A 288,358-nucleotide genomic window follows, 5' to 3' on the forward strand; every position below is an offset into this window, starting at 1 on the left:
TGTACAACAAAGTGAATCAGCCATATGCATACATATATCCCCATATCCCCTCCCTCTTGCATCTCCCTCCCACTCTCCCTGTCCCAACCCTCTAGGTGGACACAAAGCACGGAGCTGATCTCCCTGTGCTATGCACCTGCTTCCCACTAGCTATCTATTTTTCATTTGGTAGTGTATATATGTCAATGGTGCTCTCTCACTTCGTCCCAGCTTACCCATTTGAGATGAAGTTCCAGAAACCGAGCTGTTTCTCAGGGGTTTGAAGGAAAACTTAAATCATGTTTTAATATCGGTAAATTATTTTTTTTCTCTACTTAACGAAAAAAAAAAAAGCCCGTCATCAGCTATAATAAATCCAACTCAATCACCCTTATTATAGTGATTACTGTTCATGCAACTCTAATTGGCTTCTCTCCGTTTTCATTAAGAACCCGCATTTTCAAAGGTTTATAACTCAGGCTCATTTTTACTTGGAGCTGAAATTTGGCTTTGACGGCCAGATTGGGAACCCAGGCACCGGAGGTGCTGCCCCAGAAGGAAGGAAGCCCAGCCTCCGAGCCGGCCCTCTGTGCCTGGGAGGGTGCTAGCAGGTCTGCCCGGACAGTCAGTCACTCTGCACACTTGTCTCCACACGGATCTGAGTCTCGTTGGGACAGGCCCCTGGGCTTGTCGGATGGCAGCGTGGCCACGGCCTGGCCAGGCTCCCGCTGGGGTTCTGACAGCCCATCTCACTATGAAACAGTCCCTCTCCAGGGACCCACCCGGTGTGGTGGAAGCAGGCGGGACGGGGAATCAGAAAACCTGGGTTGCGCTCCTCACTCTGTCCTGCTCTTGGGTACCTAGTGCTTGGCCTTTTGGATACCTCCGTTTCCCCATCTTCAAAGTGGAAAATAGTTGTCGTGAGGCTCAAATGAGATCAAACACGCAAAGCACTTAGGAAAAGTGCTGTATCAATGTGAGTCTCTATGATGGACCCTAGGGCACCAGTTTTTCTCTCTGTCAAGTGGGAAGCTAGGACAGGCCAGCTTTCTGGGCCCACAGAGACACAAACTCAAGTCAGTTCTGCCGGGGCAGGTGTCAGGCCATTGAGAGAGGTAGTCTGCCCCTCAGGTGTACAGGTTCCCGGGCGGCCGAGGGGCTCCTGCAGGGCAGAGAGGCGGGCTGCTCCTCTTGGAGTGCCCTGAGTTCGACTCCTGCCGCTCCATTTATTCTGGGCAAGTCACTCGTCTTCTCCGAGCCCCCGTTTTCACTTGTAGAAAAGGCACATAATAATTTTCACTTGTTTAGAATGCAGGCTGGCAGAGGCTGGTGCTCCCTACAGCAGACCTATATTATTAGCAGTGGGTAACCTTGCAGGATTCAGAAAAGCTGGTGGGCGGAGAAGGAATCAGCCCTCTGACGCCTTGATCTTAGCCCCATAGCTTGCCTTGGACCTCTGGCCTCCAGAACTGTGAGAACAACCTGGGCTGTTATAAGCCACTAAGTCTGTTGTCATTTGTTATGGCAGCAACAGCAAACTAATCCAGAGGTGAAGTGGACACACCTAGGACCACAAAGCCAGTCTGCTGGGATGGGGACCTGACCCCGTGTCACTGTGACCCCTGTTCTGGGGTCCCGCCCTCTGCCACCATGACCAAGGAGCTACCACAGGGCCCACGAGTTGCGGCACCCCCCGGCGGGCTGGACCCAGCACGCAAGGTTACCTGCGCCTGGCAGGATGGGCCACTGTGAGGTGTGCCTAACAATGCCCATGAGGGTCTGTCCCTTCCAGTTTGGTGCCTTTGACCTCAGCAATGACCCCAGCATCTGCGGCTGCCTCACCCGGCGCCTGGATTCTCCGCCCAGGAATCAGCGCCGCCTGGCCTCCTTGCCTCTGACTGGCCTCGAGGCCAGTCAGATCCTCTGTGGAGTCATCCTGGGCCCCCAACTCTCCTCTCCCCACCTCTCCTTGCATGGCTGCCTCCCCCCCCCCCGCCAACTCCCCCCGCTCTCCCCCTGCCCGCCTGTGTGGCTGGAAGCCCCTTCCCGGCTTATCTGGCTTCCCCAGGGGCCGTGCTTCATTCTGGGGGAGATGCCTACCTCCCACATCCCTACCTCTCATCTCTTCTGGACCCTCAACCCCTCCAGAGCACTGACTGCCAACCGCTCATTCATTTGTTCACTGGTTCTTCACTCAACAAATATCACCTGAGCGCCCACAGGTGCCAGACAGCGTCTGGGTGCTGGGGATACATCCGTGAACAAAACAGAGAAAGATCCCTCCCTGGGGGGTCCCACTCCAGCGGGGCCGGACCCACAAAAGTACTAAGTAAGTGCTGTGGAGGAGAGAGGGGCCAGAGCAGGCGGGAGGGCTAGAGGCTGCCGGGGGGAGGGGGCAGCACCAATAAACAGGGGTCCGGGCTGAGATGGGCTGGGGGCTGGAGGAGCGAGCCAAGTGGGTATCTGGGGATGGTGGTGTCAGAGGAACACCAAGCAAATGTCCGAAGTCTGCCCATGTGTGTGAAGGACAGAAGCGGGCAGGTGAGGCCAGATCTGCAGAGCCGTCTGGGCGCTCAGGGGACCTGCAAGTTACAGGCCCGCTGTGTGGTCCCAGCTGCCGCTGAAGTGACGCTGACCCACGTGGAAAACAGACGGGAGGTCCCTTCTCCCCTCCTCCCATCTTCCAGCCTCCCAGGGGCAGAGACAGCCACAAGGGGTGTGGGCACGGCGGTTGGCCGGGTCCCCACTCCAGCATCATTAGAGCCGGGGGCGGAAGGGTGGGCTTGGAGCTGGGAGACAACGGATAAAGCCCTGACTCAGCCGCTGGCCTCTTTCCACGCCAGCAATAGGAACGGCTAACGCTGGAGGAGCACTGCTTAGAGGGGCCCGCGCCATCCTGCAGCCCTCACGCATCGCCTGGAGAGGGGCCATGCTCTCTGTCAGTGAGGAAAAAAGTAAGTTGCCCAGGATCACAGAGCAGGTAGGTAGAAGAACTGGGACCCAAACCCAAGGACACCGGATGGCGCTCTTGTGCTCTGGGCTGTGCTGTTGTTTTTTTTTTTTCCGGATCTCTGTGTCATGTTTGACTGTGTGGACCACACTCTCTTCTGAAAGCAGAGCTTGCCTGTCCTCCTCCTGCCCCTTGGGTTGTTCCAGCTTTTTCTTCCTTAGCTCCTCGTCGTCTTCAATGTCTGGCTCCGGGGCTCTGTCTTTAGCCCACAGCGCCCCCCGAACTCTGCTCAGGCTCTGGAGCCCCCGCCTGCCTGCCCGTGACCCCTGAACCCCCATGTCCAGATGCTCCTCGGCGCCCCACCATGGTGTCCGTCCCCGGGCAGCAGGACGTCTCCACGTGGACGTCCCATCCGCACCACAGGCTCGCCGCAGCCAGGACTGGCTCCTGACTTTCCTCCTGCCCCGGGCCCCCCTCTCCCGCCCAGTGGCACCGCCTGAGCCCGCGACCTGGGGGGTCTCCTTGCCCCCACCTCTCACGTGCAGCACCCAGCCATCACTTGCCCCTCCCAATTTTGCCTCCTAAATTTGGGGGATCTCCGCCTCCTTCTCACCATCCGCTCCTCCTAGGTAGGTAATTACAGCAGCCTCTACTGTGGTCCCTGCCCCCATCCTGCCTCCACGCCGCTGGCCAGCTGGCCCATCCACAGCGCCCATGCATCAGCGTGGACCCTGCTGGAATGGCCCCCTCACGCCCAGCGCCCAGCACCACCCAGACAAGCCCCCTGCTTCCTCCAGGGTGAGCGCGGCTGCCTGACGGGGCCGCTCCCCTTCCCCAGCCTCCGCCCTGGCCTCGGCTGGCCTCCCTCCAACAAAAAAAAACTGCTCCTGGCCGCCTGCCCTGTCACTTTGTTCTCACACCTGCTCCTTTGTTCAAGCAGCCCCTCAGCGACATGTCCTTCACCTCCTCCTTCCGCTTGGCTGACACGTGCTCAGCCTTTAGGGCTTGGACCAGGAGTGCCTCTGCATCAGGGCCTCACCGACCCTCCTGCCTTCCCAGGTGCTTCCAGGTGCGTCCTTTCAACAGCACGGACTGCGGGGGCCTCGACCAGGCCGGTGTTCGTGGCTCTGCACGGCAGGGGCTGCCAGGTCTTGCTCTCCCCCAGTTCCACGGGCACCCTTCAGGGCCGAGCATCGTGTGGTGTCGGGTTCCAAGGCTCACAGGGGGACAGACGTGCCCCAAAGGCTGCGATAACCCCGGGAATCCTGGGACCCCTAGCAGGTCTCCTTGCCTCCGGCCTCCTCCCTCTCCAGTCCTTCCTTCGCTGGGCAAGTTCTTTCCAAAGTCCTTTGGATGGTGTGACTTCCCTGCTCCAATGAATGGACCAGCTCAGATGAATCGTCCACTGCGCTCCAGACACAAAGCGCGAGGCTTAGCTTTCAGGGCACCTTATCATCTGGCCCCGGTCCTGCGCCCCAGCCTTGCCTCCTCACTCCCTGCCGTTGCTCTGTGGGCTGTTTCTCATGCCAGGAGTGCCCTGCCTCGCTCCTCTGTCCACGGGGCATTCCTACTGGGCACCCCGGCCCTGGGGTAGGCGGTGAGGATAAAATGGTGACCAAAGCATGGCCCTGCCCTGGGGACTCAGAATCCAGGACCGCATGCTCCCCATTGTATTGTCTGTCTTTATTCAATGAATAAAAGAGTGAATCAATTAATAAGGTAAACAGATGACTGAATTCAAAGGAAGTGTCCTGGGAGAACAGGTAGGAAGACATTGAGGGGTATATAAGTAATGTGCTTTGAGGCATTCCCATAGGGAGGGGGGCAACAATGTAGCTTCTGCTAGAAGGAAGGTGTGAAGGCAGGTTGCTATGGGCTCAGTGTTGTCACCTCCCCACCCAGATTCCTATGTTGAAGCTCTACCCTCCACCACCTCCGCCCCCCACCATGTGACGGTATTTGGAGGTGGGGCCTTTGGGAGTAATTAGGTTTAGATGAGGTCATGAGGGTGGAGCCCCCATGATGGGAAGAGGGACCATCGTTCTGCCTCTACCCTGTGAAGACAGAAGGAAGTTGGCCGTCTACAAGCCAGGAAGTGGGCCCCTCACCAGGGCTTGAATCTGCCAACACCTTGATCTTAAGACTTCCAGCCTCCAGAACTGTGGGAAATAAGTGTGTTGCTCAAGCCACCCGTCTGGTGTATTTTGTTATAACAGCCCATGCAGACTAATACACAGGTGAAATACCACAATCACGCCTGCAGTGAATTCTCCTGCTAACAGACAATGGCCCTACATGAAGCACACCTGCATTGTGTGGACAGCGTGCCCTCAGATATGCCTGGGAATGTGCCCATGATGGATGCTCAGGGCCCTGGGGCTTACCATATAGAAAAATATCTGTGCCCTGGGACCATAGAATGACCTTTCAAGGCTCCACGCCCTTTGATGAAGCCGTCACACGGGCTTGCAGCTCCCTCCTCCATCCTCGTTGACCTAATGCAGCTTTGACCATGAGCAAACACATCCCAAGTTTAACTCAAGTCTCCATGTATTCTGTCTATTGAAGGACTTTCATCTTTTGTATTTTGAGAACAAAAATGTACATTACAGAGGATTTGGAAATTACAGAAAGATACAAAAATATTAGAATCACTTGTAGCCACACAATTCAGAATTAAGGTGAATATTTTGCTGTATTTCTTTCCATTTTGCTCCCAATATTTTCCTATGGGCATTTCCCCCCAAATTGTTTCACATTATAGATATAATTTCATGCCCCTTCATTCACTGGTATGATTATTTTTTTTATTATTTTTTAATAAAGTTATTTATTTATTTATTTTTAGCTGCATTGGGTCTTCATTGCAGTGTACGGGTTTCTCATTGCAGTGGCTTCTCCTTGCTGTGGAGCATGGGCTCTAGGCGCGCGGGTTTCAGTAGTTGCAGCACATGGGCTCTGTAGCTGTGGCTCGCAGGCTCTAGAGCTCAGGCTCAGTAGTTGTGGCGCATGGGCTTAGCTGCTCCGCGACATGTGGGATCTTCCCGGACCAGGGCTGGAAGCTGTGTCCCCTGCATTGGCAGGCAGATTCTTATCCACTGCGCCACCAGGGAAGTCCTGGTGTGATTGTTTAGCTTAACATTGTATCATGAGTATATTCAACGTGTCAGTACCTATTTTTCCATTTGTGGATTTTGATTTTTCATTCTTTCATTCATTCAGCAAATGCAGATTCCGGACCAGCTGTGTGTGTGCCAGACACTGATAACACAGAAGCCATAAAACAGATGTGGTTCCTGCCCCTGAGCAGGTTCCCATCCAGTGGGAAAGACGGGTGGTAAATAGTCATTTGAAGGGTGACAAGCATTATGAAGGAGATGTGTGATTGCTCTGGGTGCCAACGAGAGGAGCGCCCACATGGTGAGGAGGTTCTGTCAGGAACTGGTGTTGAAACTAAGATCTGAAGGCTGTGGGGAAGTATTTAAATCAGGGTGTGGCTGGGAGGTAACATTTTAGGCAGGTAGCCCAAGGTCTGGGAAGTGCGTGGCATATAGGAGGAATGAGAAGAAAAGCATGTGGGCAGCATGAAGAAAGCCAGCCCCCTCCTCTCTAAAACATCCTCACAGGGATGGGTTTCTGCTCATCCACACTCCCTGCCAACCCCCACCCCAACTCACCAACTTTGGGAAGTCCTGACTGTCACTCACCAGGCCCCCAGGACTGAAGACCAGAGACATTTTGTCCATGTTGGGATGTGGAAATGGGGTTGAGGGGTGGATTGCTGCACAATCACCAGTGGGTTCCCAGATTGAGGTCTCCAAGGACAGGCCCAGCTATAAATCCTGTAAAAGACAGGTACTGTATCTACCCAGCAGGGGAAGACAACCACTGATGCCCATCAGACTTCATCTTCAAAGGGCTACACACCCAGGATGAGTGTGACCAGAAGCAAATCTTCCCTTCTTCTCCCACTTTAGAGACTACAAGGACCAGTTTCTTGACACTGAGGAGGTCAGGGGAAAAGTTCATCTCTGGGAAGTTGTAACCACATGCTAACCCTTGTGCAGACTGGTAGCCTACATTCACATCATCTGAAGGGGCCAAAAAACTTCAAGAAGCAAGTTTAGAATAAAGTGATCCTGGAGGAGACATGATCCAAGGTACATGGCAGAAGCAAGTGCAAATCCTTTCTGGAAGAAGTCACATTCATCCTGGTCCTCAAAAAAATTCCCACTAAGTAATTTTTCAGGAATAGTAAGCAGCACTCAGTGAAATATAATGAAACACACAAGGAAATGAGGCAATAAGAGCAAGAATAAGCAGAAAAAAACATATAAGCTGACCCTCAAATACTTCATATAACAGAATGATAGAAAAAAATTATAAAACTGCTTATTATGTTAAATAGAATATAAGATTAAAAATCGGCAGGAAATAGAGAACTATAAAAAACTGATCTGGCAGATTTTTTTTAAAGAATCAAATAGATCTTTTAAAAATATAAATGAAAAATGCAATGACTCAAATTTAAAACTCAATAGATGGATTTACTAGGAAATTAGATATAGACAAAGAGAGAATCAGTGAACTGGAGGGTAGGTCAGAAGAAATTATGCAAATGACAGCACAGAGAGACAAAAAGATAAAAGTCATGAAAAAGAGACACAGGGACCAGACAGATAGCGTGAGGATGCCCAAATACATCTAACTGAACTTCTTCAAGGAGAAGTAAGAGAGAAGGGGCAAGGGTATTGTTTGAACAGGTCATGCCTGAGAATTTTTTGGAACTGTTGAAAGATGCCAATCCATAGATTTAAGAAGCCCAGCAAATGCTAAAGATGAGAAAAAAAGTAAAAAGGAAATTTAGATTTTGAGGGCCCAGGACAACCCTGTCTCTTACTGGCAGGGTATCCCAATGATGTGTCCAAGGGGCTTATATTACTTGGCCAGTCCTAAGACATGGAGCTCCTGCCAGGGAATGAGCAAAGCAAGTACAATAACTGCCTCTGCAAAGCCCTTCCCTTCATACTTGGCCTAGGTCTGCTGAGGGCCATGATCAGCATGGCAGCTGAGGTGTCAGTACATGCAGATCCTCTCCTGTTTATTATTTATAACACAGGAGAGATGGGAAAAATTGTGGGGACCCCATTCCTCCAAGGTTAGATTAATTTATTATTAAGACATCTAGCATGAATCCATTGTTTCCCCCACGCTGCCCTTTAACTTAATTTCCATGTCCACCTCTGTAGTGACATGCACTTAGGACTTGATAGCAAACACTCTGGGAACTCTTGCCTAGCAAAAAGACTCATTGAGAAAAGTTTAATATTGTAAATTCTTTGAATGTCAAAGCTTAGGTTTGATGTAGTCCAACATCTCACTTTAAGGTGGAGACACTGAGGCCAGAGAAGGTAAGCCACATGGGGGAATCTGTGTCAAGGCCAGCCTGGGCCGGGGTCTCCTGACTCCCAGTCCAGGGTGCGATCCACCATTCAGCTGCTCCCTTCTCAGAGAACAAGGAGGCAAGTGATTTCATTCTCAGGGATGGCATTTCAACAATGGTTTGTTATAGCATGTACCAGGGTGTGTGAAAAAGAATATTCCCCAAAGCTTCCCGGGGTGATATCAAAATACAGATATAGACACCCCAGATCAAAACAGCCCCAGTTACATAACTGCAACAGCAAATGTTGAATCATTGCCGTGTAATGGAAAAATCAGATTGGTCACTAGGAAAAGTAAAAGGATCACTATGGTGAGTCACTGGGCTCACCCTCCTGTGGAGTCTCTGAAACACTACACCTACTGGTTGATTCAGACTCTGGGCTTTGTCTTCCTTTCTTCCACATCGATGTTTCGATATTTCACAATGGAACTTCACAAGTGAAGTAAATTTCCAAAGAAGGTTGGGCCAAAGCTCTACAATGTGTCTCTGGACTATTCTGATGGGTGGGCTCTGCACCTACACCCAAGGGAGATGGTAGTTTAGAATGTAATAATAATAGCTAATGTTATTGGGTGCCTACTGTGTTCCAAAAAGATACATGGACTCTTGAGATTCATCATCCTGATTAGTCCTCATAACAACTCTATGAGATAGGCATTGTCCCCATTTCACAGATGGGACAACTGAGGCTAAGAAGGATTAAGAACCTGCCCAGAATCTCACAGTTAGTAGGAAGTGATGGAGGTGGGATTCATCCCAGGCAAATCTATCCGAAGGCCTACGCTTTTTCTACCAGAACAGAAGGACTCCTCCAGTCTTATGACTGCCTTTATGATGTAGAGAAAGGCAGACCCCCAGGGTGTCATACGAAAGAAGAGAGAGCAAGTGGAGAGGGCCCTGCCTCCCCGCCACACCGTACTCCCAAAGGCTATGCAGGAGGGGTGGGCTTCCCCTTTGGCAGCTTGGAAGAGTTGAGGTGGGGGAAGAAAACCAGGCACGTCTCTTGGAAGAGGACTTTTTGTTCAGTGGAGAGCAAGGCTTAAACTGATCTGTCACTCCTTTGGTAGACCATGTTTTAACTTAGCCATCCGAGACCACGTGGAAAGTTCTGGAAGGCAACCTTCAATTCAACACTGATGAGGAACACTGAGAGGGAGGTATCCTGGCAATCCCCTGCTCTGGCCTATGCCACGTAGTGGAAACTCACCCAGAATAATATTTTTCAAAGCAGCTGTTCCATTGGTGGGCCTGGTGTGGAGAATTACCTCTTCCTCAGGAAGTGCCAGCTGGGCCACATCAAAAACCACCTATTTTGATGGCTTGAAGGGTGATTCACTTCTTTATATACATTACTGTTGTGACCCACTTCCTCAGGCATATCTCTTTTTAATATTCGAATTAGTCAACTGAGCATGCATCTAACCAATTTCCCAAGAGTCTCAGAGACTCAGTCTGAAAGGGTTGGACACTCTGCTTCCAGTTGTAGAGAAGTGAGAAGCTGACCCAGTTTCCCTCTGCAGCGGTTTCATCATGGCCTTTTTTTTTTTTTTTTTTAAGCCATTTTCTCCTTTTATCCTTAATCAAACTCAATAACAACACAAAAGTTACAACTCAGATGAAAAGAAAACTCACTCAGGATCATTGCCAAGCACAGGTCTCACGCAGTCCCATGGTTTTCCCTCAGCTGGCCTGGAGGCGGTTCCATAGGGTACAGGAGAGGAGGAGGGGTCTTTGCCTGCATCCATTCAACTGTGACCACCCCTCGCCTCTCTGCTGACATGGGCACCCCGGCCTCCCTCAGCAGTGTGCCAGACCAAGGCCACCTGTGCCAATGCTTACCTGAGTATCTGGCTCCCAGCCCCTCCCACCTCTTCATAGCCTCTGTCACATTGGGTAGTGGCCAGGTCAACAGCGTAGTCTAGTCGGAGACCCACGCAGAGCTGAAAGAGCCCACCCTGCCTGGCCACGCCAGGCCAAGTCCCCTCCCTCCTGGTGGGGCCTTGTCTCTCCCACCCTCAGAGGCTCCAGTGACGTTGAATTTCACCTGCCTCACTCCATACATTCACAGAGATCAATTCCAAATGCACAGCAGATCTAGATGTGAAAGGTGAAACAGTAAAGTCGTCAGAAGAAAAAAATAGGAAAACATCCTCACGGTCTTGGGATTAGCAAGGATTTCTTAAACAAAACACAAAAAGCACTCACCATAAGGGAAGAAACCAATAAATTGGACTTTACTAAAAGGAAAAACTGCTCTTCATCAAACGGCACCATTAAGAGAATGAAAAGGTCAGCCACAGAGTAGAAGTTACCTGCCATACATATTTCTGACAAAGGACATGTCCTCAGAGTATATACATTTTAATTCCCACAAACCAATAACAATCAGATGAGCCAATAGAAAAATAAGCAAAGGACTTGAACAGGCTCTCCACCAAAGAATAAAGCCAATGGTGAGTAAGCAAAAGAAAATGTGCTAAAAAAACAACAACAAAAGAAAATGTGCTTTATCAGCCATCGGGGACATGCAAGTAAAACCACAATGTGGTTCTACTATACCCACCAAAGGGGCTAAAATGAAGACAGACAAAACCGTGAGTTGACAAGGACTCTTGTCAATATATATATATATACATATATATACATATATATATATATCTGAATCACTTTGCTATACGCCTGAAACTAACACATCTTAAATCAACCATACTTCAATTAAAAAAATAAATAAATCGAGGTATATTCATACAATGGAACAGGACACAGCAACGGGAATGAACAGCATGTACAAGACACCAACATAAGGCTGAATAAAAGAAGCAGATGCAGAAGAGAATGTGCTGCATGCTTTTATACACATAATGTTCAAAAACAGTAAAACAGTCTTCGGTATAAGAAGGGTGGTTTCCCCTGGGAGAGTTAGTGACTGGGAGGGGGCATGAGGTGGCTGCAGGAACATTCTGTGTCTTGCTCTGAGTGGTAGTTGTACCTTTGGAAAGTTCATGGACTTGTTCGCTCAGAATTTATGCACTTCCTGATGTAGTTTATAGTCAACAAAATTTTTCTTAACAAATATGAAGGGGAAGGAGTCAAGGTCTCCAACTCCTTTCTTCCAGGAGGGTTCTCACTGTTTATGAATTTGCCCACCTTCTCACCCTGCTGTGACCTTGAACTCTGTGTTTCAAGGATTAGTTGCCGGAATGGCCTTTGTCCAGACGATGAACACCTGTGACTCTCCCGTGTGCATTGCTATGGAAGCCGCCCCTGCGGCCTCTGCCCAGAATAGAGGCACGTCTTTGCTTTTCCTGCTCAAGAAGCATCTGGCAGCTTTAAGACAACAGCTTCTTCCACCAAAGCAAATAACAAACAAGTTTTGCCTCATATCCTGCGCGCGCACACACACAAACACACACACACACACGCACACACACACACACACTGTTTTTTGAATATCTAAGAACTGCAGACCCTTTGAGAACATTTAGAAAATGTAGAAAAGAATACAGGAGAAAATAACAGCATCCATAATCCTATTACCCAAAGATAAAAGAACTTACTGTTTTGGCATGTTTTCTTCCAGTCTTTTTTACTCGTATATTTTATGAATATATTTTTAACTGCTTTATTGAGGTATAATTTTACGTACATTGAAAGTGACCTGTTTTAAGTGTAAAATTCAATGACTTTCAGTAAATTTACATTTGTAAATTGATGGGCAGCCATCAATCACCACAGTTGACTTTTATTTTTTATTTTATTTAATTAATTTATTTTTTTAACATCTTTGTTGGAGTATAATTGCTTTACAATGATGTGTTAATTTCTGCTTTATAACAAAGTGAATCAGCTATACATATACATATATCCCCATATCTCCTTCCTCTTGCGTCTCCCTCCCACCCTCCCTATCCCACCCCTCTAGGTGGTCACAAAGCACCGACCAAGCTGATCTCCCTGTGCTATGCGGCTGCTTCCCACTAGCTATCTATTTTACATTTGGTAGTGTATATATGTCCATGCCACTCTCTCACTTCGTCCCAGCTTACCCTTCCCCCTCCCCATGTCCTCAAGTCCATTCTCTACGTCTGCGTCTTTATTCCTGCCCCTAGGTTCTTCAGAACAATTTTTTTTTTTTTTTAGATTCCATATATATGTGTTAGCATACGGTATTTGTTTTTCTCTTTCTGACTTACTTCACTCTGTAGGACAGACTCTAGGTCCATCCGCCTCACTACAAATAACTCAATTTCGTTTCTTTTTATGGCTGAGGAATATTCCATTGTATATATGTGCCACATCTTCTTTATCCATTCATCTGTCAATGGATACTTAGGTTGCTTCCATGTCCTGGCTATTGTAAATAGAGCTGCAATGAACATTGTGGTACATGACTCTTTTGAATTATGGTTTTCTCAGGGTATATGCCCAGTAGTGGGATTACTGGGTCATACGGTTGTTCTATTTTTAGTTTTTTAAGGAACCTCCATACTGTTCTCCATAGTGGCTCACAGTTGACTTTTAAAGCATCCATCACCCTCAAAGGATCCCTCGAGAATGTATGACATCTGTCCCCATTCCCACCCCCAGCCCCAGGCAACCACCGATCTGCTCACTGTCTCTATAAATTTGTCCTTTCTGGTATTTCATATAAATGGAATTATATAGTATGAAGTCTTCTGTATCTATCTTATCTTACCATAATATTTTGAGGTTCATCTATGTTGTATCAGTAGTTTGTTCTTTTTTTTGTTGAATATTATTCCAGTGCACGAACAGACCACATTTTGTCTATCCATTTATCAGTTGATGATCATTTGGATTTCCTCCATTTTTGGTTGTTATGAATAATGCTTCTATCAAAATTTATGTACAACTTTTTGTATGGCCATATTTTTTCATTACTCTTGGGTAGAGAAAATTCCTGGGTTATATGGTAAAATTATGTTTAACTTTTTAGGAAACTGAAAAACTTTTTTTTTTGAAGTTTTAACATATATTCCCACCAGCCATGTTGACACTTAGTATTTCAAGTTTTAAAAATTATAGCCAGTGTAAAGTGGTATCTCAATGTGAAATGGTTTTAATTAGCATTTCTCTAATGACTAATGAGCGATTCGTGTATCTTTTTTTGATGAAATGTTTATTCAGATATTTTGCCTATTTTTTAATTGGCTGTTTGTCTTCTTATTGAGTTATATATTGTGGGTACAAGTACTTTATCAGATATATTAATTGACAAAGAGTTTTCTTCCAGTCTGTGGCTTGTCATTTCATTTTCCTAATGGTGTCTTTTAAAGTACAAAAGATTTTAATTTTTGGATGAAGTCCAATTTATCAGTATTTTTTCTTTTACAGCTGTATCTAAGAACTGTTTGCTTAGCCCAAGTTCACAAAGATTTTATCCTATGTTTTTTCCTAAAAATATTAAGCTCTTATACATATGTCTAGGATCTATTTTGAGTTAATTTTTGTGTAAGGTGTGAGTTAAGGGTCTAAATTCATCTTTTGGCACATGGATATATAATTATTTTAGCACATTTGTTGAAACACCATTCTTTACTACCAAACACATATACATATCCTTATGCCAGTACTATACTGTCTTAATTATTGTAACTTTATAATGAGTTTTGAAATCAGGGAGCATGAGTTCTCCAACTTTGTTCTTCTTCTTCAGAATTGTTTTGACTAGTTTGGGTTCTTTGCATTTCCATATAAATTTTAGGCTTAGCTTGTTAATATCTGCAAAAAATGCCTGCTGGGATTTTGATAGGGATTGCACTGTATCTGTAATTCGCTTTGAAGAGATTTGACATCTATCCAATATTGAGTCTCCCAATCCATGAATGTGAAATGTGTTTCCATTTATTTAAATCTTCAGTTTCTCTCAGGGAAGTTTTATAGTTTTTGGTGTATAAGACTTGTACTTCTTTTGTTAACTTATTCCTAAGCATTTTTATGCCATTGTAAATGGAATTGCTTTCTTAATTTCATTGTTGGATTGTTAATTGATTTTTGTATATTGATCTTTAAACTGTGACCTTGCTGAATTTGTTCATTGCTTCTAGGTGTTTGTGTGTGGGGGGAGGGGTGTATTTCCTAGGATTTTCTATACAGGCATACCTTGCTTTATTGTACTTCACAGATAATGCATTTCTTGCAAATTGAATGTTTGTGGCAACCCTGCATCCAGCAAGTCTATTGGCGCCATTTGCTCACTTGTCACATTTTGGTAATTCTCACAATATTTCAGGTTTTTCATTATTATTGTATTATCTTTGATCAGTGATCTTTGATGTTACTATTGCAAAAAGATTATAACTTGCTGAAGGCTTAGATGACGGCTATTTAGCAATACTTTATGTTTTTCTAAATTAAGGTATGCATTTTTTTTAGACATAATGCTATTGCACAATTAATAGACTACAGTGTGGTGTAAACACAACTTTTATATGCACTGGGAAACCAAGAAAATTGTGTGACTCAGTTTATTGCAATATTTGTTTTATTGTGGTGGTCTGGAACCGAACCCACAATATCTCCTAGGTATGCCTACATACAGGATCATGTCATCTGCTAATAAAGACAGCTTTGCTTCTCTCTTTTGAATATGGACACCTTTTATTTCTTTTTCTTTCCTGATTGCACTGGCTAGAACCTCCTTAAAATGCTGAATAGAAGTGGTGATAGTGAATATCATCACCTTGTTACCAATCTCAAGGAGGAAGCAGTCATTCTTTTACCACAAAATATGATGTTAGCTGTAAGCTTTTAGTAAAGATGTTTTATTAGGTTGAGGAAGTTTCTATTACTAATTTGTTGAGAGTTTTCATCACGAATGGGTGTTAGATTTTGTCAAATGTGTGTTTTTCTGTATCTATTGATCACGTGGTTTGGGGGTTTTATTCTGTTGATATGGTGTATTACATTAATTCATTTTCTTGCATTCCTTGGATAATTCCCTGTTGGTCATGGTGTATAATTATTTTTATATGTTGTTGGATTCGTTTTACCAGAATTTTTTGGAGAATTTTATATCTATTCTCATAAAAGATACTGATCTGTACTTTTAATTTCTTGTGATGTCCTTGTTTAGTTTTGCTATCACAGTAATTCTGGTCTCATAGAATGAGCTGGAAAGCATTCCCTCCTTCTCTATTTTCTGGAAGAATTTGTGAAGTACTGTTGTTATTTCTTCTTTTTTAAAAAAAATTTATTTATTTATGTATTTATTTTGGCTGCACTGGGTCTTAGTTTTGGCACACGGGATCTTTAGCTGCAGCATGCAGGATCTTTTAGTTGCGGCATGCATGCGGGATCTAGTTTCCTGACCAGGGATGGAACCCAGGCCGCCTGCATTGGGAGTGCAGAGTCTTACCCACTGGACCACCAGGAAAGTCCCCATTTCTTCTTTAAATGTTTGGTAGATTTCACCAGTGAAGCCATCCAGGCCTGGGCTTTTCTTTGGACAAAGTTTTAAAATTACTAATTCAGTTTCTTTACAATATTTAGATTATCTCTTTCTTCTTGAATCATTTTTGGTCACTTCCATTTCTAGAAATTTGTCCTTTTCATCTTAGTTGTCTATTTGTTGGCATAGAGTTTTCCATGGTACTCCCCTATAATCCTTTAACTTTAGTAGACTCAGCCGTGATGTCCCCTCTTTCACTCCTGATTTTGGTAATCTGTGATGTCTCTCTTTTCTTCTTTAGTCAATCGTGTTGCTCAAGTGTTGGTTTCATTGATTTCCTCTTTTGTTTCTCTTTTCCTCATTCATTGATTCCACTTTAATCTTTATTTGATGTATCTATTTTTAAATGTAATTTGATTCATGCAGCTTTATACCTTGTTTTTTTCCTTAAAATTGTCATAAATGTTTTCCCATCATTAAACATTCCTAAAACCCAGTTTTTGTAGGTGCTTAGTATTCCATTGCATTACCTAGCCATCTCCCTATTGTTAAATATGTGTATGGGTCCCTAGCTTCTCATTATCATGAATGATGCCTAGATGAACTTCTTTCTACTTAAATCTAATGATTGCTTTAGGGTAGTTTCTCAAAAGCAGGTTTCCTGTGTCAAAGCATGTGAATACACATTCCTTTCTGGAAGGGCTTTACCAATTTTTGATCTCACTGGCGGGTATGAGAGCATTTATCTGGCTGCACTTCCATTATGGATGTTTAAGTAGAAACCCTGGCCTGGGTTTTCCGGGGCTCAGTGACAGTGGGGTTCAGGGGAGTTGTGGTGAGGCTGAATCCGAGCACAGGTCCCTCAAGATGCTTTTGGTTGGGGAACAGTGGGTAGAAGGTGAAGGATGTCCTCTTCCAGGTCTGGCCTCTGGGGCCCGGTGACCAGTGCTTGCTGGCCTTGGTGATTCACCACTTTGAAGCTGATGATTATCTGCCTCAGCCTCTGCCAGTGGGAACCTTGAGACTGGCTCATGGGCCCCTGAGAGCATATGATTCCCTCAGGGTCAAGGGGCCTGTGTCAGCCATTCAGTTCAGCACACACTTGTTACACACCACACACCGGCCACCAGAGTGACCTTCCCAAAGCACGATGAGATGGATTCACCCCACGCTCAAAGGCTCTCTCTTGTCTGCAAAAATGATGTGCAGGCACTTTGGCTTGGTGTTCCACAACTTTCCATAACCTTGTCCCAACTTACCTTTCCAGCTTTGTTCATCCTTTCATTCATTTATGCGACACATAGGAGCACCTACTATGTGCCAGGCCCTGTTCTAAATGCTGGGATACGGCAGTGACGCAAACAGAAATCCTCGCCTTCAGGGAGATTCCGGTGCCCCCAGCCCTCCCAACCACCCGCCCCCACCCCCCAACTCTCCCAATACACCTGCGCTGTAACCATGCCAGCCTCCGGCGAATACAGAACATGGAGGAGCATTTTTCTCTCCGCAATTCCGCCCCACCTTCCAAGAACATCCGCCGCCGCCGTCTGGTTGTAAAATTCTGTCAGCCGACAAGACCCTTCAGAGGTTACCTCTTTAAAGAAGCCTTTCCTGGTTCTGTCTGACCAGGGCCCAGTCCCCTGCTTACACGAGGTCATCAGGGATGTTTACTGAATTTAAGTGTGCGGGCCATGGGCCAGCTCGCAGCAATGCTATGGATCTCCTGAACTCAGGGCGGCTTTGATCCCCAGCCCCTCCTTACCGTCTGAAGACACCCAGCAGGAGGGGTGCAGGGGGAGGGTCACCGTGGGCCTGTGTGAGATGGCGGAAGCCTGGCTGGACACCGGCAGTGTGCCCCTGGCAGGCTATGCACCCTCTTGGGTCTGCGGGGGCTGATCTGTAAGACACGGGCTTGGACCAGATTGGGAGTCCCCAGAGAATAGTGACCCAAACTGTCCCCCCTGGGAATTTTGTCACAAGTCAGACTCCTGGTCCTAGCCCCAGAGGTTCTGATCCGGGGGCCTGTAGCAGGGCCCAAAAGTCTGTATTTTCAGTGACTGACCACTAAGATGTGAAGTTTAATATGTCCCCAGTGTCCTGCTGTGCCCCGAGTCCCAGCATGGGGGTCCCTTCAGAAATGGCTCCTCTGCTCTCCCAGGAGGCCCACTAGCCACAGGCATCCCACAGGGGTGGGTGATGAGGAGCCGCCAGACCCAGTGGGGGAGGGAGCAGGTGCTCTAAGTGGGGAGGGTCTGCTGCCTCACTGAGCCTCAGTTTCCTCCTCTGTTCCATGGGGGACCCCTGCGGGCCTGCCTCACAGGTGGTGCTAATGTGAGGGGCTGAGCCACACCCCGGGGGATCAAGGCCCAGGCCCTACATCAGCCCTGGTGCTGAGCCTCCGGGGGGAAAGCCAGAGAAGCAGGGATACGACTCAGGTGGGGGCCAAGCAGAGGATGGCCTCCCAGGCGGCCATGAGGCAGAGGCCAGAGCTGGGAGCAGTGCCTTGGTGTCCCTCACTGACACACGGCCCTGGGGATAGTGACGCCCTCCATGACTGCTGGGGGCCCAGGGCCCACCCAGAGCAAGTGCTCCCCGAGGGCCGGTTTCTCCCCCTTTCCACAGTGATGGAGACCCCAGGGACCAACCCGGGAGCGCCACACCTCAGAAAACCTACACTGGCCAGAGAAGGAGGTCAAAAGAGGCAAGGCCAACCCAGGACTCCTGCCACCTTTGTCTGAGCTTGAGATTTATGCAAACGACAAGTGAGGTCAGAGCGCCGGTGATCCTGAGCATTGCCTAGTCCAAAGAGCCCATTTTACAGATAAGCAAACTGAGACCAATCAGCTGAATGTGGAACCCCATGGTCCCGAATCAGGGGATCATTTCTGCTCAGCTGTTGTCTGAGGCCAAAGAGTTTTGACTTTGTGCTGGTTTTTCAGTCCTTTTCTTAGGCTGGCCCGTGACTGGATCCTCCTGGGTGTTTATTTCAAGGCACGCGTGAATAAGGAGTTTCTGACAGAGGTTCTGGGGAGAGGGGCTGTGAACGAGGTTTCTCTTGTCTCTCGTAGCCTGGATGAAACTGTGCATGTCACGCCGCTGACCTCTGCCAGCCTGGAGGGAAGGAAAACAAACATTTATTTACCTGCATTTATCTACCGTGAGGCTGACCTTGGACTGAGGGCTTCTACTCGGGGACAGCAAGGCTCAGAGGTGGGAATCTTTATCTCCTTTCCACAAGGATGGGAAGAGCCCAAAGTCACACAGCCCCTCAGTGAAGGCCTGGGATTTGAACCTTGGCCCTTGGATGTCAGGACAGAGCGCCAGAAAAGGAAGAGAGAAATCCACAGTGTTTCAATATGTCAAGTTGAAGGATGAGCCAGCAAGCAAACCCTAGGTCGCATGCTGTGGTCAACAGTTTTCCATGCATCTGTATCTTAGTTTCATTTCTTCACCACGACAGTTCTGTGAAGGGGATGTTGCCGTCCCCGAGTGCTGACAAGGAAGCGCATGTGCCGCGTGGGGCCACCTGGCAATAAGGATGGAGGCGGTAAGTGTTGGAGCCTGATGCTGTCAGCCACCCCTTCCTGCCTCTGCTCAGAGCCCTCTGGCCAGGGAGTGGGGTCAAGGGCCGTGCCAGGGCTGGTGCTGCAGGTGCCTCCCTGTTCTACGCTCAGGGAAACGGGGGCTCGGAGGGGAGGCCTGACTTGCCGAAGTTCACACCACTGGCACAGGGGCTCCCGCCAGCCGGTCGGTCCAGGCTCAGCGTCTTTTCCTAGGCCTCGCCCCCTCCCAACCCCACTCTCAACCTCCACGCAGCCCTTCCAGATGGATGCAAGGTTGGCTCAGGGGGCCGGCTATGCAGAGAGGGCAGAGGGAGGGGGGCCACGATCACCCCGCAGATGCAGCCATTCGGTACTTTCAGCTTTTTGCAAATCCTGAAATATCACCTTTTAATTGCTTAATTTTCTGCATTCGTTCATTTTATTTGGACTAGCCTGGGGCTCTCCAGTCTGACATATTAGAGAACTTCTTCCTTTTTCATAATAATACTTAGCATTTATATAGTGTGTTTCATGTTCAAAGTACTTTACAGAGTTCACTAATTAATTGGAACACTAACAGCCGCCTTGGGCAGGTCTGACCAAGTTCTCAGGTTCCTAGTTGTGGGGATGTGATTCTTCCTGTGGTCCGACCCGCATTCCCTCTCTGGACCCCCATTTCCATCCGCAGCAGAGACCCTGGGCCATCGGTCACGGCTTGGCCCCTGTGTGCTGGGCCGTGCCCACGGCTGGGGACAGGGAGCTGGGTCAGACAGGCTGCCCGCTCTGGGCAGGGTGGGCCCTTGAGCCGGAGGCTGGATCCAGAGCAGCTCTGTCCTGGCCACGGGCACCGGCAGCACCGGCCCCTCTGCCTTGTGACCAGGGCACCAGGGGACCAGGGGACGTCCAGGATGTGGAAAGACAAGGAATACAGATGAGGAGGGAGCAGTGGGGAAGGAGAGGAAAGGTGCCCGGAGGAGAAGGGGCAAAGGCAGGACAGCTGTCCCGCATCCCCGTCTGATTGTCCGGGACGGGATGGCAACAAAGGAGGGCAGGAGACGAGGTGCTGACTCCCGCGGGCCGCGGCTCTGCCAGGTCTGCGGCCACTGGGAGACGTTGCTGACCCGAAGGGAAAGAGGAGCGCGAGGCTCCCCGTCCCCACTCAGGGCTCTGACTAAGGGGGTGCTCAGGGCCCAGGCCCAGCAGCCTCCTGGGCTCACGTGTCCCCAGGGCTGGGAAGGAGAGGAAAGTGAACTGAACAGCTAATAGGTAACAGGCCCCGGACCAAATAATAATAATTAACTTTGAGCACTGTGCCGGGCGCTCCTCTTAGCCCTTCACGTGAATTATCTCATTTAAGGTTCCCTGCGGCCCTATGAGAGAGGTGCCACCGGGGTTGCCCCCAGTTTACAGGTGGGGAAACTGAGGCAGGGGTCTGAGGCCACAGCACCAGGACTATAACGAGTGCTATACTTTGGATGCTGCGGTCCACCTGTGCAGGCAGGACGCCAAGGCTCAGGACACCCAGAGGATGTGGGTGTGTGTGTGTGAGGGGGTGTGTCCAGAGCGACTTACCCCTCACCCAGTCATGGGCTTCCTCACAGGCGAAATGAGCACTTTGGATTAGAAGTGAGTGTGCCAATCTTTTAAGCACAAACTCTTGCTCAATGGAAATCTTACATAGGATCCCCAAGTTATAAGACAGATCAGCAAGGAGTGTTTCCAGGTGTGGGCCAGAGCTGACTGGCCTTCTTCTTTGGCCCCCCTGGACAAGCCCAGACATCTGGGAAGGGACGTAGAGGCACGAAGCGCCCCTCACGCTGTCAGCCTTTGCCTTGAAGACCCCTGCTATCGCTGAGAAATTTCTAAACTCCACGACTAAGAGTTACCATCTTTGAACATAACGCACGCTTACAAATCAGAAAGTCGAAGAGCCGCAGTATAGAGCTGTATATGAGCGATTCACAGCCACACAAACTAGATAGGAATAGCCCCAGCACAAAAAGTTAACTTTATTTTCAATATAAAGACATGCAAATTAATCATGAGATAGTGATTTTTTTTAACATCATTTTGCAGCCTCTCCCTGAAATGTAATTTGAAACCAAAGCCACTTTATAGAAAAAACCAGCACCAGCATATTTGACAAATATTAACCCAACGATTCTCTCCATGAAGGCCCCAGGGCCCAGCTCCCACCCTCACTGCTACAGGAGACTTCAAGGGTGGCCTGGCAGTTTTGAGTGGCTTCAGGTTGGAGGAGCCCCAAGGAACCCAAGGGCATAGTTGGGCTGTGCGTATTTTTCATTCATCCATGATATTTATGCATATAAATTCAACCTACGTACACTGGGCACAGCCTGTGTTGGGCAATCACAATTTGGGGGCCAAGGTGGGAGCAGGTCTGCCAGGTGGTGCAGAAGTGTGTCCCTACTGTAACAGTATAGACAAGCTGGGGTGCTTGGGGTGCACACACACCGCCCCCCCCCCCGTCGCTCTTCCTCTTCTGCTCCAGGCTCTGCTCCCCACGTTCCCCAGGGTCCAAGGTGGTCGGGGAAACAGCTGGGAGAAGGGCCGGCCAGGCCAAGGACCTGCCCAGGTTCCCAGAGCAACACGCAATCAGCTTGGGATGACAGCTGGCAGGGACTTTCCTGGAACCCTGGCTTCCCCAGATGCGCCTGGGGACACACCTCCCTCCAGCCATCCTTCACTTCCTTCTTCAGGGGCCTGGCCCTGTTCAGTGAGGTGATTCTCATTTGCATGGAAAGGAATTTTGAGGCAGTGGCTCAGTGCAATAACCTAAATGGGTTTGTTAAATCGTAATCCTTGAGTTTCACCACTGGAAAGTCCCCTAACCTTATGCAATCCACACTAACGTGACTTCAACCGGTGGCCGGCCTGCAACAGGGACATCACTACATTTAAGGCAGCCCCTTCCACTTCTCAATGGATCTTATTAGAAACTTTTTCTTATGTTCCCCTTAGTATTTTACACCCATACATCCTTAGGGTAGCTCCGACCAACATTTATCCTTTTCCTTGGAACCTTTCAAGTGCTAGAAAAACAGGACTCACATGGGCCAACCAAAACTGACATCACTTCCACATGCTTCTCACATGCCCCACTCCCCACGGGTGCAAGACCAGCGTCCACCTCTGTCCCTTCCGTCAAGCGTGATCAGGCCCTTTGCTCCAGCCCCCCAGCCCTGCTGGGCTCTTGGCTTGCTCGCTGTTCCATAAGAACTCTTCCAGTCTCCCTTTTATGACTAGAAACACTGATTTTGGTTGGTAGAATTTGCCAACAGGTCCATTAAGGTGACCTCCCGCTGTGAGACCTTTGCTGGTAGAGAAAGTTGGTGTCGTGTGGGAAGGAGCACACGGCTGGCTCCCCCAGGGCCCGGCCGTACCGCCCACAGGCCGTGAGATCTCAGGGGCAGAACAGGGGCGTCTCCTGGTGGGAGGCTGCATCTTCCCAGAGGTGCAGCCTCTTCTAATTCACACGAAGGCGGCTGTGAGCCCCAGCTCCGGCCTCGCCTGGGGAAGTCAGATCACCTCTGAGCCTCGGTTTTCTTCTCTGTAAAACGAGGCTATGAGTGATGGCACCTGGCAGGTGATCAGAAATATTTAAGTGAATGAATGGATGGATGAATAAATGGATGGATGAATGAACGATACCCATCTCACTGAGCGGTTGTGAAGACTCAGTGAGATCATGCAGGTGCTTACACCGCACCTGGCTCCCAGTAGGAAATCAAAACGTGGTTCCTCCTCCCTTCACCTCCTTCTCTAGGTCGAAAGAAGAAAACCCTTCTTCACGCACTGACAGCCTGCTTTTTGGGTCTTGCCTGCATTGCTTTCTCTTCCCACACGTGCTCTGCGCCAGGACCGACCTAGCAGTCCATCTGGTCCAAGGCTACGGTGGCGGCAGCTGTGAGTGTTGGCTGATCCGTGACGTGCTTGATGTTCGGTGCCTGGCTGGTGGCCCTGGCTGTGGGCACTGCCACACCCACCCTCTCCAGCCGTGGAGGCCATTAGAGGCTGTTGACAGAGGAGGAAAGTTAGTCAGTCACCCCGCCATCCAGCAGCTGTAGCAGCTCTGTTACGTCACAGCCCACACACCCGGCTGCCTGTCACCCACTCAAATGCACTGGATGACGCCCCGGCCCGGCCCCGGCCAGGGATCCGTCATGACTGTAGCTCCCTACCGCCTCCCCGCACAGCTGCGGGCCCCCGTCTTGCCTTGCTACCATCGGCTCCTCTTCTTACGGAGATCACTACGGGGAGAGTGGCGTGAGCAGCCTCTCTGCCTCCTGAGACGAGGCGGCTCAGCGCGCTTGCGCAGGGCTCCGTGGGATCCGGGGCTCCCTCCCAACTGGCCCCTGCGACCAGCCACCAGAGACCCAGGGGACAGCTTCAGATGAACGTTGGTTTAAATTATGCAAATGGGTCGGGTGGGGCTGGGGTGTCAGTGGGAGTCAGCTCTGCCACTGAGCTGCCGTGACTTGGGGTGCATTTCTAGAATCTCAAGCCTCAGTTTCATCAGCTGTAAAGTGGAGATAATAGCAGCACCGACTCCGCACCCTGCTTTAAGTTAAAGGAGATGATGCTTATGAAGCCCTAAGCTTGATGCAGAACCAGGACGTAATCGTAAATGGCTTCCATCAATTGCCGTAATGACGCTTGACTCTTCCTTCCCTTTACTGTGGGTCAGATGGCCAAACGCAAACGCTCAGGCAAGGTCACGCACGTGGAAGACCTCGGCATACGTGAAACACACATGTGCACAAGGGGAGGGGGAGTCTTACTGGTCAACGCTGGCCCCAGTGCGTGGGGTGGTCTGTGGTGCTTCCTCCCTCAGGTAAACCTTAGTGTGTCAAGGATCAGTCTCCACGATTCCACCGGCACAGCCTGACATCTGTGAAAGCTGCCATGGTCTGTTTTCCCTTGTCTCTGTCTCCAACTCTGGGGGCCTCATCTGCCGTGTGGGTGTTTCCAGAGCTCACCCGAGTCCAAGGCACCATCTCACATTCTGCAAAAGTAAACACCACTCAGCCTTGCTGATTCCTTGACTGGGTTCTGGGTGAATCAGTGGGACAGCTTACACATCCTGTTAAGTAATCATCCTCTCTCCCGGGGGTTCCCCTCTTTCCAGGAAGCGGTGTGTAGAAAGTCTGCTGCCTTCGGATGTGCCATCCCAGCCCAGCCACTGCCCGGATTGCGCAAATGGTCAAGCCGGTGAGGAGTGCAAGCAAAGGCGGGCTGCCAAGGTGGATGCTTCCAGTAGAAGGAATGCAGGGCCCGGTGCAGGTAAAATCCAGGCTCTGAAACGGCCCCTGGCAGTTTTCACCCCGGGCCCATGTTCTCCAAGGGCCAATTCTCTTTATCTGATTTCTATTTGACTATCAAACTGTTAGCTCTGGGGAAAGACAGACATTGTCTCCAAACCTATGAGGTGGATTCATTTCCAGAATGAAACACTGGCTTCCTTGTGGTTAAGGGATTCTGTACCTTGAAGGCAGCACAAGACTTAGGGTCTAGGAGGGTAATTCATGGCTAAGTCTATCGAGGTACAATTGACAAATAAAATTGTAATATATTTAAAGTATACAACATAACAATTTTTTAAAAATTAAATTTTGATGAAGTTTATTTTTTTACGTTTGTCTCTCATGTTTTTGGTGTTACATTTAAGAAACCGTTGCCTAACCCAAGGTCACGAAGATTCATATCTAAGAGTTTCATAGTGTTAGCTCTTTTTTTTTAAAATTTTAGTTATTTATTTATTTATTTTTGGCTGTGTTGGGTCTTCGTTTCTGTGCGAGGGCTTTCTCTAGCTGCGGCAAGCGGGGGCCACTCTTCATCGCGGTGCGCGGGCCCCTCACCGTCGCGGCCTCTCTTGTTGCGGAGCACAGGCTCCAGACGTGCAGGCTCAGCAATTGTGGCTCACGGGCCCAGTCGCTCCGCGGCATGTGGGATCCTCCCAGACCAGGGCTCGAACCCGTGTCCCCTGCATTAGCAGGCAGACTCCCAACCACTGGGCCACCAGGGAAGCCCATGTTAGCTCTTACATTTAAAAAAATCTTTGATCCATTTTGAGATTTTTTTTTTTTGATATGGTATGTTTGTGGGGCGGGTCCAACTTCATTATTTCACATGTAGCTATCCATCAGTCCCAGCACGATTGAAAAGACTGTTCTTTCCCCCACTGAATTGTCTTGGCGCCGTTGTTGGAAATCAATTGCTCATACGTGATTTATTTCTAGATTCTCAATTCTGTTCCACTGATCTATATGTCTGTCCCTATATTAGTACCATTTTGTCTTGATTGCAGTAGCTTTGTAGTCAGTTTTGATATTGAGAAGTGGGAGTCCTCCAGCTTTGTTCTTCTTCATCAGTGTTGTTTTGGCTATTCTGGGTCCCTCGAACTTCCGTATAAATTTGTGGATCAGCTTGTCAGTTTCTGCAAAGTAGCCACCTGGGTTTTTGATAGGAATTGCATAGACTCTGTAGGTCAATTTGGGAGTATGACCATCTCAACAATATTACATCTTCCGATCCATATACTGGAGATGTCTTTCTATTTATTTAGGTCTTTAATTTCTTTCAACAGTGTTCTCCCTCTCCCTCTTACCCCCAACCCCAGCCTTTTCCTTCCAGCCAAAATAACAGCAATCCCTTGAGGTAACACATCAGACGCGGTTATAAGCCCCTCAGCCTCCTGGATGGTCCTCTGAGATGTGTTCCTGTTTGTCCGGGTCCCTTTGATGCTGTGGACCCAAGAACCCCTGAGCACAGAGGTCTCACTCTGACCTGCATGGCAGGGGGGAAGAACTGTGCCTCTGGGGGCTCCACAGCGCCCTAGGACACCACACTGACCTCCGGTAACCCACATGCTCTTAGGCCCCAGCGAGCTGGTCCTGCATTGCTGTCTGCCTGCCCCAGGACACTATGAACCCATTCGAAGCAGTGACCCAGGCTTGGCCAGCTCTGTGTCTCTAGGGTCTGACTCCACTGCTTCTGTTAATGTTTGTGCAGTAAGACAGCTCCCTGGATCTAAACAACTATTAATTCCACTGAAGAGTACATTTGGGGCCACTCCAGGACAGGGTTGATGTTATGGCACGTCCTGTGAATGAAAGTCCCTCTCTCTTTGGAAACCAAGCATTCTAAGCATGGCTGGAGATTGCCATTCATCCTCTCATTCCACAACCTGCTTCCAACTGACAAGACTCAGGGCATTTAGCTCTAACTCAGGTGCTTAAATGGGAGCATTGTTTGCTTTAGGAGTACCCAGAGGCTCAGAGATGGAACACTTTAAATGTGATAAATAATAATAATATTAATATTAATAATAACAATACTCTCTTCTCCTGGGCGCTAAGTCTTTAAATTAAATGTTTCATGTGGCCGGTGCCTTCCAATGCCCACAGGCAACTTGCAGCACTTTCAGATAGGAATTGCAAACAGTGAGAACCATGACTCAGTTGCAGGAGAGCCGCGGGAGACTGTCAGGAGTGCTGTTTCTGAGATACAGCATCTCAGGGAACAGAAGTTTCCTGGTAGGGCAGAAACAGGATCAGTCAGAACAGAAGACACTGGGCATATTGTAAGCTAGATCCACAGGCTGAATGACCTGGGAGGTTCTCTCCAAGTTAGTCTTATCTAGGGAAACCCTGTTGGCCAAGACGCTGACATCCCACTGGTGTCCGAACACCAGGTGAGTACAGCACTTCTTTTGAGAGAAGTGAGGCTGGATCCTCACCCAACGTTGCTGGGGAGATTTTATTTGTCCACCAGAAATTCCAAAGTAGATGCAATGAACACTACCTGGTCTGGTCCCACACTCTGGGGCATCTTTCTTTCTTGGAGAGGGCACTACAGAAATCTGATTTTTACAAACTAATCATGTTCTGTGTGAATCTGTTATCAAATGTTTATTCGTAGTATTTGGGTTGGCAGCCCGGCTCTAAAATGGAAGAAGTTAGTGAAAAAAACCCTAATGTGTCTTTTTACCAGGCCTAAAGATACAGACATGTTTAGGGACCCCCCCCCCAAAAATAGGGGGGAGTCTAAGAAAATGACCCTATAGCCCTTCTGATGTGCCCAGGATTTCTAATCGATGTCTTAGCACCTCATTCTGCAATAGGGACAGACAACCAGGGATCCTGGACCTTGAAATACAGAGACTCAAACAAACAAATAAGCCTGAAGAAACAGTCTATAAAGGAGGAAGGAAAAAATCATTCTTATGGAACTCCTGAAAGGAATGTTAATTCCATCCATGAAACAAGAAGCAGATGGTAGACCAAAAGAAGGCTCAGAAGACAACTAACAGTTCTGGAGAATTAAAAATTTGATAGAAGTAATGAAATAATCAAAGGACAGGAAAAAGAAGTTGAAGACCTCTCCTAGGAAGTAAAGCCAAAAGGCAAAGTGAAGGTCTAGGGCTTCTCAGGTGATCCAGTGGGTAAGACTCCGTGCTCCCAATGCAGGAAGCCCGGGTTCAATCCCTGGTCAGGGAACTAGATCCTGCATGCATGCCGCAACTAAGAAGTCCGCATGCTGCAACTAAAAGATCCTGCATGCCACAGCTAAGACCCAGCACAGCCTAAATAAATAAATAAATAAAAATCTTTAAAAAAAAAACAAACACAAAGTGAAGGTCTAGGAGAAGAAAGACATGCAAACTAATGGCCTAAGGCAGGGACCCCAGTTAGAAACAAACCCCCAAAAAAGCAATCTAGAAAGAGGAACTGAGAAAACAGGAGAGGAAATAATGGATGAAATAATTCAAGAAAATTTTCCCAGACTAAAGGGTCTGAGTGTCCAGAATGACAGGGCCCCTGAGTTCCAGCACAATGGAGGAAATTTGACCAGTGACCAAGGCTTTCCTGGGAAAGTGGCTTGCTTTTTTTCCTCTGAAAACTTGTAAGCAGTCACTTTCCCCCTGAAATGTGGGAGGAAAGAGGCCTCTGGGAGTTGTTGATAGTTCTGGTAGGTGAGAAGGCTTTGTAGCAGGAACTAAAGGGAGGTTTAGCATGCCCTACCCCGTACCTCACCTCAGTATCAGGGCATGCACTCTGGGCCCCCAACACTCCCTCCTTACCACCTTGGGGTCTCCTGAGATTTTTCTTTGAAGGAGATTTCATAGGATGAAACATTGAATTGAAGGGGGTGTCTAATCAGTGGAGAGGGTTACTAAAGGGGAATGAGGCTCAGCCTGGGTGCAGGAACTTGACCGTGGGGGGAGGGTCCAGGCCCCTTGCTGACTGTCCCTGGGGAGCTGGGGAAAAGAAACTGTTTTAGGAACAGAGGCGTCAGGAGCTGCGGCAGGAAGGGACCTTTGACAGCTGCCACAGGGTGCATCTGTGCTGGGTGGGGGAGGAGTGCTTTACACGCATTTTGGCTGAAGGAACAGGTGATGCCATAGCATCATCCCTGCTTGGCCTTTTTAAAATCCCTCATCGGACGGCACACCTGTCCACGGAGCAGCGTTTCAAGGCTGGATGAGCAATCCATTCATGTTTACTCTGTGGTTGGGTATGAAGAGACCAAAGCAAGGATGACAACCCTGGCCGCTCATTTGCATTATGGTAGAAGGAGCTGAGGGCCTTTCTCCAAGCACAGGATTGATCTGTGATCCCTGAGTCACGAGCAGGTGAATGGGAGAGGCTTTCAAACTGGGGCGTTGGAGGGAAGCTCAGGTTAGTAATAGAAGCATAGTGAGCTGTTCTTGATATGACTACCACTCTCAGTAATTATTATTATTATTTGACCTACTCAGATGGATCCAATTAAATAAGAATCGTTTTGCAATCAGGATATTCAGATTATGACAAAGAGCTCTCTCTTTAGAGGCAAGAACAATCCCTTGGGTTTATACTACTCTGGGTGGTTTATAAAGCAGCTCTACCTGTAGGGTCTCCTTTAGATTTTGATCCACACAACCAAGAAGACCAGACATTATTGCCCCATTTTATGAGCAAGGAGTTATTTTATGCTTCAGAGAGGCCAAGTGACTTGCCAAGGTCACACAGCAGGAAAAGGAGAGAGCCAGGGCTGGTCTGTTCTTCTGGCCCCCATTTCAGATTTGCTCCACTACTGTCCTGGGGTGGAGGGACAGCAAGTGCTGGAAGGAGCAGGGATTTTGGGTTAAATAAACAACTGTAATATAGGTCCTGATAATGGGACCCACTGGGTGGCAGTGGGACCCCTGAGCCTTCCAGAATCTGTAAGCCTCAATCCTCCACTAAGCCCCAACCAGGCTGTGCTGTGAAAACTCTGGGTGTTGTTTGCATCTGAAGGAGACATAAGATTCTTGTTATTGACATTTGAAAATTAAAATGTGGTTTTCCTCCTGATTATAACAGCATGACGAGTTTATTACAGAAAATCTTGAAAATACAGAAGACTATGAGGAACAATTAAAAATCACCCATATCTCTCTTAACACTATATTTCCTTTCTGAGATCTTTCATGTATAGATAGGTATTTATTTTTTAAAGAATTAGGATCGTGCTGTCTATGGTTTTGCATTCTATTTTTTTCTCCACTTTAACTTATTTCACCATTCTCTTCTTATGACAATAGTCTTTGGGAATAAGTTATTTGAAATGATATTGTATTCCATCATATGCAAATAACTTTTTGCTTGATTTTTGTCTTTGGAAAACCATAGAGATGAATTAAAATAAGAAAGAGAGACAGACTATATGCCTGTGTAAATTTCCAAGCACAAAAGTCTCTTCTTTAAAAACAAAGTTAGAGCAATTAAAAAAAAAAATCACGCACACACACACACACACACAATTGAGTTTAAAAGGCATTTGAAAAAAACTTAGCATCCTTTCCTTAAAAGTTCTAAACACTATATTATGGAAACTTTAAAAATAAAGATCACTTACCAAGAACCAACAGAGAATATTTTTCTAAATGGTGAACCTCTAGAACAATGGTCATTTAAGTCAAGAACTAAATAAAGATGATATAATCACCATCACTATTATTGAACATGATCTTGGTGGTTCCAGCAAATGCAATAAAATTTTTTTAAAAACTATAAAGCTGGTTTGAACCTTGGAAAATAAGAGAGAACTCTGTCTTTGTACTTCGTACTTTGTTGATATACTTAGAAACCCAAGAAATTAGTAAAAGTGATCAGAATTAATGAGTATTTGGTGACATAGCTAGATACAAGATAAATGTACAAATATTGACAGCTTCTCTCTATTCTAGCCTTAAGTAACTAGAAATGGGAAAAAAAGTATTCACAGTAGCAACCAAAACTATTGAATATTTAGGAACACAATATAACAAGAAAAAAGTCTTACATAAAAACAATAAAATCTTATCAAATGACATAAACAAAATCCTGAATAAAGGGAAAGCCATACCTTATTCTTGGATGGGAAGGCATAGGATTTATTTAAAGTCATCCCTCCTAGAATTAATATGTATATTTAATGCAATTCCAAATTGAATCCTAACAGAGTTTTTTAAGGGACAGATAATTGGATTAAAATAAATTATAAAGTTTATTTGGAAAAATAAGTTCCTAAGAATACCAACTTTTTGAAAAAGAATAGTTAGAGGAATTTGCATTATCAGATCAGGACATACCAGAAAGCTACTCTATTCAAATAAATATGGTATGGGCATAGGAAGAGAAACTAGCTCTAGAACCAAATTGAGAAAGCAGAAATAGATCCAGTATGTTTAAGAACCTAATACATGAAAAAGATGCTCTAATACATGAAAAGATGGATTAATTTGTTCTCAGTCTTACAACTTACACAGGGGTCAATTCCAAATAAAAACTTAAATATAAAAAGCAAGACAATAGGGACTTCCCTGGTGGTCCAGGGGTTAAGAATCCACCTTCCGATGCAGGGGACGTGGTATCAACCCCTGGTCGGGGAACTGAGATCCCATATGCTGCAGGGCAACTAAGCCCTCGCGCCGTAACTACTGAGCTTGCCCGCCTCAACAAGAAAGAGAAAACCCGCATGCCACAACTAGAGAGAAACCTGTGAGCCGAAACAAAGAGCTCACGATGCAACGAAAGATCCTGCGAGCCACAACTAAGACCTGATGCAGCCAAAAAAATAAAGAAAAACAACCCACAAAAACAGAACTAAACAGCCATAAAAAAACCAGACAGACATGTTTGTCAATATTAAACCATTTAAAATTGTTTATGGCAAAAGGTATCTTAAATAAGGTGCCAATTATTTGCAATTCAGAGGACAGACAGTAGCTTAGTATCTATTATTTACAAAGAGTTCTTAGAAACTGATGAGAGACAATTACCTAATAAAAAATGGACAAGGATATAGAGAAGCAATTTACAGAAGAGAAAATCCAAGTGACTAACAAAATTTTTTGTAAGATTCTCAAAACTCTCGAGTATAGGAAAGGCAGTTTATACTAACAGTGAGATAATTCTTCACAGCTATCAAACTAACAAAATTTAAAAACAGCAATAACACCTTTTGCTCTTGGGGATATGGTGAAATGGGTACTCAATTACTGGTTACAGCTTAATTGAGAGGCAATTTGGCAACATCCATTAAAATAATACATATATATCTTTCAGCCTAGCAATAACCCAATGTCTGGGTATCTAATGCATAGAAATAAAAGCATCAGTACATAAGACTTTATATTCAAGAATTGCAGCTCTGGAAAAATGTGGGAACAAAGTGAACACCTATCAATAGGATAGGGTTGAATAAAGCATAGTAATTCTCACCTTAGAATATTATATAACCATTAATAAGAATAAATTAGGGCTACAACTAATTTAACTTCTTTAAAGTTAAATTCAGGTGGTTAACTTCTTTGAGAAAAGTAGGATGCAAAAACCTGTATAAAGTATGACCTTGTTTTTGTAAATAATATTATTAGAACTTTGTATATGCTTGTATATTATTATATACAAGGAGAATATATTTTAGGTTGTTAGCATAGATGTCCAGGGGAGTTGTGGTAAGTGGAGCTAGAAGGGGCATGAAGGGCTGGCAGAAAAAGGCAAAGGAAAAAATTACTACTCCCCAAAAGAAAAATAAACCAAAGGGGATGGTGGAAATTGTGCATTCTGGGCCTTCTTCCTTGGCCTGGGCCCAGGGGGAGTCCAGTGAGATCTGCCATATCTGCCAACAAAGACACAGCATGGAGGTTTTTTTCTAATATTTAGCAAGTAGGAATGGGAGACACAAGCTTATCAGCTTAGTCTACTATGACCCAGTACTATTCAGTAAAATCATTCTTATTGCATCTTCTTCAGCAACAAGATGGTAGTGAAAAGTCTCACCTTGCCCTGTCCCCATATGGGTGATGAAATGCAGTCTTTTATTGCCTGTCCCACCACGAGCACTTTCTCGGACAGCTTCCCTCCCCAAAATGCCAGCTGCCCACAGGGGCCACTGGACTCAGGTGTCAATTGCACTCAGGGTACACATGAGTGGAGAAGAGGCCAGGGCCAGTCATTTGGTGATGGTGAGCTCTTGCACTGAAAGGTTATGTTGAGTTGGGGCTAAGGTGACCATTTGGGGCTGAAGAAGCAGGATTGAGAGAGTGATGGGGGAGAAAGCACAGACTGCAGTAAGAACCACCACACATCCCCAGAGAGAAATCGAGAGAATAGTCACCAAGCCTTCAATGGTTTCCCAGCCCCCAGCTTCCATTCCCATGAACTGGACTTTGTTTCCATGAGCTTGCCCTGTGCACCAGTTATCTACTGCTGTGTAACAAACATCCCCAGGGCGTAGTGGCTTAAAACAATGATTTTATTTAGCTCATGATTCTGTGTGTCAGTGATTTGAGCTGGAGTCTGTGAGGTTGTCCCTCTGGGCTGAGCTGAGCTTGGCTGTGCTAGGCTTGGGGTCACTCACTTGTCTGGGCATCCATCCACGTGTCTCTCATCCTCCAGCAGGCTAGCTTGGACTTGGTGGCAGCGGATTCCCAGCCCAAGAGCAGAAACTGCAAAACCTCTTCAGGTCTAGGCACAGAGCTCTAATGTTGCTTCTGCCAAAGCCAGATTCAAGGGGTGAGGAAGAGGCTCTACCTCTTCATGGAAGGAGCTTCGAAGAGCTGTGGCCGTGTTTGCACACCCTGTATCATTTTGGTAACTACATTCATTCCATTATGTGAAAAAATTTCTGACCCCTGAAGCCAGAGAGCTTTGGCTACAACGTGGATATAGACACAGAGCCCTTAATAGAGATCAAATCCTACCTCTCTCTGTACGCTGAACCCTAAAAAATAATAGTAGTTCCTGTTTGTTGGTCATAGGAGGGAGCAGGCAGTTACAGCGAGTGGACCCTGAGGAGACTTTGCAGCAATTGGCCCGGGCCTGGAAGGAAAGGCAGTCGCCCTCCCAGCTGAGGTGAGGGGCCAGCAGGGGCCAATGAGAGGACAAGGGAGGCACTGGGGAGGATGGTGTGTGAGGAGCGCTGTGTGTCCCAAGACCTCCTGGTCCCCGTCCTGTTCAGGCTAATGAGGGAGGACCTGACTCCAGCCCCTTGTGGGTTCTGGAAGCGCAAGGGCCACGTGCCTCTGGCATCTCCTTCCTCAGAGAGCATCTTGTGCAGGGACAGATTCTTCTTGGTGCTGAACAGCAGGGATGGCATAGATGCCTCCACGGAGCTCGCCGTGTGCCAGGCACCTGCTCCACCTGCTTTCCCTGGAGTGCAACACGCACGGACTCGCGCCGCTAGGTCCCCCCCTTACTGGCTCTGGACACCAGGCAATGCTTCATTTCACTTCCTCACTTGTTAGCTGATGATGGCACCATACCCCTCACGGTTCTCTGCCGAGGGAGGTATCTCAGTACTTAGCCCAGGGTCTGGCACTTGGGAAGCACCTGGTAAACATTGTAGTTACTGACGACCAAGCCATTGCTCGTTCATTGACCAAACAAGACGATGAACTGGTTTCAGTGACATTGCGTATTTGTGTTTACCTCTCTTTCCTGGCTCCCCAGCTAACTTGCATGGAAGTTGGCAGACTTCAGATCACTTTATGCTACTAGAGGGTATCATGATATGCCGCTGGGTGAGTGTGTGGGGTCTGGCCATCTTGAAACAAAATGGCAGCTGGTAAATGTTCTTAAATTAGCATATCTATTGAGGCTAAATTGAGTGAGGTTAGAGGCCCCCAAACTGCTAAGTTATGATTGTTCTTATTCAAAAATTCAGATATCGCCTTTAAATTAAGAAGTGGCTTATACTCTATATGAAGACATTTAAGTTACAATTGCTATTAGCTCTAAATCCATCTTGCCTATAACCAGAGAAATTTATTTCTACTATCTTGAGAACAAGAGTCTCCATTTTTCTGTTCATGAAAAGTTTTAGTGATTTTTTTTAAAATTGAAACTTCCAGGAGAATATTCCACAGGCACAAAGTTTATGACCTTTAAATAGTGGCAACTATGTTGTTTTTTCTTACAAGAGGGGTGCCTGGATTCACGTTTGATAAACATTTTCCCTCTCGGCTCCCCTCTCTGTGCTCCCACCCCTTCTCCAATTTTCTACCACCGCAAAGGTCAGATGAGCGTCAGTGGCTCCCATGAGAAAGGAAAGCTGAACACTTCTCATCTCTTGCAGCAGGAAGACATAGGCAAACACATGGTGGTTTCTGGTGGGGTTGATGTATGGGGCACACACCCACACACGGCTGTGTGGACTTGTTGTTCCCACAAAGTGAGTCTTTCATGGTGGGAAGGGAATATTAATTTATTTGATTGGATGCTTGTCAGCATTGTTCTGTGGGAAAAATGCCAAAATGGCACCAGAAAACAGGCTTGACAAAGCATCAGCTGAAAATCACTCCTTTATCCACGTCTTCACTCTTACTTCCTGTTGCCCTTGGGCCTACATCCACCCATTTCATTCATTTATTCATTCATTCACCACTCATCCAGTATCTTCCCTGTGCTGGGGATACACAGACAAAGAACCCAGGGTTCCACCTTAAGGAGCTCACACTTAGGGGCTGGCAGTAGGGGGAGAAAAACAAACAAAGGGCCAGCGCCCCACGTCCTGGTAGAGGGAAGCTCAGGGAGCCCGGGCAGCTCAGCGGACAGACGGGCCACCCGCTCAGCTTCGGACAGGGGAGGCTGCCAGGGTGAGTTGACACTGCCGTTGGGTCTGGAAGGATGAGTAGCCCTCACCAGGAAAAGAACCAGCAGAGGCAAATGTTCAGAAGAGGGGAGAGGGTGGCAGTTCCGACCCCTCCAGCCGTGGGGCGGGTGTGTAGCACACAGGCACACAAAAACACCATAATTATTTGTTCAGTTGTGTCTCTTGCCCACTGGACTGTAAACTTTAGGGCACAGATGGCATTCCCTTCCTCTGTGGCAGCCCCAGCACCTCACAATGGGCTTGATGCTGGTGGGGCCACTCAGTGAATGGAGAGTGAGTCAAACAAAGGCCATCACACGGCTGACCCCGCAGTGGGCTTCATCTTGTCCTGGCCCAGAGGGGACTTGGAGTCCTTTCTCCTTTCGTGGAGCCTGGGACTTGGGATTCTGATCTCTGAGTGCTTGCTGCGTGCCTCAGAACCCCAAGATTCTTCTCTCTGTACCAAGTTATAGAAACAACAGTGAAAAATGCAATATTTTAAACCTGACTCTGAAATGCCAATGACATCTCCGAAAGTGGGAGGTGCTTCTCCTTTCTGGTCTATAAATTAATGTCAAAGGAAGACATATGGGTAGAACGTCACATCCTTTGAAAAAAAATAAATTATTTGATCAAAGAAGATTGTTTGGTAAACTTGCCCAGAGTTCAATTAATTGGTTTGGGAGCAGATAGAATGTCCCTGAGATGTTCTGCTGCTAGATTAGTATTGGTCAAGATGTTTTGTTTTGTTTTGTTTTTAAATTAATTAATTAATTTATTTTTGGCTGTGTTGGGTCTTTGTTGCTGCGTGTGGGCTTTCTCTAGTTGCGGCGAGCGGGGGCTACTCTTCGCTGTGGTGCGCGGGCTTCTCATTGTGGTGGCTTCTCTTGTTGTGGAGCACAGGCTCTAGGCACTCGGGCTTCAGTAGTTGTGGCACGCGGGCTCAGTAGTTGTGACTCGCGGGCTCTAGAACTCAGGCTCAGTAGTTGTGGCGCACGGGCTTAGCTGCTCCACGGCATGTGGGATCTTCCCGGACCAGGGCTCGAACCCGTGTCCCCTGCATTGATAGGTGGATTCTTAACCACTGCGCCACCAGGGAAGTCCCTGTTCAACAAGCTTGAAGTTCAGAGGAGAGCGGATTCTCAGAGGAGAAGCCCATTTGAATAATTGGCATCACATGGGTTCCCAAACACTGTTTCCCAACATGAAACCCTCCTGGAAAGATGAAAGAGACACTTCCCTATAACTGAGCTGGCTTTGCTGCCAATGGAAACTTTTAAGAACAGGTGGCTTAGACTTCCCTGGTGGCGCAGTGGTTAAGAATCCGCCTGCCAATGCAGGGGACACGGGTTCGAGCCCTGGTCCAGGAAGATCCCACACGCCGTGGAGCAACTAAGCCTGTGCACCACAACTACTCAGCCCACGTGCTGCAACTACTAAAGCCCGTGTGCTCTAAGGCCTGTGCTCCGCAACAAGAGAAGCCACCGCTCGCCGCAACTAGAGAAAGCCCATGTGCAGCATTGAAGACCCAATGCAGCCAAAAATAATAAATAAATATAAATAAATAAATAAACCTTCTAAAAAAAAAAAAGAACAGGTGGCTTATGACTTTCCCTTGAAAACTGAGTGTTTGAAGAGCACTGGCAAGTGGGAAGAGAAACAGGTTCGGAGGGGGAGGCCTTCTCCAAAGTCTAGACCACAGCAGCGTTTCTTGGCACTGCTGACTTTTGGGGCCAGACCATTCTTTCTCATCCGGGCTGCTCTGTGCATTGTGAGACATGTGACAGCATCCCTGGCCTCTACCCACAAGGTGCCAGGAGTACATACCCCTTCCTTGTCGTGACAACCAAAAATGTCTCTGGACACGGCTGAATGTCCCCTAGGAGGCCAGAATCACCCCCAGCTGAGAACCACTGGGCTAGACCAATAAAATCTATCCTTTGGCTCTGAACAGAATTAGGTACCTGGAGCTTCAATCCATAAACTTCCTTTGTCAGGGAATGTTTCCCCCTCTAGCTGGAAGCTTTCCTCTTCCTAGCCTGTAGAGTGAAGATGGAGATTTAAATTACAATTCTCAATGACTGATTTGTAGTATTGCAGGCTAGTCCGGAGTTGTGTCTCCTCATTCCTGTGACATTAGCAAGCCATTTCATCTCTCAGAGCCTCAGTTTCCCCACCTGTGAAGTACAGAGGATGCCTATTTCATTGGTATGGTGGAGATTCCATTAGCTGACGTAGGCGGTGCCCAGCCCACAGCAGGGATTAATACTTGGTAGCTAATCTTGCTGTGTGTACACTTCTCTCTTTAGCCAGGAGAGGATGGGACCATTCCCAGGCCAGAGGATCCAACCTGCTACTAAGCGCTTTGCTGTTGGCTTAACTCGTTCACAGCCTGTCTCACACCTTTAGAAAGAGCCAGGAGACCATTCTCCCCGTGACAGGTGCACAGGGCTCAGGGAAAGAGCAGGGCTTTGAGATCAGTCAGGCCACACTCAACCTCTGGCCCCACCATTGCCCAGCTGGGTCCAGGGCTGGGTCACTCAGCATCCTCACACTTGCCTCTCCTCCCCTGAGAAAATGGGGTTAAGAGTCCCCTCTTCACAAGTCTTGGAAGGGACGAAGTGGGCGACACATGTAACAGTTCCCAACACACAGCAGGTTCCGGGACATTGTAAATGATCACGTCTGGGTCAGTCAGAGTGACAAGCCCAAGCCCCAGAAGGCAAGGACCAGAGCAAGCACAGCCCTCGACTCAGGGGGAGTCGAGCAGGCGGCGCTTTGCTGGGATGTGCGGGAACAGCTTCCCCTCAGATGCGGCTTCTGCGCAGCGTTAAACTAGGCACGAGCTCGGTGTAAGTCGGCTAGCTGAGCACCTCGGTTTCTAGAACCATGAAATGTCAGCTCTGAAGGGACAGTTAATGATCATCTCCGTCAGCAGTTCCAGACTCTTGGTTTTCTTTCAGCAAGAAAACGTTCTTCCAAACCAAGCCATTTGTTCCCCAGAGACTACAAAACTAGCAAAGACTGTGGCAAAGAGCTAGGGGCAGGTGGGGAGCAGTGTCGGATGCAATCCTCTGGGGTCTCCCCAGGGGGCCTTCGGGCTCAGAGACACACAAGTCCAGAAGCATTTACTTCACAGTCTAGCTCTGGCATCCAGTTTGCTTCTCCGTTCTCTTACTCCGAGAACCTTGGTTCTTAACAGCATAGACATTTATCCTGCTATATACATTCACATATGTAATCATTTCAGAGTCACAATATCCACATTAGCACCACGAGGACAGCCACTGAACGCAGTTTTGGTGGGTTCTTAGGAGGCTTGGTGTCGCTAAGCTGTAACATCTAAGCACTGTCAATGGAAATAGTCTTCTCTGGGCATTTCTGTCTTCACATTGATATGCAAACATTTATTTAAGCAGTGTTTTTTTTTTTGTTTATGGATTGCTTTGCAGTTCTTTTTCACTTTTGTTTTTTTTTAAGTTACATGAAATAGATGCACACTTCCAAAATTAGCACCGTGAAGCAAGGCACATTCAGGGAGGTCCAGCTTCCACGCCTGTGTCCCCCCACTAGCCCTGCTCTCCCTCCTCCCATGGGCAACCGTTTAAAAATGAATGTTTGGCTATTATGTGTAGAATGGATAAACACCAAGGTCCTATTGTATAGCACAGGGAACTATATTCAATCTCTTGTGATAAACCATAACGGAAAAGAATATGAAAAAGAATACATATGTATAACGGAGTCAATCTGCTGTACAGCAGAAATTAATACAACATTGTAAATCGACTATACTTCAATAAAATAAAAAAAAAGAAAGAAAAATAATGAATGGTTTACTCTAGCATTGTTTCTTTGTGAAAAATGAGCAAATATATCTTTTGAGTCCATATATATGCTGAATATGTATATATATATATAGTCATGTATATATAAGCATATTATTGAATATATACATATATAATACAATATATACATGTAATACATATAGAATTTTTAAGTTAGCATACTGCCTATGCACCATGCTTCTTTCTCTCAATATACCTTGGAGATGTCTTCCGTAGCAGAATACGGAGATTTTTTTCTTATTCCTAAAATCAGCACCTACACCCTTTTCATTCTGACAGGTAAGGACACTGGCCCAGAGAATCTCGTCTCTCCTCCGTGCCCAGGATGTGTGGGGTCTGAGAGGCCACAGGACGAGCCCAGGCCTCTTTCTACTAATCACACACTAGTCCAGGGCCCCCTGAGACAAGACGTCTTTCCAAGGCTGCGGGCCGGGGTCATGTCTGCTCAGCTCTGTCCCCTGCCCCCAGGCAGAGGGTCAGAGCACCCCGGGGACCTTATCCAGACCACAGTCCAGGGCACCCAGCCCCAGGCCCCAGAATGGGGGCTAGAAAAGGCTTAGGCAACCCCAAAGTCCAACAGTTCCCTGCACAGACGAGCAGCCCGAGGCTGGAAGAGGCCCCAGGCTCCCCACACAGGCACCGATCACGTCTCAGGCTCTGCAGGATGCAAGGGCTCTTCCCAGAGGGACCGCAGACCATGGGAGTGGAGTCCAGGAGACCTGGCTAGAATCGCGGCTCTGCTCTCCCATGCTGTGTGGCCTTGGGCGAGCCGCCTAACAGCACTGAGCCCCCGTGCCCTCATCTGTCAAACGGGGATCCCACGCTGCAGATTTCATTGCTGGTTGAGCCAGGTGTGTAAGAATTGGAGATGAGAGTTTCCCGCACACGATGGGCGTGCTGTAAACTGCAGCCACGGTGTCTTCCGCCGTGGCCCATTTAGGATGTAGCCACACAAAGGAGGAACACCAGCCAACCGAAAGCCAGAGTAGTGGGTAGGGTGGGTGCGGGGGCGGGTCTGGGAGCAGCGGTCACATCCCCGCCCTGCTTCCCCCTCCCTGACCGGGGCCGCCTCTGCTCAGGGCTGGGACCTCACCCTGATCAGCCCCGGGAGTGAACTGAGAGCCTGCGGTAGATGAGGCGACAGAAAGGTGACAGAAGCTCCGGGGAGCTGCCTGGGTCTGAGAGACCACGACAAGGCCCTGCCAAGGCCCCGGCTGCCCTTCTGTGGCCATTTCTCCCGGAGCAGTCCCAGAAGTGCCGGAGCCCCGAGGCCCTGTCCTCTTGGTGGGTAATTCCCGGTGGCCCTCCAGGCTCCCAAGGGGCTTCCTGCCAGACTTTCTATTCTTATGGTCACTTTGGCCTCTCAGTAATCCTGGGGAACAGGCATGGGGCTTTGCAGACGGGAAAACCAAGGCTCAGAGGCCACCGAGATCAGAGAGTTGGTGGGAAATGCAGGAAGGGAAGCTTGACCTTCCCTCTCCAGGGACAGTGTGTTCCCCTCTTTGGTAACACATTCGGGTAGCCCCCAGGCCTCCCTGAGTCTCAGCTTCTCTTATCTATAAAATTAGATGATCTCAAAAGTCCCTTCCAACAATCAACTCCTCAAATTCCAAGAATCAAGGAACATGGATTTCCTTCCTCTCCCCCATCTGTGTCAACCCCTCCTTGGGGGTCTGTCCCTGCAGAGAACCATAGGACGACTCTGAGGGCCCATATTTGGTGAGAGGGCGGCCCCCGCGGCAGGGTCTGAGGGTGTTCGTCCCTCCCCAGCTCTCAGTCACCTGCCCAGGAAGGCCGGCACGCGGGAGAGATGACGGAGCACCTCAGCCCCTCCTGATTGCCGGGTGCTTCCCGCCTCCTGCTTCCCACTCAGACCCTTGCCAGGGGGCTGCTCCCTGCGCTTTGGATGTGGAGTGAGGGATTTCACCTCTGTGTTCCATTATGTCACAGACTTTATCTTTCTCTCTTTCTTCATAGAACAGGGAATTTTGTGGGAAATGATTTTTTAAAATTTACTTTATTGAAGTAAAGTTGATTTACCATATTGTGTTAATTTCTACAATACAGCAAAGTGATTCAGTTATACATATATATATATATATATATACATTCTTTTTCATATTCTTTTCCATTATGGTTTATCCCAGGATATTGAATGTCGTTCCCTGTGCTATACAATAGGGCCTTGTTGTTGTGAGAAATGATATCTCGAAGGTAAAATTAAGATCCTAACATTTGGCCTCGTAGATTCCTTGTGGGGAACCAATGAAGTAAAATGGAGACAACACATTCACCAAGGAGCTGGCCCAGACCAGGGCATGGCCGGTCCTCGCAGGACCACGGACCTCTCCGTGGGCACTTAGCCGAGCGCTGACCCGTGAGGTGTTCACCACACTCTGGGGGAGGGGGTCCCAGTTTTCCGGATAAGGAAACACCCAGAGAGATTCAAATCCTCTTGAAGTCACAGAGAGTGAGTGGCAAAGCTGAGATCTGAAAAAAGGGACTAGAAATCGTTGGCCCTTCACCGTCTGTCACCCAAAGGCAGCAGCTTGGGTAGGCTGGACCCCAGTGCCCGCTTCAGTGGTCTGCGCTCCTGGGACCCCATCTTCAGGCTTGCCTTCCTCTCCATCAGCCAGCACCGCCTCCCCAGAGGAGACCCCTCCCCAGACCACAGAACCCTGGAGTGAGCAAGGCAGATACACCTCTTCTTTCTTCTGGGTGCCCATTCATTTCATGTTATAATTTTCAAGTCTAAATGTATTTTTTAAACATGCCAGATAGTTGTGAAATTATATGACTCTTCAGCCTATCCTGCATCCTCCCATTTTTCTGTGTATCTAGTACACAAAAAAGAATAATAAAAATCACTTTTTGTCAGTATCAGGTGCTTTACATGAATTGACGAAGGGGCCCAGGTGTTATAGCGTTGACCCCAAATCTCACCCCTAATGGGGGCAACACTAGACTCAATCCAGGTCTCCTGGGACCCCAAGCTCGTGGTTACCCGACTCTGACTCTGCTTCCCCCAGTAGAAGACCCTCCTAAAGGCCTGGGTTTGTCTCCCTGCCCCCTCACCCCAGGCTCCCCAGCCTGGGACTTAATTACACGCGTGGAAAGGCTTCAAGCAGAGATGAAAGGGATCAGCACTATGGAATTTTCCACACGTGGGCCTCTCGTCTGAAAGCTCTATCTATCTATTTATCATCTATTAATTTTTTTTTAAAGAAGGTAATTGACTCTCCCAACACAGCTCAGAGGCAGGTGGAGACGGTCTTTCCTTTTTTTCTTACGAAGAAAGGAGCCTAGAGATGTGGGCTGGGTGGCTTTCTTGGGGGATGGGTGTTTGAACATGAGCTATGATGCAGGGTGGCAAGAGCTCATTTTTCCTTCAAACAACCTGGTCCCGGCCTATGCCTCAGTTTCCCCTGTGATTACCTCTCAAATCTGCCAAGGGGAGTTATCGATAGAATGTCACCCAGGCCCTCCTCAGAGCTCAAGCGTGAAGAGCAGTGGCTAAGGTCAGGAGGGGGTTCTAGAGTTCGTCCTGGAGTCCTTGCCTCGTGTGTCAAACTGGGGTGATAACATTCACCTCATGGGGTGGTCATGGGATTCCAGGAGATAACTCATGGACAGTCCCTAACCCAGGGCCTGGCACACTTATTAGAGACACATTATTATTTGCTGAAATCTGTAATTATCATGCTGCATTGATTATTGGTAGGGAGAAAACGTTATAATTTTTTTAAATTATATAAATTATCTTCTAGACCTTTTTCCCCCCACTTTCTATGACTATATCTGCCTTTGTTCCTGCTTGTATAGAAGCTAAGTTTTTGCCTTTTCCTGCAAAATTATCTTTTATAGCCTACTGGATTATGATAATAATACTTTGTACTTTCACAGAGCCTTTTATCTGGGACTCTCAAAGCACTTCATAAACTTTAATTAATTCTTGCAACAAGCTCCGTGAGGTAGGTAAGTATTATTATCCCCATTTTATAGATAAGGAGAGCGAGACATGGAGAAGTTAAGTAATTTGCCAAAGGCCCCAAAGCAGGTAGTAGCTAAGTCTGAACAAGACCGCAAAACGCCTATCTCAGGCCTCGCTTGGCCCACTGGGGCTGCCCTGCTGGTCTCCCTGGGCCCCAGGGCATGATTGATGGGGAGGCCTCGATCAATTGCAGTAACCATGTTAAATACATGTTGGATGGTTTACAGGTGTTATGGGGAAATATGTAGGCTGACTCATATGCTTTGCCCCTGGGTACTGGCCTATCTTCAGGTGAGCTGAGCAAAACCTGCAAACCCACTTCTCAGATCAGGATGCTCTTCCTACAAAACTCCCATTTCCCCCAGATCTGGACTTAAGCAAGCATCTGCTCTGTGCCAGGCACTGTGCTAGCGGCTTTTTTTTTGCCTGTGCCCTCTCCTCTAAATTTATTCTTATGGCAAAACTATGAGTGACTACTGTTATCCCCATTGTACAGATGAGGACAGTTGAGGCTCAGAAAATGAAGTGGCATATCCAAGGTGACACAGTAGAACTGGAATTACAAACAAGTTCTGGCTCAAAGATGGGTGATCTTGTCACGCACCAGCTGACACCTGGTGTCCGGTTGTGTGGCAGGAAGGGTTATTGACCCTACAATGAATTTCCAAGGGGCAATGGTAGGTGATCAAGCTAATAAATAGCTTCTGTTCTTGGATGCACGAATTAATAAGGAACTCTCCTGGCAAGGTCTGATTGTATGCAAGATTTCAGAAAGGAGCCTGGTTCCTCCAGAGACCCTTTTCAAAGGGTGTGGGGCAGAAAGCTCCCATTGTCTGCCCACCCCACCCTATCTCTCCTTACTCAATGGCCTCTCACCACGGGCAGCAAAACTCCTTCCCGCAGGCTTGAGACCTGGGAGAGACTCAGGAAGCTTCACTTTCTTTCCTCCATAGTGACTATTGAAGTCAGACAAGCCTGGATTTGAATTCCGGTTCTGTACTCACTCATGGTTAATCTCAGGCAAGTCTCAACCTCTCTGAGCCTCAGTTTCCTCATCTGTAGAGGCATTGTTGCAAGGATTCAATGAGGTAACAAATACCATGGCTCGCAGCACAGGGTCTGGCATACGGTAAGTGCTTAGTAAATGTCAATGTTCTACATTCTTCTTGCCTGATCATTGCCCACATCCTATCTGGCTGACTCAGACCAGTTCTGACCAATTCTTTTCTTTGTTGCCTTTGCCAACATCCTGGCTTGGACCCTCAAGGCCCTGTCGTACCTCACCCAGGTCATTGCAACACCAAGAGCGGTCACAAGAGCTGCTCTCCGCAGTCCTACGTGACAGCCCACTGGGGCCACCCAGCTCTGCCTCTCACCAGTCCTCGATGTCACTCTTGTCTCTTTTGAACCCCTCCTTGCTAAAGTGACGTGTTGGACTTAAGGGGCTTCAGGCCCTCAGCCTTCCAGCCCTGGTGCCCCAGGATTCCACTCTGCCCTGACCACTTTAGAACTGCAACCTCAGCCTCAGGAAATGAGGCGGCCCCTCCCCGGGGCCACTAGGTGAGGGGTGGTCATAGAGACTGAAGGATCAGGCTTCTCTCAAGTAGGGCAAATCTGAGAGAAAAGAACGAGGTTTCTATTGGATTATAGCTTTAAAAAATAAGAATTGTGGGACTTCCCTGGTGGCGCAGTGGTTGAGAATCCGCCTGCCAATGCAGGGGACACGGGTTCAAGCCCTGGTCCGGGAAGATCCCACATGCCACGGAGCAACTAAGCCCGTGTGCCACAACTACTGAGCCTGCGTGCCACAACTAGTGAGCCCACATGCCACAACTACTGAGCCCGTGTGCCACAACTACTGAAGCCGGTGCACCTAGAGCCCGTGCTCTGCAACAAGAGGAGCCACCGCAGTGAGAAGCCTGCACACCACAACAAAGAGTAGCCCCCGCTTGCCGCAACTAGAGAAAGCCCGCGCGCAGCAACGAAGCCCCAGGGTGGCCAAAAATAAATAAATAAATACATTTATTAAAAAAAAAAAAAAAAAGAATGGTTACACAATAGCATTTAAGCTTTAAACAAGTTCTAAAGTATCAGCCCCTACCTTTCTCTCTCTTTTCCCTGTGGGCTTCCCTTTGCTCTTTTCTGCTCCTCAGGCCATACCTCCTTTCTGGCTCAACTGGTGAATCTTAGTTTATCATGAGAATCCCTTCCCCAGACGCACTCAAGGTCTTGGTCAGCTTGGTATTAAAGGTTCCTCTTGGACCTGCCTTTTCTCTGCTCCAGCCACAAGCAGGCTGGGTGGCCTGGCCTGCCTTCCCCCACAGGGAGCACAGCCCACCTAACCCCACAGAAGCCAGAAAGGCCAGGGGACCGTGAGCCTGTGAGGTGCCTCAAGGAAGTGGAGGGCCGGTGGGTGGGAGATGAGGGTCTGGCAGCAGAAGCAGGGAGCCCTTGAGGAGAGGGGGGTCCTGGGACCCAGCCGGCCCCCGTTCTGGGCCAGCATTGCCAGAGGCGCCCTAAGAATGGTCCTCAAGAGGGCCACTGAGGCAGGGACGTCGGAGCCTCAGGCAGCCAGGCCACCAGGCCTCTTAGACCAGGCGTCCCGGGCCACGGCCTGCAGGACAGACCCTGAGGCCCCTTTCCTCCCCCTGACTAGACGGTGAGCACGACAAGGTCAGGGACTAGGAGGGCATGTCCTGTGCACCCAACCTTGCCCAGGGATGGCCTGTCCAGCGACAGAAGCATGGAGGTTCCAGATGACCAGCCCTCAGAGGGAAAGGACAACACAGCTACCGTGCTGGCCCCAGGCAGCCTCTGACACGCGATGCCCGCAGCCTAGGAGATCTGGGGCTGGCCGCCTACCTGGCCCCCCAGCATGCCCACAGCCACCTGGGGTCTTTGGCTCCCTGATGGGTCTGCTGTCTCCTCGGCCTCCCTACCTGGGTTGGCCTGAGACAGTCCCTCAAGCCTTGACCAGTGGGGGATATCTGGGCCTGCAAAGGCAATGACCTGGCCATGGCCAACCCCACCCAAGTCCGGCCCCCTGGGCGCCCTGTCCTCTCCTGTTCTCTGAGCTGTCTGCCTTTCTTACTTAAAGAGTAGCAGAATTAAACAAATGTTTGCTAAGTTCATGTGCCTAGACAGCCTCAAGAACTCCCACACTCGGGTCATGTAATCCTCCCACTAAAGGAAAGTAGATTTCTTCACTGCAATGGGTCCTTCTAGAAGTTTCTGGGCTATCACAAAGAATGCAACTATAAAAGAACAAGGATGGTGTGTGTGCATGCACGTACATGTGTGTGTGTGTGTGTACATGTGCACCTGTGGGCAGCCCCTGGGTCCAATGGGAAGTACTGAATTCAAACCAGAGTACAAAAATGACCCGAGACACCAAAGCTCAGCCAGCTGCGGGGCCCCTGCTCTCCAACAAAGGGAGTGAGCAGAGACATGGGCTCATCCTTGATCTGGCTTAGAAGTGCAGACCCCCCCCCCCAAGCAATGCTGTTTTCTCTCATTTTTAAAAATCACATTTATTATTTATGGTCATAAAAGCCAAAACTTGCTTATTATAGAAAATTTGGAAAATACAGAGAAAAACTAAGGTCATCTGAAATCCCACTATCTCTGGGAGAAGTCATACCTCCTGAGCTCTCAGGGGGTGGCAGACACACGGTCCCGTGAGCGGGCACCCAGCTGGGCTGTGGGGCCGGCACGCGCGGAGGTTCAGTGAAGGGCTTCGGTCAGACCGTCAGGGGTGGCCGTCCAGCCTGGACTCCAACCCCACCAAAACGATCTACATTTTAGGCTTTTTCTTCCGACGTAAACTACTTCCCTCCTCCGCTTTCAACAAAACTGGGCCCAAATTGCATTCATCTGGAGTCTGGTTTCTGTGTTTAAACCCTGTATTGTAAACATCTTCCCTGGTTGTGAAGCATTCTTTTGAGAACGCCATTTCGGTCCCTGTGTAAGTTCCCAGCCTATGAAAACCTACCCACGATTTATTTAATTGTCCCGTTTATTAGCCTTCAGGGGCAGCCACGTAAGTGACAGAGGACGCTGCCCCTCTTGAAAAACTGACCCCGCAGGCCACTCCTTCACGGGGCCCCCAAGCCGGGGCTGCGATGGGCAGGGAGGGGTGACTGGCCAGGGGTCCAGGGCTCCCCTACTCCTTTTTTGTCAAAGAGGGTTCTCCTCACTGAGACTGCCAGCTTGCTTGGTGGCTCTGAGGTTTCCTTTGGGGACATGAAAAAGCTCTGGGAGTAGATGGGGGTGCTGGTCACACTGCCCTGTGAATGGACTGAATGCTGCTGAATTGTCCACTTCAAAACGGGAAATGTTATGTGGATTTTACCACAATTTTTTACAAAAACTGTCTAACTGGACCCATCACTTTGTGGCAGGACCAGGTTTGTTTCCCTGGTGGCCTCATTCTAACCAGGGGCAGAACAGGAGGAAGGCTTAGACCGTCACAGAAAGTTGCATGCCGCAACTAAAAGATCTCACATGCCGCAATGAAGATCCCATGTACCGCAAGTAAGACCTGACGCAGCCAAAATAAATAAATAAATATTTTTTAAAAAATAGTAATAATAGGGAAATGGGGTGGGTGGAGGAGTGAGAATAGGAAAACTGTATGTTTTCTGCTCAATTTTTCTATAATGCAAGAACTGCTCTGAAAAAATAAAGTCTATTAATTAAAAAAAAAAATGATACCACACAGACCCTGGCCAACCAGATGTAAAAAGAGTCCCACAGGCCCCCTGAGGGACGGGCAGCAGCTCTTTCTTTGCTGAATCATGCAGGGAGGCTGGGAGGGAGGAAGGGTCCCAAGGTGGGAGTGGGGGGCAGCAGTCACAGGGCTCAGGGCTGAGGAATTATTTCAATATGTAAATAACGGGCGTGGCCCTAGCATCTGAATATCAACTCTGACTAGTACTAAGATTATCCTTGTTATTTTATATAAGTTAAAGGCAAAAATGAAGCAAGCAAAGATGTGACAGCCCTGTAAGCTAGATATTGTTACCCCGTTTTACACATGAAAAAACCGAGGCCCAGAGAAGTTGTGATTGTTCAACAGAGAACGGTCCAGATCTTGGGATCTGAACCCAAGATTTTCTACCTCAAAACCCAGCTCTTCTCAGAGGAGAGAGGGCTCTTCAGGCTGACGCTGCTGGCGATTAGCTAACCAGTCACTTGTTTACTTCTTGGTGAAGGTGGGTCACAAAGCTGGCATTTGCAAAGAGCCCAAAGGACGGCTCTGCTTGTGCACAAGAGGAGAGCTTCTGCCCGACTTGGCTGCTTGCTCACCGGGCAAATCTTTTCCTTCCCTTCGCTTCACTTTAAATCTGGAGAAAGTCAGCATTGTGAAGAAGCTGAGAGCTCACTGGGTCAGTCATCCCACCCTCCCATTTTATAGATGGGAAAAGTGAGGTTCAGAACAGGGAAACGACTTGGCTAAAGAAACAACCAGAACGTGGCAGGGCCAGGGCTAGAAACCAGGCCTTCGTATACCCAGCACGCTGTCTGCTCTCTTGGCAGGGTGCAGCTCAGGGCATAGTCATTCTCACTCCCCAGGTCCCAGTGCACACGTGCAATTAAGCCACAAGGAGCCGTTTCCCCCTGCAGTCAGCGGGCACGGCCACAAGGCCGCTCTGTGAGCTGCACTCAGTGATGTCACTGGGAGTTGTCCACGTGTGACTTCACGGAGGTGCGACGGTGCAGCACCCGCCTCCCCTGTGTCCCACATCTGCAGCTCAGCGTCTTCCGGATCCTTCATTCACTTTTGTGAAGTGTGTGCTTCACAAAAGTAATGCTTAGCTGTGAGTCCACTTTGTGTAATAAGGGGTTTGGTTTTATGACAGGAAGAATTTCCTTTGTCCAACAGCAGGAAAAAGTGGTTTTAAAGTTAAAATTATGTCATGGGGCGGCTCTCAGACTCTGGCAATGTATGACACCTCGCAGGGGTGCTTTCTTCCAAGGGGAGGTCAGAGCCGAGGGGGCACAGCCTGTGGCTTAAGGAGCCATTCCCACTTGCTTCTGAAGCGCTGAGTTAACAGACTTTCTGTTGCAGGTCAGAGTCCTGCCTCAAGGGCACAGCTCTTGAAGGGCCAGGTTGAAAGGGGAAAATGGTTCCAGCGAATTCAGATGGTCTTCAAGATGCAAATGCTGGGACTTCCCTGGTGGTCCAGTGGTTAAGACTCCGCACTTCCAGTGCAGTGGGCATGGGTTCGATCCCTGGTTGGGGAACTATGATCCCCCATGCTGCGCTGCGCGAACAAAAAAAATGCAAATGCTGTTGGGTGTGTCACTATTTGTATGTCTCATATCAACGTTTATAGCTTTGGCCTAGAACTGCAGCATCTAACATGGCAACCACCAGCCAGGCATGGCTAATTTAAACGAATTAAAATTAAGTACAATTACAAGTTCGGTTTCTCGGTCACTCTAGCCACATTTCAAGTGTCCAGAAGCCATATTAGTAGCTGCCATTCTGGACAGCAAAAGTAGAGAACACTCCAGGGGTGCAGAATTGGATGGCATTGGCCTAGAAAGTGAGGACCACTGGCAGGAGTGGGTGAAAAGAGTATTTAGTACAGATCCAGGGACCTCCCAGAAAGGCCTGAGCCGCAGAGCACGTGAGCGAGTCTGCAAGTCTAGATGTAGTGAGAAAATCTAGACCTGGGGACAGTGCACATCATTCTACAGGGAGGAATATGCTGGCTGCACCATGGTGTCAAATCGGTTCTGCCCAGAACAAGTTCCAGAATGAACCCCACTTAGTGGGGGACTCGCTGGAGACACAAAGGAACCATAGGCAGTCTCTTGTTTTTCACTTTGCATGTATTTTTAGTCCTGGATATCCAATCGTGAATATCCAATTATTATAAATCGAATCATATTCTTCCAGAAAAATGTTCCTACTTATTCCAAGGGCATGTTTGTTTTCAAGGAACCAAAGTGACCTAGATTAAGGAAAAGGAGATTTCTTCTAAGGAGTTGGGAAATCTCATGACACCTGAGGAAGGCAGCTCTCCCCTGGCAGGGCTGGAAGTGGCCCCTCGCAGGTCCTGGGTGGCCACCCCACCTGCCCCTCTGCATTCCCTTTTCCTGCTCCCTCGGCCACAGGCCACGGGGTCATTCTCCTCTGTGCACGTGCCTTATGTGATTCCCTCAGCTGCCTGCTCTCAGCTGATCCTGGCTGACCGACCCCCAAGCATTTTGGCTCCAGGGTGGCAGCACTCACATCAGCAGTCCAGGCCAAGCATATCTGGCCCGCTGGAATTAGGCCCTGCAGGTCCGGGTCAGGTATCTCTCCGATGTCCGACCGCTTGAGCCTGAGGGTACATTTATTCCAAGACTGTGGAAGGCACATGTGCCCTAGGACAGGTGGAGACAGAGGAAAGAATGGCTGCCTCTCTGGTACAAATTGGTGTGAGATCAATCGGAACAGCCTCAATAGTGTGGTCAGAAAAGAGAAAACGAAACCATGAAAATCTCTATGGTCATTTACAATGATCAGATTCGACTGGAAATTCAAGAATGTGAACCTAAATTTTCAGTGTCCAAGTGTCTAGAACACAGCCTGCTCAATGAATATTTGTACAAAGAATGAATGAACGGCCTCATTGAACTATAAGAGATCCACAGAGTACAGGAATTTTATTTCATATATTTGATTTTTTAAAAATTAATATATTTATGGCTGCATTGGGTCTTCGTTGCTGTGCGCAGGCTTTCTCTAGTTGCAGCGAGCGGGGGCTACTCTTCATTGCGGTGCACGGGCTTCTCATTGCAGTGCCTTCTCTTGTTATGGAGCACGGGCTCTAGGTGCACAGGCTTCAGTAGTTGTAGCTCAGGGGCTCAGTAGTTGTGGCACATGGGCTCAGTAGTTGTGGCTCGTGGGCTCTAGAGCGCAGGCTCAGTAGTTGTGGCGCACGGGCTTAGTTGTTCCACAGCATGTGGGATCTTCCTGGACCGGGGCTCGAACCCGTGTCCCCTGCATTGGCAGGCGGATTCTTAACCACTGCACCACCAGGGAAATCCCCAAATATTTGATTTTTTTTTTAAAAGGAAAAAAAAATCCTTTTGTGCCTAAATAGACACAAAGTTTTTAACATCTTTCTTTCAGCAGACATTTACTGAAAATTTACCCTGCACAGCACACTGGGAACCCTTGGCAATGAAACAGACACAGAACCGGCTCTCAGAGCTCCATCTCTGAGCTCTGTCTCATGGCGAAGACACAAGTTAAGTAAGTTTGTATGTACACGTATTCTAAAGATGATGAAGGAAAACTGAACTTACACTTCCTGACTCTCTTGATAAATTTCACTGTAGCAAAAACAAGTATCCAAAATCATTCCAAAGTATTGGAGGTGGCAATTAAAAATGTTATTTTGAAGACAAAGCTGGTGTTTCTCCCATGAGACAGCATTTTAAATATGCCTTAAATCAACAAAGAAATTTGCTTGTCAATTAAAAGTTAGATAATACAGGACAGCATAAAAAAAGAGAGTAAAAATTTTGTCCATTCATATACATTTACAGTATATAAAGTCCCACTGTTTTGTTTAGGGTGATGAACAAGTTCTGGAAATGGATAATAGTGATGGCTGTATAACCTCATGAATGCACTTAATGCCACTGTATTGTATACTTAAGAAATGGTTAGGGACTTCCCTGGTGGCAGCAGTGGTTAAGAATCCACCTGCCAATGCATGAGTCACAGGTTCGAGCCCTGGTCCGGGAAGATCCCACATGCCGCGGAGCAAAGCCTGTGTGCCACAACTACTGAGCCTGCGCTCTAGAGCCCACGAGCCACAACTACTGAGCCCATGCGCTGCAACTATTGAAGCCCGCGCGCCCTAGAGCCCGTGCTCTGCAACAAGAGAAGCCACCGCAATGAGAAGCCCGCGCACCGCAATGAAGAGTAGCCCCTGCTCCCCGTAGCTAGAGAAAGCCCGCACGCAGCAACAAAGACCCAACACAGCCATAAATAAATAAATAAATAAATCTATTAAAAAAAAAAAAAGAAATGGTTACAATGCTAGATTTTAGGATCTGTATATTTTACCACAATAAAAATGAAAGAAAAAACTCTCACCAAAAAAACAAAAACAAAAACAAAAACAAAAAACTCTCACCAGACACACAATTTTATAAATGTTTTCTTTTTACAATATAGCACAACATTTCTCCATATCATTAGAAAACATTCATAAATATGATTTTACAGATTGAATACTATTTCATCCTATGGCCGCAGCATAGTTTTATTACCATTCCATTCATGCTGGATATTTGGAGTGTTTTCCAATTTGGGTTATTATAAATGAAGTTTTTGTGAATACCCTTGGGCATAAAATTTCATATGCTTTTTAGAGTCTATCCTTAGGATACAGTCCTAACAGTGGGATTCCCAGATTAAAGGAAATGGCATTCTTAAGGCTTTTGATACTTATTGCCAGATTGCATTCAGTAAATGCTGTACTGATTTACACTTCTCTTACTTATGAGAAAGTCACTGTCCCAAGTCCACAGCCTAAACAAATACATTTTTGAAAATTCTTGGTGACCCGTGGTTTCTCCCCTTCCTCCTGCTGGGTGTCTTGCTTCACAGCTCTCAAAGTGCTGCTTTGGGCTGAAAGCTCAGTAACTGCTCTCAAGCCACCAGCTCGGACCCTCGGAAAGAACGTTGGCAGCAGGGCGCCCAGGACTGCAGAGGAGGGCGTGCGGCACGGCCCGAGTTTCAGGCAGGTGGCGCGTTCTGGAGAGAAACTGCGAGAGAGGAGGTGAGTGCAGAGGAGGCCGTGCGAAGGTTGGAAGACAAGAGGCGATGGTCACCTAGCGGGAAGGGACGATGACGCCTCAGCCATACCAGGACACTAGAACAACAGCACAGACCAGGGCTAACCGCACCAGGCAAGCCAGGATTGACACCCAACTTCAGTACCATCTGGAACCACAGGTCTCCCCTACAGTCAGCACCGAGAGGCTGTATGGAATGGGACCCCAAACATCTGACACGAGGGCCTCACTGGAGACGGTGGGGTTCGGTCTCCACATGGGTGCAGTGAAGGGAAAACATGGTCCCACCATCCAAGGACCGTGCAGCCTACTGGGGTCACAAGACAGCCCACGGCAGAAGGCTAGTTCTCCGCCTTGTCTAGAAAGCAGAGACCAGACAAATCAGATGTGGCCAAGAGATTCCGGAGAGGCCAAAAGCAAAGCGATCCGTAGGAATCCAGGGACTGGGGCTTCCCTGATTTGGGATGAGACAAATTCAATCAGCAAGCATCAAAGGGTCAGCTATTCCAGGAGAGGAAACTGGCCCAGGTAGATGCAGAGGCAGATGTGAAAACTGACAGTGGTTGTGTCCCTTCCAAACGTCCGGGCCTGAGCTGGGCACGTAGCAGTTCACCCAATACACCTGCAACCGACAACAGGCCCGCAAAACTCTACGTCCAACGACCCGACAGAATAATCGCTAGACGCCCAGAGGCACAGAGATGGAAGGACTTCCCCGTGAGCCCAAGGCTCACTCTGACCAGAGCAGCATTTGTGCTGACCAGGTGCTGTGGTTTGAGGGCGGGAGAGTGGAGCCCAGGTGCAGGCAGTGAGGACCTGCATGGCCTGTAGATAATTTTTAAAACTGACTAAAAGCTGCTCTGCATATTATTATCACCATGCCCATGAATTTTAAACAATGTCACTGATAAAATACTCCTCCCTGAAAAAAATTCCTTTGTTCAAAACAATTGCTGTGGTTATGACTGAGTTTTAATAACATAGATGTGAACTTCACGTTTTCATTACCTGCCCTTTCATGAGCTTTGTATTCTGCACCTAAATTAATTCTGATAACTCCCAGTTCCACGGCTGGGCCTGATTCCCACACACTGGACCACCTGTGTTCATTCTGAGTCTTGCTCATGGGGGACGATGCTTTGGTGGCCTGACCAACTGGCCCCGGTCAGCTGGGATTTTCTGACTTCAGCCCTGGTCATCCCAAACACTTGGATATCACAGAGGCTGTGAAGGCAAAAAACAGAGCTTGAATTATTGCAATTCTGTCATTCCACTTGCAGTTTTGGTGTTGAAAAAAATTTGTTTTGGCCACGCCTTGCGGCTTTCAGGATCTTACTTCCCCGACCAGGGAATGAACCTGGGCCCTCGCAGTGTAAGCACAGAGTCCTAACCACTGGACCGCCAGGGAACTCTCATGGTGCTGAAATTTTAAACAGCAAAAGTGCTAACTGCAAGACATCATCTATTCGTTCAGTAGGTACAAATTTTAGTTTGTACGTGAAATGTTTAACTTAATTTGAATAATGTCTTTAGAACTGAAGTCTCTTCTTTTAAACCCAAAGAACAAATCAAGAAAATAATGATTCCTGCTGGTTTTTTACATAAGTTACCGCAGAAGACAATCTTGTACCAAGGAGGGGGTATGAAAGCTTTTCTGTTTCGGGGTCAAGTCCAGTAGGTACAACATTGGTGCTGTGTATAAATTATCTCATTTAATCCCCATGGCAACCTTATGAGGTGGCTTCTTTATTTTCCCCTTTTAGAGATGAGGAAACTGAGACTCAGGGAAATGAACTAACTTGCCAGGGAGGGCTGGGGTTCAGACCCAGGCCCTCTGTCCCCAGAGCCTGCTCTCTTGACTACTCTACTGGGACATATTTAACCCGAACGCTGGGCTCTTCCAGAGACCAATTCTTGCTGGGGTGTGGAGGCCTGGCTACGAATTTTTTGGTGAGAATATTACAGCTGCTTCTTTCAGTTTCACGTGGCTGCATAACAAACACTCCAAACTTTAGTGGGTAAAACATTCATCTATTAGGTGCACAGATTGCGTGTGTCAGGGACGGTGATGCCGGGTTTATCTCTGCTCTGTGACATCTGGGGCCTCAGCTGGGAGGATTTGGTGGCCGAGAGACTGCCCAGCTTGGGGCTGGGCGTTATCTGTTGGTGTCCTAGCTCACACGCCTCAGTTGCTGCTGGCTATCAGCTGCAGCTCAGCTCGCCGGGGGCAGAGCACCTGCACAGGGGCTCTCCACGTGGCCTGCAGTTTCTCCCCGCCTGGTGGCCTCAGGGTAGCCTCACTCTTACAAGGTGACGGTTCTGAAGCTGAGTATCCCGGTTAGCAAGGCAGAAGCTGCATCGCCTTTGTCACATTCTCTAGGTTTAAACAAGTCACAGGCCTGCCCCGATTCCACTTCGCTTCTCGATGGGGTTGGCAGCTGTCTTTGCAAGCTCCAATTCGCCTCTCTTCTCATTTCTTGCCCAGCTGCTCCTGAATCTTCTAGCTCCGTCAGTGCTCAGCTGGGCCCTTCCTGGGACTTGCAGCCTTCTCCAGTTCCTGGTCTATCACAGATCTGTCAGGCGGTCCCAACCCGGAAAGCATTTTGGTGTGGGGCTCTAGGAGAAGCAGCAGATAAGAGGACACCTTCGACGTATATGGTATCTGCTGAGTTTTGAAGGCATTTACCAATCACCAGGCAGTAGCTACCTCCCTGGACTGTTGGTGAAAACGTTTATTCAGACTCTGAAATTCCAGACCCTTACATTTTTTAAAGTAGCCCCTCTCTAACTGATCCACTGAATACTTTTTGAACAATTTTGTCTCATCCCAATACCCACCGTTTCCCTCCCTCTGGGGAGGCCGTGTCTTCTTTGCTCCTCTGCCCTCCCGAGCTCTGGCACGAGAAAAGAGGGCAGAATGGAGACCAGGGACTGTGTCAGGAGGGCAGGAGGGCTGTGGGAGGCACGGCTGTCAGGGGAGTGTCCCAGCAGGGCAAGGCCATCATAGGAACACAGGTGGGGCAGTCTGCCAAGGAAGGGAGAGAAGGTTCTTCCAGGGAGGGGAGTAAGCAGGTCCCAGGGGTTTCCCTTGCCGGAGACAGAGTGATGGAGACAGTTTCCTGAGGCACTGGACCCTCCCTCAATGTTCGAGAAGAAGCAAGGGAAGACAGGAATTTCTGTTTGGACTGTCTTGAAACACAACACCCCACGGGGGCCGAGCTCTGGGGATCACAGCCTTGTAAGCTTTATGTTAACTGGTCTTGAGCTTTGACGATGAGCCCCTGCACACACACATGACCTCTATTCTTCACAGCAAGCTTGGGAGTCCTGGAGAAATCTGAGGTTCTCCCCAAGTGGCTTATCCTACACTCTTGTCCGCTGCTTTCTCCTGGCAGTGGAACCTTCATTTTGACAGATAGTGGATTTGTTTGTTAGGGCTGATGTAACAAAGTGCCACAGACTCGGGGGCTTAGACAACAGAAATGTGTTCTCGCACAGCTCTGGAGGCTGGAAGTCCAAGATCTCTGGAGGCTGGAAGTCCAAGATCAAGGTGTCAGCAGAGTTCATTCCTTCTGAGGGCTGTGAGGGAGAATCTCTTCCAGGCCTCTCCCCCAGCTTCCAGGGGTTTTCTGGCAATCTTTGGTGCTTCCTGGCATGTAAAAGCATCACCTTGATCTCTGTCTTTATCTTCCCCTGGCCTTCTCCCTGTGTCTTCATACCATCTTCCCCCTGTGCTCGTCTGTCTCTGTGTCTAAATTTCCCCTTTTTACAAGGACACCAGACATGTTGGATTAGGGCCCATCCTAATGATCTCCTTTAACTTGATTACATCTGCAAAAACCCTGTCTCCGAATAAGATCCCATTCTGAGGTACTGGGGCTTAGGATTTTAATGTATGAATTTGTGGGGCGGCCGGGGGCACAATTTAAGCCCTAACAGACGGCATCTTCCAAGGAGCCATGCTCTTCACGGGAGGCCCAAGCCCACATCCAGCGCTGGGGAGTGAATCCTAATCAGCTTATGTCAACCACAGAGGCCCTACTCTCCATTCCAGGGACGAAGAAGGCAAGAGGACATGGTATGTTCCACCCAATGAGACAGGAAGGGAAGTCTGCTGAGGGAAATCATCTCTTAGATAAAGAGAGACATAGAGGAAGAGATGCCCTTTCCTTTGTCCTATCTGTACCTGATGCCTAGAACTGGGGCCATCTTGGAACCACAAGGGGAGTTGGGCTCACATTCTGGGCCTGGAAATGACAAAAATGGAAAGGCCTGGGTCTCTGGTGTTGTTCTTGAGGTTCTGAGTGGATGATACTGGAGCCTCCCTTCCTTGAGACTTCTTGTCATAGGAGATGATTAATTTTCCCTGTTGCTTAAGCCAGCGTGTAACGTAACAGTGTGCTTACCAGACTCTTCTTGGGAAGTGTCCTCCGAGTGGGCAGGAAGACGCTGACAAGCCTTTGGAAAGGGAGCTGTGCCCGTCGCTGGCTTGTTGGATCTCAGACCCGTTCCCCACGCCACCGGGGCCTGCTCTGTCTCTTGGGAGGAGTGGAGACGGGGGCTGACCCCTGGAAATCACGCTTGCCGGCTCTCTGGCCAATAGGTTCCAAGTGGGAGGCCCTGGCAGGAGCCTGAGGAAGGCAGAAGTGGACCTTTTCCCTCCCACCTCTCTGCTTCGGGCAGCGTCCACAGCACTGGCTGCTTCCCCTCGGTTCCAGCCCATCTGGTCAGCACCTCTCCCTGTGGTTCCGGTCCTCACTGGACAGCCCCCAGGTCCTCTGCAGGTGGGCCTCGCTCCCGTTTACGCCCAGCCCTATGGGTGGTGGTGCTTCCTGCAGCGGTTAGATATTCTGTTATCTCTGTAGCTGGTTCCCATCCTAGTTAAATTCCCTTTGCTGAACTGCCTTGCCTGCTCTGGCCTGAGCGATACAGGGCACGACCTGCCAAAGGGGAAGGCTCTGTACCTGTGTATGGCGGCCTCCCCGCCTTCTAAGATCACCAGGTCCTGTTGTCAGCGAGGATTTGGTGGGACTGATGGGAAATGCGGGTTGAGGCCAGAGCTGAGTTGTCTGCTCAATGAAGGAAAAGACCCTGGGGGTCGGATGCTGTCCCCAGAACGACCCCACCCACAGACCCCGGTCCTCTCCCCAAAGGAGGCTGGGCCTGTGGAGGGCTGCCTGTCTGTGTGCCCCGGTCTTGTTCTTGCCCTGCGTGCCGCGGGCCCCTCGCCGACTCACCCCAGCCCTGGACAAGCCTTTCCAAGCCCAGAGCCCTCCTCCAGCTCCTCCCAATACTCAGAGCAGAGCTCACACCTTTGCCCTTGGGCCCCACTGTGGTACCGTGTGACCACTGTACCAGGGACCAGGACACCGGAGCACAAGCCCGGGGACCAGCGTCCCCTCTGGACTGTGAGCCCTTGAGAGCGGGGGCCTCCTTCGCTCACCTTCTCCCTGGTGGCTGGAGCGGCCCTGGCCTAGGACGAGGGCTCACAGGCTGTGTGAAGGGAAGCACCGAGCATCCCCTCAGATGTTCCTGCAGCCTGTCCTTGGGAGCCCAGACCCACGGCTGCCCCGTGTCCAGGGGCCCCCGGGGCTCAGTCCCCCACGGCTGCCCCGTGTCCAGGGGCCCCCGGGGCTCAGTCCCCCACGGCTGCCCCGTGTTCAGGGGCCCCCGGGGCTCAGGCCGGCACGATGCTGCAGGCCATTTGGATGGTCTCAGTTCTGACTTGGCAGGAAAGTGATGCTCACACCACACCTGGGAAGAGCACACACCTTCCAGAAGGTCTGGGTTGTGCAAGGGCCCTCCACGGGCTGTTCCCTGCCACCAGAGAAGTCTTGCAGGCTCTGGGGATTCCCAGAGGTGGGGCCCCACTAGGGTGGGCCCCTGGCAAAAATGGGGCAGTGGCAAAACCTAGCAGAGGTGCTGCAGCATGTTGGGTCAGATGTAGTCACCAGGAGTTTAAGAGATAGTTTTCTTTTAGCGCTGGGGAGAAGGTCAGGTTTCACTGGGCCCCCATCGGTTCCTCACTGGTCCCCAAGAACCCAGCCCCCAGCTGCACCCAGAGGGGGTCCTTCCTTGCCCACCTGCATGTAGCAGACACTCAATGTAAACATGTATTGATGGGCTTCCCTGGTGGCGCAGTGGTCGAGAATCTGCCTGCTAAGGCAGGGGACACGGGTTCGAGCCCTCGTCTGGGAGGATCCCACATGCCGTGGAGCAACTAGGCCCGTGAGCCACAACTACTGAGCCTGCGCGTCTGGAGCCTGTGCTCCGCAACAAGAGAGGCCACGATAATGAGAGGCCCGCGCACCGCGATGAAGAGTGGCCCCCGCTTGCCGCAGCTAGAGGAAGCCCTCGCACAGAAACGAAGACCCAACACAGCCAAAAATAAATAAATAAATAAATAAATAAATAAATAATAATTAAAGGTGCTAAAAAATAAAAATTAAAATAAAAAACAGACATGTATTGTACGAATGAATGAATAAACGACCAAAGGAAAATATTCCGAATCTTTTGTCCCACAAATTTTAGATAGCACGTGGGGAGAAATTCCCACGAGTTAATCAGTCGTGTAGCAAATACAAATCACAGATGTCTCAGGACAGCCCTAGTTTCAATTTAACAAGATTGAGCGACTTCTGTGTAGCAGGTACTGGGCTAGACACCTATGAAGACCAGTAAATCATGGTCCTAACTTCAAAGGGAGTGGGAGTGGGGGCGGGGGAGTAAATCATGGTCCTAACTTCAAAGGGAGCGGGGGCGGGGGCGGGGGAGGCCCAAGGTGTCCGTACGGTGTGATCCATGCTGTGGCGTCAGGCGCGCAGGGCCTGCAGAGCAGAGTGGTTTCAGGTGGCTAGAGTGGCAGGAGACGGATGAGGCTGGGAAGGTGAGCAGGGCAGACCTCGGAGGCTCCTGGGTGCTAGGCTAAGGCATTTGGACTTTACCCTGTGGACCAAGGGCCACCAGCGAAGGGCTTTAAATAAACAAGTGGTCAGATCTGAAACCTTCTGCCCTAAGGTCAGCCCACGTGTTAGGAAGGTGGCATGTCTGAAGCTGGCCTGGGCACACACTTCCTGGGACTCTGTCTTCAGTCCACTGAAAAGGCAGGCTGTGGGAAGCAAAGCATCGCTAAAATCAATGCGCCAGGCAAGTGAGCTCCTGCTTCTCAACCTCTGAACAGAGGCCACCTTTTCTCTGCAATGTACTATGTGGCCGCTGACGTGCCGCAGGGCCTTGCTGGGCTCCCAGAGGCCTGGCCCACTTCCTGCCAGGTGGCCTTTGTCCCAGCAACTCCCAGGGAGCCACACCAGGGCGGAGGCCGGGTGGGGCGGTGATGCAACAGCACTTCATATACAAACGTCCCGGGACTTCCACTGACACTGGTGTCTTTGGCTTCCAACAGGTACTTTTGGAGATGCTCTACTTCTCCGATGACACCTGTGTTGCTCAGAGCAAGGAGGGCCTCCACGGAAGTTCCCTGTGCCCAGGGCACATCACTTGGGTATTGGCAAAGATGGTACACTTTCCGCCTCAGAGGGTGGATTGGATTTTTGGAAACACCTAAAACAATTTAAGGGCAAGCCTGGAGCGTTAGTGAGTAACTGAGCTTCCAAACATTATTTTTGGTCCAGCATCCACATGTGACTAGCAGTGTCCCGTGACTAATTCCTATTTCCCTGAGTTGTGGCATCCTTGCAGGACAGGTCCTAACCTCCCAAAGTCCTCCTGTGGCTGGATGTCATGAGCCTCCCTCCAGAGTCAACTCTTACTACACTGCTGGGAAGAAATTTGGTGCAGAATATATACGACCACGGACGTGTGGACAGAACACAAACCCATTTCCCAGAAAGTTCTCAATTTTTACTGGAATGTTGACTCTTCCATTACTGAGGACATGGACACATAAATTCTTGCTGACCATTGTCTTTTATGTTACTTCTTCTCAGTAAAGGTGACTCCTTAAATTTGTAATCATCACATACCTTTATAAGCCCTTTCGGGTAAGTAAGTTAAGAAAAAATACCTTCTGCGCCAGACATGTCCTCACTTTGGGTTCAGAAAATGTGATTTGCAGATTCATACAGAGCTCTTTGTAAAAGAAGTCAGAGATTCTTAGAACATCAGAGTGCAACAGCCTGAGTTTTCATTCAGTCCAGTCCAGCCAGAGTGCATTTTACAGGAAGAGCTTGAGATCCAGACAGCAGAAGTGATACCCAGGGATGAGCTAGGTGCTGAGGGTAGCTAAAAAAATTGGAGGTGGTCCCAGAACTTAGGTGGGATGACTAAGGGTACAGATCTTATTGGCGTGTCCAACGTGGTTTCAGATGTTTCTGTTCACTTCCCTAAGGTACTGCTTCTGCACCAAACACAAAAGCTTCATCTTCATGTAAGGGTAACTTCTAGGTGTTGGACTTCACATAGTTTTCAAGGATCTGCTGCTTTTCTCTAAGGAAAAAAATAAAAGTAAGGGAGAAGATAAACTCTACTGAAAATATACAGAAAAACATGAATGCCATGCATCTGAACAAAGCCAGGTTTAGTCACTGTAGGTTTATCTTTTCAGATCCAGATTGGTAACTGGGTTTAATGACTCAGGCAGGCTGACTCCCAGACCCAGGGCCAAACTCTAAGAGTCTGTCTGCGGCCAGGAGGGCCAGCTCTCGGGGAAGCCGTACTTCCTCCTTCTCTTGCTTCTGTTTCCCCATCTGGGTCAAGATGGGGCATCTGGGCAAGGCCAGGCCTCCCCAGGGGAAAGTGCAGCACATGGGCAGCTTGGGGTGGGCTAGCAGGAGAGGCAGTGTGTGGACGTGACCACATGTGAGTAGCACATATGAGCAGCAGAGGGACAGATCACCTGGCTTCCTGAATCAAGAACTCGCCTCTGGGTTCCAGCTAATACTTCTAATTCTAAAATACGATCACAGAACTGAGCTGAAAGGGACTCTAGATCAGGCCCGAACTCTTCCCTTGATGGCTGGAGAGAGGCTCACAGGGGGTCAAGGAGATGGTCAAGGTCACACAAGGCAAGCTGCCGGCGGGACGGGGGTGCTGGCCATCCTTCCCTCCGCACCGGGCTCCTACTAGGATCCCACACGCTGAGACATCCGGTTCCCTCTGCTGGGAGGAAGCCGAATAGTGGGGACAGTGTTTGCCACGCAAGGACTGGTTGATTGATGTGCCTCGGAGAGCTGGGCAGTGCAGACAATGCTCCCCTCTCGGCCCCAGCTCTGGACATGGGAGACTTCCGGAGTTTGAGGAAAGATCTGCATGTCACTGGAACAAAATGTTTCTTCTCAGAGTGGGGACAAATACCAGGGCATTCACCATGGAATCAAAGCTGTCCCACTTAGTGCCTGGGATTGTAATGGTGTCTGATGGGACTGTTAATTTCATTATTAATCTCATGCCCTCCTAGGAATTAAACTTGCTGGGATGGGGATAACTCCCCTCTCCCTCTCTCTCACTGGTACCCAGTGGTTGCTCAAGGACTATGTAAAAATAAGGTTGATCAGGGCGGCCAAGAGAAAAGGGAGCTCAGCCTGTCATATCCCTTCCCATATGAAGACTCGTTACTGTTTACTGCTGTTTTCCCTGTTCTTGATTCTGTCGAAGCCGTGCGTGGTCCAGGGAGAGTTAGATACTCATTCATTCCTGCATTCATCAAACAAGTACTCCCTCCTCACAAAGGAGGTTTCTGTAGCTATGAAGATCCTTGGGTCTTCTAGTCCAGCCTTCTTCTGAGGCCCAGAGAAGGGAGGTACCTTACCCAAGATCACACAGCAAGTTGGGGCCAAGGTGGGCTACAGTCTTGAGCTCTTCCAGGGTCCCGTGCACTGACTGTGTGCCTGGGGCTAGTTTCACACCGTTTTACTCCCACCCGCAGCCCTCAGGTCGGTCACACCCTAGGTTGGGACATAATCCCCTGTTGGATTTTGTCTACAAGGGAAGGAACGGTAAAAATGCAAGGGGAAAAAAGTGCCCCAAATCCCTCCCTGGGGCCGGCAGTGGCGGGGTGGCCTGCACCCTGGAGAGGCCAGTTCTCCACCAGAGCCTTGGCTGCACTCTTGGGGACTCCCAATTGATGACACAGTTTTTGCCATATGTATTTCTTGAGTAGACACTGGTGGTGTGTTGGGACTCAACTCTCCCAAAGCGTGCCAATCGCAGCTGCCCTTAAAGAAGTCATTGATGAGTGCCACCCAATACAACTAAGGGCAGTGGATCGCTCGGTGGCTTGCAGACCTGTTACTTCCTACCCCTTCCCCTAATGCCCTTAGACAAGTCTTTGGCTTAGTAAGCATAACGTGTATCTTCGCTTGTCCACTGCTGTCTGCCACCTAGTTGGAAGACACCTGGATATGTCAGACACGGTTTACAGGCGCAGTGACTCGGGAGCTGCCCCCAGCTGTGCCGCTAACTTGCCGGATGACATTTCTCCCTTCTGCGTCTCTGCCCCCTTCTTCGTGGGGTTGAACTGCGCCAGAATCGCTTCCAGGTCCCTCCCATAGGAATGGAGACGCCGGGCAGAAGGAGCCAGAGTGTGCCAGGTGGGGTCCACGTGGCCCGCTCGCGCCCGCGATTTCCTTTCTCCGCCCGCGGGCACGAGGCATTTAATGCCAGGTGGAAGAACAGTGCTGCTTGGCGCAGGAGCTGAAATTTGGCGGCGGTCAGAGGCAGGTTTCGCAATTCTTCGGCTGCGGCTCTTGGCCCCAGGCGCAGCGCCAGGCGCAGGCGCCTGAGGGTGCGTTATTGGAGCCCAGGGCCCGCGGCGTGTGCGCCTGCGCGGGCCTGCAGCTAGCCCGGGAGGGGCGGGGGGCGCTCGGATACGCTGACGTCTAACCGCCCGCGCCCCCCGGCCCTCCGCCTGGCTCCGGGTTGGCCGCCGCCGCGCCCCGCCCCCTCCCTGGGAGGACGCCCGGACGGAACCGATCGCGGCTGGTTTGAGCTGGTGCGTTTCCATGACGACACGCGCGGCGCTATAAGTAGCGGAGCGGCGGCGACTCGGGCTTTGTCAGTCCCCTCAGCCTCCGCCGCCGCCGCCGTCCCTCTGCCAGCGCTCCGGCGCCACCTCGGGCCGGCGGTTCTCCGCGGGAGGGAGTGAGGCGGCGGGCGGCCGGGCGGGCGGCTGACGGAGGCGGCGGGGACAGCGGCGGGGCGGCCGGCGGCCCTGCGCGCTCGGCGGCGGCGTCTGGTCTCCATGGGGTCTGCCCGCGACGCCCGTGCGCTCTAAGGTGAGAGGGGCGCGTCCGGGCGGTTGGAAGGCCAGGGGAGCGGGGGTGACGGCCACGTGTCCCTGCGCCCAGGCCCGGCCTGAGGCCGGAGCAGCTCCCGCGCCCTGGAGCTGCGAGGACACGTGGTCGCAGAGCCGGCCGCTGGCCCCTGACTTCGGTGAGCCGCTGCGCCCCCGGCCCTGGCGTCCCCGGTGAAGCCGGCCCCCGGCGCGCACGGCGGCCGCCCTCCCGGCTCAGGGCAGCCTGGGCTGGAACGGCCCGGGGTTCATCTCCTCCGAACCACGTCAGTGAGGGTTTCTGAGCCGGAAGCTGTTGAAAAGGGTCGGTCGTTCCTTCAACCGCTGTTTTTTTTTAAAACCCATGTGGCAGTCCGGTAGCAGGTGCAGGAGAGGTAGGAGGCGAGCCGGCGCAGGTCTCCGGGCGCCCATCGCTCGCACTCACTTCTAGAAGGAAGAGACGTGCCATTCCGCCGTGTTGCCCTGGAATTTCCTTTTTTTTTTTTTTTTTCATTTTAGCTGCTTTTTGTGCTATGTGTACAGAGCGAATGACCCAATATAGAAACCCACTCGGGTCGCTAGAGCTGAGATGAGATAACCTTGTAATAACAACTGGTAATACTCAGCCGGCCATGGCTTAGAGTTGTTTACGGGTCTTTGAATGACTTGGTGAGTCAAGAAAAACCTATATTATTAAGATCCCAGTTCAGGCTTAGGCATAGGAGCCAGTCCCAAGATCTTCCCAAAAAGACCAACTGTGTTTGAAAATCCGAAATAATGGGGGAAAGTGTGGGGAGTAGAACCTCTTAGAAATGTCTAGAGAGGACGAAGAATGTGTTGACTTCATTCAAACCTAAAATAGGGCGTAATTTAGTTGACTTGTAAATTTTTCAGTTGCTGTTTGAATTAGTACCTGCCTTTTCTAACGTTACCCAGTTGGCAGTAAAGCATTTCATAGCAGAGAGGTGCTATCTTGTGCTAATCCGAGTCATTTTAAGTAACTTAGCTATACAGAAAGAACACCAAAAGGTGTTCTTGGGTGAAATGTCTCTATATCAAAAGTTATTGAGATGAAGCTTTGAAAGATACAAGAAAGCAAAATACTTAGTAGGGGTGTATTTCAGAGAAACAAAAACGTCCTAAGCTTAAGCCTGAATATTGCCTTAAAAATGTTCAACAAGACTCTAAATAGCCCAGTCTGTCACCGGTGAGTGTATTTAAATGTTATTATATAGACAAAATGGGTTTGCTGGCAGTTAGTCTCTTCCCTTCCCCTATGCGCGATTTAGGCAACGTAGGAGGTTGACAGTGCCAGCAAGTCACATTAGATCAAGTCTTGCAAGTTCTGCCGTGCATGGGTTTGGATTTATGGCAGGCCCGTCCCCCTGGGCCTCTCATAGTGTCCCATGCCAGAGCAAACTGGCCCTGAACCATTGCCTGGCCTCTGCCCGTAGGCTGCAGGCACTGAAGCGGGTTGCACAGTGGAAAAGAAGCCCTCCCTGGCAGAAATTAAATAGGTTAAAATCAGTAATCTTAAGATAACTGTCATTGACCAATGTCGCATTTCATGGAGGCCAAGGACAGTGGCTCTGATTGTTAAATGAGCTTTATTTTTGCTTATTCATAAATTATTGTTGGCTTATTTTTGGTATTCATAAAGTTAGTCAAAAATTATTACCAGGTGATGATCATTCATAGCTAAGCAAGTATTAGAGTGCCTGTAAGGACAGTTGAGGTTCCCAGAATTGCTCATCTAGTAGGCAGTGCTGGTTTAAGAATACTGATTTCTGATCAGCTACAGCAACTGTAGCACATTATGTTGATTTGAAGATTGCAGTTTTAAAAAACACATGCCTAGCATGAAAATTAGCTCATAAAATTCTCAGGAAACTTAAGAGCACTCAGTAAACTGAGAGCAGTGATGCCTGTTAGTCACTAAACGTTTTTCTGTGTAAGACTTAGGAGACAGCAAGGTGTGTAGATAGCAACTGTGAAAAACTGCTGTCATGCTATTTTAAGCTCCTAAAGAGAAACAGATCCTAAATAAAGTAAGCTAACTGTCATGAAACTTTTTCCCTATCAGTGAACTAAGTGCAGGAAAGCTTCTGAAACCTGCATTCAGCATTTTTTACCGGGGGTATTTGAAATGCTTTTTTTGAGGTGGTCAGTACTATATATGGAAGTTCAGTGTGAAAAAAATCTAGTGTTGAATCTGTGGTGTCCTCATTCCATTGAGGTTTATGGGATCACGTGACCTAAACCTAGGAATAATGGGATTCCCAAACCCAGCGAGTGAGGTGTCTGTGGAGGGTGCTTGAGTAGTCCTGCTGCTTGTGTGTGCTGTCAGTAACTGATCTTCCAATTTAATGTGTTCCGAAGGTGGACAGCAGATTGTGCGTTTGTCAGGACATTTTCACTGCTGCAGCAAGGGCACGCCCATCCTTCAGTGGGACTTGGAATTCCTGGAGAATTGCCTTTGTGAAAAGCTGGCATAATTTCTTTAAATTTCATCTCTTAGTTTCCCTTGTAAGTATTCATGGTTGTTGCAGGTTTATCTTATTAGGAGTTACTAAGTATTGCTAAGACTTCTGAGTAAATTGTCTGTCCTGTTTGCAGTTTGTTGTTTCAGAAAGGTATCAAGGAACCATGAATAACTTTAGTAATGAAGAGTTTGACTGCCATTTCTTGGATGAAGGCTTTACTGCCAAGGACATTCTGGACCAAAAAATTAATGAAGTTTCTTCTTCTGTAAGTGGATGTTAAGTCCTTGCTGGGAGTGCAGCTTTGAGAATGTTGGGTTGGATGGGAAGCTTCAGTGGGGTCTTGCGGAAATGGAAGTGTCTTATTAGGGAATTTAGAATTTAATTGGCTATGGATCGTCCAATAATAATGATATTCATGCCAGGGATTGACTAAATAGAGTAGGATTCATGAGAATGACGGGCGAGAGCAGGGAAGGCTGCGTGTTGGACGTACTGTTAGGCTGCTGATGTGTTTCCTGTTACCGCAGGACGATAAGGATGCCTTCTATGTTGCGGACCTGGGAGACATCCTGAAGAAACATCTGAGATGGTTTAAAGCTCTTCCTCGGGTCACCCCCTTTTATGCAGTCAAATGCAATGATAGCAGAACCATAGTGAAGACCCTAGCTGCTATAGGGACAGGATTTGACTGTGCCAGCAAGGTGAGCAAAAGCCCCAGAACTCACGTGACTGTAATGGCCTCGGTGTTCCCAGCAGGGCAGATCGAAATTGCGTTGCTGGGGCAGGAGGTGCTAGTGAATTGAGTGGGGATGGTGACAGCGTCCCATGTTTTTCTGTTGCTTCCGTGTATTAGCTACATGTCTTGTAACACCTTTTCTTTTTCAGACTGAAATCCAGTTGGTGCAGAGTCTCGGGGTGCCTCCAGAGAGGATTATCTATGCAAACCCTTGTAAACAAGTGTCTCAGATTAAATATGCTGCCAATAATGGAGTTCAGATGATGACTTTTGATAGTGAAGTTGAGTTGATGAAAGTTGCCAGGGCACATCCAAAGGCCAAGTGAGTTACTCCTCCATTTGAGGGCAGGGTCAGATGTGGCATCTGTATAATAATGGCAGACAAACTCAAATTTCCAGTTGTTAGATTTCCATACTTTAGTAAATTATCTGTGTACTGGGTCAGAGACAAAGTAGAAAAAAGCTTAAACCCTCTTGATTAATAAAACCAAATTAGACTCAAACCACAGGGTATCAGAGCCAAGGAGTCTCTGTCTTAATCATGGCTGTAGGTGATCTTCTGTTATGGGAAACTTGATACACTTTTCTTGCTTCTAGGTTGGTTTTGCGGATTGCCACTGATGATTCCAAAGCAGTCTGTCGCCTCAGTGTCAAATTTGGTGCCACACTCAAAACTAGCAGGCTTCTTTTGGAACGGGCGAAAGAGCTAGATATTGATGTCATTGGTGTCAGGTGAGATCTTGGTGATGGCAGAGGTAGAGAGTAAGATTAGACAATGCAAGTTTTATAGGTTTTCTCCCACTATGAATAGTTATTTCCAGAAATAGTAAGAAATAGCATATTCTACTTTTTTTGCCCCAGCTTCCATGTGGGAAGTGGTTGTACTGATCCGGAGACCTTTGTGCAGGCCATCTCTGATGCCCGCTGTGTCTTTGACATGGGAGTGAGTATATGTGAACCCCAAGTGGGAGGAGGGGGGCAAGGATGACAGTAATAACTAGTCCCAATTCCAGAATTGACCTTTTGTAGACGTCATCTCATATTACAGACATTGAACCCTATCTGCTGCATGCATTTTTCATGACTTGTTATGAATCTGGCTACTTGATTGACTTAATTTGATTGAATTAACTTTCTTGACTCTAGGCTGAGGTTGGTTTCAACATGTATCTGCTTGATATTGGTGGTGGCTTTCCTGGATCTGAGGATGTAAAGCTTAAATTTGAAGAGGTAATTTTATAACAAAACTATAATCTGTAGCTCTTAGCAAGTTCCTTTCTGGAATATTTCAAAACTTACTAGTTTTAACAGATAGTAAAGGGACTCTACAAACATGAAAATAAATGTCTTGGTGTGGTATTTTGAATGACTTCTGTGCTATTTAAAACTGTACTTAAGGGACTTCCCTGGTGGCACAGTGGATAAGACTCCGAGCTCCCAATGCAGGGGGCCCAGGTTCGATCCCTGGTCAAGGAACTAGAAGAAGTTAGGCCATTATATGCTACTCATCTATAAAATAAATCCGTATTCTTTTTTGTTAAAATTATGTGAATAGGCAGAATAGAAAGTTTTGTTCTGTTGGCATGTATTTGCTAGATAAAAACATTTAGGCACTTTGTAAGTGGTAATAAACTTGTATCATTGTTTAATAAAATCATACCCGTAACATCTTAAAGAGGGTAGAAAGGGTGTCTGGAGGGGAATCAAAATGAAACCACAGGGATGTACAGGCTGGTTTTCAGGGAGATGTTTATCTTTTGCTGTTGTTTGAGGGTAAACCTCTTTACTGATGACTGCTCTCAGTGTTTTTGATGTGTCATGTCACAAAGTGCTGGTCTGTGTGAGTTCCCCTTGATGACCAACTGCTGTTTTCTGTCTCACTCTGGTAGATCACCAGTGTAATCAACCCGGCATTGGACAAGTATTTTCCATCAGACTCTGGAGTTAGAATCATAGCTGAGCCAGGCAGATACTATGTTGCGTCAGCTTTCACGCTAGCAGTTAATATCATTGCCAAAAAACGCGTATTAAAGGAACAGACAGGCTCTGATGGTACGTACAAAGGATGAATCATCGCGTGTATAACAAAGTTGGTACATAAAGTGGTAATTGAGACTAATTCTGCTTTTCTAGATGAAGATGAGTCAAGTGAACAGACATTTATGTATTACGTGAATGATGGAGTATATGGCTCCTTCAACTGCATCCTCTACGATCATGCACACGTGAAGCCTCTTCTGCAGAAGGTACCTTCTGAACATGCTGTATACAGCAGTTAAGATGATTGGTCAGAACAAGTGTAATCAGGTGTGTTTTTCTCTCTCAAATGTAGAGACCCAAACCAGATGAGAAGTATTATTCATCCAGCATCTGGGGACCGACCTGTGATGGCCTGGATCGCATTGTTGAGCGCTGTAACTTGCCCGAGATGCATGTGGGCGATTGGATGCTCTTTGAAAACATGGGTGCTTACACTGTCGCTGCTGCTTCCACTTTCAATGGATTCCAGAGACCGACCATCTACTATGTGATGTCAGGGCCAACATGGTTAGTGACAGCAGTGTGTGTGTTTATGTTTCCGATAAGAAAATAAAACCTTCCTGGATTTATTATGCTTGCTCTTGTCGAATAAGAAATTGCTTTACCTAGGATTAAATAGTAACAATTTTTTTTAATTGTTTTTCTCTCCGTATTAATGTATGCTTTAGAAATTTTGGAAAATACAATGGAAGGAAAATCCCTTCAATAATAGTGATCTGTATTTTCAGATTTTTAAGGCATAATCATTTTAGAAAAGATCAGGATATTTCTATGCAACTAGAATTTTTTTTTTTTAATTTTATTTATTTAATTATTTATGGCTGTGTTGGGTCTTCGTCTCTGTGCGAGGGCTTTCTCTAGTTGCGGCAAGCGGGGGCCACTCTTCATCGTGGTGCGCGGGCGTCTCACTGTCGCGGCCTCTCCTGTTACGGAGCACAGGCTCCAGACGTGCAGGCTCAGCAATTGTGGCTCACGGGCCTAGTTGCTCCGCGGCATGTGGGATCTTCCCAGACCAGGGCTCGAACCCGTGTCCCCTGCATTGGCAGGCAGATTCTCAACCACTGCGCCACCAGGGAAGCCCCAACTAGAATATTTTAATTAGTGTCTGTGACTTGTGCTTTCCTTGTTACCATGAAGATGGTTCTGAAGAAATGCTTGCTGTAGAGCTACGTTGAATTGCTTCCTGATGACATAGTAACCAAGGACATAAATAGGCTCATGAATAAGTTATTCTCAGTTTCTCGGTGTGAAATTGCTCAGTGAGGGGTGACTCAGGGTTTCTGAACATGCCACTTCTGTCTCTTTCAGGCAACTGATGCAGCAAATCCAGAACCACGACTTCCCACCCGGAGTAGAGGAGCAGGATGTTGGCACTCTGCCTGTGTCCTGTGCTTGGGAGAGTGGAATGAAACGGCACCCAGCAGCCTGTGCTTCAGCTCGTATTAATGTGTAGATACCATTCTTGTAGCTGTTAACTGCGAGTTTAGCTTGATTTAAGGGTTTGGGGGGGACCACTTAACTTAATTACTGCTAGTTTTGGATGTCTATGTGAATAGGGTTGGCACAGATGCAGCAATGTGGAAGACTAGGCGATGGGGTCACACTTATCTGTGTTCCTATGGAAACTATTTGAATATTTGTTTTATATGGATTTTTATTCACTTTTCAAACATGCTACTAAAGCGTGCCCCTCAACTGCTGAGCAAGCATTTGTAGCTTGTGCATTGGCAGAATGGGCCAGAAGCTTAGTGTTGTGACCTGTTTTAAAGTAAATAAAGTATCTTGAAATAATTAGGCATTGGGAAATTTTTACAGTGTGTCCATTCCAAATGGCTCACCTTGAGTGTGTTTTACAGGTGGGGAATTGATGTTTTTTCCCATAGGCTGAGAAAATTGCCCCAGAGGACTAAGGAGTTGACAGGTTTTTAATATTTTGAAGATCCATGGAATGGCTTTTTCCTGTTTGACGTTTTTATTTCAAGTCCACGAGTCCTGTAGGAAGTTTGCTGTGGATTCTCAGAAAGAATAGTGAGTGGGTCTAGCCCCATGTGCGGTGGAAGGAAAAGGAGGGGCGAGACAGTGGGCAGTCTCTGCCGTTAACGGCTCAGTCCACCCTGGATGCGACTGTGAGCTTGGAGCGCCCAGAGCCCCTTGTTAACTAGCCGGCTTGTGGTGAGCAGGGCTGGTGCCCAGGCCCTCTGAACCCTGCCTCCAGAGGCTAGACACAGGCCCTCCCCATCTTGCCTTCACTAGTTGCATAGTTACAACTAGTTAGGAATGTAGCACAACTTTTGGCAGTTGTTACACGTGTCGTAGATCTTTACCTTTCCGACTTTGGCCTTTTATATTCTCTTACTCAACTTGTACCCCCATTCCTCAGAAAAGGTTGGCAGGCTCTCATACTAAATTTCCAAAATGGGAATTTTGAATTCCTGCTGTAGCACAGGGAGGAGGGAGGAAAGGAAGGCCATGTAAAAGCCAGGTGTCACCTTAGTAACTGCCACTTGTCTGCACCAGACACTGCAGACGGCATTGAGTGTCTCACCAGCTTCTTTAGAGGGACACGGGGAGACAGCATGTGGTACAGATGGGAATGCTGCAGCTTCTTGCATCTCAGGGACTAAATTAAGTGCTTCTGCTGATGCTGTTAGTACGTTTACCAAGGGGTTGAGGGGAGTGACTTGTGTTTCTAAAAAGCCACCTTCCCCCAAGACCTGAGTTCCACCTGGACACAGCACACTGCTGTGATCGCTGACGTCACATCTTAGCTGCTTAGCCAGACCAGGGCTTGGCTCGTCACCAGCCCTGGTGTCCCTTCCTGGACCTGAGGACATTGCTTTATTGCCAGACTCCTGAATAAGACTTCTCAGGAGCCACAGAGACAATAGGTCTGACTGGAGTCTGGGCAGAATAGAGGAAAGAACACTTAAATGGACTGTCTGTCCCACTTCCTGTGAGCACATCCTTTTCTGGGTCCTCAGTCTGCCCACTGCTAATGTTCAAAATAAAGGAATTGGTGTTCTGTATGGATTAAGTGCCAAGAAATGCAAGCTAGATGCCATGCCTAGGATTTTGGGAAATCAGATCTACCTTCAGAAGTAAGGAATAACAAGATGCCCTAGTGACAGCACTGAGCTTGGATTGAAAAGAGGAGAGGTTTTCCACTCAAAAAGTATGCAGTACTGAGGGCTTGGGAACTGCTCTTCTCTCAGCCTGTTTAGGTAAAAGTGCAGTCCAACCAACTGGCCAGTGCTGGTGGGGGCAGAAGTAGCTCCAGGTAGTCCCATGGTGCCCACACAACAGCCTCTGAACCTGGCTCTTGACAGCTTGGTGAAGCCACTTGTGAGCCCTGCAGCCTGTATGGTGACACGGCCCGGGCTGGGCCAAATGACTTGCGGCGAGTTTGGCAAAAGGATGGAGATCTCAGACGGCTGGGCGTGTGTCGGTCATCACTGTCCTCCAGGACCCTCTTAAGTTCTAGTTTGCAGTGTTCACTTACCTATGTCCATTATAGATGGTACTGTCTGGTCATTCATAGAAATGACATTTCTAGACCTTGATTTGAAGTGAATATAGCTCTGGCCTCCACCAAGGCAGTGGGTGACTCTTCCTCCTGAGGGTGTTGGAGTCTCCACGCAGGCTGCCGTGGGAGGGGCTACTGGTCCAAGGTAAAGGAAGTGGGTTTCCAAGCCTGGCAGGCCCTGCATTTGAATCACTTGGGGAGCGTCTCAAAATGCAGATTGCCGGGCCCACCCCAGGACTGGGGACAGGGAGTGTGGGGCAACGGGTAACCACCTGGGCAAAGTAAAATGTCACTGATGCTCCTTACACCACAGTCAATCCCAGATGAAAGTTTTCACTGTGACAGATTAGGCCACAAATCTATAAGAAGAAAACATTTGAAGTCAGAAATGCAAGGGGCAAATGGGAAAACTAACACACATGGAAGGGGCCAATTTTCTTTGTGTTAAAAGAGCTCCAATAAATCCGTAAAAAAGAAACAATTCAATAGAAAGTGGGCAAGCCATGAACTTAGGTTCACAGAAAAGAAAAAACTTTGAACTTGAACAAACTTTAAAACTTAAGTGCATATTAAAACCATGAGAATCTATCACCTGTCAGTTTGGCGAAGGTAGAAGGGTGCCCTGGCTTGCTGGGTAAGCAGGCTGGCTCGCCCAAGGCAGATGGGAAAGTGAGAATAAGAATAATCTCTCTGGAGGGAATTTGGCAATATCAAAAATAATCCACATTTTCTTTGCCCCAACAAGTCTACTTGTAAGAATTTTCTGACAAGTCAGCTTACAAGGCTTTTCATTGTCACAGTGTCTGTACAGCACAGATTAGAAACAACCGTATGCTCGTCAAGAGGGTACTTGCTGAGATCACTGAACACACGGCTGCTTCAAGACGCAGAGCCCTGCAGGAGCTGGTGGGGGACGATCTCCACGCTGGAGAAAGCGGGGTGAGGAGCACCGTGCAGTGAGCTATTCCCTGTGCAAAAAGCAAGCCAAACTTGGTGTGCATGCGCGTACCTGCACACGCACGGAAACTTCTGAAAGAACTGACAAGAAACGTAGCAGGAGGATGGAGGCCTGAGGAGGGGAGTGGAGACCGACTTCGTACGCACTTTTACACGTGTCTATTGCTGATCTTAAAGGAATCAAATGAAATATGCCTCCTGGGTGAGGAAAGAGAGTCCCAGAGAAAAAGTCCTCAGTCGTGTAACTCCCACGCGCACGAGCAGCTGAACCAGGGCCAGCGGGCTGGGCCGGGGCCAGGGCCTCTCTGCAGCTCTGCGGGGCTGGCGGGGCTGGCGCTCGCCCACCCAGCTCCCGAGGCTGCCGGAAGCGGCCGCGTCATCGGGGCAGAGTACTCACCCCCAACCTCTGCCCCTCAGCCCCGTCACCGCCCGGGCGGGGCCGTCTGCCCTGTCAGGGCGCAGTCACCCGGGGACAGGGTCAGAGCCTGAACCTGCACCTGGACCCGTCCGCACCCAGGGCCAGGCCACTGTCCACGCCTTCCGCAGCCGTCTCTAGCCTCCTGGCTGAGCAGCCTTCGTGCTGCCTCGCAGGTGGCCCGCTGGCCCACGCAGGCCTCGCTCAGCCTGTCTTCTGTAGCCCTGTGCTCCCCACGGCCCACGGTGACCCCTGCGATGGTCACCTTGCATCTCTGTGCAGACTCCATCCTTGTTAGGTTTTCCCAGGTTACTCTACCTGCCGGCTGGTCAGGCTGTATTTTATGTGACAACCCTATCAACCAGGCTTCCGAGTCCCGGGTACCAGGAGCCCGGCCTCAGCTTCTGTGTGCTGTGTGGCCCACGGAAAATCAGGTGCTCCGCCGGGCCTCAGGCTCCTCATCTGTCAAATGGGACAGAGACAGAAAGCTCCTATATGAAGCTGGCCCGAGAGGCTCCGAACCCAGGCTGGGGGATCCGCGCTCCCAGGCCCGGACAGCCCTCCCGGCTACGCCCACCAGGGGGCAGCAGCACCTCGCGCTTGAGACTCCTCGGCCCGTCTGACGCTGCGACCAAGTGGGCAGGTCCTTCAGTCCCTCAGCAAACGATGGCGAAGGCCTGACTGTGACAGGAGGGCTGTGGGGACTGAAGCGTGGCCTGGCTCAGGGGGAGATCCAAGGGCAGCCACACCTGGGCAGCTAGGCTTTGAGGCTCCAGACAGCTCGTCCGGGACCAGGCTGCTCCCCCGGAAAATCTTCCCGAGCCCCACAGGCGAAGACTCCCCCAGCCCAGCCCTCACCCCCTGCCTCACACGCAGGGAACAGCTGGGGGTCCCCACGGCCTGCGTTCTGTGCCCCCTGCCTGTCCGGAGTGGGTGATGCCCCCAGCCTGGGCTCCTGAAGTACCCACACCACACTTGGTGACCTGGCCGGCCACCCCTCAGGCGCCCCCTGGGCACACCGCTCATGCCCGTGCCCCGCCCGGGCCGTGTGGCCAGGCTCACCCTCTTCCCCCCCCCCACCCCGCTGAAGCGTGTGGGTGGCGTGGGAAGCAGGGGGCACTGCCCTCACACCCCACCCACTGACCAGCCCTTGAGACCTAAGTCCAGGTCCTGCTTATCCCCACACATCGGTGCCCGGGCACCTAAGGCTGCTGGTGTTGCCCCTCCCCATCTTCGCCTGGCCCGGGGCCATACTCTTCCCACAGCAGGGGCCGCCCCACCCTGGACGCCTGGTCCCAGCCCTGGCTCTGGCGCCCCCTTCTGGAGGAGCCAGGAACCATCTGCAGCCCTCGCTCCGAGCTGGAGGGGCAGAGAGAGGGGCAGATCCTGGCCCACGGGCATCCTTGACCTCCCCCAAGGCTCTGCAGCCTGTCGCTCTGCCAGCTGACCTGCGAGCTCAAGGTCAGCACCCTTGGCTCTCTGGGCCCCTGCTTTATGTGCCCAGGGTCACGTGGCTTGTCAGTTGCCAGGCTGAGACTTGTACCTCTGCCTCCGTGTCTGAGGCCCACTGGGTGCGGTTCCAGCTTGTGGGGTGGACCCCACGCTGACTCTTCGTTTGTTCACTCACTCATTCTGAGCCTCTAATTTTTTTTTTCCCCCTTGTTTTTGGCCCTGCCACACGGCTTGAGGGCCAAACCCTCAAGGGATCGAACCCGGGCCGTGGCAGTGGAAGCCTGGAATCCTAACCACTAGGCCCCCAGGGAACTCCCTAATTCTAAGCCTGGCCTGTACCGGCTCTGGGGAGGGGAAAGGGGAAGGCGACCAGAAGGAAGTGAATTATGAGGTCAATACAAAGAAAGCAGCGCTGTGGGTGAGGGGAGCATGGGGGCTGTAGGGAGTATTGGGGGAGGGGTGGGGACGGCTTTCTGGAGGAAGGGACGTTTGCATGGCGTCTTGGGAAAGGCAGGTGTGTGGGCGCGCATGAAGTTCACGGAGGCCGTTTCAGCCCGAGCTGGGGACAGGAGTAGGGTGGGTGCCCTACTGTGAAAGCCGACTGGGCCAGCTGAGAGCCAGGGCCAGGGGGCTCGGGTCCCGCTCCCACCCACCTGGAAGGAGCTGCAGGGCTGCCACCCAACGCAGCCTCGCACACGTCCCCAGAAGCCACTCACCTGCTGATACGGGCCCAGGCCAGACGCGCCGGGAGTCTGGTGCCAAGTCTCTGCACGGGTCGGGCCTGGGTGTGTGTCTATGACGCTGCCTTGTAGGGCAGACACACCCCCCAAACTAGATGCCTGAGTCCCACCAAGCCCTGCCTGCAGAGACCACACCACCTGCCCCTCCACACACACACACACACACACACACACACACACACACACACACACACACACACGGTGAAAGGGGCACTGTCTGGGGGGTAAGACAATCGGACTAGTTCTGATTCTGCCACTGAGTTCCTGGGACCTGAGGGGCATGGCCGGTTGGGACCTGAGGGGCATGGCCGGTTGCTAGCGGAGTCCCCGGAGTGAGTGACGGGCCTGTGGGTCGTCCCTGCCCTTCCCTGGGCCGGTTTCCTCATCGCCTAAGGCACCACCCTGACCCCCAGATCCACATCTTCCACATTCGGGTGGAAGTGCTTGGGATGGTTATTTTAGGTCAACTTGCCTGGGTCGTGGGTGTCCTGACAGTTGGTTAAACATTATTCTGGGTGTGTCTGTGAGGGCGTTTCTGGGGGAGATGAACATCTATCTGACTTAGCGGACTGAGTAAAGCAGAATGCCCCCCCTCCCGCCCCCGGCAATGTGAGCTGCCTCATCCAGAGGGCTGACTAGACAGAAGGCTGAAGTGAGCAGGGAGATTTCATCCTCTGCCTGCCTGTCTTGGGCTGGGATGTCGGTCTCCTGCCTTCAGATCCAGACTGGAACTAATGCCATCGGCTCTCCTGGGTCTCCAGCTGGTAGATCTTGGGTTCGTTCAGCCCCCATAATCTTATGAGCCAATTCCTTGCAATGAATCTTTCTCTCTTTCTCCCCCCGCCCCACTCCAGTATACATGTGTGCATACAGAGGGAGACACCCCCTTTGCTCTGTTTCTGGGGCGAACCCTGTTACAGTGGTCATTCCCATCTGTGCCTCATTCCTGGGCAGTGTCCCCTGTTAGTAGCACTGCAGCGCTCCCCGCCTCCCCTCAACAGGCAACAAGCACTACTGATTTAGCCTTGGCCAGTTCTTACATTTTGTAAAATACAAGCCCCTCTCTGGGAGGGGAGATTCCTCCAGGCCGGGCGGAGTTGGCAAGGCACCATCCTGCTTCTCTGTAGCAAGCTGGGTCCACCCCCGGGTCACCTGGCCTCCCCCTCCCACCCCCCTCCCCCTGGCGCCGCCCACGACGGTCCAGCCTCGGGCAGTGCCACTGGCTGGAAAGTCACTTGCAGAAGGGCTCACTGTTTCTATTCAGAGGCATGGAGTGGTGAAAGGTATTAAGATTTCTAAAATCCTGACCGCCTGCTGTGGGTCAGGCTCTGAGCTACGCGCTCGGCCCACTTACCTTGATCCCGTCTCCCCGCTGCACGGCTTCCACAGGTGAGACTCAGCGAGGTCGCGTGGCCCATGGGTGGATGTGCCAGACACTGGAACCAGAACCCCAATCCTGTTCACCCTTCCCGGCACCATGCCCTCTGGGGGTAGGGGGCCCTCATCAGCTGGGTGCATCCTGACTGGCCAGTCACGGTCACCTCACACTCCTGGCCAAGGCACTGAGAAGTGGTGGGCAGGGAGGACAGGAGAATTTTGGAAAGTTCTCCTCCCCTTTAAGGAAGAACAGAAGACAGGCTGCTTCTCGTCCTGCCTGTGGAAGGCTCCCGTGTCAGCTGCACTGCCCTGCACGGTGACAGCCCTGCGGGGACCCCAAGGATTCAAGTGCGAGGACAGAAGCTGCCTGTGAGGCCGGGGGCAGGGAGGTGGGGAGGTGGAAGGAACCTGGACATCCTTAGCGACGCCCCCCAGCTGCTGCATTAGTCTCGGCACATGGTGTAAACATCCTTATGGTTGAAGGCCCCTCTGCTGGGTTTTCTGCTTCTGAGACCAGAAGCATCCTGACGGCCACAGGTTGAGAAACCAGGCCCGCCCTCATGGCCCCGTGCTGATACCCCTGATCCCCGCTCTGTCCTCGCTGGGGGTGTGCGGTCCTGCTGCCTTGCTGATTAAACCATGGGGTTGGCGGGAGAGCCGGGGGTGGGGGGGGTGGATGCAGGCAGAAGCCTGACAGTCAAACCTGCCAAGAACTGTCATCTTTCATTTCCACAAATATTTCTTGGCATTAGGCAGATATTGAAGAACAGGCTGCACAAGATTTATAGACACAGTAACGGCTACATGGATACAGAAGGGGCCAAGTTTACAAACAGCAGCAGGACCTGCCGAATCCACCTGTTCCGGAGAGCGCGGAGGCCACGGCAGCAGAACGGGGGTCTCCCGATCCCACACATAACTCAGACAATGCCATTTATTTGATCATTTTAATACAGGAACCGCCAGACCAATCAACAGGGAGGACAAACCTTACAGAGATGCAGCGTTCACTACGCGGACGGGAGGGTCTCCACGGCCCTGGGCACGCATGCATGTCCTTTTGAAAAGGGCAGGTTGAGGGCATAAATACCACAAGATAACCAGGCTCGGAGAGATCACAGGCCATGAGGGAACCACGCTTCAAAGGCAATCGAGGCATTAAATATGGGACCTACACATTACATTTCACTTCACCATACGTATAACTTATATATTAAAAGGAGACCACAGTATATATACGTGCAAGCGGCTTTGGTCAGAGAAAACGAACGAGCTGGGTGGAGCCATGCACGGGGAGGGCTTGCCCGTCTACTCTCCCTCTGTTCTTGTCCCCGTCTTTCCCACAGAGTCACCTGCGATCACAAAATCAATCAGCTGGCCTTGGCGCGATCTTAGAAAGTCCCACCGGGATCCTCAGGGTGTCCTCTGGGCTCCCTGCGGGCGGGGAGGTGCCCCAGAAGCGAGGACACCGTGAGCCCTGGGAGTAACCACATGTCGGGGAGTTCGCCCTGGAGGGACTGGGGAGGGGGCGGGAGGAGGCCAGGTGAGGAGGGAGGCGTGGCCACCAAGCCGGCAGGTGGGCAGGTGCGTGTAGCCTGGCCGCCCCGGGAGAGCAGGAATGACTGAAGAGGCATCCACTTTTGCAAGCAAAGCTTAAACGGCAAGACAAGCCTGTGTTTCTCTGCACTGTCCAGACGCCGACCCCTTAGAACTGACTGGCGCTGCTGGGGTCGCACTGTAACAGCCGGACGATGGATGGGTCGCTCTTGGCACCTTTAATGAATTCTTCCAGGGACAATTTGCCTGTGGGATGGAGGACGGGAGAAATGGGAATTAGCCAGTGCTCGCTGTTCATCACCCTTAGGAGAGCACGGGGACGGCTCCTGCGTCAGGGACGCCTCCTCTGGCCCAAGCCTTGAGCCCTCCTGAAGCTAGATGCGTCCAGGCTCCACACACTTCCAGGGCATTTCTGGAAAAACCTTTTTTTGCTTTCAGTGCTCATTGCAAAGCACCGGGCATCGCAAGGGACGTACCCAGTATGGCAGCAGGCCGTGCCTGGTGGGGCAATTCAAACCCTTTTAGAAATAGCCCCACGCCTTATTTAAGAAAGATGCACCTTGTCCAGAAAGAACATGTCATCTGCCTCTAAACCATAAGTAACCCAGGGTCGAGAGGGCCAGGCCTGGGTGGGGACCTACTTCTTGCCTCTGCGTTCGAGGCTCTGCAGCTGTAAAATGAAATAGAGCCATTTACCCCGGAGGACAGCAGTAAAGGGAATGCAGGAGCTTGAGGCCATGCTCAGCACACAAAGGGCTCACAGCTCTGCCGCCATGGGCAAGCTACCAACTTCTCCACGTCCCAGGGTCTTCATCTGTGTGGTGGGATCGCGGGAACGCCCATCTCGAAGGGCCACCAGGAGGGTTAATTGGGAGCATGTGTGTGAGGGGTTCAGCCCACGCCTGGCCTGCAGGGTGCACTCAGCTAGTGAGCTGCGGCCAGGAAGCCAGGCAGGGGCCTCCTGCTTGCCCACTGCCGAGACGGACACCTCCGCCTGCGGGTCCCCAGCAGCGGGGGCAGACAGGCTGGCCCCGAGGGAGACTAAACAACCCCAGGCTAAGGGATGGATTGGGAAGGGAGGGGGCAGCCGTCCCCTCGGCAGAAGAGAAGATCTCTGGGCCCCTCTGATGATGGAGAGGGGTTACTGGGCTTTGTTACTATTCATATGGTCGGCGGGCACTTTGCTCCGACCGCTCAGGGCGAGGAGCTTTGAAAGCACCAGCCTCTCCTCCGGGCAGAAAGCGGGGCTGGCAAGGGGCTGGGGGTCCCTGAGCACAGTCTGTCCTGCAGCCGTCAGGGTGTTCCTGGTGCTCGGCCAGGCTCAGGTCACAGGAGAAGGTGCTTCAGTGCTACCTGTGCTTTCCTAGGGGGGCAGGGAAGGTGTGGGGCAGTCCCCAGAGAAGGACGAGGGCCTAGCTCTGGACCACCCCTGCTTCACTCTTCTCTCCTCCAACATCGCCTCTTCCACCCCTCCCCGAGCTCCAGGGACGCATGGATCCCGGGGTTCACAGGAGAAGCTCTGTCCCGGTGGGCACAGGCCCAAGTTCACAAACACCCTGGGAAGGTGCCCAGAGCAGGCCCTGAGGGGTCGGGGCAGAGGTGGGTGGAGGGAGAGCCGGGCGCTGTGCTAAGAGCTCTACTGGCTCCATCTCACTGAATCCTCAAAACCACAAGAGACTGAATTATTATCCCCATTTCACAGAGGAGTAAACCGAGGCTCAGAAAAGCCAAGATTGGTTGGAGCAGGTCTGTTGAACCCAAAGCCTGTGCTGCTACCCTAGAAGGCAGAAGACATGTTTTAAATTGGCCCAAAGGCAACGCCAGGCACGAGGCCATCTTGTTTTACATTTGATGGATCGTGTTTGGAAAACTTTCCTTGCGGATGATGTGCCTGCAGCCACATTGCCCCCCTCCCCCTGCTGGCTCAGTCCTTGGCGTCATCTGCAAACCGCACTTTAGGGTTTAGGAGCACTTTTCTGTGCATTAGCTTATTTTTAATCTCCAGCACAGCCCGGGGGTATTTTCTCTTTTTCTTTTCTAAGTGCTGCATTTCTTTATCCTTCAAAAGCAAATCAGACCTGACTCTGGGACTGCACTTAACACTGGCAAGAGGTGCGGATCCATCCAGTTTCATAGCTACCTTCCCCGGCAGGGACCCTGCAGAAGCTCACGGCCAATGCAGAGAAGGAAACACAGGGCACGTCCTCACTGTATGGTCGCCACTGCGCCCCCCTGGACACGCCACTTCTGCTGCGGTGTGGGCCCAGAGATCCTGGCAGAGCTGCTGCAGGCCAGCACATCCCGACAGAGTCCCTGGGGCCACTGAGGCTTGGGGGAGGGATGATGGGGGGCAAAGGGACCCCCACCACCTGGGAGGCTTGATCCCAACCCCTCCAGGGCCCAGGTGCCAAGGGCACACCTGCCTCTTCTCCCCGGGACACGCTCACGGGCCTACAGTCTCCCCGTTCTAGAAGCAAGGAGACTATGGCTCATGGGGCAGGATGCTGGCCCAGTGCCCCGACTCCGAACTCCGGCTCTCCCCTCAGCGCAGCTGCACTGGCCGGGCAGGGCCAGGTGTGGGCCAGGTGAGGCCTGAGAAGCTGCAGAGAAGGAGGAAAGGGTCCCAGACACATCTCTGCTCCCAGCAGTGGGGCACAGACACACAGGGATCCTACCATCATTGTTGGTGTCCATCTGCCTGAAGATCTTGTCCGTCCGTTTCTCCGGCGTGGACTCATCCTCGGGCATCTTCATCACGGAGGACACCATTTTGTATATAGCCTGCAAAGGGGGACACAGACACATGTGCTCAGAGGTTCCAGGGTGTCCCTGGGCGGATGGGGCACGGGCATGAGCTTCTGCCCAGCCCACAGCAGGACAAGAGGTCAGGATGCTCACCAGCTTCAGGGCCCTTCCCCAGCTGGAATGTTCCCTGCTACTCCCAATAGTGTGGATGCACGTCACAGACAGCACGTGAGCAGAAGGAAGCCAGACTCATTGACGTGAAGTTCAAGAACAGGCAGAACGACCCACTTTGACAGCTATAAGCCTGGGGGTGTCTGCGGGGCGGGGAGGTGGGACAGTTCCCAGGCCTTCTGTGGGGCTGGGAATGCTCCCTAACTCACAGAGGGTGGTGGTGACACAGGCGCAGACGTGCACTGCCCATCACTCAGCACACGTAGCCGCAAACGTTCGACTATGGGATTGCTGTACCTGAGTTAAAAGCAAAAAAGACAGCCCACAGGGAAAGCCACATAACTAGCCCCAGAAAGGCCAGCGCCAGGGCAGATGGGTCTCTCCAGCAGGACCGAGAACCCCAGGACACTGCCATCCAAGGGCTCAGCACCATTGCCAGCCGTTTCTGTGTGTCTCTGTCCAAGGGGCCCGGCCCAGTGGTGGGTGTGTGTGTGCGCGCGTGTGTGTGTGCGTGTGTGTGGGGGGGTCCAGGGGGCGTGATGAGGCCAGTGACCAGAAGCTCATCAGAGTAACTCGCGAGGGGGAGGGGCTGTGCCACTGTGGGTTTCTGTGCGGAGATGGCTTGACTGAGAGTCTCATTCCTGAAACAACACACCAAGGACAGCAGAAGTCTGAGAGTTGTAGCATCTTAAAAAGCAGGTTTACAAAACAAAACCAAAAAGGAATGATCCCAAGTGAGGCTTCTGGTATCTGTTATACTGTCTCCTCCTTGCCCCCTCTCCATTTGCCGAGGAGGGTGGAGGTGGCCAGGCCTCACAGCATGGCCAGTGTGTCCTTCAGGGCCTCGTGGGACAGGACCCCCTCCTGAGAGGGGCAGGCACTTGCTCAAGTGCAGAGGAGGCAGAGCCAAGGCCCTTCCCGGCCTCCGGTGGGCTCTGAAGTACTTAGAACCCAGTCCGTTCTGACGAAGGTATAGTGGCCGGGCATCCGTTCAGCAGGCCAAGGAGCCACCTGCGGGTGCCACGGGGAGGGTCTCAGAGTTTGGGAACTTGGTCTGGGGGCCTAGCAGCCCCCTGATCCGTTTGGACAGGCACGGGGCCCCTCGCTGTCCTGCTGTGTCTCTAAGTCTTGGCCGGGCCGGTCTGCTTGGCCAGGGACAGGGAAGTGTAAGGGCCAGCTTGTGGGCCGGGACAGGTGATTCCTGAGAAGGAGACTTCTTCCTTCTGCCACCGCTTGTCACTAAGAGCCAGGAGCGACAGCTGAAGCAGAGTCCCCTGAACCTGTGCTGATTTATTCTCACTGTGCGAAAACCACCTGCTCAGGAAATAGGTTGGTCACTCCTCAGGCCACTTGCTGCTGGTCTAGGAGTTCATGAGTTTGATACCCTCTGTTTGTGGCTTAGCCCGGAAGTTCCTTCCACGTAGAGGACATCTCCTCTGAGGAATTCTAGAACTGAAGCTCCCAGGCTCCAGGAGTGGGAGTGCTGGGAGGCACCCAGGGAACGGCAGCGCTGTGCCTCTCTACCACACACCTAGGAAGCTGGGGAAGTGGACAAAACACGGTTTCTTTCTGGAAAACAGCTTCCCCTGCCAGAGCTGTTGACTGGAGTCGAGGAGAAGAGGTCTCTGAAGTGGTGCTTTCCGTACCAGAGCTTATTCTGTGACCACTAATGTTTCAGTTTTGCTTTACAACTGCACGTTCCTGGGGACATGACAAACTGTTCTTTTATTCTCAGATACGGGGACTCGAAAAGGTCTTGGCAGGTGCCTTCTGCAAGTGTCAAGGGTCCTCTCAATTACTATAATTCTCCCTGAATTACTGTAATTCAGCTCTGTTAACTCTCAGGAAATCACCATCCCCCACCCAGCCTCAGATTTTGTGAAATGCAGAGAACGACACCTCCACCTCCCGCTCCGCCCACCCCACCCCCGCCCCGCCAGGGTCGGGAAGGCCACAACTCCTCAAAGGGCTTAGGCCAGGCCTGATGGATGGCCAGTGATCAGTAAACAATGGCCCTTCTCATCACTATTTGCAAGGACCCGCCAGTCCGGTGACAACTGGTCTCTTTCAAAAGTGCACGAGGGAGGGGCTGGCAGCCACCTAGCCGCGAAGGGCTGAAGGCGCGGGCAGGACAGGAGCGCTGTCCGGAGTGGGCGGGGCCTCGGGGGACCACGCCCCCACCCCACCCCCACCCCCCGCGGCTGCGCCCCGCCAGCCCCTCCCTCCGGGGCGCACCTGCACGATCTCCAGCATCTCGCCGCGGCTGATGTAGCCGTTGCCGTCCAGGTCGTACATGCTGAAGGCCCACTTGAGCTTCTGCTCCAGCTTGCCCCGCGAGGTCACGCTCAGCGCGATGATGAACTCCCGGAAGTCGATGGTGCCGTCGCCGTTGGTGTCGAAGGTGCGGAAGACGTGCTCCGCGAACTTGGAGGCGTCGCCGTAGGGGAAGAAGTTGGCGTAGATCTTCTTGAACTCGTCCACGGTCAGGTGGCCGGTGGGGCAGTCCTTGAGGAAGCCCTTGTACCACTCCTGCAGCTCGTGGTCCGTGAACTCCGTGTTCTCCCGCAGGTCCTGCAGCACCTCGGGCCGCAGCTTGCTGTTCTGCTTGCCCATGGCGGCCGGCGGCGACACCTGCAAGACAGGGGCCCGGGCTGGGGCCATCAGGGCGGGGGAGGGCTCCCCACAGCCTACAGCCACCGAGCGGGGCGGAGAAACGCCCCCCACGTGTCCCGCACCAAGGGCCGGAGAGGCCCGCCTCCGGCCCTTCCCGCGATGCGATGCCTCAGCCCTCCTAGGACCCCTGCGGGGAGGCGGGCCCTCGGTCTGTGTACCACTAGGAAGGCCAGGATACTCCGGTGGAGTCAGGACAGGCCACCTCGCGCTGCAAGGCATATCCTGACTTCCAGAATGTAGAAATGTGGAAAAAACAGCAACTTGCAATCAATGGAATGAGGCGTTTATCAAGTGCCCAGCAGGGGCTGTACAAGATTGGAGGGTGAATCTCACCACCCTCATCAGCTTCAGGCAAAACTGTCACGCTGACTGCACCCCACACCCTGTGTTCTGAGCAGTTCTTTTCTTGTTCGGGCACCATGTTCTGATTTTATCCTTAGAACAGGCATCCAGAAGCTTTTTTTTTTTTTTTTTTAACATCTTTATTGGAGTATAATTGCTTTACAGTGGTGTGTTAGTTTCTGCTTTATATAGAAGATTTTAAGGAGTCCCTCTTGTTTGTTTTCGCCTCTGAGAAGCCCTCTGGTTGGGAGTGGGGGGCAGGGGTGGATCTACAATTAGCACCAAGAGTACATGAATGTCTCTGAGGTTTGTAGTCAAGTCTCAGGCACCTGAGGGCATGCAGAAGCGTGCTCCCCCGCGAGGTGTTCCATAAGACCCATCCGTAAGACTGACCCTGGGGTGATACTCTTACTAGACATTAATACAGCTTTCACCTCGCCACCTCATTTTATTTTCTGATTTTTCACAGTAATACTAGTACCTGGCTTACTCATTTTTGAAGCACATAGAATAGAAAATTTTTAAAAAAGGTTTTCCACCCTCGTCCCAAAGGTAACCACCTTGAACTGCTTCTTAACATTTATGAATGCTAAACATTAAGTACTGAATCCCCATTACTAAATATAATCAATGTAGTTCACATATTTTCCCTGGCACTTCCTTTTTCTTCTTTGTCTCCTCCCAGGTTTTATTAGTTTCATACACATATGTCATTGTTTTTACTTGTTATCTTTATGACTTGAAATTATATGAAATTTAAATTGATATAAATTTAAATTACAGAAAAGTTCCTTTTCTAACCCCCCAGGTAGGGGGATTTGGGAATATCTTTCAAAATTACAAACACGTTCCCTTCGACGCAGCAACCCCACTTCTAGGAACAAATCTAAAGATGCTCCCACCCGTGCAAATAGCCTGTGTACACGGCCAATTCCTACACGTTGTCTGTAATAATAAACAACCCAGGCGTCTGTCATTACTAACTGATGTGAAATAATCATCAAGATCTATTTTTAAGTGAAAAGAAAAGGTGCAGAACAGCACATAGAGTTTGCTACCGTTTGTGGAAGGAAAAAAAGAGAAAATATATGTGCGTGTTTGTATGTTTGGAATGACTTCTTGGGAAATGATAACACTGGCTACAGAGAGACGGCTGATAGACAAGGGTCAAACAGAGACTTCTTTTTTTTGTTTAGTTTTCATTGAGGTACAGTTGATTTTCTTTTTTTTTTTTTTTAAATGTTCTTTGGATCATTTATTCTTTTACAACAAACATATTTTCTTTTAATAAATATCCCTCTACCATTACTTTCTGTTTATTATTATATTTTTTTATTTTATTTTTTTATACAAACAGAGACTTTTTAGTGTAAATCTTTTTGTAATTTCAAATGTTGAACTCTGTGTATTTTTTTAATTCAAAAAAATAAACACACAAGAATCCTCTATTTCTTGCTTGAGCAACTTGACCCGGATCTCTCTCTCTCTGTACGATCAAAGCTACTGATCCCCCTCTCCTCCCCTAACCTCTCCACCTTCCTTCCACATCAGCTCCTGTCGTGTGTGGGAACCACTATTTGTACATCATCAAGGTTTACAATCTCTACTTTCTGCTTTACCTATAGGTTGATCCTAATAGGTGGAAACCAGCAAATCTCTACGTAACTTGGTTGTCAGTTTCCAATGGCCCCCAGCAGCCCCACTCCCCCGCCCCAGGGCTCCCAGACTTGACTTAAGACACCCTGCAGACTGCACACTTCCACCTCCGCATTTCCTGCACTAAAAAGGCTAATCGTCAGTCCTTTACTCAGTTCAGCTGCTCTCAAGGCTTTGTATTTTCCACACTCCCCTTAATTGTGAAAGTCTCCTAGCCAGTGTCTGGAGGGTGTGGAGAGGAGTGGTTTGTCTTAGGTGTCTCTCCTTCAACTTCCCATCTCATGCTTCAAAGGCAGCATCCACGAGCAGAAGGGGCTGCAATGTGGAGAGTTTCACTGCATCTGCCCCTCCTTGCTCCTCACTCCTTCAGCTGAGACCTGAGGCCGTTCTGCCAGCACCGTGTGCCCACGTGTCCGCAGGGGTGGGCAGAGCGGGTCAGCTGCTGTCGTGGACTGAACTTTCCCCCCCAAATTCACACGCTGAAGTCCTAACCCTGGGACCTCAGAATGTGGCTGTATTTGGCGACAGGACCCTTAAAGAGGTAATTAAGATAAATGAGGTCATACGGGTGGGGCCTAATCCAATCTGACTGGTACCCTTGAAAGAGAAGCTTGGGACACAGACACACAGAGGGAAGACCATGTGTGGACACAGGGAGAAGAAGGCCATCTTCAAGCCAAGGAGAGAGGCCTCGGAAGGAGCCAAACCAACCGACACCTTGATCTTGGACTTGCAGCCTCCAGAAGCTAGAGAGAATAAATTTCTGTTTTTGAAGCTGTCCAATCTGTGGTGCTTTGATGCAGCAGCTCTGGGGCCCCAAGACAGCTGCCCCGAGAACTGACCTGATACCGCGTGGCATCGGCGTCCGTGAGGCAGAACCCCGTGCCAGGCACCGTGAGGTTCCCAAAGCTTTAACTCCTGATCTGCCAGCATCGGGGACAATCAGAAGAAGGTCCAAGGACTGTGGGACACTTTTGTTTTTATCAGACACCTTGTCTGTATTAGTCCCACTTCACCAGGGAGGAAACAGACCCGGAGGCTCTGGAGGCAAAGCCAGCCCTCGGACCAGGTCGTCTGGCCCCCTGTCCCACATCTTGCTGGGGGCAGCCAGGGGAGGCTGGTCCAGGGGAGGGCACCGTGGTCATGAACATGGCCTTCCCGGCCGCCTTCAATAGTTAATGGTACATCCTTCTCCCAATTAGCATTCCTGCACTTTTCATCGTGGAAACAACCCACCTTCTGTGAAGCTCTGGGCTCTGAGAGCTCAGGGTTGGTCCTTCTAAATCTTCTTCTTTTTTTTTGCTGCGCCGCATGGCTTGCAGGATTTCAGTTCTCTGAGCAGGGACCGAACCCAGGCCCAGGTAGTGAAAGTGCTGAGTCCTAACCATTGGACCACCAGGGAATTCCGACGGTCGGTCCTTTTAGAATCCATTCACCTCAGCGAAAACCAAACCACCGCTCAGAACAACGGTATCAACTGGCCTCAGAATCTGTCTGTGATTTGTATTCTTTCTGATCCCACAGAAATGCCAAACTCCTAACACCTCCTCCACCCAATGTAACGAATGTTTATGGAAAGGAAAGGACCATATCAGGGAGCACAACAAGTACGGTCAACACAACCGCTAGAAGGTGACAGTCGAGGGCTCCGAGGTCTGCCCGGGGAGGCTTCAGCTTTCCCAGCCCTTCTCACGTGTCCCCACAGGTAGGCACGTGGGGCTGCAGAATCCCAGCGGCCCCCTGGGCCCGGCGCAGAACAGATGTCTGTGTTGGTTGAGTGGGCCTTCCCGCTGCAGTGCTGGTGCTGGTTGTGTACACACACATACAGACACCTGCTAACTCTGAGGCAGGGTGGTTTCTGGCAAAGCTGGCATTCCAGCAGAGCCTGGGTGTGCTCCCCTTTGGGGGGTGCAATGCAGGGGGTCCTTCCTGAGAGTTCTGGGGGCTCACGGGATGGGGAGAGGGGAGAAGGTAGGACTCTGGGACAGACATATCAGGCCTGGGTCCTGCCTTTGAAGAGCTCATCAAGGCCAGAGCATGTAGGATGCAGGCAGGTCACTCACACTGGTCCATTTTAGCATCAAAACCCCCCACTGCAGCCACAATTCACCAAGCTGTGCCAGGCACTGTGCAGACCATTTCACAGATGGTGAAACTGGGGCCCGGGGGTGTCAAGTAACTTTCCCAGGGTCCCACAGCTGCTGGAGCTGGGATGTGACCAGGAGTCCATTTGAACTTGACCACGGAGCTCTACGATCGACCCTGAACCCTGGGAGATGGGCAGGGCAGGCGTGGCATTCCAAGCTGTACAGAGAGGAAAAGCAAGGCTGGGAGAAACTGAGGGGTGTGTCCAGGAAACAAAAAAGATAAGTTTTACTTTGGGGGAAAACTATCAAGAAATCGTGGGTGGAAAAACATGTTTTCCTGCCACTGTCTTGAAGGCTGAGTTAGGAAAATCTGGGGCTGTCAAAATCAGGGCTGATGGGAGACCACATTTTTGAGGATGATGTTGCAGGAACCCATCACTGATTTTCCGGTGTCCTTTAGGGAGACCCCACGGCTTTCAAGTAGGGTACCCACCTCTGCTTTGATTTCTTGACCATGCCCAGTCAGCTGAATTAAAGGGCTGACTTATAGCATTACCGTTTTAAAAGTCGGTGACATTAATTTTGCTACAGAAAGTTCAAGACAACTCCAAGGATGTCGAAGCCATCCTGGGGTACCAGGTAAAAATCCAGAGTTGGGGAGAGGGCTTATGTTTGTAGAAATTCCCTAAGAGCCCAAGCTGAATTTAGAGGAAAAGAGTTCTGGAGATTATTGGTTGCACAACAGTGTGAATGTACTTAACACAACTGAACTGTACACTTAGAAATGGCTAAGATGGTCAATTTCATGTTATGTATATTTTACCACAAATTTTAAAACCGGTGCGGGGGAGGGGGGGGCCAGGCGGTATAAGGACCACAGTGTTCTTTGGGCCCCTCTGTGGTCTGATGGTCTAGGACCCCTGGGTCTGGAGGCCCCAGGTCGAAGAATCCTGTGTCCCTATTGAGATGCGGAAGCCTCTCATCACAAGGGCTGACCCCCCCCACGCCCCAAGACAGGCAATGGAATCAGGGAAGGTGGTACAGCATCCCCTGGAAGAATCCAGAAACCCGCTGTCTACAAATCCTGTGTGCCTCATCACATCCTGCACCTGAGTAATCGTGCAAGTGCTTGTGGTGCACTAGCCGGTGCTCTGCCCCCCAAAACCTCAGCCCAGGAGTGCAGGCCGCCCTTGCCCTGGGCGTGTCCTCTGGGTCTGGCTCCAGGCTGGCTGTGCAGGCTGTGCGCAGTATCCTCCAGTCCACTGGGTCCTCTGAATGCCTGGGGACGGAGGTCCTGGTTCTCACTCCAGGCTGCTTATGGCATACGGATGGGGCATAATAAGTGACACGAAGGAGGGGGCGGGGGAAGGTCCAAGCTCCGAGGAGGAATCCTTCATTCCCACGCGGAGCGGAGGCAGTCTGCCTAGGAAGGTGGCACGCGGAATCCAAACTGAATGACAAGGACTTTAAAAGCCACTGGAGGCTCGACTCCCACAGGCCACCTCTAGGGCGCACACGGCAGGTTCCAGGCCCTGCAGGCGGGGGTCACGCTTGACCAGACTGGGAGCAGGCAAGGGCATCTCCGACATCTCCGACTTAGAGACAAAGAACTGAGGCCTCTGAGAGGCACGAGCTTGTCTGTGACAGGCAGGGCTTCCAGCTGGCGACCACCTCCTCTGTCTCCTTGCCATTAAACTTCTCACCAGACAGTTTCACAAGACGGCCTTCCCACTGTGACTCTCATGAAGCCATGAAGTGGGGCCCATGAATGTCACATAAAGCCCCACCGGCACTCCCCATCACCTCCTGGATCAGCCTGCGTGTGCTTTCCAAAGGCTCGGGTGAAATATTTCGAAAGAACCTCATTTCAGCACTCTGTCCCAGAGGCTCTTGGCCCGAAGCAGGCAGCCTCAAGGGAACATGGTGGATGGTGGAACGCTGCACCCCAGTGACCCCTCTGTTACTAATTAAGCCAATGAACCAAACTTATTGACGACCAGCTGGCTGGGAAGATGGCTGACAAAACGCAAGCCTTTCTGCAAAGACAAAGCCACCACTCCCACTTTCCAGCAGAAATGGCCCCCTGGCCCTGTCATCAGGCAAACACCCCAGCTTTCATTTACCAGAAAATCTTACTTTCATCTCCAGTGAAAGATGGGGTGAAGAATGGACGTGCCAGGGGAGGACAACTGATTCAAGGTCAGAGCCATCTTTTACTGGGCTTAAAAAGCTTCACGACCAAGCGGGGGTTGGATCAGACAAACAACAGCCTTCTGAGGGCATCGAAGATGACATTTTAATTCACAGTAATGGAAAAATGGGGGAGGGAGTTAATGCAGCGCTAACAGCCATCTCTCTGCTTCTCAGTTACTCTGTTATTGTTCTTAATGTGTTAAATTGTAAAGAAAAAAAAAGTAAACATGTAACTGGGGAGCCCTATGAAAATATTTAACCCAAAGTCTGTATTGCCTGCAAATTAAAGCATTTTTAATGGCGTAGTTCCTATCAGCTGCCCGGCGAGGCTCCTGGAACCGAGGGCGCGTGTGTCCCATTAATCACAGCTCAACGCCTACTGCCGGCGTGGGTAGACATTTCATCCCATTGCTCTAAAACGCTTTCATCACCTCAGATCTCCAAAGCTTGCTGGGCCAACCAGACTTAGAAACACTTGGGGGGAAGATGATGGGAGAGGTGGGAGGAACCAACTCCTTATAAAAGGCCAAAGGCTGGAGGGGCGGCGGCAGTGAATTTGCACTTCAAGGAACTGGAGGGCTCACTTGAGACAGAGCTTGTTCTGTCTGGCAGAACAGGACACGCTGGGTGGGGTGGGGTACGGGGGGGCCGGAGGGGCAGGAGAAAAACTGGCGGTTTGTGTTGTTTCTCATGCAGCACCAGCCCTGGGTCTTTCTCCTGATGACTCATGGAGAAACCCTCCTCCTGCGGCTGAGCCCGGGTCCTAGGGGGAAAAGAGGCTGACTGCATTTGTGTCCTTCTTTCCTCCCAGTGTGCGGGTGGGAAGCAAGCCGCCTGCTGCCTGGGCTTCTAGTGCAGCTGCTCTGAGGAGGGGCCAGTCCTGCCCCAAGAGGTCTGCGACAACTGCCAGGACCCGGTGCAGGGGTGGCTCGGGCTGCAGTGCGGTTGGCTGGACGCTAGAGGGCGCAGTCGGGCAGGCTCCCCAGGACCTGAGCTGGAGACCCCGCCTCCCAGCTTTCTGACCCCGCCCCTGCCACGCCCCCTCCACCTCGCTGGTGCCTCAGTTTTTCCATCTATAAGCTGTATTTGTCCAATATAGTAACCACAGTGGCTATTGAGCACTTAAAATGTGGCCAACCACAGTGGCTATTGAGCACTTAAAATGTGGCCAATCTGAATTCATATAAGTGCCCTAGGAGTAAAATTCTCACTGGAGTTTGAAGACTTAATACAGGGAAAAAATATCTCATTAATAATTTTTCGGGACTTCCCTGGTGGCGCAGTGGTTAAGAATCCCCCTGCCAATGTAGGGGACACGGGTTCGAGCCCTGGTCCGGGAAGATCCCACATGCCGCGGAGCAACTAAGCCCGTGCGCCACAACTACTGAGCCTGCGCTCTAGAGCCCACGAGCCACAACTACTGAGCAAGCCCGCGCGCCTAGAGCCCGTGCTCCACAACAAGAGAAGCCACGGCAATGAGAAGACCACACACCACAACAAAGAGTAGCCCCCGCTCGCCGCAACTAGAGAAAGCCCATGCGCAGCAACAAAGACCCAACGCAGCCAAAAATCAATTAATTAATTAAAAAATAATTTTTCTATCCTGATTACATGTGAAATGATAAATGATACCATTTGAGATATAGTAGGATTAATCATTTTGGTAACATTAATCTCATCTGTTTCTTTTTACTTTTTTAAGGTGGTTACCAGAAAAGTTAAGATTACATATGTAGGTGACTTGCGTTGTCTATCTAGTGGTTGCTCGGCACTGGGTAGACCCTTGGGGCGCGGTTTAGGGGGCTACCAAGTTCCTTAGCGTCCTGTTTACAGACCCACTGCTAACTGCGACCCAGCTGGGAGAGGTGGCCTGTGTTTATTTCACTCCTTGGTGCCCTTGAGTGAAAGATAAGGGTGTTTGCATTTCATAATTACATGTGAGTCCCACAAGTTTCTATTTTCAGCAGCTTCAAGAACTTTGCCGGAGGCCAGCTGCAATGAAGACCCAGGTCTGGTCCTGGCTAAGGTGTAAGGCCAGGGGGAGGGGCTGCAGAAAGGGGGTGTCCCTCCTCCTTTTCTGAGGGAGAACACAAAAGCCCCAGGTGAGATCTAGGGCAAGAGGGGGTTAGTAACACCTCTGGAGCTGGTGGCTACAGGGTGTACCTAGATCCACATTCAGCCCACGGACCTCGGGGAGCCCGTTTCCAGAGGCTTCCTGAAAAACTGTTGCATCACAGCTTAACATGCTGGATGGGCTTCAGGCAGTGACCATGGTTGAGAAATCCAACTGAAAGTCCTCCTGACTTCTGTACCCACCCCAGCAGTTTAAAATCCCACGACTCCCCAAAGCTTTAAAAATATATAAAAGAGAGGATGGAAGGAGGGAGGGAGGGAGGAGAGGAAAAGAGAGAGGAAGGAAGAAGGAAGGAAAGAGGCAGGCTGACCAAGCAAGGCAGAGAAATCTCCTCCTTGTCTTGAGCCATCCTCTCCTTCCACTTTCCTGAGGTTGACATGCCCTAAATGAGGCAGGGGAAAAGGAAGAGGTGGAGAAAAGGAAAGAAAAGTCCCCAAGAGGAGAGGATGTTCTTTCCCTTGCAGAAACCGCTAACACAACAGCAGTAGGAACTGTGGGTAGCTTTCCCTGAATACTTTGTGCCTGAAATCACCAGGTCAGCCATGTGGCTGCTCCTCTCAGCCACCCAGCAAACTCCTACTCATCCACCAAAGCCCAGCTCAAATGTCACCTACTCACGGAGGCATTTCCCAACCCCTCTACAGTTGCTCTTCCTTTTGCATTCCAATACCATTTTTAAACTTATTTCTATTATGACCTCAACTTTTAGTACATCGTTTACTAATGTTTTTCCCTCATTAGACTGTGAGCTCCTTTAGGAAAGAGGATGTCTCACTCATGCTAGTAGGAGAACCTACTAGCATGTTCTAGCCCCAAGGCCTTTGTATTTGCAATTCCTTCCACCTGGTCTGCCCTCCCCCTCAGTATCTGCAAAGTGCACTCCCTCAATGTTCACATCTTTGCTCGAGTCTTCTTGGGGGCACCTCCTCCAAAGAGTCCATCTCAAGCAGCATCCGCCCTTACGCTGCCCCCTTTTCGTGGCTGTTCCTACTACTTGGCACTGTACTGATACATGGTTGACTCCCTGCTTTTGCTCACCATTACATCCCCACACTGCCCAGAACAGGGCCTGGCACGCAACTAGGCTCAGTAAAAATATCTGAATAATGGTTGCGTGTCCAAGGGCTTAGCACAGTGTCCGAATGAATGAACAGATGAACAAGTGAATGGGTTTCTTCTAGGACCCTCTTGTTCTAACAGTTTGTGACTCTTCCAGTAACAGGAAGATGGGAAGGAACATCAGGGATTAGGATGACAAAGTGCTCTCTTGCTCAGGTTTGAAGCTCCAGGAAGGGACATTCTGTAATTCAGACTTGGTGTTCTGGAAAGTTCCATTTATCGGCACAGGACCAGCTGCAGCAGAGTAGGGGTCCATTCACCAAACTGGTGCCATCTCCTCCCTCCTGCAGTGAACACACCCCCAACTATGTGGTCCTCAGCCACGGGGGCTTACTCTACCCTCCAGCTGGGAATCTCTCAACTGAGTGGTGCAGCCTCACCCTAGAGCCAAGGTCACTGCTACTTGAATCTTCAGGGGACGAGCACTTTGAGCTGCTTGCCCAGTGGAGGAAGGCAGGTTAGTGGATCAGACATAAATGAGCCTCCGGGGGAAGAACAAGACAGGGAAAGGAAGGGGAAATGCCCGAGAGGATGAGCCTCTCTCAGACTCTGATGATGCAACAGGAAAAGGACTCGAGGCAGGACCAAAACCAAGGCCGCGTGATTCTCTTAATGCTGAAATTGCCATGCATGTCCAGCCGTAGGTGAGTCCCATGTTTCTACAGAGGGTGCTGGATGCCAGGCCAGGAGCAGGGCCAGCAGCCCCTGGCGAGAGGCGGGCCTGAGTGAGCCAGGTGGGAGTCCAGGTGTGCAGTCCTGGCCACAGAGCCTGGGGCTTCCTCTGCCCCACCTGGAGCCTTAGTGCCTTGCTCTGAAGGCAAATTTGAGGCTTATGGTGGCACAGCCCCAAATGCCAGGCTGGAGTGGGGAGGGAAATTTGTTTCCTTTTGCCCACCAATGTTCCCGAGGCCCACTCTGTGCCGGGCATGGAAACACCTGGATGAACAAGACACAGAGACCCTTCCCAGGTGCCCCCAGCACACCCACGAGATGGGTAACATGTAGAACGAGGCTGACTTAAGAGGGTCCAGGAGTGCCGGAGCCGAGCTGGCCTGTCCCCCGTGAGACGGCTGGGAGGCCTGACAGCGCAGGTCTGAGCCAGGCTTAAAGGCTCAAGAGTTCTCCAGGTGGGCGGACAAAGGGAACAGCGTGTGCCAGGGCAAGGAGGCCCAGAGAGAACCCACCCAGTGCCACAGAGGCTGGGACATGCGCACTGAGCATGACTGCAGAAGAATGCCAAAAACGCAATGCCGACTGCAGAGGAGATGGTCAAGGGGAGCAACAGGAGGGGCTGGAACAGGGGGTGGTGATGCCCCCCAACCCTCCCCAGAAAGAGCCCATGCCCCAGGAAACGCTCAGAATGAATCTCGTCCAGGACTCAGGACTCTATCACTGTTCTATCGAACGATAAAAGCTCCGAGGTTGAAACAAACAAACATATAAATCACACAGCATCTCCTCAGGGACCCAGAGCCGGCCGCAGGCTGACTGCTCTTTTGAAGGAAACCTAAGAGGCCACGGCAGGCTGGACACCGTCGGCTGAAGACAGGAACCGGTCTGAGATTTCAGAAGCCACTCCCTCCACTCCCAGCCCCGCCACAGATCTGCTCCCCCTTCGGTCAGCCCTGGTGGGGGGAACAGAGCTGGCAGAGGCGCCACCACCTCAGCTGGCTTATTACGCATGGAGGTTTGGGACACCGGCCCCTGCACATCTTGGAGTAAGTTCCTCCTGGCTGCTTGGGCCCAGCTGGCTGTGGAGTGACTCACGCAGGCCAAGCCCGCGTGGGAAAGACCCGCAGGCAGGCGGCAGAGTGAGTCTGCAATTCCACTCTGATGCTCCCAGCCGGGATGTGAGCCGCAGTCTTTCCCCGAGGCAACGTCCTCCCAGCAGGAGAGGAACCGAGGAGAGGAACTGGCCCAGCCAGTGGGCCAGCACCCAGCACGCAGTGGCTGGACAGGCAGCTCCCGGGAGGCCTGGGGCGGGGGCTACTCCCTGGGCTTTAGTCAGGCAGTCCCCTGTCTCAAGGCTCCAGACTAAGCCTCTGATGCTCCTCTGTAAAGGGGACCGAATGCCAGCCTCGGGGGCTGCAGTCGGGATGCGGACCCGTGTACAGAAGGGACCCCCACTGGATGGTAAATGGCCAGCCTGAGTCTCCTCCCAGGACCCACTTCTCCAGCCTTTTGGTCTTGGCTGTCTCTGAGCTTCTCTGGGCCTCAGTTTCTCTGGCAGTAAATGGGAATAATGGTCCCAACCTGTTGGTTTCACAGTGTAGTTGTGAGGATAAAGGGAAATGAAGGCTGTGAAAGGGCTTTGACAAATTTAAGCATCAGACAAATATATGGAGGTTATATCACAGCTTTTATGATAAAAGAAATGCGTGATGCGCTTGATGAGCTTAATCACAGTATCAAACAGAGCCAGGCTGGGAGGCTGGAGGCTGCAGGCGGTCCTGCACTTTCCCGCCGACCCTCTCCCTTGCATGCCCGACACAGTGGTATTAAACCCTGGGCCACACACCCAGGTGGGCAGAGGGCCTGGGATCCCAGCAGCTCAATACATCCAGCGGGGGCAGGGCCAGTGAGAATCCAACTCCTGTTCTTCAAAGAGAAAATGAGGGAAAAGGATGGGAGAGACCCAGTCCCGCAACAGCGGCAGAGCCTTGGGCTCACGCTGCCCAAGGCAAGTTCGGCTCCAGCCTGAGGCCCCGGGGATCAGTGCGACACGGACACCACGAACCCCCATCCCGAGGAGATGAAGGGCTCTCTCCAACAGCAAGGTGTCTCCTGAGGCTTCTAACTGGTTCAGGTCCACTTAAACGGGCACGAGGACCCTCTTTACCCACGGGACAGGCTCCCTGAAGGACAGGGCACTTCGCAGATCCTGAAGGAGCAGAAGCCCAGAGCAACCCCTGCGCTCCCGGGACGCCGGCCGCTCAGATCTGCGCTGGACAGGGCAGCCCTCGGTGGGCCTGTGACACACCTGCGCACACACACACCATACTGCACACACCACATACACCTCACACACACAATACCCATAGACACACCATACATAGACACCACACACATCACATACACACCACAACATGCCACGTATCACGCCCTACACACATCACACACACACAACATACCACGTATCACACCCTACACACATCACACACACACAACATACCACGTATCACGCCCTACACACATCACACACACCCCACAACATACCACGTATCACGCCCTACACACATCACACACACACACCATACCCATCACACACACACACACACACACACACAGCACGCCCCTTTCCTCCACACTGGCGTGGTCCCCACCACTGACTGTCTGAAAGCCTCGACCTGTTCTCTGGCTCCTGGTACTGGGACGGAAATCAGACTCAGGCCTGGCGGCGGAGCGGGCGGTGCGCTCGGGTGAAGGCCTTTCCTACACAACAGTGTATGGAATGGCTAGGATTTCACTCCTGGGAATTCAATTATCTCAGAGAAAATAGTATGGGCCGTGCTTATCATTCCTGCATTCGTGCCACCTCTATTTTGTACACCTACTAAACTCGCAGATATTTTATGCACCAGGAGGACCTGAAGACGGGACACGTGAGCTGTGCCGGAGCCGGGCTCTGCGGGGGCAGAGGGGCGAGTGGGCCTCCGAGCTGCCATCCGGGGAACGTCCACCCAGTGGAGAAGGGTCGGAGCAGCATGCCAGGGGAAGCCCGTGTTCGAGGTGGCGTGAGGGTGTGAACATGAACAAGGCCGGGGAGGTGGGCGGGGGGGCCCAGGAAGCATCTCCACTTCAGACACTCACAGGCCCGAGCTTCTGGGGAGACCACCGCCAGCAAGTGCCCATCCAGGCCGCACAGCTGGGCCTGCGACCTCTCCAGGCACCCTCCTGGGCAATGACTGGCCTAGCAATACAACAGTAGCGAACGGTGTACAACAGCGCGGTAGAGGACACTGAGGAACAAAAGGACAAGTGCAGGGGGGGAGGGGAGAGGCAGCTGGGGAAGGAAGGAAAAAACACCATCAAATGCTAGGAATTCAGACTAATTACAAATTTGAACTGCCCTTTGGGTAAAGTCTGAGTCAAAAAATACCTGAAAAAAATGTCTCTGAATTCTTTTTCAGGGAAAGGGTAAGGATTGGAATGTCAGAGAGCTGTGAGGTAGATGATGGCGTTTGCAGTGAGCAGAAAGGAATCAGTTGTTATTATTAGCACAGCCGCCGACGTTCCCCCCTCGGGGCAGACTCGGGAGGCCTGGGCGAGCTTGGGTAAGTCACCAGTCTCACAGCTTTACTCTCCTCATCTAAAAAATACGAGTTTGGACAATGTGGCCCCCAGGCATGTCCCACTCTAAAAAACGTCTTGGAGTCTATCCCCAGTGGAGGTCTCCACAGCACCGGAGAAGTTCGCCCACTTGGCTGGAGTGTGTGTCCCTCTCCTCGGGATCCCTGGGAAAAGACCCGTTCCCTTTTTTCCCAGCAGGTGGTAGAAAGCTAATTTCTGCCAGGTTCCTGCCTGAGTGATGACTCAATTCTCAATCCATGGGCCCTAAATGAACCCTTTGCAAATTTTGAATTCCTGTGCCCCAAATGAATGAGGTTTGGTCACATTCTATGATGTCTTGGGTAGAAACAGAAGAAATGTCATTATAAACATTAGACTTGAGGTGTTTTCAAGAACCACGTGGCCCCCCTGGGGTTTTGTGCCGGTTGACACAGGGCTCCGACCTCAGGGCAAGGTCCACTCTGCGAGGTGCTGCCCACGGCAGAGCCCCTGGAGGAATGGCTCCCGCCGAACGCTGCCTCGCTTGACTTAAGTGCGGTTCAGCACACCAGTCCCCATTTTTTGTGTGTGCGTTTTGAAACTTGGAAGAAAACTTCCAGTGAATCATCTCATCTGCTATTTGATTCATGTTTAATGTCTTTGGAGAGAAATAAAAACAGTAAGTCATTCTTCCTAAAAGTGGCATCAGCCTGGCCAAGACACACAGATGGTGAGGTGCCAGCTGCCCCTTGGTGGGCCCAGGGCTAAGGTCTTGAGCTGTCATCAGAGACTGTATTTACAATCAGAGTGAAGACAGCTCATAAACGTGGCCCTTTGCCATTTTTATTCTTTAAATCACAGCACCAGAAGCCACAGATTCTGCAGGGAGAGCTGGGGCCAAAGCACAAACTCACACAGAAAGTGTCGATCAACACAGATTAACTGAGCACCTACTGAGTGGGAATCATTGGGATACACAAAAGTACAAGGTGCCCCCAGAGCTCCTCCAGTCTAGCTGGGAAGGAAGGATGGCGTGGAAGGCGTGAATTCCTCTTTCCTTTTCTACTCTGAGTTAGTTCCTACTCTAGCCTAACTCTGAGACAGCACGGTGCTGGAGGTGTGTGGGGAGCGAGGGGGGCAGTAGAAGGGGTGGCAGAAGGGGGAGGGAAGGAAGGTGGCATTCCAGGCCAGGGCCCAGGGGTCCTTCCTTGACCCTTTTCCCCAAAGACATAGAGCTGAGTTCCAGTTACTCAGGGCGCGGCTAGGAATAATCCACAGCCAATTAGCACAGCACCTGACACACACACACACACACAGGATGGACGCGTAATTGGTGAGAGGAAGCAAGGAAGAGGGAGAGAAGGCCGGCGACGAGGGCGCCCCTGGCAGGCAGCCCCAGCTCCTCCGCGGGCCCAGCAGTTCAGTGCATCTGTAGCCGCGGAGCGCTGTCCAGCATGCCCGAGAGCCTGCCTTCCTGGCCCTCCAGGTATCCGAATTGTCCATCAGAGGCCTTCTGACCCAGATGTTCTGCGACATCAGTGGAAGAGCCAGTTTCCTGGAGACCCTCTGAGGTCCTAGGAACAGCCACCAGAGCTACCGTCTGGTAAGCATGCCCCAGGGGTATTTCTAAGCTAAAAATGTGCACCTGGGGTCTGACAAACCCAAGAAAATTTGAGGGGTCCACAGGAGAGAAAATGTGAAATCTGGGCTGTCTCAGAAATCATGGCCATGGGCCTGGGACCGCACCGGGTGCCTTGGGAGGTGAAGTAAGAAGGAGCAGCGTGGGCTTGACGGGAGAGGTGGGCGACAGCGGGGGAAGAGCCGAGTGGGCCCAGGCCTGGCTCAGGGGCCCCGCCAGGGGCCAACAGGCAGCAAGACCTCGGGGGACATTGCTCGATCCTTCGTTTGTTCATTATGAAGCCTCCCTCTCTGTCCCACCCCTTGGGCGCTGAGCAAAGACTGACCAGCAGGTGCCCTTCCTTTTACTCCTGCCTTTCTTCTCATGCAGAAACCTACCCAGAGCAGAAGCTCAGGGATGCCAAAGACAGCGATTCCCTTGCCTGGGGCTGGCCATCCTGCAGACAGGCCAGGACAATGGCCCCCATCCCTCCATTGATTGCGCAGTGGATGAGAATGCCAACCAAGACAAGTGGTACGTACCACAGTGTGTGCGCACATGTGAGCCCGCGTTTGCCCACGACGCTCGTCATGCAGGACCTGCCCCTGTGGTTGAGGGTTGAAGGAGACGCCCACAGGAACTGACATTGCCAAGTCATCGCTAGTCACTCTAAAAATAACCCTCAACGTACAACCTAGGAAGGATTTCCCTTTCGTGGTGCCCCGCCTCAAAACCACAGCAGCTTCCATTCTGCAGGCCACTTCGGGACGGGCAGGTGGACAGCACCCAGAGGAGAGGTTAGCCCGGGGGCATGTCTCTCCTGGCCCCTGCAGAACCCCTGGTCTCCATGTCCCTGTTCATCTACCATCTTACATAGCCATGGTTAAATCTCTATGAGCAACAATTATCTTTGAAGTGTGTGCAGAGGTCCACCATGCAGTGCGATTTCGGCTGCACTGAGATGCTTCTCCTTGTTGGATTATGGTTGTGAGTATCCCACTCCTCAGGCATGATCTACACCCTCCCACCTGTCCGGCTCATCTCCTAGCCCCCCACTTGTTCATCCCCTCCAGTGACACTGATATCCTTGCCACTCCTGAACACCTCAGACATGCTACTGCCACAGGCCCTTTGCACTGGCTCTTCCTCTGATATCAAATTGCTCCCTCGCTTCCATCAGGTCTTGGTTCAGGGCACTTCTCAGTGAAGCCTTCTGTAAGTCCTCTGTCCAAAACTGAAGCCCCAACAAACATTCTTATCCCCTTTCCTACTTTATTTTTTCTCTTTATTTTACTGAATTGTCTCTCTCCCCCCAACTAGAATACAGAGTTCCTGGGGCCAGGTTTTATTCTAGTTGGTTCTCCATTGGAAGCCCAGAGCCTGGAAGCTCTAGTGTGTGTGATCGGTACATGTTTGTTGAGGGAATGAATGCACGATTGCTGTGGGGGGAGGCTGGGACTCGCAGCCACAGCACGCAGGTGCCTCTTCTCCAGTGCCTGGAGCAGGTGGGCCGAGATGGAGGATGCAGGGGACACACTGGCTTGTCTATCACCAAAGGCAGAGGGACAGAGAGAAGGGGTCCTCCCATTTCCCATCACTGACCCAGCACATCCTGACCAAGGATGTTCCTGTGCCAGAGGTGCCATCTGCCCCCCAGAGCTTCTGATCTCTGGGTGGTAGGGGTGGAGGGGTTACTGAGTATTTGCCATGTGTGCACTGAAATACCCGGGGCCTTGGGATGGGAAGAGACACCACGGACCAGCTCCTCTGCCCCCTTTGGACCCCTGCACCTGCTCCAGCTCCTGATGCCTCAGCAGGACTCAGCCTGGCCAGGCACCACCCTCACCCCATGCACCTGGGCCCACCCGCCAGCCTCCAGCTGGGCATCTGTATGCAGATGATGTCCAGGTAAGGAGACCCAGACCCAGCTCCAACAGGGCTGGTGAAAGGAGATTGGACTAATGAAAGCAGCACCTTCCACGTGAAGCTATGCCTGTTTTCTTTGGGGAGAAAAGCCCAGAGACGCACTCACTAATCTGTCTCCTGAGGCAGAGGGCCCCGCCTGGGTCTCTTTTTCCGCCCCAGGGAATGCTTTCACTGGGTGAACAGGGAAGATGAGAGAAGGAAGGATGGGGCAGTGGGAGAAACACCCCTCCGTCAGGAAGTCCACACCCCAGTGTCCAAACAAGAGAGGCAGGAAAGCCCCACCCACGGGATGCGGGGAGGAGAGAGAGTGCTCGGCTGGTGCCGCGGCATCTGTGCCGGCGTGAAAGCAGCCACACCCGGGGTCTGCTGGGGCCTGTGTGTCTGAGCTGCCAGCTCACATCTGGTGGGAGCCCCCAGATGGAACTGGCAACCTGGCATCTGCCCTCAGACACACCGGTCGTCATACCGGGCACCCAGCGACCTCGGAAATTAAGGTGGTGACACTTCAGCATGCTTGGGGTCCAGATCTCAGCCTCATGGCCGAGCGCTAAAGGTGATGCCTTCTGGGTGGGAAGATGAGAATTACAAAGCGGCATCCTCTGCTTCTGAGGGCGAGAAAATTCCAGACGTCCTGGGACGGCTCTAAGGCTGGCTCTCCTGGGCTGGGCATGGCCAGGCAGGGCTGAGCCTCCAACAGCTGCTGCCCCAAGCCCTCCCCCCACTTCGGGAACAGAGCCCACATCCCTGGCCTCAGTGGTCGCTCAGAGCACTGGGGGCAGGCAGGGCAGGGCTGAGGACGAAGGGCAGTCACTGTACTAACTACTGGACAACTGGGCGGGAAGGCGGAGGAGCTAAGGGACCACCGATCCTCCTTCTACCCCCACGGCACCGCACCGGACACTATTCTTAGCTCTACTCTTGTAACCACCCCAGGGAGGGAGGTGTGATTAACCACCTTATGGGTGAGACTGGGGGGAGGCTAAGTGGCCTAGAGGGATCCGAGTGCACAGATCCAAGGTCAAAGGCCTTTGTCCCACCCACCGACTGGTTCCTTCCTTCGGGACAGGACTGAACACTAAGCTCGAGAAGAGCAACGTGCAGCCCGTAGGGCAATAGGGATCACAAGGGAGCAGTACAGAGTGCCTCTGGGCACAGGTGACAGGCACCGGCTCCGCCCAGGGTCAGGAAGGCCTGGGAAGGGATGGGATGTGTGAAACGGATACAAGGGGAAAGGTGGTGCAGGCAGAGGGCAAGGCTGAGCAAAGGCCCAGGGGCTGGATGCCACCTTCAGACGGTGCAGGTGCCCTGCTTTCACAGAGCCTCCCTCACACCCAAAGCTTGAGATGAGGCCGGGAGGGTAGCGGATTCAAACAGATGAAGGGCTCACAGGTCATGCTAATTACCTTGCACTTTGCCCCTTGTCTGACAGGAGAGCAGGTGTGGTACAGCGCTCCAGGTTTGGGGTTCGGACCCGGTTAGGGCCCTGCCATGCAGGAGGACAGGAGGGTGAGGGGGCTCTGGGCAAGGAAGAGATTCCTGTGATCAGTTTGGGGAGACGGGAAGGGCAGCAAAGGCGGGGGCTGGAGAGAGACGACTGGGAAGAGGGAGGTGGGTGGGAGAAGGGGGCGTTTGAACCCAAGCTGTCAGAGGCAAACGATGCGGCTGAGGTCCTGGTGTGGCCATGGGAGGGGGTTGGGTTGACAGGGTGAGAAGGGAGGGGAGGGGAGGCTCAGCACCGGGACCCTTGTGCCTCTGGGAGGATGGGGTCTGGGTGCAGGATGACAGGACATGTGGGTGGAGAGGGAATAGCTCAGCGGCAAGAGCCTCAGCGACCAGGGCCCCCTTCTTAGTTAGAGGAGGGAGGACTCGATACCCATTTCCCACTTTGTCATCAGGGGTGACAGCTGGAGCCAGCTGCAGGGTGCTGCGTCCTTGCAGACCCTGGTTTGGGGATGGAGCAAAGTCTATTCACCTGGGAGAAGGGCGCCAGGCATCTTGTGGGAGGAGCCCAGGGCTGTGGGACGTGGGCTGGGAGCACTGAGGGCCCCGACCACACTCACCCCTGCCCTCCCCCGGAGTGTCCTCTTCAAAGTCTGCCCCTTGCCCTCAGGGAGGAGCGGAGGGCGCCTGCCCCACCCACTCAGGCACTGGGAGGCTGCTGAGCTCCCAGGGCGATCCCCGCCCTCCAAACCCCCCTCCAGGCCACATGGGTCCTCAGGGGCATAGGAGGGAGGCCGGGGAGATGAGGAGAGGCAGGCGGGAGGGGCCCTCCCAGACCCCAGACCGGAGGAGCAGGAGAGGAGAGGAGGGGGTTTGCCCCGCCCACTCGAGCCCAGGAAGCCTGCTGGGCCCCCAGGGGAGGTCCTCTGCCCTCTGAGACCGGGGTTGGGGGAACGCCTGGGCCCCTTCTGTTCCTTGAGCCTAAGCCCCACCCCGCACAGCTCCCAGGGCCTTTTCCAGCCCTGGGGGTCCTGAGCATTGGCCCCACCCACCCCCCAAACCTCACCCTTGCTTAGGCCCCGCCCTCCACACCCAAGGCCTTTCCATCCACCCACCCCCCTTTTGTTTCCTTTCCCTCCTCCTCTATTTTACTATTGTGGTACTGATGTACCTCCTGGTTGTTGATTCATCTATATTTTTATTTTTACATTCTTTCTAACATAACTGTTAGTTTCCTAGTCTAATTTTATTTTTTACTTTGTTATTTTTCTCTCTTTTTTTTTGCCACCCCACGCAGCTTGAGGGATCTTGATTCGCAGGCCCGGGGTTGGGGGAAAGCTCCTGCGGTGGGAGCTCCGAGTCCACACCACTGGACTAACAGAGAACCTCAGACCCCAGGGAATATTCATTGGACTGAGCTCTCACAGAGTTCCTCATCTCAGCACCAAGACCCAGCTCTACCCAATAGCCTACAAATTCCAGTGTTGGAAGCCTCAAGTCAAACAACCAGTAAAACAGGAACACAATCCCACTCATAAAAAGAAAAAAAAATGAGACAGCAAAAAAAATATGTCACAGATGAAGGAGCAAGGTAAAAACCTACAAGACCAAATAAATGAAGAGGAAATAGGCAATCTACCTGAAAAAGAATTCAGAGTAATGATAGTAAAGATGATCCAGAATCTTGGAAATAGAATGGAAGCACAGATTGAGAAAATACAAGAAATATTTAACAAAGATCTAGAATAACTAAAGAACAAACAAACAGAGATGAACAACACAATAACTGACATGAAAAATACACTAGAAGGAATCAATAACAATAACTGAGGCAGAAGAACGAATAAGTGAGCTGGAAGACAAAATGGTGGAAATAACTGCTGAGGAGCAGAATAAAGAAAAAAGAATGAAAAGAATTGAAGACAATCTCAGAGACCTCTGGGACAACACTAAACTCACCAAGATTCAAATTATAGGCGTCCCAGAGGAAGAAGAGAAAAAGAAATGGTCTGAGAAAATATTTGAAGAGATTATAGTGGAAAAATTCCCTAACATGGGAAAGGAAATAGTCACCCAAGTCCAGGAAGCACAGAGAGTTCCATACAGGATAAACCCTAGGAAAAACATAACAAGACACATATTAATCAAACTAACAAAAATTAAATTCAAAGAAAAAATATTAAAAGCAGCAAGGGAAAAACAAAAAATAACATACAAAGGAATCCCCATAAGGTTATCAGCTGATTTTTCACTGGAAACTCTGCAGGCCAGAAGGGAGTGGCAGGATATACTTAAAGCGATGAAAGAGAAAAACCTACAACCAAGATTACTCTATCTAGCAAGGATCTCATTCAGATTCAATGGAAAAGTCAAAAACTTCTCAGACAAACAAAAGCTAAGAGAATTCACATCACCAAACCAGCTTTACAACAAATGCTAAAGAAACTTCTCTAAGTGGGAAACACAAGAGAAGAAAAAGACCCATAAAAACAAACCCAAAACAATTAAGAAAATGGTAATAGGAACATACATATTGATAATAACCTTGAATGTAAATGGATTAAATGTCCCAACCTAAAGACACAGACCGGCTGAATGGATACAAAAACAAGACCCATATATATGCTGTCTACAAGAGACCCACTTCAGACCTAGGGACACATACAGCCTGAAAGTGAAGGGATGGAAAAAGATGTTCCATGCAAATGGAAATCAAAAGAAAGCTAGAGTAGCAATACTTGTCTCAGATAAAATAGACTTTAAAATAGACTGTTACAAGAGATAAGGAGGGACACTACATAATGATCAAAGGATCAATCCAAGAAGAAGATATAACAATTATAAATGTTTATGCACCCAACATAGGAGCACCCCAATACATAAGGCAAATGTTAACAACCATGAAAGGAGAAATCGACACTGCACTTACACCAATGGACAGATCATCCAAACAGAAAATAAATAAGGAAACCCAAGCTTTAAATGACACAATAGACCAGATAGATCTAATTGATATTTATAGAACATTCCACCCAAAAGTGGCAGAATACACTTTCTTCTCAAGTGCACATGGAACATTCTCCAGGATAGATCACATCTTGGGTCACAAATCAAGCCTCTGAAAATTTAAGAAAATTGAAATCATATCAAGCATCTTTTCTGACCACAACACTATGAGATTGGAAATCAATTACAGGAAAAAAACTAAAAAACACAAATACATGGAGGCTAAACAGTGTGCTACTAAATAACCAAGAGATCACTGAAGAAATCAAAGAAGAAATAAAAAAAATACACAGAAACAAATGACAATGAAATCACGATGACCCGAAACCTATGGGATGAAGCAAAGGCAGTTCTAAGCGGGAAGTTTATAGCAATTCAATCTCACCTCAAGAAACAAGAAAAATCTCAAATAAACAATCTAACCCTACACTGAAAACAACTAGAGAAAGAAGAACAAAGAAAACCCAAAGTCAGTAGAAGGAAAGAAATCATAAAGATCAGAGCAGAAATAAATGAAATAGAAATGAAGAAAACAATAGCAAAGATCAATAAAACTGAAAGCTGGTTCTTTGAGGAGACAAACAAAACTGATAAACCCTTAGCCAGACTCGTCAAGAAAAAAAGGGAGAGGACGCAAATCAATAAAATTAGAAACGAAAAAGGAGAAATCACAACTGACACTGCAGGAATGCGAAGGATTATAAGAGACTACTACACTATATGCCAATAAAATGGACAACCATGAAGAAATGGACAAATTCTTGGAAAGGTACAATTTTTCAAGACTGAACCAGGAAGAATTAGAAAATATAAACAGACCTATCACAAGTAATGAAACTGAAACCGTAATTAAAAATCTTCCAACAAACCAAAGTCCAGGAACAGATGGCTTCACAGGAGAATTCTATCAAACATTTAGAGAAGAGCTAACACCGATCCTTCTCAAATGCTTCCAAAACATTACAGAGGGAGAAACACACCCAAATTCATTCTAAAAGCCACCATCACCCTGATATCAAAACCAGAAAAAGATATCACAAAAAAAGAAAATTATAGACCAATATCACTGATGAAGATAGATACAAAAATCCTCAACAAAATACTAGCAAACAGAATCCAACAACACATTTAAAGGATCGTACACCACGATCAAGTGGGATTTATCCCAGGGATGCAAGGATTCTTCAATATATGCAAATCAATCAATGTGATACACCACATTAACAAATTAAGGAATAAAAACCATATGATCATCTCAATAGATGCAGAAAAAGCTTTTGACAAAATTCAACACCCATTTATGATAAAAACTCTCAAGAAAATGGGCATAGAGGGAACCTACCTCAACATAATAAAGGCCATATATGACAAACCCACAGCAAGCATCATACACAATGGTGAAAAACTGAAAGCATTTCCACTAGGATCAGGAACAAGACAAGGATATCCACTCTCACCACTCTTATTCAACATAGTTTTGGAAGTCCTAGCCACGGCAATCAGAGAAGAAAAAGAAGTAAAAGGAATACAAATTGGAAAAGAAGTAAAACTGTCACTATTTGCTGATGACATGATACTATACATAGAAAATCCTAAAGATGCCACCAGAAAACTACTAGAACTAATCAATGAATTTGGTAAGGCTGCAGGATACCAAATTAATGCACAGAAATCTCTGGCATTCCTATACACCAATAACGAAAAATCAGAAAGAGAAATTAAGGAAACACTCCCATTTACCATTGCAACAAAAAGAATAAAATACCTAGGAATAAACCTGCCTGAGGAGCCGAAAGACTTGTACTCAGAAAACTATAGAACACTGATGAAAGAAATCAAAGATGACATAAACAGATGGAGAAATATACCATGTTCTTGGATTGGAAGAATCAATATTGTGAAAATGACTATACTACCCAAAGCAATCTACAGATTCAATGCAATCCCTGTCAAACTACCAATGGCATTCTTCACAGAATTAGAACAAAAAATCTTACAATTCGTATGGAAACACAAAAGACCCCGAATAGCCAAAGCAGTCTTGAGGCAAAAAAATGGAGCTGGAGGAATCAGACTCCCTGACTTCAGACTATACTACAAAGCTACAGTAATCAAGACAATATGGTACTGGCACAAAAACAGAAACATAGATCAATGGAACAAGATAGAAAGCCCAGAGATTAACCCACGCACCTATGGTCAACTAATCTATGACAAAGGAGGCAAAGATATGCAATGGAGAAAAGACAGTCTCTTCAATAAGTGGTGCTGGGAAAACTGGACAGCTACATGTAAAAGAATGAAATGAGAACACTCCCTAACACCATACACAAAAATAAACTCCAAATGGATTAAAGACTTAAATGTAAGACCAGACACTATAAAACTTTTAGAAGAAAACATAGGAAAAACACTCTTTGACGTAAACCACAGCAAGATCTTTTTTGACCCACCTCCTAGAGTAACAGAAATAAGAACAAAAATAACCAAATGGGACTTAATTAAACTTAAAAGCTTTTGCACAGCAAAGGAAACCATAAACAAGACAAAAAGACAACCCTCAGAATGGGAGAAAATATTTGCAAATGAAGCAACAGACAAAGGATTAATCTCTAAAATATACAAATAGCTCATGGAGCTCAACATCAAAAAAACAAACAATCCAGTTAAAAAATGGGCGGAAGACCTAAATAGACATTTCACCAAGGAAGACATACAGATGGCCAAGAGGCACATGAAAAGATGCTCAACATCACTAATTATTAGAGAAATGCAAATCAGAACTATAATGAGGTATCACCTCACGCTGGTCGGAATGGCCATTATCAAAAAAGCTAGAAACGATAAATGCTGGAAAGGGTGTGGTGTAAAGGGAACCCTCCTACACTGTAGGTAGGAATGTAAATTGATACAACCACTATGGAAAACAGTATGGAGGTTCCTTAAAAAACTAAAAATAGAACTACCATATGACCCAGCAATCCCACTGCTGGGCACACTGAGAAAACCATAATTCAAAAAGAGACATGTACCACAATGTTCACTGCAGCACTATTTACAATAGCCAGGACATGGAACCAACCTAGATGTCCATTGACAGATGAATGGATGAAGAAGATGTGGCACATATATACAGTGGAATATTACTCAGCCATAAAAAGAAATGAAATTGAGTTATTTGTAGTGAGGTGGATGGACCTAGAGTGAAGTGAGAAAGAAAAACAAATACCGTATGCTAAGGCATATGTATAGAATCTAAAAAAAAAAAAAAATGTTACTGATGAACCTAGTTGCAGGGCAGAAATAAAGAGGTAGACATAGAGAATGGACTTGAGGACATGGGGTGGGAGGGCGAAGCTGAGGTGAAGTGAGAGTAGCATGGACATATACACACTACTGAATGTAAAATAGTTGCCCGGTGGGAAGCAGCAGCATAGCACAGGGAGATCAGCTCGGTGCTTTGTGACCACCTAGAGGGGTGAGATAGGGAGGAGGCAGGCTCAAGAAGGAGGGGATACAGGGACATGTGTATGCATATGGCTGATTTGCTTTGTTGTGCAACAGAAACTAACACGGTATTGTGAAGCAATTATACTCCAATAAAGATCTATTAAAAATAAATAAATTAAATAAAATAAATAGTTAAAAAAAAAAGTCTGCCCCTTATATTCCTTTTTTTTTTTTTTTTTTTTTTGGCCTTGCTGCATGGCTTGCAGGATCTTAGTTCCCTGAGCAGGGATCAAACCCGGGCCCTCAGCAGTGAAAGTGCTGAGTCCTAACCACTGGACCGCCAGGGAATTCCCTGCCCCTTATATTCTGATTCGCTAATTCTCCTCGATGGACGCATCCCACCACCAAAGCACCCAGGCCAAATGACTTACCCACAAAAACCCGTCCAATTTAGGACAAGAAACCTAGATTACTGTAAGACCTGGGTGGTTCTTTTTGTCCCCAGGCTCCAGTTTCCTGACCCACCTCATGGGAGTGCTGGACAGGCTGTCCCCCCAAAGCCCGCTCTTCCCTGTTCGTTCCGTTGAGCTGGGTCAAGTCCGTGCACACCGGCACGTGGTCAGGACCCCATAGAGGGGTAGAGGCCCCTCGGCTCCCCATCCTCACCTACCCCCGGGCCCGTCTGGTCTCCAGGAACACTTACCCAAGGCCAAGTGGAGGCGGAGAGGGAGCAGAGATCAGAACCTCGGAGGCCGGTCCCACGTCCTGGCCTGGGCTGCTAGACCATGCCCTGGAAGAGAGGACAGACCATCATGTGGGGTGGGGACACCCCGGCTCAGAGCAACTGGTTTTCTCTCCGGTCGGTTCCGTGCAATCTACGCCCATTTCCGCATTATCTTCTCGTAATACAAGGTTCTCTCCCTCCACAGCGATGATCGTGCTTTATATGCACTCACTGGAGTGGTCCTGAGGACAGGAACTGAGTAGCTCACCCACCCCGGAAAGCCCAGTCCCCCACAGTGTGAGGGCCCCCGGGGCTCCCCTTGCTCCTGCAGAATGAGGGGCTGCAGCTCCCCCGAACTGACTGTGAGCTCCACAAGGGCAGGGAGGCGGCGTCTTCGTTTCTGTGCAGCTGGCTCCTGGCCCAGAGCCTGTATGCAGCAGGCGCTTCATAAATAATCCATGTTTGACAAACGAGTGCCCCAAAATGCATCACACGGACATAACTGCAGGCAGAGTGTGCACTTTGTTCAGAGCTGAAATTCGACCCTGCTTCACCAATATAGAGCTTCATATGCCAGTTACATTATTTAAGCTCACTGCTAGGATTCCAGACGTGGAGCAGAAAAGCCACACATCTTCCCACCAGAAATTCTCACTGGAGGTCACTTACAGATTTTATATATATACATACACACATATATGTATCTATATGTAACATTTTTAATAGACTTTATTTTTTAGAGCAGTTTTATGGTCACGGCAAAACAGAGCAGAAAGCAGAGTTCCCACAGACCCCCTGTCCCCCAGACACAACTTTCCCCACGTTCAGCATCCCCTCCACACACCGGGGTGTATGTGTTACAATCGGTGGACATTATCACCCCAAATCCATAGTTCACATGAGAGTTCATTCTTGGTGTTTTACATTCTGCGGGTTTGGACAAATGTATAATGTCTTGTATCCACCATTATAGTATCATACAGAGCAGTTTCACTGCCCTAAAATTCCTCTATGCTCACCTCGTCTCATATTTTTAAAAGGCGCTTTCATGTCAATGATCTCAGCGAATTCATCTCACGACTCTGTGATCCCTGCTTTGACACTCAGGGAAATCAAGATCCAGACAGGGTCAAGGGCCCTCCACAAGGTCAACCTTGTGAAAACCAGTAACAAGAGTCGGTGGTAGAATGTGCTAGAAGCATTGTGTCTGGTGGTCATTTTATCATCCCGCCCTCCTAACAGCCCTGGCGGGGAAGGTCCATTCTAAACCCTGGTTTACAGAGGAGCAAACAGACTTGGGGACACTTGCCAAGGTCACACGCGGCTAAGTGGGACGCTCAAAATGCAAATCCCTAAGCCCACTTCTGCTCTTTCCAGATGCACTTGTTAGTTACAGGGGCTTATAGGAGGCATGAGAATGCAGTGGGCAGGCACCCCCTCGGGTTAGGGGGGCTTTTGCTTTCCCGGAGCTGGAGCAGGTGGGTCCCAGGGCTGCAGCCCTCCTGGGGGGACCCCGCCCTCCAGCCATACTGCACAATTAATACCTAGGGGCCTCGCCTGGCTGCAGGCCAGTCTGACATCCGGCCACAGAGGCCCGACCATTTCCAGCCTCGTGGGGGCAGCCCTGCAGGAACATCAGGCTCAGGGATCAGCTCAGGGATGGGTGAAAGCGTCCCTAGTCCACATGGACACCGTCTCACCAGACACACCCCAGCTCTCACGGGGCCAGCTCTGTGCAGTGGGGAGAGCAGAGAGGTGGGCCTGTGCCGAGTAGCCCTGTGATCTCTGCCACCCTCAGTTTCCCCATCTGTGACGAAGCGGAGGGGCTGGACCCCTGGGAGGCTGGGCCAGCTCTGATACCAGGTTTCCTAGCAGGAGGGGCCATCATTCCAGAGGCTTCTGGCTCCCAGGCTGCTTGGGAACACTCCGTTAACTCAAACTGCAAATTTCCTCCTGGCTCTATCGCTAAGCCACAGGGGCTCCCCCAGCCACCACCTTTCCTGTGACAGATAAAGATTACAGTCATTGCTCGAGATGGAATCAAGGAGCAGAAGTCATTATGCAGAAATAATTATGTTGAGTTATGTCTGGTTGCTCCTGATTTCTGTCTCACAATTGTCTTACAAATGGTCCTGCCTCTTCCTCTCCAGGACAGCAAACTGCAGAGGCCTGGCTGATTCAGACAGACCTCCTGGGCCCAATTCTACTGCTCCAAACTCCTGCTGCTGGGCGGGGCATCAGCATCGTAGGGCAAGATTCTCTGTGACGCCCTTTCCTTTCTCTGAGCACTTGGGAGAGAGGAGAGGTAGAAGACAAAAGCCCTGGCGAGGGGGCACACTCACTGACTCACCCACATGCCCCACTGCACTGAACCCTCCTTCAAGGCCCTCTTCACCCATCACTTTCTCCTGGGCCCCTGCCTGACCTCTCAGCCCTTTGTTCACGTTAGGCCTAAGGCACCTCCCTCTCTTAGGTCTGGGGTCTCTGAGGAGTGACTTAGGCAGTGACCAGGATTGACTCATTCTTGTACTCCCAGCTCCTAGCACAGAGCAAGGCCTCGGGAGAACGGAGAGGGCTGTGTGGCTGGACTGCTTGGGCTCAAATCCTAGCTCTCCTATTCCCTAGCTGTGTGACCCTGACACATTATTTAACTTCTCTCTGCCTCAGTTTTCCAGGATGTAAAATGGAGATGATAATAATCCTACCTAGTTCATCAAGCTCTTATAAAGATTAAATGTGCTAATATATACACACACAAAATACTTGCTCATAGGAAGAACGCACTAAATGTCAACAATGACTAAAACAGCAGAGAGAGGTCTTGAAAACATTCTTGTAAGAATCTAAGCCAACTAGAAAGACACAAACTATCGAAACTGACTCAAGAAGAAATATGTCTGAAATACCCATAACAAGGCAAGAGATTGAATTAATAATAAAAAATCACTCACAAAGAAAAGCCCAGATGGTTTCACTGCTGAGTTCTGTTAACACTTAAAGAATTAATAACAATTCTTCACAAACTCTTTCAAAAAATAGAAGAGGCGGGAACACTTCCCAACTGGTTCTATGAGGCTAGCACTACCCTGATACCAAAACCAGACAAAGTCTTCACAAGTGAAGAAAGCTACAGACCAATGTCCTAACGGGCATGGATGAAAAGAAAACAAACCAACCCTCAACAAAATACTAGCAGACCAAATCCAGCAACATAAAGAATAAAAAGAATTATACATCACACCAAGTGGGATTTATCTCAGGAATGCAAGGTTGGTTTACCATCTGAAAATCAATTAATGTAGTATATCATACAATAAAATAAAAAGCAAAAATCACATGCTCGTCTCAATTGATGCAGAAAAAGCATTTGACAAATCCAACATCCCTTCATGATAAAAACACTCAAACTAGGCATAGAAGGAAACTTCTTCAGTCTGACAAAGGGTATTTGTGAAAAACTCACAGCCAACATCATACTTAATGGTGAAAAGACCAGATGCTTTTTCCCTAAGATCAGGAATGAGACAAGGATGCCCACTCTTGCCACTTCTATTCAACATTATACTAGAGGTTCTAACCAGGACAACTAGGCAAGAAAAAGAATACAAGCCATTTGAATTGGAAAGAAGAAGTAAAATTATTTCTATTTGCAGATGACATGATCTTACATATAGAAAATCCTAAGGAATCCACCAAAAAAAAAAAACCCACCTTAATAGAATTAATAACATAAATTAAGCAAGGTTGCTGGATACAAGATCAACATACAAAAATTAATTGTATTTCTGTACACTTGCAATGAAAAATCCGAACACGAAATTAAGAAAACAATTCCATTAGCAATAGCATCGCATATAGTTGTAAATGTACTAAAAACCATTGCGCTGTATACTTTCTAAGGGTGAATTGTATGGAACGTGGATTATATCTCAATAGGGCTGTTTTTTAAAAAAACAGAATCCAGGCCAGTGCTCTTGTACTTCTCTACCTCAGAGGACAGAACGGCAAAGGGCAGGCTCACAGGAGCAGGGAGACAAACCACAGGGCTTCCCAGTGCTACAGCCCGGGGACCCAGTGGGGCTCAGAACTCATCACTGCGGCCGACCTTGAGAACCTGGCAGACTCAAATCCAGGCTGAGCTGCAAAACTGCCTTGAAACAGCCCCCTCTCCCCACAGCATGCACTCCAGAAACATGCTGAGTGCCTGCAATGTGTATTAGGTGCAGGGACACTGGCCCAACTTTTGAGGAGCCCACAGCCCAGTGGGGTACCCGCAGGCCTGTGCCAGATGTCAGGGGTGGGCAGCCAAACACAAGCCCTAAGGATGGCTCTGCATTCAAGGAGGTGATCTGGTCCACTGGCGGGGCAGGGAGGGAGGAGTCCCTCAGGATACACCCTCGGTCCAGGCTGAAAGAGCTCAGTTCCTGAAACCACACAGGCTGCCCCGCAGGGCACTAACTATGAATCGCCACCTAAGAAGCAACAGTTCTAGGGCCATTTCTGGGGCCAGTTCCTCCTCTAGTTGCCCAGGCCTGGAGGACTCAGTGCCCACCGTCCTTGCTGGCCAGTCCTTGGGAAAGGCAGCTACACAAGCTTCTTCCTGCCAGGGCTCGACGCCTCCTCTCGCCCAGACACAGGCCTCCTGGGCTGCCTCTGATCTGCCCGCTCACACCAGGGTGGATGTGTGCTCAAGAGATGACAAATTATTTTAATATATCCTGAAGTCCAACTTAATTCAGCAGCAGAGTCCCAGTGGGAGAAAAATATAGTGGGTCTGGAGTCAAAGATGGATGGATTTTGGATTATGACTATTTCTGAGGTGACTGCGGTTTTAGGATGACTAATCCCCCCACGGTCCCCAGGTAACCAGGGCAGTGGCTCGCAGGATACTTTCACACAGACGTTTGGCACAAGACAGAGGCATTTTCTTCTACTGCTCAATTCCAGAACTGAGTTAGAGGGGCTGCATGTCCTGCAGATGTCCCCGGGGGCGGGAAAGACCACAGAACATACCATGGAAGCCAAGACGTGCTGGTGAGACCACACAGGATACAAGCTTCACAAAGGGGGCAGGACTGGAAAGGACATCAACACGATAGTGAGCTAAACCCTGAGCCCTGCGTGGCCATGACCAGTACCCAGCACTAGCCCTCTGGTCACCTGGGGCCCTGACGGCTGGCCAGCTGCATTCCCAACTTCCAGTGGGCACTCACAACGTCTTATTGTAGCTCCTATGTCCACTCCCACTACTTGGGTATTTGAGCTCCCGTCACAAAACAAAAGGAACCTACAATCTCCAACCATTTTGAAAAACTGTCATATTTACTAAAGATGACTACACACACTCCATGAACCAGAAATTCAACTTGTTGATGTATTCCCGACAGAAAGTTGGACCTATGTCCACCGAGAAGGCTCACAGCTGCACGACTTGTAAAAGTCCCTGGTGGAAACTGTCCCTGTGTCTATCCGCCATCAATGAATAAGAAACCGTAATGCGTTGGTACAGCGGAGGACCACAGAGCAGTCCAAACGAACCTCAGTGACACATGACACATAGATGGAGCTCTAAGCGAGACGCTGAGTGAGACGGGAGGACACGGAAGAGTACGTGCTGCGTGAGTCCATTTACAAAGTGGACGCATGGCGATTAGCATCAGGACAGCGGCTGTCCTTGGTGGGGGGCGATGACCAAAAATGGTCATGAGGGGGCTTCTGGGTGCTGGTGACACAGATTTGTTCATTTTATGAAAACTGACCAAGCTGTCCACTTCATGCACGCAAGTGAAGTTTCAGTAAAATGTTAAAGAAAGGAAGCGAGACACCCGCTGTCATTCCTGCATCCATCCCAGCCCACCCGGCAGATCTGGGGGCTTCCCGGGAGCCCCACCCAGGCTGAGGACTGGTGGTAACTGTTCTCATAGCCCATGGAGATCTCCCAAGACAGGTCCACTTACGAAATGGTGGGAAGAGAGAGCTCTGAAGTCGGGCAGGCTGGGTTCAGGCCCTGACCTCCTCCAGGGGCCCCAGTTTCCCCACATCTGTCCAGGGAGGCTGCTAGAGATGTGAGTTTTCACAAAGTGAGACCCCTGTGGACCCAGCGTCCAGCCTGCACTTCCTGAAATGTCAGCCACCCATTTACTGGACAGAAATTTACTGACGAACTACTGTATGTGCCAGGCATCAGGGATACTGAGTACTGACCAGCACCCCACTTCTCAAAGGGCTGGCTTTCCAGTAACAAGACACCAAAAGAGAAAGTAAGCGCAGATCACAAACTGCTAGGAAAAAAATAAAATGAAGTGATTTGACAAAGATTACCAGGGGGCTAGGGGTCAGGGCGATACTCTAGCTTGGATGCTCAGGGAACTCCTGAGTCAGGGACACACATGAGGAGGAAGGGACAGACTTAGGAAGGCAGCTCTGAGCGAGTGAACAGCAAGTGCAAAGGCCCTGAGGTAGGAGTGTGCTTGGCATTATCAAGGAGCAGCAAGAAGGTGAGTGTGGCCAAAGCATGGCAAACAAGGCCAGGGGAGCGGGGTAAGAGATGGGGTCAGCAGTAAGCAGGGGCTCAGAGGACGGGGCAGGGAGTTCACATTTTTATTTTAAGCACAATTGTTGTAGAAGAGCTCTGAAAAACCAGAGAGTGCTACAAAACTACCAGGCAGTGGGGAATGGGATTATAAGATTCCCTGGAACTGAGGGCAGCAAGAAGTGGGACCTGGGCTTCCCTGGTGGCGCAGTGGTTGAGAATCTGCCTGCCAATGCAGGGGACACGGGTTCGAGCCCTGGTCTGGGAGGATCCCACATGCTGCGGAACAACTGGGCCCGTGAGCCACAATTACTGAGCCTGCGCGACTAGAGCCTGTGCTCCGCAACAAGAGAGGCCGCGATAGTGAGAGGCCCGTGCACTGCAATGAAGAGTGGCCCCCGCTTGCCGCAACTAGAGAAAGCCCTCGCACAGAAACGAAGACCCAACACAGCCAAAAGTAAATAAATAAATAAATAAATATTTTTTAAAAAAAAATCAACACTTCCTTTAAAAAAAAAAAAAAGAAGTGGGACCTCCTTGCAACCCTCCAGGCCTCCCCCAGTGGTGGGGGGTTGGGGGTAGGGGCAGGTACTTCTAAAGGTGCTGCATTTCCTTGAGACGTAAAATTCAAGTCTGTTCACTCTTGATCCTCCGTGGGCAGGAAAGAACATAAAATGGCTCATTGCCCACTAATGAATTCCTAGAGCCTCCGGAGGCCCAGCCACCGCTCCCACTCCCCCGACAGGCTCCTGATGCCAAAGAGCCCAGGACCAGGGGCTGTAAAACCCCGGCCTGGCGTTCTTCTCCGGCGGCGTCTGAGGCACCTCCTGTTCCCGACTGAGGAGGAAAAAGCAAACCTTTGCCAACAGAGAACAATGAGGCAGCCCCAGGGGAAACACCGGTAGGCCCGGGGAAGGGGGAGAAAGAAGTCCAAACCCCAGCCGGCAATTTCTATCTGGGGGCACATTCTGCCCACAGACACGCCCACCATCAGCTGTCAGTCTCGGCCAGAGAACGAGCCTCACGCTTTTGCAGTTGAGGGGACCCTAGACACCCCAGGCTGGTGCCGGGAAGTGGCCAGGCCTCCCCCACCCACCGTGAGGCCACCTCACCTGCCGTGTACATGGACCTCCACCATGACTTCACTTGGGAGGAAAAGGTTCAGCTGAAAAGAATAATAACAAAGAAAAACCACCCCCGTTGTCCCACCCTTTCTCTCACTTTGCAGTTGAGCAAACAAACAGCCCCGAGAGAAGGGTCTCACCCAGGATCACAGAGCCAGGTCCGAGCCCGACACACTCCTGGAGGGATGCAGGCGCTTTCAATCTGCTGGGCAGAGATGTGAAGATTCAGGCCCCTTCCAGGTGCTCAGAATGCATGTCACCTGTCCCCGGCTGGTCACTTGTCCCATGAGCTGGGCCACAGGCCTCTCTCTTAAATGTTCTGAGAATCTTATGAGTAACGATGTTGGAGAAGAGAGGGGAAGGGTTTCGAACGAGCTGTCAACAGTGCTCTTTTCCTTGAAAGCCCATGGGCAGGAGAGGACAGGAATTATGTACCCCATGAACGGCAGCAAGGGCCACACCCGTGACCCCAGCTGACCTCATGACAGCGGGGGGACACACTGGATTCAGTCTCACCCCCACTTCATGGATGAGGACATTGAGGCCCGGAAGTTCAGGGTCTCTCCTGGAGCCGCGGGGCCACAGAAAGCAAGAGACTGTGGGCTTCTGACTCCAACTCAGGTCACTCAAGGGGAGGTGTCACCACTCCCAAAGGGGCTACTTGATGCCCAACCAGTTCTTCCCCCTCAGAACAGTCGTCCCTTCGAGGAAGGAGGCTCTCTGCCGGCCCAGGATGCGCCCGCTCTGGTCCCAGGCTTGAGGTGGGAGCTGGCTCTGGCCAGTCCACCTGCTTCTCTGCCCTGTGTTCCTCCATCCACTGACCCGATGGCCCATGAGGCGGCCGACCGTCCAGACACAGATGGCACACAGACCCAGAGCCCTGCCCTCTTGGGACTTAAGTTCTGGTTACATACGGTTCATGCCACACGTTGTAAGTCCTGAGGGGGGAGGGGGAGGGGGTTTGTAATTCTAAACAAGAGCCAAGGAAGGGGTCACCAGGTGACAGTGGCCATTCCTTGTGGACAGGCGCCCCTTGGCCTCTGTTCTCTGGTTGCAGGCCAGGGTGGGGTCCCTCACCGTGGACGTCTTGAACAAGTAACCACGGGGAGAGGGAGCACGGGGGCGCCCTTACTGCACCTGCCACCCCAACGTCCCCTCCCTTCACAACCAGTGCGGCCACAGCTGGGCAGCAAAGGACAGGAAGGCTGCTCCTCGACAAGGTGTCCCTGCGCCCACCCTGGATGCCCCGGACAGCAGGTACTAGAGCATCAGGAATGGGGGTGGGTACCAAGCACCCCCTTCACATGGAAACGGCCCGAAGCGCATCAGATTTGGACTCTGACATGTCACCATGTGGCTCTGGGCAAGTCACCTGTCCTTCGTGACTGCTTCCACCCCATGAGTTCCCGGAGGAGACTGCAAGGACCAGAGGAGGCGACACATTCACATGGAAGCCCTTGAAGCTCCTAGCATTTAAGGCTCTACCTCAGGACCACTGGGCACACTCACACACCGCCCCAGTCTCAGGATCATCACCCACCTGTAGATGGGGAAATGGAGGCTCAGAGACATTAAGCCACTTTCCCAAGGTCACACAGCCGGACAGTGCTATGCCAGCTGAGCCTGCCGGGCCCTGCAGGCCACATGACCTGCGCAGTGGAGGCTGCCAGAGACTAAACCTTGCCTTCGAGGAGCGACAGATAAAGGAGCGAGGAAAGCGGCACTAATTAAGCATTTGAGTATAATTAAGCAAGATGTGCAAGGCAGTGCAGAGGGTAGTGAGGTGGGGTCTGTGCAGAGGCAGGAGGGCAGGCAGAGGGGCTCCCGGCCAGGCCGCCCGCAGAGCCATCTCCCCGGGCCAGGCTCCAGGTGCCTGCCCCGTGCCCTGACTGAAGCCCTGGTGGTCCCCCAGGCCCCAGCACTTAGCGTTTGAGGACTTTGACAATCAAGCCCCAGTCCAGGTACCCCTGGGCCCTCAGGTTGAGGATGTGGAAAATTCCGAGACTCCTTCCCACACAACTTCCCCCATCCCCGGGGCGCCGGGAGGCTGTGAGGCCTGCCTGGAACCCGCCTGCTGGGGCTCCTGGCCCTTGAGGCTGAGCGCTGGGAGGGCTGGGTCTCGTTCCTACATCTGCCCTGCACGGCGCCTGGAGGGCGGCGGAGCGGACCCTCAGTCAGCGTTTAGCGAATGAATCAGCGACCAGGCCGCTTCGAGGAAGAGGAGATGCGAGATGAGGCTGCAGAGAACGACACAGCCAGACCATGGAGGGCTTTGAACACTGGGGCCCAGGTCGCTTTGGGCAATAGGGAGCCACGGTGGGCTCTTGAGCAAGGGACTAGGAGGAAGATCCGCGTGGCAGCCTGGGCAGGAAGGAAGGACAGCAGTGCCGAGGCTGGTGTCAGGGAGGCCATCGGAGGAGTGGGGGTGAGCAACGCGGGCACTGACACTCGTGAATATCGGGGATTTTTAAGGGTGACTGCGATCACGTGTGGCTTTCAGCTGGTCACACACAGAAATGGGAAACGGCCCCGCCCCCCCAAGACAGAACTCGAGTGCATTGTTGGCATTAATGTCCTAGTCGCCGGTCCACCCTGAAACCCCCAGGCCAGCTGGTGCTCCGGGCTGTGCTTCCCAAAGCAGGTAACCGGGAGGAAAAGCGTAACTTCCCCACAAAGAGAGGAAGGCGCCGAGAGAGCATCTGGGCTCCCATGAAACGCGGCCCGCAAAGCAGCCCACCAACGGGCAGCCAGGGCCGTGGAGCATTAAGGCAAGTCCTCCTGCGAAGCCACTTATTCAGCACAGAGCTCGCGCAGCCGATGTGCCGTATCCGTGATGAAGGGATAAGTCATCTGAAAACACACATAAATTATTCATTCCCCGCAAACGAGCAGCCTCTGGGTTCCTGCGGCAGCTGAAAGGCTCTGCGAATCCTATTAGCGACAGCGCTCAGCCGAGCAGACGCTGGATCCCGCCGCCGCCCGGTGTAGGCGGCTCTAGCCGGGAGCTGCCCACGCTGCGGTCCATTCCGCGTCCGCGGGTGAAAGAAGCCCGGCGCCACGTGGAGAATCACAGCCCTGCCGGCCTGGCCCAGGCGGCACGGGTCTCCTGGGCAGAGCATTTACACCGGAGGACCGGGTCCCAAGGAGCTGCCTTCCACACAGAGCCTCCGCAGGCCCCCACTCCGGGGTCTGCATCGTCCTACCACCACCCATCAGGACCCAAGCCTGGGGTCGGCCCGCTTGCTCGAATGCAGAGTCCCAGGCCCTGCCCCAGACCCCCTCTGGGGCTCAGTCCGCAGCACCGCATTTCCCACACACGCTGGAGCTGAGGCCACCAGGAGGACGTGCTGGAGTCCCTGAGTCACCCCCGGATCAACTGCAGCTCGGCCGGCCTCGCAGCCCTGGGCAGCCCTAGGTCAGGTTCTGGGCCTCTCGGGGCCCCATGTGCTCTGGGGGGCTCTTGGGAGGATGACAAGAAAGAACCTTTGCAAAGCAACTGTCACACACGAGTACTCTGACTCGCAGCTGGGTCTCTGCCCTCTCCGTGTTTGTATCTTTGATTCCAGCCTCTCAGCTCACTTCACAGCTGGGAAGAAAAGCCGCAGGGTTTTTGACTGCCAAGGCGGGGCTCGGCGCCACTATTTCCTCCGCCTAGAACACGCCCTCCGTCCCCACGGCCCCTTCCTCCGGGAAGACTCCCACTTCCCCCCAACGCCCCCCTCACTTTGAACACACTTTGCCGGGGCCGCTGCTCAGCGTCTGTAGCACAGGGGAGGGGCTGTGGACGGGACGCGGCCCGACCGCGGGGCCCACAGGCGGGCACAGAGCCGCGGGTCAGCCGGGCGGTGAAGCAGTGACCGCGTGAGAGGGGCGCCCCGCGGCCCACGGCACTCGTTCAGCTGAAAGCTGTCTCTCTGCAGACTTGTCCCGTGCGATGTGAGCGGGCGGGCTCTGTCTGTCCCTCCATCCCTGTCCTTGCAACGAGGGGTCTTCTGCAAGAACGCCACTTCTCACCTCTCTCCTTGGGGGGGAGGAGGGGGCTTATCTGACCTGGCTAAAGAAACGACCTTCCAACCTCATTCCCCGAGCCCCGCTCCCCTCTCCCCTACTCTGCCCCGACAGCGGACGCCGGCAGTGGCTCTGCTGTCTGCCTACGATTGGGAAACAGTTTTAAGGGTGAGAGCAAGTAGCAGGAAGCTGATTCTGGCCACAGAGCAAGCTTGCCAATCCAGAACTACCAGCAAAAATAGGGTGTGTGTGTGTGTGTGTGTCTTTGTGTGTGTGTCTGTGTGTCTCTGTATGTGTGTCTGTGTGTGTGTGTCTGGAGACATTGCTGGTCATTATAACTGGGCGGCGGGGGTTGGCAGCGGGGGAGTCATCTACTGGCACCTGATGGATAAAGGCACAGATGCTCCTAAACACCGCACAGTGCACAGGTCGCCCCACCACAAAGTCATGCAGCCCAAACTCCGCAGTGCAAGGGTGAGACCCTGACATAAACGCTGTCCCCTGTTGCTCATCACTTGGGTCCACCTCTCCACTGGTTTCAGAATCTAGTGGCCAGGGGTGTGCTCATGGAACCACACCCTCATCCCCAAATGCCGGGTCAAAGGCCCTGCAGGGCGCAGAGCCACCCCGCACCCACTGCTCTGGAATCGTGGCGACCACAGCCACGTTTTACACTCACCCTGCTCGGGGGCAGCGGGCAATGTTTTAGGAAGCCCGGCCCTCAAGGTAGTATGAGCCCCTATGAAGACCTGGGGGCTGCCTCTGTCCTGCACCAGCGGTGACCCAGGCCAACCAAGACGCCCAGGGGTTCCCACATTTGACCCTTCTCACAGGAGTGATGGGCTGGTCTCTGAGATGGAACAGAAGTCTCATTTATGCATCCTTTCACTCATTCAAAACACATTTAAATGAACACCTACTATGTGCCAGGCACTTTCCCAGGTGTTACAGATGCAACAGGGAACATGCGCAATTCTTGCTTTCAAGGAGCTCACTTCAGTGTCCCAGGAGATTATGGGGCAAAGTGACAAGTGCCATGAGGATAGTGAGTATAGGATTTGAGGGGGGCCGTGGTGAGACCTACAGCCCTATCTAAGGATCTGGGACGGCTTCTTGGAGGAGGTGACATCTAAATGGCAACCTGAAGGATGACTAAGAGTTAGCCATGCAGAGAATGAGGAAACGCAGAGGGGTGGGGTCTAGGGAGAGGCTTTTCCAAGGATTCCCAAGACACTCCCTCACCCAGTCAGTGGCAGTTGACACACCACAGGGTGGTGGGCGGCTGCAGTCAGGACCCCCAGCTCCCAGGTTAAAGGGACCTGAGAGGATCAGGTGGGGAGCCTTTGCCAGGAGCCCACAGGCTTGTGTCCAGCAGGGCTGTCCTGGGTGGAAGAAGCCCAGGGGCCAGTCATATTGAAGACACAAACAGCAGACACACATCCACCCCCACCCAGCCCACAGCAGTGCCCCTGCATAAATACCCTCCGGCCCCCCAAGGAGGCAGGCTGACCTCTGCCGGCCTGCCCACCACCTTCTCACCATCCCCAGGGCGCAGGACCCTGGTGTCCCTAGACCAAGCCAGCCTCGTGGCTAGACCAAGCCTTCCTGACTGAGAGCTGGATTTTTTTTTTTTAATTATAAATTTACTTTGGCAAAGGGAAACGCAGCCCACAGTTTCACAACCAGCTCTGCCTACACCTCTTCGGTGCTGTAGACATTTGTGCAGTTAAAATTGTGCCAAGGTTTTCTGCAGTGATGACAATTCCCATCTGGACCTCCAGGTAGACCCGGCGCAGGGAGCCCACCTTCCCTTACAAGAGGGCCCCCTGGCTCCCGGAAGCTTCGCCCAGAGGACGCGGAGCCGGGCCTGCTCCGGACTCCAGCTCGGAGACTGCAGTGCTGCCTGCGTGGACCAACCGGGAAGAGTCAGGATCCGCGTGTGCGCAGAAGCCTCCCACGGCTTTCCATTTTTTCTCAAACCTGCACGCTCATGAATGAACGAATCTGTACTAAACCAAAGTGCACAGCTTGTCTTTAACCCTGTTAAATTCATCCTATGTTCCGCTCATCCTTTCAACCTACCAGAGCTTCTGGAATTTCATAGCTCTCCAGTTTTGTACCCTCAGCCAATCTGATACACATGCCACATCTCATAAAGCGGTGGCTGAAAATGCAGATGCGGTCGGCAACCACCATCCCATCACTCAAGGCGTCTGGGGGTCGGGTCATTCGGCTGTCTGTGAGGCCACCTAACCATTGATATTCAGCGCCCGTCACCAGAGGCCCAGCTGCACAGCTGTCCTCTGATAGCCCAGGCCATCAAAAAGCAGGCGGGGTTGCGTGTCCTCACGTATGGCCACCCTCAGACCCGCCTCCCAGAGCCATCGACACCTCCCCTTCAATTAAGTCTCGCTGGGAAGCTGGGACTTCAGGTCTCATCTCTAGAATCGCTCGTTTGCTCGGGTGGACAATCGCAGGCCTGTGGGCTGGAGACCCAAACACGCTTCCAGTGGAGGGAAGCAGAGTGGTGCGGGGGGCAGGTCACAGGGTCGCATCCAGTGCCAACTCCCCACTCCGTCCCGATGCCCCCGGGAGGGTGCCAGGGGCACGAGGACCACCTTCCATGGAATGAGAAGGCTGGGCTGAACCATGTCCAAGTCCAAAACTTTGTGACTCTCCATTAAAAGTTTACAAAAACTGTTGCTGTAGTTGTTGTTGTTTCATTTTGTTTTGTTTGTGGCCGTGCCGCACGGCATGCGGGATCTTAGTTCCCTGACCAGAGATCGAACCCGCGCCCCCTGCGGTGGAAGCCTGGAGTCTCAACCACTGGACCGCCAGGGAAGTCCCTACAAAAACTTTTTAATGACACAGGAAAATGGGCTGAAATGAGAGTAAATGGAAAAGGTGGGATGTGACACGAACGTTACATGACGTCAAGGACAACATAACGCTATGTCTCTTCACCTCTCTGTAAATAAATACTGACCAGAAGAGATGGCCCCAAATGTCAGCTGTGATGATCTCTGAACTGTCGGCCTGCGGATTGTATTTGCTTTCTTCTTTTGTTCATTTCTCGCCTTTTTTACAATGAGCATTTAACATATATAACCAGAGCAAAAATACTTTGAAGGACATGCTTCTCCACGACAGACGCCCAAAGGACAGCAAGCTGCCCCAGGCCCCGTACCCTGCGCCGTGCAGCACCCGCCTCTGGGGACAGGAGGTAAAACTGACAGCTGCAACTGCATCTCTCTGGCCCCCGTGGGCCTCAGAAATGTTAATGCTTCATGCAGACGAGTCCCACACCTCCCTTCAAGGCAGCCTTTTAAAAAAACCAAACGTGAGACTATACCTTCCTCCATTTTGCCTTGGGCAAGGCAGCTGCAGAGTCTTGACACTGGAACATGCCAGAGAATTCAGACAGCTGAAGGCATCCTCAGGATCCTACTATGTCAGAAATCCCATCGAGAGCCCGAATCCAAACAAGTTACCCCAAAAGGGCCAGTGTCACCCTGTCCTCTAACACCCATGCTGACAGGAGGACACGAGCCTGGAAATTACCACCTTGCCTCAACTAAGGCCTTCAGTCCAAAGGGAAGAGGCCTTCCCAGCCCCATACCTTCTGGCTCTGGCAGCCCTCCCTTCTCTGCACCTGCTCCAACGCCCCCTCCCGTGCTGCCTTCCCTGCCCCTCGGCAGCTCGTGCCCCCAGGACGACTCTGAATGTTCATATATGTTTACGTGTTTACTTTTCCACACTGGGCCGATAGTTCTTCAGAACAGAACTCCCTGAGAACCTCTGTGTCTCAGTGCCAAACCCAGCACTTGGGTTGAATGGAAGACAGGAGAGAAGGAGAAAGCAGGCGGTTCTGTGCTTTGGTGAATAACCTTGGCCCTGGGCACCGCCCGGGGAGTTGCTCGTCTGCTGAGGAGACACTCAATGTGAGCAGGGAGGAAGGGCAGCTTCCAGGAGGGAGGACCTACGGGTGGGCTTGGAGGCAGACCGGGAGGAGTGGAGGGAACCGTGCCCAGGTGGGAGGGGGTCCTATGTGGCCAGGCACTCGGGTGCCAGCCAGGTAGTGGGTGAGGCCACTTAACCATCCCGGAGTCCACAGACTGGGAGACAAACGTATCAGCAAGCAGTATGGCAGTGACCGTCTACACACCTGTCCAGGTGACGCAGCTCTACGTCTAAAGCAACGGAAACACAGAATAAATCCAGAGCGTCTAGCAACTCTGGACACACGAGGTACCGGGCTTTAGCTGGGGCTCAGCTCAGCCACCTCCCACTTGGCCATTCAGGGTGGATTCGGCCCCCGCTGCCCAGCTTCCCTCACGCCTCTCGATGGCGCCTTCTAGAAGGACCAAGCACTGAACAGCAGGGTGTTAGTTTAACAAATCGTAGTGCACGCCGAGGAATGAAACAGTAACAAAGCCTGCAAAGTCGGGCCACACAGGGTGATTTTAATAAACAGAGTAACATTTTTCAATAAGTTATGATGTTAGGTCACAACACAGTATGTAAAAAATAGAGTCCCATTATGGTAAACTTTAATGAAACACGCATTTTGTGACATTCACGAGAGTAGGAACTCTAAGACATCGTGATCCGGGGCTGCCCTGCCGGGTGAGGAGGGTTTATTTCCTCACTCAGACTTTCGAGGTGGCCCCAAATTGCTCCCCTTGCCGCTCCTCCTGCCTGACGGGCCCACTCTCCCCCACTGGCTCTGGCACTGGCTCGGCCTGGACCACCCTCCTCGGCAGTGGTCCCCATGCTTTGCTCCTATCACCTTCTTAATGAGGTCTGCCATCACGACTTACCTAAAACTGCAAGACCCCCGCCAGCTTATCTCCACTCCCCATCACCTTGCTCAATCAATGCCTTCCCGTGGCGTGTAGCACCTGACACGTGATACGATTTACTCACCACGTTTATTAGTGGTCCCCCCCAAGAAATGTGCACCTCTTGAGGGAGGAAGCTTGTCATTTTATTTTTCAGGTGGATCCCCAGAGCCTAAAACAGTGCCTGGCACATAGCAGGCACTCAATAAACACCTGTTGAATGAGGTACGAACATGTATAACTTTTGTAACAAGGAAAAAACAACAGAATATTTAAATCCTTTTTCTTCATCATCTAGGTCAGTCATATTTCTCCTTAATGCTAGACCTGCTTTGTTGGCATTAAGAATGGGGTCTTTTTTTTTTTTTTTTAAAGTCAAGCCCTTTAAGGTATAATTCACATACCGTAAAATTCACTCATTTTAGGTATACGGTTCAGTGGGTTTTGACAAATGTGTATGGCTGTAAAACCACTGACATAATATTTTCAGCACAAGAATGGGATCTTTGAATATTATATGATAATAAGTGGTCGTGGCTGATATGAATATTTATCATCTTTCCAACTACTCTTCTGATTATTTTACTAATTGATAGTTTTCCAGTTGATTCCTTCATATTTTACCAGATACAAAAGAAGGGCAGAAAGGCAGCCAGCACGTGCTCAGTGCATAAGGGGTTGTTGTAGAGACTTTTTTTGGGTTTCATTTTCTCCTCCAACTCTCAGAGGGAGGTACTGTCCCCACCGTACATGGGGCAGCTAACTCTTCCAAGGTCACCCGGCTGCTAAGTAGACTATCTGGGGCTTAAATCCAGGTCAATTCTGATTTCAGAATTCACGTTCGTCCCAACAAATAACGGTACAGTTAATGTAATCACCACCACCAAGGACGTAGTTGTAATTTGTGTTCTTACTTCTGCGTCTTGTCTGACAGCTCTGTCTTGAGTTTCCTAAACGATATGAAATAGGAGTGGGGGTCATTCCCATTCTCTCTGCCACTGTGCTTTACCCGGATGGCTGCGACACACAACTCTGGACCTAAGAAAAGCCCCCAAGACCCCCTAAGACCAGCCCCAAGATGAGTAACAGGGTGTCCGGGCAGGAGAGGTTTCTTGTCAATACAGTGCTGCCTGGTGAATTCTACAGAGAACGAAACGTCGCTAAGTGAAAAAAACAGGTTTTCAAACAGTAGATGCGGGATGATCCCACGTATGAAATCAAATCTGTAGGATTACGGATCTGGGCAAGAGCATCCCGGGGTAGGATGTACACCAAAGTGTTGCCTCTGTGCTGGGATTAAGGGTAGGAATTCTCTCCCCTCCCCACATTGCTTTGTTTGTCTATGACTTTCTCATTTTTCTTCTCAAAAGACAGCTAACTAGGGAAGAGACCCCAGACCCGCTCTGGGCTCAGATCCCCCTGCAAAGACCACCCTTCTGAAGCCAGCCCATGGATTCTTCCATTGCACAGACATCAGCCTACCACCCCTCCCCCTCCCATCCCTCTAGTCAGTACTTTAAGGCGTCTATCCTGTGTGGCGAGTAGGTCAACGAAGCCCTGTCCCTTGGGCGTTCCCCCCAACCCATCCCGCCAGACAAGGTAACAGCAGACTGGTCCTCGCCGGGGATGACGGGGTTAGGACGCCATCTCTACGCTGCTTGGTGGGGGAGAAGGTCTGCCTGCCTCCTCTCTGTCCCAGCTCAGCTCCCAGGCCTTTCCAAGAGGCCGTCACAGAACCTCCCAGTCAAAAGCACTCTCTCCTTTCCACCCAAAACCCCCCTCTCCAGACCCCGCTCCTGCCTCACTTGGATCCCGTCACACGTTTCGTCTTTGAACTAGATGCACCCATGTCTGTCTCCCTGCACGCTCCTAGGAGCCAGGCCTCACCCACACCCAGCACGGGCCTGGCAGTCACGGGGCCCTGGGAAGGCCAGCTCAGTTCAAACTGTGCCTCCAGTCTAGAGGGTCAGCCCCTCCGAGGGCAGGACAGGGCCCCATCTCTGCATCCTGTGCTCTATAAGAACTTGAAGAGACAGCAGTACATGAAGAGCAAGGGTACAAATGAACTTATTTGTAACAAAACAGAAGTAGAGTCACAGATGTAGAAAACAAACTTATGGTTACCAAGGGATAAGGGGGGGAGGGATAAATTGGGAGATTGGGATTGACATGTACACACTGCTATATATAAAACAGATAACTAATAAGGACCTGCTGTATAGCACAGGGAACTCCATACTCAACACTCTGTAATGGCCTATATGGGAAAAGAATCTTAAAAAAAAAAAAAAAGAGTGGATATATGTATATGTATAACTGATTCACTTTGCTGTACACCTGAAACTAACACAACATTGTAAAAAAAAAAAATTAAAAACAAAAACATGAAGAGAAACAGCCCCCCAGGGCAATCTGTAAAGACCACAAGAACTGTCAGATGGGGGGCAACAGGCAACCCTGGAAGGTAGGTGCCGATATTGCAATGAAAACAAAGACCAGAAGGGAGTACACAGAGGAGAGAGAGCCTGCTTTGGGAAGCTACCATCCGTGATTTTTTTTTTTTGCCCTGTATTCCGCCAACTATCTGATAGACTGTTACATAACTCTTCTAATTAAAGTAAGTGTGTTACATGGTCCGCTGTCCCCTGGGCTCTGGCGTTCTGCCCCAGTGACCTGAAGGTCGTGGCCCAGTGGCTCAGGGGAAGATCTAGGACACCCAGAAAGAAGAAAGGGAGGCGCAGGACTGTGGGGACGGGGACGGGGTGGGGGGCTGCTAGCTAAGCCAGCCAGGTCACCCTGAGCCCCGGACAGGGAAGCACGGATGCGGCCAGCTGGATTTTCCTAGAGGCCCAGGGGGAAAACAGACTGAAGTGCATCAGAAAGGCAGCCGTGCAGGAGCCCAGGTGAGGCGGGGTGGGCGGACTGGATTAGGAGTCCCCAGGGCCCTCTGGTTAGGAATGGGAACATCCGAATCTACTGGGGTAGGGGCGCCACTGGGCCACGCCAGGGCGCCCAGCTTCCCAAGGGCCTGTACCTGCCCGGCCCGGGGGCCTTCCTGGTTCCAGAGGCTGGGGGGCCAGGTGGGAGGAGAGTCTGCTTCCCAAGGCTGGTGGGAGATCTGAATGAGAAGGAGGCCTCAGATCCGAGGGGGTCAGCTCTGGTCCCCTGCAGGAAGGAGCCACCCCAGGACCGCAGAGGCTGCACCCAGAAACAAAGCTGTGATATGTGACTCAGCCTGAGCCCGGGACTCAGAGCGCTGAAGACGGGGGACACCCTCCAGCCGCCCCGGAATCAAGGGACCTTTCGTCCTTGCCTTAGGATTCTGAAACATTAAAAACCCGCCAAATCCAGGGGCTTTTGTGTCTGATATCATCTGTCCTGAGATCTGCTCTGCCACCCAATCTCCGGTTTCTAGGAACATTCCTGTCACTTGTCACTTTAGATCACATTAAATTTTAACTTTTCTATTATCAAGTCAAATGATAACGATGCCACATCGAGGCCTCCGCCCTCCTCATGTCTTATTCACGGAGAAGCAGCAGTGTCTTCAGGGAGAACGTGCGGGAGGCCCGGTTCCGCCCCTCCCGGGACAAGCCCTGCTGCTCTGGGCCTCAGTTTCCCGCCTGCCTCCCATCCAGTCCGGGGATCTTGCCCACCCGCCTCCCCCGGCCCACAGGCCATTCTCTTTCCTGAAGCAACATCGGTGCTCAGACCTGCCAGCCTCACGGGCCTGGAACATGCCTGTGGCTCTGAGCCCCTGACGTCACACCTGTTCAAGACCGTCCCACCTGTGGGGTAAGGCCAGCGTGGGGACAGTGAGGCGGGGGGGCCCTGAGTGCTGATCCGCTCACTCGGGAGGGCGCTGAAGGATGAGAGGTGGGGAGAGGGGCCCAGGAAGCTTCCAGAGGCTGCCTTCTCCAGGATCAGCCTCAGCTTCCGGGCCAGGGAGTGTGGGCCCCCGCTGCCCCAGTGGCAGTGCCCGTGACACTGTGTCACATCTATGCTCCCCTGCCCGTCTCCCCGCCCCACCGGGGGCTCCTGGGCATCAAGCCTCACCCGGCGGGTACCCCCCGCATGGAACACAGTGTCTGGAACACAATAGGGGCTTAATAATTGAAGGAGGGTGGGAAGTGGGCGCTCGACACACTCAGGCAGAACCAAACTGGGCCCCAAAGAAGCACCTCTCGGGAGATTCTGCTCCCTCACCTGAGCCGTGCAACCCACGGTGCCACCCGGCTCCCGTACGCGGCTCATGCCACAGAAAGGCAACCTTTCAGATCTTTAGCCCCAGTTGAAGAATGATCAGAAACAGAGATGAAGCCAAAGTGAGAGCAGAACCGGCTGGTGAAACCAGACTGACCTCCGTTCACCCAACAGCCAACAGTTAAGCAACGCAGTTCTCGGGCTTTTATGCAAGAGAAAGAAGGCCCTCGAGGTGTATTCCGTCATCTTCAAACTCATCAGGCAGAGGAAACGAGGGATGTGAAGCCGCCTTTAGAGGACGAGAGAGCCGTCCAAAGTGCAGCAGACCCAGTCACGGCCCGAGGAGAGGGCGGCCAGGCCTGCGGACCGTAGTCTCCCCGCCACCCACGTTGGCTTCCTGAACAGGACCGGGGCCAACCCGGCCCGGAGCCCCGGGACAGCCAAGTGTGTGGGACCCCGCTCGGCTCAGACGCGATCCAACCCCACCCCCCGAGGCTAGCACTTCCTCTTCCTGCCAGCATCCACCTAACTGTTCTTCAGAGAGACAGTCCGGTTCTGCACACAAGGGCCTAGCTAGAGCTTCCCCAGCTGGGGACAAACTCACAAAACAGGCCAAAATCCTAACCCCAAAGTCCCCTGTGTGCGCGCGCACACACACACACACACACACACACACACACACACAGACCAAATTCCGTGCATGCAGCCATGGACACAACGGGTGCACACACACACGTGCTGCTTCTCCGTCCTCCACCCCATGCCCCACCCCCTCTAGGACTGCTGGGAACTGGGCTGCAAGAAAATTAAGCCGGAGGCGTTGGGATGGGGAAGTAGTGGCTACTAAGGCGAAGGGGAGATTCAAGAGAGAAAGAAAAGGGCTCCCAGATTTATTTAGCTACCTCCACTGGGGCCCCGTCAAGGACAAGCTTGGGCTGCCCTGGGCAGGATGCCAAACACAGTACCTCAGTCCCCACCAGCCCTGGGGCCTAACCCAGTCATTTCTTGAAGGTAAGTGGACCAGGTACGGCCTGCATGTAGAGATAAGGGCTGTATACAGAAGGAGAAAGTTGGTTTTTCCTGAATGTTAAGAAGCATATTTCAAGGGGTGGAAAGGTTTCAAGGACACACTGGGAGTGGCCTAGTGAGGCCAGAGCCTTTCCTTTTTTCAAAATCCTAAGTTGAACTTCTTAAAGTATAACTAATTCCGGTCTGGTTGAATTCACGCTGCTTTTTAGCTCAGGTGCAGCTTTCCCTGGTGGATCCAAACACAATGTATATTATTTGATTAAGAGGGAATCAAGGGACTTCCCTGGCAGTCCAGTGGTTAAGATTCCACGCGCTCCCACTGCAGGGGGCACAGGTTTGATTCCTGGTCAGGGAACAAAGATCCCCCGTGCAAGCCACACAGCGCAGCCAAAACCAAAACCAAAACAGCAACAACAAACAACAGAAGAGGGAACCAAATACGTGACAGTTGCCAACAAAGTTGGCTGGCTTAACTGCCACCTCCTCCAGGGATCCCCTCCCAGCTCTCCCACTGCAGCCACCGTCACGGGAGCCATATCAGGGCCACCGTGAGGACACGCTCTCTGTCCAGAGAGTCCCTGGGGGCAGGGGCGGGTCCTGCAGTGCTTGAACTTGCTCCTCATCCAAAGGAGCTGAACCAGAAAGCACCAGGAGGCCCACACGCACTGCTGGTTAAAACGACCGCAACAAGACATGTTTTATCAACCAGCTCCCTGCCTTGCGCTGGCCCCATTCTCATTTCTTAGGCAGGGCTCGGTTACATTCCCTCGGGCCTACTCCCGGCACTGGGCCCGGGGCCTACGTGGGAGACGAAAACGGAGGCCCAGCCATGGGCCTGGCCCCCGTGCAGCCTGACCCTACTCCCAAGATCACCCGAGCAAGAGGGTCCAGCTGACGTCCACACGGCAACAGCACGGAGAGAAGGGCCATGGCAGAGCAGAGGGGAAGGAGGGGACGGGAGATGGCAGCGGGCTGAGGGCTGTCCTTTCTGGATCGGAGACTCTCTCCTCTGAAGTTCCTTAGGAAAACTCGCTTCTTCCTGGACACACCAGGGTCTAAATCTGCTTCCTGTCTCACCGCTGGGAGGGCCTCCACGGCTCCCACCTCTCTGCAGCAGCAGACACCTTGGGACTCACACCCTGGATGGGGGCCGGCCAGGGGCCCAGCTCAGCTCCACGCAGAATCCAGACAGGCGCACGGGGCAAGTGCCTACACTCGCCCGGTCCCCAGACTCCCGGCCAGAAGGCAGGAAGGCAGATGGCCCTGCAGGGCCAAGAAGGGCACCCCGAGACCTCTACAGGGTCTCCTGATACCGTGAGGCCGGAAAACCCCACAGAGAATTTCCCAAGGGGTGAAGGAAGGAACAGCCAGCCACGAGGGCTGCCGGGGCCCGTGGGACGTGGGACCCCGAGGTAACAACCCCAAAGAGGCAAGGTGAGGCACAGAAATCAGGCCGCAGGTATTCTGTGACTCTCCAGGGCACAGGGGGACATCTCCCTCTCCCTGATCCCACAGAGCCGGAGCGACATCCCTCTGCTGTAGCGGCCATCCTGAAGCGGCATCTGTAGCTGGTTGGGTGCTAGGCAAGTTCGGCCACGTGGGCCAGGCGGGGCAGCCGGGTGCCGGGTGGCACTCAGGGTGGGTCTGGGTCCTACCTGGAGGCGGCCTCACGCTTTCCCCAACCCCCAGAAAAGGCCACAGGCCACCACCAGCTTCGGAGACGCGCTTTGGGGAAAATGCAGTCATTGTGGCATTCCTCTGCTGTCTCTCCCCACTCGGGATAGATGATGGCTAAGAAAACGAAGCCAGTTGTGGCAATGACTTCCAACAGATGTAATCAAATTATCTATTCCTGGATTCTGCAAGTACTGAAACGTCGTAATTCAATTTCTGAAGTGTCATTTGGAGCTGCTGGTGCAGGCGACGGGGAAGCTCGGGAATCACGCATCGTTCAGGCCCAAACACACCTGTGTGACCCGGAGCTGCGGTGCCCGGCGCCTGTGCTGGGGGCCGGCCGAGGATGCCACAGGGGTGGGGGGCAGGTGGCGGCAACTGAGAGTCTGGGAGGTGTGCTGCAGAGCAACGAGGACGTGACACACTGAGCTTGAGGACAGATGCACCCACCGCACCGGGGGAGTCGGAAGGCTCCCAAGGGAGGTCCCCAGCGGTCAGCAAAGCTCCACTGACCCCAGGATTAAATGCCAGGCCGGCACTGGGGACAGAGAGGAGAGGGACCTGCCCTGCCCTCAGGGGGCTCCAGTCCAGGGACTGCGGATGCACACCTGTGGGCACACACACGCTGACACCCACGCACACACATGCACTCGCAAAGTCCCAGGGCAGGCAGTAAGGACCACATGACAAATGAGGACCCCAGGCAGCGCGGGGGTCCAGGGCAGACCTACCCCCAGCACCAGGCTCACTGTGACAATTCCAAGGTTTCCATGGGGGCTGTGGACTGCGGAATGGGATGAGAGTTTTTCTGGCACTTTGACAAACTTATACTGAGAAGCCTAAAATATATATATCTAAACCAACATGTGGGATTATAGTGATTATTATTATTATTTCACATATTTACTGGTTTCCTTCTAAAGTTTATGAATTTTCCATAAGAGGGTATTAAAATTTTAGTTTAAAAAATGCCAGCAAAGTGCCCCCAGATACAACGCCACTATCTGCCCACCTCCACAGATTAAATATCTCATATAAGTGCCAGCATGTGCAGGGACAAAGTTCTCCTCAAGGACCAGGCAGGTGACAAGAGACTGGAGAGACAACTGGAAATAGCAAGGCAGAAACATCTCCTTCCACCCAATGCGACTCGGGGGTCGTGCTCCTGATGGGCTCCTCTCCCAAGAGGCAGGGCCAGAACGACTGCGTGTGGCTCCAGGCCCCTCTCGCCTGGTAAAAGCCCCCATCCTCACACTGAGGGTCCGGCGTCTGCCCTGCAGCACTGTCCCCCCGAAAGTCCTGACTCCGTCCCCTGCGTTAGATCAATTGGGGTTCCTGCAGCTCTAGCATCCTTGACCTAACAGCCGAACCACTGGTGCTGTCACCGAGTGCCGAGGGCTCCCTGTGCCCATGGCTAGAGGCTCAGAGATGCACAGGCAGAGTGTCTACACCAGGGGGTAGAAACCAGGACAGCACACAGTTCGGCAGACGGGCGGGGCGGGCATCAGAGGCTCCCAGAGGTAATGGTGGAGCCACTGAGGTGGGAGGCTGAGGCTACGATGGGCCGGGGAGGCGGGAGGCGTCAGACCAGGAGGGGCCAGGTGCCGTGAGCTAGGGATGCTGGTTCCCCCGGTGCCAGACAGATGTGCGCTGGGAAAACCAGATCTTTAACTGAATTTGAGATTTTGCTATTTATAGGAATGCAGCAGTGAGCGCCTCTGGTGCACAAGGCATCCCTCCGTGGTTAACATTCCAGACCGACTGGAGCTCAGTGGGAGGGCCCGCAGGACACGGGTGGTGGAGACTCGCACCCAGCAGGTGAGACGGTGAGAGGAGTGGGTTCCAGAAAGCAGAAGACCCAGGTCTGGTCCAGATGGACGGCTCGGTGTGCTGCTCACCCTCATCTTCTCAGAGCCTCGTGAGGTCAGGACAAAGCGCACCTCACTCAGATGAGCGCGTGTCAGCTGCAGGTCTGGCATCTGTTAGTGGCTGTCATGACTGTCCCACCTCAGCAGCTAAGGCAGGCAGAGGCGCCTGTGGGGTTGCGACGGGCACGTCATGATGCAGGATGCAGGAGGGGTGAGGGGGAACCATCCCAGACCAGGTGGGAAGGCAAGCGATGGCTCCTGGTTGCGGCCTCCAGAAACAGCCATCCCTGGGGAAGACCTGCTGTCCCTCCCAGGCCGGAGTCCAGTTCCACTCCACCCCCCCTTCCAACTCCGGGCTGGCGGTCCACACGGCAGACACCTCACCCACCCGCCTCGCTGCTGGAAGGGGCACTTGTTTCCAAGAACATGTCTAGAGCTGGGGCTCCGGCTCTGGAAAGTACCCTCAACACACACACACACACACACACACACACACACACACACGCACACACGCACTCATGCACACACACACGAGGGCCTGGAGCAGGTGCCTGGTGAGGGTGTCCACTGAAATAACCAAGACCTTACTGTCCTAGAACATCATTCCACAGGGGCAAAAGCAGGGTCAGAGGATCTGAGTTCTAGTCCCAAAGGCCACTCTCCTCCAGGAGGCCCGTCACGACCAGGTACCTTCCCTGCGGGGATGTCCCACCACCCAGTGCCTGCACCCCCTCTGCACCCCAAATCACCCTGCCCTGCTCACCACTTAGCAGGCCCACTGAAGGCCACCACTCCCTGGGCGCTGAAAGCCTTCTACACGGCAGGCGATCGTGACCTAGAATGGCGGTGTGGTATCTCCGCCTTACAGAATAAACCCCAAGGCTCAGGAATGGGGAATAGCTGACCCAAGGGCACAGCCTCATCTGAACCACATCCTGGCTCCGGGCCAGGGGCGCTCACACCTTGGCTGACCTAAGAGCCACCTAAGGAGCTGGTTTAAAATGTGGATTCCTGGCCCCGCCCTGGAGATTCTGATCAGTAGCTCTGGGAGGACCCAGGAGTCTCACCTTCCCCTGCCAGCACCCCGGTGTTTCTGAGGGAAAGTGGGTCACGCCTTCCAGAAACACAGCGATGGCCCAGAACCTCTCATAGAACTGAAATGCCACACATAAAACGTATGGGAGTGAGTACGTATTGACACGGCCAAGTTTGGGGGCAGCAGAAATGGAGGTGATGGAGGGGAAACCTCTACCCACCCACACTGGAGGGTGCACTGCTCGCTTCACATTGCCGAGCTCTCTGAGCCAAATGCTCTCCCTCCTTGCCATGGTGTCACGGTGACCTCAGAAAAATGGCTATCCTGCTGCTTGGCTCTTTACTGCATTTGTTTAAAAACAAAAAACAAACCAAAAAAACCCCCAAAACCCCCTCATCTTCAAGTCCTCTTCAAAAAAAAAAAAAAAAAATCAGACAGCATGGGCTAGAGAGAACGGTGCTGCAAGGCTGTGTGACTCTGGGAAAACCACTTTCCCTCTCTGGGCTGGAGATTCCCAGCCATACGGGAATCCCTAAGATCCCTAAGATCCGTCTCTGCTCAGGAATCACCTGACCTGATCCTTTCGATAATACAGGCCAGGGTTGTCCTAAAGCCACCATTCAAAGGAGCCCCTTTATGGGGCGCTTCTATCTGACAGAGGACAAGTGTAGGCAGCGACCCCCTTCAGCGTGGGCGCCGGGGAAAGGCCGGGGCAGGTGCCATGTGGGTCCCCCCCTACCCCCCCCGCATAAACAAGCGTGCATTTTGCACAGCCTCGGGGCCTGCAGCAGCAGAATGGGATCCCGTGTCTGCAGATAAGCACAGGGATTGCTATGTCCCCCTGACAGGCTGTCAACTAGCAGAAGCCTACAATAGCACACTGTGAAGGCCTGGGCCTCCTTCTGTCTCGGCGGCTCACCTTTCTTTCCAGAAGGAATGAAGGCTCATCTAAATAAGGAAGTAGAGGGACGAGCAGAAATGTTCCTTCCCTGTTCTTGCCACTCCCCGGATGTCTCTCTGCAGAAATAAACCCCCGAGAATGTCTGCCTGACCTGTCAGGGGAGCAGGACCCAGAGGCATTCGAAGTTCTGCCTGCTGTTACACTAGCCTCCCACAGGTGCTCTCCCCACCTGACGTCCAGGTGCCACCCACACACCTGCCCCGGGCTCTTCCCCACCCCCGGCCGCCTGAGACTGCCACCCTCCCCCAATGCCACCACTCAAGCTCTGACTGCTACTGCCTGCTCGCACCTGTGCTCCACTCTCCCCCATGACGCTGCATACAGCAAGTGCTCAGTATAGATTGGCTGGTTGAGAAACCCGTATTCAAGGTCAGCAGAGTCAAGTCGAACCAGCACCGAGGCCCTGCTCGACCACGTATTAGCTGCGTGACCTTGGGCGCATCACTTAACCTCTCTGAGTCTCAGTTTCCTCATTATGAAAGAGAGATGATATAACTCCAGTTCCTAGTGCTACTGTGAGAATCAAATTAGCTGACGTATATGAAAGCACTCAGCAAGCTTTCAAGAGCCATGGAAATGTTATTAATGTTTTTATCAAAAGACACAGTCACCATAACAGAGCCCAACCTTCTGATGTAAGAGAGTAACATTTACAACATAAGAAGGGCTGTAAGCATAATGTTAAGCATTACTGTTCACAGCTTAGGCAATCAGCTACAAAGTAACTGACGAATCGCCCATCTCAAGTCCCTAAATGTGACTGGTTTCACAAAACCAAATGAGGAGAGAGAAGTAAGATCCAGACAGCTGGGGTTGGCCCAGATCCTTTGCTGGGAGTTCTCCCTTCCAATAATTTGAAAGCAAGTAGGGTAACGGATTCAAATTTCAGAGACAGAGCAAAATGTGAGTTATTTTGTACACTTTCCTCACGAGATAATGGATGGAAAGTGAAACCAGCTTCTTCTCTCTCTGATTCCCCCACCCATCCACCACCGACTGAACTCCCCCATCACCTGGGAGCCTGTGACCATCAGATGCCCTGGGTGGCCACTCACACCGGGGTTTCCAGGGTACTCTCACCCATCCTGATCTAATATTTATAGAAATAGAGGCCCCGGCCAACAGGCCAGACAATGAGCTCCTTGAGAGCAGGGCCCACGTCTGGCCATCTTGTTCCCACATGGTCCCAGCACCTCGCAGCTGCACAGCACATGCGGGAGACAGGTTGTTGGCTAAGTAATGAAAAGTGTGACGGAAGGAAGAGAGAGAGAGAGAGAGAGAGAAGAGGGAAGTGGAGGGAGAGGCGAGCTCCCGAAGACCATTCTGGACTGTGCACAAGGCTCAGCCCTCATACTAGGAAGACGGCTGTTTTCCTATCACAGGGGATTCATTTTCCAAAGGAAATTTTGATGAGATTTAGTTTTATTTTGTTTTTGCTTTCCATTTTTCAGTCTTTCATCAAACAGGGCAGTCAGATAAGGCCTCAGCTCACCCTTCCTGGAAGCCTAAGGATCGTCTCAATTTCCTGGACGAGGCGTCACGTCCCCGGAATCCCCTCCCCGCTCAGCGCGCTCTCCCCTGGCAGCCCCTTCCAGGGACGCCTCCCCGGCCCCCTGTACCCTAGGGGAGTCGGGCCTGCCCCCTTTAGCCCGCGCCCCCTCCATCAATGTGCTTGTGGGGTCTGACTGCCCTCGCGAGACTGGGAGCCTTTGCTAGTGACCAGCAGCCCCAACGCAAGGTCAGACAGGATGTCAGCGGAGGAATGAATGACAAACAAAGAGCAAGTGAGCGAAGGTGCTGTTCAGCCCTGACGCCAAACCAGAGGGCGATGCACAAGGAGGTGGAAAGCAAATTCAGGGTCTCTCGAGCTGGGGGAAGAAAGAGGACCCCGGCCTCCTCCGAAAGGGGTTTTCCGTGTGCATTACTGCATCCCTAAATACGGGAATAAAATCACCCACCACTGCTGGGAGCGCTGGACTCTGCCGGGGGGCGGGGCAGGGGGGCACCTCACTCAGGGTGGAGAGGAGCTGGCCCGACGTCAAGCCACGGTGTCACTGAAGTCAGGGTCCCGGGAGGAAGGGAACCGGGTGCTGTGGTTGGTCTGGGTTTGGAGAGTGAGGCCACCCACCACCCACCACCCAGCAGGCGTGGAAGCCCAGCGTGTTCATGGTTCAGAGACGTGGCTTTCTTGCCTCCGAGGCCCAGGTCTAGCCGGGAGGCTCCTCCTGCGGAGAGAGCCAGAGAGACGAGGCCCCCCTCGCCGTGGCTCAGGGCTCCCTTCGGGGCAGAGGGTGGGAGAAGGGCTCCCGGGCCAACTCTCTGACCTCGGTGCTGCCACGCAGGCTACGAGGATGGGGCAGGAGTGGGGAAGTCTGGGAACAAAGGCGCCTCGTTTCGGCTCCTTAGCTGCTGGCTGGCAGTCCCATGCCTGCGGGGACTACAAAGGAAAACAGATGCGGAGAAACCAGGTAAAAAGCAGGCCCACGGACGCCTGCAAAAGCACCAGGCCGGGGGTGCCCACATCACCTGTGAGGCTCGACTCCAGCCGGAGGGCTGGGGCTGGGGGCACCCTCGCTGGGCAGGCTGCCCCTCTGCCCACCGTATGGCCACTGCTGTGGTCGCCAGGAAGGTCTGAAGTAGGAGGAGGCTCTTCGGGTGGTTACACTACTGGTGCATTCTTGTTTCCCTCCTCAGACTTCCTATTAAAAAGGTAGGGCTTGACCCAGCTATCCTGACAACCCGACATTACATCGTCCGTTTATAGAGCGGGACCAGAGTCATTGCAAGCAGGGCCATGTCCAGCCAGAAAGGCACTTCCTTCTCCCGGCAATTCACTGTGGACCAGGACAAAGGCTCCTCGGCCACATGAAAGGAAGCAGGCTGGGAGGAAGATGATGGGCAGGTGGTCAGAGCTAGCAGCCCTGGGGGGTGGGTACACCTGGGGAGGTGTGGCCGCTCCCCCCTCAGCCCCCACTGCGCCTTATGATTTCTCATCCCTGGTAAGAAAACGTCCTTTCTGCCCAAAGAAGTTGCTGCGATTTCATAACAGGATGACAGTTTCCTTACTGTTGCTGTCGGGGACGGGATTGTGTGTGGGAGAGAAACGTGATTTCTTGATTTCCTTCTCTAAACTGCAAATGGGGAAAACAACAGGAGTAAATAACATTGTTCTGAAAACACCTCGTGGGGAGGGAAGGTCGTGATGTTTAAAAGAACATTCTGGTTCCATGCTCAATTTAGGGTAATCTAATCATGATGCAAGTGGCATTTCTGCTCTTTCTAATACACTCCTTGGGGGAAACGCATCACCGGTGATGGTGGGAAACCAATCAGGGCAGAATTCTGCCGGTGCCAAGCCTCACAAGGGCCCGCTCCCTCCCACATTTCATCTGGTGTCGTTTACTGTGACCTGTTGCCGCCTCTCTGCCCACATCAGTGCCACAGAAGGTATGAGACTTGGGCCCTGCATCACACAGCTCACACCATGGATGAAGGAATAAGATAAGGAAGCGCTGCGAATTGATAAGGAAAACGCTCACATGGGAAAGAAGGAAACCTGAGATGGGGTACGCAGGACTCCCGGCTAGGCCAGGGTGTGGGGACTTCGTCATGTGGCCGTCACCTGCGCGGCTCTCCCTCCTCCCCACCCCCGGCCACCCCCCAACCGCGTGTACCTTGCATGTACCCAGCACTCCTCCTCTATCCCACTCGGCCATCCGGACCTTTTATAAAAGGATGCAGTTGCCTGAATGGACGGCGTGGGCTCGTGGTAGGAACAGGAGGCCCACATCCCACAGGTGGAGAGCATGGCCATTTCAAACTGCTTTTTTGTCTGGCCGCATCACGCACTTTGTAGGATCTTAGTTCCCCAACCAGGGACTGAACCCAGGCCACGGCAATGAGAGCACCAAGTCCAAACCGCTGGACCGCCGGGGAATTCCCTTAAACAGCTTCAACGATGAGGATTTACAGCTAGGATTTGGGGGATGGGTAGCCAGTGAAGGTGTGAGCCCCCAAACATGGTCAGGCCTGAGGAGCTCACGGGAGCCCAGGGCAGGAGCTGGACCTGGGGGAGGCCGGGGGCAGGGCCCAGGACCCCACGGGATGTGCCTGGAGAATTAAGCTGAGGGCTTCTCAGTACATCGGCCGCTCACTTAGTGCCACCAACGCTGGAATGCTAACTGGGGTGCTCTTTCCTGCCAGCCAAGCCCCGGGTGGTGGGGCGATGGGGGCACGGGCTTGCTGTGAGGCCAGACAGACTTGGGTCCCCATCCTACCCAGTTACTTAGCCTTTCTGAGTGGCTGCAGGACAAAGGGGACAGTGTGTGTGACACCCGCACTGGGGCGCCCAGCACCGAGCAGCCTGTCTCCACCCCCTCCCCCAGTGTCTGGACCACCTGTCCCACCTCGAGCTTCCCCCTCAGCCTGTCCTTCGAGGTCTAATTCAAAGCCACCTCCCAGACCCTCAAGCTAGAAAGGGTTTCCGCCCTGGACTTGGGAGCTGTGTGTCCTTAAGCAGGTTACCTAACCTTGCTGGGTATCCATTTATGGATAAAACAGAGACAATAAAAATACATGGCTCACAGGGTTATTGCTGGGATCAGAAGACAAATGATTCGAATGAGTGAGTGAATACGCACAACAAACAAGCACGGGGGGCGGGGCGGGGGCATATCCTCATCAGGCTCCTCCCACGGGGGGCTCTGTCCCCTCACAGGCACGAGGCGATGGGGGGGGGGGGGGCACCAGGCAGCTCAGAAACCATGCTTCCCAAGGAGGCAAAAGGCCAGGGCATGAGTGAACCCAACGACACCGGCCTCTCCCCCCACGCCCTTCTCTGGACCTGCATCTCCACGTGTCTCTCCCCCGACGTTGTCTCTGCATGTCTTCCTCTGTGCATATCTTTCTCTCCCTATCTCTCCATCTCTGCCCAGCGTGTCTCTGCATCTCTCTCCCAGTCTGTTCCCCCTTCTTTGTGTCTTTCTCCATCTCCCTGTCTCCCTCCCCCGTGTCTCTCTCCCACTGTGCACATCTCTTTCTTTCTTTCATTCCGTGTGTCCGTGTGTGTGTCTCTCTCCATCTCTCCCCTCCTCTTGGTCTCCTTGCCTCCTTCTCTCTGCAGATCTGTATGTGTGTGTCTGTCTGTCTGTCTCTCTGTCTCTCTGCACCCCACCCCCGTCATCTCTCTCTCTCCACCTGTCTCCCCCGATGTGTGGAGAGCAAGGCAGGACCTCATCTGTGACCATGGACTCAGGCTTTGCACGGCATGTCTTCAGGCTGGTCTCTTGCCAGATACGAACAAGTATGTTTTGCCAAAAGGCTCACAAATCAGTACCATCCCACTCTGTACAAGTCCTGGGGTAAATTACTGTTACACGACTAATGTTCCCAGGGACAAGAACACACTTTCCAAGACAGAGCCCATTGCCTCAGCCAGGGACCCCCATGTCCAAATAAGAGAAAATAGGGACTGATTTCTGAGACTCTCATAGCAAGGCCTTGTGGGCCCCCTACACAGAGCCAAAAGAAACCTTAATAAGGTCTTTCTTTATCTATCTAGAAAAAAGTGTGTATGTCTACGTGGAGTTTTTTCTTCCAATGCCTTTGTAAAACTACCTTCTCACTCTCCTTGACCCCTGGGCAGTAAGCAGATAAAGGAGGTCAAACAGTGATTGATCTTCCCAGCCATTTCTAGGGTGTCACCGCAAAAACCAACACAGACAGTCTCCAGGAAAGGTTGTCAGGACTGAACACCATTGTTGCCCCTCACTTACTGTTTAGCAATCAGTTGATTGTGTGGCTGTCCTGGAAAACTCTTATGCACCCTTCAAAGCCCAATTCAAAAGTCCTCTCTCTTTGCTGCCACTGCTCAGCCCAGGAACGTCCCACCCATTGTTCCCAGGGGGCCTTCAGAAGGCTGGGTGCACATGCCCCCTTTGCCTCCTGACCTTCTGCTAATCTGTGAGCTCCCAGGGCACAAGGTCACCATCTCCCTCATCATCTCCCTAGCAGCTAACACAGGGCCTGGCACCTGAAGGAAGCTCAGTGGACCTGTTACTCGAAGGACCTATGAGGAGGTGACCATAGTTTGCAAAACAAAGGTTGCTCCACAATTTTTCACAGTAGACCCTCCCATGGGGCTGCATATTTAGGATCAGACGCTTTTGGAAAAGCTGGGGCACTTGTACAATAAGCCCCCATCCATATCTTCCATCCCTGGAGCTTCTGGAAGAACCCAGAAAGAAGCAAAAAGGAGTCTTAAGTAGTTAGAACCCTGGTTCCTGCCTTGACAGTGTGGCACGACAGAAAGAATGTGAGATTCAAAGCCAAGAGACCTGGCCTTGAGTTCGCACCTTGGCCTTGGGCTGAGCAATGAGCCTGGGAGCCTGGTTCACGCCTCCGTACAAGGACAAGGGCGCTTGTGGGATGCCCTGGTAAGTGAACGTGTAAGGTAGCTGGCCCTGACCCTGACCCTGGCCAGGCGGGCCGTGATTTCAGCCCAGAATTTCTGAGAAGAGATGGGAGGTTCTGTCTAAGTGAGCCACGGAGCAAAGTGGCCTCTTACCGTGACAGGGAAAACGAAGGCACAGGGCTGGGAGGATTGGGGGGTGGCTCCCAGAGGCCTTTTAGCTGCCTGACAGGTAGGAGGTCCTCAGAAACATTTGTGGAATGAAGAAAAGAGGGAGTGGACATAGGGAACTCACCTAGTGCACTGCGGTAACCTAAATGGGAGGGAAGTCCCAAAGGGAGGGGATATCTGTATGTGTATGGCTGATTCATCTTGTTGTGCAGTGGAGGCTAACACAACATTGTAAAGCAACCATACTCCAATAACAATTCATCAGAAAATAAAAAAAAAAAGGAGTGGAAGTGCGGGGCTGAAGGGCTGTGCACAGGGAAGAGGGAGCTGACCTCCGCTGGGCCCGAAGGGGCTGAAAATGAAGATCTGTGCGTCAGGCAAAGACAAATATTATATGATATCACTTATATGTGGAATCTAAAAAATAATACACACGAACTTATTTACAAAACAGAAACAGACTCACAGACATAGAAAACAAACTTAGGGTTACCAAAGGGGAAAGGGGGCGGGTAAAGGGATAAAGTAGGAATCTGGGATTAACAGATACACACTGCTATATATAAAATAAACAACAAGGTCCTACTGTATAGCACAGGGAACCATATTCAATTTACCTTGGAATAACCTATAATGGAAAACAATCTGAAAATATATATATATTATGCATATGTATATATAAAACTGAATCACTTTGCTGTACACCCAAAACTAACACAGTATTGTAAATCAACAATACTTCAATAAAAATAAATAAGGAAATAAAGAATAAAATAAAATAAAATGCCCCTTCTATTATCAAAGAATAATAATTGTAGTTGAGAATGTTTTATGTTCTTATTTGACAAAATTTAAAGTTAGAAACCCTATCTTGGCCCTAACTTAAAAAAAAATTTTTTTTTAACCAGTTCATAGAACCCTAAAGTCTGGGAGCCACTGCCCCTTCCTTGGGTCCTAAAAACTGACTTTCCCTCAGGCTGCTCTTGACCCCCAGAGCCTCGCCTCTCCAAGACCCACGTGAAGCACCTGTGTGACGCCCTGACCCCCTGCCAGCGCTGAGGGCAAAGCTGAGGTGGCTGCAGCCTCAGGCAGAGAGAGGCTGGGGGTACAGGGGACCTGCCTCACCGTGGATGTCACCCTGACCTCATCGTCCCAGGTCCCACACGCCTACATAGGCCCTTGCTGCTTCTCAAATCAATCTTCGAGGCCAACAGACATACTCCCCATATGACAGATGAGGAAACTGAGGTGCAGAAAGGCCAAGTGACCTCTCCAGGGTGCCCCAGCAAATGAATGGCAAGTCCTCACTGACTGACCACCAGCCCAGGGCAGTGGGGATTATCTCTGCCCTCATCTTAACCTGGTCAAGCAAACAACCTCCAACCACCCTGTCTCTGCAGAACTAACAAAGCATAATTTTCAAGAAAAGTCTTCGTTTTCAGTGACCAATTCAAATCAAAAAGCCTTACGTGTCTAACCTGCTCAGAATTTTTTAATGTCAAGAATGGAACCCGCCTACAAGAAAGAGTCTTGCAGTCTTTCTGACCAACTAGTAAGCTCTTTAAAGGCGGGTTCCATTCTTGACATTAAAAAAATCCCCACGTCTCCTTCCCCACCTCTCCCTGGAGGCCTGTGCTGGATGCTGTCAGCTCTCCTGACCCCTTGGCAGGAGACCAGACCAGGTCCCAGGCGACCCCAGAGGGCTACAGAGGAAGAGACGAGCCTGGGTCTTGCCCCAGCACACGTGACCTGTGCCAATGGAACCAAGTGATAGGGGATGAAGTCAACTGCTTCTCGGACAATTAATTTAGGTCCAGACAGCCCATTAAGAGAATAAGAGATTCAAGACTAGAATGGAGGGCTTCCCTGGTGGCGCAGCGGTTGGGAATCTGCCTGCCGGTGCAGGGGACACGGGTTCGAGCCCTGGTCTGGGAGGATCCCACGTGCCGCGGAGCAGCTGGGCCCGTGAGCCACAACTGCTGAGCCTGCGCGTCTGGAGCCTGTGCTCCGCAACAAGAGAGGCCGCGACGGTGAGGGGCCCGCGCACCGCGATGAAGAGTGGCCCCCGCTCGCCGCAGCTAGAGAAAGCCCTCGCACAGAGGCGAAGACCCAACGCAGCCAAAAATAAATATAAATAAATAAAAATTAAAAAAAAAAAAAAGACTAGAATGGAAAAGTTTTAGCTAATATGTGGGTGGGGATAAAGGTATAGTCTACCTTCTAAGAAAGGGCTTAAAGGGATCACGGAGGGGAAAGAGGAGGGTCCCAAGACCTCAAAAGGAACAGGATGCAGAAGAACCTCCCTCTGCTAGAAACCTGAGATGGGAGAAGAGGGAGGGGTCGGGCGGGGTGGGGGGAGGGGTCGGGCGGGGGTGGGCACGGATAGCAGCAGTGCTCCCGGTGTTTTGTTTTGCTTTTAAAATAACAGCTTGTTGAGATATAATCTACATACCATACAACTCACAAATTCCAAGCATATAATTTAACAGCTGCACAGAGTTGTGCAACCAACACTACAATCAATTTTAGAACGTTTTAAGAAATCCCTTACCTGTTAGCAGTCACGCCCCATTTCCCCCCAACCTCCCAACCCCAGCCCTAGGCAACCATGAATCTACTTTCTGTCTCCATATATTTGCCATTCTGGATATTTCACATAGATGAAATCACACAATATGCGGTCTTTCGTGACTCACTTCATTCACTCAGCAGACTGTTTTCAAACTCCATCTGTGTTGTAGCAGGAGTAGTGCTTCACTCCTTTTTATTGCCAAATAATATTCCATTGTATGGACACAGCACTTTTGTTTATCAGTTGATGGACATTTGAGTTCTTTCCACATTTATGTACAAGTTTTTGTGTGTATATAAGTTTTCACTTCTTTGGGGTATATACCTAGGAGCAGAATTGCTGCATCCTATAGCAACTCTCTGTTTAACCTTGTGAGGAACCACCCGACTGTCTTCCAAAGCAGCTGCACCATTTTCATTCCTACCAGCAGTGTATGAGGGGACCAATTTCTCCAAATCCTTGCCAACACTTGTACTGATCTGATTTTTTGATTCTAGAAATCTTAGTGGGTGTGAAGTGGAATCTCACTGTAGTTTTTTTCTGTTGTTGTTGTTTTTAATTAATTTATTTATTCATTGTTGGCTGAGTTGGGTCTTTGTTGCCACAGGCGGGCTTTCTCTAGTTGCAGTGAGTGGGGGCTACTCTTCGTTGCGGCACGCAGGCTTCTCATTGCGGTGGCTTTTCTTGTTGCGGAGCACGGGCTCTAGGCGCGGGGCCTTCAGTAGTTGTGGCACGGGACCTTCAGTAGTTGTGGCACGTGGCCTTCAGTAGTTGTGGCTCGCGGGCTCCAGATCGCAGTTGAATATTTGGGGAAGATTGCTGTTAACTCAGGCACAGACAAAATAGCTGTATAATATTAGGGATGTATAAAAATCTGCAAGTATTGGGCACTTAGTTCCTACTTTACTTGATAGAAACAGAAACCAAGAATCACAGAAAATGTATTAAAGGATACTACAAAAAAGATAATGTGGACACCATCCAGTGGTAATCCAAGAAAGGCCTGGGCCTTAAATCAGATGATGGCACAATGAACACACGTTTTATGTTAAAATGAAATGTTTTACATTAAAATAAAATGCTCAAGGTATGCCTGTATTCTTTTTTTTTTTTCATTTTTATGATCCCTTCTTTAATAATCTTTTTAATTAAGCAACTTGTTGCCAGGGCTGATGGTAGCAGAAGAGGGCTTTTTCTGGACACAAATACACAATGGTTACCTGGGCAGGTGTGACAAGATGTCATTTTTTCCTCTCTCCTTTTTATCATCTAGTATTTTCAAGATGTTCTAATGAGTATGTATTGCTTTTATAGTAGAGAAAAATGTGTGATAAATTTTCCTTTTTAAGATTCAGATTCTATTACTTCCAGCCAGCAATGGGGAGAAATTCAGGACTGCCACACTGTCCGGGCCAGCACTGTCCCCGGTGGTGCCAACAAAGTGCCCCGGGGCTACACAGGTAAATAAGGAGGAGAAACAGAAAGGGAACAGCACGGAACCAACCAGGACTCCCTGACCGGAGTGTGCTGCTACTTTCACTGAGGGGTAATAAACACTGAAATAGATTCCTTACTTTGGTGGAAACTAAGATAGGCCTCTCCGCTAAGCATTTTGGGTCAGCAGTTGGAGAGGCAGGCTAGCTTTTGGAAATGAGACAAGGCTGCCAGATCAAAACAGGTTTGAGTAACATCACGCCATGCAAATCTGGATTTCCTGGGAGAAGGCCAGAATTCAGAGTATTTCTAAAGAAACACAAGGCTTCTGCTTTGATACATGCAAAATAAGTCAGTTAAGAGGTCCGTCTCACTGTATCTAAACTCCTCCACTGCTGATCTGGCTTCTACGTTCCCAGCACCATGCTGGGTTTACAGTAGGCATCTAACAATGGAATGAAAGAATGAATGATGCAGTGAAGAGTGGCTTATCAGGATACTGATGCTTCTGCTGCAGACCAGGGCTTCTGAAATGGCAGGGGCCATTGAAACGTGTCTTCCATCCTTCTGTTGCACAGCCACTCCTCACATTCTCATAATTACGCTTTCTTATGTTTGAAATACAGTCTGCTAAGCCAGGACCCCGACTGAATCCACGAAGACATGGAAATGAAGGGACTGGGGAACTGAAGGCAAGCCGATTCGGCCCGTGCTCTGTGCCAGGCACATAGTGGATCCCAGGGATATGAAGGAGGCCTCCGGGAATTCCCACCCTCACCCAGAGAGAGGCGATAACCCACGGGTGTTTAAATCCGTAGGGGACCAGGGGCCGGCAGAAGGACCCAGAGTCTCTGAGCTGGACTTGAAGGAAGGGACTGACACCGCCAAATCAGATCCTGGAACCCCAGGGTAGCAAGAGGCACTTCCGAATGAGGAGTGGAAAGTGTGGCCATTTGAAAACTGTTTTCCTCCCCTATCTCTGCCCCACCCCCGTCCCCACTGCCCCCCTACAGGTCACTACACCTGTGACTGGAGCTCAACCGGAACGACCATTATCAGCCACTGGGAGACACATTTTTTACCGAACATGAAACCACCGTGATCCAAGTCAGCCACCAGCTCGGGAGGAAGCTTCCCCCGGATGTGCCGGATCCCGGACCCCGTGAGGTTCGGCCACGGCCGAGCCTGGCACCGAGCAGGTGCTCAGGGGGGAAGGCTAGTGGGTCAAAGACCAAACCAGTGACCGTGTGAGCAAGTCCTCCTAAAGAGCAGGGCCCACCGCTCGGACCCCAGAGGCCAGATGGTCAGACACACTCGCTCTCGTGAGGTTGGCCCGCATGGCAGGCTGAACTCATGTGACAAGCTTCCACCACCAGCCAGCACCTGGGGCAGGTGTTCCAGAGACGACTTCTGAAAGTGAATTCCAGTCATACAACACTCGGGCTTATCTGGGAGCGCAGTGTCCCTTTGAGGATGAGAATGGTTCACACCACCCCCTTCCCCCCCACCCCCCTCGCCCCAAGCAAGTAAATACAAATCCCTCAGAAACTAGTCTGGGCGGTAGACGGGGCGTCAGGAGAGGGAGAGAGAAGGGGGAGGGAGGGGGAGGGCCAGCGTCTGCGTAGGGGGATATGGGGGCTTTAATAGACATGGAAAACGAAAGGCGAGGGAGAGAGAGAGTGACAGACTGGGTCATGTTCTCATTTTTCTACCGTCGTCCTGCAGATACAGAACTTTTAGTTCTGCTTTTGGTGACCATGCTGAACGCTCTCCCGGCACCTAATCAATGTAACTAAACACCTGTCTTGGGTCTGGGGTCCTCAGTTCAGTTGCCCAGTCAATGGGGGGGGGGGGGACACTCAACTGATCGTTTACACCACCTGGCTTGCGACTTAAGACACAAACACCCTCAAGGGTATCTGGAGATGTGTTTTGTTTAACTGTCTCTAGAAGACAGAACTGCTTCCCTACCCGAAGAGGAAAAAAGCCTCTTGGTGGAGCGGGGTGGCGAACCAGGCAGACAAGGTGAGCACTGGGGGCTCCAAAGGCCGGTCCTAAATGAGGCACGAGGGCTGGGATGGGGTCGAGGACCGGCCGGGTGGGGCATCCCGGGACCAGGATTCCTCTGCCACATCCCAAAGCTTCCCGGCCTGGCCTCTGCGGGGCCAGACCAGCACCTCGGCAGCACTGCTGGAAACAAACACAGAGGAGGCCAGCAGTGCACCTTCACGGCCCCCCGTCCCCCGTGCCACCAGCACCCCGCCTCCTCTCGGAGAAAGGCACCCATGGAACAGAGCTGGTGCCCCACCAGGGGAGCTGTGGGCCCCTGCTCGGACCAAGGCAGGCCCAAAGACCCCAAGGCATCGCGCACACGTGAGCACACACTCACACATACACGCACCCATACACCCCCCTCGGGAGCACACTCAGACGTGCCCAGAGACTCACACTCCATTTATAAACTCAATTACTCCCCCTGGTTTGCGTACACAGACCATCTGTGTGCTCGAGCTACTGAGAAAATCTTCCCCCAAATGGCCAAATGTTCTCAGTGGTTGCCCCTTTGCAGGGAGGGGTATTACACATTATTAATTTGTTTTCTAGTTTCTTTATATTTTCTGAATATTCTACACTGAGCATGCACATATCACATTTATATTCAGAAGAAGTTCACGTATACAATTTTTAAAAGTCTTTCTAAGGCAAGTAGTAAGTAGCATCAAAGTAGGACACACTCAGATATTAATCTCATTTTGATTCACATAACAGCACTGAGCGTCTCCATGTTACAAAGGAACAAACCAAGGATGGGAAAATGGACAGAGCTGCCCAAGGTCACCCAGCTAGTGGATGGTATCTTACCGCTGGGAACAGGCTTCTCTGGTGTTTCCCAAAGACAGCAGAGTGAGCGAGCGAGACAGAGAGACGGACAAAGGAGAGAGAGAGAGAGAGAGAGAGAGAGAGAGAGACAGGGAGAGACAGCGCATTGAGAGGGGAGGGTGGAGGGTGGAGGGGACCGTGGCGTGCAAGAAACCCGTCTTACTCATTTGATTATAAAATATTTCTGAGCCACCAGATGGTATAATAGAGGCTGCAGATGCCCGATAGCTTTTCTACATTTCTCTGCACCGGGCTCCATTTCAGGGACCTGCAGAGTGATATCCAAGAAGTTATTCTGGACGCCATAAACACAATAACTGTACAATTTAAGAAACACTGTTCAATGCATCCGAGTAACAGATGTGCCTTCATTCCTGCTTCCCAGATAAACGGGCCTTTGGCTACCCCTAAGGCACCTGGGGGCACTCGGACAGGGGTGGCCCCTTCATGGCATGGCCGGCCGCCCGCCCAGGGATCTGGGCTCTGTTACATAATTAATCCTTGGCTCAGAGGAGCGGCACAGCCTTCACAGACAGCTCGACTCAGCGGTGATAGCCGCGGGGAGAGCGCACATCAAAGGCCACGTCTTCCTCGTCCTCCAAGATGAAAGCAGGGTTGAAGAGGTCACCGTAGCACTCAGTCTTCCGAGTGGCTTGTTCTGCCTTTCTGTTCAGTGTTTAATAAGGGACCCCGCATCCCTGGTCCTTCAATAGCTCAAGAACCTAGTTTGAAAGCAACAGGTCAGGGCCCCATGCAGTCGGGCTACACAGCCCTCTGCTCTGCGCTGCTCGGTCTGCGCTTCAAAGAGCTGGTGCGCTAAGGTTCTCAATAACCCAGGAAAAGCGTGATCCTCCTGGGGCGCGGGCCTGCCCGAGGCTCGCTCCGTAATTGCTTGCCTAGGAAGAGCTCGGCCGTGGGCCGTCTGTCCAGCCTCCAGGCTGAGCCCTCTGTCTTTCTTCTCTGGTCACTCTTTACCCCGCAGCCCCACCCCGAACAAGAGGACGGCAGAAGGACTTTATATGCCATGGGTGGCCCATCTAAACACCCCTCTGCAAGGACGTGCTTTGCGTCTGCCCTTCAAACTCAGTTCTGGTCGGTTCCACTGGGGTCTCTCTGAGCCGCATTGGCCACGCACAATCCAAGGTCTGCAGTCAAAGGCAGCTGCGGCTTGCAAACCCACGTACCAGAGGCCCCACCCTAAGCCCCTCCTCACCCTGAAAATGCTGCAGACTTCAAGGAGCCTCCAAATTCAGAAACGAAAGAAAGGATGACCCTGAGAATGGGAAGCGCTTACATGAAAGTCTGTGGGCAGATGCTAGGTTGGCTCACCTGCCCGCCCCCCCAGCATGGCCCACCATCCAAACACCCCCTACACACACACACACACACACCCCCAGGAGTCCTGGGGGAGATATGGTGCCATCAGTCCTTCACACCCTAGTGTGAATTACCACCAGGTTGCATTCATCCTGCCCCAGAAGGGAGCCACTACTCAGAGCACGGACCCTCTTAGCAGAGGGGTAGGGGAAGAAGGGATAAGTAATGAGTGAGGTGTGTTTTAAGGGGATGGTACGGGCCTCTGCGGTTGCCTTAGGGGAGAACAGGGGCAGGATGGGCACAGGAGGGGAAGGGGGTGCAAAGAGGAATGGAAAGGACCGAATGTTTCCCTTGTTTTAAAACTCTGCCAACCTCAGCTTGACTTTAGTTAGAAGAAGGAAACAGTCCTCCTCCTCCCTCCAGTCCCACGCAAGGCCCTGATCAGGAGCTGGCGGCCTCCAAAGCCTGTGCTTCCACCGCATGGCTCAGCCATGCCCTGGCTGGTATGTCGGCCTCCCCGTGAGGGGGACAGGGGACACTGCGGGGAGAGATGCAAACAGCCACTTACACGCCACAGCCTTGGATTCAGGCCACAGGACAGACAGACGGAGAGAATCCTCAAAGGCCAGGCTGGAACATTCTGGCCAGCCTGGAGGGCAGCCAGCCCACCCCAGGAACAGATTGTGCCTCTCCTTGCCCTGAGACAGAACCAAACTCAACCAGAGGGAGAACTGGAGGCACAGAAAGAGCTTAAACACATCTGGCTCTTTACGGCCCAGATGCCTTAGCACGTGCTGTTCCTGATGCCTGGAACGCACTCGCCCCAAATTCTTCCCAAGCCGAAGTCGAGCAACCCTAAAAGCCCAGGCTAGCAAATCACGTCCCCCCTCCCGCCTCTCCCAACCACTACCCCCTGCAGGGCTAATCAGTCCCTCCTGGAGCTCTCTGGGCACTCGTCCCCGCGGGCTGTATTATTTATGTTCATCCTCCCCATCAGGCTGGAGGCCAGGGACTGCAGCGCTTTATCACCGTATCCCAGGAGCCGGAGCTGCCCGGCCTTGCACTCCAGGCGCCTGCGCAGAGAAGGCGGGGTGCCCCTTGGAGCCGAGCAGTGCAGCGTCCCCACCCCCAAGCTCATTCAGTGACGAGTCACTGATTACTCACCAGCCATAAAAAATCTGCCTTAAATCCTATAAAATCCCTATCTAAACGAAACAGCGCAACTCTGCAAGGAAGGACCCTTGAAACTCCACACTCCTGGATCTTTTCAAAATATTTGAATTTTCCCCAGGGTAATCAAAAAGGCGTTGCTTTAACACAGTCACATCCTTGCGGAAGCGCTGGGCCGTACCAGCTTCTGCTCTATCTGCGCTTCTCCCACGTACCCCGGGCGGTCTTACAACACAGCCTGAGCAGCCCTGGAATCACTTCCCGATTTTGTAAGGGCCAACAGTTCCCAGTTAGCTTTCCGAAGTCTGTGGGCAGCTTTCATGACTCTAGGGGAAAGTTTTGCTTAAAGACCCAGCCCACACCCTGTGGTCACAACTGAACCTGATGGAGAAGCAGCCCTGTAGTTCAGTTTCTGCCACAATTTCCATTTTACATCTAGACCCTTGGGTTCAGCCTAGGTTTTAAGAAACTTTGCCCAGGACAGCCAATTTAAAGCACAACTCCGCTGAAAACCTCCCTCTAGATACATTATATGGAGCATAGGTTAGTGGGCCGTCACGTAATTTATTTGGAATTTACTGCATATCCAATACAGTATCTGGAATTTATGACAGATGTTCTGGGGGGTGGGGGTGCTGGTGATTTAGCCCAGAGAAGAGAAGTCTGAGGGTTAACTGAATGAAATCATCTTGATTATAAGAGCCCTTTCTTACCCAGAGGAAAGTCAACAGGACAGGGACACAGGGACAGGGGAGGAGGGGAGCTCTGGGCACTGAAGCCAGCCAGAGACAGAAACCTGCAGGGCCTGCAGGCTGCAGAGTTTCTTCTTAGAGGGTCTTCAGAGATCAGACTAAGTCCCGAAGGAAACTCCCCTGGTATCCAAAGTGACAGCACAAAAGCAAAGCTGTGGGAGTGACAAGCTTGGGGCTGGAACCCAGCTCTGCCACTTACAGACCTGGTGGCCCAGCCAGTTCAGCCCCCTGTGAGCCTGCATCCCCGTGGGACAAACGATGTCACCCCTCCAGGGACAGTCCCACACCCACTTACAGATGGCCTCGCAAAGTCACCACCTCTACTGTTGTAAGTGACATTCTGAGTTATCCAACATTAAAGAAACATTAATAACTAGAACATTTCTCTGCCAACCCTTAGCAGGATTGTGGTGCAGTTTTTAGCAACAGGCCCTATAACATAATCGCTATGCCTTACGTGGTCAGAGCAGCCTGGAGACCCACACGAGGAGCTCCAGGAATCAGTAAAGGAAGCATTAACATTCTTCCTGTTCAGGTGAAGCAACTGGGCTCAGAGAGGTTAAGCCACTTCTGCAAGGCCACACAGCTGTTTGGAGGGCTACATTTCACACTCAGGTCTGTGTCTTGTTTCTGCTCTGGGGATGGCGAGGTGGGCATGGGGCTAGAAAGCAGGGCAGACGCACATGCCCCGCCCCCCACCATTTGATTCCCAAATTTCTGAGAGGTCACAGTATGAGAAACAAAGTGATGTCCGTGCCCACAGACTTTACCAGATCAACATAATCAAGTGAAACAACTTCATCCCAATGTCACGAAGCCCAGATTATCCAAGAATCCCCTGCATTTAGGGGCAGAAGGAAAATGTCTTCCTTCTTTAATCCCCAGCCTTTAATCTCCCACCTGTCAAGCCTGGATCTCTCAGGATAAGGAAAGGGGAGGGTATCAGCCAGGGTTGGGCGACGCAGGAGCCCCAGGCCCTCGACAGCTCTGGCAGTAGGAAGAACTGGTGTCAAGTAACCCCAGGAGGCCCACTGGCCCAGGGGACCTGTTCGCCAGTCTGGTTGCTAAGCCCCAGCATCCAGAAGACTGTAGCGAGCTGCCTCTGAGTCTTGCTATGTAACCTTGTACGCTCTGTACCACGATTTCCCTATCTGTAAAACACAGATAATAGCGCCTACCTCACGGTGTTATTGGTCTGTAAACGTTTTATTGTTAAAAAAAGAATTCCAATATATACAAGACAGAGAGACTAGTGTAATGAATGGTGGGTACACATCACCCAGCTTCAGATGCCCAACTTGCGACACATCTTGTCCCCTCTGTGCCACCACCACCGCTCCCTCCCCGGTGCTTCCTGGGAAACATCCCTGTCCATCGCTAGCTATCTCAGTAGGCCACAGGGGTGCTATGAGATCTAAAGAGATGGTACAAGTAAAGCACTCAGACACCGGGAGGGGGCACATAGTAAGAACTCAATAAACATTACCTTGCACTTCTCCCCATTATTACATCAATGAGCCCACATGACCGCACTGCCACGGCTGGCACACTGAGCCAGGCACAGAGAAGGTGGCCAAACAATCACAGCCACCACTCTGTGAGCACCTGCCAGTGCCAAGCGAGACAAACATCACCCTGCTGAGTCTGCCCTTCAACCCTACGAAGTGGGAATTATCCTCACTTTATAGCTGGGGAGACTGAGGCTCAAAAAGATTAAGCCATCTATTTTCTAAAATCACACAACTAACATCCAGGCCTGTCTGGTTCCAAAGTTCACACTCTGTTCCCTTATGTTGCCTCCCAGTAATTTGTCAAAATATTGTCCATTAATATTTGCTTGGTTTTGTTTTTAAAGTATACAATTCAGTGGTTTCTAGCATATTCATAAGGTTGTTCAGCCATCACCACCATCTAATTCAGCACAGTTCCATCGTCCCTTAAAAGAAACCCCACACTCTGGCTGTCACTTCCCGAGCCTCCTCACTCCTAGCCCTAGCAACCACTAATCTATTTTCTGTCTCTTTAGATTTGCCTATTCTGGCCATTTCATATAAACAGAGTCGTACAATAATTGGCTTTTTGTGTCTGGCTTCCTTCACTGAGCATAATGTTTTCAAGGTCCATCCATGTTGAAGCCTGTGTCAGGACTTCATTCCTTTTTATGACTGAATAATATTCCACTGCATGGGTATATCATGTTCTGTTTATCCATTCATCAGCTGAGGGACCTTTGAGTTGTTTCCACATTCGGGCGATTATGAATAACGCTGCTATGAACATTTGCGTACACGTTTTTGTGTGAACGTGTGTTTTCTATCCTCTGGGAATGGAACTGCTATGTCATATGGTAACTCTGTGTCTAATTGTTTGAGGAATGCCAAATTGTTTTTCCAAAGCGCTACACCATTTTATACCCCTACTGGCAATGCCTCTATTTCTCCACATCTTCACCAACACTTGTTATCGTCCAGCTTTTTGATTCTAGCCATCGCGGCGGAGGCATCCATTTACATTATATGCATTTATAGTTCGTCCTAAACTTCTGTGAAATCTCATGGGCTCCTCAAGGCAACCACACAAAGTAGGCAGAGAAGACTTTTACATCTTACAGATGAGTAAACTGTAGGCTCAGAGGAAATGAATAACCTGACTGAAAGATGATAGAAGGTCACCTCCATTTCAAATAAGAAGCATGATTCTGAGCTCAGTTTCTCCTCTGCTCTAGAGACCAGCCAGACACTGGCAGCTCCACGAGGAAGAAGGACTCCCGCCGTTTATTATGGCCGCACTGTGAGGTTTACATAGATTTCAGCACCTCCACATCACTCAGACCAGTCCCCTTGGTCTAAGATGCACCGCTCCTAAGAAAAAGCCACCCTCCCCGATAAAGAATCATGTCTCTTCAGTTCTGCCCACTAAAAGGATTTATAATGCTCCTTTAACTTTTTCTAAAAATAGTAAATCCCCTCCCCAAATCCAGAGATGGTCAGTGATACAGATTAAGCCAATGCAGCAGGGGTGGCTCGTCCTCAGAGGGCAGGCTCTGCAGCGTCACCAGGGACACCACCAGGGCCTTCCTAAGCCCGGGTCTGGCCCAGGTGCTTCCTTCCCAGGGGACTGCACACCCAGCCACTGAGCGCGATTGGAAAGGGAGGTGGGGAGGTGGGGAGGAAAAGGCAGGTTGTGGGGAAGAGGGGAGCAAGGGAGCATGGGGGTGGGTGGCAAGATTCTAGTCATAGCTTCCAAAGGCCATAATGGCAGAGAAAGAGCCCAGGATGGGGCTGGAATCAGGGCCTCTCCTTATTACCAGCTGTGCAGCCCTGAGCACATTTCTCAACCTCTCTGAGCCTCAGGCATCTCGTCTGTAAATAGCGATGAAACACCTGTAACACCAAACCTCCCAAGGTGGCTGTGAGAAGTAAATAAAATATGAAAGCAATTTGACAACTATCAAGCTAGATGAGTCATTATAGTCATGAGGGGGGAGGGGTGCAGTGAAGTATTTCCATGTAATAGTATTGTTTTCTTCTAAAAATGGTCATCAGGGGACTTCCCTGGTGGTCCAGAGGGTAAGACTCTGCGCTCCCAATGCAGGGGGCCTGGGTTCGATCCCTGGTCGGGGAACTAGATCCCACACGCCACAACTAAGCGTTCGCATGCTGCAACGAAGATCCCGTGTGCCGCAACTAAGACCCAGTGCAGCCTAAATAAATAAATAAATAAGAGTATATTTTTTTAAATAAATAAATTTAAAAAAATAAAAATGGTCATCAGAACTGATAATTACTTATAATTTCACAGCAGACATGCAGCAACAGATGAAACCTAGTAAACATAATAAATAGCAAAATCTTTACAAATGTGCATATTTCTAACCTAGCAACTCTACTTCTAAGAATCTATCCTCAGGCATAAACACACAAATTGGGGTGGGGGGGGTACAGGAATGTTCATTATACCATGCGGTAAATTGTAATGTTCAAAACGCTCATTTGTCCCTCCCCCACAGCGAGGGGAGGGGGTACGGTGAGGTGGGCCACCCCACTGACATCAGGCCTGGCCATATGGTTTGCTTTAGCCAATGAAGTGTGAGGGGAACTGACACGTGCTACACGTCAATTCTCGATTCTGAGCAGAAGCTTAAAGAACCATCATGTTCCACCATCTTTTCTTCTTTGCCATGAGACCAGCAATGTCTCACATGAGGCTGCCCTGTCAGCCTGGATCCCAGAGGGACGAGGGCATCAAGCAGAGCCATAGCCAACAGGGATAGTCATGTAACTTGAGCAAGAAAGAAACCTATGATGCTGTAAACCATGGAGATTCGGGGGGGTCATTTGTTACCAGAACATAACTTAGCTGACTGACACACAGCCCTGTTCCTATTAATACAGAACTGTAAACAACCTAAATGGCCAGCTAAACAAATTCTATCTATCTATCTATCTATCTATCTATCTATCTATCTATCTCCACAATGGAAGGCCAATAAAATGATGTAGACATTGGCATGGAAAAACATTCTCAATATGTTAACTTTAAAAAAAGCAGAATTAAAAAAAAAAAGCAGAATATAAAATAACACTACTGACAAAGGATTAGTCTCTGAAATACAAAAATATCTATAAATCAATATGAAAAAGATAATTACCCAAAAAGGAATTGAGCAAAGGAAATGAACACACAGCATTCACAGCAGAGGAAACCAAAAAGGAAAATAAACATACTGAAGTGTTCAGCCTCGCTAGAACTCAAGAACATACAATTTTTAAAACAACCGTGTGATACTGTTTTACACCCATCTGTCATGTTTACAGGTCTTTACAGAAGCATCAATCAAAGTAAGTGAAAATATGATCTTATTTTTGCTAAAGATATGCATTTCTATTACAAGTATATACAGGGCATCTATAAAGTCTGGACACAGAAGACAATCTTTTGTTCCCTCACAGGTTGAAGATGTTCCTGACCATGCTGTGTCTACCTGCCAATGTTTCCAGACCTCACGGACTCCTCTATGTAGACAGGAATAACTCTTGAGGGGTACACGACAGCATGCTAGCAAGAGTTGTGGGGGATTTTTTTCTTTCTTCTTTGCTTTTCTGTGTTTTCCAGTCTTACCCAGGAATTTTTGTGTGAAAAAAATAATTTCTTCAAAAATCAAGTCAAGCTCAAAAGCAAAATGGCCACAGGTGAACTCTGGACGTGTCAGCTTCGGGAGCACGAAGGAATTCCAGTTTACAGAGAACGTCTGGGGCAGAGGAAGGAATACACCTGCCTCCTTGAGAACACAGACTCTAGAAGCTCGTCCTAGGCGGTGCCCCGCCCCTGGGCATGGACAGGTGAAGGCGCACCTGACGTCAGGACCCTGGGGAGCCGCCTGGGAGGCTGCAGTGGTTCCCAGCCCCGGAGGGAAGGCTTCTCGTTGCCTGTGCTGAGGCCAGGAGGCTGCTGAGACCATTGTGCTGCCTCCCCTGACCTCTAAGGCAGAACCCTTCCCCCAGAGGGTTCACAGAGATTGGGGTCAGAAGGAGAAACGCCAAAGCCCCAAGCACAGGCACAAGTGTCTACGAGTAGTTATGACCACCTGATTTACGCTCCGCTCTGCTTCCCGAGCCTCAACAGTAAAAACACATTGCTTGTATCAGAGGGGAAAAAATAATCTTTAAAAAGAGAAGTAGCTTTGTCTGCATCCGCCCAAGAGGCTGATTAAAGACCAAGCCCACCATGATCCAGCTCATACCTGGACCTCTGCACCCCGCCTCTCCACCCCCAATTCACACCCCGCCCGGCCCCTCCTGGCTTCCCCTGCCTGGCCCAGTCAGCTTATGGAGAATCGCCCCACCCTTGATATCTGATCCCCCCAATCCCTGATCACGTTCCTCATCCCCCACCTTTGAGGTCCAAGTCCTCAACCTGCCTGTGGCAACAATCCCGTTAGGCCAGCTTAGCAAGATTCCCCCAACACTTGATGTGTCCTCTTAGTAATTTTCCATCCACTGACCCCTCGACCCTGCTCCTTGGCTATGAATTCCCACTTGTCATCGCTGTATTCTCCCCCGGTTTAACAGGGTCAACCCTTTTTCAATGGTCCTGAATAAAGTCTCCCTACCGTTTAGCAAATGTCAGGATAATTTGTAACAGCCCTCGGCCTGGCAGGGAGTACAGGGGCCGCCCTGGGCAGAAGCTGCCCAAAGAAGGGGTGGTAGGATCAAAAAGGGACTTGCAGAGAACCACCGGATGGTGGGGATGGGACAGTGGCTGGAGGGAAGGAGGGCAGTTCCAGAGAAAACAGAAAACTGTTGGGCACAGGGACTTAAACACACATTAAAAATAAGTCAGAGAACATGATGAACTTCATGGTCCTGTAACGGAGTCTTTACTGGAATGAGATGGTAGATGCTTCGGAGTCCAGAGGAAATGAGAAGGGAAGGGAGGTGGGCTGGGGACGCAGTGAGAGGACGCGGGCTCTGGTCCAGCACTGCCTCCAAATGGGTGACCTTGGGCAAGTCACTTCCCCCTGGAACCACCCTCTGTCAGCTTCCACAGAAGTAAGAAGGGAGGCAGACGAGATAAGCAAACGAGTGTTTAGGAACCATGTCTCTGGGAGTCCGCAAAACAAGTGATTCTGCTCTCACGTCAGGGAGGACGGGCCTTCATCAGCCCCGGGGGGGTGGGACCCACTCCAGTTTGATGCCAGTGGCAGGACAAGGAAAATCCTAAAGACTGCAGCCTGTCTCCACGCACCGCGATGCAAATCAACACTCAGAGCTACACGGAGTTCAACAAGGCTAAAAGCCTCAAGGCCCTTCTTGAGAAAGCCCGCTACCACTCATCGGCAGGCTGCCATCTCTCAGGTCTTGTGACGGGATGACAGTGGTGTCCTTCTCTCCCACCCGGTCAGCTGGGGACCCTGCTCCCCAAAGCTGTGTTCAGCCCCCTAAAGTGCAGGCCACATCCGCCAGGCTGCAGGAAGGGGACAGCTGCGGCCCAAGGGTCGGTTATGCGGCCTGGAGCACGGCCACGAAGTGACCAGCGCGGGATGCTGTGGCCAGGACAGACGCTCACACGCAGGGCTCCCACCGGCCACAGCGCAAGCTGCCCTTCCTCTCAGCCATCCTCACTCACCCGGTCTAGACAGCCACGGCAGGGCATAGGAACAGTGGGGACAGGCGCCCTGACCTTAGTGACCTCCAGTGAACGTACCTACAGTTTTTGACAGGATATGCTTTACGAGCCAAAGAAGGTGAGAGCACTGGGAAGACCTTGGAGATTGCCTAGGTTAGTGTTTTCAAACATTCTGGCTAAGGATTTAAAAATGAAATCTTACCCAGAACCTCAATAAAATGCAGGTGCGGGGTGAGGGGGGGTGGCAGGGCAGGCGGGGCGCTCACCGGGGCTCAGGCCCTCCCGTCCACCCTCCTGCACCCCCAGCTGCAGAGCAGGTAACTGCGACGGCCCAGCCCAACCCCCTACCTGGTGCCACGAGCGCAGGTGTGCGCCAAGTTACGGTTCAGCCAGCAATCGCAGGGCATGACATGACAACAGGCAACACGGGGCTCCCCCCGAGATGACAACAGGTGACACGGCCTCCCAAGTGAAATGACCACAGGTGACACAAGCCCCCCCAAGGGAAATGACAACAGGTGACAAGAGCCTTCCAAGTGAAAGGACAACAGGTGGCACAGGGCTCCCAGGGAAACAATGGCACATGACACAGGACTCCTAGTGAAATGATGACAGGTGACATGGGGCTCCTAGTGAGATGATGATAGGTACACACAGCTCCCAGTGAGATGACAGCAGGTGACACAAGCCTTGCCAAGGGCACGTCACCAGCACAGGCAGTAGCTCAGCCAGGGGCCACCACGGCATGGCCAATGTGGCCGGGCAAGTGATGGTGGCTTATTTATTTCCAAGTCCAAGAAGATCAGAAACACCAGGCCAGATGGGGAGGAAGGAGTAGCCGGAGAGGACACAGAGCCTGGAACAAGCGAGGAGAGGGACAAGGCACTAAACACGCAAGCTCACAAGGTGAACGGTCTCCTGCTCCCCGAGAACACACCTAACAAGGAAGGATGTCCAAGCCAGCCTTGAAAAAGTTCCTGGGAGTTCGCTTCCTACCCTGGAAAATCACTTCCTGCATCCATTTGTCCAACAAACATTTCCTGAGTGTCCCTGGGTTTGGGACAGTGCTCGGTGCCCCAAAGGACATGAAGGAGGCCTAGCCCAGTGCTTGAGGACTTGGACAGGAGGAAACGCAGGAGGGTGAAGGGCAGGATCCCCGGACCGCAGGAAGGGCACGTGCAAAGCCTAGGAAGCAGGAGAGGCTGCCCGTCCCACAGACGGCAGCCGCTCCTGAAGGCTGGGGCCAGGGGCACCTGCGGAGTGGCGGAGGGGTGGGCAGGAGCCCAGGAAGGACAAACCTGGACGCCAGGCAGTCCCCAGAGCTGGAGCTGCTCTCTGCAGATGACTGGCCTGTCTCCAAAGTGCAAATCAAGAGGGCGGAGCAGTCGTGTGTGGCTTCTTTTCTGTCACTCCTGCAGCTGGGAGACTAGGCAAGAGGCGTGGATGGACGTGGAGGCGACCGGGGAACTGGGACCGCCTGGTCCACGGGAGGGACGAGGGACAGGCCAAGACAGCTGACTAGAGGGCGTGGATGGGAACGTGCTAGTGAGGCAGAATCCACAGGGCTTCGAGCAGTGGTTCTCAAACTGCGGTTCCTGTATTGAAAACGCAAATTCGCAGGCCTGACAGAGCAGCTTCAGACTCCAAAAGGCTGGCGTGGGGCCCATGAATCTGCATCCTCAGGTAGAGGGTCAGGGTCCACGCTTTGAGGAACAGGCGTGGAAAGCGGCTGCGCTGCACATCAGTGAGAGAAGAGGGTCCAGCAGGAACCTAGACCCGGCATATAAGAGGCACTAAGGAAAGAGTCTTTTTCCTTTTCCATAGTTAGCACTGGCCACCACCTGCTGAGTGTGCTAAGCCCTTAAATGCATCATCCTTGAGATTAATCCCTTACCAACGGTATTAGGTGAACGCTATCATTCCCATGTGCTATAGGCTGAGTTACGTCCCCCAGATTCATACGCTGACAACCTCACCCCCAGGACCTCAGAATGTGACTGTATCCGGAGACAGGCTCTTTAAAGAGGTGATGAAGTTAGAAAGAGGTCATACGGGTGGACGTGATCCAATCTGACTAGTGTCCTTAGAAGAAGAGGTGATCAGGACACAGACACGCACAGAGGGGTGACCACGTGAGGACACAGTATGGAGGTGGTCGTCCACAAGCCAAGGAGAGAGCCCTCAGATGGAACCAACCCTGCTGACACCCTGATCTCAGACTTTCAGCCTCCGGAACTGTGAGGCCATCAATCTCTGTTATTTAAGCCTCCCACTCAGAGGGAACACTGAGAGTGGCGTGGTTAAGAAACGGACCCAGGACTTCCCTGGCGGTCCAGTGGTTAAGACTCTGCGCTTCCACCGCAGGGGGCATGGGTTCGATCCCTGGTCAGGGAACATTTATCATCTTTCCTCCTCAGCAGAAGGATCTACACTGGGACCATCAAGGCCTCACCGAGTCCCATTACAAGGCCCTCATCACACACTCAAAGATCACGGGACCACTCTGAACAGGAAAACACTTCTGGCTCGCCACAGAAACTGCACAAAGTCTTTAGTTTAAAAAGCAAAAGAACCAAGATTTAAATAATAGGAAACGTTCTGAGGGTGGGAGACCCTGCACGGCTCGGCTAACCCTGGAGCCAGACTCTTGGAACCGCCCGCCGATCCGTGCAGCCACAGCCTGTGCCCCCATGCAGACCAGGGGGGGCAGGGCCTATTGCTGCTGCTTTATCAGAAAAAGCGTGGCAAATCTGAGGCCTAGCTGATGGGGCCAGCATCACCTCAAACCCACTTTGTTAGAGGAATCTTCATCTCGGAGGAACTTCATGGTTCCTGCAGCTGGGAACCACGCCAGCCCAGCACCTACCTGGAGGCCAGGAATCTGGGCCTGGGTGGGTAGCGGGGTGGAAGCAGTGGGCCAGGATGGTGGGACGGGGGCTGTGCCTTGGAGGAAAGTGTGAAGTGACGCAGGAGAGACGGGTCTCACTGAGAGGCAGGTGTCGCCGGGCCACATCCATTCTGGAGGCTCTAAGGGAGAATCTGTTTCCTTGCCTTTTCCAGCTTCTACCAGCCACCCACATCTCTTGGCTCTTGGCCCCTTCCTCCATCTGCAAAGCCAGCAGCGGCGCTGCATTGCATCGCTGCCCATTCTTAAGTCACACTGCCATGGGACTGACAACAGCTGGGAAAGGCTCCTCCCTTTTAAGAGCTCGCCCCTGGTGGCACCCGGTCCACCCTGGTCATCCAGGACACTGTCCCCGTGTCAAGATCCTCCATCTTAATCACATCGCAAAGCCCTTTAGCATGTAAGGTAACACAGTCATGGGATCCAGGGATTAAAATGTGGACCCCTTTCGGGGCCATTATCCTGCTGACCACAGGACTGCCAAGGAGCTGGATTCCACAAAGCTGGAGCCAACGGTTTCTAACTTCTGGGTGCATGAGCCCCCCAGGGCAGCTCACAGGCATTCTGAGGCTCACCCCTGGTGCCCCTGATGCAGGAGAGGTGGGACGAGGCCAGGAAGCTGCATTTAATAATTTTCCCTGACAACCCCTCACGGGCCAGAACATCTGTAGCAGACAGTATTCAGGTGGGGAAGTAACCCAGATGGTGGTCAACAAACCTTACCGAGCACCTGCTCCGTGCCAGGCACTGCTCCAGGCTGGAGTCAGACACCCCTGAGTTCCCATGCAGAGCTGTGACCCCTCGGAGAAGTTACTTAACCTCTCTGGGACTCTCACTGTCCTCCTCTGTGAAATGGGAGCCTCCCCAGCACCTGCCTACTGCAGAGAGTGCCTGAGGAGACAAAGAAGGCCACGCGTGGAGGCAACTGCGGGCGCCCCTGGGCTGTCCCAGCCATCACACCAGGCCAGGCTGCCTCAGAACCACACGAACAAACGGCTTGAGGACAGAAATGGCTTCAACTGAAGTCTTTTTACACTTACTAAATGCAACAGGCCATTACAAATGAAGCTTCTGCTACATCAGTCAGGAAATGAAAAGTTACGGGTCTGGTGTAACCATAAATCACCCACTTGTGAATACATATATAGTAAGTCATTAGCGTTAATGCCATCTGCAGAGAGCGCTACCTAGAGAACCAAGTCCCGCGCAGTTCGGCTCTGAATAACACCATTCTCTCCCGGAATAAGACAGAGCTCGGGGCCAAAATTAAGCCCTGGCTGAAGGTGAGAGTACTCACACCCACAGATGACTCTGGTTAGTTGGTTCCTGTCCAGTCCCAAAACAAAAATAAATCAGAAAAAAACTTCTTGAGCCCCAACATTACCAAAATAACTAACAAGAATACAATAGCACTTTAATCACCACTAGCTCATAGAATCCTCATGACAGCCTTCCCCGGTCAGGATAATTTACACGTGAGGAAACGGAGGCTCAGAGCAGTTAAGGGACTTGCTTGGGTCTCACGGCGCCAAGAAGCAAAGAGCCGGCATCTAACCCATCACTGGCCGTTGCGTGGGCTCGAGAGAAGCAACTGACCCAGTCCCCCCGCCACCGGTGAGCTGCTTTACACATTTTGGGGTAACAGGATGGCTGTGCACGAAACGCACATTTGGAAATTGTGTCTCACATGATCTAGAAGAATACCAAAGTATTTCCCCAACTCTTAGCCGTGGTTGCCAATCGCAGGAGTAGTGGGGAAGGTGAAGCCAGATTCCAGGTGGGCGCAGGTGACAGGAGCCATTCCCCAAGCTGCACGGGGCTCTGGACCACAGGGAAGGAGGGCCCCGGCGCACATCCCAGATGGGCTCATCTCCGTGGAGGATGCGGCGGTGGAGAGGCTCTCGCTCTCTCTGCCTCTGAGATGTGTGGTCCACACGTCAAAGCAGGGCCAGCCCCGTGTGCTCTGGCCACCCAGACAGAGAGCTGGCTCCAGCTTGGGGAAGGAGGGCTTCCCAGAGGAGCTGACACCTGCCCTTGAGCCAAAGGGACAGCAGAGACAAACAGCTGGAGGCCGGAAGGGGAGGCGTTTGGGGGATGGTGACGGTCCAACGCAGCTGGACCCCAGGGTGCATCTGGGGCGAGAGGCCTCGGTAGCCAGCAGCCCAGGCTGGAAGCCGGGAGCATCTGTCAGAAAGCCCCGGCCAACCTCAAAGTGCGTGGGGAGAGGGCAAGGGGGGGCAAGGGCTCTATAAAAGACAGAAGATGTCTAGTGACACCACCCCAAGTCCTCCAAAGGGAGAAACCACATGTCTCATAAACTTATCAGCGCTGCCGCTGAGAAGGAAAGTGAGTGCCTCACGCAGGGCTCCACAGGCTTCAAGCCAGCCTCTCTCACACTCTCCCCTCTGATTCTCACCCTGACAGCGAGCTGGCCAGGCGGGTGGCCTTACCTAACCTCACAGGTGGGGACATTGAGGCTCGGGAGGCAGGGAGGCCGCACACACCAGGCCACTAACTCCCAGGCCAAGCATCCCGCCAGCACGACCTGACCCCCACCTCCACCCCCAAAGAGTGGCCGGTCAAGGTTTTGTTTGTTTGTTTAAATTTATTTATTTATTTATTTTTGGCTGCGTTGGGTCTTCGTTGCTGTATGCGGGCTTTCTCTAGTTGCGGTGAGTGGGGGCTACTCTTCCTGTGGTGCGCGGGCTTCTCATTGCGGTGGCTTCTCTTGTTGCGGAGCACGGGCTCTAGGCGCACAAGCTTCTGTAGTTGTGGTGCTCGGGCTCAGTAGTTGTGCCTCGCGGGCTCTAGAGCTCAGGCTCAGCAGTTGTGGTGCGCAGGCTCAGTAGTTGTGGCGCACGGGCTTAGTTGCTCCGCGGCACGTGGGATCTTCCCGGACCAGGGCTCGAACCCGTGTCCCCTGCACTGGCAGGTGGATTCTTAACCACTGCGCCACCAGGGAAGCCCCCGGACAAGGTTTTGAAAGCAGGACGAACCACAGGGCTCCCACCATCTGCTTTAAGAGACCAAGGATGCCAGACGGGGATGACGTGCCAGCCTCCTTCAACCCACATTGAAACCAGCACCCTCCCTTCTCAGTGACTTGCTGGGGCCGACCGGGCAGCATTCGCTCAGGCCCCATGGCCAGCAGCCTGGGAGGCAGGGAGACCCCCGCTGCACTTTGAGACTTCCGAAGCAACCCCAAGATTACGTGGCTAAGTTAACTCACCCGTACACCCCCCAACAGGCCTGGGAGCGAGGCTGTCCAGTGCCCCTGCTGTCTCTGTGCTTATTCTGTCCAGGATGCATTTGGGGAGCTCCCAGCAGGCGATGAGTGCGGGCACCGACGTGGAGTCCGGCCACCGCAGGCCCGTGGCAAAAGTCCAATCTCACCCCCTCTGAGTTCTCTGGGTCCTCACCTCACTTTCAGGCGGCTCTGCAGCAGGTTAAACGTTAGTGCAACAACCTGTCTCCTGCACAGAGTTTAAAAAAACCCCAGCTGCAGACGTAGAGAACAAACGTATGGATACCAAGGAGGAAGGGGGGGTGGTGAATTGGGAAATTGGGATTGACTTATATATACTATTGATACTATGTATAAATAGATAACTATGAGAACCTACTGTATAGCACAGGGAACTCTACCTAGTGCTCTGTGGTGACCTAAACGAGAGGGAAATCCAAAAAAGAGGGGATATATGTATACGTATAGCTGATTCACTTTGCTGTACGGTAGAAACTAACACAACATTGTAAAGCAACTACACTCCAATAAAAAAACAAACCCAACTGCTTCATCATTTCCCAACAACCGCCCCCCAAGAGTGGGAAAAGGCCAGTCGGATCTCATTCAACAAGGACCCGGAGTGCAGCCCCAAGAAGGCACTAATTAGCCCTGATTTAGCCAGAGAGCAGAACCGCAGGGCAGGGACAGTGAGTCAGGCCAGCGGCACCTGAGCAATGGCTCCTGGGCCCGCCTCCAGCCAGGAGAGCAGATGTTTAATGCGCACTTTTCTGACTCGTGACGTCCTAAAACCGCGCAGCACGAGGAAGCTTCTCTGCAGGACACCCCAAAAGAAACATCATGGCAGCTCTGGGCCTGGAGCTGGGGACTGAGGCCTGCAGCCTGATGCTGACGAGGGAGGCTCCTTGGGCCCCACTCCGAGCCACTCTCTGCAGAAACGGGTGCAGGGCAAGGCCGAGTAGCCTGGGCCTCCGGGGCTCCATGGGGGCAGCCCACCCCAGCACCTGGGAGCCTGCACCAATCCTGGCCCAGCCACCTGGAGCCTGAGAGCTCGGACAAGCCACGCACCGAGTCCCGATGTCCTCATCTAGAAAACAACGGTGGCCCCAGAGAAAAACCCCTGAGAAAATGTGATTATCGCAGGCGATGGGTTAAAAGCACTGAGTTCAACCCAACAACTGCCCTCACCCTCCACACACACACACACACACACACACACACACACACACACACACACACACACACACACACACACACACACCCCAGAACAAACAACAGGGCAGCTATTCACTGGCCACGATGATAAAGGACTCCATTTTCACCAAAGGTCAGTTAGACAGGTGAGGCGGGAGCAGCAACGGTTTTTTCACCTTCCCTCGCCTCTGTTATTCACATTTCCCCAAAAGGGAGGCTGAAAACCAGCAGGGCCAACGAGAAATCCCAAAACTTAATGCGGTGGTTTCTGAGAAGCGCTGAATGGCGGTGTTACACTCAAAGCTGTGGAGGGGCCGTCCCTACAGCGAGGAAACTGAAGCAGAAAGATGGTGACTTTCTTCCCAAGGTCACGAAACAGGTAGCCTGGCTGAACCCACACCTGACTGCAGGAAGCTCCAACCCTGCCCGGAGACACGCAGTCACCGCCAGAGCCGGAACCTGAATACCAGACCACCGGAGACGGAGTGCTGTCGTCATGGCAACCAAAGTCTTAACAACTTTGGCATTTCCACAACCTTTGATTGATCCAGCTCTCAAAATTAACATCACAATGAAACAGTATTTGCATTTATTTTAATTGGCTTTTACATAACTAAACGTCTCGGTTTCACCCTTAATGACAACAGGGTGAACGACTTCTTAATAGTGGGACCCTTAAAACAGCAAGATGAAAGCTCATAATTTAAAATTTTCGTGTCTGGAAAAATTCTTCACTGACTTGCTGGAAGCACATTTTTGCTTAATTCTCCTCTTTTTCTCTGAGAAGACAGCAGGACCTTTTGCATGTTGAAATTCATCAACTGAAATTCATAGACTTCCTGCATCGCACTTAAAAATTAATGATTAGAATGCTTTTGGTGCTTTAGTGCAAGGCGTGTGAAGTAGCAACAATGGAAGTGTATGTGAGTTCCATGAGGACACGGGGGAGGGTTTTTTTGGGGGGGGTTCTTTTTTTTTTCCCCATTGATGAGTCCCTTGTGCCTAGAATCCCTGGTTAGGCCCTCGATAACCGTTTGTTGAATAAGTAAAGGTGGGCCACTTCTCATTACCTGCGATGAAGCACGCGCAACACTTAGCATGGTGCCAGTTACTTGAGCTTTTACTATTTTCATTATCATTATAAGTGAGGTGAGGCTCCTGCCTGGAGAAGGCACTTCTGGGCCTGTAAGGATATGGGGGCAGGTGGGAGGGAAGGGACCTCACCTGGGGGCCAACACCTGTAACTGCCTCAGTCACCCACCACCCCCAGCAATTCCAACTGAACATCCATCTACCGCAAGTGCTGCTTACAGGCCTGATGCAAAGCCCAACACAGGCTAGAGTCTCTAGACCACACGTGTTTGATCTCTGTTCTCCGGGGAATTCTGTCTACTGGGAAGAAAAGACGTATTTTTTTAAATGCCATTTCCCCCCCTCCAAGAGGTGCTCTAACACGGACAATAGAGTCGGGTGCACAGGAAAAGGGATCAACTGGTCTGGAAAGCCCTGCTCGATTCTTGAAGGATGTGTGGGTGCTTGTTGGGGGAGGGGGTGCGGTCAGGGATTCCCAGAAGGAACAGCACGTGCAAAGGCCCAGAGGAGTGAATGGGCGATAAGGAACTGCCAGTCAATGGAATTCAAGACGTCACGTAGGGGATGAAGGGTTGGTCGAGAGGTCAGGCAGGGTCGAGGGTCACAAGGAGGGCTTTTCAGGCCACGCTTAGCATTTGGACTTTGCTCTGCAAGCAAGGATTTGAGAGCGTGGGGCAACGCGACCGACATACATTAGAGAAGGCTCATGCAGGGCTGGGGCTGGGGCTGTGTGTTGGCGATGGGTCTGGTGGGTGTGGGGAGAGGCGGGGTCAGGAAACCAGCTAGAAACTGACAATCACGCAAGCAGGTGGTGTGACTGCAGCACAGGAGTGGTGAAGTTGGAGAGACTGGGCTGCATCTGGGGGATCTAGATCTTGATGACTAACTTAAGAGACCAGCTTGATAGGATGGAGGGAGAGAAAAGCTGAGAAGGGGCTAGAATGTCTCCTGGGCCTGCCTCCATATCTGAGCAGGCAGTGGTCTATCTGGGGGACTTGGGAATAGCAGGTTCTCTTTCGGACATTCCATCAAACAACCTAAAACCCAGCAAACCATGGCTTTGACAAGAAAGGGTTTTCTTTGTGTCCAGGGCTTGGGCAGCGGTTCAAGAATGCCATCAAGGACCTAGAGTCTTTTTCTGTTCTACCATCCTTAGCACATGGATCTCAGCCTCGTGATCATAGGATGGCTACCCTATTTCCACAAACTGCATCTGCTTTCCAGGCAGGAGAAGATGGATGGGTCAAAATCTTTCTGTCTTGGGACTCTGGCTTTTTATTCAGGAAGGGAGCAGGGATAGGAGAGCATGCCAGCAGCCTTGAACTGACATCTCACTGGCCAAACCTCACTGGGTTCTCCAGGCTGGAAGGTTGCACCTTTAGTTGTCCAGCCTCTGAGCAGAGGGGCCCTCGCACTTGCTGTTCCCTGTGCCTGCCGTCCTGCCCAGCTCCACGTGACCAGCTCCCTCATTTTTTCCAGTCCTTGCTCAAATATCACCTTCTAATGAGGCCTTCTCTGACCACTCTATTTAAAATTTCATTTCTCACCCACCCCCACCCCCCATCTAATACCTCTGGACCTTCACTAACATTTTTTCCACAGCTTCTTTTTTTTTTTTTTTGGCTGCACCTTGCAGCTTGGAATCTTAGTTCCCCGACCAGGGATCAAACCCAGGTCCTCAGAAGTGAAAGCCTGGAGTCCTAGCCACTGGACCACCAGGGAATTCCCTTTTTATTTCCCCCCACATCTTCTAAGTATTACTGTATTATACTACAAATTGACTAATTTAGTTTACTGCTTGTTGCTCCCAGCTAGAAACATAAGCTCTGAGAGGGCAGGATTTCTGCTGGATATTCTCCTAGAGCAGAGCCTGGCACACAGTGGGAGCTATGTGAATGAATGAATGAATGAATGAATGGAGGGCCGGTTCATGAGAGAGCACCTTTCCCTACCTAGGGATTCTTCCCAAGCCCGGTCTCTACTTAAAGGGAGACTATTCAGTACGTGGTCCCTGCCCTTAGGAGCCCCTGGCCTGGAGGAAAGATGAGACCCACGTTTGGAGGTGACTGGCCAGGACCAGAGCCTTGCAGATGGCGGGGCCGTGGGAGCCGGAGCACCACTGCCCCAGGAAGAGCAGGGAAGCTGAGCAGGGCACCTGAGCAGGCCCAGAAGGCTTCTTGGAAGAGGCAACCCCTGAGCAAGGCTGGGAGTTGTGAGGGTGATTTGGGAGGGTGCAAGGGACAAGCAGAAGGGTGTAGCAAATGTTCCTCTCCTCAAATGATGGTGCTGAGAATCATAACCCAAATACAAGGCCATGATGGGGAGTCCCCAGAACCAGCTCCCTGAGCAAGGAGAAGGTCAGATGTGAAAGAAGTCCCTTAAAAAAATAAAAATAAGAAATAAAAAGTCCCTGAGAGTTTCATAGCAAGTCCCCACCCAACCCTGGCCCTCTGTCCCCGACAAAGGTGACCACACAGCTGGCTGTAATCCAGGAGCAGGTTTAAGGGGAGCTGCTTGCTCAACATATGATCTGATTTGAGCCAAGCTGACTGCCCTTATTCCAACAGATGTCTTTAACCTGAGCAGTACATTCCCGGGCTGCCCAGTACACTAGCAGCCAGTCGCTCCCTGCCTGGAGACAGAAAGACGGAGCAGATCCGACATTCCGGGAAGATGGAGGAGCAGATACAAATTTCCACATCCTTCGTGAGGCTCAGACAGTACACTCCCCGGACCTCTTCTGCGGGCTAACATCTTGCAGGAGGAAAATGAAAACCGCAGGTTGACTCCAGACCAGAGAAAGGAAAAGGGCAGAAGACTGGGAACTCAAATTCCACAAAGGAAACCAGAAAGACCCTGCTGTTTTAGGCGATCAAGTGTCAGGGGCAGCAGGATGTGAATAAAAAGACTGGTGATGATGATGATAATAATGCTGATGACGGTGATGGGCCTTATGTTCATATAGCACTTTAGAGTTTACAGGAGGTCTAACGGCTATTTTTACAACAATCCTGGGAGCTTCTATAATTCCCATTTCACAGATGAGGAAACCGATGCTCCAGCGCAGTGCCCGGCAGACCCAAGGGACTTGCGTGGAGAAGGTGAAGGTGGGAGGTGTTTGAGCCTCGGGGAGGAAAGCAGGATCGGGACAAAGTGATAGAGGTGACTTTTTTCCTTTAAAAAGAATGGTCTTGGGGTGGGGGAATGAATTGGGAGACTGGGACTGACATACATATACTACCATGTACAAAACAGATAACTAATGAGAACCTACTCAATGCTCTGTGGTGACCTAAATGGGAAGGAAATCCAAAAAGGAGGGGATATATGTATACATATAGCTGATTCACTTTGCCTTACAACAGAAACTAACACAACACTGTAAAGCAACTATACTCCAACAAAAATTATTTCAAAAAAAAAAAAAAAGAAGAATGGTCTGTTCCCTATCCATTAGACGGTAAGGAAGTCAGGGCAGCATCAGGAAGAGACATCTCCAGTGTGCAGTTACCTCCAAACTGGAATCCAACCAGGCAGGATGTCCCTAAGCCCAGGGCACTTGGGGTCTGTCTGAAGGTTGTTTTCTTGTTCAGATCGCAGCATCCTCTACAGCTACGAGACCAAGCTCTCCCGTCAAATCACAGCGCACACAGAGGCCGGCGTCTGCCACTTTCTCAACGTCGCTAAAAGCCAACACAGCCACCAACTCTGTGCCACGCCCATGTACAGCCTCTTCAGGCTGTGACGAGCCCACTCGAGGTCCCCACCAGTTAACGCGTTTGTGCAAAACGGGCCGTCCAGCACAGCGGAGGGGCCGAAGGAGGCCTTTGCTCATGACCACCAACCCGCAGAAGGGAAGGAAAAGAGTGGATGTGCCTTTGCTGATGAAGTGTCTGCAAAGAAGCCCAGGGCGGGAGAGCGAGGCAGGGATGCCCACTGCGGGCCTCCAGCTGCTGATGTTGGGGGCGGGGGAGGCAGTCTGTCTCCATGGGGTTGGAGGATGCTGAAGCCAAACTGGAAGAAGGGAGAAAGGAAACTGCCAGGTGTTCAACAAGACGCAGGAAGTGCAAAGAGCTTTCTACACAGTTAACCATCAAGGGATTGCCTTTAGAAACTATTAGATGGAGAGGAACCCAAGCATAGGCATGAGTAGGATTTTTTCTGTGTATAAAATCATGATAAGCAGACTGATAAAGCACTGTTCTACACTCTGGAAAATGCCTGTGAATAAGAACAGCTCAAACGAATCCGTTGCTATGTCATCCCTCCAACAAGGCCCGGGGGCTCTCACCCCACGGGACAGTGAGAGGCGTTCAAGGCCCCCTTGTGTGGCAGTGGCCAGCAGCGTAGGCCAGGGGAGGTCAGCCCAGGGTCCCTCCTTGGCTTCCTGCTGTCTTGGGTCGCAATCATAATATAAGCTCCACAAGGGCAGGTCCCCCAGCATCTTGTTCATCATTGTATCCCCAGGCCCAGAGCCGGACTTGGCATACAATATAGAATTATTGAACTAACTTGTTGGACTGTACAGGGTAATCATCGTTCACACTAAAGAGAGCATTCCTGGCTTTATTCAAAGATTTTGTTCCAGCTGTTGTTTTGGGGTAGGTGTTCCTTCGATTCATTTTAAGCATTTTGGCAGGAAAGGTAGGGCTATGTGTGTTAAAAATTAAGCAAACAGAACGGAGGGCAAAATTATGTCAGAAATCCCTGTGTAAGTCAATAAAACAGAGGACCTTTGTTTAGAAAAATTTAATTCACATACACAGTTTCAGAAATATCACAGAAAGTGAGGTTTATTCCTTCTCCAGGACAACTGGGATACCCAAGAAACCAGTGGGACACACCCGGTCTCCATGGTAACCTACCTGTTTCCAGTGACAGGAGAGCTTCCTTCCCGCCTCCATGTGGAATCCCGCAATAAGCTAAGGACCCAGCTTTCAAAAATAACAATTTCTGAACACAGGGGCCATACTAATTTTTTTAAAATATGGTTTCCTCATAGTGAAGATCCTGAAATAATTAACCAGATGTGTATGTAATTTTGCTGACAATTATATTTTCTTTCACAAGATCATAAATACAGACACTAGACTATAAAGATATGATTTTTTTTAAATTTCTAATTCAAGAAACTATGAGCAGGCACTGAGCTGGTAGCAAAGGCAACCTCTGATTTATCACATTTTATAGCAATATTATTTGCCTGGAGAGAGAGCCCAGCCCCCAAGCATCCCTCTCCTTCATTCACTCTGAAATTAATCTTTCCTATTAGCCAATTTCTCTTATGGCTGGCTCTGCCTTCATAACTTTCCACTGCTGACTCAATATCCTGGACTCAGACAGATTAAACCTCTGCAGAACGACAGGAATAACAGCCTAAGAAGCCTTTGGAGGGATGCCACCAAAAGTCAGGCACGGCCCTAACAAGGGCTGAGATGGCCCTGCTCACCAGCCGGTAAATAAATACAGTCAACCCAACATAAGCCCAAGATCAACCCAAGGTCAACCCAAGTCAACCCAATATCAGCCCAAGTTCAAGGCAGGAGCAGACAGGCAGCGGGGAAGGATCACTCTCAGAAGTCCTTCAATTTGCAGGAGCTGAAGACCAGCAGTTCCACTCTGGGGGAGTCAGGAAGGAAGGGCTGGGATGGGATGGGAAACCAAAAAAGTTATTTTCAAATAGGGAGCTAAAAAACATCAGCCTGAGAGACAAACAGTAAGGAGATTATTCCTGGAAGAGGGCCACTGCGCGATCACTCAGTGATGAGAATACAGAAGGAAAAGCAGGGGTAGGTGGTCCAGAGGACATCAAACCACCTCATTAAAAGACCCAATGTCAACACAGCAGGAGCCGCGAAGCCTCCTTCCAGGTCAAGAAACAAAGTGAACGCCCAAAGTGAAGCAAACAAAACAGAAGAAGCACATCCTAGATCATAAACAAACTCTACCCCTGCCATGTTGAAATGGCGAATTTCTTGGAAGACTTGGAACATTTTTTTTTATATCCAAGTTAATAGAATTACTCAGTATTGAATTTAGATGAGATTAACAAATTCTAACAATGTAGCATGATAAATTTCCATTAATTCAAATCATCACAAGTATGGAATTTATGGGTTCCAGCCAGTCTGCCTATAAAAAGAAAGTTTGCTAAGCAAATTAAGAGGGTAAACAAGGTTATCAGAGGAATGCGTTCTTGGGGTTCCTTTTTAAAACCTTTTTTTCCTAATTGCGAAACTAATACATTCCCGTGGGTGAAAATTTAGAATGTAGAGCAGTATGAAAAAGCAGAAAAGAGAAACCACTCATGATCCCATCAGACTCAACTGCTAACAGTTCGGTATATTTCCTTCCCATCTATTTTCTCTGACCCTTTTTTCCCTCCCTATCTAGTTCTACATCTTGCTTTTCAGCCCCATATTTAAGAGACACGGTTTAAATTGCTTATTTTCAACCCCTTTAGCAAATACTTAACTAGCTTACTGCCAGAAATATGTTCATTTCAAAGAATTCTTAGTAACTCATTAAAAAGACCAATTTGAGGTGAAAGCTGGTCAGGAGTTTGCATCAATACATATACTTTTGTCTGAAAATAATACAATTACTTATCTTCTACAAAACTCCCTAATTCTGACTTTTCTCTGGTTCACAATTAGTCAAAACAAGAAGTTCAGTCCACCAGTTTCTTAGATCGTGAGCGGCATGACCTCCCAGAAAAAACAGAAGTGCCCCATTACACCGAGGAAGGCAACATCTACATCCTCTACGCTGGCTTTTCTTGCCAGATTGCCCTCTTAAAGGAATTGTAAACATGGGACTTCCCTGGTGGCACAGTGGCTAAGGCTTCGCGCTTCCAATGGAGGGGGCCTGGGTTCGATCCCTGGTCAGGGAACTAGATCCCATATGCATGCCGCAACTAAGCATTCACATGCCGCAACTAAGGAGCTGGCGAGCCGCAACTAAGGAGCCCACGTGCTGTAACTAATGAGCCGGCGAGCCACAACTAAGGATCCCGCCTGCTGCAACTAAGACCCAGTGCAAGCAAATAAACAAATAATTTTTTTTAAAAAAAGGAATCGTAAACAGCTTCTAAGTAAGGCTCTCAGATCTAGAGCCTAAGATCTCAGCTCAACTGCCAACCTGCTTCCGTGCTCCCACAGCGAATACCCCAATGAAATCACACTCCTCCTTGGTACCAGGAGTCCCTGTCTTCTTAATCTCAGCTTCCTTAAGACATAGCACCACCCCTGGCACAGGAAGTTATAAGAAGGCACTGAATGGATGGATGGGTGGATGAAACACATAAAGGTCATCCCCCTAAGTTCAGTACCCTCTGCCCTACCCCTTCCTTCTAGTCTGTGCTCCACAAACTTGTTCCTCAATATTATCACTCTCTTCTGAATTGTGATGCCAGCTCTTCAGATGGCAGTTGCATCTGTGTTTCGTAAGAGGTTCATTTTTTTGTTGCAGTCAGTTTAGCTATAAAAATTCTCTCTATGCTTTATGTTGGATATGCCTTACAACTCAAATTTACTTTTTTTTTTTTTTGGCCACTCCGCGCGTCATGTGGGATCTTAGTTCCCCAACCAGGGATCAAACCTGCACCCCCTGCAGTGGAGGCGAGGAGTCTTAACCACTGGACCGCCAGGGAAGCCCCTCAAGTTTACAATTTTAAGCATTCTTCCTGGCTTGTAGAGCTGACAGAGAATTTACAGGTTATCTAGCCCCGAGCTGCATTTGACAAATGAGGAAACTGAGATCTGGGGAGGAAAAGCTGCCCATGCCAAGTGAAACTAGACATTCATAACAGGAGGGCAGTCACTCCACCAGCCCATAACGTCGTGATGCTTTCCAGGCCACTGTCCTGCAATTTTCATGAACACGTAAAACACTCACCACCAGTGACAGCACAGGAAACAGCATTAGTGCACTGAACCGCACAGTCGCACATTCAGGACTGCAAAGCAAGCCCCTTAGCTGAGGTGCTAAGTTTTAAATAATTCAATTCACTCACCATCCTACAGTTGAGAGAAGAGGATGGTGGTTTGGCCACACATCTGGACATCCACTGAGTCCCAGGCTCAGTGCCAGGAATGCGGGGCCACGGAGGAGAAATCCACAGGGGCCCCATATGCAAAGAGGCCCACTGCCCCGGGAGAGGCAGAGGAGCTCAGTCCTCAACCTGCTAGGTCAGGCCCTAGAGAGGCGCATCAGCAAAGGGCCTGGAGAATACGGCCAGGAGCCCAATCTGTCCTCCCTGGGGGGACAAAGGTGACAATGGCTCCCCCCTGGGCCTGAAAGAATGGGTGGTGAATTAGCCAGCGTTCTCCAGATAAAGAGACATATGCAAATACAGGATATGCATATATCTTATATCTTGTGTGTGTGTGTGTATACACACACACACATATATATACATACACACACACACATACAGTAGTCCCCCCTTATCCGAGGGTGATATGTTCCAAGACCCCCAGTGGATGCCTAAAACCACAGACAGTACTGAACCCTATATTGCTATATTTTTTCCTGTACATACATACCTATGATAAAGTTTAAACTATAAATTAGGCACAGTAAGAGATTAACAACAATAATAATAAAATAGAACAATTATAACAATTTACTGTAATAAAAGTTATATGAATATGGTCTCTCTCTCAAAATAGCATACTGTACCATTCTCATCCTTCTTATGATGACATGAGATGATAAAAGGCCTACATGATGAGATAAAGTGAGGTGAATGACGTACGCATTACGATGTTATGTTAGGCTTCTACTGACCTTCTGATGATACGTCAGGAGGATCATCTGCTTTGGGGATCCTGGATCATTTGAGCCATGAAGATGTTGATGGTTGGATGTCAGGAGCAGATGATATTGATGGTTGGGGATCCCAGGGGGATGAAGTGGGACAGTGTGATATTTCGTTATGCTACTCAGAACATCACAAAATTTTATTTTATTTTATTTTTTTCTTTTTTTAACATCTTTATTGGAGTATCATTGCTTTACAGTGGTGTGTTAGTTGCTGCTGTATAACAAAGCGAATCAGCTATACATATACATATGTCCCCATCCATATCCCCGCCATCTTGCGTCTCCCTCCCACCCTCCCTATCCCACCCTTCTAGGTGGTCACAAAGCACCGAGCTGATCTCCCTGTACCACGTGGCTGCTTCCCACTCGCTATCTATTTTACATTTGGTAGTGTATATATGTCCATGACACTCTCTCACTTCGTCCCAGCTTACCCTTCCCCCTCCCCGTGTCCTCAAGTCCATTCTCTATGTCTGCATCTTTATTCCTGTCCTGCCCCTAGGTTCTTCAGAACCTTTTTTTTTTTTTTTAAGATTCCATATATATGTGTTAGCATATGGTATTTGTTTCTCTTTCTGACTTACTTCACTCTGTATGACAGTCTCTAGGTCCATCCACGTCACTACAAATAACTCAATTTCGTTTCTTTTTATGGCTGAGTAATATTCCATGGTATATATGTGCCACATCTTCTTTATCCATTCATCTGTTGATGGACACTTAGGTTGCTTCCATGTCCTGGTTATTGTAAATAGTGCTGCAATGAACATTGTGGTACATGCCTCTTTTTGAATTACGGTTTTCTCAGGGTATATGCCCAGTAGTGGGATTGCTGGGTCGTATGGTAGTTCTATTTTCAGTTTTTTGAGGAACTTCCATACTGTTCTCCCATCGCAAAATTTTAAACTTAGGAATTATTTCTAGAATTTTCCATTTAACATTTTTGGACCACAGTTGAGCACAGGTAATTGAAACCGTGGAAAGTGAAACCACCAATAAGGGGGGACTACTGTATATACATATATAGATAGATTTATTACAGAAATTGGCTCACACAATTTGAGGCCAAGATGTCCTACAAGCTGGAGAACCAAGAAAGCCAGCGGTGTAAGTCCCAGTTCACGTCCAAAGGCCCAAGAACCAGGAACACTGAAGTCCAAGGACAGGAGAAGATACATGTCCTAGCTCAAGAGAAAGAGCCAATTTCTCCTTCCTCTGCCTTTCTGTTCTACTCAGGCCCTCAATGGATTAGAAGACACCCATCCACAATGGTGAGGGCAATCTTCTTTACTCTGTCTACTGAACCAAATGCTAATTTCTTTCAGAGACACCCTCACAGACATACCCATACATCCCATACATAATGGTTTACCAGCTACCTGGGCATCCCTTAGCCCTGTCGCATAAAATTAAAAAATAAAATTTTATCTGACACATAAAATTAATCATCACAGGTGAGATTTGTCCAAGAATCTTACAGATTAGTTATTCTCATGAGGCCACTTGCAGAGTAACATTCCATCATCCACCCATTTGGGTCCTCTGTGCCTACCACCACCCTGTCATAACTCCCCTCATGACCCCCCTAACACTAGGGGGCATCCCCCCAAAGAACAGCTAATTCAGCAGAAATGGGCTACGTGATGCAGTAGCCAAAGTCTGAGAAGCGATGCTGAGACTGAATGATGATGACGGTGATCATGATGGTGGCTATAGTGGCGCTAGTGGTGGTGATGGTGATGATAGTGGTGACGGTGATGATAGTGGTGATGGTGATGATAGTGGTGATGGTGATGGTGATGATAGTGGTGATGGTGATGATAGTGGTGATGGTGATGATAGTGGTGATGGTGATGGTGATGATAGTGGTGATGGTGATGATAGTGGTGATGGTGATGATAGTGGTGATGGTGATGATAGTGGTGATGGTGATGATGAGGATGACAGTGATGGTAACTAACAGTGACGGGTGATGATGAGGATGATGTGGTTGCACTGGAAAGCCAGCAACTGGCCCAGGACAACACACAGGGGGAAGGAGTTACAGTGGAAGGAACACAGGGAGACCTTTACACTGCTTGAGAGTCCCTGGCCCCGAGGACCTGGAGTCCCTTACCTGTGCTACACCTCCCCTGCCCCACCCCCACAACAATGTTGAAAATAATTCCCAAATGCACAAACTTTCACTTTACAGCTAGCTCTGAGAACAGTCAGCCAGGCCATATTGTCTTTAGGTCAGGTAAAAGCACATCACCGGGAATGTAGGCTAATAAAAGCAATAATCCTTTATCCTGTCTTTAGAGAGAAAGAAGAGAAAAAAAGCCATCCCCAGAGAATAAGCATGCCAAAGTCCTGGCATGAAGGAAAGCCAGGGCTTAGCACCTGTCCAAGGCCTGTTTCTACCTTTACTCACCAGGAAGGAGAACACACCCACACGAGCCGGAGCAGCCAGCACGGCGGGGCTCCCACCCCTGGAGGCTGAGCCAGGCAGCCCAGGCTGCGTCACAAAGCGTGGCACTGGCACCGCACGACTGAGGGATTTTTAATAAAGCCTCATTCCTGCCGCCGCGGCCGCCCCACGCTCTGGCGAGGGCTGAGAGTGAGAGGGGGGCGAGCCCGCCACCAGTCCTGCCCGTCAGGGGACCCCCCACCGGCTCACTCAGCCACGCCCGTAAATACAGAAAATGGCACAACATCGGAAACGACTGTCTTTACACCCAGGTGATTGATTTGGAGAGGTCCTCACTTCCCTCCAAAAGTGGATTACAGCGCAGCAGAGAGAAAGGATGGGAGTGACAGGGAAGGGTGGGGAGCTGTCGTCAATTCTGTCTTCTGGAAACGCCTGTTAAATGCACAGGAAGGAAGCAGAGACCCGAGCATTTTGCTGCTGGAGGGAAAACAGCACTGCGATCCACACATACGGCTGCTCAGAATCATAACTCTGCCAGTGTTGCCAGGAGCCCCCCTTCAGCCCATTGGCACCCACGCATCCAAACTAATAAACGCTTTCCAAGTGCCCAAGGGGGGAAGGGATTAGGGGGTCTGGGCCTCCTAATGTCTGAGGAATAACCCACAGGTCTCTCTCTATGTGCCGCCCCCCACCCCCAAGTTCAGGGTCAGTGTGGCTGCATCAGGGACCCTGAGCGACGCTTCGCAGGAGACGAGAGCTGGGACAATCCAACACGGCAGCTCCCCAAACTCCAAATCATGGCCCTCCCAGCTCCCTTCCAGGACCCTTGGCACACACATATTCACAGGCTCTCATGTCATGTGCCTTGCTGCTACAGTCTGGGTCAAAATATGCCTAATAAACCTGAATTTGAAAAGAAACACTTATTGCTGAGGAAGCCATGCAACAGCCTCCATTTCCTCAGACATGTGACCAGCCGGACTCAGCTGGGTCCTCTACATCCAGGTTTCATGACATTGTCTGATGGGGGCCCAGAACCCCTTTTCTCACATGAGCAAACTCAGAAAGGGTCACTCAGCCAATAAACAACAGAGCAGAGACTGACTGGAACCCCGGTCTGCCTGACCCCATCCCTGGTCCTTCCCCTGGGATATTCTGAAAAATAGGGTCCAACAACCCCAATCCTTCAGGAAGAAACAAGACACTCTCAGTGTCCGCGGTGAAAGTTCTCTGCATCAGTGAGTGGTAGAGACCATTTGTGACCTGGTGGTCTACACACCAGACCCAGATCGACCTATATACACTGGGTATACAATTTCTGTGTCTCAGGCTGCACATTTGTAAAATGGGATCTCCTCCCCTGCTACTTTCCTCAAAGAACAAAACTGACACAAGAGGGGACTTCCCTGGCAGCGCAGGGGTTAGGAATCCGTCTGCCAGTGCAGGGGACACGGGTTCGAGCCCTGGTCCGGGAAGATCCCACATGCCGCGGAGCAACTAAGCCCGAGCGCCACAACTACTGAGCCTGCGTGGCCTAGTGCCCGTGCTCCGAAACAAGAGAAGCCACCGCAATGACAAGCTCGCACACCACAACGAAGAGTAGCCCCCACTCGCCACAACTAGAGAACACCTGCGCTCAGCAACGAGGACCCAACGCAGCCAAAAATAAATAAAATTAATTAATTAAAAAGATGACACAGGAAGAGACTTCTGAAACGCACAACGTATGGCGGCGCATGCACCCCCTCCCTCCCCCAGGGCCTTCCTCCACATCTATTGACCAAGAAACCTCTCTGCGTGTCCACACACTTAAACTGAGTCACTCCTACCAGGCCAAGTACTGGGGCAAAGGAAGCTGCGCCCTGTACCACTCATGCCCTCGAAGGAATTTACATTGCCTGGGAGGTGATGGCAGGAAAAGCCACAGAAGTGCATCTCCTTACTACCTAATAGGTGTGGAAGAGAAGGTTTAATTCTTGCTTCTTGTACTATCTACCAATGGCTTTGGGCTACTTATTTTGCCCTGGGCATCCTCCATGTTTTCATTTTAAAAAATGGGTTTGATACCATTTGCCTCGCATGTTCCTGCTGAAACAAGATAATGTAGCAGGGCCTCAAAACACAATTACACACCCTGTACTTTAAATTCCAACACTTTGCTGGATACTCCGGAGTTCACAAAAGAAACGTGAGGGAGGCAACTTCAGTTAGTCCAGCCAACATGCTCTGGGCATCCCAGGTGCCCGACGCTGTGCTAGGTGACAGATGAGGGGCCAGTAAGACCTGAGGCTCCTTCAAAGAGCTCCCCAACCCACAGGGAGACAGCACTGGCTACTTTAGCAGCCTGAGGGAGAAGCCAATTCTAACTGGAAGACTCCAGGAAGGCCTCCCAGAGGGGACCCTTGAACCAAATCTATAAAAGGAACCAGAGGAAGAAAAGGCAAATCTAGACACAGAAAGCCGGTGGGTAGTTGCCCGGGGCCAGGGGTGGGAACAGGGAGTGACAGCTAATGGGCACGAGGGAGGGAGCCTTCCGGGGCCAAGGGAAACGCTCTAAAACTGGATTGTGGTGACAGTTGCACAACTCTGTAAGTTTACTGAAAAGTATCGAATAATAGTTTTTGTTTTTTTTTTGGCCACGCCGTGCAGCATACGGGATCTTAGTTCCCCATCAGAGATAGAACCTTCACCCACGGCAGTGAAACCTCAGAGTCCTAACCACTGGACCACCAGGGAAGTCCCATCTAATAATACACTTTTTTTTTTGGCTGCGTTGGGTCTTTGTTGCTGCGCGCGGGCTTCCTCTAGTTGCAGCGAGCTGGGGCTACTCTTTGTTGCGGTGCACAGGCTTCTCTTGTTGCAGAGCACGGGCTCTAGGCACACGGGCTTCAGTAATTGTGGCACACTGGCTCAGCAGTCGTGGCTTGCAGGCTCTAGAGCGCAGGCTCAGTAGTTGTGGCGCACGGGCTTAGTTGCTCTGCAGCATGTGGGATCTTCCCGGACCAGGGCTCGAACCCGTGTCCCCTGCATTGGCAGGCGGATTCTCAACCACTGCGCCATCAGGGAAGTCCTGCTAATACACTTTAAATGGGTACACTCTGTGGTATATGAATTACACCTCAATAAAGCTGTTAATTGAAAAAAAATTTTTTAAAGATCGAGTAGGAGTTTAGTGGATCAAGTCTGGCTGGGAGAGAAGAAAGACGCTGTGCCCACCTGCCTGGCCTCACCCTCACTGTCCCACCTCCAGCCGCTCCACTCCCCCACCTCCCTCCAGACACCTCCTCCCGAGGCTTTTCCCCAGGCCCGGGCCGGGGTGGGAGCTGCCCTCCCAGCACCTGTCAATTCCACCAGCTCACTAGATGTTCTCCCCACCCCCAGCCAAGACCAAGCTCTCAGGGGCAGGGATGAAGCCTGTGCCCAGCTTTCGGAGCCCAGCTTGAAGCAAGGCCACAGTAGGTGTTCAGAAGAAGTTAGTGAGGAAGAGAATGAACCGGGGGGTTGAGGGGGGTGGAAAGGGACAGGATGAGATGGAAGCCGAGCTCCAGGCTAAGGGATCAGGCTTTGCTGGGCGTTGGGAAGAAGAGGCGTGGGGATGGGGAGGAGGGCTGGGCAGCAGAGGTCTGACCCATTAGATGGGTGGGGAAATGGGGGAAGGGCAGGGGGCGGTGGACTCTGGGCTCTGCTCTGACGTGTAGTAGCACGGAGCACACACACAGCACTGCGTCAGGGTGGTGGGAGAGCCCACTGTCAGTGCACAGACGTGACAGCAGGTGCCTGACCAAGGGGACACACAGCAAGGGAAGACTTCGGCTAGGGCAACAGGGTATTCAGGCAATCAGGGAAGACTTTCAAGAGGGGAACTGCATACCTCCAAAAGCTTTTTTCCTGTGTCCAAGACCATGGCTGCTTTATCCAAAGAGTCAGAATTTAACAATCCTGAGTGTTTCTTAATCAAGGGTCAGAAACCCATCACTAGCTCCTCAAAGAAGACGTCTCATCTAACGATGCAGGTGAGGCTGATGCCAGCACCCCTACTCCAGTCTTCTGGCTTCCTGCCAGCCTGGGTTGTACTAAGACTCTAAAAAGAGACAAATATCCAGAAAACACAGCTACTGGATTAGCAAGCAGGGGTCTAGGGGTAGGGTGCACTGGGCTTATAAATGAAAATGTAAAGGTAAAAGAAGGCATCTTTGCTGCCCTGATGCAGGCGGGGGAGGGAGCCTGAGGCCTCTCAGAAAGTGTCTTTAGTTAGTCACGTGTCATGAACGCAAAGATATGAAGCATTGCCTCTGAAATTCAATTCGACTTGAAATGACATGGCCGAGGCAAGGCTCTCTTAAAGGATTCACTGAGCTTTTCAGATGATTTTTTTCTTTTTAATTCTTTAGACTTGCACCTTGCTCAGTGCCTAAGAAATGTTCCACCTGTCAAACTGTATTGATTACCTGAAGTTACATTAAACCCACACCAGTAGATTCCAACGGATTTTTTTTTCTTTTTGGTGGAAAGTGATTTGAAAGAAAGAGTTTTTTCCATGGGGCAAGTGGCACTGAGAGGCCCTAAGCCCGCTCTGCTATCTCCATATACAATTACCCTCTGTCATCCCCTGATTAGAAACTCAACCCAAAGGGAAGAAGACAAGAGCCACATGAGATGCACAGATGTGCAGACTTGCGTGTGGGCATGAAAACATGAAAGGAACCCAACGAGACTGTGGGATAATGGTGAGTCCTAAAGTAGAGCATGATTAAGCCTCCAAGTGCCCTCCTTCCCCAAGCACAACGACATCAGGGGCTGACAAACTAGCAAAACACACATAATCCCCCATCAAGTCCAGGCTGGCAACTCATAAATTGGAAGCATTATCCTGCAAAAAACAAGCACTGTTTAGGGCTTGCTGGAATGCTAAATTCTAATACAAACCCAATCCCCAACCTAGATAAAATTTTGGCTGCCAAGAAGCTTGCTATCTGGTGCCAAATAAACTCTGGGGCTCCTTATTAGTACCCTGGATTATCAGACCTTGGCACTCTACTACTTCCAAGTGGCAATGCAAGGTCTTAGAGTAAGTCTGGGGGAGGCCTGTGGGAATAAGCGGAATACAGCCTACCCTGAGGGACGAACACTCACCATGGTGTTTTTTGTTTTGTTTTGTTTTTAAAGATTTTTTTTTTTTTTGATGTGGACCATTTTTAAAGGCTTCATTGAATTTGTTGCAATACTGCTTCTGTTTTATGTTTTGGTTTTCTGGCCACGGGAAAACCATGGGATCACCGCGGGATCTTAGCTCCCCGACCAGGGATCAAACCCACACCCCCTGCATTGGAAGGCAAGGTCTTAACCACTGGACCACCGGGGAAGTCCCTCACCATGGTGTTTTATGTGAATGGTGACCTTGGAATTGTGCACACAGAGCCCTGAAAAGAGGGGGGGTGCCAGCCCCAGATGATAGCACTACCTCTTTACCAGATGAAACGCCACAGCAGCTCCAATAGAAATGGGGCTTGATGAGTGCAAGGCCCAGGCTGGGGAGTGTGGGCCAACGGGGGCCCACTCCTTGCCCTTCTGTCGCTTGTATTTCTAATTCTGCACAGTCCTGTGGCCAGAAAGGGACATTAGGACAAATTCTGAAGGAATTCATCCAAGCTTTTTATTTCTCTAGAGTCTCTCTCTAGAAGGGCTTATCGGAAATGAATGGGTCATTGGCTAGAGTTGGGGCAAATCTTTGTTCTTCTGGGGTTTTGACTTATTCTTGTTTCTCCACAAGAAGATGACCTTCCGGGCATCTGATTCCCAAAGCCAGGTCTCCCAAATTATTATCGCACGTTGACATCTATTTTCCAACTTACAAAAATCGGAATGCAAATGGAGCAGGCAAGGCGAGAACATGGCACCACGTCCCACGGCAAACAGGAGGCAGAGCCCCTGGCCCTTCCCTCTGGCACATTATCCAATAAAACCTCAAGAGCTCGGTAATTACAGGTGCTTTCAAAAGTGAAACAGAAATAGATCTAGGGCCAAAACACTGGTTTCCTTAAGGCAAAGGGCTGGTTTTAACTAGGGGGAAAAAATCCCAGCTTTTGGTCTGTCTTCTGAGCAGAGAAAGTCAGACTGAATTTTTTTAAATATTATTATTGAATTGGATTATGGGGAAGAGAATAGGATTCAGATCAAGAGCCTTCTCGCCTCAAGGATATAAAACCATTTTACGAAACACGAAAAGCAGGTTCCATTCTAAGTATGCTCCTGACACCAAATCAGGATAACAAATTAGCTTATTCGTTCCCCTGACCTGCGATCACTGTTGAGATCTCAGGGCTTCGGTCCTGGTGGAAGACAAACCAGAGGTTTCTGCTACTGTGTCATAAAAGCCTGAACAAGCTTCCTTGAGAACACCAACCGGGAGCATCTGATACTTAGAAAGGCACCTAGACCCAAACGCGGGCCCTGCCCACTCCATGCCAGTGCTTCATTTTAACAACCTCATGTACCATGAGGTCAGCTGCTCCCTTGGCGAAGGGTTTTTTTTTTTTTCCTACCGGGAAGGGTCCTGAGAGGAAGAAACCAGAGATGGAGGAAAGGAATCACTGGCTGTGGCAGAAGGCGGCAGAGCAGCCCTGGCCAGCTCACCCTGCTGGGTCTGAGCAAGCGCTGTGGTGCTGCTGGCAGGACTCCGCCAGAGAGAGAATCGTGGTTAGAGCTGTGTGCACATTCACTGCAGTTCAATGAGTAGTAGGTTTGAAACTAAACAATTTAAAAATTAAGGCGTGGGACTAGGATGCAGACCCTCAGCCTCCTGCGTAAGGCTGATCAAAGGGAGAGGGGATTTCCGTTGACGGGGGGTGGGGGTGGGGGGGGGGCGGTGGTATCCAGAGAGTGTTCAATGCCAGGGCCTAAGGCAGGACTCGCCTTCCCGGCAATCATGCTCCTCTAGGGGGAATCGATGTTGGCGGGGAGGAAAAGGGGGCAGCCTTCGGCGTGACCAGGCCTGGCCAGGGTGCCCTGGGAGCCCGAGATCCGTCTCCGCGGGGAGCGCCACTTCACACCGGGGCTCTCAGATTGCAGATGTGCACGCCCCGGGGACTAGGCACTTGTTGAACAAAAGGGCTCCTCACTTCCGCAGCCTCTGCCTTCGGCCAGGAGAGGGACCCCCGCTCGGGCGCCGGAGCCTTCGCAGCTAGAGAAGGGCCGGCGCCCCGCGCTGCGCGCTACTGCACCTTCGAGGCGGCGCCGCCCGGGAGCTGCGGCGGGGAGGCGGCGCAGCAGGCAGCCTAAACTTTCTCGAATCTCGGAGCTTCATGGTTAAGTTAGGACAGCGAGTGAGGCACAAAACACGCGCGGGGTGGCGGGGGGGTGTAAGAGTCCCACCCACGATAAAGTAAACAAAAGGATTTTTTAAAAGAGAGACGCTAATCCAATTAACATTAACACCTACTATGTGCCAGGCACTGGGCCGAGAGCTATCTTTAGTGGTTCTCATTTTAACCGTCACGACAGACCCCGAGGGAGGAACTGTCCCCATTTGATAAGAAAACCGCGACCCGGGAAGGTGGCGTGTCGGGCCCAGGTCGCAGTGCGAGTCACGGCGACGCCAGGGCTCCTAACTCCGCAGCAGGGCTCTGTACGTCGCCCCTCCGCCTGGGGAAGAGGGAGCAGATGGCCGCCGCGACGGCCCCCTCCCCAGGCGACTCACGTGGGCCGCGCGGACCTGTCCCCGGGCAGGGCTAGCCCGGGCTGCCCCCTAAGCCCGGGCTAGCCCCCTCGGATCCCAGCTATCCTCCGGGGCTCTGTACTCCGTCCGCACTGGGCCGGCCGGCCGGGACCCCGGGCTCCGCGCTCGAGGTGGACCGCCCACGCCCACCCTGCCACACGCGCCTCACGCACAGCCGCTCACACACGACACGCTCCCCGCCCCGGTCCCCACCAGCAACTGCGCCCCGACACACAATTCCACAAACGCAGCCCCAAATGTGCACATCGAACTGCACACACGGATCCCCACGAGGACACGCCATTCCAGGGACACACCACCGTACTCAGTCACCCACAACTCCACCGCGCAGAGAAACACAATCACCCCTCAACACACACACGCAGACACACACGCAGAGAGCCCGATCGCAGCGCACGCCGGTGCACACGCCCGTACTCCCCGCAACCCCGCAGCCCGCCCCTTTCCTACCTGCTCCGTCGCAGGACGCTATCCACCGGCTCCCCGAGCCCAAGTTCCGAGCCACCGGCGCTGGGGCGGGCGCGGGGCGCTGTGAGGGGCGAGCGCGCCGAGGCCGGAAAGGGTGCCTAGGAGCGCGGGCCTCCGTGAGCCCGCAGCCGCCGCGCCGGCCCTGCGCTCATCTCCTCCCAGAAAGACAAAAGGAAGCCGGCAGTGAGGGAGAGAGCGAAGTGGAGATGCCCGCCAGTCCGCCGATCCGCCAGCCCGCCGTCTGCAGTCGCCGCGGCCCGCCTGCCAGACCCGGGAAGGAAGGGACGCGAAGGCGGGGCCCGGAGGCGGGGCACGCGGCCGGGGCGGGAGCTCAAGTTTCCTGCGGACCCGCCCCCGCCTCGACCACGCCCCAATTTAGCCCCACCCATCAACCCACTCAGGTCACGCCCCCGGCCCTAACCACGCCCCCGATGGCCTTGCAGCGCCCGGCCGCCGCTCTTCCAACGCCGGCCCCTTGCCCCTCTCTAGCGCACTCTGCCCGGCTGAGGCCTTGTCCCGGTCTCAGCCGCGCCTGGATCTCGGAGCAGGGGCGGGGCCAAGCACCGGCTCCGCCTCCCTAACCTTTGGCCTCTGGCCTGAGGGTGTGGGAGAGGCCTGGAGGCGGCACCCGGGAGGGGCCGGCCTCGAGTCCTCTTCCGGAAGTGCGGCCCCTGTGACCCAGAAGGGAAAAGGCTTCAGTTGCCCCAGGCCAACTGCCAGGCCCCTCTGGTACCCTTCACCGGCCGTCCCGTGAGGAGATGCCCCAAGCATTCCCGCGCCTGGTTCAGGGAAGGAGCCCGGGGCTGGGAGAAGGTAGGCATGGGTTCCAGTTCTGGTTCCCTTTGCTGACTCTAGGCCATTTTGACAAATCCCTTAGACTCCCTCGGCCTCGGTTTCCCCTCCCATAAAATAGACAGGACAATGAGCGGGCTTCTTCGGGCCCTTCCCTCCTTGACATGCTGCGGGTTTTCAGTCTCTGCTGAGGAAGGGGCTTGGTTGCAATCTTAGTCCCAGGGACTCAGAGTCCCTGGGTCTCGGGGAGGTGGACAGGTATCTCCTGCAGACTCCCATCTGCCTGCCATGTCACTGACGTGAGCAGCTACCAGAGAGACATCAGGGTCTGTGCTTCCCAAGACACCTTGCCACCAGCCCCAGAAAATCTGGGTCACAGAAGAGCAAATATGTCCACACCCCCAAACACTAATATCACCACCACCCCCACCTCTACCATCACCCCCACCCCACCTCTACCATCACCACCAAGCCCTCCACTACCATCACCACCCCCCCGACCACGACCATCACCAACACCCCCTCCACTACCATCACCACCACCCTGACCACTACCATCACCACCACCCCCACCACTACCATCACCACAACCCCCACCATCACCACCACTCCCTCCACTACCACCAACACCACCCCCTCCACTACCATCACCACCACCCCCTCCACTACCATCACCACCACCCCCTCCACTACCATCACCACCACCCCCACCACTACCATCACCACCACCCACTCCACTACCATCACCACCACCACCACCACTACCATCACCACCACCCCCTACACTGCCATCACCACCACCCTCTCCAATACCATCACCAGCAGCCCCTCCACTACCATCACCACCACCACCACCACTACCACCACCAGCACCCCCTCAAGTACCATCAACACCACCACCGCCACTACCATCACCACAACCCCCTCATCTACTATCAACAAAACCACTGCCACTACCATCACCACAACCTCCTCATCTACCATCAACACCACCACTGCCACTACCATCACCACAAACCCTACCACTACCATCACTATCACCACCACCAGTACAATCACCACTACCCCCTCCACAACTATCACCCACACACCTTCCATTACCATCACCACCACCACCGCCACTACCACCACCAGCACCCCCTCAAGTACCATCACCACCACCACCGCCACTACCACCACCAGCACCCCCTCAAGTACCATCAACACCACCACTGCCACTACCACCACCAGCACCCCCTCAAGTTCCATCAACACCACCACCGCCACTACCATCACCACAACCCCCTGATCTACCATCAACAGCACCACCGCCACTACCATCACCACAATCCCCTCCACTACCATCACAACCACCACCACCAGTACCATCACCAATATCCCCTCCACAATTATCACCCACACACCTTCCACTACCATCACCACCACCACCGCCACTACCACCACCAGCACCCCCTGCACTACCATCACCAGCACTCCCGCCACTACCATCAGCACCACCACCACAACTACCATCACCAGGACCCTGTCCACTACCATCACCAGCACCCCCTCAACTACCATCAGCACTACCCCCTCCAGTACCGTCACCACGACCCCCACCACTGCCAACCCCACGACACCCTCCACTACCATCACCACCACCACCACCACCACTTCCATCACCGTCACTCCCTCCAGTACCATCAAGAGCACCCCCGCCACTAACACCACCATGACCCCCTTCACTACCATAACCACCACCGCCACAATTACTATCACCAGCAACTCCTCCAGTACCATCAACACCACTACTGCCACTACCATCACCAGAACCCCCTCCACTACCATCACAACCACCACCAGTACCATCACCACAACCCCCTCCACTACCATCACAACCACCACCACCAGTCCCATCACCACTACCCCCTCCACAACTATCACCTGCACACCCTCCACTACCATCATGAGCACCTTCTGCACTACCATCACCAGCACCCCCTCAACTACCATCAGCACTACCCCCTCCAGTACCATCACCACAACCCCTGCCACTACCACCACCATGACACCCTCCACTACCATCACCACCACCACCACCACTACCATCACCAGCAGCCCCTCCAGTACAATCAACACCACCCCTGCCACTACCAGCACCACGACCCCCACCACTACCAGCACAACCACCACCAGCACTACCATCACCAGCAACCCCTCCACTACCATCAACACTACCACCGCCACTACCATCACCACAACTCCCTCCACTACCATCACAACCACCACCACCAGTACCATCACCACAACCACCTCCATATACCATCACAACCACCACCACCAGTACCATCACCACTACCCCCTACACAACTATCACCCGCACACGCTCCACTACTATCACCACCACCACCACCACTGCCATCACCAGCACCCCCTGCACTACCATCACCAGCACCCTCTCAACTACCATCAGCACTACCCAATCCAGTACCATCACCACGACTCCCGCCACTATGACCACCACGACACCCTCCACTACCATCACCACCACCACCACAACTACAATCACCAGCACCCCCTCCAGTGCCATCAACAACACCACCACCACTACCATCACCACAACCCCCTCCTCTACCATCACAACCACTTCCACCAGTACCATCACCACAAACCCTTCCACTACCATCACAACCACCACCACCAGTACCATCACCACTACCCCCTCCACAACTATCACCCACACACCCTCCAGTACTATCAGAACCACCACCTCCACTACCAGCACCAGCGCCCCCTCGACTACCATCAGCACCCCCCCCACTACCATCAGCACCACCCCTCCATTTCCATCACCACCACCACCACGACTACCATCACCACAACACCCTCCACTATCATCACCAGCACACCCTCCACTACCATCACCACAAGACCCTCCACTACCATCACCACCACCATCACTACCATCACCAGCACCCCCTCCAGTACCATCAACACCACCCCCACCAGTACCGTCACCACAACACCCTCCACTACCTTCACCACCACCTCCACCACTACAATCACCAGCACTCCCTCCACTACCATCAGCACCACCCCCTCCACTGTCATCACTACCACCACCACCACTACCATCACCACGACCCCCTCCACTGCCATCACCACCAGCACCACCATTACCATCACAAGCTAGCCCTCCATTAAAATCACCAGCACCCCCTCAACTACCATCAGCACTACCCCTTCCACTACCATCAGCACCACCCCTTCCATTACCATCACCACAACCCCCTCCAGTACCATCACCACGACCCGCGCCACTACCATCACCACCACCAAGACCACTACCATCACCAGCATCCCTTCCATTACCATCACCACAACCCTCTCCACTATCATCACCAATACCCCCTCACCTACAATCAGCACTACCCCTTCCACTATCATCAGAACCACCCCTTCCATTACCATCACCACCACCCCCTCAAGAACCATCACCATGACCCCCGCCACTACTACCACCATGACCCCTTCCACTACCATCACTTTCACCACCACCACTACCATCACCAGCACCCCCTCCAGTACCATGAACACCACCCCTGCCACTACCATCACCACAACCCCCTCCACTACCATCACAACCACCACCAATACCATCACCACTACCCGCTCCACAACTATCACCAGAACAACCTCCACTATCATCACCACCACCATCACCACTACCATCAACAGCACCCCCTGCACTACCATCACCCGCACCCCCTCCACTACCATCACCACCATCACCAGCACTACCATAACCAGCACCCCCTCCACTACCATCACCACCACCACCACCACTACCAACACCACATACCCCTCCACTTCCATCAGCACTACCACCACCACTACCATCACCAGCACCCACTCCATTACCATCAACACCACCCCCGACACTACCACCACCGCAGCCCCTTCCACTACCATCACCAGCACCCCCTAAACTACGATCACCACCACCCCTTCCAGTACTATCACCACCACCATCACCACTACCATCACCACAACCCCCTCCACTACCATCACTGCCATCACCAACACTACCATCACCAGCACCCCCTCCACTACCATCACCAGCATCGCCTCCACTAGTATCACCAGCACCCCCTCAACTACCATCAGCACTACCCCTTCCACTACCATCAGCACCACCCCTTCCAATACCATCACCACCACCACCCCTTCCAGTACCATCACCATGACTTGCGCCACTACCATCACCACCACCAAGACCACGACCATCAGCAGCACCCCTTCCAGTACCATCAACTCCAACCCCGCCACTACCATCACTACAACCCCTTCTACTACCATCACAACCACCACCACCAGTACCATCACCACTACCCCCTTCACAACTATCACCAGCACCCCCTCCACTACCATCACCACCACCACCACCACTACCATCACCAGCACCCCCTCCACTACCATCACCAACACACCCTCAACTACCATCAGCACCACCCCCTCCACTACCATCAGCACCACCCCCTCAGGTACCATCACCACCACCACCACTACCATCACCACCACCACCACCACTACCATCACAACCCCTCCACTACCATCACCACCACCACCACCACTACCATCACCAGCACCCCGTCCACTACCATCACCACCACCACAACCATGACCATCACCACCACCCCCTCCACTACCATCAACACCACCCCCTCCACTACAATCACAACCACCCCCTCCACTACCATCACCACCAACCCCTCCACTACCATCACCACCACCACCACTCCTACCATCACCAGCAACCCCTCCAATACCATTCCAAGCACCCCCTCCACTACCATCACCAGCACCCCCTCAACTACCATCAGCACTACCCCCTCCACTACCATCAGCGCTTCCCCTTCCATACCATCACCACCACCCCCTCAAGTACCATTACCATGACCCCCTCCACTACCATCACCACCACCACCACCACTACCATCACCAGCACCACCTCCAGTACCATCAACACCACCCCCGCCACTACCATCACCGCAACCCCCTCCACTACCATCACGACCACCACCACCACTACCATCACCAGCACCCCCTCCACTACCATCACCAACACCCCTGCAATACCATCACGACAACCCCCTCCACTACCATCACAACCACCACCACCTGTACCATCACCACTACCCCCTCCACAACTATCACCAGCACCCCCTCCACTACCATCACCACCACCACCACCACCACCACCACTACCGTCACCAGCACGCCCTCCACTACCATCACCAACACACCCTCAACTACCATCAGCACCACCCCCTCCACTACCATCAGCACCACCCCCTCAGGTACACCATCACCACTACCATCACCAGCACCCCGTCCACTACCATCACCACCACCACAACCATGACCATCACCACCACCCCCTCCACTACCATCAACACCTCCCCCTCCACTACAATCACAACCACCCCCTCCACTACCATCACCACCAACCCCTCCACTACCATCACCACCACCACCACCCCTACCATCGCCACCACCCTCTCCACTGCCATCACCACCACCACCACCACTACCATTACCAGCACTCCGTCCACTACCATCACCACCACCCCAATCACTACCATTGCCACCACCCCCTCCACTACCATCGTCCCTGCCACCACCACAACCTCACCACCACCACCACCACCACCACCACCACCGTCACCACCACCCCCTCCACTACCATCACCACCACCCCCTCCACTACCATCACCACCACCCCCTCCACTACCATCGCCACCACCCCCACCTCTACCGTCACCACCCCCACCACTACCATCACCACCACTCCCTCCACTACCATCACCACCTCCCCCACCTCTACTATCACCACCGCCCCCTCGACTACCATCACCACCACCCCCACCATTAGCATCACCACCACCCCCTCCACCACCGTCTCCACCCACCCCAAACATCCCCAAAGAAATTTGACCACCGAAATTGCCATAAATGTGGAGCTGGGAGTTAGTGTTAAGCTGAGACAAACTGTCTTTCTAGAGTCTCCAGGGGTGAACTCAAATCCTCCCTCAAATCCTCCTCCACAAAAGCACAGTAAGTGAATTCCCACTACACAGGAGGCTGCACAGAGAAATCGTTATTGGCGGCTTTGGGGGAAATTGGCTCGGGGCTGGCAGGCAAGGGGGTCTGATCCCAGACCCCTCTCTGTGCAGGCAAATGCTAGAACTAAACCTGGAGGGAGTTCGTCTCCTAGGGCCCTGCTTCAAGCATTAACTGCTGTAATGACCGTCAGCAGGAGCAGTGCCGGGCTGTGGTGATGTCATCGGGACCCAGCTCTGGCACCCAAGGGCTCCATCTTTCTTTCTCTGCAGAGACCAGTGGCCAAGGTCATTGCCTCAGCTTCTGGTAACATATCCACGCAGAGGGTAGGGTTACAGCTGAGGCGCCCTGACTCAGAAGCCCAGTCCAAGCCTATCAGCCTCCGGTAGTGGAGGCAGGTTATGTTCTGCTGTGGTCACACTTATGACCCTACTTCTCACTCAGGGTGCAGTTCAGTGCAGGTCGGGGGGCATGGAGAAGAGTCCGTACAAGCACTCCGGAACCCTAGCCCTTCCATCTAGAGAGTCCACCACCCTCCTTCAGGGCTTCTGAGGCCTCCACTGGCCCCTCGGCTACCAGCCAGCAATGAGAGAAGAGAGAGCGCCAGCCGGGCATCTCGGGGGTCCTTAGGAGCCAGCCCTGGAGGAGGCACACGTCACATCCACCTCATTCACTGATCGGAATTAACCACCTGGTCCCACCTGAATGCACGGGGTCTGGGAATTACAGTCTCCTGTGTGCCCAGAAGAAAACGGTCACTTTGGTGAGCTCATTGCAAAGTCTCTGCTACAAAATCAGAACACAATTTGAAGCTCAGTTTCAGGGCCACAGATGTCCACCAGAGCACGGGAATCACTGTCATCAAGGTCTGAGCTGTGACCATCTATGACGACACACAAAACAAGCTCAGAAGAGGCTCACAGAGCAGGTGACATTCTTGCTGGGCCTGGAAAGATGAGGAGGGGAGATATAGACACAGGGGAGAAGCAGAGTGGAGGATGAGAAAGCCCTGTGAAAGCGCAGAAGCAGATGGGGCACATTCCTCGACCTCCCTGCCTTTGCCCAGGCTCTTCTCTCCCCCAGCATGGTTTCCCCTTTTCTCCCACCAGTCTGGCACCTACCCGTCCCTTGAGGCTCAGGTCAGCTCCCACCTGGCCCTCCATCCCTCAGCTCAGATGTACGTCTCCGTTCTCTGAACTTCTAAGGATGGCATGTTCTCCCTCAGGTGAGATACAACTGAGAATCTTCCTTTCTGTGTCTGCAGCTCCTTCAATACCCCTTATGAAGCTTCGTGGAGAGCATGCAGTGGTCACTCAATAAGTATATGTGGATTTAATCAATAGAGCAAGAAAGCAAGCAAATTCAGAGTAGCGTGTTACATTAGTTTCCTGGGGCTTCGGTAACAAAATACCACAAACTGGGTGGCTTAAACTACAGATATTTATTGTCTCATAGTCTGGAGGCTGAGTGTCCAAGATCAAGGTGTCGGCAGGGTCGGTTCCTTCTGAGGGCTGTGAGGGAGAGTCTTCTCAGGCCACTCCCCTAGCTTCTGTAGCCTCGGGTATTTCTTGGCTCACAGGTGGCTGTCTTCTTGTATCTTCATGTCAGCTTTCCTCTGTGTGTGTCTGTCTCTGTGTCCAAATTCCCCCTTTTCATAACAACACCAGTCATTGAATTAGAGCCCGCCTTCATGACCCCACTTTAACTTAATCAACTGCAAAGACCTTATTTCCAAATAAGGTCACATTCACAGGTACCAGGGTTTAGGACATCAACATCTTTACAGGGGAACAATTCAACGCATAACAGGTGTCATATGACTTGTTTTCCATATGATAGCTGTGAAAACTTAAAGGTAGGAATGACTCTGATTATTCTTAATAATATCTGACTTTTATGATTTTTTTTTAATTGAAGTGTAGTTGATTTACAATGTTGTGTTTCAGGTGCACAGGATAGTGATTCAGATATATATACATATTCTTTTTCAGATTCTTTTCCCTTATAGGTTATTACAAAATACTTGCCTTTTTGTTATCATTTCTAAGATCTCCTTGGAGATGAAGATTACCATTCACCTTCTGCACGAGACAGATATTAAATATTTTCATCTATTCAATTTTTTATGTACAAATTTTGTTTTTAGAGTCTGTCTTCTTTTTTATTTATTTAATTTATTGGAGTATAGTTGATTTACAATGTTTCAGGTGTACAGCAAAGTGATTCAGTTTTATATATATATATATATATATATATTCTTTTTCAGATTCTTTTCCCTTATAGGTTATTACAAAATATTGAGTATAGTTCCCTGTGCTGTACAGTAGGTCTTTGTTGGTTATCTATTTTATGTATAGTAGTGTGTATATGTTAATCCCAAACTCCTAATTTATCCCTCCCCACCCCCTTTCCCCTTTGGTAACCATCAGTTTTTTTTCTATGTCTGGGGTATGATGTTGTTTTTGAAGCACTTTTACACATACCACATCCAACAGTCTTGAGATTATTTCCCCCCCATTTTACAGTTGAGGACACTTCTGCTTGGAAAAATGAGGTGTGTAAGTTTGCATATTAGAATCAGTGACAGCCAGGTTTAAAGCCAGACTCAGTGTCACCGCGCTGGGCCCACACAGGCATCAGAAAAAATACTATTTAAGAAAGCTATCTGTACTGCTTTGCTGAACTTGAGTGTGTATCTTACTAGGGAGGTCCTTTCAAATAAATGAAGTTCTAGCTCACAAACCCCTGCTCCAGAATGTTTGAGAAGGTGGAAGCCCGCTTGTTTCCAGGTCCTCTTTCTATTCCGTCACTGCTCCGTCTGTAATTACAGTGCGGCTGCCGGGAAGAGAGTGGGGGATGGTGGCTGCTCTGGCCGCCCGCCCTTCTCCTCACCCCAGAAGCTCAAGGCAAAGGAAACAGGCAGAGAACTCGCTGGCAGCACCAGCAGTAAGAATCACTGGATCTGCCTCTGGTCAGTGGATGATCAGAGGTGGGGAAATTGAACCATTAGACCATCTTGCTTATCCCTGAGGTCTACCAGTGTTTGTGGCGGTCCCCAAAGAAGAGGCTGTGGTCCGTGGGTCACCCAGGGAATGTGACTCAGGGGCACGTTCTGATGGATCCCCCTTTCCCCTTCATCCCTGCAAGCTCCGGGGGGTCGAGATAAACCAGGTTTCTGATGTCCTAATTTGTACAATGTGGATATTAATGTCTCCCCTGGACTAAGAGAGGCAAATGTGTGTACAGGGCCTCTGGTATGAGAGAAACTCAATAAATGATCGGTACGTTACCTTCATCAGCATCATCATCAACATCACATCAAAGGCTAGCTGACTCAGAACAAAGGTATAAAGAAAATCATCACAGTGAATCTGTCAGGAGACCTGGGTTCTGGTCCCAGCTCCAGCAGGTTTTAGCTGTGTCGCTTGGACAAGAACAGCTACCCTCTCTGAGCTGTTTCCTCACGAGTGCTCTGCCTTCAGGTGGCTACAGGAAGCGGCGCATTCAGATGCGCCTCGGAGTGGGAAATGCCTCTGTCCCCTGTGGCAGTGCAGGTCAAGGACCGAGTGTACTGATCTTAAAGCAGGGGCTCCGCAAGGGTAGGTGGGTGGGCTGCTCTGGAGCCCCCAGGGCAGATGCACGTTGTTGATTTGCAGAGCAAGATGGGCCAGGACGTGTGTCCGTGCACAACACGGCTGTGGATAACGTGGTTACCCAGTGCAGGCGGGGGCATCGGGGCAGCAGCCTGCCAGCCCCCGCACGCCGAAGCCCCCAGCCCAGGGCTCTGCCCGCCAGGCCTGACATCCTCTCCATGTCAGTGAATGAGGTGGGGAGCAGCCCAGAGTCTGTGTGGCTGCATAAGACTCCCTCGAAAGCACAAAACCCAAAGCCAAACACAAACAGTGGCTTTGACCACTGTTTCAAACCAGTTCATACTGGAAAAGGCTGCTTGCCTTTCCAGCTCTGCTCCTGATGGCTTCTTTTCTGGGAAATAGAGCTCCTGGTGCCTGAGAAATTGGTACATGCCCTGAGCAGGACAATAGGTGTGTGCCTGCAACAGTTCCACAACTACTGTGGGGTGCAAGGAACAGCCTGCGGTCCTGTGTCTTCTTCCAGCCAACAATGTCCAAATTCCAACAGAAAGAGAGCACAACCCACATATGCAGGCACAATTGTAAAAGTAAAACGAGACAGATGAAACTAATTTTAATGATACATTTTATTTAATGCAATCTATAAAAACTATTACTTCAACATGTAATCAATCTAAAAATTATGAGTGAGATATTTTGCATTCTTTTTATTTCATACTAAGTCTTTGAAATTCAGCGTGTGTTCTGTACTTACAGCACATCTCAGTTCGGATTAGATGCGATTCAAGTGCTTAATAGTCTTTTCAACAAATGGTACTGGAACAACTAGATAGTCACTTGAAAAAGAATGAAGTTGGTCCCCTACCTCACACCATTTACAAAAATTTAACTCAGAATGGATCAAAGACCTAAATGTAAGAGCTAAAACTATAAAACTCTTAGAAGGAAACGTAAGCATAACTCTTTTTGACTGTGGATCAGGCAATGGTTTCTTAGCTATGACCCCAAAACACAGGCAACCAAAGAAAAAACTGACAAGTTAGACATCAAAATTAAAAACTTTTGTGCTTCACTGGCGAGCCGCAACTAAGGAGCCCACCTGCCACAACTAAGACCCGGCGCAACCAAACAAACAAATAAATAAATAAAACTTTTGTGCTTCAAAGCACACTCTCAATAACGTGAAAAGACAACCCGCAAAATGGAACAAGATATTTGCAAATTAAATATCTAAGGAACTTTTATTTAGGATATATAAAGAACACTTACAACTCAACAGTAAAAAGACAACCCAATTTAAAAATGGAAAAGGACTTGAATGGACATTTCTCCAAGGAAGATATATGCAGGGCCAATAAGCACACACCAGGAAAAGATGATCAAGGGATTTCCCTGGTGGTCCAGTGGCTAAGACTCCACGATCCCAATGCAGAGGGACTGGGTTCGATCCCTGGTCAGTGAACTAGATCCCACATGCTGCAACTAAAGGTCTCACATGCCGCAACTAAGACCCAGCACAGCCCAATAAATAAATATTAAAAAAAAAAAAAAAAAAGAAAAGATGATCAACATCATTAGTCATCAGGGAAATACAAATCAAAACCTCAGTGAGATTACTCCACACCCAGTAGGGTCGCTATTGTCAAAAAAATGGACACTAACAAGTGTTGGTGGGATGGGGAGAAACTGGAACGTCCGTCCGCTGCTGGGTGGTGGGGAGCAGATATAAAATGGTGTGATGGCTGCGGAGGACAGTTTGGCACTTCTTCAGAAAGTTAAACATAGAGTTACCATATGACCCAGCAATTCTACCCCTGGGTATATACGTAAGAGAATTGAAAATATATGTCTATGCCAAAACTTGTGCATGAGTGTTCATAGCAACACTATTCATAACATCTACAAAGTAGAAATAACCCAAAGTCCACCTACTGAGGAATGGATAAACAAAATGTGGTCTTGGGAATTCCCTCGTGGTCCAGTGGTTAGGATTCTTCGGTCTCACTGCTGAGGTCCCGGGTTCAATCCCTGGTCAGGGAAATAAGATCCCACAAGCCGTGCAGTGCAGCACGGCCAAAAAAAAAGAAAAAAGAAAAATGTGGTCTGTCCATAATAGTGGAATATTATTCAACCCTAAAGAGAGATGAAGTACTGATACATGCTACAGCGTATTGAACCTTGAAAACATCGTGCTGAGTGAAAGGAGCTATACAAAATGTCCAGAATAAGCAAATCTATAGAGATTAGTGGTTGCCAGAGTCTGAGAATTGAGGAAAATGGAGGTAGAGTGACTGCTAGTGGGCACGGGGTTTCTTTCTGGAATTAGACAGGGAAGATGGCTGTGCAGCCTTGTGAATATACTTACAACCACTGAATTGTACACTTGAAAAATAAACTTTTAAAAATCAGAGAGGAAGATATTTGCCCCAAATCATATAGATAATAACATCAAGGTGGGAGCTAGACCCTGCCCTAGACTCCTACGTAAGATTTTTTCCCTGCAGCTTCACATGACCTGTGGGGCTACATTTGTTTTTCTTTTTTTAGTATTGCAAGAACATGACATTAAAAGAAACTTGAAGGGCAAAATCCTTTTATAAAGTGAAAAAGGAATTGCACAGAAGAAATAATCCAAGTGGCCAATAAGCATGAAAGATGTCCAACCTCCTCAGCAGCTGAGACAAAATAAAGCAACCACGAGACAGATAGGGTTACCTCCTTACCAGTACGAAGTAGTGACGAGGATGTGGGTAAGTAAGGGGACTCGAGTACATGGAGGGGAAATTGTGACAATCGCTTTGGAGGGCAATTTGGCAACATCTAGTAAAGCAGAAAGGCAAATACCCTTCCATCCAGCAATTGCCACCCCTTCTGGTTATACACCCCGAGAAAACCTCTGTGCAGAAGCCAGAAGGCCATGTGTAAGAACATCACTGCAACAAAGGAGTGAAAATTGAAAGCAGCCTCAATGTCCAGCATTCAGCGAATGAGTAAATAAATCACGTTATATTCACACGATGGACTCCTATAAACCGCAGTTAAAATCAGCTAACTAGATATATCTGAATTAACGTAGACAGATCTAAAAAACAGCACTGAATTTTTTAAAAAGGCAAGGAATGGAAACTGTATGGTATGTTACTGTTTAGGTTTATTTAAAATATACAATACAATGTATATCTATGTAAATATAAACAAATATAGCAAAAGTATCAAAATGGACTGAAAAAGAATGCCACTAATTCATGTTAAGCATTGGTTCTGGAACAGGGCAGGGTGGCAAAAAGACTGGAGTGATGGAAGGGGGCTTCACTGATACCTGACATACATTATTTCTAAAAATATGAAAGGAATCCTCTGGCGGTCCAGTGGTTAGGGCTCTGCACTTCCACTGCAGGGGTCATGGGTTTGATCTTAGTCGGGGAACTAAGATCCCTCAGGCTTTGCAGCATGGCCAAAAAAAAAAAAAAAAAAAAGAAGCCACTATGTCCTGACAGCCACTCTGTTGTGGTTGCATATGTGTCTGATATTCTCTGTACTTACCTGTAGTTTATTTTATTTTATTTATTTGTTTATTTTTTTTGCCACGCCACGTGGCATGCGGGATCTTAGTTCCCCAACCAGGGATTGAACCTGTGCCCCCTGCAGTGGAAGCGTGGAGTCTTAACCACTGGACCACCAGGGAAGTCCCAGTACTTACCTGTATTTTAAATAGTTCTCGTTAAAAAGTAACATGAATAGTATCCCTTGACCCACATTTTATTTGATGTTAAGTCTCCAGTTCTGATTTATGGTAATGTCTGGCTAATGTAGAAGTCAAAGTGCCAGGAACCTCAACTTTTTGGAATGCAGCCCTCAAACCAAGGGAAGGGCCCTTGGCGTGGAGGAGACAGTTGTTATGAAGCCCAGGTACCGAATTCTAGAGAAGCTTCAGCCTTAGTTGGTAAAATAAAGCAGGATAGGGCTTCCCTGGTGGCGCAGTGGTTGAGAATCCGCCTGCCAATGCAGGGGACACGGGTTCGAGCCCTGGTCTGGGAGGATCCCACATGCCGCGGAGCAACTGGGCCCGTGAGCCACAACTACTGAGCCTGCGCGTCCGGAGCCTGTGCTCCGCAACAGGAGAGGCCGCGATAGTGAGAGGCCCGCGCACCGCGATGAAGAGTGGCCCCCGCCTGCCACAACTAGAGAAAGCCCTCGCACAGAAACGAAGACCCAACACAGCCAAAAATGAATAAATAAATAAATAAAATGTTAAAAAAAATAAATAAAGCAGGATATTAGAAACAATTCTCACAACAGAAGAATGTGAGTAGCTCAGAAGGATGTTAAAATTTCATGTCTTTCGAGCAGGGTCAAAGTCACCGTAAAGCTCAAAATTAAGGAAGGGCCGGGACAGGAGGAGGCACTGCCAAAGTCAGGGTGTGCAAAGACAGCCCCTATGAGGGGAAGCTTAAGAGACAGTGAGAGAAGGCATCTGATGCCACAGCCTCCCCGGTGAGGGGGTGTAGGAGGGGCCGTCCAGAGGGAATCCAGGAGGAGAAGCGCACGGAAGGTCCAGCAGAAGCAGAGCAGACAGCTTCTTTGACAACTCATGGCCCTGCCCCCAAGATCAGGCCTCTGCTGTTCTGAGAGCTTCAGGGCCCACAGAGCCGGGCATCTGCCCCAAGAGGGACGTAAGATCTTGCCAGGCAAGTGCAAACCTCTCCCACGCCCCTGAGTTGCCCTGAGGATACCACCCAGAACTCGCGGTATCATGGCTGCTGTGGTGCACCTCCCAGACTCCCCATCAGACCCAAGACATGCACACGCCGCAGCTGCCGGGCGGGTTGGCTCCTAACGGCTCTCGGCTCATCCTTCCCTGGGAACTGCCCTTGAGTGAAAAGAGCTGCCTGGCCTAAGGCTCACCGCTCCCCAGGGACAGCCCACATCCAGTAACTGTTAGCTTGGGGACCCAGCTCAGGACGTCTCTGAAGGTCTACCCAGCCTCAGAGCTCCCTGTGAGGATGGCTGAGGCTCTGTTGTAGCTGCCTCATTCTGTGTCTCTTACTTACGGCGGAGGTGTGTCCCCAAGGGCACTCCCTAATAAACCTCCTGCCTGAAAATCTCACCTCCAAATCTGTTTCCCAGGGAACAATCAAAGACACAGGATATCTAACACTGGTCTGAAGTTATCAAAAACATGTTACATACAATGTGTTTAGGAGCCTCTATGTGAGACTGTGTCATATATCTATATTCAATTCTGCATGAGAATCAGCTGCAAATAATAAAGGCCCAAGAAATACTGGCTTCAGCAAAATAAACATTTAGTTCTTTCTCATATAAAAGTAGCCCAGGGCAAAACTAATCTACAGGACAGAAAGGAGGTAGAGTAGGTATTTGAGGAAAGGGGTGGGGATTGACTACAACAAGGTACAAGGAAACTTTTGGGGGTAACGGGGATATTCTATATCTTGATTGGGATGGTGGTTGCATGGGTATATACATATATCAAACCTCATTGAACTGTACACTTAAAATGGGTGCAAGTTATTTTATGTAAATTATAACTCAATAAAGTTGAGAAACCCAGAGACAAGAAGTAGCCCAAAGATAGGAAGTCTGGGATTAAAATTGTCCAGGTGACTGGGACTTGGTCTTCTATTTTTGTGTTTTTCCTCCTTGCATCATCTTTAGTCTCAAAGTCCCCTCATGGCCCAGAATGGCTGCAAAAGCTCCAACACTTACATACTTTTTCTAGGCAGAAGGATGAAAAAAGGGAAAAGAGCCATCTCCCTCCTTTCTAAAGAGAAAGTAAGTGCCACACAACACTTCTGCTCACATCTCATTGGCCAGAACTTTGTTATATAGCTACACCTTCCAATAAGGAAGCTGGAAAATGTGTAGTCCTTAAATGAGATCTTTGCAGCTCCAAATAAATTTGGGATCCTGTTGTTAAGGAACAGGAAGAGAATGACTGTTGGGGCAATTCTCACAATATCTTAGAAAGATTTCCATGAAAAAGTAGTTGAAATAAAAAATACTTTGTATACTTTAAAGGGAGAGCGTCAAGATGGAATATTGACTGGGGGCAGAGGGTGGGGGTCTTAGGGCTTTTCCAGTGAAAGGAAATGTCAAAAAAAAAAGAAAGAAAGAAAGAAAGGAAATGTCAATGTCAGCACAGGCAACACCCTGGTGGTTCAGTGGTTAGGACTCTGCACTCTCACTGCCGAGGGCCCGGGTTCAACCCCTGGTCAGGGAACTAAGGTTCCACCATCCATGTGGCATGGCAGAAAAAAAGGAAAAAGAGAAAGAGAAAGTCAGCATACATTCGTATCTACAGTGTTAAGGCAGGTTTAGGATCTGCAAAGATCTAACCTCCAATGTAAGAGCATTTTATTTTCTTGGTAGATTCGTGGTTTCCTAGGGCTGGAGGCTGTGTTGGAGCGAAATGGGCAGGTGTCTGCTAAAGGGTTTCTTTTCAGGGTGATAAGAATGTTCTAAAACTGGTCCTGGTGATGGGCTAACCCAGGCTCACTGGGCAGCATCCTGTCCTGACTTGGGGAGAATATGGTTCCTTCTCTGCCCGCTGTCTCTGGAGTTCAGACCAGCTGCCAACAGACCCCCCAGCATTATCCCCAGCGTCTCAGGCGCATGGTCTAGAGCCTCACGGAGGCTCCAGGGGTTCAGGGTCTGAAATAATCCCCCCACCAATGCCCCCGTGTGTCAGTTACAGGTGTAGGGAGGCGAAGGCAGGCCTGGGCCAGGCCCTGAGCCTCTGGCAGCTCCAGAACCTGGGTCTCCGGACCCACCCAGCCCTCCGTTGGTCCGACACGCACTGCGCCTCCCCCTCCCAGAGCAGAAGCTCTCAGCATCACTGTCTTCAGGTGGAGGGTGGCCAGGACACCAGCGAGAAAAGGAAGCTGAAAGCGCTTTGCGGACAGTAAAGCACCTGGCTTTGTTGTTTCTCTTTTGAGGGTTGAGGCTGCAGCGGTGCTCGGCATTGCTTTGGGAGGAGGGGATTTGCTGGATTGCTTCAGGGGCTCTTCTCACCTCCTCCACCTTCCTGGGAGGCTGTCCAGATTTGCCAGAAAAGACCGTCAACTCAGAGGGGGCAGGGCACTGAGCTCACCGGCCCTCTGCAGCCCCGGCCGACGGCAGAGGCAAGCAAGGGCCAGGCCTGCCTGTGCGGAAGTCAGGTGAGGCCCTGACAGGCCTGCTCTCCGGAAGGGACTCCCCGTCCGAGATGTGCATTTGGGTAAGAATATGCAGGGTAGGGGCCTTCCCCACAGGGTTTGTGCCCAAGACCTCCATCTTCTGATCTCAGTGAAGACATGAGACACTGAGCCCTTCAAGCCATCCTCACCACCGGCTGCTCCTGAGGCAGGACCCCTCGGCCAGCCTGGCCAGCCTTCCCTTCCCAAGAGCCCACCCAGCACCTGATCAAAGTGGAGACTGCTGAGAGATCAGGGCCCACCACAAGTCGGCAGGCCCCTAACAGCAAAAGTCAGCCTCCCCTCTCCCTGGCCTCCCCCGACAGCCGGCCAGTCTGCATGGGCCACCCTGGGGTTCCTCCTGCATCCCCACAGGCAACCTCGCCCATGCCACCCCTGCTGGGAAGGCCCTTCTCACCTTCTCCACTTATTACGCACTCTTCACCCTTCAGGCTCATCTCAAAGCTCAAACGTGGCCTCCCTGAGCGCCCTCCGGCCCCCAGCGCCGGCTCCCCCAGGCCCTCCGGCCCCCAGCGCCAGCTCCCCCAGGCCCTCCGGCCCTGTACTGCTCCCTCACAGCACTATGGCGGGGCCGCACGACGATGGGTTCCCTGCCGGCACGGCCCAACCTGCGAGCACGCTGAGGGGCATGGGGCAGCCCCAGCGCAGGAAACACACAGTGACAAGCGAGGGTTGGGGCCTCGCCAGGCCCTGCAGGGGTCGGTGGGTTGGCTTGTCCGCAGCTGGACAGGCCATGTGAACCCAGGCTGCTGGGAACCCTGAGGAGCAAAGGGCCAAGCGGTCACCACAGCTCGGGCAGCCACCTTCCTCCTGCCCCCACCAGCCAGGGGCCGGAGGGACTCGGCACTGGAGACAGGCTTCCTACTGAGAGCGCCACCGCTTCTGCCGGCTGGGCAGCCAGCAGGGAGCTTGGTGCCTGCCAGCGCCTGGGGCTGGTGTTTCTGAGGTGCCATCCCCGGACCAGAGGTCAGACCTTGGGACTTGGGCTTCTGATAATCCATTTGCAGCTGTGTAGCCTTGGGCATATCGCACAACCTCTCTGAGCCTGGGTTTCTTCATCTCTGAGAAGCAGGGATTGGAACTCAGCGTTCCTCCCTCCGAAGCTGATTCAAGAATTAAATAAGTGACCCTGTGCTTTGTGTCCACCTAGAGGGGTGGGATAAGGAGGGTGGGAGGGAGATGCAAGAGGGAGGAGATACGGGGATATATGTATATGTATGGCTGCTTCACTTTGTTGTAAAGCAGAAACTAACACACCATTGTAAAGCAATTATAGTCCAATAAAGATGTAAAAATAAAACTGTAGTATTCACAATGATAAGCAAACACCTAGGATACAAGTTAATGATAAAAAGGAAAAAAAAAAGATAAAGCAATACCACTTGTCAAAATAAATAAATAAATAAAATTTAAAAAATATAAAGTGACCCTGAGAGTCCTGCCCCTTGTCTGCAGGCCCCGCCCTTTCTTACCTCTGAGGCTTTCCTGCTCTTAGCTGTGCAGACAACTCCTCCCAGCTCAATGGCCCCGCAGGAGGTCTGGCCCTGCAGCTCCCCTCTCCGTGTTGGCAGTCGAGGCATACATGGTGACTCTCTGTGTGCTCCCCACTTTCTGCCCTGTGAGGTCCCTGCAGGGTTCCCCGGGGACAGCCCAGGGAGGTGCTCGGCAAGTTTTCCTTCTTGCAAGAAAAGCACAGTGGTGACGATGGAAAAGCCATGGACCACAGGTCCCCGCTTGAAGCTCAGACACAAGCACACATTTCTGCCCATGCTGTGTGCCCCGAGGCAGCTCCCTCATTCCTCGGGACACCAGTCTCCAGCCTCAGAAGGCAGGTTGTCTGTCTGGGCTTCGCTGCAGGCTGTCAAAGGGAGTGAATGTGTCCGCCCGTGGGAAGTGCTCCGTATGATGGAAGCTTCCAGATGTTAGCGCAGCTAGGATGGGACAGGTCTTGAAGGTCACACGTGGTGATCTGCTTCCCTGCAGACGTCTTGGGGTACAAGCTGCTGTGGATGGTGGTCATATTTTCCAAAAATCAGGACACCCAGACTGACGGTGGGGAAGGATGCTCATCCAGGAGGACCTGGGTCCCGGGGCTGCCGCGGGCGTGTCTGCCAGCAGTGCAGGTTGGGGGGGAGGCTGCACAGCCCCCCATGGAACCTGGGGAGGCATCATCCACAGGGTGCCAGGTCCCCTCAGAGCTGCGCCTGTTTTCAGCTGGCTGCTTAGGGTCAGTTAACATATGCCAGAGGACACGGTGTGTCTTTGTGCTCAACCTGGCATCTGCACCAGCCTCTGACAGAGAAAGGTCACAGGCCTCAGGTCCCCACACCCTAATGGCAGAGGGCCTGGAGCATTGGGTGGGGAGTCTCCACTCAGCCTCCTGTGTCTCAGAGCTCCAGAGGTATGGGAGCCCTGGGGCTTCCTGAAGGAGCTGCCTCGGGGCATCGTCTACCTCCCAGCTCTCCCTTTTGCCTGTAGTGCTGAACCACGCCCCCTCCTGCCACCCCGCTTCTGTGCCTCAACACCTGGGTGATGGAGAGGTGCCTGGGGACCCTTCCCCCCTTCTCTGCAGGGCCAGCTGCCACCCTAGCCCTGCAGTCACTGGGGCCCTGAGCACCCTTCTAGCCAGCACTGCCTCTGCTCTGTGACTTGGGTCTTTTGCTCAGACTCCCCCCCCAAGGAGTGCTGACGGCAGGAACCATCTTAGTCCCCGCTGCATCCCAGGCTTATTTTGGGGGCCCAGACAACAAATGTCTGCGTGACGTGAGACAGGAAATAAACGTACAGCTTGGTTTGAAATGGAAACTACAATTTTTTTCCTCTTCTTTTTCTTTGTTGCTTAAGAAGGATCCAGCATTAAACGCACCTCCCAGGAGAAAAATGCAAATATTTTCCTTTACATCCAGGAAGTATATGGAAGTTAAGCTAGCCTGGCCTTTGCAGAAAGGATCTAACATGAAAGAAAAAGAGAGAGCACTTTGGGGGTGGCAGAATAAAGAGGGTGAGGGTGAAAGAGGAGAGAAGGGGTGCCATGCCCCCAGCTTCTCAGGCTGGGAGCTGGTCCTACCAGGGAGGGTCCATTTTGGAGGGGTGAGTAAGGATGAGCAGCTGCTTGGGAGGGGCTGTGAGTGGGCCTTGAGGAAGACCACTTGGGGGGCAAAACTGGGGGCGGGGGGCCCAGCAGCTGGCCATGGAGTGAACCCTCATTGAACAAACCCCTCCCCACAGGCTGGTACTTACAGAAGCCTCCCCGTGATGCCCAGAATACCAGCAGCCAAAGAGGGGGCCTGGGGGCCAGCAGGGCTGGGCCGACGATGGGAAGCCTTTGAGCTGGGTGGTGCTTGGTGACACCCTTTAATAACTGAGTCAGTGGGGAAAGGGTGGATTCCCTGGCAGTCCAGAGGTTAGGACTCTGAGCTTTCACTGCCGTGGCCCATGTTCAACCCCTGGTTGGGGAACTAAGATGCTGTAAGCAATGCAGCATGGCCAAAAAAAAAAAAAAAAAAAAAAAATGGGGAAAGGGTGGTGCAGAGAGCTGGACATGCAAGCCCTTGGGAGGCAGCCCAAGGCTCTGTTTGCTTCAAGGTCATGGCCATGACACCCCGTCTTCCCCTACCTTTCCCAGCTCCTCTGCCAGACCCATCTGGGCCCGAGGACCTCCCCCACAGGGTGTGAGGACGAGAACCCACAGAGAGAGGGGGCCATGAGCCCTCACTGCCCTCACTGTACCTGGATAGCTCCCTCCTCCCCTGTTGCTCCATCGCTGCGGGAGGCTGCAGCCCAGGGCTCACTCATCCCCTACGCTGTGGGCTTTGGGGCCAGGCACGCAGCCAGCGGCTGTGCAGGAAGCAGAGGTGAATTCGACTTGTTGCTCATAGTTTTGGGCACAAACCTGGCCTGTTAGTCTGCTCTAGCTGCATCAAGGAAAAACTCCAGTGTTCTTTCTACTCACAGAATATTCTGAACTCCACATATAGTGGTTTTCCCATCAAGTAACTCTACAACCCCAACTGGGTGCCCTACAATTCAATTCTGACACTATCCTCCTGAAGAGAGGGACAGATCCCACAGGGTAAGGGCTCAGTCTAATGAGACTACTCCCCACCCTCTTCAGATGCCAATCTCAAGTCCAGGTTGTCATCTGTGCTTCTGGCCAACTGGCTGTAGATTGGAGGTTCCCATGACCCCTCCTCAGCTTTGATTAATTTGCTAGAGTGGCTCACAGAACTCAGGAAAACAGTTCCCATACTAGATGACCAGTTCATTAGCAAAGGATATAACTCCGGAGCAACCAGGGCAAGCTGGGCATCGGGGAGGAGCTTCCCTGCCCCTTCCAGAGGTGCCACCCTCTGGAAGCTCCACTAGGAAGCTCTCCAAACCCTGTACTTTGGGGATTTTTATGGAGCTTCATGATTGATTAAATCATTGGCCATTGGTGATTGAACTCACTCTCCAGCCCCGCCCCCCTCAGGTCTCCCTTGGGGGCTTTCCAAAGTCACTTCATTAACATAAACTCAGCAGTGGTTGAAAGGGGCTTGTTATGAATAACAAAAGATACCTTTATCTCTCACACGTTTAGGAAATTCCAAGGGTTTTAGGAGCTCTGCGGCAGGAAGTGGGAGGCGGGGACGAAGATCAAATATATATTTCTTATTAAGAATCACAAAATCACAAGTTGCCATAACAAAATACCACAGACTGGGTGACTTAAACAACAGACATTAATTTCTCACAGTTCTGGGGGCTGGAAGTCTGAGATCAGGGTGCTGGGGGATTTGGTTTCAGTGAGGAAGTTCTCCCTAAAGCTTCCCAAGGGACCAGAGCATGCACCCTGAGTCAGGGGAGCTCCCTGTTGAGTGATCTGCACCAACGGGAGGTGAGGGGTTTGCAGATGCATCGCCTTCCTTTGTCTCTGGGCTCTGCCCGGCACCTGGGGAGCCACGGCTGTCTCCTTACTGCCCCTTGGGGAAGAACGGTCATCTCATTTCTGGTGTTTCCTCGCCCTCACAGCCCTGGGCTTTCACTTCCCCAATAAAGAGGCAGCTCTTGAATCTTTGCCCCGTGCCCTGATTTCTAGAGCCTGCGACTAAGGCACATGCTGCCCCTGTTCCTGCATCCAACGGCAGGAGGGAATCAGGAGGTGGTGGTGATTCTGAGCTGTGTGTATGAGGCACAGAAAGTGCCCAGGAGACTTTCCCGGCAGGAGGGCAGACGTGAGGGTGTCTCTGTCACTCCCACCCTGGATGGCCGACCTCTAAATTTTCCTGACAGAACAACCACACCCTGTGGTTGGTGTCAGAAGTAGTCAGCTCGGGCTGCTATCACAAAATACCACCACGGCATGGGTGGCTTACACCACAGACATCTGTTTCTCACACTTCTGGAGGCTGGGAAGTCCAAGGTCGTTATGTCAGCAGGTTTGGCTCTTGGTGAGAGCCCTCTTCCTGGCTTGCAGATGGCCACCTTCTCCCTGTGTCCTCACATGGTGGAGGGAGAGAGGGTGGGAGAGGAGAAGGGAGAGGGAGAGGAAGGGGGAGAGAGGGAGAGGACTTGGGTCTCTCTTCCTCTTCTTATAAGGGCACTCTCTTCCTCTTCTTATAAGGGCACTAATTCCCTTCTTGAGGGCTCCACCCTCATGACCTAATCAACTCCCAACCCCTTCCCCCCCACCCCCCAGATACCATCACAGTGGAGACTGAGGCTTCAACATATGAAGTTCAGGGGACCAGGCATTCAGTCCATAACAAGCTCACAGCAAACCCAATTGTAATGGATAAGCACCCTCTACTATCCCCAATCTGAAAATAAAATGATAACAACAAATCCTTTCTAGAATTCCATGCTCCTCTCCATTTACTGCCCTCCTTCTCTTTCATTTCTGTTTCAAATGTGTTGTAATTTGAAAGGACTCATGGTCTCCACCCATGCACTCATGCATCTCCATTTCCTTTTGCTCCTGGTTCAAGGTGGCATTGACCTCCACCTGCAGCCTCATGCCCAAACATGGCCGTCATCTGTGATCCATCCCTCTCTCTTACCTCCTCTATCCAGTCCACCACCAAGTCCCCATGGTCCAGCTTCCAGAATATTCCTCGCATCTGTCTGCCTCTCTCCATCCCCATGACCACTGCCAGCATCTCACACTTGGCCTTCAGGAAGAGCTTCTCTCAGGACTTCCCTGGAGGTCCAGCAGTAAAGACTCCGCACTTCCAATGCAGGAAGAGCCTCTCTCTCGTTCTGGTGTCCACTCCACCCTGCGGAACAAATCAGCTCCCGGATCATGAATAGGTCACATTGCTCCCCTGGGTAAAACCCCTCAAAGCCTCTCGTTTTAGGAATACGGCCCACAAGGTGTTGCCTAAATGCCCACTGTGACCTCACCAACCTCATCTCCCCACTCTGACAAAGCAGAGCCCTCGTCGCCCTCTTCCTGTTCCTCCAATGCCCCACGCTCAGCCTCAGGCTGTCCACGTGCACCATGGTCTCTGCTGAGATGCTCTGGCCCCCGAGGCCCCTCCTTGCCTGGCCCCTGCTCCATCTTCAGGTCCCAACTTAGATGTCACTTGTCAAGCAACCTGCCAGAACCTCCTGCCAGTAGGTGTGTCCCCCCCTTTTACATGTCAGTAGCACCCCGTGCAAGTGTGATCAATTAACCAGGTGTGTGATTATCTGATTAACATCCACCTCCGCCACCTGGTGTGAACTTCCTCAGGTGGGGACATTTCCTAGAACAATGCCGCCACACCGGTGTTTGCTGAAGGCATGAAGACATGAAGACATGAAAGCATTCTTAAATACGGGGACATTGAGGGTCCTGGAGAGGGGAAGCAGTCAGCCTGAGGTCCCACAGCGGGTGCCCAGCAGAGCACGGACTGGGACCCAGGTCTCCCGGCTCCAAGGCAGCCACTCTTGGTGGGTCCTCGAGCCGTGACAGCAGAGAGAGAGAGGAGAGGGCGGAGGGGGGATCAGAGGACTCTGTGCCTGATGGGAGGTAAGGGGAGCCGGGGAGAGAAGAGGCGAGAAGCCCAGGCTCCTGGCTCAGGTGTGGGCAGGTGACACCATTTGCAAGGGGAGGGCACTGGAGTGGGAGGGCTGGGGAAGGGAGAGAAGGTCGTGGTGAGCTGTGGTGGCAGCCACAAGATGCCCGCAGGTGGCTGGATGTACAAGAATGGGGCCCAGGCGAGGGGCGATTCGCGGTGACAGTCAGGAGGAGGTGGCTGAGCCGGAGGAGGAGACGTACCAGGGAATACGCACGAGGAAAGCAGAGATGGAGCCTCGAGCCTGTGAAGCCAGCAACAGCTGCCCTCCCGGGCCGGGGGAGCTGCTCGGCCTTTTCTCAAGCTCTTTTCAGTTCGTGAAAACTTAAGGGAAGAAACGCAATTCTCTTCAAGCCAACAGCTGAGCCGAAGGGCGGCCAGGCCGCAGCACCAACGGACGACAGCTCTCTGTGGGAACGCTCTTATTTCTGGTCTGGTCCACTTGTGCTATGAGTTTACCCATTTTAGCCGTTTTAGGACCTGAACCCAGATTATGTCAAAGAACTTATTATGAGCCCCCCCTTTTTTATTTATTAAAGCTATCTAATCAGATATTTAAAATATAACAAATGTTTTAATGTTTGATTGACAGTCAGCCTTCGAGGTCATTGCACAAAGGGCCATCCACTTGTATATATCGAATCCCACAGAAACACTCTCTCTCCAAGCTTTCTGGAGCAGTGTTGGTTTAGTTAATAAAAAAGTGGGTTCAAGGGGACTTCCCTGGTCGTGCAGTGGTTAAGAATCCGCCTGCCAATGCAGGGGACACGGGTTCGATCCCTGGTCCAGGAGGATCCCACATGCCGCGGAGCAACTAAGCCCGTGCGCCACAACTCCTGAGCCAGCGCTCTAGAGCCCGCGAGCCACAACTACAGAGCCCGTGCGCCACAACTACTGAAGCCCGCGCGCCTAGAGCCCGTGCTCCACAACAAAGAGAAGCCACCGCAACGGGAAGCCTGCGCACAGCAACGAAGTGTAGCCCCCGCTTGCCACAACTAGAGAAAGCCTGCGCGCAGCAACGAAGACCCAATGCAACCAAAAAATAAAAATAAACAAATTTTTTAAAAGTGGGTTCAAGTGGAAAATTATATTTATTTATTTATTTAGTTTGGCCGCGTGGCTTGTGGGATCTTAGTTCCCCGACCAGGGATTGAACCTGGGCCCTTGGCAGTGAAAGCGTGGAGTCCTAACCATGCTTAGGGATTCCCTGGAAAATTATTTTTGAAAATTCAAACATATCTTGATATGGATATTAGGCCTCAAATCTCTGCTCTTGGTCCTTTGTATATTTTTTATTTTAATTATTATTGTGACAAACCAAAGTTGAGCATTTGTTCTTGTGTTCAGTATTGTCTGTGGGCATTTGAGACTACCTTCAAGAACACATTGGTGTAGACTTAATCACTCAATGTCCCTTTTTTTTAAAATATTAATTAATTAATTAATTAATTTTTGGCTGTGTTGGGTCTTCGTTTCTGTGCGAGGGCTTTCTCCAGTTGTGGCAAGCTGGGGCCACTCTTCATCGCGGTGCGCGGGCCTCTCACTATCGCGGCCTCTCTTGTTGCGGAGCACAGGCTCCAGACACGCAGGCTCAGTAATTGTGGCTCACGGGCCCAGTTGCTCCATGGCATGTGGGATCTTCCCAGACCAGGGCTCGAACCCGTGTCCCCTGCATTGGCAGGCAGATTCTCAACCACTGCGCCACCAGGGAAGCCCCATATCTTAACATTTTTAACTTAAATCATATAGAAGTACATTCATCAGTCAACTGTGATGATGGGGCAAAGCCTCCTCTGAGCCTGGGTCACATGGTTGGAGCACAAGTGGCTCTTCTCACACCAGCAGCCCCCACACCACACTACTCATGACTCCTACTTCCTACTTCTTTAAAATCTGAAAAACACTGAAAAGCATTTGTGAAACAACCTGGGTGCAGGCTCCACTTAGATTGCTCTTCTTTCTTCTGCGGTTCTTTTACAGAGACCTTTCCTGTGTGTGCTGGTTATCTACTGCTATGTAAAAAATCCCTTCAGTACTTGGTGCCTGGAAGCAATGAGAATCGTTCATTCTGTCTCAGTGTCTGTGACCAGCAATTCAGGAGCAACTGGATTATTCACGTGTTGACTGGAAAAACAAAAAAAACAAAAAACCTAAAAGTTTTGAGTTATGTTTTATTTGGGGAACTTACTAAGGACCATAGCCCGCGAGACAGCCTCTCAGATAATTCTGAAGGATGATGCCAAAGAGGTAAGGAAGGAGCCAAGACATATAAGAGATTTTTACTGTAAAAAAAAAAAAAAAAAGAAAAAAGTAATCAAAAGATTACTGCTAATTGCAAAAAAAACAGACATCTCGAGCTAATGATTGTAGTGCTTTTCTACGTATGGGCAGATGCAAGAGTCAGGGCTCACTGAAATTATTCCTTTCATATGCATCTTAACTATCTAGGGCCAGTATCCTATTTTTCTCCATCCCCAATTCTCACCAGGATGCACTGTCGGCTGATGGCTTGATGGCATGTAACGTTCTTTGTTAACTGAAATGGCAGGCAACGTGTTTTTCATCCACACAGGTCTGCTCAAGGTTTCTCATGAGGCTGCTGCCAGACGGCGGCCAGGGCTGCCCTCAAGAGAAGGTTCGGGGTGCTGCAGGGTCCACGTCCGTATCTGCTCCCTCACGGGGCTGGTGCCAGCCGGCGGTGGGAGGCCTCAGCTCCTCTCCGCGTGGGCCTCTCCAAGAGGCTTGCGTGTCCTTATGGTGTGACGGCTTCCTCCAGAGCAACTGACCCAAGGGAACCAGGAAGAAGCTGCAATGCCTTCTGTGACCTCACCTCAGAAGGCACTGAGTGTCACACCGTAGTCTCTCGGCCTCACGCAGCAGTCTTGATCCAGTGTGGGAGAGGCTTACACAAGGTGTGAACACCAAGGGCGCCCTCCTGGAGACTGGCTATGGCACCAAGCTTAATTCAGCAGCAATCTATTTAAAGCAACTCGCCTAGAATTAATCTTTTTCAAAGCATTTAATTTAGCATTCAGAGAAACAACTCTTTAAATCCACATTTTATCATTTTATGTATGTTTAATACACAAGGTCGTTTTAATAACAAGCATAACTGACATAAGTGGATTTGGGGATGTAACAGACTGACAGGGGGACAGGTACAGCGGCCGCAGCAGCCCAACGATGCGGGCACACCAGGGAGGCGCTGCGGTCAAGAACTGGCAGCACCAGTGGGCATCACCTGGAGCTGCAGAGCATCAGTTAAATGGAGCCTAATGTACTGTCAGGTGCCCCCGGAACCTTCGAGAGGGTTGAAGAGTCTATGTGCCCAGGCCCACTATTCATTTCTTCCACGAACCTAGGAGCTGTAGAAAGTGTGTGTTTGGTTTAAGAAAAGTTTAGTTCCCTCCAATAAGCATTCCCTGAATACCTAGACATCCAGGCACTGATGGCGAGATGAATTCCTCTCCAGGGGAGTCACCATCCAGAGCAGGAGATGTCAAGGTAAAGAAAGCCTTTCAACATGGTGCTCGCTGGCACGGAGGGAATCGGGGAGGCGGGAGAGCATAGGGGGTATATTAGTCTCCTGGGGCTGCCATGGCAAATGGTGGGGGGGAGCCTAATCAACAGAAATGGAGGCCAGAAGCCTGAGATGAAGGTGTCGGCGGGGGTGTGTTCTCCTGAGTCTCCCCCTTTGGCTTGTAGTTGGCCGTCTTCTCCCCGTGTCCTCATGGGGTCGTCCCTCTGTCTGAGTTCTCTGTGACCTCATCTCTTCTTCTTATAAGGACATCAATCATGTTGGATTGGGGCCCATTCACACAACCTCATTTCACCCTAATTACCTCTTTCAGGCCCTTTCTCCAAGTACAGTCACATTCTGAGTTACTGGGGGCTAGGACTTGACAGTATGAATTTGGAAGGGACACAATTCAACCCTACCAGGGAGGGAAGGGCAGCCACTGCAAACTGGGAGCCTCAAATGGGCTTTGAGAGCAGGCACTGCCTCAGCTGTGTCCTGACGGGTGAGTAGGGGTTTTCCTGGCAAAGAGGGGGCGGGCTGGGGAGATGAGCTCTGCGTGGACAGTAGGAGGGGAGGGGGGCCACAGCCATTCAGTGGGGAGTGTGGGGTTGAGCAGGAGAAGCCCTCCTTATTTTATTTTATTGTTTTTATACTATTATTTTTTATTTTTTATATTATTATTTTCCACCCCATGGCACGCGGAACTTCCCCGACCAGGGATCGAACTCACGGCCCCTGCAGTGGAAGCACAGAGTCTTAACCACTGGACCACCAGGGAAGTCCGTTTTTTTGTTTTTTTTTTTAAGCCCTCCTTATTTTAGACCGGGTCCCTGGGCCCCCTCCCCCCAGCCCTACCTTCTCCTTCTCGGGGCTCAGCTCCCGCCTCTGGGAAAAGAGGGTTGAGGGTCCCCCACTCAGAGCCCAGCCTGAACCAGTGTTGCCACTGTTGGCTGGAGGGAGCCTCTGGTGTGTAATGTGGCCTTGAGCTCTTGGAGAGTTAAATCAGCTGGAAAGAGTAAAAGGAAGTTGGAAAAAAAATTTTTTAACTCAACCACAGGCATGATAAAGAGATGGTGAGGTCACTAAGGCTTTTGGAAAATATGAATCGGCCAGACAGTCTGAAGGAAAAAGAGAAAAGCAGGGCCAGGTGAGTCCCTCCCCTGCCTGTGTGTGCAGCCCAGCGGGGGTGTGTGGTCTGGCCCTGCGGGACGCTGTCCTCCTTGGAAAGAACCTTCCCCAGCCGGCTGTGGTCTCCTCGGGCCAGCTTTGCTGCAGTTGGGCGTTTGACTCCAATTCCTGGGAAGGAGAAGGCGGGTCATACATGATCCTTCTGATCTAAGCCTCACAACGGAAGGAAGTGCTCACAGGAAGCAGAGGGAGTGTAGGTACACACACACACACACACACACACACACACACACACGCTTCCCACTCAGCCTGGGATACCAGGTTTGCAGTATCTGGTTTGGGGTGTCTTGGGCAGGGCGGGCCCGAAAAGGCTCCTGGCTGGCCTGAGGAAGGGGGGCGGTACCAGGTGGAGCCATGCAGCCTTGTGGGCTTGGTCCTTGGGCACCTTCCTCATGCAGAAGCCCTTAGAAACCTGGGTGAGGTCCCCCCGTGGGAGGCTTCAGACCCCACAGCAGACTCCAGCCCTCTCATTTCACAGCTGGTGGACTGAGGCCCTGGAAGAAGAAAGGACATGCCCAAGGTCACCCAGCTGGTCAGCCACAGCGCCTTCCATCCTCGGCCCTCCGTGTCCGTGTGTCCAGCCCCGCGTGCCCAAGGACCCTGGGGGTACAGAGTGGCTGGCACGGGCTGGGCTCAACCACCCCAGGAGCTGACGGGGTGGGGTCCTTCTCGCTGCCAGGCCTGACCCAGCTCCACCTGTTTGGGAACAGGACTGAGGACCAGCAGAGAGGAACACCCCTGCCCTGCCCTCCGCCCTCACTCCCTCTCCGCCTTTCAGAGTCAGAAAACCTGGCTCATCCGACTTATGCCGGAGCTGGGGGCCAGAAAGAGGCCGGCACCTGAGCGCTTCCCGCGGCAGGTGTGCGTGTGCGTGTGCATGAGAGACCACTCCCTGCCCGCCAGTGACACAGCTTCTGTAGTTTTGGCTTCTTATTGGTGACACGCCCCTGATGCCCAGGGAGCAACATGGAAGGTGATGAAGCTGGTATCTGCACAGTGCTTACAGCTTCAAAGCCACGCTCCCCTCCCCACATTTGGCCTCCTCTTGGGTCCTGCTGCCTCTGGAGCGGGCTGGATTTACCTTTCCCCCGGCAGGGAGGGGAGATGGGAGTCCAGAGGAACCACGTGATTTGCCCAGAGCCACGTGGGCCTGGTGCTGCAGAGCCTGCCACGAGCCCTGTCTCCTGCTCCAAGTTCAGAGCTGTCTGCAGCGTCCCCACCTGACACCTCAATAGCTTCCATGCTTGGCAGAGCTGGCTCTAGACCAGCATTCTCAAACTTTGTGGTCTCAGGACTCCTTCCACTCTTAAAAATTATTGAGGACGCCAGAGATACTCTGTGTATGGGGGTTATATTTATCAATATATTGTATTCGAAATTAAAAACTTCCAAATTTCAGAGATATTTTTATTAATTAACTTAAAAATAATAAGTCCTTTACATCATAACATTTTACATGAAAAAAAAAACCCCTATATTTTCTAAAATAAAACAAATTTAGTGAGAAGAGTGGCAGGCATTCTTTCACATTGTTTGCAAATATCTTTAATGTCTGGCTTGATCGAGGATTTACATACCTGCTTCTGCATTTATTATAATAGTGCCCACATCTGGAAAACTCCACTGTATCTTCAGGAGCGAACTAGAACAATGAAAGCAAATAATGTCTTACTATTATTATGGAAATAGTTTTGATCTGCAGATCCTTTGAAAAGGTCTTGGGGAACCCCTGGGGTGCCCTTGGATCACACTTTGAGAACCACTGCACTGCACACTCTGAGGTACGGTTTGCCTCATGCGTCATCTTCATTCACTACATCTCCTTGATTCTAAGCTACCCCCCAACCCCCAGCCACACACACACGATAATATGTGTGAAATTCTAATGAATCTTGTAATTGCATCTTGTCTATCCCCTCCCCTCATGCTCTTTTGCAATTGCAGGTGCATCTTTTAGCAGGTGGCCTCTTAGAATCAGGGGCATGTATTATAATAATTGATGGCGGGAGACTCTGCAGACTGCTCTCAGCACAAGGGCTGGCACACTTAGCTGGAACATAAATGGAGCCAAGGCTGGGGTGCAGGCACGGGGGCAGAGGTGGAGGTGGACTCCTGACCCAGTCAGCGTGCACACCTGCAGGAGGAGCAGTCCAGCCCCAGCCTGGCTTCACTGCCTCCCCAGGACGCTTCTGCCCCCACCGCCCCTCCAGGGTGTGTGTTCCGTCCGGGGACAAAGCTGCTGCACTAAGTGTCTAGGAGTCTGCCTTCCCACCTGGCTGGGGGCTCCTGGAGGGAGGCAGAGTATCTTTTCCATCCTTAGAGCTCAGGTTCTGGCACCGAGCCTCCTCTCAGACGTAGGAGAAAGGAGGCTGCCAGGTTCCGCCCTGACAGCTAAGGAAACTTTGGTTCCCAAAGACCCATTCCCGGGAGCAGATGGAGGGCAGAGGCAGGAGAGGGATTGGTTCACGCAGGGCAGCTGTTAAATGGCAAAGCCAGGGTGTAACTCGACACAGAGGGGAGCTCTCTTTTGGCAGCTCCTCCAGCCTCTAAAGATAAGCTGATGGTGCCAGCAGGCAGGGAGCCTCGCCCCACACAGAGGTGCTGTTTGGAAATCCTGTTGAGTTTAGCCAAGTCAGGAAGATGATGGCTCCAGGGACGTGCAGGGGTGTGTCCTCCGCCAGGCGAGTCCCCTCGGGTCGCGCTGATCGGGTCCCTCCCTGCCCTGGACGCAGCCCCTGCCTTCTCAGAGTCACTGGGGAGTTTTTCTCATGCGTGTGGTCTCTGGGGCCCCAGCTCGGTGCCCAACACAGTGCTTGGCACCTAATAAGGGTTTGTGGAACTGAATATTTCAAAGGCACCAGGAGACGTGTATTGAAAGGATCTGCAAGGTGACTTAGCTGCCAAGCGAATGTTTCACCTGGACCAGGAATAGCGGCAAGGGCGCTGACACACGTGGGGTTTTCTATACTGGGTTTCTTAAAATGGAGCCCACTGGGTACTTGTAGCCGAGGCAGCTAGAATGTTCAGGGATTCTCGGCAAATCTGAGCTGGGTTCTTCCTCCGGAGGAGGTGACCGAGTGAGGAAGGCCCTGAAAGCCCAGAGGGCCGAGTCTTGGGCAAGGCTGGCACCTCTAGCGTGTGTATGTGCAGGGGGTGGGGGGACTTGGGGCAGCCCCAGTTCTTCTGAGCCTGTCAGGCTTTTGTGTGGCCCAGGACCCCACAAGCATCCGTGTCCTAATCCCTGAAACCTACAAATGTTACCTTCTATGAAGAAACGGTTCTGCGTAGGTCACCCCTCCGCTCAAAGATCTGCCATGGCTCCCCACTGTCCCCAGAATAAAGGTCACATTCTCTGGATTTGAAATCTCAGACTCCTGTACAAAGTCTTTCCTCTGTTCAGAGCCTCCTGAGAGGTCTTCTTCCCCAGGTTTGTCACCTCTGCTCTTTGTACCGCTAATGGCCTCAACTCTCGCCAATGCATCCACGAAGACACACGCTTAGATGTCCCTCAGGCCACCCAGACCATCCCTCCACACATTTCCTCCCCCTTCAGTCTTCCCTGCCTGGGTTCCCCCAAGCCCCAAACCTGGTGTGGGACAGGCTGAACACCAAGTCTGTTGCCTCTTCTTCCTGGACACACAGTTTGGACTACATTTCCCAGGCTCCCTTGCAGCTAGGTGTGGACATGCGATGGAGACGGAGCCCGAGGAACTTGGGTGGAAGTGATTTACGGATCTTCTAGTCTTGGTCCATAAAACCCTCCCCCTCCTCTTCCTCCTTTTTCTTTTAGTGGGTAGAGGGGAGGCAACCCCCAGGGTGACCTTGGGGAGCCACGTGTCATAAAGGGTGGCTCTACAAGAGGGAAGAAGCCTGGATCCCTAAGTCTCTGCTTGCAGCTAGCTGCCCAGGACACCCAGATTGAACCCCCGCTGAAGCGGGAAATAAGCTTTGCTGTGTTGAGCTGCTGAGATGCGTGAGCTGACTTTCCTTATCTGGGCGCCTGGCTTCCTTCTGGACACTCCCTCTCCCTCATCTCTGATCAGAGAGAAACCAATCCTTATCTTTTTAAAGTGCTAGATGTCCCTTGATTTACTCTCTCTCTCTGTGCCCCCTTTTTCCTAGTTCCAGCCTCAGCAACTCCGTCCCTAATGGTCTCCAGTTTCGACACGAGAGTTCCCACTCCCACTTAACCCCATGTTGCTATCAGTGCCACCTGCCTATCTGCTGGTGGGATCACATCACGCCCCTCCTTAAAGCCCATGAGGGATTTCCACTGCCTTCGGGACAAACTCCAGACCCCTCCCCCTGGCCTGTGGCCCCTCTGTGATCTGCGGGCTGCCTGCCTCTCCTGTCTGTCTCCTGCCTCATTGCCTCACCAGACCCCCAACCCTGGGCTGCAGGCACTCACTTCCCTGAGCAGAGGTCTGCCTCACGCTTGCGGACAGCTGGTTCCCTCTGCCTGAAATGCCCCTGCGCCCACGCTCGAGGCTCAGTTTGCGTGCCTCGCTCCAGAAGGGCCTTTCCTGGCCACTCCAGGTTGCAATGTGTCCTCTGAGTTCCACAGCCCACGGGCACGCTCCTGGCCACTCCAGGTTGCATTGTGTCCTCTGAGTTCCACAGCCCACGGTCACGCTCCTGGCCACTCCAGGTTGCAATGTGTCCTCTGAGTTCCACAGCCCACGGTCACGCTCCTGGCCACTCCAGGTTGCGTTGTGTCCTCTGAGTTCCACAGCCCATGGTCACGCCCCTTGGTGGTCTTTGTCCCACGGAAGCCATTAGTTGCCTTCCTGTCTGTAGAGGACGTTTGTGGGGTTTTGTCTGCCCAGCACCCTTTTCCAGCTGGGGAGGTGCCCGTTTTCCTGATATTCCATGTAGTTCTGGGGTGCGTCTGTCAGAGTGTCTGACCCTCTCCCTGGCCCTGGGATGGGTTTGTCACCCAGACCTGACCCATCACAGTGGGATGGCTGTGTCCACATGGCCAGTGCATGATTGGTCCCAACCCTACCCCTCCTACATTCATGCTTTTGCCACATGACTTTGTGGTTTCTCCCATCACATGAATCCTTTGGGTTTGGCTACGTGTCTTAGTCTGTTCGTGCTGCTATAACAGAGATACTGTAGACCGGTGGCTTACAGACAACAGAAATGTATTTCTCACAGCTCTGTAACCTCACATGGAGGAAGGGATCTCTCTGGGCACTAACCCCATTCATGAGGGCTCCACCTTCATGACCTAAGCACCTCCCAAAGGCCCCACCTCCTACTACCATCACCCTGAAGGTTAGAACTGGCGGTGGTGGCCAGGGTTACTTTCTTCCTGCTCACCTTTCCCCTCCATTAGGATAGGGACCTCTACCTTGTCCAGAGGGACCCACGGTCCCAGTTTGCGTGGGACTGTCCCAGTTTGAGCATTAAAAGTCTTGAGTCCCGCAGAATCCCTCAGTCCCGGGCAAACCAGGATGGTTGGTTGCTTTGGTCAGCCCATGACACATATATCGATACAGTAGACACTCAACAAATCTTTATTGCATGAATAAATAAATGCCATTTAGTTAAATTTAATACCATCTGATTTAACAGACTCAGACAGATACATAACAATGTGGCCTGAGTTGCAGTTTGCAAAGCTCCTTTCTGTTAACTTTCGTGACCTGATCTTCCTGTTCCTGGAAGGCGGTTGCGGGGATGGAGAGGTAGGTATCCCTCATAAGGAAACCAAGGCCACTGATGCCTACTTCCCAGCTCAGAGAAGCTAAAAGTCAAAGCGGTTCCCCGAGGCCAGCATGGTGGTGGCGGCCCCAGGAGGAGGGTGAGGCCTTGAAGGAAGTGTGACTCTCCCAATCCAGGCTCTTCCTCTCTTCCTGTGCAGTTGCCTCTCCCAGGGCCTGCTCAGACCTCTGGTGTCCTTTTTCACACGAAGGTACATGTTAGTTACATTTCATCCTCACGTTTCTTGAAAGCATTTTGACAGAGCGTGAGGTGGGAGTGGGTGCCAGAGAAAACGGCAGCCCTGTATGCAAGAGGGGAGCCCGGGGGGAGTTCAAAGTGCTGAAGGAGGTGGCGGGAACTCGCATCTCACAAGCGTGAACGCGACTTGTTCCCAGCCGCGTGTGCTCGTGCACCAAGAATGTAAGTTCTGTTTTGTTTTGTTTTGTTTTTTTGTAAGTTCTGGTTTTGATGCCAAGAGAGTTCTAAGTACAGCCCGGCCAATTCAGCTTTCAGCAGAGACTAAACTGCTTCCCCTCCCTGCAAACTATGAACTCACTCACTGTGATTACAAAACCGTAGGGGCAGCAACTGTAGTAATCCCGTTGGACGGAGTCTCCCTCGTTTCCAGCAGAGCAGATGGAACCTCCCTGACCACATATCAGTCCTTCCTGGTTTGCAGAGAAGTCAGCCCCAGGTAGCAAGAGGGTCACCATCTTCCTAGACACAGGGGAAGGTAAGATCCATCTTTGAACTCTGGGGGGAATATTCCGTATATCCCCTGCAGGCTGTGACGTCCTGTGAGTCCATTACACCAGCGTGCGCCCGACACAAGCTTCTAAGAAGCTATTATTGGCTGGGTGTCTGGGGGACCTGGCTCAGCACAGAAACATCGTGAGGGACCCTGGGAAGCAGTGGGAAGACCCAGAGGGGGTGAGAACAGGGTGGCCGCTGAAAGGGTCTGCAGCAGAATTCTGCCCTCCCTTCTGTGCCCCTCCCCCACTGCCTCCTTCAGGCCTTGGGTAGCCAGGCTCATTTCACCCTCCTTCCCTCTCTGTTGTCACTCCATGATGTCCCCACGTGATGTGCATCCGGTAAGGCTACAGTCGTATTGTGTGTCACTGGCCATATCTTTTCACTGTTGTGCTTTTTTTTTTGTTTTTTGCTTGGGCAACACCTGATAAGATGTGCTTGCTGATGGGAGGGTGCAAGGCAGGGCCCAGCAAATAAGGACATAAGAAGTGGAAGGTGGCAGAGGTGTTGGTGAGGACCATGGGGTGGGGAGCACGGGGAGGGATGGAGGAGATGATGTGGGTGGTGACGACGGTGCTCAGGGCTCAGGGAGTTCTAGCTCAGCCAGCAGATGGAGTCCAACAGGTCTGCCCTTGGTTTTGCGGATCTGGGCCTGTGGTGACGTGTCCATTGCAGACTCTAGCACATTTATGTACCCCAGCTACAGAATCAGTCACTCTCCAACCCACAGCCTGGCACAGTCCATCCCTTGTCAAATGCTACACGTGATCATAAAACATCTTCTAGGAAGAACATGTTTCCACTTGGGGCCTTTGGAATGACAGCGTGAGGGGAGCCTAGCTTCAGAGCCTGGGAGCTTGTCGCCTTGGCGGTTAGGGGTGCGGGCGCGGAAGAGAGTGAGCACCAGGCGTGCAGAGCCCACCCCGGGAGAGACCGCAGATCAGACCACCTTCCTGACATTCATTTCCTGGTAATGGCCCATCCAGAAGGCTGGCGGGTCCCCAAGGACTCCTCGCCTTGGAACCCACTGTGTGTTCACCCCTTGGAGAGCCATGTTTGGGGAGAACGGGCGAACGTTGAGCTGCCACAAAGCACATCTCTGTGATAGGGCTCCGGAGGCGCTGCCCCGCAAGCTGGAACTCGAGTGCTGGTCCTCGAGAATGCGGGTCGCCATGGCAACCTTGCCCCACACCTGGGTGCTGCCCCGTGGTCCCAGCCATGGCATGGAATGCTGGGGCAAACCCTGCAGGGGCGAGGACAGCAGATCCCCTAGGATGGGGTACAGGGGCAAGGACCCGGATGAGGAGCAGAAAGGGCCACCTCTGCATCTTCACCAGGCCCCGGCACCGGCCCAGCTGCCTTGAGAGCCATGTGCCTCTTCTGGAACCCCATGCAGCCTGCTGCCCCCACTGGGTCCCTCCGGGCCCTGGGCTCAACTGCATCCCCATCCACCTGGGAGCCCACTTTTCTCCTGCTCCCCGTCTGAGTTCTGGATTGACAACTCAGGTCCAGACTTCAATCCTGGCACCTGGGGATGCGGCTCTGGCTCTGCCCTCAGCTTCAGGCATTTTTTTCCCAGAGAGTCATTACCTCCCAAACCTGCCCTCACCCCCCAAACTTGTCCACGTGCCTGTGGCGGTGGCCCAGGCTGGCTAACCTCTGCCCTATGAGGCAGGAGGGAGACCCAACAGGGCCTCCCACCAGAGAAGCTGATCTGTCAAGTTCCAGGACCAGCACGGGGCAGAGAGGCAGGGTGCAGACTGGTGGGGGGAAGGGAAAGGAAGGGAGCTAGGAGCTGGGCAGAGGGCGTTGCCAGGTGAGGGTGTGGTGCTGCAGTGAGGATGGCCAGCCTGGGGCGTGGCAGGAGACATCACTGCGGGCACCCTGTGGCTGGGAACTATGGCAAGGACCACAGAGGGTGGACCACCCCTGGTGAGTTCCTGAAGAGCTGCCCTCTGTGGGTGTTATTTCAGCCCCTTTTCCCACATTCCCTTAGGCTCTGAGGTTCCCCCCGCCCCCGGCCATGATGACAGGCTCCAGCCCATTGGTGCATTTCAGCCTCAAGCCTATTGGGTTCCCTTTGTGTCATGTTGGTCTGTCTCCCCTCGATCAGATTTCCGTCTCGCAGCAAAGCTGCATCCAAGCAAATGGTCTGTGGTGGCTAATTTTACGTGTCAACTTGGCTGGGCCACAGTGTCCCAATATTTGGTCAAACATTATTCTGGATGTTTCTGTGAGGGTGTTTTGTTTTGTTTTTTTGTGGATGAGATTAACATTTAAATCAGTGAACTTTAATAAAACAGATTGCTCTCCATAATGTGGGTGGGCCTCATCCAGTCAGTTGAAGACCTGATTAGAAAAAAGACTGACCTCCCCTGAACAAGAAGGAATTCTGCCAGCAGGCGGCCTTTGGACCCAAACTGCAACTTTGGCTCTCCTGGGTCTCCAGGCTGCCTATCTCCCTGCAGATTTTGGACTTGCCAGTCTCCTTAATCACATGAGCCAATTCCTTTATTTATTTATTTTTAAAATATTTATTTATTTATTTTTCTGTGCCTGGTCTTAGTTGCGGCATGTGGGATCTTTTAGTTGCAGCATGTGGGATCTAGTTCCCTGACCAGGGATCAAACCCAGGCACCCTGCGTTGGGAGCACAGAGTCTTAACCACTGGACCACGAGGGAAGTCTTGAGCCAATTCCTTTATTTTATTTATTTATTTATTTATATTTATTTTATTTGTTTATTTTTGGCTGCGTTGGGTCTTTGTTGCTGTGCGTGGGCTTTCTCTAGTTGCGGCTAGCGGGGGCTACTCTTTTGTTGTGGTGCTCAGGCTTCTCATTGCGGTGGCTTCTCTTGTTGCGGAGCACAGGCTCTAGGCGCGCGGGCTTCAGTAGTTGTGGCACGCGGGCTCAGTAGTTGTGGCTCACGGGCTTAGTTGCTCCACGGCATGTGGGATCTTTCCGGACCAGGGCTCGAACCCGTGTCCCCTGCATTAGCAGGCGGATTCTTAACCACTGCGCCACCAGGGAAGCCCTCGAGCCAATTCCTTTACATCAATCAGTCAGTCTCTCTCCACACACACACACACACACACACACACGCACACCCTATTGGTTCTGCTTTTGTGGGGAACCCTCACTAACACGGGCCCAAGACACAGATTCAGAGAAGCTGAGGTGTCCCTGCACTGCACTCTCACCCCACCTCTTTGCTTCTGCCCAGGTCGCCTCCCGCTGGGCACACAGGTGCCTTACCCACTTGGGCCATCGGAAGAGGGGTTGCCCTGCGTGTGCCTCTCCCATCATGCCTCCCCCTCCCCAGGCCCTCTCGGCTCCTCCCCATCTGAAGCTCTCTGCCCTTGGAGGGCTCTGACCCTCTCCTTAGGTGAAGGAGACCGTTTCTGGGCAAACTGGGGGCTTTGGGCTTTGGCCAGAGGCTGATGGGGGAGTCTGCTCTACCAAGGTAGGGCCGGCCTTACAGAGGGAATGTGGGCTCTGGTCCTGTGATGGGGGTGCTGACAGGTGCTTCTGAACTCCTGTGTGTAACTACGGTGTGGCCTCCTGCTGGGGGGCTGTGGCCAGCTCTGTCACTAATTCCCAAGAAACGTGCTCACCTGGCTAGGGTGAAGGTTACTTGTTTTTCCTTAGAAGCAAAACAAGGTAGCACCATACGCAGAAGAATTTATCCTTTCTGGTGACATCTCTGACTCATTCCCCCGCCCCCTGCACACCCCAACAGGGCCTGGGTGCCCTGGGAACACCCGCTCCTCCCGGCACTTACCTGGCAGAGCCCACACGGCTGTGGGCCTCTCCCACCCCGTCAGCCTCCACCCATCCCGACACAATCCATCCTCCCACGAGCACCTGGTCCAGAGGACCTTGAAGGGGGCCAGACTGAGAGTCAGACAGCCCCGGGCTACATCCTGCTTCCTAGCGTGGTCACCGGAAGAGATTCCTTAGTTTCCTCAGCCTCAGTTTTCTCATCCATGAAGTGGGCTAACAGTAACAAGGGCTTGGTGCCAAGTGTGCAGTGGGTGATGGTCAGCTGAGCAGGAATCTCGGTTCTGAAGCCGTGACAAGAGGGAAGGGCCAGGTCCCTCAGCCACCCCCCCTCCACCTACCTTCCCTGAGCCTCTGTTTCCCTGTCAGCAGAAGAGGGTTACACGCCAACGTCTGTGTCCAGGGTGACCAGGGGACCACAAGAGACAATTCGCAGAGCCCCGAGCCAGCCAGCACTCGGGAGGGGCTACCATGTGTCAGAGAACGGCATTATCTGCCCAAGCACCCCCTTCATATATCTCTCAGAACTCAGCTAATGTTCCCAGCCCGCATCCGCTCAGGCTTCAGGGGAGAGGAGACTCAGGGGGTCCGCTCCAAAGAGCCCCCGAACCCCTGACCTGGGAGCCCTTCCAGGCAGTGGCCTCCGTGCTGCCACCTCCATTTCTCCTGCCGCCCAGGGTGGGGAGACATCCGAGAGAGTAGACGTGGCTGCAGGATCAGCCTCAGGGACGGGGGGACAGGGCAGATACCCGGTATGACCTGGGTGCCTCCTGCGGCAGTGGCCGTGACGAGCATGAGGGTGTCAAGGACAGAGGTCGGGAGCAGGGACACAGAACCTGCAGCGCCCAGGGCGAGTCCCCGGCCTCTCCCACCAGCACAGGACCTCATGCCACCCCCGGGCACCGCAGGACTATATGGGCACGCAGGCAAAGCTCCCACCCGCAGGTGCACACCACCCACGTACACACCACACACACAGCGCACAACACACCGCATCGTGCACACACACAATCACACACCGCACACACACACGCACCACACACGTACATACCACACACACATCACACAACACACCGCATCGTGCACACACACACACACCACACACGTACACACCACACACACATCACACAACACACCGCATCATGCACACACACACACACACATCACACACCGCACACACACACACCACACACATATCACACAACACACCACATCATGCACACGCACACACATCACACACCACACACACACACACACCACACACGTACACACCACACACACATCACACAACACACTGCATCGTGCACACGCACACACACCACACACGTACACACCACACACACATCACACAACACACCGCATCGTGCACACACACACACACCACACACGTACACACCACACACACATCACACAACACACCGCATCGTGCACACACACAATCACACACCGCACACACACACGCACCACACACGTACATACCACACACACATCACACAACACACCGCATCGTGCACACACACACACACCACACACGTACACACCACACACACATCACACAACACACCGCATCATGCACACACACACACACACATCACACACCGCACACACACACACCACACACATATCACACAACACACCACATCATGCACACGCACACACATCACACACCACACACACACACACACCACACACGTACACACCACACACACATCACACAACACACTGCATCGTGCACACGCACACACATCACACACCGCACACACACACGCACCACACACGTACACACCACACACACATCACACAACACACCGCATCGTGCACACGCACACACATCACACACCGCACACACACACACACTACACACGTACACACCACACACACAACACACCACATCGTGCACACACACACACACACATCACACATGTACACACCACACACACATCACACAACACACCACATCATGCACACGCACACACATCACACACCACACACACACACGCACCACACACGTACACACCACACACACATCACACAACACACCGTATCGTGCACACACACATCACACACCGCACACACACACGCACCACACACGTACATACGTACATACCACACACACATCACACAACACACTGCATCGTGCACACGCACACACACATCACACACCACACACACACACCACACACATACACACCACACACACATCACACAACACACCGCATCGTGCACACGCACACACACGCACCACACACGTACATTACCACACACATCACACAACACACTGTATCATGCATACACACACACCACCCACGTACACACCACACACATATCACACAACACACCGCATCGTGCACGCACACACACACCACACACGTACACACCACACACACACCACACACACATCACACAACACACCACATCGTGCACACACACACACACCACACACCGCACACACACACGCACCACACACGTACACACCACACACACATCACACAACACACCGCGTCGTGCACACACACACGCACCGCACGTGCACACACAGCCCGGCCAACAGCTCCTGCTGGAGAATTTTTCAAGAAGAACCGGGCAGTTCCCCACTCTCCTCCCGGGTCTGATCGGCGCCGCAGCCCAGCTGGCATGAGGGCTGTTGGCAGGTGGCTGGTGGATGCCCGGCCCCCCGCGGCCCAGCTGTGACTCATCCGTGGCAGTTGGCAGCGGCCCCGCCCGTTAAGAGAGAGGAAAGCCAGCCTGGAGGCCGGCCGCAGAGTCGGCATGGCTGGGTCGGGAGGTGCGGGGTGTCAAGAGGCCACTCTGAGCCCACGCCCCACCCTGCAGGGACAGCGGCCCCCTGCCCGGGGAGGCTCCAGCCAAGCGCTCATCAAGCCTCAGGGGCTCTGCTAAGGCCCCGCTGAGCCGGGAAGGGGCCCAGAAAGCAGAGGCTTTCCAAGGGGTTCAAAAGGCAGGCTGGCACCAGGGAGGGAGGAAGCAGGCTCCTTTCAGGCCGGGGTGGCCACCAGAGGGCAGCTGGGGGGTCAGGACCGCCTCTTCCCGGGGCTTGTGGTACAGATGCCGGCGCTCCCTGCAGCCCTCCCTTTCCGTGTTCTAGACGCCACCTTCTCAGGAGGGCTTCCCCGACCGACCCCACCTGACACACCCAGCTGCTACCTCACCCCATGCTGCCCATCGCCTCGTGGCTACAGTCACAGCATGTCATCACTTGTGTGTGCCATCGGGCAGAGCGCTTAGACCCTACCAGGCCCTCAGTGAACATCTGTGGGAGCGGGGGGAAGGAATGGGGAAAAAAATGGGTGAGAAAACAAAGGAAGAAGAAAACCACCTGTCCAGCCCCTTCCTGCGTCTGGAAGCTGCTGGGGTCCCTCAACCAGCATCTGGTCACAAGTGTGGGAGAAACGGCGCTAGTCCTTCTGGAGCCCGAGGCTGCTGTCGGTGGGGACGGGGCCCAGTCCTTGGAGAGGTAACGGAGGTGCCCCGCCCCCTTTGCTTGGCACGGGGACAGTGACACCCCTCACTCAGAGCGAGCAGCTTTCGGACACCCCTTTCTTCCCACTGCCAACAGGCACTGCCCCCAAGTCCCTGCCCTTTACTGGCTTCTGGAGCTCAGCGAGGAGGGAGGGCAGGCAGCTCCCTGGCAGCGCTGAACCCTCATCTGGCCACCTGTAAAGGGTGCACAGGGCTGAACAGGCAAGGCAGGTCCTGTCGCTCCTTTGCTTGAAACCCTCTGGAGGCTCCCATCTTGCTCAGACCAAACTCCCTGCCGTGGCCAACACGGTCTGCCAGGGTCAGCCCCTGCTTGGACTTCATCCCTAACACCCGCCCCCTGCTCGCATGGCTCCAGGCTCTCTGTGCCTTGAACTCTCCCAGCACGGCTGCCTCAGGGCCTTTGCACATGCTGTTCCTTCTGCAGCAGTGCCTCTCCCAGATGTGCTCACCTCTGGCCTGTCTCTACTCAGACGACCTCCTTCCACCCCACATAGGTTAGCAACAAAGCCCACCCCACCCCCCTTAGCCAGCTTTATTTTCTACTTAGCACTTTTACCACCTGACATTATATTGTTATTTGTTTATATACTTCCTGCCCCCTCCCTCAAATGCAAGTGCTAAGGGGGCAGGGTTTATGTCTGTTTTGCTCACTGCAGAATCCCTATCTCCCACTAGAACTGTCCTGGCATGTAATAGGTGCCCAATCAATATCTATTAATAGAACAAAGAGCAGAAACTGTCTACCCAGCAGAGTACTTGGCATATCAAAGGTGATCAGTAGATGCCCTGGCTGGGACCTGCACGTACGGTTGCCAGATATAGCAAATAAAAACACAGAATCCAGCATCACTTGGGACACATACAAAAAAATTATTTGGTGTTTTTCTGAAATTCAGATTGAACTCGGTGTCCTCTATTTTATCTGGCCACCCAACCCGCGTAGCCCCCTGCTCTGACCTCTGTCTCCTTGCCTTTCTCTGCCTGTGGCCAGTGACCCGCGGTGCCCATGACCCAGCGCTGAGAGGCTCTGAATTTCCCCACCGGGACAACCGCACGTGAGGAGCAGTGTCCGCAGAGGAGGTGCTGGGAATCGCGGTGTCGGGCCTGCTCTCTGGGGCCTGGGGTAATCACAGCGCTCTGCCTCATGCCCAGCGGGCTCATGTCCTGCGGTCAGCCCCGCAGCTGTCGCCAGCATTGTCACCCTGCTTGGAATGTGGGATGCCAGATGCTCGGTTAGAGCCTTCGAGATCAGAGTGTGATGAAGCCACTGGTAGGAAAATCCTGGAAGTTGACCTGGAAGGGACCCCTCAGCCCTCCTCCCTGGGGAGCAGAACGTGGTGGCCACCCTGGAAGCCTTGCAAGGCCTTTTAGGGGACTGTCCCCGCACTACGCTCCCTCCCTGCTCTCGCCATCACCAGGGGCTGAAGTCTCCACGTCATCAAGGGTGATGTGCTTCTCCACTGAGGATGGACACCAGACCTCTTCTTCCCCCACGAGTCCCCCGCCCCACAGCCTGGGGTGTTTCTCTGTGACTGGGACCACCCCGTGGGCCTCAGGGCTCTGGCACCCTCCCCCAGGCCTCTGCAGCCAGCCGGGACTGCGCAGGAAGACTCAGAAGACCCGACTCAAAGCCCACTTGCACCGGACTCACCTTTAAGCCAGTTAAGCCTGCAGAGTCCTGGGCCCACGCAGGCTTCCTGGATCTGAATCCCTGGGGCTGGGGCCCAGAATGCCCCAGGGACTGTCACGCACACTAGAGTTGGAGAACCTCCAAGCAGGGGAATAGCAGCCAAAGGTAACACATGGAGAAGGTGCCCAAGGCCAAGGCCACTTCCTGTAAGAAGCCCTCCAGGGCCCTCCCTGGAGAGACCTCCCTCCTGGTTACCAGAGCCCTCAGGACCTCTCCTCCCATGACTCTGCCTTGAGTCTGGCTCATTGCTGAGCTTGTCTTTCTCCACTAGACTGTGATCCCTGGCCGGGGTCTGTCTGTCTTCTGCCTCTCCTTGGCACCAGCATGGAGTCAGATAGTTGGCTCGTGGGATCAACAAATGGGCCAAGCATCTCAGCAGCCTGTCGGTCACTCTCCCCAGGTCCCAGGTGGGAGAGCAGCTTTGGGCACCCAGGAGTGGCCAAGCTCAAGTGTATTCACCACTATGGGAACAGCAGGACCAGTACTTTCCGTATCTTCTCGGAGCCACGGGGGCAAAGCCCAGCCTTGGAGCTCAGCCCAGCTTCCATCAGCCTGTCCAAGCCTGGCGGGGCTGTCCTAGGCCCATGGGACACCTCTCACCAGGGCTCTGCCCCAAATCAGAGTTGGGAAAGCCCTTCTGTCCCCAGAGAGCAGGTGAGGACGTGTTCTCCCCAGCAGCTGACAGCAGCCCTCTTGTGCCAGCAAGAGGGAAGGCAACGCCCTGCAGAGAAATAGCCAGAACCCCTCCAACCAGTCCTGAAATGGCTACACCTAGGCTTTTATTACGTCTCCTTGTTTGTTCTACGAAATGGTTCTCCCCTTTAGCATTCATTTTTGTATTTGAATTTGTATTAGGAAATATTTCAAATAGAGACCAGTACAGTGAACTGACTTTATCATGAAACTCAGCGTTGTTTTGTTACTTTCAGTGAAAATCACCCCAATACAGCTCCAGATCGTACAGCCCAGAGGGGGAAAGAGAGTTCCCCTCCATCTTCCACCCTTTTCTCTTCTGCCCTCCACCTCCCTGCCCCTCCCCCGAAGCCCCGGAGCCGGGCTTTCTGGTGGGTCTGAGCCCACGGGGTCTGGGGTCCTAGGCGGGTGCTCGGGGCCCACAGGAGTCCTCTCCACTCGTCTCCTGGTCTCTCCCATGTGTAGCTCCTGGGGGCAGGGCCCCAGCCGCAGGAGGACATCACACAGGGATCAGAGCCTGCACCAGACCTGGGGAGTCTGCCTGGAGACTCCTGGGCTTGTTCCCCAGCCGGCAGCGTTTAGGGAGCGTTCAGTGGGCTCGTGTCCCAGATAAGGAAGCCACGGCCCAGCCCCGAGGCCTGACGCCCAGCCGCCTCCCGCACCAGGTGAACTGCTCACCAAGGCAGGGCCCAGGTGGGCTCCTCAAGAGGGGCCGACTCAGGGGAGGTTTTCTGGACAAGCAGGAGGTGAAGACCGAGGCTGGGGCCTCAGCTGGAGGGGCGAGGCCGTCTGGGCTCAGATCCTGAGGCAGCAGTGGTGTGGGGAGGGCAGGGAGGGAGCTCCAGGGCGAAGCTCGAAGCTCAGCTCGGGAAGTAGGAGGGCCGCTGAGCCCAGGGCTGGCTTGACCCCCAGTCGGGATGCTGTCTGTGAAATGGGCCTGCTAACTGCGCTGTTGTGAGGACTGTAGGACACTCAAGCCGAAGCCCGGCCCGGTACCGCATGTAGGAAGTGCTCAATGAGAGGCACTCGCACTGCTGTGGTGGCCGTGTGTCTGAGAACCCCGGGCATCCCTCGGCCTCCCCATGCCCCCGCCCGCATTGCCCGCTCCGCGCCCTCCCGCTCCTCCCACACGCTCGGGCCTCCCCTGGAGGGGCCAGCCCGGCTTTTCTCTCTCCTCATCTGCAAACGCGGTTCTCACGTCACTCCACGCGCTGGTCGATATTAATAAGGAAAGTAACAACCGAGGCTTATGAGGCACCTCATATGCCAAGCAATGTGATAAGCGCTCTGTAACCACGAGGGACTGAGGGGGCGACCCCTCCATGCCCCACGCAGCCCCTCTCCTTCAGGGGGTAGTGAGGGGTGGCCCGGCCCCGGGGGTCCTTCCTACTGGTGGACTTCTTGGAGGGTCGGTTGGGCCCACACTGTTGTCGTGGCTCGGGTACTGCCCTGTGCGTGGCCTTGGACACATCACCACCCTCTGTGGGCAGCTTTCCTGTCTGTAGGACGAGGGACGTGGTGGAGCAGGTGCTCCTTGGGGCCCCTCCAGGCCCACACCCTCTGATTCTGCGACTAAAATAATGACAGTCGCACAAGTGCTTCCCTTGCCTATCGGAGCCTCGTTTTCACCGCTTCCATTAAGACACGCACATATTTTTAACATCCTCCAATGCCCTCAATTTGCTTTCTCATCTTCATCCTCATTTCTATTGCCCCCTGGGACTTGGGACCTAATTTTAGTGAAGGTCAAATGCAGTTTCTCAGGCTGCCCCTCTGGACACCCACCTCTGCAAAGCAGGCCTTCCTGCCGCCCGGCTCTGCGGCAGCGGCATCCGCGCTTGGCCGGGCGGGGGCTGGGTGCTCTCTGCCTGGGAAGGAGTCGCTCAGCTCACTGCCACGCGGAGGACTGGCTGGCGAACGCTGGCCTCAGTGGCCTTCAAAAGGTTCAGAGCTGCACGAGGCCCGAGTGGTTTCTGCTTCAACCTCCCCGCCTGCGGCAGGGGACCCAAGGCTCAGGGAGCGGCTTGTGTAACCAGGCCAGGACTCGGCTAAAATCCATCCCACAGTTCAGCACCAAGGAGAGAGAAAGGCTCGTGGGGTCACTCCCCGTACGCATATGACAGCGATCAATGGCAACGCGTCCGATCTGGCGCTGGTAATGCTGCACTTGAATCTGAGTCTTTCTCAGATATCCAAGGTCGAGTCAGAGGTGCCCTTGGTTGCCCCTGTGGTTGACAAGACCCCTGTGCCCCAAGAAGAGGCCACCTGAGTGGATGCAAAGACGCTTGCGGGGGTGGAGGGTTAAGGGGCTGGTCATGGGGGAGGGTTTTGAGGGCACTGGTCGCATCAAGTGGCCAGTTGGGCTTGAATGTGGATTTGCTCGCCCAGCATCTACGCTCCCCCCCGGTCCCCCTGTGAGCCCCGCCCCTGGCTCCAAAGCACCCCAGCTCCAGGCTCACGGGTCCCTGGGCTTTCCCCGCCCTCCTCCCAGCCCTGTTCTGGCACCTGTAGCAGCTGCGGGCCAGAGCCCCTTTCTTCTGCCCTCGCGGCCTCTGCCGCCTTCCCTCTGCTTTGCCAGCAGCGTGACTCATACCCGACATGAGCACGAGTAGGCAATGTTTGCAGATAATGATTGATCGCCAAGGCCAGGGCTCTGGAAAGTAAAAACTGCAGGCCTCTGACTGGGGCTTGTAATTACCAGGGACATTAAAGAGGGAGGAAGCAGCCATTGCCAGGAGACACCCTGAGCTCAGGACCCCGTCCCTGAGGCTTGTCGCCCCCTCACCCCGTGCTGGGTGTGTAGGGGTCTCCCCGGGGTCTGTAAGGGCAGGACATTCCCAGGCACGGCCTTGAAGAGAGCGCTCAGAGCCCTGGGGGACCAGAGGGCAGGGCAGAGGGGCCCAGATGCCCCCGAAGGGACTGGCCTCCACGGGCACCGCCGTGTGCCGCCCCAGCTGGCTGTCCTCGGACGCTGCCTCCTGGGAGGTGGGGAGGGCCTGGCGCTGAGGACAGCTCGTTTACTGCTCCCTCCGCACCTGGATCATGGCGGGAGGGCGGCTGCTCCGGGGTGGCTAAGGGGCCAGGGACACACAGCAGCCGGCGGGCTCGGAGGGAGGCCTGGGGCCACACAGCTTCAGCTGGGCCAGGGCAGCTCCTCACCGGGGAGCCCAGAGCCCCCCTGCTCTCTCTCCAGGCTCCAGCCCCTCCCTCCCCCCCTCTCAGCCCCTGCGCCCTCCCTCCCGGGTCCCCAGGTGCTTGCTGAATTCATTGTTCCTGCCAAACCTCTGCTCAGCCCTCTGAGCAAACACAGATTTTGTTAATGTGGGTGCATGTGAGTAGATGTGTGTAGATACGTGGACATGTGTGCAGGTGTGAGTACATGGGTGAACGTGGTGCCCGTGGGTGAGCGTGTGTGTGCGCATGTGTGTAGGTGTGTGTTGTGTGATGACAGTAGTTGCCCTCTCCAGCTCCTTTTGGCCAGCCCTCACCCCTTTTGGCTGCACACGTAGGCCTGGACTCCCCAGGGTGGTGACGCGACCACCGTGTTTGCTGCAAGGACACCGAGGCCCAGGGAAGTTAGGGAAACGTGCTGCAGGCCCCTGGCCTCTCCCGGCCGCGAGGTGTAGGTTAGGGGCCTGTGGGTGAGGGTGGGTGTGCGTGTGCGCTGTTCTCAGCCGGGCCCAGCGCTGCCCGGGTCCCTACAGGGCTGTGGAACCTGCCTGCGTGAGAGTCGAGGGCACCCAAGGGGGCTATTTCTCAAGGGTGGGCTCTCTGTCTCTGTTAGCTATGTCCCCCCAGAAAGGCCATCCTCAGGGCAGGGCACGCTGCCACCGCTGACCCCTGCTTCCTGCAGGCCCCCGACAGCTTGGGGGTGAGTCTAAGCATGTGGGTGCCTGCCCGGGCCCCCAGCATCGAGCCCGGCCCACCTCTGATTCACCCTCCGTGTCGGGGTCCCCTAGCCTCCCCAGCAGGGGCAGGGCACCCAGTAGGTGGTCAGAAATTCGCATGGAAGGAAACAGAAGGAGGCTCCGAAGGAGTCCCCCCCGCCAGCCGGGCCCGGGGCTTCTCCCTTCCTCAGGAGCCACTGCCACGGCCATCACGCCCGGGGCACCTGCAGAAAGGGCAGCGCGAGCCCCTCTCCCAGGGGGCCCCTCACACGGACTCACACCCGTGGCGGGAGGAGAGCGCACTGGAAAATTCTGCCTGTGACTTTTCCTCCCCAATAACCTCCTCCTGGCGCTCTGGCTGCTGCTCACAGCTCAGCCGCCTGATTGCTCAGAGCCTGTGAAAGCCTCTTAGATCTTCTGGGACCTCCCCTTTGCTACTGCTTCCCTTCCATCTGAAGGAGAATTAGGTTGGTGTGGAAAATGCAGCCTGAGCACCTTGGGCGGGGGCGGGGGGGGGGGTGGTGGAAGCTCTGGAGGCACCGCCTCTCCCTTTCACCCCTGCCCCGCCCCCCAGTGTGGCCAAGGAGGCCACACCCTGCTTCCCGGGGTTGACTGGAGACCCTGCACAGGGCGAGGCCAAGGAGGGAGGGGGCTCTATGGGGCTTTATGGGAACAGACCAGAGATGTCTCATCAGGCAGCTCCACTGTCCAGCAAATTGTGCCCCAGTGGAGGGCTGTAGAAAGCCCTGGTCCCAAGGCCTGGGTGGGGCTGCCACAGGAGCTGGCGCTCCTTCCTGCCTCACCCTGCACCAGGCCTCCCACTGGTCCAGAGCACCAGGCCGTTTGACCTTCCTCTGCAAGGCAGGCGATGGAAGAGGCTGGCACAGCAGCCCCGAGGAAGTCCGGACACTCAGGCCTCTCTCGGGCTCAGGGACGATGAGGGAGCCTTGGGAAACCCAAGGTCAACAATGCAGTCCAGGGTGGGAGGATGCCAGGGCGGACACGGCCATTAACCCAACACCCACCGGAGCCCATCTCCATTACTGACCCAGCCACAGACCTACACGTCCAAGATGGCAAAACTTCTGGATGGCTCTGCCACCAAGTCTGGGAGACCCGGGGCAAGTAACCACCCACCTGAGCCTCAGTTCTCTCACCAGCAGAGAGAGGGGGTGGAATTAGATGACCTCAAACATCTGAGATGCCACAGCTCTCACCCGCTCTATGTTCACACAGAGATGGGAGAGAAGAGCTCTCATTTCTGGGGAGGGGCAGTGGGCACGGCTCCCGCGTCTGGTTTCATTGCTTCACCCGGTGTTCATGTACAGCTATACCTCCTGGCAGCACAGGTGAAGAACAGCCGATGAAGGAGGCAGTGTGTGGCCATGCTTTGTCCGGCTGCCGCGCTGTCCAGAGGGATCGAGAGCTTTGCCATTGGTGTTGTTTAGAGTCTTCCTTCTAAGGACTGGCCTCCTGCCTCTCCCAGAACATTGAGAGATGCTGCAGCTGCAGGAACTGGAGCCATGAGGATCCAGAGACCACCTGGACCTCTCTGGGCCCTTCCCATAGAGGGGCCCAGAGAAGGAGATACCTTCCCGAAGGTCAGTGGCGAGGTATGTGAGAGCCGAGTCTCAGACAGGATGGTTTCCTCCATCCCCATATCCCAGCAGGGGCCCTTGAACATGTCCTGAGAACCAGGGCCAGCCTTGAGAGGAGCCCAGCCAAGGGGGCGGTCAGCAGAGCAGCCCCTGTGCACACAGAGGAAGAGCAGGCATAAAAACATCAAGGTCAGGACTTCCCTGGTGGCGCAGTGGTTAAGAATCCGCCTGCCAATGCAGGGGACACGGGTTCGAGCCCTGGTCCGGGAAGATCCCACATGCCGCGGAGCAACTAAGCCCGTGAGCCACAACTACTGAGCTCACGTGCCACAACTACCGAAGCCCACGCGCCTAGAGCCCGTGCTCCAAAACAAGACAAGCCACCTCAATGAGAAGCTCGCGCACCGCAACAAAGAGTAGCCCCCGCTCGCCGCAACTAGAGAAAAGCCCGCATGCAGCAACGAAGACACAACGCAGCCACAAATAAATAAATTAACAAATTTATATTAAAAAAAAAAATCAGGGTCAAGTGCTCGGCACAGGCTGAGGGAGGAGGGATGCAGCCCCAGCTCTGCCCAACACCAGATGGGTGACCTTGGGCAAGGAAACACTCTTGCTTGTAAAATGGGAGGAGGCCAAAATCTTTAAACAGTACAACCGTATAAAGCCTGGCACAGGGCCTGGCACACAGACAGAGTGCAGTAAACACTTCTGTTGTGTCACTCAGGGAGTGTGCCCGGGGCCTAGGAGGGCAGCAAGCCGGTTCCCGAACATTCGCTGTGGTCAGCTCTTCCTGCAACAGGCAGCGAGGGAGGGTGGGTTCTGGGCGGGGTCACAGGGCTGACCGCTCCTCGTGCTGCTGTGGACACCTGGTAGCCCTTTATGCCGGGGCAGCTGCAGCCCACACGTCCCAGCGCCTCCCAGCCTGGTGTCCAGCGCGCAGGGACGGCTGCAGGAAGGCACGCGGCACCTGGGCGTTTTCGGAGATCTGTGCACAACGCCCACGCCCATCACCTGACGCTGCAGCCTTTAGAAACAGAGAAAGGCGGAAGAGGACAGGCTGGACCTACTTTTACATCACACAAGGTCTCCAGCGCCCTCGCCGCCCCTTTCCTTCTGGAGGCAGGAGATATGGCATCTTCTGCAATCAGTTCATTCAGCTGCACAGGCTGGCAACATTATCTACAAAGAGAATCGTCTATGTATTTGGGGAATAGAACTAAAAAGCACTTGATCTGATAAATGTCACCCACCGGAGGCATTTTCAGAAATGTATGCAGCCGCAGCAGCCTCTCAACCACAAACGATGTTGGAGAAAGCCGGCGTCCTGCTGCCCTGTAAATAATGGCTTGTACTTTTCCAGGACACTCCTGGGGATCTGTCCCAGAGCCACGTGTGACTCACCCGCACCCACGTCAGCCCATCATCTGAGCTCAGCCAGGGGCCATGCCATCCACAGGACTCTTCCTGTTTGTGAACGTTGTTCTCTGTGGATTTGGGACCAACCACCTTGCACAACAGACAGGGTCTCGGGTTCCATTACACCCCCAACAGGCTTGGGCTGCAACCTGAGAGGCTCCCCTCCTCCTTCCCCCAGCACCCCTTGGACCTAGAACATCTGTCCGGTGGTCCACCAGTGCTATGGGACCATGAGTGAGTTGGACATGACTGCAAAGGAGGGAGGAGAGTGGTACCTGGTGATGTCTGGCTGATTTGGCTGGGGGTCCTAGAGCTTGGCATCTGGATGAAGATGGGTCCCCAGGGGTGAGGGATGGGGGGTGAAGACGGAGTCCCCCTAGTGGTAAGGGTTGGGGATGGATGGAGATGCGTCCTCAGGGGTGAGGGATTGGGGGGGGTGAGGACATATCCCTCCAATGGTGAGGGATGGGGGTGGTGCAGATGGGTCCCCAGCGGTGAGGGATGAGGGCAGGTCAGGACCAGATGGACCATATTGATATCTTTAGACAGAGCTGTCCCTGGAGAATGCCCAGCGGGGGGCATTTGCCGAGGTGCCTGCCTGCGGACTCCGGGGTAGCTGTGGGGAGCAGGGGGCCAGAGCTGCAGGAAGCCTGGTGGGGGGAGGGGGGAGGAGAAGAGGAAGGAGCAGAGGGGAGGGCGGTGGTAAGAGCCGTGCACATCCAGTGCTGGAGAAGGCCAGACTGAGAGCAACCCAGCTGAAGGAGAGCCAGGGGCAGCTGACCACCTGGGGAGAGAACCCCTCTTCCCCTTTCCCACCCCCCCCAATTCTGCAGGGTGGCTGTGATCCCCCATTTAGGCTGAACCCTTTCAAATCAGCTGGGATGTAGTAGAAACCGTCATGACCCTCGTTTCAGACCATGAAATTTAGACTCCATCGGGGTGCGTTTGAGAGCAAATGAGGGTGCTCTTTTTTTTTTTTTTTTTTTTTTAATTTATTTTTGGCTGCGTTGGGTCTTCATTGCTGCGCGCAGGCTTTCTCTAGTTGCGGCGAGCGGGGATCACTCCTCACTGCGGTGCGCGGGCCTCTCCTTGCAGTGGCTTCTCTTGTTGCAGAGCACGGGCTCTAGGTGCGCGGGCTTCAGTAGCTGTGGCTCACGAGCTCTAGAGCGCAGGCTCAGTAGTTGTGGTGCACGGGCTTAGTTGCTCCGTGGCATGTGGGATCTTCCCGGACCAGGGCTCGAACCCAAGTGCCCTGCATTGGCAGGCGGATTCTTAACCACTGCACCACCAGGGAAGACCCAAAGAGGGTGCTCTTAATTGTTGTCCTGGGTGACAGACATACACCAGAACGTCCAAGACAGCAGGTATGTGCCTGCCCTGTTCTAGAAGACCTGGTCTAGCACAGACTCGGCAATGGCCGGCTGTGTGTCCCTGAGCACAGCACCTGATCGCTCCAGACCTCAATCTTCTCGTGTGTGAAATAGGTACAGTAGGACGTCATTCATGGGTGTCCAAGGGCAAAATGAAAGAACAGATGTGGCTTTAATCTGGAAACATTACAGCTCTAATCAGAAGTCCCAAGTCACTGCCATGTCCTCATGAGCAGGTGCTCCCAGGTGGTAAGGATTGGAAGGTGATTATGGGGCGATTTTCCTACTCTTTCAGGAACGGTCCTGGGATGAAAGGGGAGGACATTTCTGAGGACAGTAGGGTCGTGAGGAGCCCTTTGGAAAATTCTCATGTTCCCCTGAGGAACCCCATCCCATCACAGCTCTCAGGACACTCCCAACTGTCCTGCTGGGTGGAGCTGGCACCTCCCCACGGCAGACGAGGAAACGCAGCCCCAAAGAGATCATAAGGCTGGCCTGCAGCCCCACGGCTGGAATGCAGACCTTCAGAGCCGCTTCAAGGCCTACTCACTCCACCCATGACCCCAGACACTGGGAACTACCGAGCAATTCCTACAAGCCAGGCACTGGCTAAATGTCTCAGTGATTGTCCCTTTTGACCCTAAGAGGAGGCACCACATTCTCCATTTTCAGAGGGGGAATCAAAGTCCCCCCAGAGTTGACTCCCAGCTCCAGGGTCAAGCGGAATTAGAACCCCCTTCCACCAGACTCCACAGACCACAGCCTCCCGCTAGAATGTTCCCAGGAAAGTTGACTGGGTCTGGCCGGGAGCCCAGCTGACAGGAAGCAGCCAGAGGGATGCCTACGTGGATTGGAGTTTGATAAAATGAAGTCTGCAGGCCCTGCTGGCTGGGTTGGAGAATACCCCCTCCCTTCCCTGGGGAGACCTGGGGGCCTGGTTCCCACCTGCAAGGGTGTGGCTCAGTTGGATCCATCAGGGAAAGTGTCTCTCATCCTGGCACAGCTAGCCTTGACCCTCCTGTGGTAAGAGCCCCCTTCCCACCCCCATCTCCGCTCGTCCAGGTGGCTCCTGAGCCCCCTCGCATGAGGGGAGGGGCCCCATGACTGGGAGCAGCGGCTTCGGGCTCCCCAGGGCGGCGACCCCAGCTCCAGCCAGAAGCTTGGATTCCGACTCTGCCTTTCACACCCTCGTGTTCTTGCTGCAACTCCTTTTCCTTGGGGTGAGCGTTCAGCCCCCCACGCACACTCGCTCAGTTTCCTTTATCGTGTCCCACCTTTTTCCATAACACTGATCACCTTACGCGTTTATCACGCCCCTTGTTCAGTCTCTGTCCCGCTCTCCATGACGCTGTGAGCCCCTGGGGTTGGGGAGCCCATCCCTGGCATTTTGTAGGGATCTGAAGACGCTCATCAGAGGCCTCTGTAGAGCTCCAGTCAAGGGCACCCCACCATCCGCTCACAGGCGGGCACACCCCTTCTCGGCCAGGGGCGGGTGGGGGGAGGCCTTGATTCTATCTCTCACTGTGCACCTTCCCTCCCTGGCACCCCACTTTAGTCATGATGCTCTCTTCGCCCGTTGCCCTTGCAGCTTCCTGGGCTGAGCACGGTCATATCTGTTTAATGTGCTACTCTTTGCAAAGAAAGCGCCATCCCAATTACCCTCATTTGATCTCCTGCAAGGAAGGCCTCAGCACCCCTTCTGGACAGACGAGAATGCTGGGCTTCGGAGACCCGTTGGCCGGCCTGGTCCGGGCAGAGCCGCGATGCGGGTCCCACCCCAGGTTCCTGGCTCCCACGGCAGGGTCCCTCCAAGCTGCGCGTCCTCAGAGCCCCAGCGCCGCTCACCACCCCGAGGCAGCCCTTCCAGCACCCGGCCCTGACGTGCAACAGGAGCTTCCTCAGTTAGAGCGAAAGCCAGCCCCCTTGTGGCCTTCCTGCTGCTCCCGTCCAGAATCGCACGGCGCACGGACAAGGGCCCCCTTCGGCAGAGACTGAAGACGGCTCGCATGACCTCCTCAAGCATCCCTTCTCCAACCTAAAATTTTCCCAGTTCCTTTAGCTTGTTCCCCGTGATCTGGTTTTCCGTTTGGCTTGCATGCAGGACGGGAATAAGAGGGTGTTTCTGGTCTTTTAGGAAGGGCCCAGAGACTTCAGTAAAACTGCCTCATGGCAAGAGTGACAGAGTCTCAATCCGTGCAGCCAAATGTATGATACTCAAAATTTAGATACCTACCTCCAAACTGCAATATTTGGAGAGAGATGGTTTCTTTTGAGCTGGGAGGGTATGGCGGTAGGACTGCTGGGGACCATCTCGCCCCCCTCACGTGAGAACTCTTGTGCAGAGTAACCCGCAACTGAGGGACGAGTTCTCTGAGACATCTTCTAAGTGCTGGATACAGCCATACCTGCATGACACATTGTGAGCCCATCAATCACTATTGGTGTATTCACTGATCAGTCAACCATTGATTTTCCTTCAGCCAATGAAAGGGTTTTCTGTCACTTGCAATCCAAAGCTCTTTGACTGGGACAGCTTTGTGAGCACAAAGTATCCTATGGTGGTTACCTTAGAAACTGGGCTCCTAACAACGCCTAAGCTTATAGTAATTATAAAATAATTATAATCATGTATACTGTAATTCGTATTAATTAATAATATAAATTTAAAATAAGCTAAGCCACCAATCCAGGGTCATAGAAAAGGTCTGAGGCCATGTTTATCCACATGCTTGGGAACAATTAATATTAATTAGGAAAGAAATAAACTGACATCTAGTAAAGACCCCCACTTTCTGTGTTCCAGGCACTGGGCCAGGCCCTTTCACACGCTTTATTTCATCTCCCCAACAGCTGTGAGGCAGTGTGTTACCTAAGATAACTCTAGCTGCTGTAATAAATAGACCGCAAATGAATGATGGCTCAATAACAACAGAGGTCTGCAAAGAGGCTGGGAAGTGTATCCAGGAAGACGAGGACAGGGACCTGGGAACAGCCTGCAGTGTCTCCTACAACAGTGTCACCTGCTCTAACATGAACAATGAGAGACTTGGCTGGTGAGGGACTGAGTCAGGATTTGGACTCGAGTCTGTCTGACCCTACGTCTCACTCACTCGCCCTTCCCGCTGCTGCCTGAATCGGTGATTGGGAGAGCAGCGGTGGTCTTCTCGTGGGGCTTACAGTCCCGTAGGGAAACCCTAAACACCGGGAGGACGATTCCCAGTGGAATGTAACAGAGTGGGATGGGTCAAACAATGAGAGGTCAGAGAGTGAGGCAGTGGCTGGGCTGGCTGGTCAGTGCTGCGTGGAGGAGGGATGGTGGCCTCTAGCCCATGCGGGGCATGAAATAAGCACCCAGCAGGTGCCTAAGCTGGGCTCTTAAGGGATAACCTCCATCTTACATCTTTGAATAATTCCAGAGGTAGGAAGTAGGAAGGAGGATTGGCCTTGATATTAATGGGGGTGCAGCTCTTTCCTGGGAGCGATTGCCTGTCGATGGTCAGGACTCTGTTTCCCCAGCAAAGTCTCCCACCTCGATCAGGTCACTGCGAAGAGGGAGATGGAGCTGGTCCCACCCAGACCTTTGAGGTTCTGCCAATGAGAAGGGGCAAAAGCATCCTAAATGGTGGGCTCCTGAATTGTTCCCCGAATCCTCCCACCCTCAGAGCCCCTCATCCTTCCTGTGCATATTGCCCCTCCAAGCCTACGGTCACAGCCTTGGGGCTTCCTTGCAGCAAGCCCGAGACAGGGACCCTGGAGCCCACACTTCAGAGGCAGCGTGGTGTCCAGATCCAGGCCCAGCCTTATTCCCTCTCCTCCCCTCTCCTCCCCTCTCTGAGTGCATCTGTTGGAAAGGAAAACGTGTGATTCCAGCCTGAGCTGTTGGCAGGGGCGAAGTTGGAACCTCAGCCCTTCCCCCTCTTCCCCCCCCCCACCCCACCAAGGGCAGAGGCCCAGGGAGGGGCAGGACTCGCCCAAGGTCAGCAGGGAGGTTAACAAACAAGTGTGTTTGTGCTTCCCGGGAAAGGTGTGCCCCCCACCACCACCCCCCTCCTCCCGGCAGAGTTTCCATGGCACTTTCTATTGACCGGGAGATAAGAGCCAGTTAAGTCTTGGTAAACACCGGGCTTGGAGTCAGGGCTGCTCTGTGGCACGAACACACTTTCTTCAGTGAAGGAGCAGCCTCTTCTGCTCCCCAGACAGACCCCAGCGCTGCCCTGGGCAGCGAGCGGGGCCTGGATTGGACGGAGTTGGTCCGTCTGCCTGGTCCACTGGGAGTGAGCGGCTCTCAAAAGAAGGTTCCAGTCTTGGTTCTCAGCCTTGGCTGTGCATTAAAATCTCCGGGGAATTATCGATAGAAGTGTCGATGCACAGGCCCTGGTCCCAGAGATTTTGATTTAGTTGGTTTGTAGTGCGGCCCAGGCAACTGACTTAAAAGACCCCAGGCAACCCCAATGTGAGCCCGGCCCGAGCCCCCCGAGCTAAATGAGGAAGGCCCCAGGCTGCAGGAGCCCCATCGCTGTAAACGGGCCAGACATCCCACGGGTAGTGCTCCCGATTTCCGCGGTGCCGACACTCCCGCCCAGGTACCACATTTGAACAACCAGCTCGCAAAACCCCTCCAATCAAACTGGGCTCTGCCGCACGGTCTCTTCACCCCGAGGGCACTTGTACAACGACCTCTCCTGGCCAGCACGCGGCACAACAAGAAGGGAAACTTCCAGGCTGTCAAAACAGAAAGTCAGCAAGCCTGTGTCCTAAAGTGAGATCCGATTTTTAAAAAAAGGGACACAGAAAGTAAAAAGTTTCCTGACAATGGAAGACACGAGGACAAACCACGGGACGGGTCGGGGTCATTTAGCGCTGGGGCAAAGCAGCTCAGCTGGAAAGCAGGTGGGCGGTTCAGCACAGCCAGTGATGTGCCCGGGGTGCCTGGGGTCGGGGAGGAGAGGGGCAAGTTAAGATGATGGGTTTTGGGGGCTTTTTTGGAATTTTTGAATTTTATTTTATTTATTTTTTATACAGCAGGTTCTTATTAGTTATCCATTTTATACATATCAGTGTATGCGTGTCAATCCCAATCTCCCACTTCATCCCACCACCACCACCACTCTCCCCCCTTGGTGTCCATACGTTTGTTCTCTACATCTGTGTCTCTATTTCTGCCCTGCAAACCGGTTTTAAGATGATGGGTTTAAGGAAAGACTCTCAGGAGACAAAACAGCTACATTCTGGAAGGTACTCATGATGCCTCCAGACTCCCAGGCCAGCGGAGGTCACAGGGACTGATTCCCAGCACACAGGTGTTGTGTCTTCAGCTCCTCTTTCTCCCCGTAGTCAGGTTAACAGTTCCTGATGGGTTTCCGGCTGTTAAAATTGGTACCTTGACTGGATTTTTGTTGGGAAGGGAGCAACTGAACCTGAGGGCGAGGGGACGGGAGAGGCAGGAGAGGACCAGGCAGGAGCTGGGTCTGGCTGGGCGATGCCGTCAGGAAGCTTGATCTCAGAGTCCTGCTTCAACCCTGTGGAAGAGGAGCTTTGGTGGCCTGCCTGTGACAAAGTGACAACAGTGTTTGTGGGGTGACTTTCCTAAAGCCAAGTGTGTCCAATGTAAAGTTCTGGCCTTTGTGCTGAGATGTATAAATGTGTCCTTTCTTTCACGAAATGATGGGAGACTGGATTGCTGTTGCTTATTTTTTAAATGTCTTCCCTTAATGTAATGAGAAATTGGTGCCTCTCTGTGGGTCCTACCTGGCTGGGAGGGGGGATGTCATGGTTGGGAATTCCAGAATCTCAAAACGATGGATGTGGATCAACTCCCTCATTTACCGGCAGGATGACTGAGGGGTAGAGGAGAGGGAGTGGCTTGCTCAAGGTCACACAAAGAAGTCCTCACAGTCTGGAATTCGGGTTCAAGAACATAGGGCGACCCTGGGCTCTGGCTCCTCCAGACCTGAGACCTCCCTGGTGCCCGGGCATTGTATCAGATTCCACAGGCTGCTGTGACAAATGACCACCAACAGAGTGGCTTAAGACAACACACATTTATTCTGTTAGGGTTCTGGAAGGTGGGAATCTGAAGTCAGTTGGCAGGCTGTGCCCCTTCTGGAGGCTCTGAGGAAAAATCCACTTCCTGGCCTTCTCCAGGTTCCAGTGTTTGCCCTGATCTTGGCTTACACCCCTGCATCACTCTGACCTCTGCTTCTGTCCTCACATCTCTGTCTCTGGCTCTGACCCTCCTGCCCTCTCTTTTCTGTAAGATCCTTGTTATTACTTGGGACCCACCTGGATAATCCAAGATAATCCTCCCCTCCTTAATTTAATCACACCTGCAAAGTCCCTTTCACCATGTCAGGTAACATATTTGCAGGTTTTAAGGATGTTGATGTGGATATGTTTGGGGGGTGTTATGGGTTGAATTATGTCTCCCCCAAAGATACATTCATTCTACAGTAATAGTTGGAGACTTCAATATCCTACTCTCGATAAAGAATAGAACAACCATACAGAAGATAAGTAAGGAAACAGGGGACTTGAACAATCGAATAAACCAAATAAGTCTAACAGACATATATAAAGCACTGTACCCAACAACAGTAGAACACACATTCTTCTCAAGGGCATATGGGACATTCTCCAGGATAGACCATAGGCCAGGCCACAAATTAAGTCTCAGTAGATTTTAAAAGATAAATATTGTACAAAGTATCTTCCCCGATCACAACAGAATGAAGTTAGAAGTCAAAAACATAAAGAAAACTGGAAAATTCACAAATTTGTGGAAATTAAATAACAGAGTCTTAAACAACTAATGAGTCAAACAAGAAATCATAAAGGCAATTAGAAAATACTTAGAGACAAATGAAAACAAAAACACAACATATCAAAACTTATAGAACACAGTGAAAACAGTGCTAAGGGAGATATTTGTAGCTATAAACACTTACTGCAAGGAAGAAGAAAGATCTCAAATCAACAACCTGAATTTACAACTTAAGGAACTAGAAAAAAGAAGAACAAACTAAACCCAAAGCTAGCAAAAGGAAGAAATAATAAAGATTAGAGCAGAGATAAGAAAAGTAGACAATAGAAAAAAATAGGGAAAAACAATGAAATCAAAAGTTGATTCTTTGAAAATATCAATAAAATTGACAAACCTTTAGCTAGATTGATTTTTAAAAAAAGAGAGTGAGAAAGAGAAATCTCAAATTACTAAAATCAGAAATAAAAGTGGATTACTACTAAATTCTACAGAAATAAAAACGATTATGAGAGAATACTATGAACAATGGTATACAAATTGGATAGTCTGGACAAAATGTACAAATTTCTAGAAACACAAAACCTACTAAGACTGAGTAACAAAGAAAATATGAATAGATCTATAACTAGCAAGGAGATTGAATCAGTAATCAAAAATTTAAAATCCAACCAAAAAAGCCCTGGACCTGATGGCTTCCCTGGTGAATTCTATCAAATACTTAGAGGATACCAATCTTTCTCGAACTTTCCTCAAAAATTGAAGAGGAGGGAACACTGTGGCCAGCACTGCCCTGATACCAAAGCCAGACAAAAACAATACAAGAAAAGATATCCCTCATGAACACTGATGCAAAAGTCCTCCACAAAATACCAGAAAACAGAATTGAGCAGTATATTAAAAGGACCACAAGTGGGATTTATCCTAGAATGCAAGGATTGTTCAACGTACAAAAATCCATCAATGTGACATCTCACATTAACAGAATGAAGGGGAGAAAAACGTGTGACCATCTCAACTGATGCAGAAAAAGCATTTGACAAAATTCAACACTCAATACACGCTCAGTAAACCAGGAATAGAAGTTTCATGATAAAAATGTTTAATAAACTAGGAATAGAAGAAAACTACTTCAACATAATAAAAGCCATATATGGAAAATCCACAGCAAACACCATGCTCAATAGTGGAAGATGGAAAGCTTTTCCTGTAAGGTCAGGAACAGAGCAAGGAACTTTTACCCCTTCTATTAAATATAGTACTAGAAGTTCTATCCAGAGAGACTAGGCAAAAAATAAATAAATAAATAAATAAAGGAAAGAAATAAAAGGCCTCTAAAATGGAAAGGAAGAAGTAAAATTATCTCTGTTTGATGATATGATCTTATATGTAGAAAACTCTAAATATTTCACAAAAAACTGTTAGAACTATTTAAACAAATTCAGCAAAGTAGCAGGACACAAAATCAACACATAAAACAGTTGTGTTTCTATACACTAACATTGTACAGTCCAAAAAGGAAATTAAGAAAATAAGAAAAAAGAGGAAATTAAGAAAACAGGTGTGTGTGCTTAACTCTGTGATGAGGGCCCAGCTTCTGGGGGACACCCACACCCTGAGGTCAGAGGCAACAAGGACTGAAGTGTGTTTCAGTCCATCCCCATGGACTCCAGCTTGTGTTCCAGGGTTCCAGCTTATTCGTGTTCTCTCTACCTGGCATCCCACTTCCCTCCCACCTTTTTGTCCTGGGGACTTCAAGCTCCAGCATCACCAGGTGAAGATAAAAGCCTTACAGAGACTGCTTAACCAGCTTCCACAGTTGCACAAGGTCAAATCCTTACAATGAATCTCTTCATATACGTACACACACATGCACACCCACCACATGCACACATACTACACACTACCTACATAGCCCCCCACATGCTTCTTACACACAGGCATACATACTGCATATCTACTACCTCCACTTATATGCATGCGTGCGTACCACATGCATAGGTTGTTCTGCTTCTCCCATTGACCCTGACTGATACACCTGGGGATCTTTTTAAAATTCCAAGCCCAGGTATCACCCCAGAACAATTAAACCCCAACCTCTGAGGTGAGACCCAGACATCAGTATCTTTGAAGCCCCACAGATGATTCCAGTATGTAGAAACCACTGGCTAATCTACAGAGACCCCAGAGCCTTCTGGGAGCTCAGATTGGGCCCAGGAAGGGAGAACCCCTCCCCTTACTGGAAGTTCACAAGGTTGGGTTCACTGGGCAGACTCAGAGGACAAAGCCTCAGGCATCCCGGGCCTGCTCTCCTGTGGCTTCTGTTTTCATTGTAACAACTTTTGTTATTAATCTGTAATCAAAATCTCCATTCCCCCATCACCTTGGTGGGTTAGTTCACCTGCTGAAACAGTAGTGACCAGGGTCCTGGGCGGCAGACAGCCTTGTTTACCCAGAAGCCGCCCAAGCCAGGTGTAGAATAGCTGGGGTTTCTCCGAAGGGTCTTGGGGTCGAGGTGAAGGGTGGTCTTGGGGTGTGGCCCAGTGGTGCTCTGCCTGCTCTCACACCTGCTGGGGCTTCCAGCATGGCCCCAGAACCAGAGGATTCATCTTTATGGATCCTGCAAGAGCCTTCTGAAATATATGCCTACCTATGCCCCAGTTAGCTCCTATGTACAGCAGAAATATGTACATTTGTGTACCAAAAATATGCACTGGGATGTTCTTAGCAGCACTATTTGTATTGGCAAGAAGTGAAATGACCCAAATGTCTGTCAAAAATAGAACAGAAGAGTGGATGAATAAACAGCAGTACAATCAAGCATACAACGAAATACTCTACAGAAATGAGAAAGAGTAAACTGCAGCCATATGCGACAAAATAGAGGAATCCCACAAACGCATGTTGGTGAAAGAATCCAGACAGAGGAGATAAACACATAGAAAGAATATACACCATGTGATTCCATTGAAGTTTGAAAAACAGGTAAAACTAAGCTAATGCACTAGAAGTAAGGATAGTGGTTACTCCTGCCCTTCTGAAAAAGAAAAAGGAAACGAAAAAGTCCACGGTGAAAGAACCTGAAGAGTGATCCAGAGGCCTGGGATTAAGAAAAGAGAGAGATGCCTGGTCAGCCCCGAAGGCCTTCAGCCCCTCGGCATGTCTGACTGCAGCCACATGAGAGCCTTTCAGCTGGACTCTTCCCAAATTCCTAACACATAGAAACCGCGAGAGATAATAAAATGATTGGTGGTGTTTTGGGCCACTACATTTTGGGGTGATTTCTTACAGAGCAATAAATAACTGGAATACCTTGTAGAGTGACTTGTAGAATGCTGGCAGAAACCCCAAGTCAGAGGGCTTTGGGCAAAAGAGAACACTGGGGAGCGAGCCCTCTAGGGGCCGGATCCCACTGATGAAGGTCGGGGGTCAGAGCTGTGCTGCTGTGGGGGTCACTGCTGCTCCAGAACCGTCTGCCAGGCACGGTGGCCCAGTGAGCAGTGAGCTGGCTCAGGAGAGGGCCCCACGAGTCCTCACTGGGCAGAGGGGACGGGGCAGTAGCTAAGGGCTAAGGGCAGGTGATGGAAATGGAGAAGGGCACCTGCCCACAGCCCCACTCACTCTGTAAAGGGAGGTGAACAGCCACGGTCCAAAATCGACTCATGAAACCAGAGGAAGTCAGTGGACTCTGCAGCCCTGGAGAAGCTCAGGGGCAGATGAGATTTTAATATTTCAAAAGTTTCTGGGTCACAGCTGAAATGTTGTATCGGAGGCCTGCAAAATGCAGGGCCATGCCGAACATCACCCAGCCATACATTCTAGAGGCACAGATGAGGCCATGGGGCCGGACTCAGCAGCAGCCCCCTGGGCCTCCAGCTGCCCCCTGACCTTCATGGGCGGGGATGCCTAGGGGGTGACACAGGGTCTGGCCAACCTGATTGGGTACTGGCCATCCTCACCTGTGGTGGAGCAGTGGCTCAAGGAGAGATGCCCACTGGAAGAAAGAGCATGGGCGATGGGAGTGGGGGGCTGCGGCCTCAGCCCGGGGCCTCCCGGCAAGACGGCTGGGCTGGGGACAAGGGGGATTTGGCCTTGGAACAAAACAGCGGCCGGCAACCGCAGGAAGAGGCGAGGGACGCAGGAGAGGTGGATCAAGTTCCTGGAGACCAGGCATCCCACGTTATGCCGTGTTCAGACACTTAGGCTTCAAAACCAGCAAAACTGACTTTAAAAAAAAAACAACCTCTTAATGTAGCACAGAGAGAGAAGAAGAGAAGAGGACACAATGCAATGAAGTCGGACAGGCCCCAAGGGCATCTCAGGAGGAGCCGCAGAAGATTCCAGGCGTCCTCCTTCACTCCCGCTCCTTTGAGGGAAGGCGCTCACAGTGAGAGAACTGAGAGACCGCGAGCCCCTAACACCACCCGGGGGCCGGGGGCCAAGCTTTGGGGTCAGGCAGGCTGGGCATGAATCTGACCAATCTGGACTCCGTCCTTTAAGCTTGCCCAAGTTACTTAACCTCTCTGGGTGCAGGGTAGGGTGGGGGGTGGTGAACCCTCCCCCAGAGTTCTGAAAACTGAGTGGCCCTGATGGGGTGGGTGCGGCCACAGCCCTGACACGGGGAAAGACTCACAGCTCGGTGGACATCCACTTTGGAAATTCAAAGCTAAGGGAAATTATCTTTTTTTCTTTTTTCCTTCTTTCTTTATTTTTGGCTGCGTTGGGTCTTTGTTGCTGCACACGGGCTTTCTCTAGTTGTGGTGAGCGGGGGCCACTCTTTGTTACGGTGCTCGGGCTTCTCACTGTGGTGGCTTCTCTTGTTGTGGAGCATGGGCTCTCGGCGGGCGGGCTCCAGTAGTTGTGGCATGCGGACTCAGTAGTTGTGGCTCACAGGCTCAGTAGTTGTGGCTCACGGGCTCTGGAGCGCAGGCTCAGTAGTTGTGGTGCACAGGCTTAGTTGCTCCGCGGCATGTGGGATCTTCCCGGACCAGGGCTTGAACCCGTGTCCCCTGCATTGGCAGGCGTATTCTCAACCACTGCACCACCAGGGAAGTCCTTAAGGGAAATTGTCTTTTAACTCAGACCATATTCTGGATTTTAGACACCACTTGTCTAGTCGTCATGCGTGTTCTTCCCTCTTTACTGCGTCAGACAAAGCCGAGGTCCAACTTACCATGTGACTCGTGTGGCCTGAGCCCGCACCTCACCTGGCATGGGGTCAGAGCTCCGCCCTGGACCGGAGCCCCTGCTCTCTCCCCCCAGCCTAGAACCTACGATGGTGACACACTCTCTGTCTCCCCGGTGGCATCCAGAAGGGTCTGAGGTCAGACGTGGGCACAGAGCTTAGCACAGGGAATGCAGAGAAAGTGTTCGTAGAAGGAAGGAAAGAGGGGAGAGAAAGGAAGGAGGAAGGAGGGAGCTGAGGGGGTCTCAGGCATGGCTTCTTCATTCCCCTGCTGGCTTCCGGCGACTCCCCATCAGCTCGGCTGCCCCCCAGCCCCACCCCAGGATGCTGTCAGCCAGCGTCCAGAGCCCTGAGAGGCTGTGCCTGGTTTTCTTTTTTCTTCTTTATTTTTTGGCCACCGCCGCAAGGAGTGCAGGAGCGCAGCTCCCGGACAAGGGATCAAACCCGTGCCCCTGGCAGTGGAAGTGCGGAGTCCTAACCACTGGACGACCAGGGAAGTCCCTGGTCCCAGATGTTTTCAAAGCCCAGCACAGCCCCTCTCAGGCCCAGCTACCCCTCCTTGCTCTGACCCTTCACCCACTCTTGACCTCCCCTCAAGGCCTTCAGAATCCCTCACACGGGGTCTGGGGAAGGAAACCCACCGAGAAGGCGTTTTGGGACATCAGACAGGCCTGGGTGTGCATCTCACTCGGCCACTTGCCAGCTGCCACGCCTGTCTCCTGGTGTGTGGTGCCCAGAGCCCGGCCTGGGACCTCAGACTGTCACCTGTCCTCTCCGGGCCTCAGCGTACTCATCTGTAAAGTGAGGATAACATTCCCTGCCTGTACCCACCTCGGAGGGGCCTCAAAGATCACTATCAATAGTTGCCCCTCCCCATTACCCAGGACGTCCAAAGTTTACGGCACAGTTGTAAATGGGGAACTGCAGTGATTCTCACCTCGTCTCCAGTGCGCGGCCTCTCAAATGTGCAGAACTGGTTAAAATGCAGATTCTGGTTCAGCAGGTCTGGGGTGGGGCCTGAGTTGCTGCATTTCTCACAGCACCCAGTGATGCTGCGAGAGCTCTTTGAGTGCAAAGCTGTAGAGAGAGGTTGTCCTGGGCCCATTTCCCCGGGGAGGGGCCTCTGTCTCCCTGACACGTGCCCTCCACCCCTTGGCGCGTTTGCTTGGGGTGCAAACTAGCCTTAAATTCAGTCCTTACTGCCCGACCACTCCCCTGGCAGCCAGGTGCATGCGCGTCTGCTTAATGAACACTTGGGTATTTCTTGGGGTGACAACCTCCCACCTCTGATTAATGAACACTTGGGTATTTCTTGGGGTCACAACCTCCCACCTCTGATGAATGAACACTTGGGTATTTCTTGGGGTCACAACCTCCCACCTCTGAAAGGATGCCTGAGCTTCTGGCTTCCCAGCACTGCAGCTGGGACACATCGTTTCCCAATTCAAGGGCCAGCTGAGAAAGGTGCCACCAGGGCTCTGGGCTGGCAGCAGCAGGAACAGGCAGCGGGCAGCTGGTGACCACTTCTTCCTCAATGGACTGAGGTCACCTACACTCAGCAGCTGAAGGACTTCACGAAGATCAGAGGAGATGATGGTGTCCCTTTAACCCTCAAGGGGACATGAAAGGGGGTAGACAGATGGGGCTCAAGTTCCTACTTGGCCACTGACTAGCTGAAGACATCAGTGGGGTCTGAGCTTCTGGTTCTCGGTAGCTAGACAAGGACAATAACACCTACTTGCAGCCTAGCTGTTGAGCATGAAAATATCCAATGAATCTAAGGCACCCAGAGCGGTACCTGACCCAGGGGGAGGCTTGAGACACAGAGCTGAGCCCATTCCTTCCTTCCTGCTGGACCAGGACCACCTACCCTACAGCCCCTTGCACGGGCTTCCATCATCCTTGGTACTTTGCCATCACCAGCCTTGTGAGGTTGGCCACCCAAGGGTGCTTTATTTCCCCGCGGGCACTGTGATGACTCCAAGAGGGGCTGGCAAAGCCTTCTTCTCCACCAGCTAGGCCTCCCCAGGGCATGCCAGAGCAAGGCCACCTTTATTAAATGCTTCTCCACTCAATTAGGGTTTTCTATGAAGCAGAACATTTTATTAAAAGACCTGAAGATAAATTATTACCAACCACTAATGATTATATTTAAAAGAACAATACATAATTTACAACAGGGTTTAAAGAAGTTAAAATACCTAGTGTATTTTTAGTTGGAGCACTTTTGGTTGCTAACAACAGGAGCCCAGCTCCATCTAGTTAAAGCAGAAAAGGGAATTTACCGGCTCGGGAAGGGCGGGGGGCAGGGGGGCCTTGGGATTCAGACACAGCTGGATCAGGGACTCAAATGAGGGGCATCCGTAGGTTGGTCTTCCTCTGTCAACTGCTCTCCTGGCAGTTGCTTCTGTTCTTTGTGATGGCAAAGGTATGGCCAGCCTTGCCAGCCCTTCACTCACCACCTCAGCAACCCCAAGGGAGAGATGGGCCTCGGTCCCGCCAACCCCACCTTGGGTCCCTGCCATCCTGACCCAGGAAGTGGAGGCTCTCATTGGCCAGACCTGCTTCCATGCCCACTTCTGGAACACCTCAGGGCCAGGGGGTATGGGGTCCACTCGGAACAGAACATAAGGACTTCGAGTGGGTGAGGGACCGGTCCCTAAAAAACAGAGAGGGTTCTGGTACGGTCGAACCAGAACACTTTTAGCAGCTCTCCCCTCTCCTTGCCCCAGCCCTGGATCTGTCTCAGGCATGAGTCAATGCAATGGCTTGGTCATACTCAACCCAATTCCTGGAAGCCGAGGGAACGTGTGAAACCTCTCCAGGTCGCCCTGGTTTGTGAAGACAAGGTCATCAGCTCTGCTGACTCCAGCCCTCGAGGATGGCGCAGGCCGGGCTGGCGGCCAGTCAACCCTCGGCCAGTGTATGCTTGTCAACACGCTCCATCCGGCCTCTTCCCCAAGAGCCTCAACCTGTGTCTCCAGCGCTGGCTCCGCTCAGCCCCAATCTGTGACACCGGCTTCTACTGGAAACTTGCTTGACTGTGTCTCAGAAGGGGTCATTCGTTTTCATCCCTTTAGAGCCAATGAGAATTGACCCACCACTGTTGTACTCCTGGGCCCCGAGCCCCATTTCCCTGAGTGAGATGACTCCCAGCACACGAATCTGTCCTGAGGCAGAGGTGGAGGGAGTGACCCATGCCACCCTGACCTTTCTCCCATACTCAGGGCCCTTTGCGGTTTGCACCCCCCGTCCCGTCCCATCCACCGTATCTCTAGTTCCCCTCGTCATGCCTGTCTGTGTCCCGCCGTTTTATGGAGGATGAAAGGCGCATCATCGAACCACAGAGTCCCTAAACCCCACAGCCGTGGGCGGGGTGGTCTCCATCCTGGAATCAGTCGCATCGGGGTAGGGGTGTGGTCTGTACTGGTGACCAACTGGGTGATGGGTTTCTTGACCTTCTCTGAGCCTCACCTGGAAAATCAGGGCATTCCTGTGTGGCTGTGAAGATGAAATTGAGTTATTGATTGGGAACGTGTGGCATAAACTGTAAAGAGCTGTGCCCCTGAAAGCGGTCATCACCATCTTCAATGTCATCGTCCTGATTAACGGGCCCCCCTCAGAGGGAGGCCACAGGTGACAGCCAGCCTCTGACCTGCCAGCCAAGCCAGTGTCTCTGGAGACAGAATGCACGACGGGCCCCGATTCACCCCGAGCTGACTGCTAAATTCCTGTGGGAAAAGACCTGAGCCGTGACCCCCGGAACAAGACCAACACAGCCGGCCGGCAGCTGTTCTCGAGTTCAAGAAAATAAGTGCTTCAGGGCACCTCGCAGCAAGAGCAGAGCACAGTCATTACTGGAAATGACAGACGCCGGCTGAATGCGTGCATTCTTCCCAGCCAAACCTGAAATTACTGCGCTATTGATGGGGGCCTAATGGGAAAGGCACAAATACCCCGCAGGGAGCCCCACCGTGTCCCCAACGGCAGGCAGAGCCCGCCGGACCGCACGACCTGGTGCATCTTTGCCTGCACCGTCTCCTGGGGTCTGGGGGCACCCAGAGGGGGCCATGTCCTGGGTCTCACAGGCAGCAAATGCGAGATCAGGTGCCGTCAATGCTTGCTGGATTATTAATGAATTAATCCGTCCTCACTACCAATATTTGTTACTAGGACCTGTCGTCCCCTGCTCCCACCCCCCAAGTGCCTTCAGGGGAAATGGGCTACTGCCTAGTTGCTGTGTTTCCACAGCAGGTCCGTGCTCTCAGATCCCCACCCAAGCACTGCTGTATTTGTGTGTGTGTGTTAAAATATATCTAACATAAAACTGACTATTTTCATAATTTTTAAGTGCACATTTCAGTGGCATTAAGTGCATTCACATTGTTGTACCATCACCACCATCTACTTCCAGAATTTTTTTTTAATAAATTTATTTATTTTATTTATTTATTTTTGGCCGCATCAGGTCTTCGTTGCTGCGCACGGGCTTTCTCCAGTTGCGGCGAGCGGGGGCTACTCTTCGTTGCGGTGCGCGGGCTTCTCATGGCAGTGGCTTCTCTTGTTGCGGAGCACGGGCTCTAGGCTCGCGAGCTCAGTAGTTGTGGCTCGCGGGCTCCAGAGTGCAGGCTCAGTAGTTGTGGCACATGGACTTAGTTGCTCCGTGGCATGTGGGATCTTCCCAGACCAGGGATCAAACCCACGTCCCCTGCACTGGCAGGCAGGTTCTTAACCACTGTGCCACCAGGGAAACCACTATTTCCAGAATTTTATCTTCCCAAACAGAAATTCTGTGCATTAAACAACTCCCCATCTCCCCCTCACTCTGGCCCCTGGCAACCACCCTTCTACTTTCTGTCTCTATTGAAGATGACTACTCCAGGTACCCCATAGAAGCAGAATCATACAGTATTTGTGTTCTCGTGACTGGCTTACTTCACTTAGCATAATGTCCTCGAGGTTCATCCAAGTTGTAGCAAGCATCAGGATTTTCTTCCTTTTTATGACTGAATAATATTCCATGTTTACTGTTTATCCCTTCATCCACTGATGGACATTGGGGTTGCTTCTACCTTTTGACTATTGTGAATGATGCTGCTATGAACACAGGTGAACAAATATCCATCCCAGTCTCTGCTTTCATTTCTTCGAGGTATATATTCAGAAACGGAATGGTTGGATCCTATGCTAACTCTATACTTAACTTTTTGAGGACCCCCCCTACTGTTTTCCACAGCATCTGCACCAGTTTATGGTCCCATCAGCCCAAAGTTCTGGTTTCTCCACATCCTGGCCAACGCTCATTATTTTCCCTTGTTTGATGATAGCCATCCTAGAGGGTGTGAGATGGTATTTCCCTGTGTTTTAAGACCTGCCTACATGCCTTTCTCTTGTTGGACCAAAATCCTGGGGCAAGACCCCTCCACACCCAGTGGGGCGCCTGCCACGGGTCTGGCCATTTGTGGCAGTGAGAGTCTGTCCATGCTGAGTCCAGCTCTGCCGCCGCCGCCTCTTCCCCACCGGCCCCCGCCTCTGACTCCAGACACTGGCTTCCTTCCCCGGCGTTTCCAGAGGAGCAGCCTGGCATTCTCCCGGCTCATACGAGCCACAATTTGCTCTTCAAATTGCCAAACTGTTTACCAACAGCAGGCCCTCCTTTGTACTCTGCTGATCTGCAAAACCAGTAATTATCCCAAGCCCGGCTGCCTCACCCTGATGTGAACAATGGCTTAATAGGAAAATCAGCACAAACGGCTCAGAGGCCCAATCACTCTCCTGCGTTGAAGCCCACACCTGACACAGCGTGGCCTCAGCCCTGCCACAGGGAAGTAGGAGGCTGTGCTCGAGATTCATCGAGGAGAGGCCTGGTTCCTTCCGGTGGGGACAGGGGCTCCCTGTGAAGGAAATGCAGCTCATCGTGTGGTACTAAGTCCATCCAAAGGCTGGAGGTCAGGCCTTCTAAAGGCTGGTGCCCTGAGGACAGTGCCTGTGGCCCCTCGGCTGGCTGGAAGCCGCAGGGAACACGGCCAGAGTTCCAGCCAGACAGACTGGGATGGGGTCCCATCCATGCTACTTCCCAGCTGCGTGACCTTAAACGAGTCACTTGGCCTCTCAGAGCTTCAATTTCCTCACCTATGAAACAGAGACAGTAAGTGTACCTCTCTCCTAGGCTTTCGTGAGGTCTCATCAGAGAGATTACCCACAAATAGTTTCTGCTGGAGCGGACACGTACGTCAAGCAGGAGACGGATGGAGGTGGGTTTGAACCCCAGCTTTGCCACCCGCTGGCCCTGGGATGCTGGGTCCTAAACGTCTCTGTGCCTCAATTTCCTCTTCTGGAAACAGGAAAACAACACCCATTTCACCGCATTTGTGCAAGGATTACATGAGTTGCTGGGCACGAAGGCCAAGCACACGGTGTCTGTGCAGCACCCCTGAGGGGTCGTTCTGGGAGATGCCCCAGCCCCCAACACCCTTACGGAAGAGGGTCAGTGCTCAGCAAGGCTCGCCTCCTAAGTAGGAGCCCCTGGGGTGACGTCAGGAGGATGTCCAAGGCCGTGCCCAGTGCCCGCGCGCCTCGGTGTGATAGTTTGCAAGTTGCCGCGAGGCCCGGCTCTTCGGAGAAGCGTTGCTGAAGGAGAGGCTGTCTGGGGCCAGCAGGCGGGCCTGGGGTACCGCACAGAGGGGCCAGCACGGCAGGTACAGCCGGCTCCAGGCCACACAGCCAGAGCCACCCTTCCCATCAGGACGGCCTCCTCCTGCACTGCAGGGTCCTGTTGCCTCGCCCTGGGGGGGTGGGGGGGGGTGGCACTCCCAGGGGAGGGAGGCCTGATCTGGAAGAACCATGCAGACTTGGGTGCCCGGCTTCAGACCTGGAAGGCACAGGGCTGACTTGTTAGGGCCTGAGGCACAGGGCGGGTGAAAGTAAGAGGCGGTCCCCCTTGCGAGCTCCCAGTCTAGCCGGGGAGGCAAACCCAGACTGATGATGACAGGAAAGGATAATTTGTGGTCTGATGGGACAGGGGAGCAGAGGGGACAGGGAGAGCCTTGCCCCAGCCTAGAGCTCCGAGGGGCTTCCTGGGGGAGGATGTGGAAGGAACTAAAAGCAAACTAAAAGAAGGGCCAGAGGGTGAGGGGCATTTCATGGGCTGGTCAGGCACTTGACGAGCTTTCCTCAGACCCAGTCTGCGTCCAGCCAAGGCCCAGAGAGACTCAGAGACTGCTGGGCCCTCGGCCTGCCTCGCGGACTCTCCAGGTCGCCAGATGGAGGCTGTGGACGTGTAAGGAACCTAGGATCCCCGGGGAAGCTGCCCCAGCGCCGCGAGGCCGAAAGTTGAGGGGACTGGCGTGGAGGTGTGTGAAGGTCAAACCTTCCTGGAGAGTCGCATCACGGCTCTGGGCCCCAGGGTGGAACTGGGCGGTCACAGGCCAGATGCGTGGCTGCAGCTGGGCTTTTCCTTCTGGCACACCCGTCTCGCGGCGTCACCGGGCTCAGAGCAGAGCATGCTGATTTACGCTTGGACCCAGCTGCCATGGAGACCAGAGCAGAGGGACGCTCCGTTTTCCTGTGTTGCCATTCGATCGTTTGTCTGCTGTGTAGGGATTTGCCTGCTTGCAGGCCTGGGAGATTCCAGAACTTCCCTTTCATCTGCATTTCCACCCCTTGCAGGGCTCCTGGTGGGCAGTGCCACCCCCCCACTGCAACCCCATGCCCAGGGGTCCAGCTTCAAAGAAGGGTGAGCAGGAGAGGAAGCAGGGCCCCTCTCCGGGAGGCAGGGGCTCAAAAAACTACCATGATTCATCACGCCCGAACATGAGCCATCACAAATAATGGAACACATTCGGACATGGTGATTCAGTGTGTCAAAATATAGAAAGGCCATTTAGCATTGGTGACAAAATTAGATGAAAGGCTTCACTCCTTCAGATGAAACAGCAGACCAAATGGTGCCAAGAGAGAACGCAGAGCTGCACCTCCAAATGCTCTAAATGAAAATGTGAGTTTCCCCAACAACCCAGCGGGATGACCATCTCAGTCTGCTCTGCTCTCACACAGGGTAGTAGACGGGCATGCACCCAGGAAACCTCCCGTGATCGAAATGCACGTTTGAAGAAAACTGTTTCTCCAGGAAATAGTTAAGAGCTGGAGGACTTCCCTGGTGGCGCAGTGGTTATGAATCCGCCTGCCAATGCAGGGGACACGGGTTCGAGCCCTGGTCCAGGAGGATCCCACATGCCGCAGAGCAACTAAGCCCTCGCACCACAACTACTGAGCCTGCGCTCTAGAGCCCGCAAGCCACAACTACTGAAGCCCGTGAGCCTAGAGCCCGTGCTCCGCAACAAGAGAAGCCACCACAATGAGAAGCCCGCGCACCGCAACGAAGAGCAGCCCCTGCTTGCCGCAACTAGAGAAAGCCCGCGCGCAGCAACGAAGACCCAACGCAACCAAAAAAAATTTAATTAATTAATTAATTATTTAAGAAAGAGTTAAGAGCTGGAGTGTTTTACAATAGCCAAGACATGGAAACAACCTAAATGTCCATCGACAGATGAATGGATATAGAAGATGTGGTATATATATACAATGGAATACTACCCAGCCATAAAAAAGAATGAAATAATGCCATTTGCAGCAACATGGATGCAACTAGAGATTATCATTCTAAGTTGAAGTAAGTCAGAAAGAGAAAAATACCATATGATATCACATATGTGGAATCTAAAATATGACACAAATGAACTTATCTATGAAACAGAAACAGAATCATGGACATAGAGAACAGACTGGTGGTTATCAAGGGAAAGGGAGTTGGGGGAGGGATGGAGTGGGAGGCTGGGGTCAGCAGATGTAAGCTTTTATATATAGACTGGATATACAACAAGGTCCTCCTGTATAGCACAGGGAACTCTATTCAATATCCTATGATAAACCATAATGGAAAAAATATTTTTAAAAAGCGTGCATATATATATATAACTGAATCATTTTGCTGTACAGCAATAATTAGCACAACATTGTAAATCAACTATACTTCAATAAAAACTAATAATATAAAACAAAAAAGAGCTGGAGTGTTTCAGAGTCTCAATACCACACTCTTTTCCTTGCAGGAATTTAAATAATTTAAATGTTTTCTATAAAAGCATTTTAAAATCACATTCTAGAAAAAGTAAGCTGACTGATCAAAACTCACCAAAAACAAAAACAAACCCCAAAACAGACCTGCCTCTCATTTGCACGTTAAAGCCACAAGCCGAGGAGCCTCTATCACTTTTGGCCTCCTGTTGCAATGTTGCTCTAAGCTTAGCACGGTTTAAGCAAAAGAAGTACTACCCCACCCCCAAGCCCTTTGAGCAAAAGCATCTTCAAAGCAGCCATGCCTCTGGATGCTTCGTGAGCCACAGCCTTCCTCACCACCTGGGCAGCGTGTGTGCAGTTACTGTCAGAGCAGACCAGTGCATGGTCCCGAAATGAGGGTTTTATCCTATTCAGTTTGCACTGGGAAATTTGCACTGGGAAAGAAATACTGGTATTCACCTCAGAACAGCATTCTCTTTTTTTAAAAAAATTTTTTATTTATTTTATTATTTATTTGGCTGTGCCAGGTCTTAGTTGAGGCATGTGGGCTCCTTAGTTGTGGCATGCAAACTCTTAGCTGCAGCATGCATGTTGGATCTAGTTCCCTGACCAGGGATCGAACCCAGGCCTCCTGCATTGGGAGCATGGAGTCTTAACCACTGCGCCACCAGGGAAGTCCCAGAACAGGTTTCTTCACCACAAGATTTCTCTGAACTAATCCCATGAGATGTAACACCCACACGTGTGCATGCACACTCGTGCACGTGCACACGCACACACACACATGGATAAATATACCTGAGATATACTACATAGGATACCTCTCTCCTGGCAATTTACAATGCATATTAACATTTTAAAGGCCCTGAAATGTCGTGCAATAAGGAAACTTGCTTAACTTTGCTTAACCTAGTGTTTCATGAACTTAATTAACCAAGGAAACCTTTTTTTTTTTAATTATTAAGATCTATTAATATATGGAGACGCCCACATGTCACAGAACACATTCAGAAGTGCTTATATATGGATAAGGAAAAGCGTGTCTGTGCATTGGCTGTTGTTTTTTTCCCCCAGAGAACTTTCCCAGTAACACTGGAGGGACGTGGCGAGGTCTTACAACCTTCCTCTGACAGATGAGGAAACCAAAGCTCAAAGAAAATGAGTGTGTTATCCCAGGTTGCTCAGAAATAGATGACTTCTTAGAGACTTTAACAGAGGTTTTGATTATACACACATGTACTGTCCAGCACGAAATTGTTCCCCAGCTCATAGGACTACATGGAAATGTCCTGCTGGCCAGTCTGTGGGTCTCTGTCCTCTTCTCTCCTCTCTTCCTGTGTGGTTCCTTGTCTCCTTGACTTGTGGCGTCTCTGGGGGATCATTATCTGTGCACTGAAAGGGCCCTGGCCTGTTCCCACACAGCGAGGGGCTCTCTTTCCCCTTGGGGCCCAAGTGTGAAGTGCATCTTCTCACCAAGAGGAACTGCATTTTCTCACCAAGAGGAACTGCATCTTCCTGGGCCCCTCGGCAAAGAGGCCACGTGGGAACCAGCCCTGCCCTGGGGACTCAGGGTTGAACTCCACACATGAGCAAAGACTAAGAAGTTTCTGTGATGAGTGATAAGGACCTGAAGCTCAAGCTGTGTGTCCTGGTGAGCAGAGAGCCGTGGAGACCTGTCCTGGACCAGGATACCACCTTCTGCCACAAAGGTCAAGGGTGCTCTTCAGCCTCCAAGACGGGACGAGCCAGGACGGCCGCCAGCACGCCTGCATTTAGACGCACAGCCCCTCCCAAGAATGCCAAACTCATGGCTAGAATTCCTCAAAGGAGGTGCTGCCTCCCTGTTCTATGCCCTCCTTTCGGGGGCCCACCCTCTAGGAAATAGGAATTAGTGCCTGCACCCTCCCCAGGCCAGCATCTCAGGTCGCCAGCCTGGGGTCCCTCACTACTGCCCCTGGACCCAGGCAGCCAGGGACCCTCCCGCTGTGGGCCTCCTCCAGCCGTGCAGGGCTGAGGGGACTACCTGCTCGGGGTCTGTGCTCCCCACCCGCTTCCAGACTCCCCCCCTCCCCACCAGGGCACACAGGGCATGGGGACTCCCTGTCCAGACAGGAAAGGCAGGAGCAGAGCTTGGATATGCTGGCTGGGGGTCCACGTGCGTGTGCATTGTGGGTAGGCGGAAGGCTCCTGGTGTGGGGTGGACCCAGGCGATGTTCAAAAGCGAGAAATGGAATTGGAGTCGCTTCAATTCTGTCACTCACGCGACCACTTGGAGTTTTATTTTGTGTATAAAATTTAAAAGAGTTTGACGGAGCATAAACTGCAAGATGTAATTTTTTTGTTTGAAAAGTATGAAATTTAGTTCAGCTCAGTGACTCTTCACAAAGTGAGCACACTTTAGAACCACTCACCAGATCAAGAAATAAAACCTTAACCAGAACCCCCAGAACTCCCCTTGTGCCCCTTTCCGAGGGTAACGAATGCTATCCTTATCTCTAGTATGACAGATCAGTGTTGCCCGTTTTTGAACTTGAATGCAATCATCCACATTGTTGCATGCAGCTGTAGTTCACCGGTTCTCATTCTGTGGAGTGTTCCATCATATGAATACACCTGTTCTGTTGGTGAACACTGGATCACTTCCAGTCCTGGGCTACCGTGAATACTGCTGCTGTGAGCATTCCTGCACACGTGTTTTGGTGAACTTGGGTATGCATAGTTGTTGAGTGTATACCCAGGAGTCGTCTTGCTGCCTTGTAGTGGGTGTTTATATCCAGCTAGACTTATGTTGCCAGAAGCTCCAACCAGCAATTCAGGAGAGTTGCAATTGCTCCACATCCTTTCTGCACTTGGAATTGTCGGCTTTTTAACTTCAGCCATTCTCGTGGGTGTGTAGCAGTATCTCACTGAGGTTTTAATTCATATTTCCCTGTGACTAACAAAGTTGAGTGCACTTATAGGTTTATTACCCATGTGGATATGCTCTTCTGTAAAGTGTTCAAATTTTTCTATTGGGTCATCTGTCTTATTTATTTGAAGGAGTTCTTCATGTATTCTAAATTCAAGTCTTAGGTTAAACATACCTATGGCAAATTTCTTCTTCCATTCTGTGGTTTGCTTTGTGTCTTTTGTTCAACAGATATTCTTAGATTTAATGTAGTCCAATTTGGGACTTCTCTGGTGGTCTAGTGGGTAAGACTCTGCACTCCCAATGCAGGGGGCCCGTGTTCGATCTCTGGTCGGGGAACTAGATCCCACGTGCATGCTGCAACTAGGAAGCCCGCATGCCACGACTAAGAGTCCGTGTACCTCAACTAAGACCCAGCACAGCCAAAATAAATAAATGAATATTTAAAAAAAAAATTTAAGGTAGTCCAATTTATCACCGTTTCTTTTATGGTTAGCGATTTTTGTGTCTTAAGATATTTGCCTACCCCAAGACCATGAAGATATTCTCCTATGTTCTTTTCTAGAAACTTTTTGTTTTGCTTTGAAAATGTATATCTATTGGTACAATCCTTCCGGAATTGGCATTTGTGTATGGCGTGAAGTAGTGATCAAAATTCACTTTTTCCTGTATGGATAGCCAATTACCCCAACACCTTTTATTGAAAAGATCATCCTTACTTCCCACTGCACTAGACTTTCATCTTTGTGAAAAATCAAGTCAACACTATGTGTGTAAGTCTGTGTCTGGATTCTCTGCTCTGCCCCATTGATCTATTTGTCTATCCTTGGCAATTACCACGCTGCCCTAATTGCTGTGGCATCATAATAAATCTTGGAGTCTGGTAGTATAAATCCTCTGGTTTTGTTTTTCCTCTTTAAGATTGTCTAATTTTTCTTGGTCCATTGCATTTCCATGCAAATTTTAGAATCAACACACACACACAGCCCCACACACACACCACTTCCTCAGTTCTGTGTTTTAGATCTATTCCCGTTGCTTTGTGAACATCGTGTCTATAACCTGTAACTGTTGCATGGTGTACGTGTCAATCACTGGCCAGTCAGGAAAGAGAAACCTCACTAAATATTTCAAGCAAAGAAGAATTTAATTCAAGAAGCTCATGACAAAGGTGTGGGAACCGAGAAAAGGGGAGGGGATGTGATCAGGGAGCTGCTACTACTTCTAGGCTGGAAGTGCAGGAGCAGGCAGGGGTGCTACACAGAGAAAAGGAAGCGTCAGCCCCGGGCTGGGGCCATGGCCAAGCTCGCCCTGGTGCTGCTGGACCCCGGCGACTGCTGCCCCAGATCCACGAGCAGGAGCAGATGGGCTTACACCGTTGCCACTGTTACAGTTGCGTGTGTCCCCACAAAATGTGTTGAAATCCTAACCCCCAGTCCCTGAGAATGTGACCTTATTTGGGAATAAGGTCATCACAGATGTGATTAGTTAAGGTGCAGTCAGATTGGAGTCAAGTGGGTGCTACTCCAACAGGAGAAACTTGGACACAGACACACACTCTGGGAGAGTGCCATGTGAAGATGAAGGTCGAGATTGGGGTGATGCTTCTACAAGTCAAAGACCGCCAAAGATGGCAGCAAACCCCCAGATGCCAGGGGGAGCCCTGAAGCAGATTCTCCCTCCCATCCCCAGGAGGCACCAACCCTGCCTGGACTTGCCGCCTGCAGAGCTATGAGACAGTAAATGTGTAAGCCACCCAGTCTGTGGTACTCTGTTACGGCAGCCCCAGCTAACTAATACACCCACCTCCTAATCTGGTGCCAGGGCCTCCTGTTGGCTGGCTCTTGTCAGAGCCCAGCTGGCCAGGGAGCCTACGACATGCAGCTGACAGGCTTCCAGCCCCGTGGCACAGGAAGGGAAGGAGGCCAAGAACAACAGACAAATACCTAGCCAAGTGTGCGTCCTCCAGGTGTCGTCTGTCCGTCTACCCCTGTGACGGACACCAGGTGGCCACCACCAGCACTGTGATGGACACCCTCCGACAGGAGGGTCTCCGTAAGAACTTGGGGATTTATGTCAAGGTGCAGAATTTCTGTAATGCGGCTTCTGCGAGGCGGCCTTCGAAGCCGTTCCTGACCTGGCCCCTGCTTCTCGCTGGCCTCCTCTGCTCCCACCCCCAGCTGCAGCCACGCTCACCCTCCTTCCCTGTCTCAGGGCCTTTGCACTTGCTGTTCCTTCTGCTCCCAGCTAAAGGGCCCACCTCACTATGCATCTAAAACACCTGCCTCCTTGTTCACTCTCCCCACCCTGCTTTGCTGTCTTCATCCCACTTAACCAATATCCAAAATGACAGTAGATCTACTCACTGATTCTAGGATCAAGCATGACAGAATCTTGTCTGACTGGTTCGTTGCTGTGTCCCCAGACCCCAGAATAGGGCCTGGAACATATAGCAGGTGCTCAATAAATATTTGTTGAATGAATAAGCACTGTGTCTTCCCCATACCATGAAACAGAGCAGGTTCACCCAGGCATGGACGGAAGGATAAAGCTGACTCTGAGCAGGCCTGGCCTTGGGGGTCACCGGGCGGCCTCAGAGCTTGCCAGCCTTCCCTGGGTCTCTGATCTCCTACTCAAAGCAGCTCTGCCCACAGCCCCTGCCCATCCTCCCAGTGGATGGGGCCAGACCAGAGTTGGGGAGACCAGGCTGGCAACCAGGCCAGAGAAGTGACAGGTCTGAGCCGACAAGATACGGTGGGTGGGAGAGAAGGTCTCAGGTGGGAGAGGTGTCAGGGGGCTTGAACGCCCCACATCAAGTATGATGTTTGGGCTTCTGGTCTGGCACCAGGGGGCTAGATCCTGAGATGGGGATGTAGCGGGAGGGGCAGTTGGCTGGAGGTGAGCTGAGTTTGGGGGTCTGGGGGACACTGATGCAGAGACGTCCAACAGGTGGTTGGAAATACAGCTCTGCAGCTCAGGGGAGGTTAAGGTTGCAGGTGAACCTACGAAAACCATATTTTTGTTTCACCAAAATTAAATATTAAAGCAGCTCATGAAACAAAGAGTGAATCAACCACCCTTTACACATCTTAAATTAACGAAGACAAGTACCGCATAATTACCTTCCATTTCAGACTCCCTCTCCCCAAGAGGGTCATGTGTACAGGAAGCATATTTTTTGTGTGTCTGTCCGTCTACCCAGATGTTCACTGACTTAATGATTTTATGACTCAGAATTGTTTATTCCTGCCTCCTGGGTCTCGCCACAGTCCCAGCAACATCAAGAATGTACACCTTCAAAATGGGAAAGGCCTCTGTTGATCTTTATTTAACCAGCTTGGCAGGGCTGAGAACCTCCCTTTCCCAGTCCTGTAGGGGCCGGGTGCTCTCTGCTCTGCTTGGATAACCTCGAAACCCAAACACCTGCCATCCACCCACTTACTCTCTCTGTGACATCCTTTATCTCCCCCAGGCTTCACTGCAGAAAGCCACGACTCTGGCTCTGCTAAGTTTTGCTCCCTTTCTTTTCCCAGTTGCCAATTCTTTCGTTGTCCAATTATTTCCTTCCGCACCGACTCACAATTCACTTATACAAGAATGGATGGATGTGAAAAAGAACCTGCATATTCTAGAGTTTCACATAAGGGAGATTCCAGGGTGGAATTCATAAATTCAACAATTATTTGGGGAATGTTTACTATGTGTCCATTGTTGCATTAGTCCTAGAGATATACTGATGGGCAAAAAAGAGGGAGCTTTTTACCTACTGGAACTTAAAGTCCAGTGGGGAAACCAGACCATAATTAATTACACAAACAAGTATGAAGTTGCTCCTGGGACAAGTGTCATAGACGAGGGTACTGTGGTTCTACGAGTGCATTCAGTGTTGGAGAGTGGACCTCATCAGGGAGATCAAGGCAGATTTCCTGGAGGAAGTGCCAACTGAACAGAGATCTGAAGGATGAGTGTCATTAACTAGGCAGGAAAGGAAGCGAAGGACCCTCTTTGTAGTGGGAACACAGTGGCAACAGCCCATGTGGGCAAAACAGAGGTCACACATGAGGGACCCCCGAGAGAGTCCAGAGGGGCTCAGGCAGAAGCAGGGGGAAGGCAGAGGTGAGTCTGAGAAGCAGGCAGGCACCGGACTACACAGACCTTCTCTCACCTGTTAAAGACTTTTGCTTTTATCTCAAGAGTAACAGGATGCCCATCAGAAAATCTACAAACAACAAATGCTGGAGAGGGTGTGGAGAAAAGGGAATCCTCTTGCACTGTTGGTGGGAATGTAAATTGATACAGCCACTATGGAGAACAGTATGGAGGTCCCTTAAAAAACTAAAAATAGAATTACCATATGACCCAGCAATCCCACTCCTGGGCATATACCCAGAGAAAACCATAATTCAAAAAGACACATGCACCCCAATGTTCATTGCAGCACTATTTACAGTAGCCAGGTCATGGAAGCAACCTAAATGCCCATTGACAGACGAATGGATAAAGAAGATGTGGTACATATGTACAATGGAATATTACTCAGCCATAAAAAGGAAAGAAATTGGGTCATTTGCAGAGACGTGGATGGATCAGAGATTGTCATACAGAGTGAAGTAAGTCAGAAAGAGAAAAACAAATATCGTATATTAACGCATATATGTGGAACCTAGAAAAATGGTACAGATGAACCGGTTTGCAGAGCAGAAATAGAGACACAGATGTAGAGAACAAACGTATGGACACCAAGGGGGGAATAGTGGCGGGGGGTGGTGGTGGTGTGATGAATTGGGAGGTTGGGATTGACATATATACACTAATATGTATAAAATGGTTAACTAATAAGAACCTGCTGTAGTAAAAAATAAATAAAATAATATTCAAAAATTGGAAAAAAAAAAAAAAAAGAGTAACAGGATGCCAATTCATGTTTGACACAGAGGGGAGACAACGTCAGATTTGCATTTCAAAGAGATCACTCAGACTGCAGAGAACAAATCAGAGGCGGACATCTGGGTGCTGGAAGGCTGGGTGCAGCAGGTTAGCAAAACGCGGCAGCTTGGCGGCCATGGAGGTGGGGCGAGGGGCGGTGGATGGATTTAAGAGATGCTTCAGAGGCAAAGATGACTGGATCTGGGGGAGGCGAAGGAGAAGGGGACCGCTGATGATTTCTGTTTCTGGCCTGTGTAATTATAGTCATCATTCACTGGGGCAGAAAACCCCAGAGGAGGCCAGGCTGAGGGGCAGGTTAGGAGTTCAGTTTGGGACACATTGAGTTGACTTTGAGACAGCCATTCTGAAGGCTCCTCTTCCTGACCTACATTTTTTAGTGAAGGGCTCTTTGTAACACCTGCTCTCAGTTTTTATCTGCAAGTGGCTTGATTGGGCCCTCATCCTTGAGGACTATTTTAGCCTGGTACAGGGTTCAAATCAGCCTTAGTTTCCTTTAAGCACCATGCCTTCTATTTTTTTTTTATAGATCTTTATTGGAGTATAATTGCTTCACAATACTGTGTTAGTTTCTGTTGTACAACAAAGTGAATCAGTCATATGCATACATATATCCCCATATCCCCTCCCTCTTGCGTCTCCCTCCCACCCTCCCTATCCTACCCTTCTAGGTGGTCACAAAGCACCGAGCTGATCTCCCTGTGCTATGCTGCTGCTTCCCATTAGCTATCTATTTTACATTTGGTAGTGTATATATGTCCATGCCACTCTCTCACTTCATCCCAGCTTACCCTTCCCCCTCCCCGTGTCCTCAAGTCCACTCTCTATGTCTGCGTCTATATACCTGCAAGATGCTCAACATCACTAATTATTAGAGAAATGCAAATCAAAACCACAATGAGGTATCACCTCACACCAGTCAGAATAGCCATCATCAAAAAATCTACAAACAATAAATGCTGGAGAGGGTGTGGAGAAAAGGGAACCCTCTTGCACTGTTGGTGGGAATGTAAATTGATACAGCCACTATGGAGGACAGTATGGTGGTTCCTTAAAAAACTAAAAATAGAACTACCATACGACCCAGCAATCCCACTACTGGGCATACACCCTGAGAAAACGATAATTCAAAAAGAGACATGTACCACAATGTTCACTGCAGCACTATTTACAATAGCCAGGACATGGAAGCAACCTAAATGTCCATCGACAAATGAATGGATAAAGAAGATGTGGCACCATGCCTTCTATTTTTGCAGTTGAGAAGTCAGATGATCTACGTGTCATCCTCTGAAGGCAATCTGCTTTGTTACACTGCTTTTAAAATCTTCTCATTGTCTTTGGTGTTCTGTAGTTTCACTGTGATGTATCTAGGTGTGGATTTCTGTTAATTTATTCTCTTTGGAAATTGTTTTTGTTTTGTTTTCTTTGCCTGGGCTTTGGAAAGTTTAAAAAATTCCCAGGTATTTCTAACCTGCAGACATGTTTAGTAAACACTGGAGTAGAAAAAGCCATCCTCCAACCCGAATGTGGCAGAGAAAAAATTGGGGAATTGTTATAGCTCCTGAATCTGATGATTGGTGTCTTTCTTTGAGCACTGCTTCTCCCCCATTCTCTGTGTTATCTCCTTCTGGAATTCCAGTTAGTGATTTATGAGACCTTCTCACTTTACCACTCACCATGTCTTTTTACCTCTCTTTTGTATTTTTCATGTACTACATTCTAACTCTCCCCTTTCATGTATCTTTTATGTCTGGGTAGCATTCCAATCTATTCCAATCCAGGTCTATTCTTTCGCATATTAATAGATGTTCAGGTTGTTTATATTTTTAGTTATCACGAATAAAACTGTTATGAACAATCTTAAGTAAGTCGTTTTTATGAACATGTTTTCATTTCTCGTGGATAAATTTCTAGGAGTAGGATTTTTGGGTCAACGGGTTGGATGTGTGCTTATACGACTCTCCCAAACTGTTGTTTGGTTTTCATCCAGCATCTGGGCCATAAGCTTTCTTCAGACATCCAAACTCCCAGGTTCCTGAAAATGGAAGGTATACGCCTCTCTTCCCATTCCCCAGGAAGCTAGGACCAAAAAAGTAAAATAACAGACCCTTCCCCTCACCTTCACGTCCCCCAGACGAAGTCCATGTGCACAGGAAGAAGAGGAAAGATAATCACTAAAGTCCATGCAAGATCTCAGTGAGCTGGACTTTCATGTCTGAAAGTGATGAGAAAACTCTGGGCTTGCCCAAAATGCTGTTCAGAGCTGGGAAAGGCAGATTAAACGGAACGTACGGGGCAGTGACTGCAGATACCACAAACCCGATTTCATGTTCACTCCTCTGGTTTAGACTGTCAGATGATCATTAGTACGGAGCCCCCTCCTCGCAGCTCACACCTCAGCCCCCTCCTCCATGCTCTCTCCTCACTTCTCTCCCCTGCCATCTAGGCCTCTGATGCCTGGCTACCAGCCTGAACTTGTTGGGACAAGAGCCAAGACTGAGGAGAAGCAGAGAGACCAGGAGGGAAGGCAGAGCAAAGGAGCCGTGGAGAGGGGGTCTGATTAAAGAAGTTCGCTGGTCTACAAGCAAAGGGCAGGGGGCTGCTTCTAACCGCTAGATCTGCCCTGGCTCCGGCTATACCTCAACGCTGCCAGCTGAAAAAAAAATGCACAACTTAAAAGTTGAGAATTATGTTTTATTCGGCGGACAAAACTGAGGACTTAATCCCGGGACACAGCAGCTCCGATCACTCTGAGGGACGGCTCCGAAGAGGTAAGGGAGAAGCCAGGATACAGAGGAGTTTTTGCCAGAAACACCAGGTAGCCGGAGGAATATCAGTCGTTAACAGACTACTGTTAATTAAAGGAAACCAGACATCTCAATTTAAGGAATTTAGCACTTTTCTGTGTATGGGAAGATGCAAGAGTCTGGGCTCATTGAAATCATTCCTTTGATGTGCACCTCAGCTATCTGGGGCCAGTGTCCTGTGTTTTCTCTTCCTGAGTTCCCTCAGGGCTCACCATTGGGCTGGCTGTAGTGGCTGATCTCCGCAACATCCTTTGTTTACTGATATGGCAGGTGGCATTTTTAGTTCACAACCCCCAGGACCGTTCCTCTGTCTCCAGGACACCACGGGGTCCTCTCAAGGTCTGCAACTGTTGGTCTCGCGATGCCTGTGAATGTTAGTGGCACATGTGACATCTCTGAGCTCATCAGGAGAGGCCGTGGGTTCCATTTCCAGTGCCATCTGCCCTGGAGGAGGTAAGACTCAAGGTCTGACTTCCTGCCACAGGCAGAGTATCTGCATTACAACTCAGGACCATGGCATCAATGGTAATTAAGCAAATTACCGTTGCAGGCATGTTCACAAAGCCAGCAGACTCAATGGGGCGCCATCCATTAGCATCCTGTCCCTAATGGTCCCCGGGGCTCCTCAGAGAACGAATCCCTGCACCCAGACCAAGTTGGGAATGGTGCGCATGGGGCTGGCGGGGAACCTTCAGGCTGCCCAGGCATCTGCCAGAGCCTTGGCTGGCTACCTCGCTTACCCGCCAGTTCCTCTCACTCTGCCCTATTGTTTTCTGTGTGCCCTCTACCTGGAGTCTCCTACAATGTTCTCTTCACCTGGCTAATGCCTTTTTATCCTTTAACACTTGCCCAGGAATCACCTCCTCCAGGAAGCCTTCTCTGATTCCGCAGGCTAGATGAGGGCCCCTCTTCCATCCATCACTGGTCGGTCTCCCCTAGAGGCTGGGCTCTGTTGCCAGAGGAGGAGGCCAAATCGCAGATGGAAGACATCCACCCCCGCTTTTCTCGGCCACAGGAGGTTGTATCGGGGTTCTAGGGGTGCAAGCACACAGAAACCCACTCTGGCTACCTTTAGAATCCCTGGACGGGTGAGCAGCATCAGCTACGACAGGAGCGGAGTGCTTCAGGCGTCCAGATGGGGACACTAATGCCTGGTCTCCCAGGACGCACCTGAAGGGAGGGAGCACCCCCTGTTTGGAGTCTTTGTGTCCCTGGAGAGCCAGCCTATTTGATCTGACTTGGGCCACGTGCTCCATGCCCTTGACTAGGGCTGAACAGGGCTCCATGGCTGGCAGACCCTTATATGTATTACTGATGCTTCATTCACTCCTCACAAACAATCTGTGAGTAGATACCACTGTTGTCCCCCATGTTACAGTTGGGGAAACTGAGGCAGGGGTCAGTGGTGGCCATCAGGAAAGGAGAGCTGCCAGGCTGGCCCCCCGGCCCCCAGGCTTATGGAATAAGTACATGTGTGTTGAATGAGTGAGCGACTGCTTTAGAAAACCACACGGAGCTGGCTTCTCCAGAGCCAGCCTGCTTCCCCAGCCAGGTGTGGGTGGGTGTTTGGCCCTTTCTGATGGATGGGTGATATTTTCTGGGGCAGCGACAGGATGCACACCTGTCATTGCTGAGGTAATTACTTCTCCCTCGCTGGCCTTTCGGCCAAGCTGCCGCCCTGAAAAGTCATCGCTCTTTCTCGGGCATTCTCAGCAAGAGGCAAAGGAAAGCTTAGGAAAAGAGGAGGTGGAAAATCTGTGTTTTGCATCGTCGGGAAGGGAGATCGAAGCTTCAGAAAATGGGACAGAGACTGAGGCCAGAGGCTGCGTTACGTAGACGTGGACCTCAGAGGCCCGGAAGAGAGGCGTTGGGTCCAGAGCACAGGTTGGGCCGACCTGGAGCAGAGCCAGAGCGGAAGGCAGAGCCCTCTGGGCGGGGAGGGGCCTTCCCTCCCCACCTTCTCTTTATTTCTGGAGCTTCTTCTCAGGCAGCCAAAAGGCCGATGGCAGGGTCAGTGCTGGAGAGAGTGGGTGGGGGTGGGTGTCCTGGGGAGTGTGGTCAAGGAGCACATGCTTTCCTGGGGATCCCTGTTCTGTCAGTATCACTCTCTATCAGCCCGTGGTCTCGGTGGGACCCTGGCCTTGGATCCCATTCGGGCCCCCAGCCCTGGTCCGCCCTCCCTGCTCCGGGCATCTTTCACTCCTCCCGGCCTCCTGGCTCTGTAGTCCAGCCCGGCTCGTCCCCCTGTATGGTCATTGCCAAGTACTTGTCTGCCCAGCCTCTGCCCCGGACTGTGAACATCTCGGGCCAAGGCTGTGGTCTGTTCATTCGTGGACCGTCAGCACCCGCACGAGGCTCGGCCCAGTGCGGCCTTGCTGGGTGGGATAATGGTCGGTTCCGGATTCCTCAAACCCCACTTGGCAGCCAGGGTACCATGGCGGGGGTCCTGGGCCGTCTTACTTCTTGTCAAGGTTTCCTGAGTTTCCACCCCCAGAAACGGCTCCAGGCCCCTCTCCCACAGTGGCTGGTTGCCGCAGAAACTGCCTCGCAGAGGGGCCCTGGGGGTCCTGTCTGTCTGTGCCAATCACCGACGTGGTTGCTTCCCAGGAATAAACCCAGTTCTTTGCAAGGAGCCAGGAGAAACATGGAAGGAAGGAAAGGGGCTGCTCAGAGACCCCATGTTACTGACAACGCCAGGGGCTGGCCATCCACGGGGGACTGCGACCCACCCAGGCCCCTCCTGGCCGCCTCTCCCAGCCCCAGCCCTGTGCCCTCTCGAGGGTCTGTCCGCGGGCCCTACTGCTTGTGCCTCGGATGCGGACACGGGTCCAGAAGCAGCAAGGGTCCTGCCCAGGCGATGTGGTGTTAGAGGAAAAGCCTCAGGGTGGTGTCCGTAGCAGGAATTTGAATTTTACAAAGGACTTTTGAAAACTGAAAAGAACTTAAAATTCCAAGAAATTAACCTCCAGTGGTTACCTTCCAAGGGGAAGGCAGGGGCAGGGCCCTCAACACCTGTAAGAACACAGCCGTTTCTGTCTCGCCCTTTCCTGAACCTGTCCCTAGACACACGAGCTGCTGGTCACTGGTGCAGGCTGCACAGAGTCGTGGTCACTGGTGGTGCCCTCTGACCTGCCCCTCCCCCACTGACCCCGGCTCCTGAAAGGCACCTCTGATCACACAGTCGAGGAAGCAGAATCCAAGGGGTGTGCCACCCTGGACTTCTCCCTCTCCTTCACTCTGCAGAGCCCTCCATCACCACGTCCTGCTGATCTCATTTCCAGTATCTCTCAGATCCACCCTTTTTCCCCACGTCCACCCCCAGCACGGCCATTCTGGTCCACACGTACCTTCAGCTTTCAGCTGGGCTTCTCCTCCTGGACTCCTCACATCCTCTCTGGCCCCCTTCTAATCTATTCTCCAGGCTCTGGCTACAGCAATGTTGACTGGGATTGTGTTGAATATATAGACCACTTTGGAAAGAATGGATACCATAAAAATATTGTTTTCCAATTCATGAACACAATATGGTTCTCCATTTATTTAGGTCTTCTTTAATTTTGTTCATGAGTGTTTTATAGTTTCCAACATACAAATCCTACACATTCTGTGTTAGATTTACACCCAAGTATTGATATTTCATGTTTGGGGAAACTATTGTAAATAGTGTTTTATTCACTTTTTAATTATTCATGGCTAGTACATTGAAATAGAAATGATTTAAAATTTTTATTTTAAAATAATTATAGATTTGTAAAAATTTGCAAAGATAGTACAGAGAAGTCCCGTGGACCCTTCACCCACTTTTCTCCAATGATTACGTCTTATATAACTATAGTACACTATCAAAACTAGGAAACTGACACTGGTACAACTTGTGTGTATAGGTCTATGGCATTTTATCACATATGTAGATTTGTATAGTTACCACTCTCAAGATACAGAATGAAACACAATTGATTTTTGTATAATGACTTTCTATCTTGCAACTTTGTTAAACTCACTTATTAGTTCTAGTCAAAGGTGTTTTTTGTAGATTACTTAGGATTTTTTACAAAGATAATCATGTCATCTGTGAATAGAAACAGTTTTATTTTGTCCTTTCCAGTACGGATGATGTTTTTCTTGCCCTGTTGCATTGGCTAGGACCTCCAGTTTAATGCTGAACAGGAGTGATGAGAGCCAACATCCTAGTCTTGTCTTGCTCTTGATCCTGGAGTGAAGCAGTCAGTCTTTCATCATTAAGTATCATGTTAGCTGTGAGGTTTTTGTAGGTGCTCTTTATCAGATTGTGGAAGTTCCCTTCTATTCCTAATTTGCTGAGAGTATTTATCATGAATTATTGTTGAATTTTGCCAGATACTTCTTCTGCATCTATGAGATGATCATATGGTTTTCTTCTTTAGTCTGATGATATCACAGATTACATTGAACTATTTTCAGTGATATTGAGAAAGCACAAATATAATCATGCCATGGCCCTCTTTAAGTGTTCAAACCATCTAATAGCTTCCCATTGCTCCTAGGATAAAATCAAAATCCTTAACTCAATGAATCAATTACAAATATATGTGCCTATGAGAAGCACATATCTAACTAATTGTTTAAATAATATAGCCATTTAACAATAGCACATAATAGGTCTGTAGTTCCAGGGCTGGTTCAGCCACTCAACAACAGCAGTTCACCAGGTTGGCATCTCTGCCTTGCCCTCATGGTTGCAAGATGGTTGCAGCAGCTCCAGGCATCACTTTCTAGCACAGTTGTGTCCAAAACTGGAAGGAAGGATGGAAACAAAAGGATTTTCCTCATATCATTCTCTGTTTTGATCAATCAAGAAAATTATCTTCTACAACTTCCTTAGCAGATTTTCCCTAATATCTCATTGGCCAGACCAGGTCCTACTTATCTCTAAACCAATCACCTGGCACAGGATTACCATGATGGCCTTAGACCAACCACAGTTCATCCCCTGGACCTGAGTATGTTGCTATTGGACAAAGTCAAGGAGAAAGGAGATTGCGTTTGGGGAGAGGCCAATGTGTCCACCATACTAGTCCACCCAAGTCTCTGCACGACCCGGCTTCTCCCTCACTTCCCATCCTCCGTCTCCAGATAAATATGATTCCTTCTGGAATACTCTTCCTCCCACACCCGTTCACCCAGCTGAAGGTAACTCACCCTCCAGGTCTTACCCAAGGTGCCTCTGCTCCCATTGACTTCCCAGCTGAGTCAAGTTCTCCCCCCAAATCGCCTCTGCCAGCCCTCCTACATTCACAGCACCCACCGTAGCCTGGACTCAGCATTCCCTTGGACTCCTCCTGCCCTATCCCCTCTCAGAGTCCCTGCTCACCCTCTTCCTTCCCCCTATACCCAACCTTCCACCTCCAAATCCCAGCCATCCTTCTAGGACCACCTGCACACTGCCTTTTCCATGCAGACCTCCTCAACCCTTGCAGCTACAGTTCCTATCTTCCTCCGTGACCACCTGGCAAATGTCCCTTGAACTGCAGCTATTTTAGTGCAGGCCTGTCATACCTGGATGTTCCCTGGGAGCCCATACCATGTCTCATTCTCCTCTGTAGCCCCCGCCATTGCCACAAGTGCCTTTCCCACTGTCGGCCTCAGCAGGTGGGTGGAGGCTGAAGGATTAGAAATACACTGCAGATTGAAACAGTGACCACCACCGCCATCCCCTTGTGAGGGTTTCCGGTGGGCCGCAGGCTTCACAGACATCAGCTCTAATCCTCCCCACGGACAATGGTGTAAGGGGCAATGTTATCCCCACTCCACTGTTGAAGACCGATGCCAAGAGGTTAAATAAATAACTCGCCCAGAGGCACACATGGGGTAGAACCAGAACTTGAACTCAGGTTTTTTGCCCTGACTCTAAGGCCGGGGTTTTCCCCACCACTCCAGGGAGGCAGGGACGAAAGTGAGGAGGTGGGTCTGTGACTGAGGCAGACAGAGGAGGGCACCGGGGGGTGGTGGGGAGAGGAGGGGACAAAGGCCAGAGTCTGGACATCATCCCCAGCCCCTGAGCAGGAGCCCTTGCTGTCCCTGCTCCAGGTGGAGGTGATCAGGAGAGAAAACACTTCGGCCACAAGTATGAGCTCGGGCCAGAGCCACGCTGGGCACGGGGAGAAAGCCGTGGTCCTCACCTACAAAGGTCCACGGTTAGATGGGGACATGCATCCAAAACTATAAACGATGAAGCAGGACAAAGAGGTGTGCTGCTCACTCCAGGAGCTGCGGGAGGACGTGGTCCCCTGGATGTCACTAGAAGCAGCTGCTCTGCGTGCGGCAGGTCCGTCCTCATCTACGCACACCTGCCAGGCCAGCCTCACAGCAACCAGGAGCAGGAATCGTCGCTTCTGTTCCACAGATGAGCAAGCTGAGGCCCAGGCGGGACGAGGACTTTGCCCCAAGACTCAAGGAGTTGGACTCAGGTCTGCCTTTCCCTCAGAGACCTCTCTGCCCCTTCCCCAGGCAGACTTACTCCAGACTGATTCTAGAAGCTGGCCCCGGGCCGTGTCCATCCAGGGAGCTGGCAGCCTCCTCTTCGTAGCTTTTCCAGCTCTCTTGGTTACAATCCCAAGTGATTGGCCACCATCCCAAGTGATTGGCCACCATACATCTCTCTCTTCTTTTCTTTTCAAGGATGACTCATAAGATGAAATGAGGCATTTTGGAGTAAATGATGAAGGGACTGAATTATTCAAACTCCTCCAGATTCTGAAATGACTTTAATGTGTTTATGTTTTGCATTAAGCATTGAAATGGGCTGAGGGGGTCACAGGATTTTTCTTAATTTGGGAAATGCCTCTTGGTTGCACACTCCAGGGCAGGACCAGCTGTGAGATAAATGTCTAGAGGACATCGAAAGCAGTGCCCACTTCCCTGCTAATTGCCCCTGTGCCTTTCTTCCCAACTGGGTTGACAACGCTGGCTTTGTTGTTGCAGTCTCATGTTCGCCCTGATAAAACCCAGCTCCGCCCCTCCGTCGGAAAGGGGGTGCTTTGCAACTGTTGCCCGCTTTGCTGAGATCGTGAAGCCCCAGGTCTGTTGCTGCCCACGCAGGACTGCCCACTGAGGGCGCGTGGCTTGTGTAACCTGAACGTGGGTATAAAGAAGAAGTCAGAACTGTTGTGTGTGTGACTCACAGGGCCCTCGAGGTCCCTGGCACGCAGTAGGCACTCAGTAACGTCTGCTGGAAGAATAGTCTTGGAGCTGGACAGAGTTCCCCTGCCCCGAGTGCGGAGGACAGGTGTGCTCAGCCTGCATTCTGAAAAGCCCACGTGAGGGGAACAGCAGAGAGCAGGAAGCCATGAGGCACGTTGAGGCCCCCGGCGTCTAGCCCTGTGGGGAGCTGGCACCACCCCAGACCAACAGGAGGGAGAAGCCCCCGCCTGGAAGCAGCTCTGAGTAGGAAGGAGCATGGAACATTCCAGCCTCTGTCCCCTGAACTTGCATCTCTGGCCAGGGCTTCCCACCGGCCCAGTCCAATGGGCACCGGGGGACAGGTGAGTCATTACCAAGTCCATTCAGTCCGGCCTCCAAGACCTAGACAGGCAGAGAAGAGCAGAGAACGGACGGGCGAGGGCTGGCTAAAGAAGAAAGGGGCCTGGACGAGTCCAAACCCTGAGACCTCTGGCTGGACCTCCACTGGAGCCTCTGGGAGTCTAAGGGCTGCCAGAGCAGAGGAGGGAGTCCAGGGCAGGTCTGCGTAAGAGGGACAGCCCTGCGGGTATGGGGAGCCTGGGGACAGAGGCCAAGAGGCCGCTCCCCCTCACGCAGGAGGATGCAGGCCGTCGGTGGAGGGGTCTTTGAGTTGGAAGTGAGTCATAGAGGAAGGACCAGGAACTGTGAGGTTGGGTTCAGGGTCCGAATGCACCACCTCTGGGCACTTCCTGCCAAGGTGGAAGCAACTCCCACAGGACGGACCCCAGACAGGCTCCATCACCCTCTCAGGCTTCCTGTGCTGAGCGGGTAGAACTGGGGAGACCAGCCCCCGGGGGCCAGAGGAAGGTGCCCAACTCTTTGGGTCTCTCTCCCACTTCAGCTTGGGCTTCCCGAGGTTGCTCCTACACTGGAAGGACTAAAAACCTTGGCCACGAGTGGGCAAGCCTAGGAGCCAGACAAGGACACCTCCACCCCGAGTGGTAGGGTTTCCCAAAGCGTGTTCCCCAGGCCTGCAGTACCACAAGTTGCTGTAGGGAGAGAGGATTCTGCAGTCACATAAGTTTGAGAAGCACTGCCTACTCTACTGCTGCCTGAGTGTCACAAATTTCCTGGCCCACTAAAGGTTCTGATAAGTCCTGCAAAGGGCAGGGGGCAGGGAGGCCCATTAAACTGTGTTGAGCTCGGGTTTTCACAGCCATATTTGGCCACAGAAACTTTTCATCACAGAGCATCTATGGATACTTTGGGCACTGCTGCTTGAAGGAGCCCTGGGCTAAGGAGGAGCCACTACGCCTTTGAGCCATCTAAATCCTTATTGCCCTGGCATTTATCTCCCTTGTGTCATCCCTGAGCCTTTAGCAAAGACCCACTTACAGAATCTGGCCAGACTTGGCCTCGCAGTGAGGCTTATGGGACGGAGATATTTCTGTGCCTGCGTTCAGGCTGAAGGGCTACCGAGGCCAGATTACAGGCAACAGCATTTGTCAAGGCGTGGGGAAGGTGAATCTCCAGGGAATGATTAGAAAGGAGACAAGAAGCCAGCTGCCCCTCCCACGTGGACAGCCTCCCTCCTCCTCAAGCCCAACGTCTGGGTTACTTGTACTGCACAAGGAGGTTGTTATCCTGGAGGGTGGTCCAGGGCCCGACTGGAGGGAATGTAGCTCTGGCTTCTTCTAGGGTCCTGCTCCCCCATTTTCATCAAGGGGTCCACCCAGACTGGCCCACCATCATGCGCCTGGGCAGGGGTGAGGGGTCAGCCCCTGAGCCAGGCCCAGTCAAGGCCTTCAGAGACAGGGGCCCCAAAGCCATCTTTGTGGGTTCTGCCTCTTTGCCCCCCAGCAGGCAGACGGGCCAGGGTGGGATGGGGAGTGGCCCCTGAGTCCTGGGAAGGAGCAGTGACTTGGGGTCTGGGCTCCAGCCACTGAGATCGCAGAGAAAGGGGGGTAACGACCCCCAATCTGGAATTCCCTAGCCTCCCCTCCCCCTGCAGTAGGAATGGCACCTGCTTTGTGCTTCTCACTCCTTCCTCCCAAGGACCCCCATTAGAGATGGAGGGAGGGATCGTGTACCAAGTGGCAAGCTGGTTCCAGCTCAGGTGCATGTGGCTCCAAAGACGGAGCTCTTCTCCATGGCACCCGCTGCCCCCTTCACGTGGTCAGGGCTGGGGTCAGCCCACTGCCCGCCCACTCTGCCTGGGGCATCCACAGGATGGGACAAATGAGATCCTAGCCTCCCACCCTCCCCTCTTCTGAGCGGTTTCAGGGAGCTGCGGCTTCAGGGAGCTCTGTTTCACATAGACGCCTGCCTGCTCCATCCTGCTCTCTTGGGGTCCACCTCCAGGTGTGTCGACTCTGGCCTTAATGAGATTCTCCAAGGATGCAGTTTTCAGGCCTGACACCAGATGGCAAGAGCGCGAAAAGTGGTATGCAGATTCCTCAGGGGTCAGGGGGTCATAAAAGGTCATTTCTGCCATTCTCCTGCCTCCGCATTGTGGGGCCTCCACGCTAAGGGTGTGTCCTGCCTGCCTCTCTGCTGTCAGCACCAAGGTCCCCATCCCACACGCAGTCCCAGGCTGAGGGGGTAACAGGAGCCCCCCACGCCGGCAGTAGCCGGGCCCTGGAAGTTCAGGGAGGTCCCACACCCAGGCCTGGGGAGAGCCATGGCCTCCTATTTATCCCCAAGTGCCCTGGCTTCCTGTTTCCCTTCCAGACCTGCCATAGACGCCTGGTCAGTGGGACCAGGGCTGGACCCTGGTTCTAAGCCCCAGTTGTGAGCTGCTCCCTGCACAGTGTGTGTGACCTGGGTCTCCCCAGTGCTCAGATGCCCCAAAGCCAAGAAGGCCCCATTCCCTCTCTCCTGGCCCCCTGCACAGTGTGAGAATCAGCCTTCCCTTTGTGGGCAGTGACCCCACCTCTGCCCATGCACCCAGCCAACAGCACCCCTTCCTGCTCTGCTCCGGCCATCTCGGGCTCAGCCTGTCTGGGTCTAGCTCACTGTCTACCCAATGCCACCAGCATGTCACAGGCCACGACGCTAAGCCCCCATCACTGACAATGATTGCTATGGCACTATGACCTCCTACAGATATGATCTTATTAATCTTCCACAGAGGCATGGGAGGTTCAGAGAGGTTAAGGGACATGCCTGAGGTCACACAGCTCATAAAGGGTAGAACCCAAGGTTCAGCTTTGATCAAGGCGACTCTGCCCTGGAGAGTCTCAGCGCTCTGTTGAGAGCTTACCCCACAAGGCTGACAAGCATAGGCAGCGTCTCAGCTGATGGAAATCAAGCCATGTTACTGCCTTCTTTGCCCTCAAGCATAGCTGGGAAAGAACTCGGAGGGCAATGCCAGGGTGCTATGAGGCAGACTGCTCACCTCACAATGCCTTTGTGTACAAGGGAAACCCAGTGGTTTGTTCTTTGCAAGGAAATGTCAGAATTACTTTCTCTCCACTTAGAAACAGCCCTCATGGTCATGGGTGGATGGCCACAGTGCTGCTCTGGCAAGAGCAGGTGAGAGATAGACCTACAGAGAACAGGAAGTGTGCCTGGGGATTTGTATCATGATCACCATCACCACCATCACCATCATCACCATTACCACCATCACCATCTCCATCATCACCATCACTATCACCACCATTTTCATCATCATCATCACCACCTCCGTCATCACCATTACTATCACCACCATCATCATCATCACCATCACCACCATCTCCATCATGATCACCATCACCACCATCACCATCATCACCATCACCACCACCATCTCCATCATCATCATCTCCATCATCACCATCACTATCACTACCATCACCATCATTACCATCACCATCTCCATCATTACCATCACCATCTCCATCACCACCATCACCACCATCTCCATCATGATCACCATCACCACCATCACCATCATCACCATCACCATCTCCATCATCACCATCACTATCACCACCATCTCCATCATGATCACCATCACCATCATCACCATCATCACCATTACCACCATCACCATCTCCATCATCACCATCACTATCACCACCATTTTCATCATCACCATCACCATCTCCATCATCATCATCACCATCACCACCATCTCCATCATCACCATCACCATCTCCATCATCACCATCACCATCTCCATCATCACCATCACCATCTTCATCATCACCATCACCATCTCCATCATCATCATCACTATCACCACCATCTCCATCATGATCACCATCACCACCATCACCATCATTCTTTCTGCCGCTGGCCTTCAGCTATCACGGTGAATCCACTGAATACCTCTGGCACCAACATTCACAAGAGATCAGAGCCAGGAGAATGTGTGCAGGTCAGATCTAGACATCAAGATAGAGTTCCAGAAGAACCAGGGCCTTTTTTCCCTCTGACCCCACAGTCCGTCATGGCCACAGGCTTCCTGCGATCTCAATAAATAGAACTTCACAAGTCCCCCAAGTGGGGACAGAGGCAGCCTCTGCCTCCCACTTGCCCTGGTCCTACCCCCGGCTTCCCTGACAACCAGTGCTACTTCTGGGGGCTAATTACTTACAGGGCCAGGGCTGGCCCCCTCTCATGTGCATGAGTTCATATAAACTTCACAGCAACCCTGCAAAGTATGGGACCCGTTTTACACAAGGACACTTAGGCTCAGAGAGTTTGGGGAAAGCGCCCAAGGCCCCTCCACGAGTGAGCAGTGCAGTCACAGCCCTCGTCACGATGCTCCGCTGCCACTGCTTCCTACAGTTACCTTCCTGGCCCTACCGGCCCCTCACCCCTCCAGCTTCACAAGGCGTCCCTGCTGATGCTCTGTCTGAAGATTTGGAGATGCTTCCCTCCTGAAGCCCCTCTAAAGGTAAGGGGCTGGGGGCATGGAGATTTATCAGACCCAGTCCTGCCTTCAGGAAGCCCCTGTGGTGTTCCCAAGCCTCAAGCCAGATGTTTTAAATCATCTCATTTAATCCTCACTCTGGGAAGTCAGCACCTGCATTCTCTGGACACAGGTGAGAAAATGGAATCAGAGAGGGTGAGGGCCTGCTCAGGGTCACACAGCCTGGAACTGCTCTTCTCATACTGCTGCCTCCGCGTGGGGCGGGCGGACGGCAGGGGCTGTGCTGGGGGCTGCACAGCAGCCCCAAGGATGGTTGTCACCAGCCACCAAGGGCTCCGCTTGCAGGCTCCTGCCCCAACAGGGGTCATGGGCCCCCAGCCAATCTGAGCGGAGGCTGAAGTCCGGGGACATGACAAATTCATAGCGGGCACCCTTGTCCCTCCTTGCCCTTCCTGACATGGTCACCTTCAGCCTCTAGTCTCCCGTTTCCCGGCTGAGTCATTCCTCCCTCCTCCGGGACTGCTCCTCACACCCCTCTCCCGTCTCAGCCCGCTCTTCCATCTGACCTTTTTTCAGCCTGTGGAATCCGGCCGTCTGACCATCCCGGGGGTGGGCACTGCGGCCGGAGGGGGCCGCCCGCTTGTGCCCACCTTGGGAGACACCCCAAAGCGGC

The 288,358-nt window shown here is 51.6% G+C and overlaps 2 protein-coding genes and 1 long non-coding RNA gene across 5 annotated transcripts; 1 reads left to right on the forward strand and 2 right to left on the reverse strand.

Moving 5' to 3' along the window:
- Positions 1 to 64,033: 64,033 nt before the first annotated feature.
- On the forward strand, positions 64,034 to 71,376 carry ODC1 (ornithine decarboxylase 1). Its single transcript, XM_082357786.1, has 12 exons — positions 64,034 to 64,330; positions 66,706 to 66,852; positions 66,943 to 67,074; positions 67,337 to 67,510; positions 67,695 to 67,867; positions 68,143 to 68,277; positions 68,407 to 68,488; positions 68,692 to 68,775; positions 69,435 to 69,597; positions 69,679 to 69,791; positions 69,878 to 70,092; positions 70,894 to 71,376. Exons 3-12 carry the CDS (start codon positions 66,973 to 66,975, stop codon positions 71,036 to 71,038), a joined length of 1,386 nt encoding a protein of 461 aa, XP_082213912.1. The 5' UTR covers positions 64,034 to 64,330; positions 66,706 to 66,852; positions 66,943 to 66,972; the 3' UTR covers positions 71,039 to 71,376.
- A 7,606-nt stretch (positions 71,377 to 78,982) lies between these two features.
- HPCAL1 (hippocalcin like 1) lies at positions 78,983 to 190,439 on the reverse strand. Of its 3 annotated transcripts, none has more exons than XM_082357575.1 (5): positions 190,125 to 190,439; positions 111,139 to 111,225; positions 84,758 to 85,173; positions 82,282 to 82,387; positions 78,983 to 79,852 (listed from the first exon to the last, which is right to left on the reverse strand). In XM_082357575.1, exons 3-5 carry the CDS (start codon positions 85,133 to 85,135, stop codon positions 79,755 to 79,757), a joined length of 582 nt encoding a protein of 193 aa, XP_082213701.1. In that variant the 5' UTR covers positions 85,136 to 85,173; positions 111,139 to 111,225; positions 190,125 to 190,439; the 3' UTR covers positions 78,983 to 79,754. The 3 variants fall into 3 exon arrangements, with proteins under 3 accessions (XP_082213701.1, XP_082213700.1, XP_082213702.1); XM_082357574.1 differs by having other exon boundaries at positions 84,758 to 85,153; positions 190,125 to 190,438; XM_082357576.1 differs by lacking the exon at positions 111,139 to 111,225 and having other exon boundaries at positions 84,758 to 85,153.
- A 22,793-nt stretch (positions 190,440 to 213,232) lies between these two features.
- On the reverse strand, positions 213,233 to 224,201 carry LOC309612198. The gene is made up of 3 exons (XR_014235046.1): positions 224,096 to 224,201; positions 213,882 to 223,588; positions 213,233 to 213,313 (listed from the first exon to the last, which is right to left on the reverse strand). It is a non-coding gene; the product is annotated as an uncharacterized lncRNA (long non-coding RNA).
- Positions 224,202 to 288,358: the final 64,157 nt, after the last annotated feature.

The sequence above is a fragment of the Balaenoptera borealis genome (assembly GCF_965194805.1).
Source record: "Balaenoptera borealis genome assembly, chromosome: 15".
NCBI lineage: Eukaryota > Metazoa > Chordata > Mammalia > Artiodactyla > Balaenopteridae > Balaenoptera > Balaenoptera borealis.

Bases quoted from the DNA above. Each gene is read 5' to 3' on its own strand.
- ODC1 (XM_082357786.1), top strand. From the start codon at position 66,973: ATGAATAACTTTAGTAATGAAGAGTTTGACTGCCATTTCTTGGATGAA. The intron at 68,489-68,691 runs GTGAGTATATGT...TCTTGACTCTAG, and splicing joins GCTGTGTCTTTGACATGGGA to GCTGAGGTTGGTTTCAACAT. The intron at 69,792-69,877 runs GTACCTTCTGAA...TCTCAAATGTAG, and splicing joins TGAAGCCTCTTCTGCAGAAG to AGACCCAAACCAGATGAGAA.
- HPCAL1 (XM_082357576.1), bottom strand. From the start codon at position 85,135: ATGGGCAAGCAGAACAGCAAGCTGCGGCCCGAGGTGCTGCAGGACCTG. The intron at 82,388-84,757 runs GTGCGCCCCGGA...CCCCCTTTGCAG, and splicing joins AGATGCTGGAGATCGTGCAG to GCTATATACAAAATGGTGTC. The intron at 79,853-82,281 runs GTAGGATCCCTG...TCCATCCCACAG, and splicing joins GATGGACACCAACAATGATG to GCAAATTGTCCCTGGAAGAA.